The sequence below is a fragment of the Odocoileus virginianus genome, chromosome 10 (genome assembly GCF_023699985.2).
Source record: "Odocoileus virginianus isolate 20LAN1187 ecotype Illinois chromosome 10, Ovbor_1.2, whole genome shotgun sequence".
Lineage (NCBI taxonomy): Eukaryota > Metazoa > Chordata > Mammalia > Artiodactyla > Cervidae > Odocoileus > Odocoileus virginianus.
In genome coordinates, this window is record NC_069683.1 from 59,612,388 (window position 1) to 59,900,745 (window position 288,358).

General features: G+C 44.7%; 2 protein-coding genes and 1 long non-coding RNA gene across 12 annotated transcripts; 1 reads left to right on the forward strand and 2 right to left on the reverse strand.

The window, feature by feature from the left end:
• Positions 1 to 23,600: 23,600 nt before the first annotated feature.
• Positions 23,601 to 25,088, reverse strand: LOC139037037 (zinc finger protein 724-like). The gene is made up of 2 exons (XM_070472879.1): positions 24,854 to 25,088; positions 23,601 to 24,610 (listed from the first exon to the last, which is right to left on the reverse strand). The coding sequence occupies exons 1-2, from the start codon at positions 25,086 to 25,088 to the stop codon at positions 23,601 to 23,603; spliced, it is 1,245 nt and encodes a 414-aa protein (XP_070328980.1).
• A 5,149-nt stretch (positions 25,089 to 30,237) lies between these two features.
• Positions 30,238 to 238,692, forward strand: AMOTL1 (angiomotin like 1). 9 transcript variants are annotated; one of them, XM_020885523.2, is made up of 15 exons: positions 30,239 to 30,333; positions 75,827 to 75,961; positions 89,965 to 90,015; positions 149,694 to 149,840; positions 153,647 to 154,574; positions 171,226 to 171,517; positions 178,700 to 178,844; positions 180,024 to 180,113; positions 205,311 to 205,456; positions 210,376 to 210,525; positions 216,249 to 216,439; positions 221,762 to 221,887; positions 222,938 to 223,164; positions 230,843 to 231,118; positions 232,721 to 238,692. In XM_020885523.2, exons 2-15 carry the CDS (start codon positions 75,877 to 75,879, stop codon positions 232,825 to 232,827), a joined length of 2,961 nt encoding a protein of 986 aa, XP_020741182.2. In that variant the 5' UTR covers positions 30,239 to 30,333; positions 75,827 to 75,876; the 3' UTR covers positions 232,828 to 238,692. The 9 variants fall into 9 exon arrangements, with proteins under 9 accessions (XP_020741189.2, XP_020741182.2, XP_020741193.2 ...); XM_020885530.2 differs by lacking the exon at positions 149,694 to 149,840 and having other exon boundaries at positions 30,238 to 30,333; XM_020885534.2 differs by lacking the exons at positions 30,239 to 30,333; positions 75,827 to 75,961 and adding an exon at positions 89,381 to 89,471.
• A 15,176-nt stretch (positions 238,693 to 253,868) lies between these two features.
• Positions 253,869 to 272,151, reverse strand: LOC110132287 (uncharacterized). 2 transcript variants are annotated; one of them, XR_002312427.2, is made up of 4 exons: positions 271,810 to 272,151; positions 270,928 to 271,001; positions 258,350 to 259,819; positions 253,869 to 254,497 (listed from the first exon to the last, which is right to left on the reverse strand). It is a non-coding gene; the product is annotated as an uncharacterized lncRNA (long non-coding RNA). The 2 variants fall into 2 exon arrangements; XR_011490052.1 differs by lacking the exons at positions 253,869 to 254,497; positions 258,350 to 259,819 and adding an exon at positions 268,023 to 268,907 and having other exon boundaries at positions 271,810 to 272,143.
• Between the last annotated feature and the right edge of the window lie 16,207 nt (positions 272,152 to 288,358).

The following is a 288,358-nucleotide window of genomic DNA, read 5'->3' on the forward strand; positions in this document are numbered from 1 at the left end:
TGTTTATTTCTTGCATAAATGGATAATTATCTCTACTTATACAAATGAAGACCCAGGTTCAGGAATACTGTGTTCTGCCTAGTGTCACAGGCAGAGTCCGGACATGAGCCAGATCTTCTGACTTCAGTCCGGGGCTCGTTCAGAGGTCCAGCCACACCCACAGGATGGCCCTGGGGACTATAATTAGAAAGCCAACTACCCGAGATCAACTTTCCTCTTCTGAGAAGTAGAAGCCGAGGCCTACCAGGGGATAGTGACCTGTGCTGTGAAAGTTTCAAAATAATGGCCAAGTGGGGGCTTGAATCCAGTTCCCTGGTCTTTAGGTCAGTAAATCTGGAAGTCATCCTGGATGTCTCCCTCTGCTCATACAACATCTTATATTCTAAGAATTTCTAAATTCAGTGGATTCTGCCTCTTCACACCTCTCATTTCTCTCTCTGTCTCTCTCTTTCTCTCTCTCTCTCTCTTGTACGCATGCGCCATTGTCACTAAATCAGTTCAGGCTCTTTGGCAGCCTTCTAACTCCTCATCTTCCCCCTAGTGACCCTACTGCAGCCAGAGTGATCTTTCTAGAATGAAAACCCAGTCACGCCCCTGCCCTTGTTGAAAACCTTCCAGGGTTCCCAGTGTCCCAGGAATAAATCCAAGCCTTACCTTGGTATCCTTTTCATCTGACTCCTTACCTCTCCAACAGTTTCTTATCCTTCAACACCCCGACACTCAGGGTGTCCCCCCGGCTATCTTCTCCCTACCCAACTCCAGCCTTAAGACTTTTTCACTCTGCTCTGGAGTCCTGTGTTTTGGTTCTAAGCCCTGGGCCCTGGGTCTTTCTTTGACCAGTCCCTTTGGGTTGATGAACTGGTTACACATGTGCCTGACTATGCTTATTATTTCAGACTCACCCTGACAGCTCTGATAACCCCTGTGGGCTGGTCCAACAGCCTCTTCATCCCTCCCTTCATCCCCCTGCCCTCACTCCATGAGCTGCTCCTGCCCCCAAGTTGCCAGTCTGGATCTGATCATTCCAGCTCCCTCTTATGTGGAAGGGCTATCAGAACGAATGAATGAGTGGGTGAACAAACAAAAGAGTGAATACATTTCCATACTTTCTCCCCTACTTTCTGTTCATTGGGAAAGACCCTGATACTGGGAAAGCTTGAGGGCAGAAGGAGAAGGGGATAACAGAGGATGAGATGGTTGGATGGCATCATCGACTCCAGGGACATGAGTTTGAGCAAACTCTGGGAGATGGTGAGGGACAGGGAGGTCAGGTGTGCTGCAGTCCATGGGGTTGCAAAGAGTCAGAAACGACTGAGTGACTGAACAGCTTTCTGTTCAGATTCCCAGAGCCCTCATCTTGTGCTCTGGTCTTAGACGAGTCTCTCTAAGGTTTCTACCAGCCCAGGCCTAGTCTCCCTGAAGTGGCCCATTCTCTGAAATAATCTCATCCTTCCTTGCTCTATGGGCTTCCCCGGCTGCTCAGCAGTAAAGAGTAGGAGACTCTTTACTGAGAATGTAGGAGACACAGGAGACATGAGTTCGATCCCTGGGTCAGGAAGATCCCCTGGAGGAGGGCAAGGAAACCTACTCCAGTATTCTTGCCTGGAGAATCCCATGGACAGAGGACTCTGTGAGGTCTTAGAGAGTTGGACACAACTGAGCATCAACACAAAGGCACCCTCGCTTTATCTCCAAATTAGAATACCCCTCCCCATTGGGGTGGCTGATACGGAGACTGGGCACAGGAATAAGCCTCAGGAGGTATGGAGTTTAGTCTCAGCCCTGTCCCTTAATTCCCATGGCACTGTCCCTCCAAGATTTCCCCGTCTAGAACCATGTGAGGCTCAGTAAGATCATAACTGTGGCAGAGAGCCGTTTGTGTAAAAGTTTAAGGTCCAGAAAAAGCACCCTCGTGCCCCAGGCCTGCCTGTCTTCCTGAATTGAAGCCCACCAGCCCACTGCTTCTTTTCTGATTTCCCCAATCCCCATACCCACACCGGCTTGGTAATGTAGTTCTCCCCATCAGAACTGGGGACAGGTCACATCCTAGCAGTGCCGCTCTTCCAGGCTTGCTTACACTAAAGCATTTGGCCTTGCTTTATGGTATGCAATCCTCACAACATCTTTCTGAGTCAGGCTGAGCAGGTGTTAATACCCCCATTTTATAACTAAGGAATCCAAACTCAAAAATGTGGAAAAACTTGTTCATGGACATAGAACTAAGTGGCAGAACCAGGATTCAACACCAGGTTTCTTGAACCTAATTCTGTATTGCTGCCCTTGTACCAAGGTAATGCAATTGACTGGGGCCCCTTTAATCCTTCCTTTCCTTCCTGCCTTTCTCTTCCACTTATTGGAATGCTGGGAATATGGCGAGACTGGTTCTGGGTCAGGGGACTTAATCCAAGGTGATGAGAGCTATCTTTAACAGAGATACAGGTCTCATAAAGAGCTCTGGGGGCCCAGGGCAGGGAGCTAGCATACCCACAGCTGTGCCTGCAGACAGAAACATGCATCTTTTGAATGGACGTGTAAGCCTTATCCAAATAACCTTGCATGGGGAGGCAGCAATCATCATGTCTACAGGGGAACATGCTTCAGTTTGCCTGCCGTGCCCTAGATTCCATTCCAACATGATGTGAAAAGCTCCCAGGGTGAGAAAGATGGCAGGTCCCATTTCCGGGCTTTTCTCTTGAGGCTGTTTTGAAGAGCAACCAGTCAGCATGGCACTGGAGATGGCTGATGTTCCTATTTGGGGTGAACTAGGGGGGCAATTAGAGCTGTGTCAACAGCTCTGGATGAAGACTCTGGCCCTCTAACCAGCAGGGGAGACTGGGCAAGCCTTGGGCAGACAGATTCAGGCTGGGCCCAGGCAGCTTCTCAAATGCGCCCTGGGCCCTAAAGGGAAACAGCTCAGAAGTCTTCCTTTTCCAAGGAATCACCCACCTTGCAGCCTTTGAGAATCCACCTTACTCCATCCCTGTGGCTAGGGTACCCAGCCTTCAATGACACCGGGTTCTAAGGTCATCTGTGAAAGCATCGCTCACCCTGGAGTGGACGCTGATCAGCTTCATGTCATAGCTCACTGTAAAGCAAGGGCAGTGATGATATCCACCCTACCCTGCAGCAAGGATGACAGGAGCTCATCCAAGTGTGTTTTGCAAATTCCAGACTGTGATTACAGGGATGATGGGGCTTCCCTGGTGGCTCAGATGGTAAAAAATCTGCCTGCAATGCAGGACAGCAGGGTTCAATCCCTAGCTTGGGAAGATCCCCTGGAGAAGGGAATGTCTACCCACTGGAGCGTTCTTGCCTGGAGAATCCCATGGATAGAGGAGCCCGGTGGGCTACAGTCCTTGCGGCCACAAAGAATTGGACACACTTTCACTTCACTTTCATGAGGATGATTATTGTTAATATCAAAATCATTAAGGTCACTGCCTAGTTTGGGCCCAGAGACCCAGACAATGAATTCAGGTGAGGGCTGAAGACAATCTGGGGGTCGTGGGGGTGTGCTGATTAAAATGTGCCTGCCTGCTGTTGGAGGGCTAGAGATGGAAGGGGGCTGCTGTCTTTTCAGAGAGGGATTTCAAGAGCAGGGGTCCCCAGCCTCTGGGCTGAGGACCAGTGCCTCCTGTCAGACCAGTGGCAGCATTAGACTAGAAATGAACTGCACAATAAGTGTAGTGCACTTCAGTCATCCCCAAACCGTCCCCTCAACCCCCCGGCTATGGAAAAATTGTCTTCCATGAAATCAGTCCCTGGCGCCAAAAAGTTTGGAGACTGCTGCAATAGAGCATTTCCGGGTTCATTTTCTGGAAGAAGAGAGATGGGATGGAAGCTCCAATGTAATGAGTTCCCTACCCACCTCCACGCTGCTGAGCACTGTTCAGGGTCACTGTCCCGGAAACAGCGCCTGCATGCCCAACTGACACTAATTGGTCCTCGTGGTGTGTTTGGCTGCTCAGCAGAAGCACTAAATGGCTGGGCAGAGCTCCTGTTTCTGAGTCTCCCAGGATGGGACCCACAGAGGGAAGGAGGCTGAGAACCAACCTCACATCTGGAGATTTCCCAGGGCTTGGCCCACTTAACCACTAGGTCAGTTTTCATCCACACAACACCTAAGGCTCCCAGTGTAAAAGCACCTGGAAATACCAATTAATTCCATCACTTATGGGGCAGCTTTCTTGTTGTCCAATCTCTCAGTCATGTCTGACTCTTAACAACCCCATGGACCACAGAATGCCAGGCTTCCCTGTCCATCACCAACACCCAGAGCTTGCCCAAACTCATGTCCATCGAGTCGGTGATGCCATCCAACCATCTCATCCTCTGTCCTCCCCTTCTCCTCCTGCCTTCAATCTGTCCCAGCATCAGGGTCTTTTCAAAAGAGTCAGTTCTTCACATCAGGTGGCCAAAGTCTTGGAGTTTCAGCTTCAGCATCAATCCTTCTAATGAATATTCAGGACTGATCTCCTATTGACTGGTTGGATCTCCTTGCAGTACAAGGGACTCTCAAGAGTCTTCTCCAACACCACAGTTCAAAAGCATCAATTCTTCAGTGCTCAGCCTTCTTTATGGTCCAAATTTCACATCTGTACATGACTACCAGAAAAACCATAGCTAAATCCAAGTACAAACTCCTAAAAAGGCTTAATGATAAGAGCTTGGGTTCAAGGGTAAGACACACTTGGACTCAAATTCTAGGTCATCCATTTACAATTTGGAGGATCTAGAGCAGTTTTTTTTTTTTTTTAATCTGCTAAATGGTAAAAGAGAATATTACTAATCTCTGGGTTGTTGTTAGGAATGAATGGAATGATGGAAGTTTCTGACAAGTAGCCAATATTTAATATTTTTGTGGTTTTGGATTTCTTGATCTAAGATACTTTCACTGTAGAGGTGGATAAACAAAGCATCAACTAATATTATCTGTCATGAGAAAATTAGTCCAACTGCCCAAGTTAGAAACCTAGGTGTCATCCTTAACTCCTCTGTCATCTTCACTCACCAAGGCCAGTCAGCCAGGTCCAGCTCTCAATTATCTTTCATATCACAGCTATTTTAGAATTCCTACAAGGCTGCCTGCCTTGCAGCCTCTGCTTATTTTCCTAACCAGCAGTCAGTGGGCAATAGTCACCTACCATGAATTTACAGCCCAAATTACTTCTTCAAGGCAGTCCAAATGGAGAGTGGACTGATTTCAGGCTGCATTACAGTTTTTGTAACACTGAGCATCTTTCATATTCACCCCAATCAGCTTTCAAAATGACATATGAAAGACTAAGATTCCCAGGTCCCCTCTCCTCACCATGCTCAAGTGGCTGAAGTCTCAGTTCTCAGCCACTTATTTGATACTTTTGGCTTGACTGACCAGCATGACAGCATGCAGTTCATGAACAGAGGGATGCTTTGAGGAGAAAAGCGTCTCAGATTATCAAATCACTTCGCTGAGTTCCTTTCTCTCTTGATCCCTCTGTTCCTGACTCCCCTGGTGGTTCTGAACTTCAATTTGTGCCCAAAGCTCTACTAAGCTTTGCTTTCTGCATGGCTTCTCAGTTTCTCATCCTAAACTGACTATAAACTGGCAAATCCTTTGAGGAGAAAAGCAGGATAGAATGTCAGGCTCACCTCAATGTGAGTTTCCTCTTCACTCAGATCCTTTGGCCCCTCAAGTCCTATCTTCCATGGAAACATGGAAGCCTTCAGCCCCTTTTAAAGTCTAGCCCATCTGCTGTGTGTTTGCTTGCTTGCTTGTTTGTCAGTGGGAGGTTTGGTCTCTTGCAAATCAGTCTGATGCAGCTGACACCACTGAAAATAAAGCCAGTTATTCTCCCCCTTTTAAAAAAAATTCCACTAAAAGGTAGTTCCCACCTAAACACAAATTCTGAATAGGTTTTAAGATGATGAAAAATTTGAATTATTGTAATGATAATAGCTCATTATAAAGCAAATCAAGTTTTATGAACTTGGGGTTCAAGAGAGAGAACAACCATTTAAATATTGTGGGCCATTCTGCTTAATAAACAATTCTATATAATAAATGTGGTCCAGAAGGAATGGGAGACATGAATCTCAGGCTCCCTCTGTCAGCTTCAGTTTCAGATAGATACTTGCCATCCTGAATGTGATTCTAGATAAAAGAGATAGTACAACATTTGTCTGTCTAAAAGTCAGCCACCTCATCTGAAGAAATGGCAGTTTACTTCTGTATAGGATGCAGCTGTTGTGTTGGACTTTCTGAAAAATAGCACTTCAGTCTCCAAAATTGATAGCTTTATAAGAGATTTCCTATGCTATTTTGAATTCCATGCAATTTTCACCTTGTATGCTAACTCTCAAGGTCTAGTTCTGTGTCAAATTTAACTCAACCCATGGGGCAAGCTGGATTTAGAAAAGGCAGAGGAACCAGAGGTCAAATTGCCAACATCCGCTCGATCATTGAAAAAGCAAGAAAGTTCCAGAAAAACATCAACTTTTGCTTTATTGACTACGCCAAAGTTTTTGACTGTGTGGATGACAACAAACTGTGGAAAATGCTTAAAGAGATGGGAATACCAGACCTGCCTACCTGACTCCTGAGAAGTCTGTATGCAAGTCAAGAAGCAACAGTTACAACCAGACATGGAACAACAGACTGGTTCCAAATCAGGAAAAGAGTATTTCAAGACTGTATATTGTCACCCTGATTATTTAACTTATATGCAGAATACATCATGAGAAATGCCTGGCTGGATGAAGCACAAGTTGGAATCAAGATTGCCGGGAAAAATATCAACAAACTCAGATATGCAGATGACACCACCCATATGGCAGAAAGCGAAGAGGAACAAAAGAGCCTCTTGATGAAAGTGAAAGAGGAGAGTGAAAAAGTTGGCTTAAAACTCACCATTCGGGAAACTAAGGTCATGGCATCCAGTCCCACCACTTCATGGCAAATAGATAGGGAAACAGTGGAAACAGTGACAGACTTTATTTTGGGGAGTTTCAAAGTCACTGCAGATGGTGACTGCAGCCATGAAATTAAAAGACCCTTGCTCCTTGGAAGAAAAGCTATGACCAAGCTAGACAGTATATTAAAAAGCAGAGATATTGCTTTGCCAACAAAAGTCCATCTAGTCAAAGCTATGGTTTTTCCAGCAGTCATGTATGGATGTGAGAGTTGGATTATAAAGAAAGCTGAGCACCGAAAAATTGATGCTTTTGAACTGTGGTGTTCGAGAAGACTCTTGAGAGTCCCTTGGACTGCAAGGAGATCCAACCTGTCAATCCTAAAGGAAGTTAGTCCTGAATATTCATTGGAAAGACTGATGTTGAAGTTGAAACTCCAATACTTTGGCTACCTGATGCAAAGAACTGACTCATTTGAAAAGACCCCGGTGTTGGGAAAGATTGAAGGTGGGAAGAGAAGGGGACAACAGAGGATGAGATGGCTGGATAGCATCACTGACTTGATGGACATGAGTTTGAGTAAACTCAGGGAGCTGGTGATGGACAGGGAGGCCTGACATGCTGCAGTCCATGGGGTCACAAAGAGTCAGACACGACTGAGTGACTGAACTGAACTGAATAGAACTGACTGATGGGGCACCCATTTTTCTGCTCCAATTACCTCACAGAACCAATGCTTTATAGGGAAGGGTCATCATGCCCTTCTAGAAGTGTGGGAGGTGGGAGCCATGCTCAGGAATAAGAGAAGAGGACAAAAATCCAGAGGCATCTTCTGCCTTCATGAAGTCAGGAGCTGAAAAAAAGCAATGGAAAGATACCGTAATCTTTATCAGTTCTCCACATTTAAAAAAATACCTGCGGCATGCTTTCCTCAAGGGAGTAAAAATGGAAAGGGCTTCTCTGGATGAACAGAGAGCCTCAAGGATTGGGAAGTGACAGCTCTGAAGGGCACAGGCAGCACGCCCAGTGTCTTGGACCCACCATGAAGGGGAGGGAGGGAAGTCTCAGCAGGAAGCCTGCGCTTCTCAAGTTTTACCTTAAGATCTGTGGACAGTTTTTATAATTCTATAAAAATTTACTTTAAGCATGATAAGCTCTTCCCGATGGGAGCAAGACCGTTATGCATGATGTAAGAAATCTTTTTTAAGGAGATGAGAGAAGAAAGAGGGAAAGGGGGTAGAGTTGGGAGGAGATGGGGTATAAGGGAGATGGAGAAAGAACAGAAAGAAAGAGAGAGTCTGGGACTGGGTAGGTCGAAGATGCTGTGCTACTCCATGCTGGGGATGCTTCAGGAGGAGGATTTTGTGCCAAGTCACTTTAGTCATGTCCAACTCTGTGTGACCCTGTGGACTGTAGCCTGCCAGGCTCCTCTGTCCATGGGATTCTCCAGGCAAGAATACTGGAGTGGGTTGCCATGCCCTCCTCCAGGGGATCTTTCCAAACCAGGGATCAAACCCGGGTTTCTTGTGTCTCCTGCTTTTGTAGGGTTCTTTACAACTAATGCCACCTGGGAAGCCCCAAGCAGGACTTCAGCATCGTGTTTTATAAAGCTCCCTTTAAAGTCCTTGTGTTAGTTTGCTAGTGCTGAGACAGGAAGGGAGCAGGGCACAACCTCTGAAAGAATGACAGCCAGGCTCCCCTGATGGTCCAGTGGTTCAGAATCCACCTGCCAATGCAGGGGACACTGGTTTGATCCCTGGTCCATGAAGATTCCACATACCTCAAGCCAACTAAGTCATGAGCCACAACTACTGAGCCTGCACGCCACAGCCCATGCTGCATAACAAGAGAAGCCACGGCAATGAGAAGCCTGTGCACTGCAACTAGAATAGTTCTCACTTGCTGCAACTAAAAAAAGACAGCGTGCAGCAATGGAGACCCAGTGCAGACAAAAATAATAAATGACACACCCCCCAGGGCCATGACAGTTCCAAAGCCTCCCACAAAAGGTCTCAAAGTGGGTGGTGGCCCAATCCCTGGAAGTCCCCACTTCTCCCCCAGAATAGCTGGAATACTCCTCCCAATCATTAGCCTATGAAATTACTCACCCCTGTAAAAACTGACAATCCCGTATCCTAATACCTTTCTTGCCTTCCTAGATGGCCCACACTCTGTCCATGGAGTGTGTTTCCTCCCTAAATAAACTTTCCTTCACTTCACTGTGGCTTGTTCTTGAATTCTTTCCTGCCTGAAGTCAAGGACCCACACTTGATGGCCATCCCAGGGACTCACCTGAGACCTAGGACGTGACCATCCTCTCATGCCCCATTCTCTTTCCTGTAAGAGTGCTGCCATAATGAAGTACCACAAGCTGGATGGCTTAAACAGAAATATATTGTGTCACAGTCCTGGAGGCTAGAAGTTTGAGACCAAGGTGCTGGCTGGGTTGGTTCCTTCAGGGAACTGAGAGGAAGACTCTGTTCCATGCCTTTTCCCTAGCTTCTGGTGAAATCTTTGGTGTTCCTTACCTTACAGAAGCATCACCCTGATCTCTGCCTTCTGTCTTCACAAGATATTCTTCCTGTGTCTAGATCTACCTCCAAATGTCCCCTTTTCATCAGGATACAGTCAGATTAGGGCACACCACCTTCAAGACTTCATTTTAACTTGATGACCTCTGTAAAGAATTTACCTCCAGAGAATTCCCTGGTGGTCTAGTGGTTAAGAATCTGCCTTGCAATGCAGGAGACATGAATTCGATCCTTGATTGGGGATATGAAGATCCCACAAGCCACGGGGCAATTAAGCCTGTGCGTTGCAACCTCTGAGCCTGCACGCTCTGGAGCCCGCGTGCCACAACAAGGGAGCCCATGTGCCGCAATGAAAGATCCCGTGCTACACGATGAATTACTGCGCAACTCAACTAAGATCTGACACAGTCAAAGAAATAAAATAAAATTTGAATAAACAAACAAAAAAAGCTTAACCTTCAGAAGAGATCTCGTAATGACGTACCGGGTTTAGGACCTCAGCATATCTTTTTGGGGGAACACAATTCAGTGCATAGTAGCTTTCCTCTCACTCCTCACCAAATCATCAGGGCTCATAGGAACTGAATTTTATTTAGCAGATCCCCTATGGGTAAAACGAAGTACAGTCAGAGACAGCACAGGAGCTATAAGCAGGAGGTCAGAGGGCAAAGGGATCACGGATTAAGAGAAAACTTGAAGAAGTCTTTGAACGTCTACAGGTCCCCACGCCAGAGTGTTAGAGACAACTTTTCAGAAACTTTCATTGACAGCGCAGGTTTTATTACAATCTTGTGGCAAATGAAAAGGCCTCCAGCCAACCAATTCATGCCTGTCCTCATGTTCCTGGAGCTGAGAGCTCTCCTCTTACAAAGTTCAGACTCTTTCTCGAGGCCCTGTGTCCTCCTTCTCTCTCTCACCTGACCTCAATCCACCTCCTCTTGGCTCACTGTCCCCCATCCACTCAGGCCTCCTTGCTGTTCTTCAGGCTGTCAAGCTCTCTGCTATCTGGGGGGTTTTGCACAGGATCTTCCTTCCACCTAGAGTGTTCTGCAGGGCAGCCTTCACCCACCATTGAGAGCTGGGTCCCAAGACTCCTCCTCAGAGGCTTCCCTTTACTGTTGTTCAGTTTTTGTAACCCCATGGACTATAGCATGCCAAGCGTCTCTGTCCTTCACTATCTCCAGGGGTTTGCTCAAATTCATGTCCATTGAGTGAGTGATGCTATCTAATCATATCATCCTCTGCTGCCCCCTTCTTTTGCCTTCAGTCTTTCCCAGCATCAGGGTCTTTTCCAATGAGTGGGCTCTTCACATCAGGTGGCCAAACTAATGGAGCTTCAGCCTCAGCATCAATCCTTATGATGAATATTCAAGGTTGATTTCCTTTAGGACTGATCTGCTTGCAGTTCAAGAAGGTTTCCTTATCCATCTCCAAATGACCCTCCATCCTTGACCCTGTTTACTTTATTCACAGCACTCAGCATCATCTGCCTTTGTCTTGCTCTGGGCTCTCATCTGCCTTTCCTTCCAGATCATTAGATGCATCTGCACAGAAATTGGGTCTATTTACCACATATCCAACTGTCTGGGTCATGCAATAGAAGCTCAATACATTGCTGGTGAATGTTCAATAAATATCTGTTGGTGAATATTCAACAAATATATAGAGTAACTATGGCTCAGAGCAGTTGAGTAATTTGCATAAATTCAGATAGCATTAAGTGATGGAATAAGGAAAGTAGTTTGACTCACTCCAAAGGCTACTCTTTTCACTAATCTTCTCTATCTTCTTTATATAGCCCTGGGGACCTCAGTAGTTCTTTGCTGTTAGTCTATGGGCCTGATCCTGTAAGAGTTAATTTCTCCTTCCATTTTCCCTTTGATTCAGAGGCCACAAATTCCTTCTGATGCTGTGGGTCCCCTAGACCATCCTTTGACACCCAATTTGCTCCAAGCTCGTTGCCCTTCCTTCCAAAGCACAAGATGCTCATTAGGCATTCTCAAAGTGTCTCTCTTTCTCTCTTTCTCCACCTTAGAAGGCCTTCACTCTATGCTCATGCAGCAAATAGTCATTAAAATCTTCCTCTGGGCCAGGCCTGTTCTAGGAGCTGCCAAGTCATCCTTAGTTTTCTCAATCAGGGCTTTCTGTCACCATACTGCTTCATCCTATTTTCTTCTCAGTTTCTCCAAAACACAAATAAATCAGTAACTGTTTCTATCTTTTCTCTTAATTAGCCTCTTTTCTGCAGGCTGTCAGGTCTGGGGGCCCTGTGCCTGCCTGCCTGGTCTTGTCCCTGGGGAGGTAGAAAAGAATCCATCCCAGTTTAGAACAAGCATTAGCATATCAAAAACTCGGGTTGACATTGCGGCTACTCCCACTCAGCACAGCCCCTGAGGCTCAAATCCAAACAGATTTTGAGGCAAATGATTTCTTGAATTATGTTTCCATATAAGGTACCCGGTAGGATGCAGACACAAACCCTGTGGCAACATCTGCACAACTTTTCTCCGTAAACTCCAACCCAGATACTCAAAGGGGGTGGGTACTAAGGTTGGACTTGCCTGGCCTTGCTTTTTCTCAAATGTTAGTCCAGGACAAGTGTAAAATTAGCCCCACCTCCTCCCAGTGCTAAACTCAGCTGGAGCAAAGGTGGGGCCAGTTACTTTTAGAAACCATCACTTTAGGGCTTAGAGCTGAGCAACAGAAACAGGTGTTGGAAACCGGGCCGCCTGGAACTTGCAAGGCAGGAAAGAAGAGCCATATCAAGTTCAGGGGCCGGGATCAGAATGCCAGATCCTAGCACCAGGGCTGCAAATCCAGAGTGATGCAGTGGTCATGGTCAAATCAAGGAGAAACAGCACAAAACCAAACCAGAGCTGCCCATTCCTCTTATTGCAATGCTAAGATAGGGTGAGGATGGGAGGTGCAGGGAAAGAAGAAAGTGGATGTTTAGTAGATAGAGTGTGCTGGATGCTTTATATACGGGATCTTGTGGAGGATTTCCCAGGTGGCACAGTGTTAAAGAGTCCACTCCTGCTAATGCAGGAGATGCAAGAGATGCAGATTCGATCCCTAGGTAGGGAATATCCCCTAGAGTAGAAAATGACCACTCGCACTAGTGTTCTTGCCTGGAAAATTCCATGACCAGAGGAGCCTGTTGGGCTGCAGTCCATGGGGTCAAGAAGAGTCAGACATGAAGAGCACACACACACACATGCACACAAGTGGAATCTCATTTCTGGGAACTATTGCTTTGCCTCTTTTACTATTGACTGAATGGAATGTCAGAGCTGTTGAGTAAGTTAGCCAATATCACACAGCCAGTACACAGCAAAGCAGGGATTCAAACCCAAGCCTGTTTAACATAAGGCCTGTCTGCCTCTAGGAGGAGCAGGAAGGGAAATTTTAAATCCAGCCACAGCCCGTGAGAATGGACCACTAAGTTGCCTCATCAGTATTTCTCAACCTGGATCATGTACTAATTTCCTAGGGAGTCGACAAAAGTACCAATGCCTGGGCACCATCACCCAGTAGTTCTATGTAATTGCTCTGGGGCAGGGTCTAAGCAGAGGTATTTTACAATCTCCCGGGAGAGTCTCTTATGCTACCTGGGTCAAGAACAAGGCTCCTATGTTTGATCGCTGATCAGTTCCCCCGAGGCAAGCTGGAGAAATAGGGGAATGATAGATGTTTATGTCTGACTTATCTAGGATCCACTCCAGACCAGCTGGCTACTTGGTTGGTAATGGCCATTTTCCACAGCAGATTGTCTGGTTGAGGATTGATCACCTCTGAAGTCAGGTAAAGAATTAAAACACATTCCCATAAAGAGAGGATAGAGGCCAGGAACCTATAAAGGATTCTATAAAGCAGAAATTCTCAAAAACGGGAGGAGGGAAGAACAAGATGGCTGAGGAGTAGGTGGACATGAAGTACATCTCTCTCTGCAGATACATCAGGAATACACCTTCAGACACAGTAGTGCGTGCAGAACAGCAGCTGTGGAGCAGACAGGGGTACCTGAGAAGTGAAAAAGAATATTTAGAACCATGCAAAACTCGGTAGGGGGAAAAACAGGACTGTTAGTAGAACTGGACCTGCCTTTGGTGGGTGGGGGAACTGAAGCAGGGGTCAGATCCCCACATCAAGACAATTGTCTGAGTTAGAGGAGAAACATTTAAGGCTGAGAGTGAAACAGCTGATCTGTGGCAGCCTAAATGGAATGAGAATCAGACAGTCCTTGCTGCAGCCATACACACCCTGGACAGGGACGCAGGTCTCCTAGAAGGTGCAGTAACTAGGAGCTGGAGTTCAGGGATTGTGGAGCAATCCCAGGGCAAAGGCTGCCATTGACTGTGGAGAGATGGACCGAGGGGACATGAGGAAGGGGAATGTGGTGGGAAATGCCTGTGGAGGAAAGCCGGGCAGCCAGGGAAACAAGGTGATATTGCTGAGTCATGCGTATGGGGTGGAGCCATCACCTTAGCCTCTCTCTTCCCACACGCCAGGATGGGCAGCTAAACAATAGAGAGGCTGGCCCATCAAACGTCTAACCCATGGACCTACAGAGTAGGACTCCACCCAGGGTGTACTGTTCTTTTCCTATTGCAGTTAATCCTTAATGTGTATAAATCTTCTTCATCTACTTCTATTTAATTTTGCATATCTAGTCTTTCTTTCTTTTCATTCTTTCCTTTCCTCTCAAATTGTTTGTTAGTTTTGTTTTCATTGCTTTATTCCCCACTTGGCACCTTCCTCTAGTTTTGTTTTCCACTTTGTGCTTTAGTTAGTTTTGTTCTTACCTGGTAAATATAATTTTTTATTTCCTTTGTTCACCAGGTTAATCGACTGTACTTAATTTTTGTTGGATTGTTTTGACTTTGCTTCTGGGTGTATATGTATATGTGTATATTTCATTATTTTAATTATTATTTGCCTGATTTTGTAACTGCTATTTGGGGTTCATCTTTAGTTTCTTGTTTTTGGGTATTCGTTTTAATCTCACTTAATGCCATAACATACCACTTGTGGAATCTTCATTCCTGAGCAGAGATCAAGCCCTGAGCCTTTGGAGTGGAAGCACTGACTCCAAGACCCTAGACCATCAGAAAACTAACCCTAGGGAGCATCAAACAATGTTAACTCACACCAAGGAAGCCACTTGAATACAAGACCCAGCATCACCCAACCACCAGTAGCACGCTGTGCAGGACGCCTCATCCAAACAACAAACAAAGCAAAAATACAAACCCAATCATCAGCAGACAGGATTACCATCTCACTCAGCCTTGCCCATCAGAGGAAAAACAAACAAACAAAACTCAGCACAAATCTCACCCTATATGAAGCTTGCACAAACAACTGGCTCAACCTCAGGAGGGCAGAAATGAAAAGGAAAAAAGAATTCAAACTCGAAGCCTGGGGAAAGGAGACCTCAAACACAATAATTAAAAAATAATAATGAAAAGGCAGAGAAATACTATACAAATAAAGGAACAAACTAGAAACACAGAAGTCCAAATAAATGAAGAGGAACTAGGCAAACTACCTGAAAAAGAATTCAGAATAATGATAGTAAAGATGATCCAAAACCTTGAAAACAAAATGGAGAAAACACAAGACCCAATTGACAAAGACCTATAAGAGTTAAAGAATAAGCATTCAGAGACAAACAACACAATTACTGAAATTAAAAATACTCTAGAAGGAATCAATAGCAGAATATCTGAAGAAGAAGAATGAATCAGTGAGCTGGAAGATGAAATGGTGGGAATAATTTCTGAAGAGCAGAATAAAGTAAAAAGAATGAAAAGAACTGAGGATAGTCTCAGAGACCTCTGGGACAATATCAAATGCACCAACATTCGAATTACAAGGGTCCCAGAAGAAGCATAGAAAAAGAAAGGGTTCAGTTCAGTTCAGTTCAGCCACTCAGTCATGTCCAACTCTTTGCGACCCCATGAACCACAGCACACCAGGCCTCCCTATCCATCACCAACTCCCAGAATCCACCCAAATCCATGTCCATTGAGTCGGTGATGCCATGCAACCATCTCATCCTCTGTTGCCCCCTTCTCCTCCTGCCCTCATCTTTCCCAGCATCAGGGTCTTTTCCAATGAGTCAGCTCTTTGCATCAGGTGGCCAAAGAATAGGAGTTTCTGAGAAAATTTTTTAAGAGATTATAGTTGAAAATTTCCCCAACATGGAAAAGGAAATAGTCAATCAATTCCAAGAGGTGCAAAAAGTCCCATACAGGACAAACCCAAATAGAAACATGCCAAGACACATACTAATCAAACTAACAAAGACTAACACAAAGAAAGAATATTAAAAGCAGCAAGGGAGAAAGTAACAAGTAACATACAAGGGAAACTCCATACTTTTAACAACTGATCATTCTGCAGAAACTCTGCAGGCCAGAAGGGAATGGGAGGATATATTTAAAGTACTGAAAGTGAAAAAATCTACAACCAAGATTACTGTACCTGGCAAGGATCACATTCAAAATTGATGGAGGAATAAAAAGTTTTTCAGACAAGCAAAAGTTAAGAGAATTCAGAACCACCAAGCCAGTACCGCCAAATTTTACAACAAATGTTAAAGGGACTTATATAGTCAAGAAATACAAGAGAAGAAAAAAGATCTACAAAATCAACCGCAAACAATTAAGAAAATGGCAATAGGAACATATATATTAATGCTACTTTAAATGTAAATGGATTAAATGCTCCAGCCAAAAGACACAGACTGGATGAATGGACACAAAAGCAAGACCCATATATATACTGTCTACAAGAAACCCACTTCAGACCTAAAGACACATATAGACTGAAAGTTAGAGGGTAGAAAAATATATTCCATGCAAATGGGAAGCAAAAGAAAGTTGGACTAACAATCCTCATATCAGACAAAATAGACCTTAAAATGAAGAATGTTATAAGAGATAAGGAAAGACACTACATAATGGTCAAGGGATCAGTCCAAGAGGAAGACATAACAATTGTAAATACCTATGCACTCAACATAGGAGCAGCTTGGTACATAAGACAAACGCTAAGAGACATAAAAGGAGAAATTGACAGTAACACAATAGTAGTAGGAGAATTTAACACCCTACTCACAGCAATGGACAGATTATCAAAACAGAAAATTAATAAGGAAACACAAGTCTTAAATGATACATTAGATGGGATGGATCTCACTGATATATTCAGGACATTCCATCCAAATGCAGAAGAATACACTTTCTTCTCAAGTGCACATGGAACATTCTCCAGGACAGACCACAACTTGGGTTACAAATCAAACCTCAGTAAATTTAATAAAATTGCAATTTTATCAAGCATCTTCCCTGACCACAGTGCTATGAGACTAGCTATCAGTTACAAGGAAAAAATTGTAAGAAACACAAATGCATGGAGATTAAACAACCCATTTCTCAATAACCAACAAGTTACTGAAGAAATCAAGAGGGAAATAAAAAATTTCTAGAAACAAATGACAATGAAAACATGACAACTCAAAACCTATGGGATGCAGCAAAAGCAGTTCTAAGAGAGAAGTTTATAGCAACACAATCCTACCTCAAAAAAAAAAAAAAACAAGAAAAACATTGAATAGAAAACTTAACTTTACACCTTAAAAAACTGGAAAAAGAAGAACAAAAAAAGCCCAAAATTAGTAGAAGGAAAAAAATCATAAAGGTCAGGGCAGAAATGAATTAAAAATAAATGAAAGAAACAATACTAAAGATTAATAAAACTAAAAGCTGGTTCTTTGAGAAGATAAACAAAATTGACAAACGTTTAGCCAGACTCATCAAGAATAAGAGAGAATCAAATCAACAAAATTAGAAATGAAAAAGGATAGGTTACAACAGACAACACAGAAATACAAAAGATTATAAGAGACTATTATGAACAACTATATGGCAATAAAATAGATAACCTGGAAGAAATGGACAGATTCTTAGAAAAGTTCAACCTCTTAAGACTGAACCAGGAAGAAATAGAAATTATGAACAACCCAAGTACAAGCACTGAAATTGAAGCTGGATTCAAAAATCTCCCAAAAAACAAACGCCCAGGACCAGATGGCTTCACAGGAGAATTCTATCAAACATTTAGAGAAGAGCAAATGCCTACCCTTCTAAAACTCTCAAAAAATTGCAGAGGAAGGAACACTTCCAAGCTCATTCTATGAGACCACCATCACCCTGATCCCAAAAGCTGACAAAGACAGCACATAAAAAAAAGAAAACTTCAGGCCAATATCACTGATGAACGTAGATGCAAAAATCCTCAACAAAATTTTAGCTAACAGAATTCAGCAACACATCAAAAAGCTCATATGCCATGATCAAGTTGGATTTATTCCAGGGATGCAAGGATTCTTCAATATATGCAAATCAATCAATGTGATACACCATATTAACAAATTGAAAGATATAAACCATATGATAATCTCAATAGATGGAGAAAAAACTTTTGACAAGAGTCAGCAGCTGTTTATGATCAAACTCCTCAAAAAATGGGCATTAAAGGAACATACCTCAACATGGTAAAGGCCATATATGATAAGCCTACAGCAAACACTATTCTCAATGGTAAAAATCTGAAAACATTTCCCCTAAGATCAGGAATAAAACAAAGGTGAACACTTTCACCGCTATTATTCACTGTAGTTCTGGAAGTCCTATCTACAGCAATCAGAGAAGAAAAAGAAATAAAAGGAATTCAGATCAGAAAAGAAGTAAAGTTCTCACTGTTTGCAGATGACCTGATACTATACATAGAAAACCCTAAAGATAGCATCAAAAAATTTGTAGAGCTAATCAGTGAATTTAGCAAAGTTGCAGGATACAAAATCAATAACCAGAAATCATTTGCATTTCTATATACTAACAATGAAAAATCAGAAAGGGAAATTAAGGAATTAATCTCATTCACCATTGCAACAAAAAGAATTAAATATCTAGGAATAAACTTACCTAAGGAGACAAAAGAACTGTACACAGAAAATTATAAGACACTAATGAAAGAAATTAAAGACAACATAAACAGATGGAGAGATAGTCCATGTTCCTGGGCAAGAAAAATCAATATTATGAAAATGACTATACTACCAAATGCAATCTACAGATTCAATGTGATTCCTACCAAATTACCAATGACATTTTCCACAGAACTAGAATAAAACATTTCATGATTCATATGGGAACACAAAAGACCCTCAGTAGCTAAAGCAGCCTTGAGAAAGAAGAATGGAGCTGGAGGAATCAACCTTCCTGACTTCAGACTCTACGACAAAACTACAGTCAACAAGGCAGTATGGTACTGGGACAAAAACAGAAATATAGACCAGTGAAATAAGACAGAAGGCCCAGAAATAAACCCGTGCATCTATGGGTACCTTATTTTTTACAAAGGAGGCAACAATATGCAGTGGGGCAAAGACAGCCTCTTCAATAAATGGTGCTGGGAAAACTGGACAAGTACATGTAAAAGAATGAAATTAGAACACTTCCTAACACCATACACAAAGATAAACTCAAAATGGATTTATGACCTAAATTTAAGAACAGAAACTAAAAAACTCTTAGAGGAAAACATAGGCAAAACACTCGATGACATAAATCAAAGCAAGATCCTCTATGACCCACCTCCTAGAGTAATGAGAATAAAAACTAAAGTAAATAAGTGGGACCTGATTAAACCGAAAAGCCTTTGCATAGCAAAGGAAACTATAAGCAAGGTGAAAAGACAACCCTCAGAATGGGAGAAAATAATAGCAAAGGAAACAACTGACAAAGGACTAATTTTCAAAATTTACAAGCAGCTCATACAACTGGATGCTTGAAAAAGAAACAACGCAATCAAAAAGTGGAAAAAGACCTAAACAGACATTTCTCCAAAGAAGACATACAGATGGCTAACAAACACATGAAAAGATGCTCAATATCACTCATTATTAGAGAAATGCAAATCAAAACTACAGTGAGATATCACCTCACACTGGTCAGAATGGCCATTATCAAAAAGTCTACAAACAATAAATGCTGGCGAACGTGTGGAGAAAAGGGAACACTCTTGCACTGTTGGTGGGAATATAAATTGATACAGTCAATATGGAAGACGGTATGGAGATTCCTTAAAAAACTAGGAATAAAATAACCATATGACCCAGCAATTCTACTCCTAGGCATATACCCTGAGTAAACCAAAATTGAAAAAGACACATGTATCCCACTTTTCTTTGCAGGACTATTTACAGTAGCTAGAACACCGAAGCATGTCCATCGACATGATGGCCATCGACAGGTGAATGGATAAAAAAGCTGTGGTACATATATACAATGGAATATTACTCAATCATAAATAGAAAACATTTGAGTCAGTGTTAATGAGGTGGATGAACCTAGAACCTATTATACAAAGTGAAGTAAGTCTAAAAGAGAAAGAGGAATATCGTATTCTAATGCATATATACAGAATCTAGAAAAATGGTGCAGAATTTATTTACAGGGCAGCAATGGAGAAACAGACATAGAGAATAGACTTATGGATATGGGGAGAGGGGAGGAGAGGGTGAGATGTATGGAAAGAGTAACAGGGAAACTTACATTATCATATGTAAAATAGATAGCCAACAGGAAATTTGCTGTATGTCTCAGGAAACTCAAACAGGGGCTCTGTGTCAACCTAGAGGGGTGGGATGGGGAGGGAGCTGGGAGGGAGGTTCAAAAGGGTGGGGATATATGTATACTTATGTTTGATTGATGTTGAGGTTTGAGAGAAAACAACAAAATTCTGTAAAGCTATTATCCTTCAATAAAAAAGTTAATTAAAAAAAATAAATAAAATCACAAAGCATTCTCAACTCCCCCCTCCAAAAAAAGAAAAATCAGGAGGACAAGAATTAGCATCATCTATCATTTTAATGACTTAGCAGCAGCAGCGTCATTTTAACGTGTCACTGTGCCCATTTCACCAAAACTTTATAGAGGGAAGAGAGCCCCTTGATGTAACTGGCAGGGCTCCCGGCCAAGGAGTAAGAAGTGCAGGTGAGTCCACTTTCGCTATCACTCAGGAATGTCTGTCCAGGCACATTTAACTTAACAGCTTCTATGTGGTCTAGCACTTGATTAGTATCTTTGATGTCCTTTTGATTTCTAATTGTTTCATATTTAGTTGCTTCAAGTCTTGCCTTCTTTGAAGTCTGGAAGACAGGAGACATGTAGGAGACAGAAAATAAGATCTGAAAAACCTCTGATAGTCCCAGCTGGGACATTTTTGGGTCCTCTTAATTGCATATTGGCATCATTTTGGAAATTAAAAATAATGCGAACTCCTGGGTCCAATCCCTGAGAATGTGATTAAATTGCTCCTGGATGTGATATGAACATTATCACTTTTCAAAGTTGCCCAGAGAATTAGAATATACACCCAAGGCTGAGAAATAGAACTGAAGGATGACAAAAAGCTATGTGGAAAAAAATGATTAAAACAGTTATGTCTGTGAAGGGGAAAAAAAATGGGGTTTGTTGATTTATTTTATTTTTGCTGATCTGTGTTCTCTATTTCTCCACAGTGGTCATATAATTTTAATAAGTAAGACTAAGGTAAAAATGAAACTGGATTGTGCTGTGCTGTGCTAAGTCACTTCAGTCGTGTCCAACTCTTCTGCAACCCCACGGATTGTAGTCCACCAGGCTCCTCTGTCCACGCAATTTTCCGCTGAAGAATACTGGAGTCAGTTGCCATGCCCTCCTCCAGGGGATCCTCCTGACTCAGGGATTGAACCTGCATCTCTTATGTCTCCTGTATTGGTAGGCGGGTTCTTTGCCACTAGAGCCACCTGGGAAGCCAAAACCTGGATTAGGGATTTCTAAATTGTCTACTTTTTTCAGAGATACATTGTTAATGATAACTTGTATCAAGGTGGAATGGGTCCTGATCACACACTATTCTCATTCACTTATTGAGAACATGCTATATTCCAGATGACAGACACTGGTCATATAAATATGAATTTTGCAAATACAAATCCCTGCTCTCAGAAGTTTACAATTTAATGGAGAAGATTAACAGTCAAACAAGTTAAGTACAGACTTCAGGAAGATGTTCTGGTAGGTACAAACAGCTGAGTATTATATTGTTTTGTAAATAACCATAGTAGAAATTGTAAACATCCAGCTTACACCTCCCCTCCTTTGCTTATTGATTATGTCACACTTTTCTGCTGTAACTCAGTATCCATTTCAACATAATCACTCAATATGAGGTGGTACTTGAAATAAAGCATAACTAGTATCCCAGGAAAAAGCTGTGAATTATCTTGTTGAAGGTAAACTAGATGACTCAAAAGGTAATTGAATGTTATGGCCATGCAGCTCCTCTTGGACCATACATCTTATAGATAACAAATATAAACTGTGGACAAAATGCAAAAATGTCTAATTGAAGGTGCTAAGGAGGAAAAAAGAAACGAAAAAAAAAAAAAAGGCAGAAACCACAGGAGATTGAGCCATTGGAAGAAGAGAACAGCATGGGTTAAGTTCCCTGATTTACAGCTTTTATCCTAAGAATAGGGTCCTGTCTGTGATAAGCAGGGCAAAAGGGAAGCCCTACACTCTAAGGATAAATTCTGCCTAGATCTATGGCTGACCGTGAACCATATACAGAAGAGGAAGACTTTAAAAGTCCCAGCTAAGTGAAAAGAACTGACCTAAAATTCTAGCTACTACAGGGGAGATAGAGTTTTGTAGTTTGAGTTCAGCCACTTTAAATATTTGAATAAAGAAAAGTCAGTATTCATCAGAAGAGCAATGTAAAATCCAGACTTTCTACAACAAGTCATTCTTAAAGACCAGAATACACTCCAAAACTTTTCAACATATAACAAAACAGAAAAGCATGACTTATCTTAAAAAGAAAAGACAATCACCAGAGACCAACATCTAAAGCAATTTGCATGATGAAATTAACCGACAAGAATTTTAAGGAAGTTATTATAAGTATGCTCAAGTACGTAAAGGAAAATGTTTTTTTTTTTTTTGTAACACTGAAAAATCATTCACTTTTATTAATTAAGTTACATTAATTTTACAGAGATGGAATAAAACCTTTTACAATTGTTGTTTGATCCTTGATTAAAATACACATTACAAGCGTCTAAAAACTTTCCTGTTTCTCTGATGAAATGATCTGAGAATGTGATTCATATGGTTTACAAAATGGAGGCTAATTAAGTAAACATGGATGGACATTAATTATATTAATATGACTTTTCCAGAGAGTTTTGTATACTTACATCAGATAGAAGAGAAGGTGTCCTTCCTTCAAGCCTGCCAGATAATATGCATGATTTCTCTATGTTGCTGTTATAAAAATACCTTAGATTTTCATGAACTATCCTTGTTTTATGCTTAAAAAGCAACTGACATAATTATTGAAAACTTAGAGCAAACTTCTTCTTACTTTGAATTATTCCCTGAACACTTACATCATTGTGACCCCAGAGGTTTCACATCAGGGACAAATACCTCCATTTAGAGGTTTAGTGTGTATATAACATGACTGTGTTCTTAATCTTATAAATTGGAGAATAAATGTAAATGATTCCCACTTAATATAGAAGGGCTTCTCTTACCATTGGGCAACAACCATCAAAAACATAAGTTCATATATACAGTAGAAACAAATCACAGCATGTAGTAATTTGAGAGTTGAATTACATTCATTTTGGTTCCTTAATAATCTCAAATAATGTTAACATAAACAAGGATACATTAATAATAATTATACCTCTGCAAATATCCACCCCTTCATCTTGTGATCCATACTAACATATCAATTTTGTATGTGTTTTACTTATGGAATACTTGCTACAGTGTTTCTGCTTTGAGTAATTCAACAAAAGTGGTATGAATAAAATGCTTTCTAGTATGAATTCTCTGGTATTGAGTTACGTTTGATGTTTGATTAAGCAGTTTTCTACATTTTTTTATTTCATTCATGTATCTTTCCAAAGAAAACACTCGTTTTTTCAAAATTGTATATTTAGGACCAAATTTTTTTATCACTGATTCATTTCTAGGCTTTCTCTGCAGTATGAATTCTCTGATTGTGAGTGAGGTGATGGCTGTGAGGAAATCCTTGGCCACATTCCTTACATTTCTAACATTTCTCTGCAGCATGAACTCTCTGATGTCGAGAAAGACCTGAACTCTGGGAAAAGGCTTTGCCAGAGTCTGTACATTTATAAGGTCTTTCCCCGGTATGGATTCGCTGATGTTGAGTTAAATGTGAACTCTGCTTAAAAGCCTTGCCACATGCTGTACATTTATAAGGTCTCTCCCCAGTATGGATTCGCTGATGTTCAGTTAAAGTTGAAATCTGCTTAAAAGCCTTGCCACATGCTGTACATTTATAAGGTCTCTCCCCAGTATGGATTCGCTGATGTCGAGTAAGAAGTGAATAATTGATAAAGGCTTTGCCACATTCTGTACATTTATAAGGTCTCTCCCCAGTATGGATTCGCTGATGTTCAGTTAAAGCTGAACTTTGCTTAAAAGCCTTGCCACATGCTGTACATTTATAAGGTCTCTCCCCAGTATGGATTCGATGATGTTGTGTTAAAGTTGAACTCTGCTTAAAAGCCTTGCCACATGCTGTACATTGATTGTATTGGGAATTTTCCCCCTCATGTTTAAGTTTCTGGTTTCCAGACATGTTTGAATGTATATTTAACAGACAGCTATGCTCAGAGTGTAGGTTTGAATGAGTATTTGCAGTAGAGACTAGATGACTTTCCAGATTTTCCACATTTCCCTTCAGAGAACATGTATGTTTCAAGAGATGATGTGGATCTTTGCTGACAAATATACACTTATCTGCAGATGTTGATGACTGAAATTGGTCATCTGAAATTGGTTTTTCCTTATTTGATTCACATCCTTGATTTCTTTTGGCGGTAATGTTTACTTTATGGGAAACTGAACCAACTTGGTTGTGTCCATCATAACATGCTCTCCGCTCTTTATATGCCCTCATAGATTCCCAGTCTTTGGTTAAATGTAAATGTGCAAGGTGAAATCTTTCATATATTCCTAGCTTTGCTGTTGGGAGTAAATCTTCTAAGCCTGGCTTTTGGGTCCTCAAACCCTGGGTGTCGTGAGAAGACACAGCTGAAAGATACCAAATAATAAGTTATTCTACTTACTATTCTTGGAGAATATAGTTTACAATTTACATAAAATTGGCATACACTTGGCTAGATTAAGCCTAAAACCGAGATAGAAGGAGTCAAGATGGCAGAGGCTTCGGAAGACGTGGAGTTCATCTCTCTCCACAAAAGCATCAAGAATACATCTTGAAGTGGAAAACTTCTCACAGAGCCCTGCGGAACACGGGCAGAGGAACCTGGACACCTGGGTCCATGATTGTCTCCATTCTCCTTACATCCCAGGGATCCTTCATTTGCTCCAGAAACGTGACCAGGTCCGGCTTAGAGACCACAAGACCCAAGCAGGCCAGATTCCCGTAGTTCGCTGACATCACCTCCCTGTACAATTCCCGCTGACCGAGGTCCAGGCATTCCCACTCCTCTTGAGTGAAATCTATGGTCACATCCTGGAATGTCAGCAGCCCCTGAGAAGCTGCCATTTCCTCCTCTTCTTCCTCCTGCTCTGCATCTTCTCTGGGGATGTTACGTCGAAAACTTACATCTGCATCTTGAGAAAATACCTTCAAAGGCATCCATGCAGCTGTTGAACCTACAAATGCTTCAGGGAAAGAGAAGAAAAAGTTTTCCTCTTTCCCTCACCCTTTTCTGAGCTCCTTTTCCGGAAAATGTTTATAATGAAGGAAAATATAGAAAATCTTAGCAGATAAATAGAAATTATTTTTATAAATCAAATGAAAACATAAGAACTGAAAAACAAATTTCTGAGATAAAAATTCAATAAGTGTGCTTAAAAGCACAAAGGAAATGAAAGAACAAAAAGTTGGTGAACTAGAAAACAGATGATAAGAAATTATTCAAACCGAGGAACAAGATGTAGTAAATGTACAGAGACTCATAGATCCTTGCAACAATATCAAAATGTCTTATATACATACAACTGAAGTCCCAAAAGGAGAGGAGAGAAAGAACAACACAGAAAAGTATTTGAATAAATAACAAGTGAAAAGTTTATAAGTTTGGGAAAAGACAAATATTTATAGACTCTAAAACTACAAAAAAATGCCAAGAAAGATTAATATCAAAAACAAGCAAAACAATGATAAAAACCTTAAACTGCTAAAAATCAATGACAAAGAGAAAATCAATAAAATGCTGGGAGAAATTGAAGATGTAACTAAATGGAAAAATACACTACATTAATGGATTGAAAGATTGCAGTTACTAACTTGAACTATGGATTCATTACAATACTAATCACAATCCTAGTATGCTTTTCAGTCAAAACTGACAAGCTGATTCTAAAATTTCTGTGGAATGTAAGGAATTTAGACTGTTAATAGAAGGTTTGAGAAAAAGAAGTCAAAGTTGTAGATTTATTTTACTTGATTCAAGACTTACCCTGAAGCTACAATAATCAAGACAGTGCAGTGCTGGCACAAGGATCAACAAACAGATGAGTAAAACGGAATAGAATCCAGAAATAGATTCATATTTAGACATTTTTTATTTTTGACAAAGGTGTTAAAATAACCCTATTAGGAAAGGAACAAATGGTGTTGAAATGATTATATATTCATATGGAAACAAATTAACCTTGCCCTAAATTATACTATTCACAAAAATCAATTTGTGATTGACCATGGATCTAAACATAAAAGCAGAGCTATAAAACGTCTAGAAGAAACTTAGGAGATTATATTCATGACTTGGGGGGAGATAAACACAAAATAAATAAATCTGCACTTAATCAAAACTAAGTCTTTGTTCATAAGAAGAAACATCATTAATAAAATGTATAAGCAAGCCACAGGGCAGGAGAAGATATCAGCAAAACATGTCAGACAAAGAACTGGCATTCTTAATATACAAAATGCTCCTAAAACTCAATAATAAAGTGACAATCAGTTTTAAAATGGCCAAAAGATTTGAACAGACACTTCATAAAAGATGGTGAAGGATTGGCCAGCAGGCACATGAAAAGATGTTCAACGTTTTAGTCATCAAGGACATACAAATTGAACCACAGTGAGGTACAATTCCACATGCACCAACAGGGCTAAAATTAAACTGACACCACCAAGTGTTGTCAGAAGAATGTAAAGCAACTAGAACTCTTGTACATGGCTGGTAGGAGGGAAGAATGGTCATGACATTGGGAAAGGCCTTCCAGTTTCACATAAATTAAATACATACCTATTTTAAGACCCAAAGAATTGATCTTTTCAAACTGTTGTGTTGGAGAAGACTCTTGAGGGTCCCTTGGACTGCAAGGAAATCAACCCTGAATATTCACTGGAAGGACTGATGCTGAAGCCAATACTTTGGCCACGTGATGCGATGAGCTGACTCATTGGAAAAGACCCTGATGTTGGAAAAGATTGAAGGCAGAACGTGAAGGGGACCACAGAGGATAAGATGGTTGGATGGCATCACCAACTTAATGAACATGAGTTTGAAAAAACTCCTGGAGACGGTGAAGAACAGGGAAGCCTGGTGTGCTGCAGTTTATGGGGTTGCAAAGAGCTGGACATGATTGAGCGACTACACAACAACAATTTTAAGACCCATCAATTCTATTTCTAGATATTTACCCAGGGGAAGAAGAGGGAGGCCTGGCGTGCTGCAGTCCATGGGGTCGCAAAGAGTCGGACATGACTGAGCAAATGAACTGAACCTAAACAAACGGATGTCCACAAAAAGTTGGTTAAAAATGTTCATGTTAGCTTTATTCATAATATCCCCAAATTTGAGGACCAGGTGTCCATGAACAAGAGACTTGAAAAAGTTTGGCATATTCATACAGTAAAATACTATTCGTCAAAGAAAAGAAACCAGCAATATGGATAGATGAATCCCAAAACATGCTGAGTGAACACAAATTCCATAAAAGAAAACAAATTGTATGCTTTTATTTATATGAGTTACTAAAATAGGTAAAATTGATCTCTGGCGAGAATATGAGAATATTCTAGGAGTGTTAAGGTAAGAGTTTGCTGGGAAAGAACATGGGACACTTTCTAGGGTGGTGGTCCCTGTCCTGTTTCTTGATAGGGTCTGGGTTGCAAAGGTGTGTGCATTGATAGGAACTCATCAAATGGTATACTGACAGTTTTTGCATTGCACAGTACAAAATTTTCATCTGAAAAGAGATAAAAATATTGTAAACAAAGTTTGAACTCTGATGAATAATGTTGAAGTATTTGGGGAAATGTATTAATGTCTGGAACTTTCTTCAAAGTTTAGTAACAAAGTTAATTAGCTGCTGAATGGATAGAGAATTAATCTATAATAAAGCAAATACTGTAACATGTCAGTTGAAGAAACTACGTAGTACGTATTCGGGTGTTCACTATAAAATTCTTTCAACATAACTGTAAGTTTGAACATTCTATATTGGAATGTTGAGAACAAAAGAAGACTGAGAATTGGCCGTTTGCCTGTGAGATGGAGTCCTGGCCCTGGGGAAAGACACCAGGGTCTACTTGATGTTGAGGGAAATAGGGTGGCAAAGGGGGCTCCTGGGTCCAGAAATTGGCTTTCTTTGCTCTGTTCTAACTGTGGCAATGAACCTGGAGACTAAGACGAAGCAAAGAACAAAGCGCCTCTTGCATTTCATAAGGTCCACTGGCTCACACTCTCTGCAATTGCCTTGCTCACCAGATAGGGACTTTAAGAATTCTTAATGCATATAAATATCAAATCACAATGATGTACACTATGATGAACACATATAAAACTGCTATGCTATTGTATGTCAATTATGCTTCAATTAAAAAAAAAAGATCCTCGACAGGTCTGTTCTAAAAATGTGGAACAGAAGGCATTGTCAGACACCATTTACTCTCTGGCTACTGGGTGCTTACTATGTACTACTCTCTGTGCAAGGCTATGAGGAGTCCATGATAAACCAAATAAAAGTGGTTCCTGCCCTTTTTTGACTTTATCATTGATGAAACTCTGCTCCTCTTCTACTCTGAATGTTTATACCCCGACTAAGAGATTTGCAAGTTTCTTCTATAGGCCATATTGACATTGCTTAAATCTCTGAATTCAAAAACTCCTTTCTTATGTTGGAACTGAATGTCTTCATTTCAACAGAAAAAATTTTTTTTTCTTGTTTTATCCTCTCTGGAGTGAAACTTGACACAGGAAGATTCCCCAATGCCTCAAAATAGTTCAGCAAGAAACTGGACACGTGCGTAGTGACCCAAAATCACCGTACACGCTCCTAAAGTACAGACGTGAGAGGGAAGGCAGCCAGCTGCTAAGCTCTGCCCTACTTCCAACAGAGGTCACCGACATTACCATGTCTCATGCTGGCATCACAACCAGAAGGTCTGCCCAAAGTTTAGCCCAAGGACGTGGCATCAGGCAGAGGCGCCTGGCTTACTGGGTAGCTTGACATGGCCTTGAATTCCATGTTCCAAATCCCAGTGCTCCAGTCTTATCTTTGATGTACAAAAGAGACAATTCCTGACAAATAAATGTCTCTTTTCCCAAAGTTTGGTGGCATGTGGGCTTGTTATGAACTAATACATAAATGTTACAGATGACTCCAAATGGATTGAGTGGTACCATATTCAATAAAAAGAAAATGGAAGTAAGTCACCTTCATTTAAAAGACTGTCACCTTTTCCCCAAGTTTAAACTCAAGTTCATTTCCCCCATATCAATTACCATTGCAACCATTTCTTTCATGTACACACTGATATATTTAAAATAGATAACCAACAAAGACCTCTTGAATAGCACATGGAACTCTGCTCAATGGTATGTGGCAGCCTGGATGGGATGGGAGTTTGAAGGAAAATAGATAAATGTATATGGATGGCTGAGTCCCTGCGCTGTTCATCTGAAACTATCACAACATTGTTAATTGGCTATACCCCAAAACAAAATAAACTTTTAAAAGAAAAAAAAAGAGAAATCAGAAGTCATGTCTTCTAGAACAAGTGTTACCACCATTTGTATTATTGGCAAATTTCCTTAAATTACCCTAGCTTCAGTTTTTCAGTGATAATTAAAAGTTCAGATCAGTCCTAAAAAAGAAAGAAAGAAACAAAGAAAGACTATCACCTTTCCTTTCTTACAGTGACTCATTCCTTTTGTTGAACTAGATACTTTCCCTTCTGAAAAGTCCAGGCCATCACCTATTTGTCACCACTGTAGGCTCACAAACCCACCAGCTCTACAAACCTCTTAGCACGGTGATCGTTTCCAGCTTCTTATTGCCCCCCACCCGCATCCTGCTTGAAAGGTTTTCCTTCTTCTCTCCCCTTCTTCCCCAAGAATTGCTACCTCTCAGAAGTTTAAATACCTGTTTTCCTTCCCTAGAGTGTTGGATTCTTGGGAGATAATGATATGACTCGGTGGGAAAGAAGTGCCTGGTTTCCCTACCCCTGGTGCCAGTGAAGGCGATTGGTGCTTCTGGACTTTATGAAACTTTCTGAAAATGACGGGGCAAGCCAGATTCCTGCGATCCACCTTCTGAAGGCTGAGCATGTCTGGGCAGCGGCTGCATAATTTGGATGGAGTCATCGCTGGTGAGGCCGAGTTGGCTCAGCCAGGCAGCATTCGCTGCTCTTCTAAACACCACGGCACCAGGGATGAAGTCACCTTTCTTCTTTTAAAAGCAACAGATCTGCTCTATGAGTCCCTGTCACATCTGCTGGAACTTGGTTTTTTTGTTTTTTTTTCCACGGCCGGGCACCGGGACCTTCTCAGGTAAGGAAGCTCCTTTGTAGAGTGTTTCCATGCAAGAAAGTTTGATTTGAGGGGGGACTTTTTAGGGTATCTCTGGGTAAAGTTGGAGTTGGGTCAAAGGACATTCTGAGTGAGGAGGGCAGTTGGTTCTCAGGCAGCTGGTCCCCACCCGGTGGGCTGGCAGGCCCTGAGCTGGGTGACCACTTAGCTTGCACCGCAGTGGGCATGGGAGTTTAACCTGGGCTTGGTTTCGGGTGTCCTAACACTGGCACAATGAATACACTGAAGAAGCGCCTACAAGTGGTCTCCTTGAGCTGGCAGACCCTATGTAATTTGCCTTCCTACCAACTGGCTTTGCATTTTGGGTAGAGGGTTTCATGATGAAAGTTGTGCGGAAAAGCAGTAGCTCCCTAGAGAGCCTTCATCTGCTCATTCACCCGCTTGAATGCTTCCCTTTCTCCTTTGATTGTAGCAGGCATGAAGGCCCAGGCTCCCTGTCCTGACATGCAGGGGCCTTGTGTAAACAATGCCTGTGCTCTTTTGTGGGGCAGAAGCATGCAAAAATGTCTCAGAGCCTGTCCATACGAGTTTTAACCTACGGGGTGTGTGTGTGTGTGTGTGTGTGTGTGTGTGTATGGCCAACCTGTAGGTCCTAGGGGCTGCTGAAACCTCCCCGCCACACTTTCTATGAGTTATGTGAGTCACTGCCACTGATCAAATCACACCGCTCCCATGAGCTTTGGAAGTCTCAATAAAGATATCATGGTGATGACAGAGGCCCCTACTGGGTGATAAGTGGCTTTTGAGAGAGAGTTGAACCACAATAAAGTGAAAACATTGAGAACTGCAGAGTTCCTTTATGACCTGACGCAGAACCCTGCATCACACAGGCTTCAATGCTTTCATCTACAGCCTCTGAAGGAGACAAAGAATCTCACTGAGATAAGAGATGCTTGTTTTGTTTTAAATGTAATTGCATTCCGGCTGCCAGCGCCAGCTTACACATTCACCTCAAACCTGGCACATCCAAAATCCATCCCTGCCTGAAAGCTGCTCCCCTTCCCCCTAGCCCTGTGTCCCCCACCTCTGTGAAAAGCACCCGGCTGTCCGCAACAGATTTCTGGACTTCACCCTTGACCCCTCCTTTGCCCTCTCATTCCTACGTCTAGCTCGGCAGCACGTCCCGTAGATTCTTCTTCCATGTTCTCTCAGATCCATCCTCTCTCCCACTTCCACGGCTACTTTCTTCCCCACGAACACGGAACCCTCCCATCCCGGCTTCCTCTCTCCAGCCTCATTCTCCCGGAGCAGCCATAGCAGCGATTCTACAAAGACTGATCAGCACCCACACAATCCAAACCATCACTGGACTGTTGATCTGTCTTCTCAATAGTTTTCAAAATTTTTCACATCTTCCCATCCCGCCGCTCCTACCTTGGTCCATCCCATCAATGCTTTTTGCCTGTATTATTGTAAGAGTTGCTTAGCTGACCTCTCTGCTACCAGACTCACTCCCTTCCTAGTGTAAGACACTTTACACTTCTTGCTCTCCCAAGCTGTTTTTTTCCTTTTTAAACATTAGAGTTTTTTTTTTAGTTAATAATTTATTTTTGCTTTTGCTTGCACTGGATCTTTGTTGCTGCCCAAGGGCCTTCTCTGGTTGCAATGAGCGGGGACTACTCTTCGTTGCAGCATCCAGGCTTCTCACTGTGGTGGCTTCTCCTGTTGTGGAGCACAGGCTCTCGGTGTTCAGGCTTCAGTCATTGCAGCCTGTGAGCTCAGTAGTGGTGGTGTGTGGTTCTAGGGCATGCAGGCTTCAGTATTTGTGGCATACAGGCTCAGAAGTTGAAGCACATGGACTCAGTTGCTCTGCAGCATGTGGAATCTGTTTGGATCAGGGATCAAATCCACATCCCCTACTCTGGCAGGCAGATTCTTATCCATTGTGCCACCAGGGAAGTCCTCTCCAAAGCCTTTTAAGGACATTTCTCACTAGAGCAGAACTTGAAACAGCCATTAGTCTATCTGGGGTTTAAAAACATTAGCATTTCTATGACTTTTGTGACTACTTCAACGTGGAGGGGGGCAAAGAAAAGTAAGGGGAGATGGGAGTGTGTATTTCAATGGGAAAGAACACATACAGCTCTGGCCTTGGACCCATGCAGGTCTAAGTCGAAATCCTAGCTCCCCACCTCCTAGTGTGAATTTGACCAAACTGTTTAATTTTCTTGAGTCTCACTTTCCTCAATTATGAAATGGAAATAATAATGCCTCCTTCACTGGATGAATATGAGTCAAATGAGAACATTTATGAAATACAGCCATATCTCTTATAAGTATCCATGTGTATGTGTATGTATGATCATCTAGTTTTGGTAAGGTGGGGAGAAGGAATGGCAAAGAAATACATGTGAACTCTCTCAAGGAATCTGCAATTTACTTAGAGGTAGAGCAAACTTACCTGGGATGCAAACATCAATAAAATAAGCAATTGCCATTGTCATGTGTACAGTCCCAGGTGAGCACGTAAGTGGGACGGGCTTGAGTAAATAGTTCTGTGAATACTGGCAGACAGAGTGTAAATAGATCTATATCAAGCGGTTTTAGATTTAGGCTCTTTGGGGACTTAAAGTTCACTGGTCTCTCTGATGTTGATGTAAAACTTTCCAGAAAGCTTTACACTTTCAGGGTGACTTAAGGAGATACCGATTAGAGTTTAAGTGACTTTGCTCATTCATTCATTCATCAAACACTTGTTGAATGCCTGTTATGTGTTGGGTCCTCTGTAATACAATCTCTTTGCTACTCTTCCATGGGACATGGGTAATTCTCTTCTTGAATCAGGCATAGCCTTAGGGACTTGATGATCAATAGGATAAAAAGAAAGTGAATTATGGGAGCATCCATAAATAAGTTCTCAGAAGCTTTGCACCCTCCTCCTGGTTTTCTTGGCTTATTTACTCTAGGGGAAGCCAACCAACATATAAAATCATGTGCTGGTAACCTGGATCTCTAGGGGTGGGGGAATTCCCCTGATTTGCACTGTTTACCAGTTTTCATGATATAAGTATTCCCTCCCACCATGGCTGATTTCAAGTCACCAGAGTGACAGCACTGAAAGCAAGAGTTGGGAAGAAATACACAGAATCAATTCTTACAAGTTTGCACAAGGCAGCCCCAGTGTGTGACTGCTGGTGACTCTGAGACCATTATGCAGTGAGAAGGCCCAAGCTAACTACATGGAGAGGCTCCATGGAGAGAAACCCAACCTGCTCCAGAGTTTCCAGGCATTCACACTCAGGTTACAGGAAAAAAAACCCTCAGATGACTCCAGACTCAGCCACTGTCTGATTACATTGTATATGAGACCCTGAGGGAGAGTCTGTCAGCTCAGTCCACTCACCCCACAGCATCCTGAGAGATGTGCCAATTCATACCCTCTGAGTTTAGAGGTGTTTGTTACACAGCAAAAATAACTGGAACAAAGTGGTATGTATTCTTGCTTATGCAGAAGCCCGCCAAGATTAAGCCTCCTAGTGTTGGAGGCCTAGAGGGGTCTATCCAGAGAATTATTTGTCCACGCATAGTCTTAGGCCTCAGATCACTAAGAGAGAAAACATTTTGATTAAAAAGGCCTGAGAGGACTTCCCTGTGGCCCAGTGGTTAAGAATCCACCTGCCGATGTAGGGGACACGGGTTCGATATTTGATCCAGGAAGATTCCATATGCCATGGGACACCCAGGCCCATTCACCACAGCTCGTGGTGCCCTAGAGCCTGTACCCTGAAGCAAGAGGAACCACTGCGATGAGAATCCTGTTTACTGCAACAAAGGAGTAGCCGCTGCTCGCTGAAACTAGAGAAAACCCCCATGTAGCAATGAAGACCCAATGAAGCCAAAAATAAATAAAATGAATAAAATAATTTAGCAGATTATTTTTCAAAAGCTTGCCAAAGAGACTCAATTACTTTACTAAATAGTTTTACCCTTATAGCCAAATCAGTGAAAGAACCCTGTCTCTCTCTCCTCCTGCCATCTGCCCCATCACTGCCCCATCTAACTCAATGCATACAAAGTTCTGCTGGAAGCACTCCCTCACCTGCTGCTCTTTGAGCTCTGCTCCATCCTCCACCTGGAATTTGCTGGGAGAAACAGGCAGAAAAAAAGTGAAGTTGAGAAAATGCCCAGAGCCCTGGGGTAAAGCAAGTGAGACCCTTAGAAAAGAGCAACCAAGAGGAGGATTGAAAAACACACTCTCGTCTGGACACGGGGATTAGTAGTCAAGCACGGGTTTTGAAATCACGTGACCTGGGCGTGACCTGGGTTCCAATCTGGATTCTGACATTTTCTACTTGGCTGACCTTGGAAAGGATCTAGGCATCTCTCTTCTCAGCCCCTTTTTTCCTGTTGAAGTACAGTAGTTGATTAATAATGTTGTGTTAGATTCAAGTGTACAGCAAAGTGATTCAGTTCTTTTGATATCTATATATGCATCTTCTTTTTCATAATCTTTTCCATTATAGGTTATTATAAGATACTGAATATAGCTCCCTGTGCTATACAGTAGGACCTTATTGCTTATCTGTTTTATTATATATATATAGTAGTGTGTCCATATTAATCCAAAACTCCTAAATTATCCCTCCCTCATCCTCTTTGGTAACTATAAACTTATTCTCTACATCTGTGGTTCTATTTCTGTCCTGTAAATAAGTTCAAGTCTTATTTTCAGTTTCTGCATATAAGTGATATCACATGATATTTGTCTTTCTCTGTCTGTCTTACTTCACTCAGTGTGATAATCTCCAGGTCTATTCATGTTGCTGCAAATGGCACTGCTTTGTTTTTTTTTATGGCTGTCTTCTCAGCTTCCTCCTCTTTAAAATCTGGATAATAATACCATCTCACAAAGTTTTCATGAAGATTAACTGAGGACATGTCTAATACATGGTGCCGAATGAACAGCAGTCAGCCCAGTAGTAGTGACAGTGTTGGAGTCACATGGTTACTGCTGTCACAAGTCCTGCAGCCACGGGCTCTCCGCAGACCAGAGACTGCCAACCAGTCACACTACAGATGCCCAGGATGAGGACTTAATGAGGACTTAATGCAGACTGACTATCTATATTCTGACTGTTTACTCTACCACCAATATTTTTTCTTATTTTCTCCCGAATGTATTTCCAAAGGCTTTAAAAGCATGACTGTGTATATTTCTCCTGTATCTTAAGCAATATAAGATAAAATCATATTTTCTTATCTTTTTACGAGTTGTCTTCTGACCTTCTACTGCATAGAAGTTGAGCAGTTCAATGATCAATACATTTTAATTCATTATTTTAAGCATTGTATTTAATAAGTTTGGGTGACTTTGCAGGAATCCTGAGCCCAAGGTGCTACAGAAATGTTAAGACCACTTTGCAGATGCCATCACTTTGGTAGGAAAATCAGGGTGAAGGATAACATGATTCTTGAGAGCAAAGTGTGAGTGTTAAGTTCTCCTGCTTTATTTATACTTTGTGAATGAAATGAAAAAGTGAAAGTGTTAGTTGCTCAGTCGTGTCCGATGCTTTGAGACCCTGTGAATTGTAGCCCACCAGGCTTCTCTGTCCATGGAATTCTCCAGGCAAGACTACTGGAGTGGGTTGCCATTCCCTTCTCCAGAGGATCTTCTCAACCCAGGAATTGAACCCAGTTCTCCTGCACTGCAGGGAGATTCTTTACCATATTAGCCACCAGGTAAGCCTTAAGATTTACTAAAACCTTAAACTATGAATTGACATTAGGCAGAACAAATTGACATTAGGCAACAAATTGTTTTGTTGCCATTATGATTGGTCTAGTTATGTGGATCTTTTTTAATGAAGAATAATGCAAGCATTCTATTTAAAGAAAAACTGATCTGTGTTCAGTTCAGTTCAGTTGCTCAGTCGTGTCTGACTCTTGTGACCACATGGACTGCAGCACACCAGGCTTCCCTGTGCATCACCAACTCCTGGAGCTTGCTCAAACTCATGTCCATTGAGTCAGTGATGCCATCCAACCATCTCACCCTCTGTCACCATCTTTTCTTGTATTCCATCTTTCCTAGCATTAGGGTCTTTTAAAATGAGTCAGTTCTTTGCATCAGATGGACAAAGTATTAGAGTTTCAGTTTCAGCATCAGTCCTTCCAATCGATATTCAGGACTGCTTTCCTTTAGGATTGACTGTTGTGATCTCCTTATCGTCTAAGGGACTCTCAAGAGTCTTCCCAACACCACAGTTTAAAAGTATCAATCCTTCGGTGCTCAGCTTTCTTTATAGTTCAATACTCACATCCAGATATGACCACTGGAAAAACTATACCTTTGACTATACTTGTTGGCAAAATAATGTATCTGCTTTTTAATATGCTGTCTAGGTTGGTCAAAGGTTTTCTTCCAATGAAAAAATCTCTTTTAATTTCATGGCTGCAGTCACCATCCACAGTGATTTTGGAGCCCAAGAAAATAAAGTCTGTCACTATTTCCATTGTTTCCCCATCTATTTGCCATGAATTGATGGTACTAGATGATACTAGATCTTACCTTTTTGAATACTGAGTTTTAAGTCAGCTTTTTCACTCTCCTCTTTCACCTTCATCAAGAGGCTCTTCGGTTCCACTTTGCTTTCTGCCATAAGCGTGGTGTCATCTGAATATCTGAGGTTACTGATATTTCTCTGAGCAATCTTGCTTCCAGCTTGTACTTCATCCAGCCTGGCATTTCACATGATGTACCCTGCGTGTAAGTTAAAGAAGCTGGGTGACAATATACAGCCTTGTAGTCCTTTCCCAATTTGGAACTAATCTGTTGTTCCATGTGCAGTTCTAACTATTGCTTCTTGACTTGCATACAGATTTCTCAGGAGGCAGGTAATGTGGTCTGGTATTCCCATCTCTTGAAAATTTTTCCACAGTTTGTAGTGATTTACACAAAGGATTTGGCATAGTCAGTGAAGCAGATGTTTTTTCTGGAATTCTCTTGCTTTTTTGATGATCCAACACATGTTGGCAATTTGATCACTGATTCTTCTGCCTTTTCTAAATCCAGCTTGAACATCTGGAAGTTAATGGTTCACATACTGTTGAAGGCTGTCTTGGAGAATTTTGAGCATTACTTTACTAGTGTGTGAGATGAGTGCAATTGTGCAGTAGTTTGAACATTCTTTGTCATTGCCTTTCTTTGGGATTGGAATGAAAATTGACCTTTTCCACTCTTGTGGCCACTGCTGTGCTTTCCAAATTTACTGGCAAATTGGGTGCAGCACTTTCACAGCATCATCTTTTTAGGATTTGAAATAGCTCAGCTGGAATTCCATCAACTCCACTAGCTTTGTTCATAGTGATGCTTCCAAAGGCCCACTTCACTTCACACTCTGAGTGATCACACCATCGTGGTTATCTGTGTCATGAAGATCTAGGTTTTTTTTTTTTTTTTTCAGTTCTTTCTTTTAATTTTTTTTTACTTTAATTGGAGGCTAATTATTTTACAATATTGTTGTGGGTTTTGCCATACATTCACATGAATCAGCCATGGGTGTACATGTGTTCCCCATCCTGACCCTCCCTCCCACCATCCTCCCCATCCCATCCCTCAGGGTCATCCCAGTGCACCAGCCCTGAGCACCCTGCCACATGCATTGAACCTGGACTGGTGATTTATTTCACACACTAGGATAATATACATGTTTCAATGCTATTCTCTCAAATCATTCCACCCTTGCCCTGTCCCACAGAGTCCAACAGTCTGTTTTCTACATCTGTGTCTCTTTTGCTGTCTCGCATATAGGGTCATCATTACCATCTTTCTAAATTCCATATATATGAGTTAATATACTGTATTTGTGTTTTTCTTTCTGACTTACTTCACTCTGTATAATAGGCTCCAGTTTCATCCATCTTATTAGAACTGATTCAAATGCATTCTTTTTAATAGCTGAGTAATATTTCATTGTGTATATATACCACAACTTCCTTATCCATTCGTCTGCTGATGGACATCTAGGTTGCTTCCATCTCCTGGCTATTATAAACAGTGCTGCAATGAGCATTGGAGTGCATGTGTCTCTTTCAGTTCTGGTTTCCTCGGTGTGTATGCCCAGCAGTGGGATTGCTGGGTTGTATGGCAGTTCTATTTCCAGGTTTTAAGGAATTTCCACATTGTTCTTCATAGTGGCTGTGCTAGTTTGCATTCCCACCAACAGTGTAAGAAGGTTCCTTTTTCTTTGCACCCTCTCCAGCATGTATTGCTTGTAGACTTTTTGATAGCAGCCATTCTGATTGGTGTGAGATGGTACCTCATTGTGGTTTTGATTTGCATTTCTCTGATAATGAGTGATGTTGAGCATCTTTTCATGTGTTTGTTAACCATCTGTATGTCTTCTTTGGAGAAATGTCTGTTTAGTTCTTTGGCCCATTTTTTTATTGGGTGGCTTATTTTTCTGTAATTGAGCTGCAGGAGTTGCTTATATATTTTTGAGATTAATTCTTTGTCAGTTGCTTCATTTGCTATTATATTCTCTCATTCTGAAAGCTGTATTTTCACCTTGCTTATAGTTTCCTTCATTGTGCAAAAGTTTCTAAGTTGAATTGGGTCCCAATTGTTTATTTTTGCTTTTATTTCCATTGCTCTGGGAGGTGGGTCATAGAGAATCCTGCTATGATTTATGTCAGAGAGTGTTTTGCCTATGTTTTCCTCTAAACCAATTTTCTGGTTTCCTCTAGTTTCTGGTCTTACATTTAGATTTTTAATCCATTTTGAGTTTGTTTTTGTGTTTGGTGTTAGAAAGCATTCTAGTTTCATTCTTTTACAAGTGGTTGACAGGTTTTCCCAGCACCACTTGTTAAAGAGATTGTCTTTTCTCCATTGTATATTCTTGCCTCCCTTGTCAAAGATAAGATGTCCATAGGTGCATGGATTTATCTCTGGGCTTTCTATTTTGTTCTATTTATCTATATTTCTGTCTTTGTGCCAGTACCACACTGTATTGATGACTGTGGCTTTGTAGTATAGCCTGAAGTCAGGCAGGTTAATTCCTCCAGTTCCATTCTTCTTTCTCAAGATTGCTTTGGCTATTGGAGGTTTTTTTGTAATTCCATACAAATTGTGAAATTATTTGTTCTAATTCTCTGAAAAATATTGGTAGCTTGATAGGGATTGCATTGAATCTATAGATTGCTTTTTGTAGTATACTCATTTTCACTATATTGATTCTTCCAATCCATGAACATGGTAAATTTTCCATTTATTTGTGTCATCTTTGATTTCTTTCATCAGTGTTTTATAGTTTTCTATATATAGGTCTTCTGTTTCTTTAGATGTATTCCTAAGTATTTTATTCTTTTCATTGCAATGGCAAATGGGCTTGTTTCCTTAATTTCTCTTTCTGTTTTCTCATTGTTAGTGTATAGGAATGCAAGGGATTTCTGTGTGTTAATTTTATATCCTGCAACTTTACTGTTTTCATTGATTAGCTCTAGTAATTTTCTGGTGGAGTCTTTAGGGTTTTCTATGTAGAGGATCATGTCATCTGCAAACAGTGAGAGTTTTACTTCTTCTTTTCCAATCTGGATTCCTTTTATTTCTTTTTCTTCTCTGATTTCTGTGGCCAAAACTTCCAAAACTATGTTGAATAGTAGTGGTGAGAGTGGGCTTCCTTGTCTTTTTCCTGACTTTAGGGGGAATGCTTTCAATTTTTCACCATTGAGGATAATGTTTGCTGTGGGTTTATCATATATGGCTTTTATTATGTTGAGGTATGTTCCTTCTATACCTGCTTCTGGAGAGTTTTTATCATAAATTGATGTTGGATTTTGTCAAAGGCTTTCTTTGCATCTATTGAGATAATCATATGGTTTTTATCTTTCAAGTTGTTAATGTGGTGTATCACATTGATTGATTTGCAGATATTGAAGAATCCTTGCATCCCTGGGATAAAGCCCACTTGGTCATGATGTATGATCTTTTTAATATGTTGTTGGATTCTGTTTGCTAGAATTTTGTTTAGGATTTTTATATCTATGTTTATCAGTGATATTGGCCTGTAGTTTTCTTTTTTTGTGGCATCTCTGTCTGGTTTTGGTATTAGGGTGATGGTGGCCTCATAGAATGAGTTTGGAAGTTTACCTTCCTCTGCAATTTTCTGGAAGAGTTTGAGTAGGATAGGTGTTAGCTCTTCTCTAAATTTTTGGTAGAATTCAGCTTTGAAGCCATCTGTTCCTGGGCTTTTGTTTGTTGGAAGATTTCTGATTGCAGTTTCAATTTCTGTGCTTGTGATGGGTCTGTTTAAGATTTTCTATTTCTTCCTGGTTCAGTTTTGGAGAGTTATATTTTTCTAAGAATATGTCCACTTCTTCCCAGTTGTCCATTTTATTGGCATACAGTTGCTGTCAGTAGTCTCTTATGATCCTTTGTATTTCTATGTTGTCTGTTGTGATTTCTCCATTTTCATTTCTAATTTTGTTGATTTGATTCTTCTCCCTTTGTTTCTTGATGAATCTGGATAATGGTTTGTCTATTTTATTTATCTTCTTGAAGAACCAGTGTTTAGTTTTGTTGATTTTTGCTATGGTCTCTTTTATTTCTTTTGCATTTATTTCTGCCCTAATTTTTGTGATTTCTTTCCTTCTACTAACCCTGGGGTTCTTCGTTTCTTCCTTTTCTAGTTGCTTTAGGTATAGAGTTAGGTTATTTATTTGATTTCTCTCCTGTTTCTTGAGGTAGGCTTGTACTGCTATGAACCTTCCCCTTAGCACTGCTTTTACTGAATCCCATAGGTTTTGGGTTGTGTGTTTTCATTTTCATTCATTTTTATGCATATTTTGATTTCTTTTTTTGTCTTCTGTGATTTGTTGGTTATTCAGAAGTGTGTTGTTTAGCCTCCATATGTTTGTATTTTTAATAGATTTTTTTCCCCTGTAGTTGACATCTAATCTTATTGCATTGTGATCAGAAAAGATGCTTGAGATGATTTCAAATTTTTTTTAATTTACCAAGGCTAGATTTATGGCCCAGGATGTGATCTATCCTGGAGAAGGTTCTGTGTGCATTTGAGAAAAAGTTGAAATTCATTGTTTTAGGGTGAAATGTCCTATAGATATCTGTTAGGTCTAACTGGTCCATTGTATCATTTAGTTTGTGTTTCCTTGCTAATTTTCTGTTTAGTTGATCTATACATAGGTGTGAGTCAGGTATTAAAGTCTCCCACTATTATGTGTTCCTGTTAATTTCTGCTTTCATATTTGTTAGCATTTGCCTTACATATTGTGGAGCTCCTATGTTGGGTGCATTTATATTTGTAATTGTTATATCTTCTTCTTGGATTGATCCTTTGATCATTATGTAGTGTCCTTCTTTGTCTCTTTTCACAGCCTTTATTTCAAAGTCTATTTTATCTGATATGAGTATTGCTACTCCTGCTTTCTTTCGGTCTCCATTTGTGTGAAATATCTTTTTCCAGCCCTTCACTTTCAGTCTGTATGTGTCCCTAGGTTTGAGGTGGGTCTCTAGTAGACAGCATATATAGGAGTCTTGTTTTTGTATTCATTCAGCCAGTCTTTGTCTTTTGGTTGGGGCATTCAACCCATTTACATTTAAGGTAATTATTGATAAGTATGATCCTGTTGCCATTTACTTTGTTGTTTTGGGTTCAAGTTTATACACCTTTTCTGTGTTTCCTGTCTAGAGAAGATTCTTTAGCATTTGTTGAAGAGCTGGTTTGGTGGTGCTGAATTCTCTGAGCTTTTGCTTGTCTGCAAAGCCTTTGATTTCTCCTTCATATTTGAATGAGATCCTTTCTGGGTACAGTAATCTGGGTTGTAGGTTTTTCTCTTTCATCACTTTAAGTATGCCCTGCCATCCCCTTCTGGCCTGAAGAGTTTCTATTGAAAAATCAGCTGTTATCCTTATGGGGATCTCCTTGTGGGTTATTTGTTGTTTTTCCCTTGCTGTTTTTAATATTTGTTCTTTGTATTTGATCTTCATTAATTTGATTAATATGTGTCTTGGGGTGTTTTGCCTTGGGTTTATCCTGTTTGGGACTCTGGGTTTCTTGGACTTGGGTGGCTATTTCCCCCATTTTAGGGAACTTTTCAACTATTATCTTCTCAAGTATTTTCTCATGATCATTCTTTTTGTCTTCTTCTTCTGGGACTCCTATGGCTAAAATGTTGGGGCGTTTAACATTGTCCCAGAGGTTTCTGAGGTTTTCCTCATTTGTTTTAATTCTTTTTTCTTTTTTCCTCTCTGCTTCATTTATTTCCACTATTCTATCTTACACCTCACTTATCCTATCTTCTGCCTCAGTTATTCTACTGTTGGTTCCCTCCAGAGTGCTTTTGATCTCAGTTATTGCATTATTCATTATTGATTGACTGTTTTCTATTTCTTCTAGGTCCTTGTTATACTTTTCTTGCATCTTCTCAATCCTTGTCTTCAGGCTATTTATTTGTAACATTTTGTTTTCAAATTTTGGGATCATTTTTACTATTATTATTCTGAATTCTTTTTCAGTTAGACTCCCATCTCCTCTTTTGTTTGGTTTGGTGGGCTTTTATCATGTTCCTTTATGTGCTGAATATTTCTCTGCCTTTTCTTCTTTTTAGGTTGCTGTGTTTGGGGTGGCCTTTCTGTATGCTGGAAGTTTGTGGTTCCTCTTTATTGTAGAGGTTCCTCCCTGTGGGTGGGGTTGGATGAGTAGCTTGTCAAGGTTTCCTGGTTAGGGAAGCTTGTGTTGATGTTCCAGTGGGTGGAGCTGGATCTCTTCTCTCTGGAGTGCAATGAAGTGTCCAGTAGTGAGTTTTGAGGTGTCTGTGGGTTTGGTGTGACTTTTGGCTGCCTGTATTTTTGTGCTCAGGGTTATGTTCCTGCTTTGTTGGAGAATTAGCTTGGTATGTCTTGCTCTGAAACTTGTTGGCTCTTGGGTGGAGCTTGGTTTCAGTGTAGGTATGGAGGCTTTTGGATGAGCTTTTGTCGATTAATGGTCCCTGGAGTCAGGAGATCTCTGGTGTTCTCAAGTTTTGGATTTAAGCCTCCTGCCTCTGACTTTCAGTCTTATTCTTATAGTAGCCTCAAGACTTCTCCACCCATACAACTCTGACGATAAAACATCTAGGTTAATGGTGAAAAGAGTCTCCACAGTGAGGGACACCCAGAGAGGTTCACAGAGTTACATGAAGAAGAGAAGAGGGAGGAGGGAGAGAGAGGTGACCAGGAGGAGCCAGTAATCAATTCCCTATGTGCTCTCCACAGTCTGGAACACTCAGAGAGGTTCATGGAGTTCTATAGAGAAGAGAAGAGGGAGAGAGGAGATAGAGGTGACCAAGAGGAGAGGTGGGTGAGTCAAAAGGAGAGAGACCAATCTAGCCTGTGATAAGTTCCCTAATTTTCTCACAGCCCAAAACACCCGAAGAGATTCACAGAGTTAGGTAGAGACGAGAAGGGGGAAGGAGGAGATAGAGGTCACCTGGGGGAGCAAAACGAGAGTCAAAAGGGGAGAGAGCAATAAAGCCAGTAATCACATTCCTAAGTAAAAATGGATACTGAAGATTGGATTCTCAAAGATACAGAATTGATGACAAATACCAAAAAGCAAAGATTAAAAGTCTAGAGTAGAGGTTAGACTCTCAAAAATACAATATTAAAAAAACAAAACAAAATCGCAAAAGTTATATTAAAAATATGAAATTTGCTTTAAAAATAGGGTCTTTTTTTCAAGGTAATAGTAGGTTTTAAAAATGAAAATTAAAGGAGTAATAAAGAACTTAAAAATTTAAAAAAATTTAATTAAAAATGATAATAGTAAAATATATCTAGGAATTTCTCTGTAGCTGTTGAGCACAGTGTGTGGTCAGTTAAGTTTCAGATAGTTCCTTGTTCCACCTTATATTTCTCAAGGTCTGTAGGTCCCTTCCAATGTATCCAGTGCTAACTACAGGGTTTTAGTCTGTTGCACCTGTCACGTCCAAAGCTGTCCCCTCTTCTTTATTTTGGCTTCCTCTGTTTGTAAGTCTCTCCAGTATCTAACTCCCACCCTTACACAAGGGTGGAAAAGGTGGTCATTTATTTAGGTTCACTTGTTCAGTCCTGTTGTGGGGAGGGAGGAACACTGCAAATATCACTGGCGTGTGTGGGGAGTGCTCACAGTGTCTGGGCCACACTGGGTTTGTCCCCGCTCACGGTGTGTGTGCTTTCCCGGTCTACACTGCTCAGGCTCCAGGTTGCTCTGCCAGGGAACTGTCTGAGGCGGGCCCTGGGTTGCATACACGTCCCAGATCTACGCCGCTCAGGTTCAGGCTCTCTGGTACTCCACAAAGGCGCAGACGCGGTTGGGCCTGCGTTTTGTGCCTGTCCCAGGTCCGAGCAGCTCAGGCGACCAGGTGCTTGGCAAGAGGTGGGGGGTGCGTCTTATCACCTCCCAGATTCCAGCTGCTCGGTTTCCTGGGTGCTCAATGGGAGCATCATCTCAGGCGTGCCGTGTGTCTCCTCTGGGGCACTGATCTCTGGCTGCGACCCTCCTGATGGATGTCAACTGTCCAGGATCCCAGGGAGACTTGGTTAGCAACTGGGAGCCTGCTCGAAGTTTGGTAGGGGATGCCATCTCTGGCCGAGTTTGCCCCTTGCCTTCTGGCTCTGGCTGTCACCTGCCTGCCTCTCTGCCTCTGGTGGGGGATGGGCCAATCTGCTGCCAGTTAGCTCTCCTCTGGTATCGCTCAGTCCTATGTTTTGTGAGCAGGCCGGCAGTGCCATAGGTTAGAGTTTTATGTGATAAAGTTCTCTCTCTCTCTCCCCCACAGTTTGGCTCCCATGTTAGCACCCTCAGATTGCCCTCAGGGTATTCAGGCCCGGTCCTTACCCTAAGCAATGCAGCCCGTGCCTCCGTATTCAGTACCCACTTGCTGGTGGCCAACACGAGCATCTGGGCTACTTCTCTGCTGGGAGTTACAGTTAGGCGTGTAATCTGTGGGTTTTATTTTTTTAATTTTTTTTTCCTTCTGGTTATGTTGCCCTCTGAGATCCCAAAACTCCCCACAGACCGCTGGTGAGAGGGTTTCCTGGTGTTTGGAAGCTTCTCCTCTTTTAAGACTCCCTCCCCTGGATGGATCTCCATCCCTAACTCTTTTGTCTCCCTTTTTATCTTTTCTATTTTGTCCTACCTCCTTTTGAAGACAATGGGCTGCCTTTCTGGGTGCCTGGTGTCCTTCACCAGCGTTCAGAAGTTGTTTTGTGGTATTTGCTCAGCATTCAAATGATCTTTTGATGAATTTGTGTGGGAGAAAGTGGTCTCCCCATCCTATTCCTCCATCTTAGGACCACCCCTGTCATGAAGATTTATTTTGTATAGCTCTTCTGTGTATTCTTGCCTCCTCTTCTTAATATCCTCTGTTTCTGCTAGGTCCATACAATTTCTGTCCTTTATTGAGCCCATCTTTACATGAAATGTTCCCTTGGTATCTCCTAATTTTCTTGAAGAGATCGCTAGTCTTCCCCATTCTATTGTTTTCCTCTATTTCTTTGCATAGATCACTGAGAAAGGTTTTCTTATCTCCCCTTGCCATTCTTTGGAATTCTGCATTCCAATGTATATATCGTTCCCTTTCTCCATTTCCTTTAGCTTCTCTTCTTTTATCAGCTATCTGTAAGGTCTCCTCAGACAACAATTTTGCCTCTTTGTATTTCTTTTTCTTGGGGATGGTCTTGATCACTGCCTCTGTACAATGTCATGAAGCTCTGTCCATAGTTCTTCAGGCACTCTATCAGATCTTATCCCTTGAATCTATGTCACTTCCATTGTATAATCATAAGGGATTTGTAGGTCATACCTGAATGGTCTAGTGGTTTTCCCTATTTTCTTCAGTTTAAGTCTGAATTTGGCAATAAGGAATTCATGATGTGAGCCACAGTCAGCTCCCAGTCTTGTTTTTGCTCACTGTGTAGAGTTTCTCCATCTTCGACTGCAAAGAATATAATCAATCTGATTTCGGTATTGACCATCTGGTGATGTCCATGTATAGAGTCGTCTCTGGTGTTGTTGGAAGAGGGTGTTTGCTATGACCAGTGTGTTCTTTTGGCAAAATTCTATTAACCTTTGCCCTGCTTCATTTTGTATTCCAAAGCAAAATTTGCCTGTTACTCCAGGTGTTTCTTGACTTCCTTTTCTGCATTCCAGTCCCCTATTCCAGTCCTCTTTTGGGGGGCATTAGTTCTAGAAGATCTTGTGGGTCTTCAAAGAACTGTTCAACTTCAACTTCTTCAGCATTACTGGTTGGGGCATAGACTTGGATCACTGTGATACTGAATGGCTTTCCTGGGAAACGAACAAAGATCATTCTGTCGCTTTAGAGACTGCACCAATTACTGCATTTAGGACTCTTTTGTTGACTATGATGGCTACTCCACTTCTTCTAAGGGATTTTTGCCCACGGGAGTAGATATAATGGTCATCTGAATTAAATTTGCCCATCCCAGTCCATTTTAGTTCTCTGGTTCCTAAAATGTCGATGTTCACTCTTGCCATCTCCTGTTTGACCACTTCCAATTTACCTTGATTCATGGACCTAACATTCCAGGTTTCTATGCAATATTGTTCTTTACAACATTGGACTTTACTTCCATCACCAGTCAAATCCACAGCTGAGCGTTGTTTTTGCTTTGGCTCCATCTCTCCATTCCTTCTGGAGTTATTTCTCCCCTCTTCTCCAGTAGCATATTGGGCATCTACCAACCTGGGGAGTTCATCTTTCAGTGTCATTTCTTTTTGCCTTTTCATACTATTCCTGGGGTTCTCAAGGCAAGAATACTGAGTGGTTTGCCATTCCCTTGTCCAGTGGACCACGTTTTGTCAGAACTCTCCTCCATGACCTGTCAGTCTTGGGTGACCCTATGTGGCATGGCTCATAGTTTCATTGAGTTAAACAAGGCTGTGATTCACGTGATCACTGAAGTGATCTGTGTACTTCTTAAAATTTTTTTTCTAGTGAAATATCTCTTGATTCATGAGTGTGTGCACACTTCAATCAGTCTCCACAATATTAACATTTTGCATAACTATGGCACAATATCAAATCTAGGTAACGGACATTGGTACAATCTATTGACCTTATTAGAATTTTATGTTATACATGTACTCATTTGTGTACGTGTATATAATTGTATGCCATTTTATGATGTAACTATGTGGTGTAACTATCACAATTCAGATATAAAACCCATCATCACCACAAGGCTATCTTTCACTATCCCTTTGCATCCACCCCACTTATCTCTAATATTTTGAAACCATTAATCTGTTGTTCATCTGCATAATTTTATTTCAAAAGCATTATATAAATGCAGTCATACAGTAATTACATGGTGGAGACAGACTTTTTCCACTCAGCAAGATTTTCTTAAGATGTATCCAAGTTGTTGCATGTATCAATAGCTGATTCTTTTTTCACTGCTGAGTAGTATTCCTCAGCATGGCTGTTGTATAATTTGTTTAGTCATCCATTTACCCATTGGAGGCTATCTGGGTAGTTTCCAGTTTGGGGCAACTACAAATAAAATTATTAGCATTTGTGCATAAGTTTCTGCCTGAACATAAATTGCCATTTCTCTGAGATAAATGCTGGAAAGTACAATATCTGGGTCTTATGGTAAGTCCATTTCTAGTTGTAGGATGAACTGCCAAACTATTTTCCAGGGTGGCTGTAACGTTTTGTATTACTCTCAGCAATGTATAAGTCATGGAGTTTCTCTGCACCCTTGTCAGCATTGGTGTTATCACTATTTTTTTATTTTAGACTTTCTGATAGGTGGTTAGTGATATCTCATTGTGATTTTAATTTGCATTTCTCCAATGGCTAATAATGTTTAATATTTTTATGTACTTATTTGCCATCTATATATCCTCTTCAGTGAAATGTCAAATTAATGACTTCTATCCATTTTTTAATTGGATCTTTAGATTGTTGTTTTTTGTTTTTGTTTTTTACTGTTGGGCTCCATGAGTTCTTTATGTATTCTAGGTAAATATCTTTTTTTCAGATGTATAGTTTACAAATATTTTCTCCCACTCTGTAAATTTGTACTTCATTCTCTAAATAAGATCTTTCAAAGAACAAATGTTTTAAAATTTGACCAAGTCCGATTTATCAATATTTTCTTTTGTAGATTGTTCTTTTAGAGTGAAGAATAAAAGCTTTTTGCCTAGTCCTAGTTTTCAAAGATTTTCTCCTATTTTTTCTAAATGCCTTGTAGTTTTATATTTAAGTCTGTAATCCATTTTGAGATAGATTTGTGTAGTGCCAGCTGGGAAGCCCTGTACACTCTGTCTCTAGAGTTCATTCATCTTATAACTGAATGTATCCTTTGCTCAATATCTCTTCAAAATACAACTAATTTTTCTGTGTTGATATTAAATCCTGCAAACATGCTAAACTCACTTAGTTCTGGGATTTTTTCCTTGTATTTATAGATTCTTTGAGATTTCCTACATAGATCATTATATCATCTGCAGATAGAGATTATTTTAATTTCCCCTTTCCTATCTGTATAACTTTTATTCATTTGTCTTGTCTTATTGCACTGGCTAGAACTTTCAGTACTATGTTGGGTATAAATGGTGAATTAGGCACCATTACCTTGTTCCCAATCTTTTTTTTTTTTTTAATCAAATGTTTTAATCTGTAGGAAAAACCACAAGCTTCCTAGAAAAATGAGACCGTTTGATTTCCTTTACCTACTACAACATATTAACTAAGGTAAATTATCTAATGTGATTTTTTAATTAATTAATTAATTTTAATTGGAGGCCAATTACTTTATAATATTGTGGTGGTTTTTGCCATACATTGACATGAATCAGCCATAGGTGTACAGGTATCCCCCCATCCTGAAACCCCCACCAATCATCCTCCACCTCCCTCTCTGGGTTGTCCCAGAGCACCAACTTTGAGGGTTCTGCCTCATGCATTGGAACTTGCACTTGTCATCTATTTTACATATGGTAATATATATGTTTCAATGCTCTTGTCTCATATTGTACCACCCTCACTTTTTCCTACATAGTCCAAAAGTATGTTCTTTACATCTGTGTTTCTTTTGCTGTATTGCATATAGTGTTGTTGTTACTGTCTTTCTAAATTCCATATATAAGTGTTAATATACTATACTGGTATTTCTTTCTGACTTACTTTACTCTGTATAATAGGCACTAGTTTTGTCCATCTCATTAGAACTGACTCAAATGTGTTCTTTTTTCTTTTTAAGCTGAATAATATTCCATTGTGTATATGTACCACATCTTCCTTACCCATTCATCTGCCTATGGACATCCAGGTTGCTTCCATGTCTTAGCAATTGCAAATGGTGCTACAATGACCATTGGGGTACATGTGTCTCTTTCAATTCTGGTTTCCTTAGTATGTATGCCCAGCAGTGGGATTGCTGGGTCATATGGCAGTTCTATTTCCAGTTTTTTAAGGAATCCTCATGCTGTTCTCCATAGTAGCTCTACTAGTTTGTATTCCCACCAACAGTGTAGGAGGGTTCCCTTTTCTCCACACCCTCTCCAGCATTTATTGCTTGTAGACTTTTTGATGGCAGTCATTCTGACTGGTGTGAGATGGTACCTCATTGTGGTTTTGATTTGCATTTCTCTGATAATGAGTGATGGTGATCACCTTTTCATGTGTTTGTTAACCATCTGTATGTCTTCTTTGAAGATATGTCTGTTTAGTTCTTTGGCCCATTTTTGGATTAGGTCATTTATTTTTCTGGTATTGAGCTGCATGTGCTGCTTTTATATTTTGAAGATTAATTCTTTGTCAGTTGTTTTGTTTACTATTATTTTCTCCCTTCTGAAACCCGTCTTTTCACCTTGCTTATAGTTTCCTTTGTTGTGCAAAAGTTTTTAAGTTTAATTAGGTCCCATTTGTTTATTTTTGCTTTTATTTCCATTACTCTGGGAGGTGGGCCATAGAGGATCTTGCAGTGATTTATGTCAGAGAGTGTTCTGCCTATGTTTTCCTCTAAGAGTTTTATAGTTTCTGGTCTTACATTTAGATCTTAATCCATTTTTAGTTTGTTTTTGTGTATGGTGTTAGAAAGTGTTCTAGTTTCATTCTTTTACAGGCACCACTTGTTAAAGAAATTGTCTTTTCTCCATTGTATACTTTGTCTCATTTGTCAAAGATAAGGTGTCCATAGATGTGTGGATTTATCTCTGGACTTTCTATTTTGTTCCATTGATCTATATTTCTGTCTTTGTGCCAGTACCATACTGTCTAGATGCTGTAGCTTTGTACTACAGTCTGAAGTCAGGCAGGTTGATTCCTCCAGTTCCATTCTTCTTTCTCAAGCTTGCTTTGGCTATTCAAAGTTTTTCTGTGTTTCTATAAAAGTTGTGAAATTAATTGTTCTAGTTCTGTGAAAAATATCATTGGTAGTTTGATAGGGATTGTGTTGAATCTATAGATTGCTTTGGGTAGTATACTCATTTTCTCTATATTGATTCTTCCAATCCATGAACATAGTGTATTTCTCCATCTACTTGTGTCATCTTTGATTTCTTTCATCAGTGTGTTATAGTTTTCTGTATATAGATCTTTTGTTTCTTTAGGTAAATATATTCCTAAGTATTTTATTCTTTTTGTTGTAATGGTGAATGGGATTGTTTCCTTAATTTCTCTTTCTGTTTTCTCATTGTTAATAGAAATGCTAGAGATTTTTGTTTATTAGTTGTTCCCAATCTTAAGGGAAAAGTCTTCAGCCTTTCTTTCACCATTAAGAATAACGTTAATTTTATATTTTGTTTTAAGTGCTTCTGATCAAGTAGGGAAAGTTTTCCTCTATTCTTAATTTGTTGAATTTTTTTAAAAATTATGAGTGAATGATGAATTTTTTAAGATGCTTTCTCTGGATCAGTTGATATGATCATCTTTTTTCATCTTTAGCCTGTTGATAAGAGGGATTACATTTGATTGATTTTGAAATTTGAAGAAGCTTTGTATGTCTGAGATAAAACCCTGCTTGGTCATGTAAATTATTATTTTTTACAAAGAACTGCTGGATTCAATTTACTGATACTTTGTTGAGAATTTTTGCATATCAGTTCATGAGTTACTGATTTGCTGTTTTCCCTTTTTGTGCTGTCTGCTTTTGGTATCAAGATAATACTAGTCTCATAAACTGGAGAAGGAAATGGCAACCCACTCCAGTATTCTTGCCTAGAGAATCCTGTGGACAGGGGAGCCTGGTGGGCTGCTATACATAGGATCGCACAGAGCCAGACATGACTGAAGCGACTTAGCATGCATGCATGCATTGGAGAAGGAAATGGCAACCCACTCCAGTATTCTTGCCTGGAGAACCCCAGGGACAGAGGAGCCTGGTGGGCTGCCATCTATGGGGTCACACAGAGTCGGACATAACTGAAGCAACTTAGCAGCAGCAGTAGCAGTCTCATAAAATGAATTACAAAGTGATTCCTTCCCTATATTTTTTGGATATGATTATGTAAAATTGGTGCTAAATCTTTCTTAAATGTTTGATAAAATTCTCCAGTGAAACAACTCAAACCTAAAGATTTCTTTTTGGGAAGCTTTTAAAATATAAAATCAATTTTTATAATAGTTGCAGAACTATGTATATGACATTTCATCTTGACTTGAATTTTCATTATTCATGGTTTTCAAGCTATTAGTCCATTACTTTTTGGGTTTAAAACTGCAAAGTTGTTCATTTATTTCTTTATTATCCTTTTAAAGAATACCAAATTTGTAGCAAACTCTCCTATTTCACTCCTGATGTTGGTAAATTGTCTTTTTTCTTTTCATATCTATCAGTCTAGCTAGAGGTTTACTGATCTTCCTGATATTTTTCTCATAACAATCAGATAATTGTTTTTACTGATTTTCTCTAATGTGTTTTCTGTTTTCAGTTATTTCTGATATTATCTTTATTACTTCCTTTCTGTTTTTTAATTTCTGTTATTGTATATTTAGTGGCTCCACTTTCACACTTAAAAAAAATCCTTTAGCATAGAAACACATAACTATATATATATATAAATGTTCATCATAGTACTGAGACATAACCTAAATTTTCATGGTAAAAGATGGGTTAATTAAATTATGGTCTCTCTATACAGTGGGATACTACACAGTCTACTACAGCATCAGTCAGTTCAATCATTCAGTTGTGTCTGACTCTTCGCAACCCCAAAATAGCAGCATACCAGGCCTCCCTGTCCATCACAAACTCCCGGAGTTCACTCAAACTCATGCCCATCAAGTCGGTGATGCCGTCCAGCCATCTCATCCTCTGTCGTCCCCTTTTCCTCCTGCCCCCAATGCCTCCCAGCATCAGGGTCATTTCCAATGAGTCAACTCTTCACATGAGGTGGCCGAAGTATTGGAGTTGCAGCTTCAGCATCAGTCCTTCCAATGAACACCCAGGACTGATCTCCTTTAGGATGGACTGGTTGGATCTCCTTGCAGTCCAAGGGACTCTCAAGAGTCTTCTCCAACACCATAGTTCAAAACCATAAATTTTTCGGTGCTCAGCTTTCCTCACAGTGCAAATCTCACATACAAACATGACCACTGGAAAAACCACAGCTCTGACCAGACGGACCTTTGTTGGAAAAGTAATGTCTCTGCTTTTTAATATGCTATCTAGGTTGGTCATAACTTTCCTTCCAAGGAGTAAGCGTCTTTTAATTTCATGGTTGCAATCACCATCTGCAGTGATTTTGGAGCCCAGGAAAATAAAGTCTGACACTGTTTCCACTGTCTCCCCATCTATTTCCCATGAAGTGATGGGACCAGATGCCATGATCTTAGTTTTCTGAATGTTGAGCTTTAAGCCAACTTTTTCACTCTCCTCTTTCACTTTCATCAAGAGGCTTTTTAGTTCCTTTTCACTTTCTGCCATAAGGATGGTGTATTCTGCATATCTGAGGTTATTGATATTTCTCCCAGCAATCTTGATTCCAGCATGTGCTTCTTAGAGCCCAGCATTTCTCATGAAGTACTCTGCATATAAGTTAAATAATCAGGGTGACAATATACAGCCTTGACGTACTCCTTTTCCCATTTGGAACCAGTCTGTTGTTCCATGTCCAGTTCTAACTGTTGCTTCCTGACCTGCATACAGGTTTCTCAAGAGGTAGATCAGGTGGTCTGGTATTCCCATCTCTTGAAGAATTTTCCACAGTTTATTGTGATCCACACAGTCGAGGCTTTGGCATAGTCAATAAAGCAGAAATAGATGTTTTTCTGGAACTCTCTTGCTTTATTGATGATCCAGCAGTTATTGGCAATTTGATCTCTGGTTCCTCTGCCTTTTCTAAAACCAGCTTGAACATCTGGAAGTTCACAGTTCACATATTGCTGAAGCCTGGCTTGGAGAATTTTGAGCATTACTTTACCAGCGTGTGAGATAAGTGCAATTGTGCGGTAGTTTGAGCATTCTTTGGGATTGCCTTTCTTAGGAATTGGAATGAAAACTGACCTTTTCCAGTCCTGTGGCCACTGCTGAGTTTTCCAAATTTGCTGGCATATTGAGTGCAGCACTTTCACAGCATCATCTTCCAGGATTTGAAATAGCTCAACTGGAATACCATCACCTCCACTAGCTCTGTTCATAGCGATGCTTCCTAAGGCCCGCTTGACTTCACATTCCAGGATGTCTGGCTCTAGGTCAGTGATCACACCATCGTGATTATCTGGGTCATGAAGATCTTTTTTGTACAATTTTTCTGTGTATTCTTGCCACCTCTTCTTAATATCTTCTGCTTCTGTTAGGTCCCTACCATTTCTGTACTTTATCGAACCCATCTTTGCCTGAAATGTTCCCTTGGTATCTCTAATATTCTTGAAGAGATCTCTAGTCTTTCCCATTCTGTTGTTTTCCTCTATTTCTTTGCATTGATCCCTGAGGAAGACTTTCTTATCTCTCCTGGCTATTCTTTAGAACTCTGCATTCAAATAGGAATATCTTTCCTTTTCTCCTTTGCTCTTTGCTTCTCTTCTTTCACAGCTATTTGTAAGGCCTTCTCAGACAACCATTTTGCCTTTTTGCATTTCTTTTTCATGGGTATGGTCTTGATCCCTGTCTCCTATACAATGTCACAAACCTCCATCCATAGTTCATCAGGCTCTATGTCTATCAGATATAGTCCCTTAAATCTATTTCTCACTTCCACTGTATAAAGGATTTCATTTAGGTCATACCTGAATGGTCTAGTGGTTTTCCCTACTTTCTTCAATTTCTGTCTGAATTTGGCAATAAGGAGTTCATGATCTGAGCCACAGTCAGCTCCCGGTCTTGTTTTTGCTGACTGTATAGAACTTCTCCATCTTTGGCTGCAAAGAATATAATCAATCTGATTTTGGTGTCGACCATCTGGTGATGTCCATGTGTAGAGTCTTCTCTTGTGTTTTTGGAAGAGGGTGTTTGCTATGACCAGTGTGTTCTCTTGGCAAAATTCTATTAACCTTTGCCCTGCTTCATTTGATACTCCAAGGCCAAATTTGCCTGTTATTCCAGGTGTTTCTTGACTTCCTACTTTTGCATTCCAGTCCCCTATAATGAAAAGGACATCTTTTTTTGGGTGTCAGTTCTAAAAGGTCTTGTAGGTCTTTATAGAACCGTTCAGATTCAGCTTCTTCAGCATTACTGGTTGGGGCATAGGCTTGTATTACCGTGATATTGAATGGTTTGTCTTGGAAATGAACAGAGATCATTCTGTTATTTGTGAGATTGCATCCAAGTACTGCATTTCAGACTCTTGTTGACCATAATGGCTACTCCATTTCTTCTAAGGGATTCCTGCCCACAGTAGTAGATATAATGGCCATCTAAGTTAAATTCACCCATTCCAGTCCATTTTAGTTCACTGATTCCTAGAATGTCGATGTTCACTCTTGCCATCTTCTGTTTGATGACTTCCAGTTTGCCTTGATTCATGGACCTAATATTCCAGGTTCCTATGAAATATTGCTCTTTACACCATCTGACCTTGCTTCTCTCACCAGTCACATCCACAACTGGATATTGCTTTTGCTTTGGCTCCATCCCTTCATTCTTTTCGGAGTTATTTCTCCACTGATCTCCAGTAGCATATTGGGCACCTACCGACCTGGGGAGTTCCTCTTTCAGTATCTTATCAATTTGCCTTTTCATACTGTTCATGGGGTTCTCAAGGTAAGAATTCTGAAGTGGTTTGCCATTCCCTTCTCCAGTGGACCACATTCTGTCAGACCTCTCCACCATGACCCGACCGTCTTGGGTGACCCCACAGGGCATGGCTTAGTTTCACTGAGGTAGACAGGACTGTGGTCCGTGTGATCAGATTGGCTAGTTTTCTGTGATTATGGTTTCAGCGTGTCTGCCCTCTGATGCCCTCTCGCAACACCTACCGTCTTACTTGGATTTCTCTTACCTTGGACGTGGGGTATCTCTTAACGGTTGCTCCAGCAAAGCGCAGCCGCTGCTCCTTACCTTGGAAGAGGGGTATCTGCTCACGGCTGCCGCCCCTGACCTCGGACGTGGGGAAGCTCCTCTGCGTCACTCCTGCGCTGTCGCAGCCTGGTGCTCTCAGTCACCACCCCTGACCTTGGGCGAGGGGTAGCTCCCCACGGCCGCGCTTCTACGGGGTCCGTCGCAGCCGGCGCGCTTCAGCATAGTATCCTATTAAAGGAGCTTCCCTTGGAGCTCAGTTGGTAAAGAATCTGCTTCTAGTGCAGGAGACCCGGGTTTGACTCCTGGGTTGGGAAGATCCTCTGGAGAAGGAAATGACAACTCATTCCGGTATTCTTGCCTGGAGGATTCCGTGGATAGAGGAGCCTCGTAGGCTACCATCCATTGGGTTGCAAGAGTCAGTCATGACTTAGTGCCTAAACCACCATAACTTTTATTTCTTTGCTGAGATTTTATATTTTTTCATTTGTTTCAAGAGAATTTGTAATTATTCTTGAAGCATTTTTATAACAGCTGCTTTAAAATTCTTGTCAGATATTTCCAACATTTGACTCACCTCAGTGTCAGCATTGTTTGCTTGTCTTCTCTCATTGAAGTTGTGCTTTTCCTGGGTCTTGGTATGATGAGTGATTTCCAACTGTATTTTGAACATTTTGGATAACATGTTAGGAGACTCTTGATCCTACTTAAATATTTTATTTAAGTAACAGCCACCCTATTTAGTCTTAGAGTGTAGGTTCTGGCTAACTTTTGTGAGCTATAGTTGCAATGAAAATTTGTTTTCAGAGCTCTTTCAATACTGATATGGGATACCTTGTTTTGGCATTATTTGGGCTCTTGCTTTATTACTGGGTTTCCCTGGTGGCTAAGTGGTAAAGAATCCACCTGTAATGCAGAAGACCTGGGTTCACTCCCTGGGTCTGGAAGATCCCCTGGAGGAGGGCATGGCAACCCACTCCAGTATTCTTGCCTGGAGAAGTCCATGGACAGAGGAGCCTGGTGAGTGGTCTGCAGTCCATGGAGTTGCAAAGAATCAGACAAGACTGAGCAACTAAAACTTTCACTTTATTATTGCAAGTGCCTCCTGGACGGCTTAGTCCGTGTGGAGAAGGTGACGAGTCCCTAGCCAGGCAATATTTGGGGTGGGGGGAAAGTAATGTCAGGAAGGAAGTCTAATCATGCTAGATATTTAAAAATGTCACAACATATAATAATTAAAACACTGGTGCAACACTAGAGAGATTATGGAAAAACACCAAAGCATCCAGAAATAGATCCAATAAACCTGGCAATGTAGCATTTCAATCTAGTAGAATTGGGAATCCACTAGTGACCACCACTTGGAAAGAGTCCACTTTTTTAAAAGTAGCCAATTATCCCAGTACAATTTATTGAGTAGTCTATCTTTTCCCCTGCTAATATAAAACACCATTTATAATCTAAAACACCATTTTATATACCAAATCAATTTCATTATTTTTTAAGTTTTTTATTCTATTCAAACAAACTATTTATTCTAGGAATAAGATCACACTGTTTTTATCACTTTAGCTTTATAATTTGTTGTATTATCTGGGAAAGTAAATAACTTCTCAAACATTGCCATTATTTTTTAAAATATATATATATATATATATATATATATATATATATATATACATATACACCTATATCAACTGATAGGATATTGCTCAGTCATGTCTGATTCTTTGTGGCCCCATGGACCATAGTCCATCCTCTCTGTCCTCGGATTTTCCAGCAAGAATACTGGAGTGGGGTGCCATTTCCATGTCCAGGGGACCTTCCCGACCCAGGGATCAAACCTGCATCTCTTGTGTCTCCAGTGTCATCTGCAAAGCTTATTTATTTATTTGGCTGTGTCAGGTTTCAGTTGCAGCACTTGGGATTTTCCTTGCATCATGTGGGACCTTTCCTTGTGGTATACAGACTCTCAAGCTGTGGTGTGGGCTCAATAGTTGGCAGCATGTGGGTTGCCAAGCATGTAGGTTCCAACAGTTGCGGCAGGTAAGCTTAGTTACTCTGCAGCATGTGGAATCTTGGTTCCCCAACTGGGGAGCAAACTCGCATCCCTTGCATTGGAAGGTGAATTCTTAACCACTGGACCACCAGGGGCATCTCCTGCCGTTATTTTTTAAATCACAAATTTCTAGGCTAATAACTAAAATATATTAGTATGAAAAAAACCCAGGCAAAGGAAAAAAATGTATATGTACACATGTATTTGTATATATGTGTGCCTCTCTCAATAGATGCACTTATATTTCTGTATATAAATACATGTGTACATACACATATATTCATACCTATATTTGCATGCTGTGCTGTGCTCAGTCACTCAGTCATGTCTGACTCTTTGCAACCCCATGGACTAGAGCCCACCAGAGTCCTCTGCCCATGGCTTTTCCCAGACAAGAATACTGGAGGAGGTTGCCATTTCCTACTCCAAGGGATCTTCCTGACCCAGTGGCTGAACCTGCATCTCCTGTGTCTCCTGCAGTGCAAACAGGTTCTTTACCCACTGAGCCACCTCGGAAACCCCGTATATTTGCATAGGCATAGACAATTTTTAGAAGGGCACATATGAAGCTAAAATACTTATTTCCAGGGAGTGAGATTGTTGGGGATTCTATTGATGAATGAGACTTTTCCACTTTGGACCATTCTCCACTTTTTATGTATTCTTTAGAAAACAAATATGCATTTCTTTTATAATTAAGACAATACCTAATTTGATTGCCAGAAACCCAAACCTATACAAGGGCATATCCTGTATATCAGTATTTCTCAATTGTGGCTGCACATTAGAATTATTTGGGGACCCTTTAAGAGATACAGATGTCAAGGGACATGCTCCCAGAGGTTCTTGTTTCATGGATCTGGGAAGGGTGGTGGGCATCAATATATTTTAAAACTACACCAGGTGGCTGTGGCATGCAGTCATGATTGAAATCATTACTGCTGATGATGTGCAGCTTAGAAGGGTCCCTGGAAGGTCCCTGAAATGAGGTCTTTCCAGAGCATAATTATTTGAGAATGCAACACAAAGCAATCTATCATTTCTCTGTCAGGCTAAATGTAGGCATGAGACAGAGCGCAAACAAGACTGGAGGGGACTGATGGAAAAGAGCTTTGCTTGAATGCGTGTAGAAGCAACTATCTCTGTGGTAGGCCTTTTTGTTGAAAGGTATAGACTCACTCAGGATTCCTCCACACATATGCGTGCATGCATGCTCAGTCGTGTCCAGCTTTTTGTCCATGAGATTTCCCAGACAAGAATACTGGAGCAGATTGCCATTTCCTATTCCAGGGAATCTTATCAACTCAGGGATGAAATCTGCGTCTTTGGCATCTTTTGCATTGGTAGGCAGATTTTTACCACTGTATCACACTTAAGGGATTCTTATAAACTTATCATGACCATAAAAGATACATGAATCTCATGGTAAACTAGAAATAGCAAACAGCTATGCTTTAGGAGCCCAGAATGTGGTTGATACTAGAAGGTTCCAACAGAGTTCCAGGAACCAGGGTTACTTGGAGACCCTCCCATAGGAGGCTTTCAAATTCTTTCATCTGGAGAATTGCTCTGTTAAAAAGAAATGCCCTGGGAATCCTGATCTGGAAAATAGATCTAAGAGGAACCTGAAGAAACGTAAGAATCAACTGGAAACACAATGTTATTGAAGCTGTTTCTCCTTCTTGCATGCGTGTCTTCATCTGATGCTTCTCCCTAAGCCTGATTCTGCCTCCATATTCCTGACAGAGGAGCTGATTGGCCCAACTAGTCCCCAGTGGTCAGTCTCTGGTTGGACAAGCTTTTCCACACCCAGTGATAATAGAGATAAATCCAACAATTCATGGAGTCATATGCCTATTCATCTCTGGTCACCTGAGCCAGAGAGGGTATAGTGAGAAGAGGTGGGTGCATAAAGCTGCCTTGGGATTGCAGGGGGAAAGTGTGGGTAAGCCAGTTTCCCTTAGAATGGGAGAGTGGACAGAACATCCACCATGATTAACCTGCCCAGACCAAGCACTTGGGCTTCCCCAGTTGCTCTGTGGTAAAAAGAATCTGCTTGTCATCACCCTCAATGGTGAAAAATTGAAAGCATTTCCCCTGAAATCAGGAACAAGACAAGGGTGCCCACTCTCACCACTACTATTCAACATAGTTTTGGAAGTTTTGGCCACAGCAATCAGGGCAGAAAAAGAAGTAAAAGGAATCCAGATAGGAAAAGAAGAAGTGAAACTCTCGCTGTTTGCAGATGACATGATCCTCTACATAGAAAACCCTAAAGACTCTACCAGAAAATTACTAGAGCTAATCAACGAATACAGTCAAGTTGCAGGATATAAAATTAACACACAGAAATCTCTTGCATTCCTATACACTAACAATGAGAAAACAGAAAGGGAAATTAAGGAAACAATACCATTCACCATTGCAACAAAAAGAATAAAATACTTAGGAGTATATCTACCTAAAGAAACAAAAGACCTATACATAGAAAACTATAAAACACTGATGAAAGAAATCAAAGAGGACACAAGCAGATGGAGAAATATACCGTGTTCATGGATTGGAAGAATCAATATTGTCAAAATGGCTATACTACCCAAAGTAATCTATAGATTCAATGCAATCCCTATCAAACTACCAACAGTATTTTTCACAGAACTAGAACAAATAATTTCACAATTTGTATGGAAATACAAAAAACCTCGAATAGCCAAAGTAATCCTGAGAAAGAAGAATGGAACTGGAGGAATCAATCTGCCTGACTTCAGACTCTACTACAAAGCCACAGTCATCAAGACAGTATGGTACTGGCACAAAGACAGAAATATAGATCAATGGAACAGAATAGAAAGCCCAGAGATAAATCCACGAACCTATGGTCACCTTATCTTCGACAAAGGAGGCAAGGATATACAATGGAAAAAAGATAACCTCTTTAACAAGTGGTGCTGGGAAAACTGGTCAACCACCTGTAAAAGAATGAAACTAGAACACTTTCTAACACCATACACAAAAATAAACTCAAAATGGATTAAAGATCTAAATGTAAGACCAGAAACTATCAAACTCCTAGAGGAGAACATAGGCAAAACACTCTCTGACATAAACCACAGCAGGATCCTCTATGACCCACATCCCAGAATTTCAGAAATAAAAGCAAAAATAAACAAATGGGACCTAATGAAACTTAAAAGCTTTTGCACAACAAAGGAAACTAGAAGCAAGGTGAAAAGACAGCCCTCAGATTGGGAGAAAATAATAGCAAACGAAGCAACAGACAAAGGATTAATCTCAAAAATATACAAGCAACTCCTCCAGCTCAACTCCAGAAAAATAAATGACCCAATCAAAAAATGGGCCAAAGAACTCAACAGACATTTCTCCAAGGAAGACATACAGATGGCTAACAAACACATGAAAAGATGCTCAACATCACTCATTATCAGAGAAATGCAAATCAAAACCACAATGAGGTACCATTATACGCCAGTCAGGATGGCTGCTATCCAAAAGTCTACAAGCAATAAATGCTGGAGAGGGTGTGGAGAAAAGGGAACCCTCTTACACTGTTGGTGGGAATGCAAACTAGTACAGCCACTATGGAAAACAGTGTGGAGATTTCTTAAAAAGCTGGAAATAGAACTGCCGTATGACCCAGCAATCCCACTTCTGGGCATACACACCAAGGAAACCAGATCTGAAAGAGACACATGCACCCCAATGTTCATCGCAGCACTGTTTATAATAGCCAGGACATGGAAGCAACCCAGATGCCCATCAGCAGACGAATGGATGAGGAAGCTGTGGTACATATACACCATGGAATATTACTCAGCCATTAAAAAGAATTCATTTGAATCAGTTCTAATGAGATGGATGAAACTGGAGCCCATTATACAGAGCGAAGTAAGCCAGAAAGATAAAGACCATTACAGTATACTAACACATATATATGGACTTTAGAAAGATGGTAACGATAACCCTATATGCAAAACAGAAAAAGAGACTCAGATGTATGGAACAGACTTGTGGACTCTGGGAGAAGGCGAGGGTGGGATGTTTCAGGAGAACAGCATTGAAACATGTATATTATCTAGGGTGAAACAGATCACCAGCCTTGGTTGGGTGCATGAGACAAGTGCTTGGACCTGGTGCACTGGGAAGACCCAGAGGGATCAGGTGGAGAGGGAGGTGGGAGGGGGGACTGGGATGGGGAGTACATGTAAATCCATGGCTAATTCATATCAATGTATAACAAAAACTACTGTAATGATGTAAAGTAATTAGCCTTCAACTAATAAAAATTTAAAAAAAAAAAAAAAAAGAATCTGCTTGCAAAGCAGGAGACACAGGAGACGCAGGTTCGACCCCTAGGTCAGGAAGATCCCCTGGAGAAGGAAATGGCAACCCATTCCAGCATTCTTGCCTGGAGAACCCATGGACAGCGAGACTGGCAGGCTACAGTCCATGGGGTAGCAAAGAGTAGGACACGGCCAAAACAACTTAGCACATGCACCAAGCACTTAGTCAGTCATCAGTGAGTGTTGCATTGGAGGAGGTTTTCAGTGGGGTGTGCACTGCTTAAATTGAAGCTGAGACGTTAAAGAAAAACTGTTAGGAATAAATAGATAGCCCTTGCCCATAGTACATCTCCAAAAGTCTTTTCTTGCTCTATGAATCTGGGCTTTTAAAAGGTTTTAAATAGCAGCCTAGGAGGTCAAGAGAATGGAATTCATTTTCCCCTGGGATTAGCTCTGGGCCACACATGGCTACTGAGCACTCAAGGTGTGGCTAGTACCAAGCAGCATGTGCTATAATTGACTGGATTTTGAAGCTTTGGTATAAAAAAAGAAATCTGACATATTCATTAGTAATTTTTTTTATTAAATGCATGTTGAAATATTGTGTTGGCCAAAAAGTTCTTTTTCCCTAAGATGTTATGGAAAAATGCAGACCAACTTTTTGGCCAACCAAAGACTATTTTGGATATAGTGGATTAAAGAAAATAGATTATCAAAATTAATTTCATCTGTATTACTTTTTTTTTAATGTGGCTATTAAAAAATTTTAAATGACACATATGGCTCACATTATGGACATATGGACAGCAAGGTTAAATGGTAACTCTGCTCTTTTCCCCTGCACATATTTGGCTGTAAAGATCTGTGTATAAATGACAACTCTTTGCTGTGGGGCCCACGTCTGTATCTTATTCTTGGTTCATAATTAGAGCTGTGGCAGTTCATCCTACTCTGGCTCTCTGTCTTTGCCTCATAGACTGTGGCCAATTGTGTTTCTCAAATAGAAACACTTAATCCTCTCCTGTGGTTTCCCAACATCCCCTGGACAGGCAGCCCTGTCTGTGACTCTGCCTCAGAGAGTCCTTACATAACTTCACTCTGCTTCTTGGTTTCTGATGTTCTTTCTTGCCTCGATTCCCTCCTTCCTTTCCAGGACTGGCACACAGCAAATAGTTTGCCTTTGTGTCCTTGCCCACTGTTTACAAATGTCCTTTCCTATGGGGGCAAACGTCTGCTTCTGAATGCTTTGTCACCCTTAAGCTTTGTTTCCCATGGAATGAAGTTTGTGGATGGAGCCAAGTCACTTCTGGAAATGTATCAACTTCAAAAATTAATAATGATCTTAATAAAAACACCTACTGTTATTTATTGAGTTTTATTACTGGCCAGGATCTATACTGGTTACATTACAGATAGTTCTCATTTAACCCTGACAACAATCCCACAAAGCCTATGCTATGATCCCCTATGACAAATGGGAAAAATTAGGTTCAATGACATTACAGTCCTTGCTTACCTATCACTGGGAAATGGTGGCCCTGGGATTTAAATCCACATCTGTCCCAAAGTTGTGCTCTTACCCATTACATTTAACACTGCCTTCCACATGCTGTGCCACCTCCCAAGTGGGGAACTCCAAATTGGAATACAATGTCTTATAGAAAGTGACATGTATAAGCAAATTTGCTGAATGATAACAGTGCTGTGCATTTGTATGCTGTTTTGATGATTCTCTAATTGACATACAATTCTCATGAAACTTTGATTAAAAAAATAATAATGGGCTTTATGAGCCCTATTTCACACACTGGAAAAAACTGAGCTCCAACACGATGAAATGATCCTTCTGGGGCTACTTAGTTGAGTAGTAATCCCCAACCAGGCAAGAACCCAGTTTTCTGGAAATATTTATTCTCCTTTTTCTTTCCTCATCAGAGTATACTAGGCATTATGCTGCTTAGATGGCAGAATATGGTGGCAAATCATGTGTTATGATTCTGATTTAATGTGAGTTATGGGAAGGGTTTGCAGGTACAGACTCTTATGAGTTTCTCATAGGTGTGTCCGTTTCATTCATTCAGCAAAATTTCCTGACTGTAAATCTGGCCAGCCATTGTGCTAACAGTGGGCATGGAAAGGTGGATAAGGTACTACTTTGTCCTAAGAAGATTACCTTCTCACAAGGACAAGAATCATCTTGCAAAGAGAGTATTATCATCCAATGGGAAAGTGTAGTTTTAAAGGAATATAAAAAGTTTGGAGAAGCAGAAAGGGAAAAGGAAATAACTCTCCCTAGGAAAGTTTCATGGTGGAGGGAACTTCTGAGCTTGGTTTCAATGGACTGACTTTAGAGATGAAAAGCCTGAGTCACTGAGTGTTCTGCAAAGGACTTCATCATCTTATAACTTCATTAAGTTTCCTAAAAATATGCTTGTTGCCACAGCTCCTTAGAGAGTAGTAGCATGAATTATTCATTGGAGTACTTAAAATATTAGCATCAGTAAATTCCATAGGAACTTCACCAATACTCTGCCCAGTTGGTTAAGCCAATTTGAAAGAATGGTTTCCAATTCTACAAAGTTAGTAGAGCTGACTCATTGGAAAAGATTCTGATGCTGGGAAAGATTGAGGACAGGAGGAGAAGGGGGCAACAGAAGATGAGATAGTTGGATGGCATCACCAACTCAATGGACATGAGTTTGAACAACCTCTGGGAGATAGTGAAGGAGAGTGAAGCCTGGTGTGCTGCAGTCCATGGGGTCACAGAGTCAGACACAACTTAGCAACTGAACAACAACAACAAAAGGAAAATATCCATCAAAGTTTAGAAATTGAAACGCATCAGAGTCAAATCTTTGGGGCAGCCCAAGAGGAGAGTGCCCTCTATTTTACTGTTGTCCACAAGGGTGCTTGTGGACTAAGATTGAGTTTTCTGATAGCTAATACCAGGCTAGACATTGTGCAATGGACTAAGGGTTTGTGTTCCCTCAAAATCATACATTGAAGTCCTAATGCCCACTGTGGTGGTCTTAGGAGGTGGGGCCTTTGGAAAGTAATTAGGTCATAAAGGTGGAGCCTTCATGAATGGAATTAGTGCCCTTATGAGAGAATCCCCCTCCCCAGAGAACGCTCTAGCTCTCCTCTGCCACGTGAGAATGCAATGAGAAGTCACTATTCCGTAATGGAAGAGAGTTCCTCCAGAACCTGACCATGCTAGCAACCTAATCCCAGACTTCCAGTCTCAAGAACTGTATGCAATACATTTCTATTGTTTATAAGCCATCCAGTCTGTGGTACTCGGTTATAGCATCCCATTTTGACAAAGACACCTAGACCTTAGGTAATGGAGATCTTAACTAGAAATTCCTAGTTGAGAAGGAAGACATCATCACATGACCTCTAAACCTCTTGTGCTTCAATTTAGTAGTTTGGTTTGTTTTCTGGATGTAATCAGACAGATTTATACTCCCTATTCAAAGCCAAGATGGAATATTCCTTCTGATTCTTGACTCACTGAAGAATAGGCCCAGATCTGCAAAGCTTGGAGGGCATAAATCTTGGAGGGGTAAAATCTTGATATTCCAGGAAGAGTATCTCATCTTCAACCACCTCTGAAGAACAGGACAAGGGGCAGGAGGTCCCAGAAAGGTTCAGCAGCACTGAGGATTTTTGTTTACTATCAATATTTTGTTGAAAATTTTTAAACGAATTGCTTGACAGAAGAGTTCACAAATACAATGGTCTGTCTGGGAGAAAATTAACTCCTTCCTGGGTACTGAAGTACAGGTTGCAAAGACATAGACTGAAGAGTCATGCATAATGGAAGGGTTAGACTAAAGGTCCTCAGCTGCTGTCTAACATCCTGAATCTATTATTTGCAGATCCTTGATTTATCTGTGCATGACTCAAGGCTTGCACTTAGTACATTGTTCTGTAGTAATATGCCCAGATATTTGTCTCCCCCTCAAGTTTGAAAACTTTCTGAAGGAAAGGCAAGAATGCATGTAGAAGCATCCATCTCTGTGGTAGCTTCTATCCCAAGCACTTAGCACAGTGACAAATATATAGGAGACATCAAGTAAATATTTATCAAATGAATGAAAATCTGATATCTCTAACTAGACACACACACACATATAAAGGTGTATATATATATACCTTGATTTATAGTATAAGTTATCAACAAGTGGAGGGTGTTCAAATTCTTTAGAACCAAGTCATATGCTTGAATGCCTGAATGACAGAATATGCTATATGAATCTCCAAACATGGAACTTCTAATTATTTCATCTCTTCTCTACAAAATGGAGCTCTTTTATGCTAGCTAAGGCGGAATCAAGTAGGGACAGGTTTTTATGAATTTGTATTTCTAGGTTAAATCCCCCACCACTAGAAAAGACCCTGGAGGTATTGGTTAGAGATCTAGGTGTGACTTGGCTGCATTCAGTGGGCAGGAGTCTCCTGTGGATGATCAGAAGTGTAGTTTCATCCAGTCCTGGGAAGGGAAGCAGGTGGGTGTACAATAGGCAGAGGCATGCCAGGTGGCGGAGCAGGTATGCACACTGAAGTGGGAGCTTAAGTGGGAGAATCTCAGCCAGTTAGACCAGGTGAGAAGGTAAGAATAAAGCCAAGAAGCAGAGGCAGATAGGGTGTGATTTTTAGGTGGAGAAATAAACAGAGAAGCAGAGGAGACAAATGAGGTTGCAAAGAGAATACTTGCTAAATGGACATGTTAAAATGAGGTACGCTTGTGCCAAACACCACCTTTGAGTCATATATTAATTCATTCAAGAAACAAGTAGTGGATGCTTGTGAAACCCCAGCCCCCTATAATGCAAAAGTAAGAAGTCAAGAAACACCTGGAGTAAGAGGCAAATTTGGCGTTGGAGTACAGAATGAGCAGAGCAAAGGCTAAAAGAGTTCTGCCAAGAGAACACACTGGTCATAGCAAACACCCTCTTTCAACAACACAAGAGAAAACTCTACACATGGACATCACCAGATGGTCAACACCAAAATCAGATTGATTATATTCTTTGCAGCCAAAGATGGAGAAGTTCTATACAGTCAGCAAAACCAAGACCAGGAGCTGACTGTGACTCAGATCATGAACTCCTTACTGCCAAATTCAGACAGAAATTGAGGAAAGTAGGGAAAACCACTAGACCATTCAGGTATGACCTAAATGAAATCCCTTATGACTATACAGTGGAAGTGAGAAACAGATTTAAGGGACTAGATCTGACAGACAGAGTATCTGATGAAATATGGATGGAGGTTCGTGACATTGTACCAGAAACAGGGATCAAGACCATACCCATGAAAAAGAAATGCAAAAAAGCAAAATGACTGTTAAGGAGGCCTTACAAATAGCTGTGAAAAGAAGGGAAGGGAAAAGCAAAGGAGAAAAGGAAAGATACACCCATTTGGATGCAGAGTTCCAAAGAATAGCAAGGAGAGATAAGAAAGCCTTCCTCAGGGATCAGTGCAAGGAGATAGAGGCAAACAATAGAATGGGAAAGACTAGAGATCTCTTCAAGAATATTAGAGATACCAAGGGAACATTTCATGCAAAGATGGGTTCAATAAAGGACAGAAATGGTAGGGACCTAACAGAAGCAGAAGATATTAAGAAGAGGTGGCAAGAATACACAGAAACATTGTACAAAAAAGATCTTCATGACCCAGATAATCACGATGGTGTGATCACTGACCTAGAGCCAGACATCCTGGAATGTGAAGTCCAGTGGGCCTTAGGAAGCATCGCTATGAACAGAGCTAGTGGAGGTGATGGCATTCCAGTTGAGCTATTTCAAATCCTAGAAGATGATGCTGTGAAAGTGCTGCACTCAATATGCCAGCAAATTGGGAAAACTCAGCAGTGGCCACAGGACTGGAAAAGGTCAGTTTTCATTCCAATCCCTAAGAAAGGCAATCCCAAAGAATGCTCAAACTACCGCACAACTGCACTCATCTCACACACTAGTAAAGTAATCCTTAAAATTCTCCAAGCCAGGCTTCAGCAATACGTGAACTGTGAACTTCCAAATGTTCAAACTGGTTTTAGAAAAGGCAGAGGAACCAGAGATCAAATTGCCAACATCCGCTGGATCATTGAAAAAGCAAGAGAGTTCCAGAAAAACATCTATTTCTGCTTTATTGACTATGCCAAAGCCTTCGACTGTGTGGATCACAATAAACTGTGGAAAATTCTTCAAGAGATGGGAATACCAGACCACCTGATCTACCTCTTGAGAAACTGATATGCAGGTCAGGAAGCAACAGTCAGAACTGGACATGGAACAACAGACTGATTCCAAATGGGAAAAGGAGTACGTCAAGGCTGTATATTGTCACCCTGCTTATTTAACTTATATGTGGAGTACATCATGAGAAACGTTGGGATGGATGAAGCACAAGCTGGAATCAAGATTGCCAGGAGAAATATCAATAACCTCAGATATGCAGATGACACCATCCTTATGGCAGAAAGTGAAGAGGAACTAAAAAGCCTCTTGATAAAAGTGAAAGAGGAGAGTGAAAAAGTTGGCTTAAAGCTCAACATTCAGAAAACTAAGATCATGGTATTTGGTCCCATCACTTCATGAGAAATAGATGAAGAAACAGTGGAAACAGTGTCAAAGTTTATTTTTGGGGGCTCCAAAATCACTGCAGATGGTGATTGCAGCCATGAAATTAAAAGATGCTTACTCCTTGGAAGGGAAGTTATGACTAACCTAGACAGCATATTAAAAAGCAGAGACATTATTTTGCCAACAAAGGTCTGTCTAGTCAAGGCTATGGTTTTTCCAGTGGTCATGAGTTGGACTGTAAAGAAAGCTGAGTGCGGAAGAATTGATGCTTTTGAACTGTGGTGTTGGAGAAGACTCTTGAGAGTCCCTTGGACTGCAAGGAGATCCAACCAGTCCATCCTAAAGGAGATCAGTCCTGCGTATTCATTGGAAAGACTGATTTTGAAGCTGCAACTCCAATACTTTGGCCACCTGATGGGAAGAGCTGACTTCTTGGAAAAGACCCTGATGCTGGGAGGGATTGGGGGCAGGAGGAGAAGGGGATGACAGAGGATGAGATGGTTGGATGGCATCACCGACTCAATGGACATGGGTTTGGGGGGACTCCCGGAGTTGGTGACGGACAGGGAGGCCTGGGGTGCTGCGGTTCATGGGGTCGCAAAGAGCTGGACATGACTGAGCTACTGAAATGAACTGAACTGTGGAACCCCTGTACCAATGCTAGGGATACAAATAGAATCTCTGCTCTTATGTACATAAACTGTGAACTAAACTCTACATACATATTAACAGATAATTACAGTGCAGTGTGGTGTACACTGTAATGAAGCAAGCACAGGGCAGTCTGGGGGACAAGGAACCAAGTCCAGGGTGAAATGTGAAGGATAAATTGTAGTTTGCAAGGTGAGGAAGGAAGAGCCCTCTTGCTTCAGCTCTGGGAATGGCTGAATATCCAAAAATCCAAGAAGGGAGCTAATTCAAGGATTGCAAATACTTTGCAATAGTTGGCCCTTGTATACAATGTTAAGTGGTCCAGACTTTCTCCTGGGAATAATGAATCATTAGAGTATTTTGATCAAGGAGGCACATGATCAAGTCTGTGTTCTAAAAATATTACAGTGAAGTGTGGAGAAAGGGTTGGAGGAAAGAAAGACCAGGGACCCACTGAAGTCACCACAGTATTTCAGCAAGAGGGGATGGTGGCTGAACTAAGGCTGAGGCAATGAGAGCAGAGGGTAGCAATTGCATTCTTGAGATATTTAAATGTTAGACTGGACAAAGGTTGGTGGTTGATTGGATGTGAGATGCAATCAACTAATCAAGGATGACCAGGGAATTCCCTGGTTGTCCAGTGATTAAGACTTGGTGCTTTCATTGCCAGCACCCAGGTTCAATCCCTGCTTGGGAATTAAGATCACTCAGGCAGCTGGGGAGGTGGCTTGCTCTAGAGGCAGCTCCAAAAAGAGTTCTGGTGGTTGGAGAACCTAAGCCCTAAACTCAAGTCCAAAGGTCCATTTGGCTTCACACCCTCTCTTAGGGTAGATAGGTTGCCTTTGGGAGCTTAATAGGATATAATATCTGACTGGGGTCCTTACCCACACTGGCCATTATCATTTATTCATTCATTCAATGCTTTAGAACTGTGGTGTTGGAAGACTCTTGAGAGTCCCTTAGACTTCAAGGAGATCAAATCAGTCAATCCTAAAGGAAATCAATCCTGAATATTCACTGGAAGAACTGATGCTGAAGCTGAAACTCCAATACTTTGTCCACCTGATGTGAAGAACTCACTCATTGGAAAAGAACCTGATGCTGGGAAAGATTGAAGGCAGGAGGAGAAGGGGACAACAGAGAATGAGATGGCTGGATCACAGCACCACCTTGATGGACATGACTTTGAGTAAACTCTGGGAGTTGATTATGGACAGGGAAGCCTGTCATGTGGCAGTCCATGGGGTCACAAGAGTCAGACACAACTGAGTGACTGAACTGAACTGAATCATTCAATATTTATTAAATATCAACATTATGCTCAAAGTACTCCAGTATTCCATAGACTCGTGTCCAACTCTGCTCAGTTCTTCCTTGTCTCTCTCCCCATTTTTTGCTATTTATTATTTTAAGTTTTTCAGATTTATTGAGGTATAATTTACAAATAATATTGGAAGACATTTAAAGTGTACATCATGATGATTTTATATATATGTGTGTGTGTGTGTGTGTGTGTATACACATTGTGAAATGATTCTCCCATCTAGTAAACACATCCATCATCTCACACATATTTATCTTATTTTTTCTCTCAGTGAGAACATTTAAATTCAACTCTTCTAAAAAATTTCAATTATACAATAGAGTGTTATTAATAATAGTCATAGTGTTATACAATTAGATCCTCAGAACTTGTTGACCTTGTAATTGAAACTTCTACCCTTTATACCAAACTTTTCCTGTTTCCACTGCCACCCTGCCCCTGGCAACTGCTTTTTCTACTCTCTGTTTCTATGAGTTCTTTTTTTTTCCTTTAGATTTTACATGTACATGATACCATGCACTAATTGTCTTTCTCAGTCTGGCTTATTTCACCTAGCACAATGCCCTCCAAGTCCATCAGTACTGTTGCAAATGGCAAGCTTCCCGTCTTTCTTAGGGCTGAATTGTGTGTGTGTGTGTGTGTGTGTGTGTGTGTGGGTGTGTGTGGGTGTCGGTGTGTGTGGTTTCTGTGGTCTGTCTGTGGGTGTGGGTGTGGGTGTGTGTGCGCGCGAGCGCTAAGTCTCTTCAGTCATGTCTCACTCTGCGCAACCCTATGGACTGCCACCCGCCAGGCTCCTCTGTCCATGGGGATTCTCCAGGCCAGATTTCTGGAGTGGGTTGCCTTGTTCTCCTCCAGGGGATTTTCCTGACCCAGGAATTGAACCTGGGTCTCCTGCATTGCAGGCGTATTCTTTACCACTGAGCCACCAGGGAAGCCCCAGCTGAATAAAATTTCATTGTATGTATCTTCCACATCTTTATCTATTCATCCACTGACAAGACACGTAGGTTGTTTCCATATCTTGGCTATTGTGAAGAATGCATCAGTGAACATGGGTGTACAGCTATCTCTTTGAAAAGAAAGAGCTTCTCAAAGTCAGAATTAGTTCTCGGTACTTTCCCACTCATGCCCTCTACTCCACCTTATCATATGTTTTACTGTGTGAGCTGCCATGTGCTGTTTTACAGAAAACTTTCTTCACTTCTTATTCCTATGCTTGCATTAATTTTTTTTTTTCCTTTTAGTTTCTTTTACATGGACTTGGTCCTCGATCGAATTTTGACTTGGCTACAGATTAAACATTTTATAGAAAACTCTGAATAAGTGGTCTTACGTGGCCAGAAACTAGGAAAATATCCACTAGCCTCCAGAGTTTTGTGAGCAACTCTGGGGCTTCCTGTGACTGATGTTATGGTTTTAGAATTTCAGGAACAGATGCGACTGATCAGTCTTCCTTGAAATACTTGTGTTTGATGCAATTTCATTTCACATTATGTGTGTGACTTTCCCAAGTTGAGGTGTGAAATTCAAGCATCAGAGAAATCAGCAGGGCTTTCAAGTTGAAGTTAATAAAACACTCAACATGAACCTATGTAGTTCAGATTAATAAAATAAAATGTATGGGTGTGAGAGCCTAACCTCCCTCATCCAGAAGATAGCACCTTACAAATCTCTTTCCTGGGGTCCAGTGGGTTTCTTCCACTCCACCCCCCTCCTTGGTGGCTCAGATGATAAAGAATCTGTCTGCAATGTGGGAGATCCAGGTTCAATCCCTGGGTTAGAAAGATGCCCTGGAGAAGGGAAGTGGGTATCTAGGTCACTGGACCAAGAGAGATGAAGAATCTACTTTGAAAACCCTTCTCCAACGATTTAGTAAAGTTCCATTTTTTTGTCAAACAAAGTTATTATAATCTCCAACTCACTTCTCAAGATTAACAAAATGATTTTGAATGAACAGTGTATGATAGATACATGTTGCTTTTAAAGGATGTAATATTATTATTAATGTTATTTTATAATTGGTAAAGATATAAGACTTTCGAGTATTTAGTTTATTTGATTAAATGATGATACCTGTATGACCTGCAGCTATGAAATTAAAAAGTACTTTCTCCTTGGAAAGAAAACTACAACAAAACTAGACAGTGTATTAAAGCAGAGACATCAGTTTTCTGACAAAGGTACATATAGTCAAAGCTATGGTTTTTCCAGTAGTGATGTATGGATATGAGAGTTGGACCATAAAGAAGGCTAAGTGCCAAAGAATTGATGCTTTCAAACTGGTGCTGGATAAGACTCTTGAGAGTCCCTTGGACTACAAGGAGATCAAACCAACAATCCTAAGGGAAATCAGTCCTGAATATTCATTGGAAGGACTGATGCTGAAGCTGAAGCACCAATTCTCTAGCCACCTGATGTGAAGAGCCAACTGATTAGAAGAGATCCTGATGCTGGGACAGATTGAAGGCAAAAGGAGAAGGGGGTGATAGAAGATGAGATGGTTGGATGGCATCACCAACTCAATGGACATGAGTTTGAGCAAACTCAGGGAGATAGTGAAGAACAGGGGAGCCTGGCATGCTGCAATCCATGGAATTGCAAAGAGTTGGACATAACTTAGTGATTGAACAAGAAACCGGTATGATCATGGCCCAGGTTTGGATTTCTGTTCCAAACATGTTTTTAGTTTTTCCCAGAGCACCCATCTTGTTCCAAAGACAGCTTTCTCAGCCTACAAATGTGATTGGATAGGTGACCTTTGTATGGAAAAGCATAGTGTTATAGACTGCACAAACCTTTGACATCATCTAGTCCTAATTCCTTCATTTGAAGTTGAGGAAATTAAGCCTCAAGAACATAAATGGGTTTGCCCAAAGTCACCCAGTTAGTGCCAGTGTCAGCATTAAAATCTGAATTTATTGACAAATCCAGTGTTGTCCCTATGGTATTAAGATATACCCATTCTGGTCTAGAATTCCCCTCTAAAATTTTGGGGTGCTTGGATTGAACACAAATCCCTAGTAAGCCAGGACCCAACGAAGTACAGTGCAATCTTTGGTGCTTCCTGGTATTTGACTAGAGACTTGTGGATGTTTGTTGCAACTCTCCAGGAGTACCACCCTTCTCTAGGCAGACGGCCAAAACCCATCACATCAGTCTGCCTTATCCTCAGACAGACTGGCAGTGCAGGAACCTGCAGGGCAACTGTGAACAACATTCTTGAGACCAAAGGAAGCCAGCTGCTCTGATTGCAGCTGGTGATCACCAGGGCCCATCCTAATGAGGCTGATAGGGTTTCTGCCCTGGTGACTGTCCCACTGGCTGCATTCACAGATTAGGTCCAACAGTCACCTCCAGTTATTCAGCCGTGTTCTTTGAAGGACCAGCAATGCAGAGCGTTATAAATCTCTTTGTAATGTAGGCAGAAGTTTGGCCGTGAGTTGTAATCTTCCCAGGCACAGTTTACAGGAAGGGATTCCCTGGCTGGACTTCTTGGAGACAGCCAGTGAAGTGTCCTTTTTATGGAAACTAGAGCCCTCATGATGTGGACTCACTATCATGGTTTTCAAGAGAAAGTGGAAAATGCATCTTCATGGTCCTTCTCAGACCTGGGATTTTCCTTTAAAATAACATTTATTATATATTTTTTCATATTATAAAATTAATACATGTCTATTATGGAAAATGCAGAAGATTACCAAGAAAATGAGAAGTATTCATATTTCCATTATGATGGGACGTACTCATATTTCCAATCTGATGGGATTTACCTCCAAAGTTTAGTTCAGTTTTTCCAGTCTGTTTTTTAGTCACATATAGAAGTATATACTTAGTTTTTTAAATGAAACTGTTATCCTATCCTGAAGTTCTAGATTCTATAAAACATGCAGAACTAAATACAGTAATTTCCTTGCTCAAAGCCTTGAGTGGATAGTTGCTCCATAAACATGCTAACTGAGTGAAAAGGGGAACCATGGTTTTTTGACTCGATTAGACTTGTTGAAGATCTCACACTCAGACCATGTCTAAATCTTTTTTAATTTTTATATTTTATTGAAGTATGGGTGGCTCAGATGGCAAAGAATCTGCCTGCAATGCAGGAGACCTGGGTTCAATCTCTGGGTTAGGAAGATCCCTAGGGGAAGGGAATGTTCCACTCTAGTGTTCTTGCCTGGAAAATCCCATAGACAGAGGAGCCTGGCAAGCTACAGTCCACAGGGTCACAAAAAGTCGGACGCGACTGAGCGACTAACACACACACATGTGCATGTACACACACACACAGTTGATTTACAATGTTGTGTTAATTCTTGCTGTACTGCAAGTTGACTCAGTTACACACACATATATACATATATATATATATTCTTTTATATATTATTTTCCACTATGGTTTATCCCAGGTCCCTGAATATAGTTCCCCGTGTTATGCATTAGGACCTTGTTGTTTGTCTATTTTCTGTTCTATATGTAATAGTTTGCATCTATCAACTCCACTCCCAGTCCATCCCCCATGACCCTCCTTCTCTGTTGTCAGCTACAAGTCTGTTCTCTAAGCCTGTGCGTCTGTTTCAACTTCATAGATACCTTCAATTGTGTCATATTTTAGATTGCGCATGTATGTGATATCATATAGCATTTGTCTTTCTCTCTCTGACATACTTCACTTAGTATGAGAATCTCTAGTTGTATCCCTGTTGCTGCAAATGGCATTATTTCACTCTCTTTTATGCTTGAGTAATATTCCATTGTATATATGTACCACTTCTTATCCATTCATTTGTCAAAGGACATTTAGGTTGCTTCCATGTCTTGGGCATTGTAAAGAGAGCTGCTATGAACATAGGAGTGTGTATATCGTTTAGAATTAAGAGCTTTCTCCTGGATATATGCCCAGAAGTGGAATTGTCTTGGCTATTATGAATGCCTGAGTCTTGACAACAATCTTCACATGCTGAAGAAACATAATAAACTAGAAACTTCTTTCAAAAACCACTACAATATTTAATTAGCCTCCATCTAATAAAAATAAATGAAAAAAAAAAAAAAAAGGAACATGTTCCCTCCCCAGCGGAGTATCAGTAGTCAATTATCTCCATTTTTTCGTGCTCATTATTTCAGGAGATTCCGTTTGATGAGAGAGCTGCACATACAGGAGACTTGCGGGAACCATGGACCTTAGTGAAAAATGGCCTTTGGAGGAAGGAACCTGGCTGTCTCACGCTGGAGTTCATCATTTTGCCAACACCAGAGGGGGTATGGCTGCTTTTGCTGTCCCAGATACACGCGGTCCTCTTCAACTCATGCACTCACTGGGTCAACCCAGCTGTTCACAGTATGTGCCAAGCGCTATCTGCCTTTTCAAAAGCAGCTGGGTGGAGAGGCGAAGGCATGGACTTTGGAGTCAGACAGACCCAGGTTCAGATACGGAATTTTCTCTTTATACGCTATGGGGCCTTAAGAAAATCTGTTTCCTCAGCCTTAACATGAGAGTAAGAATGCCTACTTGGAGGTTTGCGATGAGCACCGTTAGGTAATGTAAGCTGTCATTGACTGAGCCCTTGACCTAGCTGGCTGGGAAGATGGTCACACAGCTTTGAGCACCTAACATGCCAAGCACTATTTTCTTTCCTGTCTCCCATCTCCTCCTCTTTCATCTTCTCTCCACAGCCCTGCAAAGATTAAGACTGGGAGTAATGCAACCAGTATAACCAAAATAGATGGGCTCACCTACCTTCTATGTCCACATCCTAGCAGCTGATTAACGCAACTCAGTGTTAAGTTCGGGACATTGTTACTGTCCTGGCATGGAGCATACAGGTGTCAAAATCATACCCCTGACACAGGGAAGTGGTCCTCTGTCAGGTCCAAGGTCTGCCCCATTGCCCGTCCCCCAGATCTAATGGGGACCCACTTTGGTAGGAGCTAATCTATGGATGGGGAAACAGAGGCCACTGAAGTTAATGCATTCACACGATGTTTTTAGAAATGGTATGCCTCTCATGTGCTGTTGTTTATTCATTCACTCAATTAATATTGAGCAGCTACCATGTGCCAAGCACTGGAAATACAAGAAAGAGAGTAAGATAGGCACAGAGATCACCGGACTACACTCTCTACTGTGCCCCATCTCTAAAATGGGGTAACTTAGACAGCAATAAGCATTTGCTTAGCTTTTGCACTGCATCAGGGTATATCTTCCAACCAAGACAACTACACACAATGGGAGTTTCCCCAAAGGGAAGCTTTAGGTTGTGAGAGAAGAAACTTGGATGCAGTCCAGACAAAAACCAATCGCTGTTCACTCCTACGCCCTGTCACACTGCCACCTGAGCCACTTTTTAGAGGTGCTTAAGCCATGTCACCTCACAGCCCATGGCACAAAGTTGAACCTCCTCAGCTCCATACACAGCCTTCCTTTCCTGGTCTGACCTCTGCCTGCCTCTCTAGACTCATCTCCTGCTGCTCCTCACTAAACACGAAGCCCTTCCTCATCACTGTATCTACTTCCCCCTGGATCCCTGAGTACCTCATGCCCTCACACACCAGTGAGCCTCTGCAAAGACTGTCATTAGTATGTACCTTCTACCCAGCCAGGTCCTGCTCATCTCTGAAGCTCCAGCTTCAGTCGTCTCTTCACCCATCCACCCCCATCCTAATCTGAATGAGGAGTCCGTCCTCAGAGCTGCCACAGAACTGGCAGCTTTCCATGTCACAGAGTTGCTACACTGTATTGTCACTGCCTGCATCCTAGATGACCTGTGGGCCTCTCAGGGACAGACGTCTTGTTTTATTTGCCTTTGCATCCCTTCCACAAGCAGCCTGGCAAATACTTGATACATACTTGGTGGCTGGCTGGTTGGGTGGCTTGATGAATGAATGGATGTATGAATGAGCTGAGACCAAGTCCTCTGCATATTTCTGGGGTCACTGAGAACGTTTATTGACTGTGGCAGCCCGATGCACTGCACAACTGCTTCTGGCATCACTTCACCTTGCTTTCGGCGCACCTAGAGCATTTTGCTCAGCAACCCCTTTGTTCATCAAAGCTGGATGGCATAAGAGAGAATTAAATAGGTATGGTTTGTCTTCATCATCTGTCATAGAAGTTTAGAGCAGAAAGAAGCCTCAGGGGTCACAGTGACAAAGGGGTGGCTAGAAATTCTACTGTGAGCAGTTCCAAGCATTACCACACATCTCCTTCAGTTCACCACATCATGTATCTACAGTCTTTGGAGACACAGTTGGCGTGTAGGAAGGGGAACCAGCCCTGTGTCTATATCTGCCTGACAGAGAGGCACTGCTCTTGGGTAAGTGATGAGCCTCTGGAGCTGATGGAAAAGCTTGGCTTGGATGGGTAGATGATACTGTGTTATCAGGCCCCAGTTCAGACAGTCAGTCTGTGATGTTGGAGGTGTCCAGACAGAGTGTTGTGTGGTTGTGTTGTCATGTGGGGGTGAAGCACCCTCACAAGGAAGCAGTATGCTGAAATGTGAAAGTCCTCATGAGCGGCTGGATTAGGGTGGTTCTCTGGCTGGATTAAGCAGGGCTTCCCTGGTAGCTCAGTTGGTAAAGAATCTGCCTGCAGTGCAGGAGACCTGTGTTTGGGTCATCCTTGGATTGGGAAGATCTCCTGGAGAAGGAAATGGCAATCCACTTAAGTATTCTTGCCTGGAAAGTCCTATAGATAGAGGAACCTGGTGGGCTACAGTCCATGGCATCTCAAGAGTCGGACAAGACTTAACAACTAAACCACCACCACCACCAGAGGCCTAGGCCAGGGTTCAGGGGAAGGATGCAGGTCCTAAGAGGACTAGGTAGGGTGGCAAAATGGAAATATGGTGAAATGTTGAAATGAGGTGAGGAAACTCACCTCAGAAACACTCAGAAACAAGCAAACTTGCACAGTGGGAGACTTCTGTGCCGGACTTAAGTGAACTGGATGAATTACAAAAAAAAATATTTGTAATCCCTCATTAGATAGATACCTTACACCGGACATGACACTACACCTTTTTTTTTTTTAGTATAGATAAAGACCATCACTATTCATTCTCACAACAACCTTATTCTCCTTTTATGAATGAAAAAAATTGAGCCTGAAACTGCTGGGAAACTTGCTCAAGGTCACGGGCAATGTGGGGATCTGAACGGAGGTCTGCCTAACATTTAGCTGTGCCAACATATTGCCTGACGATTCACCCTCCAAAACTAGCTACTCTGCCTTCTCAATTAAAGGCTCTGGGGGCCCAGTTACAGACTTTTTTTTTTTTTTTTTTGCTGCTTATTTTGTTGTCACAGTAGAAAAGAGAACTAGCTCTTAACAAGGCCAGAAAATTAACAGTGCTGTCGCAATGTGTGGATTACCATCCAAGAGCCACCGACGGCCACCTCAGCTAATGCGTTGCCAAGGCCTCGATCCACCTGCTTTGGACCATCTTCCCTCCACCCCCTACCCCATGTCCCCCCTCTCCCAACACTGGCCGGTGCCAGCTGCTCCATCTCGGAGGCTCACTGTGGGCTAATGGGGTTTACATTTCTAGCGAGCTACCAGGGAAAGTCCTGAAAGTGTCCAGGCCTTGAAATCTTATTCTTGGCTTCACAGAGTCCTTTGAGAACCATGTTATCTGCCAGGGAGGCTCAGTCATCCTGGTGAGTCATGGGCCTGGAGGCAAGGCCAGTTCCATGAAACATCTGGGCATCTCGGTTGCCATGAGGGTGGGTCAACCTCCCGGAAAGCTGGTTAAGAAGAGCCCAGGATGTCTGGGGGAGATACAGAATTTCTCCATGAAAGTCCCTCTGCCACTCCCAATGCCTACACTCTTAAAATCCCCTCAAGGGCCTGGGCCGGTGGTTAAGCAAATTTATTTTAAGGCCTGGAACACATTTTCCAAATGAAATAAAATGCAAGGCCTGACACAGAAAACAGAAGGGGGCCAGAGCCCTGGTTCTGACCGGCGCGCTGCAGGCTCCCCTGATTCACCAGCTGCCCCGTCAGACATGTGGGGATTTGGCGCAGGAGGCGAGGTGTCCACAGCCCTTCTCCATGAATCTATAAAACACGTCTTCCTGTTATACATGTGCTCACTCAGCTGTTTGGGAACCCTGATGTCATTCCCTCTCCCCAGGGGACCCAACCTGCTTAAACTTATCATCAGGGAAGAGGCAGGAAGTGTGGGAAACATAACCTGGCAGCCGGAGCCAGGTGTGTCTAGAAATTCACTGGCGCTGTTTCCCACTCTGGTTATAAAAACAGGAAGGGGCGGACTTCCCTCCTGCAGGGAGGAAGGACATTTTTCCGAGTGTGGTCTGGGTGCCAAGCACTGCTGTGGACATTATTTCATTTTGTTCACATCCTCCCTGAAATCTCTTCAAGCAGTTATTATTACCCCCATTTTGCAGATGAGGAAACTGAGGCTTGTGAAGACACAAATACAAAGTCCAGCCTGCACGGCAAACGACACGAGTGCTCACAGTCACACTTAGGTCTTTGTTCTCCAGGGCTCTGCTCCATCCAGTTCACTTCCCTGTCAGTTTCAAGGGGGCAGCATCACCTTTCTGGGAAGCTTGATCCTTTGTGTCTATCTGTGTCTGTTTCTCAAACAACAAAAATTATTATTTGCTTACTTTTGCTGTGTTGGCTTTCTGTTGCTGTGTGCGGGCTTTCTGCAGCTGCAGTAAGCAGGGACCACTCTCCGGCAGCAGTCCGTGGGCTTCTCATTGTGGTGGCCTCTCTCGTTGCAGAGCACGGGCTCTAGGGCATGTGGGCTCAGTAGCTGCGGCCCACCTGCTCAGCTGCCCTGCAGCACATGGCGTCTTCTTGGATGAGGGATCGAACCAAATGATTAATTCCAATAAGCACTGCTCTGAATTAGACCACCTGAAGGCAGGCAGCACTCCGCAAAACACGCCCAGGAGGATTCTGCCTGCTTTCTCTAGTTTGGGTGAGTGGGGCTGCTTTCTAATGGCAGGGTGAGCACTTCTCACGGTGGTAGTGTGGGCACGTGGGCTTAGTTGGCCTCCAGCATGTGGAATCTTCCTGGATCAGGGATCGAACTCGTGTCTCCTGCGTTGGCAACTGGATTCCTAACTGCTGGGCCACCAAGGAAGTCCTATTTATTTTTTTTTTTAATTATTTTATTTTATAAAATTAAAATTGAGTATATGTTGGGTATAGTTGAGCTTTGTGTCTGTTTCTCTTGCATACAGGGTGGTAAAAAGATTGATACAACATAATCTGTCATCCCTGGTCTCCTATTGGCATTTGTTTTAACAAGTTTCATAAACATCAGTTCTTTTTACAGAGGAGATCACAGGCTAGGCAGGTCTGGGGACTTGTCAAAGATTTAGTGGCAAAACTAAGGCGAGAACTCAAGCTTCTGCTTCTCCTTTCAGCACCTACACTGCTAAGGCCACCGTTTCTTGGAAAAACCATTTTAATGTGAATAAAAGAGAGGCTCTTGTGCACCTGGTAGACTCTATTTGCAACGTCTGAAAGAAGTGATTCCCTCGCAGGCCTCAGTCCAAAACGGTAGATGAGGATGGTCTCTGCATGTCAGCAGAAACTCACATCACTTATAATGGTTTAGTTATAGATTTCAATGACACCAAATGTTTTTACCTTTCATCTTAACACAAGGTATTTTGTCTGACTTCACTCAATAGATCCAACTGAATGCAAGCTGGAAGTGTATGATTTTCCTCTGCAGGGACCTTTTTCTGTGTGTATTTTTGGAAAGGTTTACTCTGAGTTATGGCCACATATACCTTCTAGTCGCTTCTTGGCTCAGCCAGAGTTCATTTCCTTTGATCTGATGCTGAGTGAAGAGTCTTTTAAATCTTCACCTCTATTCCATAGTTGATAACAGGGGGTGTTACCTGGGGGTGGGAGGTGGGCTGGATGGATCCAAGTTCATACACTTAAAACACTTCGCTGTTGTTAGTAACGTCTACTGCACTGGTATTTGAATTGTTCAGAGAACATAATTAGCATTTTTTACCAAAATGAATCTTGTCTTCCTATCAGACTTACTACCATATCATCTCTTGACTTGCATTGTTTCTGCAAGAATAATGATATTTTTTTCTTTTCAGGTGACATATAGTGACATATAGGTGGCACTAGTGGTTTAAAAAAAAAAAAATCAAAAACCTGCTTACCAATGCAGGAGAAGTGAAACATGGATTTGATCCCTGGGTGGGGAAGAGTCCCTGGAGGAGGGCATGGCAACCTACTCCAGCATTCTTGCCTGGAGAATCCCATGGACAGAGGAGCCTGGCAGACTACAGTCCACAGGGTCGCAGAGCGGGACATGACTGAAGTGACTTAGCACACACACACCCGCACTTCTTCCATTAGGGCCATTTCTTTCTTCTGGACAGTATCAAACACTTAAAGCATTCTCTGAGGCTTGATTTTCATTTAAAGGGAACGAAGCAACTATGATTTCTTTCTGCCTTTCATCAGGGATTATTAAAAAAAAAACCAAAACATTGGGGTTGTGCTTAAAGAAAAGAATATTAAACCCTAAGGGAAGAGAGATGTCCTTTGGGCCATTTCAGCCCTGGAGCTAATGCTGAGACCAATTAAGTGAAAATTCTCTTTGATGAAACCCTACGGGTGGGTGCATATATGTCCCTGCTGTCCTCTGTCCGCTTGTCCTATGAGGATGCACGCAGAGACAGGATAACAGCAGAGTCAGACCAGCCCAGGCAGCCACGGCCTCTCTCTTCTCTCCTAAAGCAGTTCCTCCCTCGCTCCCCAGGGTGGGGAGGGGAAGAGGGGCAAGCTTCGCATCTCCACTCCTTTCTGCATTTAACTAGCAGAGAGCCTCCAGAAGAAAGAAGGCTACCTGCAGAGAAGGTGAGCCAAGGGCAACACCAGGGAGGAGAGGGAGGCTTTAGCTCTCTCCTCCTTGTCTTTCATGCTTGAAATCAGTGACCTCCCAGGGGTAGGGATCGGGAAGGCTGTGCACAGATGCTAGCCTGTGGCTACAGCACCCATGCAGCTTTTTCTTGCAAAGGAAATTGATAGCATACCTTGGCCGAAAAATAACCTTTTCCCTATGTGGCTTTTTTTTTTTTCTTTTAACTTTTTGTTTTTAAGTTTTTGGTGGCATCACAGGGTATATGGGATCTTAGTTCCCCAACCAGGGATCAAACCTGCATCCCCTGTATTGGAAGCGTGGCGTCTTAACCACTGAACCACTAGGGAAGTCCCCGCTAGGGTGGCATTTAGACCTCTCATCCATCTCTTGGGGGAAGAAGTCACCTCCTGTATGTGGCCCATCTCCTCCTTTTCTCCGTTGACCAAGGGGCCTGTGGTATCAAAGCAGCCCATCTAGGCTGGCCCTCCCTGTGGCCTCTGCTCCAAGCAGCGCTGCAGCAAGGCAGGCCCTGGCCCCACCGCAGGAAAGGCCAGCCAGGTGCTGATGGCATCCCCAGCCTCATGGGGGCACGGGGCTTGTACACAGCTGCCGTCCTGCCCACCATGCAGGATATTAGTGATGGCTGCTTTGCTAGAAACACCTCCAAAAGCATTTTCCAATGCTTTTAGCTCTAGAAAAATGGATCGAAGAATTCCTTTGATTTTAGCATTATGTTCCATGTTGCCACATGAGCACAGCTCCTGGGTGGAGGGATGAGAACTCTGCTTAGTGAGTTTCCAGGATAACTAAAGTAGACCCTTGTAATGCCCGCATACTGCTCAAGATTTTACTGTTCTATACATAACAGTTGATAAGACCTTTTCCCGAAGATTTGTTTATACACTTATACACTTTCTTGCCCAGAAAATAGTCATACCTCAGTTTATGATTGGGGTTGGACCAAGATCTCATGTAGAAATGCACTGTCTTTCATTTAGAAGCCATCATAGGGTATCTAACTTGCTTCAATAATTCATAAACATGTTTGAATATGCTTAAAAAGAAATCTCGATGAGCACACAAGAAGCTGTGGATGGTATTTCAGTTTGTGGATGGAAACTGAGAAAGGATAGCAAAGCGGACTTCCATTTTCAGTTTATACCCATGGGTACAAAATGTCATTTTCTTTCCCCTTGAATATATATTATTTGCTTATATAATAAAATTAGTTTAAAATATTTAGAGTTTGATATGTTATATAAAATTATTAATGTTATTGAATTATTATTATATAATTATATATTATATTATATATAATTATTATTATATAATTATCAATGTTATTATTAATGTTAATGAATAATATACTATTAACTTTATATATATGAAGAAATATTAAAGCGAGGGGTTGGGTTCCCAGGTTAGCTCCCAAAAGTCTGTTCAACTCAGATGCAGGGGGTGATAGTAAGAGTGGGTATCAGCCATCAGCCCCTGCCGTACTCTGTTTCAATGGAAAACCTGAGTCCCAGAAATAACTCACCCTGAGCCTCAGAAATATTCCCTCCTTGCTGCTTTCTCTCCACATGCCCCACTTTCTAATAATGCTGCCCGAGAAATAAAATCAGAGATTACTTCCCTCTCTTTAGAGGCCATAGCAGCAGGAAGCCCACTCTCCTTCTGTGGTGGTTGAGTGGCTCAGTCGTGTCTGACTCTTGAGACCCCATGGACTGTAGCCCGCCAGGCTCCTCTGTCCATGGGGTTTCCCAGGCGAGAATACTGGAGAGGGTTGCCACTTTCTTCTCGGGGGGATCATCCCAACTCAGGAATGGAACCCGGGTCTCCTGCATTGCAGGCCGATTCTTTACCGACTGAACTACAAGGGAAGCCCCACTAGGAGAGTCAAAAAAAGGGACTCCAGCATGCCCAAGCCTCCTGTGAGGGAGAGAAAGAAACGTTCCTTCCTCAGCGACCACAGTGCCCAGCACTGTGCTTGGTCTGTTTCACACTTAACCAGCTCAGCTTCTCCCGGCAATACTGTATTAAGTATTATTGCCAGGAAACTGAAGCTCTGGGAGATCTAGTAACAACCCTGTGATTTCTCCCCTAATAATTTGATAGCACTGAGACTCCAACCTATAATATTGTGTACTCTCTTTTATAACTTCCCAGCAGAACAATTTCTTTTTATATTGGAATGTAATTGCTTTGGGTTTCCCTTGTGGCTCAGCTGGTAAAGAATCCACCTACAATGTGGGAGATCTGGGTTTGAGCCCTGTACTGGGAAGATTCCCTGGAGAAGGGAACAGCTACCCACTCCAGTTTTCTGGCCTGGACACTTCCATGGACTGTATAGTCCTTGGTGTCACAAAGAGTCGGACACGACTGAGCGACTTTCACCTTCACTTCATGTACTTGCTTTACAATGTTGTGTTAGCTTCTGCTGTACCACAAAGTGACTCAGCCATATGTACACACACCTCCCTCCCTCTTGAGCTTCCTCCCTCCATCCCACCCTCTAGGTCATCACAGAGCCCCGAACTGAGCTCCCTGTGTTACACAGCGGCTTCCCACTAGCTGTCTACTTACACCTGGGGGGCATACTTCAATGCTACGCTCCCAGTCTGCCCCACCCTTCCCTGCCCCCGCTATGCCCACGTGTTTGTTCTCTACATCTGCATCTCTGTTCCTGTCCTGCAAATGGTACCTGTCATGTGGAGTAAGGTAAGTCAGAAAGAGAAAAACAAATGTTGTATATTAATGCATATATATGAATCTAGAAAAATGGTACTGATTAACTTATTTGCAGAACCATTTCTTTATAAGAGGCCTATAACAATCAATTATGGGTAGGTATTTGAGATGTTGCCTAAGGTTAGGAAGGTCTTCTGAACCTACTGGAAGGTGAGCAACATGAGGACAGGAACCTGTTCTGACCACTGTTGTACTGAATTGCCTCGCAGATGCATTGCCTCCCATCCTGGAAGCATGGTGTGACTGCTTAGTTGCTCAGTTGTTTCTGACTCTTTGCAACCCCATGGATGGTAGACTCCTAGGCTTCTCTGTCCATGGAATTCTCTGGGCAAGAACACTGGAGTGGGCTGCCATTCCCCTCTCCAGGGGATCTTCCTGACCCAGGGATGGAATCCACATTGCAGGCAGATTCTTTCCCATTTGAACCGCAAGAGAAGCATGGTTCTTCCCCCATAAATACTGTTTGACTAACAGGAAATGTTATTGTTTGCTCTGCTTTGCTTCCTAAGATAGAAAATTGGAATCATATATTTCAGAAAAATTGTCAACAACAAATATTAAAACAAGAAAAATATTTTTTCATTAACTTTCAGCTGATTAGGAAATTTAAATAACTGAAGGGCTGTAAGAAAATTTCTTAGTTTATGAGTCATCCATTTATAGCAAACAAATTGAAAGGGAGTCCATTGTGAGTCCAATCTGGCAGGCTCCAGAACCTAATCACCTGGTAGAATATTTGTAATGCTCTTCCTATGGGGAATGCCTGAGCCTAATTCCACATAACCAACTTTCAAGGAAACTCTTAGAAAGCAAACTAAGAGATGGGACCATGTACATTGCCTTTAATTGGAAGCATAATCTGTGGTTAGTGATTCCTTTCAGTAACTCAAAGTCATTAAAGAAGAGAAAAGAGCTCCATTTTCTGAAGCTGTGAAAGAGCATACTAATAATAACTAACATGAACTTGATTTTCACAATGTGACAGTCTCTATTCTACAGGCTCTAAATGCTGTAGTTTATTGCATTATTGCTACAACCTTATGAGTTAGGTATAATAATTATCTCCATTTTTATAGAAAACTAAGGTTAGCAGAAATTAAACTACTGGTTAATAGTGGATCTGGTATTAGAGCCAAGGTCTGGTTGACCCCTAACTAGACCTTGGCTCTCATACCAAAGACCTCTGTAGACTATCTCTCTTGGAATGCAAAGGCTAGTTGCCTCCTGATCTGATGGGGAATCGGAGGCGACCAGTCCTGCAAACAGGCCATCTGAGCTCACCTCCTCATGACATCAGGGAGTCAAAGGCTTCTATTCAGATCAAGAACTGACCATTGGAATTTGGCAATGCCAAGGTCAGTCTTGACCTTGACAAGAGCTTCTCTGAAAGAGTGATGAGCTAGAAGTCTGTTTGCCTTTAAGATTAAAGGAAGATAGTAGAAATAATGAGTGTAAACAATTCTTTGATGAATTTTGTTGTAAACTGCCACCAAGACTTGAGGTCACTAATTGGAAGAGAGGTAGAGTTGGAAAAGATTTTTTAAAGATAGAAACATAGTGGCATATTTGTATATGGATGGGAATGATCCAGAACAGAGGAAAACACCAACTTAGAGAAGAAAGTGGGGGAACCCATGTCAGAGGGCATGGAGGATCTGACACACAACAGAGAAGCTGGCCTTAGCTGGAGAATGGATGGTTCAGCCATAGTGACAAGACAGCAGGAGAGTAAGCAAACCAGGAGAACGGAGAGCGATTGCTGGGCTGCACTGATGTCCACTCGAGGTTGTGCTCAGTCGTGTCCGACGCTCTGCCACCCAGGGACTGTAGCCCACCAGACTCCACTGTCCATGGGATTTCCCAGGCAACAATACTGGAGTGGCTTGCCATTTCCTTCCCACTTGAGGTTAGTGGTCACATATTGAAAATAAGACCAGTCAGCACGATGGTATGCTTTTCTAATCATGTTTCACTGGGTGCTGGTAGAGACAAGATAGATTTTATCAGGGGTGCGGTTTTCCCAAAGACTTAGTAGACAGAAAGAGAGGTGGATTTGAAGGCGTATATAAGAGAAATGATAATAGTAAACCTAGAAACTAGGGTGGTTAAAAGAGGAAGGAATGTCAAGAGGGAGAGTAAGGGACACAGAAAAGTTCACAGGATCAGTAAATTACAGGAGCTGTTGGGGTCAAGGAGACACTGGGTGAGGTTAACAGGAAGAATAAGCTGGAAGGCTTGGAAGGCTGGGTGGTGGTGACAGGAGAGTGGAATGCTTGGTGCTGAGATTGCAGATGGTGTCACTAGGAGGGCAGGAAGCTGGGATAGCGAGAGAGGCAGGAAGGGAGAGGACATTGAAGAGTTGAGAGACCAGAGTATGAAAAGTATCCACTGGTAGATTTGGGAATAAAAATTATCATGGGAATGGTATTGGGGAAAGTGACAGTGATCCAGATGCCAACACCTTCAAGAAATGAGGTAGAATAACACAGAGGCCTGTAGACGGCTACAGTAAGAGGCGTGGACAGCGTGCTCTGTTATTTTCAAGGAGAGCTGGGTTTCCTTCAGAGTGAGGAGTTGAAAGAAACTGATGAACCATGAATGAAAGGGAAAGTGAAAGGCGCTCAGTCATGTCCAACTCTTTGGGATCCAGTCCATGGAATTCTCTAGGTCAGAGTACTGGAGTGGGTAACCTATCCCTTCTCCAGTGGATCTTCCTGACCCAGGAATTGAACAAGGGATTTCCTGCATCGCAGGCAGATTCTTTATCAACAGAGCTATCAGGGAAGCCCATGAATTCCTGAGGGCAAATGGAGGTTTTCAGGAGATGGGAGGGGAAGTCTTGATCTGTGCAAACATTCACCCAAGCACATTCACTTCTTCAATTTCAGAGCTCAGACTGTCAGGAGTGGGGAAAGCAGAAGAGGACAAAGAGATAAGTCAGGCAGCTCAAGAACCGTTGCTTTGGGGAGTTCCCTGGCCTAGTGCTTAGGATTCTGGGCTTTCACTGCTGTGATCCTGGTTCAGACCGTGGTCGGGGAATGGAGATATCCCTCAAGCCACTCTCAGGGCAGCCAACAAAAAAAGAAGACGAAGCAGAACGGCTACCCTGGTGGGGAAGGAGGACAGTCTCACCCTGGCCCCCAGCCATGCCTCTGTGGGCACTCGGAGGGTGGCTTCTATCAGTTGTAGACTGTCAGCAGAACACCCAGAGATGGCTGAGGTTTACAGAATGAGGGCACCTTAGCACAGGTCCATAGGCCCTCGGGCTGCTGCAGCTGGCCATCTGATCAGTCTGAGACTACAGAATGTCCCCGGGACGTTGCCCAGACTGTTAACTCTCCAACTATCAGTGTCCAAGGACGGGGATGGAGAAGAGGCAGCCGTTTTCTGTGTCTGCGCCTTCCTTCCTCTGCCTCCTCCCAGCATCTTTAGAACACATTCCCATAGCCCAGGGCCCTCCTGAGTGAGGTGTCAGTCAGTCCTGGTAGAACACACATAATGCATCTGTACAAGTTATTCGGGCCACTGACCTAGGGAGGGAGATTCCTGCAATCTGACATGAATTTCTTTAGGACCTACAACTCAAACTTTCAGACCCAAACTTTTGTTTCTACATTCCGTACGTGAAACTGCTCAGCTATTTTTATATTAGAAGGAATATGGCTCTGCCCTCTCCTGACACGTGCGCGCGCACACACACACATTATCACCACGATGCGCAGTCATCCATAAATTACTTAACTTCTGAGCCTCAGTTTCCCTACCTGTGCACTGAAGACATATTACCTTCCCTGCTAGTCTCTTAAAAGGAAGAAATATTGCTTGGAGTGGAGTCAGAATTCATGTTCAAAGGAGAGGATTGGGGGCGTTGGAAACCATTGCTTGCTGCAGGGAATATTCAAGCTCTGAAACTCCTGCCTCTCTCCAGGAGAAGCACAGAAAAAAAAAACAAAAAACACGATTTCCCAAGCATTGGAACAGGACAGACATAATACAAAAATGCAGAAATCGTTTTACAACTGGTGACGCGCTCGTTCGTCATAAATGGTCAGAGAGGGTGGGGGTGGGGAAGATGCCCTCCCACCGGGAGTCTGGAGGCAGCGCGCGCGCCACTGCCGAGAGTGAAGGCAGCGGTCGCCTAGCAACGGGTAGCGGGGATGCGCACGGGCGCTCCATCGGGTGGGCGCAGAGAGCTTGCCGCCGCCGCTGTTGCGCGCTCTCGGGCCTCCGGGACCCGCAAGGAAACTTTGGGGATCCTGGGGGCCGGGGCGTCGACACTAGACCCGGGGGACGCCGCGATGCGCCCCGCGGGCTGAGGACAGAGGGGGGGGTCGCTGTCTGGCGCTCCGGGCCGGGGAATCCATGGGCTCGCACCTACGGAAAGTTGGCGCGCACCTGCCTGCGCCCGGAAGACGCTTGGTTCCTGGGCCGAACTGCTCCCCGCCAAGTTTCTTTGACAATTTCTTACCCCAGTGGATCTGGCATCTGGAACCCCGTGAGGCCCCGGGTTCACGGATTCCCGTCCCTAGGAGAGAGAAACGCGCGCTTTTCTACGGGACCTGCGCGGTAACTGATGTTTAATCGATTCGCCCTGAATGGTTGAGATTCTATTTTTGTTTTCTGCTTTTCTTCTTTCTCCAGACAACGAGTTTGTGGAAGCCTCTCCCGCGCTCTACAGCCCGGAGGAGTTCGGTAAGTCTACCCCTTTTGCCTTTTCTTGTCGGAACCCAGCCTGGGAATAGCGAATTTGGTGGGCACCCGGATCCAAGACCGAGGGGCGGAGAGAAGGGCTGGCCGGGGGACTCTTGCCCTGCTGCATGTTCCTTTCGAGGTGAGAACTGGCTTCTTCCTGGAGCATATGCTTTGGAGGGGCCTGGGGCGGGGAGAGTCTGGGTGTGTGTGTGTGTGTGTGTGTGTGTGTGTGTCTGTGTGTCTGTGTCTGTGTGTGTGTGTGTGTCTGTGTGTCTAGGTCTTTGGTGATGCTCCCAGGAGCGCGCCACAGCAAACTTCTTGATCTGCGGGCCCCTGCAAGGAGGCCGTCTCATTCTGCCTGGAAGGATGCAGCTAGCTGGTAAATGCCACAGGAAGGACATCATGTGGCTACTCCCTAACCTGAATTTAATGAAGTCCAGGGCCAAAAACGTTCTGGTAATTACATTTCAAGACCTGGGAGCTGCGATCGTCCTTGACTTCTGTTTTTCCTCCAGGTGTCTGGGAATAGGGCATTTCATCCTCTTCTGCCTGTCATTCTAAGTGTAGATTTGTGGTGGGTGAGCCAGGACACACTTGTCAGAAACAGACTTCCTCCTGTGAAGAGAAGGACATTTGCGTTGTCGGGATAGCTCCAAGCATTCCTGCCACCCAGTCTCATTTAGTAGCTTAGTGGTTGACGGTTTTGTTTTTCTTTTTCTTTCTCAGTCTCTGTTTCCTTAAGCCGCGAACAATCTGGGCTGTCAAGTCTGTCCCTGCTGTTCTTTTATCACCAGCTTGAACATCTCGCCTTCCTTCCGTGAAATGACAGCTGTTTAAAAATGTTTATCCACAGTGAGGCTCTGAGCCTTGGGTACCATGTGTCTGATCATCCTTTCCTCCTGGTCTGTGTGTCCTCGGCAAGACCCACACTGGCTAAAGTGAATTAAATTCCACCGCAGCAAGGACTTTCATCCATTTCTAGGAGCCAGGCACCCAAAATAGGTCTGGATCAAGGGAGGCATTCTGAGGCAGGGGAGAGGACCTTGTTTAATTCAAAAAATGTGTTTCTGACAAGTTGTGAGGCAGTCACATCTCTGGAAATGGAATCACAAATTAAATGCATGAACAAAACTAGCTTCTGAAGGTGCACTGTGGTGAGCCTTTTTATGAAACGGAAATGACATCTAAACCATAGCTTTTCATAAAGCAGTTTATGAAGAGGGCAGATTCTTGGTGATCTGCTCCACATGTGTTTAATTATTTTAATGACACCAGCATTGGTGCTTCACCGTGTGACAGAAGCTGCTTGGTTCTCTTAAATTATAGATAAGTGTCAGCCATGGCAGAATGACCAGTCCTTGCTTTGAGAAACCACCTGTATAAACACCTAAAGGTTTGCATTTGCAGAATGATTTATGTACCTGAAAGGCCCAGGTGATTGGTCCTCATTTGTTTTCATCTCTCCCTTTGGTACTAACAGACTGGACGCCCAACTGAGGTGCTAATCAGTAGGAGGAGCCCTTCAAATTAGTAGTAGAAACTCAGAAAGCAGCATTTTTTCCCCTTCAGCTCCTCTGTGGGGAGAGCCCAGTTTTTTTGAGGAGGTGAAAGTGTTATAGGAATCCCGGGGTTCCCTCCTGGGCTCTGGGATGCAAGATGATTGAGAATATAAAATAATATAAAACACAGAGTCAGAGTGTGAGACCAAGTTTCTGGCTGCTGTGCTTTTCCTAGTACAGGCTTGTGCTCAGTGGTGTCCAACTCTTGCAATCCCATGGACTGCAGCCTGCCAGACTCCTCTGTCCATGTGATTCTCCAGGCAAGAATACTGGAGTGGGGTGCCATTTCCTACTCCAGGCGATCTTCCCCACCCAGGGATTGAACCCGTGTCTTCTGCGTCTCCTGCATTGATGGGGAGATTCTTTACCACTGAGCCACCTGGGAAGCCCTTGCCTGCTTTAGTAGATCTGTTAACCAGTCTGTTTTCTCATCTTTGAAAAGCAGGGGTTGTGCCAAGCAGCCTCTAAGGCATCACCCAGTTCGAGCCTCCTGAAATCTTAAGCCAAAGGAGGCTTGTGGCTGTTGGGTATTTATTGTTTACACCGGGTGCTATGCTGCTTGGGTACATGGTGTCTCCAGAGGGACTTCCTCTTCCTGACAGAGCAGCTCATTGGATGAGACTGCATTGTTTCCATGCTATTCAGGTCAAAGAGGGAGCTGGCATTTTTTTCCTTGGAAAGAATCATGATACTTTTCGGTGCTTTCCTTAGACACACAGCAGGAAAGATTACCCTACAGCAGTTGATGAGCTTGTCAAGCAGCCATCCTTTCTGAAGCACGAAAGAGCACAGATTCACCCCTTGGCCAGGATCTCAGGGACCTGGAGAAGAGGTGGAGGGAGGCCGTGAAGACTTAATTTGAATTCTATCACTGCACTGACCTGTGACCTTGAGCAGATGACAAAACTGCTCTGAGCCTCTCAACCTAATTGCAGACCTTGCATGACTGTGGTCAATGATGTGTGTAAAGTCCTAGTCCCACATGTTGTATGTGCAGATATTGAGGAAGTGCTTATGGCTGTTAGTTTATTATTATTATTATTAAGTTAAAAGACACATTCCCAGTGCATGAAGGATGGACTAGCTCTCACCATTTGTCCCAACCTATTAACTGAAACCATTTTTATTTCTAGAAATTCCTCTGTAATTTGCTTATTCTTCAAACAGATGCTCAGAAATGGTGATCAGGTCATTTGAATTATTTAGTGATTTGTTTTGGAGCTACATGTGGAATGGTGTTCCATCCAGGGTCTTCAGTGACAGTCCCACTACTTTCTTGTGATGCAATAGGTAGACTACTTCAACTCCAAATTTCATATCAGTCTCCAAATAAGCCATGACTAGCGCTTTGGGGCATTTATTCTCAGTGTTGCAGCAAGATCACGTAATGAATTTAAGTAACCAAAAAGGGGTTTTTGTTCCCCTACATTCCTACTTTCTGCCCTCTGACCACCCTGAGGCATCTCTTGTGCCCCCCCAGAAGTGCATCACACTTCCTGTTTCTCAGGCCTGTGAATAAAATAAACTTTTGTTTCCCTCTACAAAACAAAAAGGAATTTTTGAAAAGGCAGTGAAAATAGGAGTCTAACTCGAGATGAATGCTGTGTTGAAGGTGTCTTCTGATGGAGAGTCCAGAAATATGCCCTCTCTCTTGTGATGGTACCATTTTCTAGAGGCAAAATCCTCATCGTCTCTCCATAGTCCTTCTATAGCCCCGTGAGTAGGTAGAAATGATGGCCATCAGAGAGGGTAAGAGAATGCATGGAGAGTTGGAATGAACCCAGGTGTGATCATGTCTGCCCCTGTCTAATAACCTTTATCAACTTCCTACTACCTGGAAGATAGACATTCGGTTACTCGTGGGGTAATGTACATCATTTGCATCATTCCCACTCACCATAACCTTCTGTTTACATTGAGCAACAGGACAGCCTAAATGCAGCTCTGGCTACATAATACCCTCCCCTTCTCTCTTCCTCTCCTGGCTGGCTCCTACCCTTCCTTCAACACTCAGTTCATGTGTCACGTGCTCCTAGGGATTCTCCACCCTGCTCATTAGAATCAGGGGAACTATTAAAAGTCCTGCGACCAAGTCGTAACCCTGACCAATTACATTAGAATCCCTGGAGTGTGGACCTAAGCATCCATATTTTATCACTGTATATTTTAAAAACTGAATCCCAAGTGATTCTGGTGTGTAGCCAGGGTTGTCAGTACTGTATGAGGTTGTGGCCACTTCATTCTTCTTTACAGATCTAGCAGCCAGCCCAGTACCTGGTACAGGAAATGCTTATTGAATGAGTGAATGAGGGTCACCTCTGAGATGCTTTGTCTTTTCACAGTTGTATATTCCTAAGATGGAACTGTCTGTTTGTCATACCAATGCCTTGGGGCACTTGTATCCTTCGACCTGTATCTCTCTCATCTGTTCATTCCTTAGGTTTAATCAGTTTGTTTCTTAAAAATTGAAATTTTAAAACCACTTTTTAGTATAAAAGTAGTACATGCTTACTTTAGAAAATTTGGGCGTTAGGAAGAACAGAAGAGAGTCCACTCCCTCACCACTGAAAAGCACATGGACATGGATGGGTCACTGTTTCCTTAACTTTTCCTAATTTTCTGCCCTTTGGGGCTTCTTGACCCTCTGAAATGCCTCAGTGTGTTCAATTGATGCTCTGTTTTGCTCAGACCCTGGGAACTTTCCTAAGTCCCCAAAGGAATGTTCATGGGAACAGCATTCTTGAGAGACCAGGGCCAGTGCCCCCACAGCCAGTGTACCATGAGAAAGGGTATTCTTGTGCTATTCTTGCCTTCCTTATTCAAGCAGGATGTAGGGGCTTTATTACAATAATTGGTCACAGTTATGTAACTTCTTTAAAACAGTGAATGTTTGCCAGCCCACCCCCTTGCCCTCCTAAAATGGGATGAGAGTGCACTGCTGGATAATAGTCCTTATGTCTGTCAGAGTGCAGCAACTGGGACATATGAAAATAGTCAGGATAGATAGATGAACTGCTGCTGTAACAAACAAGCTCAGATGCAATGACTTAACACCATAAAGGTGCTGTTTGTTGCTTGTATTGTAGTCAAGTGTTGAGTTGTCGGAGGGCTCTGATCCATGTAGTCATGGAGAACCCCAGGCTCCTTTCCTGTTTTCATCCATCCTACTCTATAGCATCAGATTCCTTCACTGGATGCTTTACATACATTTGGCAGACAAGTGAATAAGGTGAGCGGGACAAAGGTACGCTCACCGATGGTTGTCTCAGCCTGGGGGTATCACACCTTCCCTCCAATTCCAGAGGTGGGAGCTAGTGCCCTAGCCTCACCCAGATGGAAGGAGGCTGGGAAATGTAGTCTAGTAACAGCCAGAAAGAAGAGGAGCGTACTTGCATTGGTGATCACTAACCATCTTTACCGGTCACGTCTCTTACTGCTTTAACCACAGTGACTGAGCTACATACTGGTCTTCGTATTGTTTAAGTTACTGGCTCAGCTGCTACAACCAAGGCTAAAATAACAAGAGTGAAACAAGAAACAAATTAAATTGTCTTTCACTTGGAGCATAAGCAGTTCAGCGCTGATCTGATAACCTCAAATGGAGTTTCCCTGCCGTGGGCTAAGGTGGCTGCTTCAGATCACACCATCACACCCCACATTCCCGTCTATAGGAAAGAGATAGGAAAAGTGGAGGGCGTAATCTAAAAGCGGCTCACATTGTTTCATTTGCATTCCTTTGGCCTGAACTCTAGTCAGATGGCCATACCTTGCTCCAAGAAGGATGGAAAATCTGGGTGGGAGTAAGTGGAGTCTATTACTGGAAGGATGACTGAGTCGGATGCAGGGGGGAAAAGGTGCTGGATAACCAGTAATCTTTTCATTCAGTTCTAGGATGCATGTTGTAGTGGTTGAGAGCATGGATTCAGAGTCATACTGTGTGGGCTTCAGTTTGATCCCACCTCTTATTTGCTCTGTGACCTTGGGCAGGTTACGTCATCTATATCTCTGTTTCCTAATCTATAAACTCATGTGTCAGCTCTCTTCTGATGCTCTTCCAGACCCACTTACCATCCTTCACCACCCTGCTCAGTGCCCTGGAAAACTTACCTTTCTGGATGGACACCCCTGGCTTCCTTTTTGGCCAGTGAAATGTACCACCAGGATGTGGGAGGGTGGAAACCAAGGGATGTCAAGGTACTTAGTCCTTTCCCATGCGGCTGTGGGATAACATGACTGGATCAGTCTAGGCCACTGCTCACTCTCCTGCAGCATCCGATCCTGCTGGGTTCTGGAACCTCCCCTTCTGAATGAGCGGTGGCAGCCACGCCCCATCTGGCTCACCCCTGGTTACTCCCCCATCGCCTGTTTTCCCTTCTCCCTGCCCATCACACTCTCACCAGCAGGCCCTTAACTGCTTTTTTCAGAGCATACCACCCATTTCCTGTTGGGACTCTCTGATATGATGGGGATAATAGTAGTACCAGCCGCAGACCATAGTGGTGAGGAGCAAATGGGTTTTAGAAGGAACACTTGAATGTCGTCGTTGTTCAGTCACTCAGTCGTGTCCACCTATTTGTGAACCCAGGGACTGCAGCATACAAGGCTTCCCTGTCCTTCACTATCTCCCGGAGCTTGCTCAAACTCATGGCCATCGAGTCAGTGATGCCATCCAACCATCTCATCCTCTGTCGCCCCCTTCTCCTCCTGCCCTCAGTCTTTCCCAGCATCAGAGTCTTTTCCAATGAGTTGCCTCTTAGCATCAGGTGGCCAAAGTATTAGCGCTTCAGCTTGAGAATCAGTCCTTCTGATGAATATTCAGGGTTGATTTCCTTTAATATTGATTGGTTTGATTTCCTTTGCAGTCCAAGGGACTCAAGAGTCTTCTGAATGTCCTAACCATCATTAAATGTTCACTATGTTTCATGTCCGTGGGCGAATGCCCTCATCCCTACAGGCATGGTCAAACCTTCTGAAAGACCTGGTCTTTGACATATAAACTAAATAATATGGCCACTCATCTCCTCTTCTGCACCTTGTGTTAAGAGGATGCAGCAAGAGGTTGCAGATCTGTTGCTGCAACCAAAGTTTCTTTCCTCTCATCATGTGGGGAGAAATAAGGAGAAAGGTCCCAGACCTTTATTATCATTCACTTAACCGGTGCTGGGCTCTGTAGGGGTGTAAACAGTCTACCCAGCTTCCCAGCTTGGAGTTTAAATCATGCCGCCCACATTGATAGCCCAATAACAATTTCCAAGGATTTTCCTGTGCATGTTACTAACAAATTGGGCTTCCCTGATGGCTCAGTGGGTAAAGAATCTGCCTGTAGTGCAGGAGACCTGGGTTCAATCCCTGGGTCAGGAAGATCCCCTGGAGAAGGGAATGGCTACCCACTCCAGTATTCTTGCCTGGAGAATCCCATGGACAGAAGAGCCTGGCAGGCTATAGGCCAAAGGGTTGCAAAGAGTTGGACACGACTGAACAGCTAAGCACACATTACTAACAAATCAAGTCTTTTTCTAAGGCTACCCTCTAATTTTAGGCCCAATAATTCTCAGGGGTGCTTGTTCACATCCACAGAGTCAGTTCTGATTGCTCTAGTCTTTTGCCAAGGGAGCTGGAATCCAGATACACCTTATTGAGGCCAGTGGACACCTTGGTAACTGCTCACAACCTCTTTCTCCAGAAACCAGTGACCCCCACGACACAGCCATCGCTGCTGCCGCCTCTTCTCATGACAGAACCCAGGGCTTGGTGTTCGCCTGCCCGGAGCCTAACTGGTTCCCAGTGGCCTGCCTTCGGCTGGCCAAAGCACTGAGGGCACCACTCTCCAAATGCTGCAGAGTTGGCCCAGGGCTTTCTAGTCACTACACAAGTCCCCACTCACCTAGGGGCTGGGATCAGGTTGGCCACATGCCCGGCTCTGAGTGGGTCTTTAAATGGCCAGGGCCCTTCACTCCACCCCTTGATTCCGCCCCACATCTCTGCACCCTTCAAAGCCCATCTGTCCTGCCTTCCTCCTCCCCCGGCTGCGGCTTCTGAGAGGGAGGGAGTTTTTACTCCAGTTTAACTTTTCTCAGGATGATTGACTGTGGAAAATTCAATTCTCTTCACAGGAAACCTCACCCTACCGCAAGGCGGGTCTGGCCTCCTGGCTCCAGCAAAACAATCACAGAGTAGCTCACCATTGTTACAGTTTCCTAAATCTGGGCACTCAGCCTCTTGCATGATTGATCTCCTTGAGTTTATCAGCTCGTTTCAAATGCAGAAGAACTCAGTGAGGCAGAAGGAATTATCTTCACTTCATGGAGGAGGAAACAGAGGCTCAGAGGGATTAAGTTATCTGCCCAAGGTCACACAGCTAGTTAGAGGCAAAACTTCCACTCGAAATAGAATCTCTGGCTCCAGAAGCAAGTCTCTGTTTCTTAGAGAACAGAATACAGAAGTTGCCCTCCTCCCAGGGGGATTGGAGAAGGAAATGGCAACCCACTCAGTCTTCTTGCCTGGAAAGCTCCAATGACAGAGGGACTTGGCGATATAGAGTTCACAGCATCGCGAAGAGTCAGACACAAAGGAGCATGCATGCAGGAGGATTTGGTTGCTATAAATGATGTAAAAGTAACTAGCGCAAGGCCTGATTGCACAGTTGATGCCTGTAGGATACGTTCTTGTTGAATAAATGAATGAATAGTAGGTGCGCAAAGCCATGTGTGTGTGTGTGTGTGTGTATCTATCTATCTATATATATATATATTTTTTTCTTTAGACCACCAAATAATGATTAATACATTCCTAAGGAATTTTCCATAACGGGATCTGAAACGGCAATCAGAAAAAGTCTTCCTAGCTTCCATCATTCAGTTCCCGCACTTCCTACTCCGTGTTTCAACAGCGCGGAGCCCCTGGGACAGGAAAGCTCTTCCGGTTCCCGGATGGTGCCGCCGCCATTTCTAAGGAAATCAGACCTTGGTGGCCTCGCAGCTCGGGGCAGGGCAGGGGCAGCCTGCGGGGGAACGTCTGAAAGTGTAACTGAGGGCAGGTGGACTCCGCCCTGGGTGTAAAACTCACCCCAGTTTCCCTGGTGTTTGTCGGCGAAGTGATACTGCTCATTGCCCAGGAGGCGAGGTTTTATTTCAGGCCGTTTTCCTTGGGAGAGAGAATGGAGTAGGCAGGAGAAAATGAGACTCACTTCTGGGGGGTAAATGGTTATCTGTGCTGTGCTAAGTCACTTCGTTTGTGTCTGACTCTTTGTGACCCCGTGAACTGTAACCTGCCAGGCTCCTCTGTCCATGGGATTCTCCAGGCAAGAATAGTGAAGTGGGTTGCCAGGCCCTCCTCCAGGGGATCTTACCTGACCCAGGGCTCGAACCAGAGTCTCTTAACGTCTCCTACATTGGCAGACAGGTTCTTTACCACTAGCGCCACCTGGGAAGCCCAAATGGTTGTCTGTCTAGGCTAAAAGAGCAAAGGAGGTATAGAATAGTGGGATAAAATTCACACACACACACACACACACACACACACACACACACGAAAATGGAAAGGGCATTTTCCTTGCCAAAGAGATGTTTTACTAGAAAAATATAGGACTGTGTCCAATTATTCCTGAATGTTAAACACAAACCACTTAGAAACGATGATATTTCATCAATTGTTAAAGACTTCCCGACTCTAAAGAGTGTTAAATAATCAGCTTGATCTGTTTGAGAATGCTGTGCTTACCGGTTTCTGGGTCACATTTGTACTGGATGATCTTTCTGGACTGTGTCCTGTCGGTTTGGGTTCCTTTCAAATCAGTCGTGCCCCCGGGTGGTCACATTAAAGTGGCCTGCTGGGACTTGTGGGCTCTCTTTCCTGGGTGTCCCTCCCCTTTTCTCCCTTCTCCCCGCGTCTGGATCCCTGTATACCCTCTCCCCCGTGTCTGCCCCCGTTCCCCTCTGTCTTTTCCTCTGCCTTTCCCCTCTTGCTACCTCTTTCCTGTTCCCATCTGGAGTTCGAATACAGACAGAAAAGCCAGTGGTTGCCTTGCCAGGGCCCTCTGCCAGAAAAATGGAACAGGTCAAATTATAAAAAAAAGGATTAAAAAAGAATGCTCTTTGGCAAAATGGGGGAAACAGATGTTCTGGAGTGGTTTTGCTGTCTCGGGCTGTCAGTTGAAACACCTTCCTTACAGAATAGCTAGATGCAGGCATTCATCATCATGTCACATGTGTGGTTGTTTTAAGATCAAATCTGTATATGTATATGCACTGTCTCTGCTTAATTCTCATCCCTCCGTCACCTTTATAGCCCCAAATCCAGAATAGGCAAGATTACTGACCACCTAGTAGCAAGGTTTATTTTCACCCTCTTTTCAGAGGGGTTTTTTTTGGAGGGGGCACTAGAAAATTTTCTTGTATCTATTTACAAATTTTTTAATTGAAATATAGGTGACTTACAATGCTGTGTTGGTTTCAGGTGTACATCACAGTGATTCAGTGCCCTCTTGCTCGCTCTCTCCCCCTCTCTTATTTATTATACATATATAGTTTTTCAAATTCTTTCCCTTATAGGTTATTACAAGATATTGAATTCCCTGTGCTATACAGTTGGCCTTTGTTGGTTACCTGTCTTACATACAATGGTGTGTATAATCCCAAACTTCTAATTTATTCCTTTTCCCACTTTCCCCTTTGGTAACCACAAATTTGTTTTCCATGTCTGTTGTCTATTTCTATTTTATAAATAACTTCATTTGTACTATTTTTTTAGATTCCACACATAAGCAGTTTTGGTCTTTGTCTGACTCACTTCACTTAGTATGATAATCTCTAGATCCACCCATGTTGCCCCAAATGACATTATTTTGTTCTTTTTTAAGGCTGAGTAATAGTCCACTGTATATATACCACATTTTCTCTGTCTGTTGATGGTCACTTAGGTTGCTTCCTAAGGTCTTAGGTCTTGACCTAAGTCAAGCCTTAGGTCTTGGCTATTGTAAGTAGTGCTACAGTGAACACTGGGGTGCGTGTATCTTTTCTAACTGCAATTTCCCTGGGTGTATACCTAGGAGTGGGATTGCTGGATTTTAAGTTCAGCTCTGTTTTTAGTTTTTTAAGGGACCTCCATACTGCTCCATACATAGTGCTTGTACTGATTTACATTTCCACCAACAGTGTAGGAGGGTTCCTACTCTCCACACCCTCGAAGGGTTTCTTTTAGAGACCACCAGGATGAGTGGACGCTGGAGCTGCTTTCAGGTCCCTGTTTAACAGTAAATATCTTATGGAACTTCAGGTTCTTCCAGGTGGCTCAGCAGTAAAGAATCTGCCTGCAATGCGGGAGCCTCAGGAGATGGGGGTGGGGTTCAGTCCCTGGTTCAGAAAGCTCCCCTGGAGAAGGACATGACAACCCACTCCAGTATTCCTGCCCGAAGAATCCCATGGACAGAGGAGCCTGGTGGGTTATAGACCATAGGGTTGCAAAGAGTTGGATATGACTGAAGCGACCTAGCATGCACTCACAGGTTCTTAAGAAAATAGAGAAGGAGCTGGTATGTGCAGAACCTGGTCTGAGAAGAACCATATGGAAACTTCATGGTCGAACTTTGGGACCATGTTACAAGTTGGGACTTGTAACCTGTCGGGGTTCCTTTGCTTCTGTCTGCCAAAGGACTGCTGTTGATCAAAAACAGAAGTCCATTATGTAGCCCTGGTGGTGGGCCAGCCATGCCCCTGAGAGCTCAGACTTGTCTCCTTTAAAAAGAACATTTTCCTTTTGGCTCTAAAAGCCATTTCCACCGCAGACTCAAAAGAGAGAGTCCGGATTCTGAGCATTTTCATAGACTAAGGAGTGTGGCCAGCAGTTTCTGTCCTGGGCAGATGCATGTATGGGTTAACCTCACGTGCTCACCTGCAGCCTCCACCTCCAGTGGTTCTCCTTGCCGTGTAGGAGTGTAACTGGGACCCAGTGAGTCAGCACATCTAATGCACATGGAACAGTGCCTGACAAATGACCAGCATTTAAGAAAGTTACCCTCATCCCCCTGTTTTCCTTTGTTCCTGTCTTCCTTCACTTCCCTCGTCACTTTCAAGTATGTTTTCCTTCCCTGCGCTCCATTCTGTTTCTTCTCCCCTGTTCTGTTCATCTGTACTGGTGCTTAGTCGCTCAATCATGTCTGACTCTTTGCAACCCCATGGACTGTAGCCCACCAGGCTACTCTGTCCATGGAATTTTCCAGGCAAGAATACTGGAGTAGGTTGACATGCTCTCCTCCAGGGGATCTTCCCAACCCAGGGATCGAACCCAGGTCTCTCACATTGCAGGCAGATTCTTTACCATCTGAGCCACCAGGGAAGCAACTCTGAAAGAAAAGGACAAACGGAGTCAATCACAAAGGTATAAAGCTAGAGCCATGACAGGCCCAAAGAGTGCCTTAGAGCAAAATAGAAAAAAGCATTCTCTCCAAGTGGATGAAAAGCAGAGACTCTGCTCCCAGTTTCATGAGTAGAGGGCAAGCTAGATTCTGGCTCCATGCCTCTCTCTCATACACACCCTCAGCCAGGCACGCCTGTGCAGTGAGCAGCTTATATAACTGGACATGGTAGCCCTGATTCCTCTTCCCCAACCTTCTCATGGATTTTTTTTTTTTCTTCCTTTCCTGGAAACTCTTTCAGTGTTGTGTAAATGCAAGAAAGCCCAAATTCTTCTTGGAGTAATTCTTTAAAAGGAATTTCCCCCAGGACTTCCCTGGTGGTCCAGTACTTGGGACTCCCTGCTCCCAGTGCAGGGGGCCTGGGTTCAATCCCTGGCCAGAGAACTAGATCCCACAAGCTACACCTAAAAGATACGGCACACTGCAATGAACAATCAAAATCCTGCAGGTCACAACTAAGACATAGCGCAGCCAAATAAATGAATAATAATACAAGAAATTTCCCTGAAATTATTTACATGTTTTTCCCAAGTTCTGATCTCCTGAATAAAAGTTGGGTCTAAAACTTGCAATACTTATTCCAATAGTTAACCAAAATTTATTTACTCCAGTTCAAATGGCATTATAAAATGCAGTATATTAATAATAAAAAGAGTTGGGACTTCCCTGACAGTCCAGTGGTTAACAATCTCCTCCTTGCGGTGCAGGGAACATGGATTTGATGCCTGGTTGGGGAACTAAGATCCCATATGCCTTGGGGCAACTGAGCCCACATACCTCAACTACTAAGCCCAAAGACTACAAACAGAGTCTGTGCCCTGCAACGAAAGACCCTGTGTGCCACAACAAAGATCCCACGTCCCACAACTAAGACACAGTGCAGCCAAATTACTCAATTAATTAACTTTACAAAGAGTTAGTATTTGTGGAGTGCCTTTCCCGTATTAGGTGTCTCACTAAGAACTTTATGTCAGGCATCTCAAAACAATCCTGTGAGGTAGGTTCTATTGTTTCCCTGACTTGACAGACGGAGAGCAGGAGTTTAGACAAGTTCAGTAACTTGCCAAGTCACATCTGGGAAGTCGTGGAGCCAGGGCTTGAGCCCAGCTCTGTTCTCTCTTGCTGGAATTCCTAACCTCTGTCCTCAACTCTGGAGCAAGTTACTAGAACCTAGACTCTTGATTCTCAGTGGCAGATTCTTGGCAGAACCATGATCTGCATCCAGGCTTGTTCTGGTTAAGTTGCTAAGTCATGTCCCACGCTTTGCAACCCCATGGACTGCAGCACGCCAGGCTTCCCTGTCCATCACCATCTCCTGGAGCTTGCTCAAACTCGTGTCCATTAAGTCGGTGATGCCATCCAACCATCTCATCCTCTGTCGTCCCCTTCTCCTCCTGCCCTCAATCTTTCCCAGCATCAAGGTCTTTATCAGTGAGTCAGCTCTTCGCATCAGGTGGTCAAAGTATTGGAGCTTCAGCTTCAGCATCATTCTGTCCAATGAGTATTCAGCGTTGATTTTCTTCAGATTGATTGGTTTGATCTTGCTGTCCAAGGGCCTGTTTGACTATAATATGGGATGACCCATTTATAATACTGCCTACAGCTTACCAGACACAGCAGGCTGGGCTTGGAGACATGAAGGTGAATAAGACCCAACCCTTCCCTCAGAGACTTGATAACCTAACTCGAGGAGAAAGCTCAATAGACAGAAAAATTACAATTTAGGAGCTCTGGCTTCTCTAGGCCAGTGGGCACCTACTGACTGTGTGACCTTGTGCAAGCTATCTGAGCTTTCTAGGCCTCAGTTTACCCATCTTTGGTATGGGAAGGCAAATACTTCATAGGGTAGAGATGCACTTATTCGTTCAGTCATGTCTGACTCTTTGTGACCCTTTGGACTATAGCCTGTCAGACTCCTCTGTCCATGGGATTTCCCAGGCAAGAATCCTGGAGTGGGTTGCCATTTCCTCCTCTAGGGGATCTTCCCGACCCAGGGATTGAACTAGTGTCTCCAGTCTCTCCTGCATTGCAGGTGGATTCTTTACCCGCTGGGCCATCGGGAAGCCCCTCATAGCATAGAGGGAAGGGATTAAATGAGATGATCTCTACAAACTATGTGCTTAACACATATTAACAGTTGGCACTCCATGAGCGTTTGCAGTTACTTTTTAGGATGAGTGCTATAAGGGAAGTGTTCAAGGAGGCGTGGGACCCCAGGGAAGATGAGCCTGACTCAGCCGTGGAGGTCAAGGGGAAGCCAGGCAAGCTTCCTGGAGGAGAGCCACCCTTCACAGCATGAGCTGCAAGAGGAAGGATATAGGGCGTGGAGAGGTTATGTCTGTGTTAGAACAGTTGGCAGCAGCTAAAGTCAACTCCTCCTCTGGGATCCCTGAAACTGAGTTCTGAATGCTGGGGTGCAGGTGAATGAGGCGGAATCTTCTCCCTGGTACAAGCCCAGTTTGGGCATGGAAACTCTACAAGGTGACACTGGAACCTCATTAACCCCTTCCTCAAATTCTGTGCAGATCCTGTGGGGTCTGTTTGTCCCACTCTTATATATATATACACACATATATATACACACACATATGTATATGATAATTCTCTTCCTTTGTAAATATTTTTATTTATTTATTTGGCTTAATCTGGTCTTAGTTGCAGTACATGGGAGCTTCCGTCTTTGTAGCATGCTGGATCTTTTAGTCGTGGTGTGCAAACTCTTAGTTGGGGCATGTGGGACCTAGTTCCCTGACCAGGGATCAAACCGAGGCCCCCTGCACTGGCAGGGCGGAGTCTTAACCACTGAATCACCAGGGAAGTCCTGTGTTTGTCCCACTTGTAAAAGGCCATCAAATTTGGAATTGTAGGGTTCAGTGGGACAAAGCTGTTAAACCATGTTCTTTTGAATTTCACTGCTTTTTCCATTATTATCATCATTATTTTTGAGACTGTCAACTTGACATTCCAGACTGTTTGCCAAATGAGAGGCCAAGGGATCCTCTAAAGCAAGTTTAGAGATGTCACCCATGTAGGCAGGTAATGACAGAGAATGAGATGGTTGGATGGCATCACTGACTCAATGGACATGAGTTTGAGTAGGCTCCTGGAGCTGGTGATGGACAGGGAGGCCTGATGTGCTGCAGTCCATGGGGTAGCAAAGAATCGGACATGACCGAGCAACTGAACTGAACTGATTATTATAACAGCTTCTTTGAAGAAGCCGAAACCTGATTTCTTGTTTCTTGCACCCACTTGTCCATGTTTTCCCTTCTAGAGCTTTCACATCTTTTTTTTTTAACTATGGTGCAACATAAGGATACATTTTATATTAGACTCACACAAATTTGAATATAAATATAACTAAAACAGAAGTTTCGTGGAATAGCAATTACCTCTTATTAGATTACCTGCGTCTGATATTTTCCATTTTGTTCTATTTTATTTATTTAAAATGTTGATTAACTTGTTCAATTGATTTCCAGTAATGGGTTGCCTACTACTATTCCAAAAAGAATGCTCTAGAGGTTTTATAGCAAACAGAGTAAATCTATTCCTCTTTTCTTTCTGAAAGCTCTCGAGATATTCAAAGATGGCTATCAAATTGTATCTTAATCTTCTCCCTACTACCTCTAATTTTAAAGTTGTAATTGATTTACAATATTGTGCTAGTTTCAGGTATAGAGCAAAATGATTCAATTATACATATATATCTATATTCTTTTTTCTATTTTTTCCATTATAGTTTATTACAGGATAATGAATATAGTTCCTTGCACTATACAGTAGGTCTTTGCTTATCTATTTTACATATGGTAGTGTGCATTTGTTAATCCCATACTCCCAATTTATCATTCCCTCCTTCCCCCTTTGCTTACCATGTATTTCTTCTGTTTGTGAGTCTTTTGCTGTTTTGTATATAGATTCATATGTATTGTTTTGTAGATTCCACATTTAACTGACATGATATAATATTTGGCTTTCTCTGTCTGACTTCACTTAGTATATAATCTCTTGGTCTATCCATGTTGCTGCAAAATGGCATTATTTCACTTTTTTGTGGCTGAGTAATATTCCATCATATATATGTACAACTTGTTTATCCATTCATCTGTTGCTGGATACCTAGGTTGCTTCCATTTCTTGGCTATTGTAAACAGAGCTACTATGAACATTGGGGTGTCTATATCTTTTTGAATTATGGTTTTCTCTGGATATATGCCCAGGAGGGTGATCACTGGATTATATAGTAACTTTATTTTTAGTTTTTAGAAGAACCTGCATATGGTTTCCCACAGTGGCTGTAGGCCTCTTTTTTAACATGCTCCGGTTTTCCATCCATTCCCATCCTGCTCAACCTCTGCCAAGTGCTTTTTGAGAGATTTTGGTTTTAACTTGTCGTTAAGAACTGAGCCTGACCTCACGTATAACCTGACCAGTACTTGTCATAGTGGGATCATCAGAATCCTTTACCTCAAACCCCCACCCAAATTAATTTGTTGTTGTTTAGTTGCTCAGTTGTGTCTGAATCTTTTTCGAGCCCATGGACTGTAGCCCACCAGGCTTCTCTGTCCATGGGATTTTCCAGGCAAGAATAGTGGAGTGGGTTACCATTTCCTCCTCCAGGGGATCTTCTTGACCCAGGGTAGAACCCGAGTCTCTTATGTCTTCTGCATTGGCAGGCGGATTCTTTACCACAGAGCCTCCAGAGAAGCCCACTCAAGTTACTATCACTCCATTAATCAGTACCCATTGGGTGTGCTTATTTAATTTTTTTATGTACCCAAAATGTCTAATCAAAAAATCATTCATATTTTTCCTGTTTTGTCTCTAAGAGTCTCTGGAGATGTGTTTCCTAGTTGAGATGTGGGAGAGACTCAAACCAAGATGCCATCATTCATATTTCCTGGATCCACCAACCAAATTTTCTTAAACTCAAGACATGTCAAAAGGGACTTTCCAGGTGGTCCAGGGGTTAAGACACTGTGCTTCCATTGCAGGGGCACAGGTTTGAACCCCTGATCAGGGAACTAAGATCCTGCATGCCACACAGCATGGCCAAAAGAAAAAAAAATGTCAAGAAGAAGCTGTGTGTCTGGCACTGTCTGGCATATCAGTAATTAAAATGCCTCTAAGATAGCTATATTTTGGGGAAAAAAATGGGTAACAGATTAGCAATCATTCATGTGAGTCATGAATTTCTCACAACCCTTTGAGGCAAATACTGTTGTAATTACTACTTTCTCCAAAGAAGAACACCTGATCTTGAGTCAATTAATTTGGCTAGTCATATAACTAATAAGTGACAGAAGGGGAAGTGAAGCCCAGAACCATCTCAGTCTTCAGCCTGTGTTTTAAAATACTTAACTGCATCCCACAGACTGAAAACCACTTCTGCTGATTTCGAAAGAGATAATGTATGTAACATGCTCCCCCCTACCCCGCACGGGCTCAGTCGTGCATGACTCTGCCACCCCACAGACAGCAGCCCACGAGGCTCCTCTGTCCATGGGATTCTCCAGGCAAAAATACTGGGCTGGGTTACCATTTCCTACTCCAGGGGATCTTTCCAACCCAGGGGTCAAACCCATGTCTCTGACAACTCCTGCATGGTCAGGCAGATTCTTTACCAATAGCGCTACCTGGGAAGCCCTGTAACATACTTTGGGCAGTGCATTTGTGGGGGCTTAATAGAGCTTATTCTTTCTCCTAAGGAAAGAGAAGAACTTAATAACAAGTTCAGGTCCCTAGCAGCCCTCAAGAGACGAGAGAAACAAAGTGTTAGTCTCTCAGTTGTGTCCGACTCTGAGACCCCATGGACTGTAGCCTGCTAGGCTCCTCTGTCCGTGGGATTCTCCAGGCAAGAATACTGGGCTGGGTTGCCAGTCCCTTCTCCAGGGGATCTTCCCAACCTGGGATGAACCTGAGTCTTCCACACTGTGTGCAGATTCTTTACCATTTGAGCCACAGGGGAAGCCCAGGAGACAACTGTCTGTATCCATCACTGTCTGCATGGGGTAAGCCCCAGATTGACTTTGCAGTGGTGTGGTGGGTCTGGAGCCAGAGAAGCATCTTTCCTCTCCAGGGGAGCCTGGAGGAGGAGACGTGTGCTTGGGAGGCTACAAACTGTAGTGGCAAGATCAAGAGTGTTGCTCTGAAGAACAGGTTTGAAACGTGGCCCTGGCACTTTAGAGTCATGTGATCTTGGGAGATTCCCATAACCTGGCCCAGCCTCTTGCCCTCAGGTGTAAAACACAGATAATGATGCCTCCCATGAACTGTGTCATGTATTGATGAACAAGGTAACACATGACGTCACCTGGGACACCCGAGATGCTCTTCCATACTTGCCCACTCCAGACAGAAAACTGAGTTTTCATCAATCTCCTCCTACAGTATCACTTACCTGTTCCCTCATTTAGGTTAGGATTCTGAGTGCATTGAAATGTAGGTCCCCAAATATTCTAAACCTGGGATTCTCAAAGTGTGGTCTGGACCAGCAGCATCAGCATCATCTGGGAGCTTGTTAGAAGTGCAATTCTTGGATCCCACTCTGATTGACAGAATCAGTAACTCCACGGTGGGGCACAGCAGTCTGTTTTAGCAAGCCTTCTGGTGACTTTCATGCAGCTGAAGTTTAAGAACCACCGCCCTGTAGGCACTGAGCATCCTGAGTCTTCCTCTGTTATCAGCAGGACTCAGTTGAAGGCTCTAGAGAGCCTGTACCTTTCATGTGGTTACGTGACCAATGTGGAGTTCATGTTCAGGTTGTTCCCATCTTACATTTTTACGATTCAGTTCAGCTCAGCTCAGTCATTCAGTCATGTCTTTTCGACTCCATGGACTGTAGCACACCAGGCCTCCTTGTCCATCACCAACTCTCAGAGTTTACTCAAACTCATGTCCAATGAGTCGGTGATGCCATCCAACCATCTAAGCTTCTGTTGTCCCCTTCTTCTCCCGCCTTCAATCTTTCCCAGCATCAGGGTCAGTTCTTATCATCAGGTGGCCAAAGTATTGGAATTTCTGCTTCAGCATCAGTCCTTCCAATGAATATTCAGGACTGGTTGGATCTCCTTGCAGTTCAAGGGACTCTCAAGTGTCTTTTCCAACACGATGGTTCAAAAGCATTAGTTCTTCAGTGCTCAGCTTTCTTTATAGTCCAACTCTCACATCCATACATGACTACTGGAAAAACCATAGCCTTGACTAGATGGACCTTCATGGACAAAGGAATGTCTGCTTTTTAATATGCTATCTAGGCTGCCTATAACTTTTCTTCCAAGGAGTAAGGGTCTTTTAATTTCATGGCTGCAATCACCATTTGTAGTGATTTTGAAGCCCCCCAAAATAAAGTCTGTCACTGTTTCCACTGTTTCCTCATGTATTTGCCATGAAGTGATGGGACCAGATGCCATGATCTTAGTTTTCTGAATGTTGAGTTTTAAGCCAGGTTTTCCACTCTCCTCTTTCAGTTTCATTAAGAGGCTCTTTGGTTCTTCTTCACTTTCTGCAATAAGAATGGTATCATCTGCATATCTGAGGTTATTCATATTTCTCCCCGCAATCTTGATTCCAGCTTGTGCTTCATCCAGTCCAGCATTTCTCATGATGTACTCTGCATATAAGTTAAATAATCAGGGTGACAATATACAGACTTGACATAGTCCTTTCCTGATTTGGAACTAGCCTATTGTTCCATGTCCGGTCCTAACTGTTGCTTCTTGACCTGCATACAGATTTCTCAAGAGGCAGTCGAGGTGGTCTGGTATTCCCATCTCTTGAAGAGTTTGCCACAGTTTATTGTGATCCACACAGTCAAAGGCTTTGGCATAGTCAATAAAGCAGAAGTAGATGTTTTTCTGAAATTCTCTTGCTTTTTTGATGATCCAACAGATGCTGGCAATTTGATCTCTGGTTCCTCTGCCTTTTCTAAATCCAGCTTGAACATCTGGAAGTTCACGGTTCACGTACTATTGAAACCTGGCTTGGAGAATATTGAGCATTACTTTGCTAGCATGTGAGATAAGCCAAATTGCTCATTTTCTAATGTTCCTTTTCTCTTTTCCACTTAATTTGAAACTCATGTTGCTGGAGACTTATAACATTATCACATACTAAAGTGAAAGTGAATGTGTCAATCTCTCAGTTGTGTTCAACTCTTTGCAACGCTATGGGTTGTAGTCTGCCAGGCTCCTCTGTCCATGGAATTCTAGGTTGCCATTTCCATCTCCAGGGGATGTTCTGAACCCAGGGACTGAACCAGGGTCTCCTGCATTGCAGGCAGATTCTCCACCATCTGAGCCACCAGGAAAGGATGACTAGAAAGGGACCATTCCCAGAGGCTGGTAGCTCAGTTGATAAAGAATCCACCTGCAGTGCAGGAGACCCCAGTTTGATTCCTGGGTTCAGAAGATTCCCTGGAGAAGGGATATGCTACCCACTCCAGTATTCTTGGGCTTCTCTTGTGGCTCAGCTGGTTAGGAATCTGCCTGCAATGTGGGAGACCTGAGTTTGATCCCTGGGTTGAGAAGATCTCCTGGAGAAGGGAAAGGCTACCCACTCCAGCATTCTGGCCTGGAGAATTCCATGGACTGTATAGTCCGTGGGGTTGCAAAGAGTCGGACATGACTGCGTGGCTTTCACTTTCGGCCTTCCTCATGGAGAAGGAAATGGCAACCAATTCCAGTCTTCTTGACTGGGAAATCCCATGGACAGAGCCACCCAGCAGACTACAGACCACGGGGTCGCAAAGATCGGACACGACTAAACGCTAACACACACGTCACCTTCCTAAGGAACTCCTCCTGGGGTGCTCTGACCTGGGTCCCTACAGGCTCCCCTTGCTTTGCCTCCTTTAAGCTCCTTCCTGCTTCAACATCCCCACACAGGCGATACGCTCAGCTGGACTGTTCTTCGCCCTCTTCTTTGTCACCTTGGAGAAGCCTTCCTTTCCACTCCCTCTCAGTAGCTACCCTGCCTGTCACCAGTCTTTGTTATTGAACCCTGTTCCTTTTCTTCATCACAGGTAGACCAGTTTGTAGTTATAGATTTATATACATTTTAATGAGCAGAGGCTGTGGTATGGTATTTGCACACCTAGTGGAGGGTGTGGCTTAATAAATGTAATTGATAATATTTTTTGAGTAAATGAATGAATGAACAACCTTTCAAACTCTGTTGTACTTTCAGTTAATTCTTTCATTTAGTCCTTCTGTTTAGGACTTAATTTTTTTCTAGTTATTTCTAATTATTCCCCTCCTGACCTTTGACTTTTCTGAAGATTATGTTCTGCTTGGCATAATACTGGCTCTGTCACTGATGCACAATAAGCAATTTTTTATTTCTGGATGGATCACTTATAAGATGTGAATTTTAACTCCCCACCCCCATTGCTGGGAAAGATTGAGGGCAGGAAGAGAAGGGGGTAACAGAGAATGAAATGGTTGGATAGCATCAACGACTCAATGAGCATGAATCTGAGCAAACTCTGGGAGATAGTGAAGTACAGGGAAGCCTGGTGTGCTGCAGTTCATGAGGTTACAAAGGATCAGACATGACTGGGCAACTGAACAACCACAAAAACCCCCAGTCTGAGATTATGCTGTAAAAGGATTTTTTTTCTCTTGAATTGAACCATCCAGAATGGCTGAAGCCCTTGAGGATGGTGAGAGCTTCCCCATTTCTTTGTCTTTGCCCTTTAAAGTACAAGACGTCCTGGAAGATTTGAGTAAATGAATGAATGAACAACCTTTCAAACTCTGTTGTACTTTTCTTGTACATATTCTACAAAGAGAAGAACTAGAACTGCTGGATAGGCTGTGGAGGGGCCATTCTTCTCGCTATTCTTTCTAGCTATGAACATAGAGGACATGTTTTTGGAATAAAACACACCAGCATCCTTTTCAGAATGGTAACTGTAAGGAATCTTAACTGTGAAAGTTCTGATCAAAGTTATCTCCAGTTTTAACAGTCCTTGTTTTTAATAGTGATTGTCTGTTGCTGTTGTTTTAGAAACTCAGTATAATTCCAGTTTTTAGGAAAAAAAGACACTCTCTATACTATCATTGGAAACAGAATAAAACCTAACTGGTTTTTTGTTCATGAAGAGAGAAACAGAAAGAAATTGTCATAACATGACATAAACTGTAGAATGAACAAAATCAAGGCTGGCTCATATTAGTAATGCAATTGGATTCACCCAACAACTCAATGGAATGATCAATATAGTTAGAAACTTGGGAGCCTGTACACTGGGCAACATTAACTGCTCAGCTAATTCAAACATTCTCAACCAGGGGCAGTTTTCCCATAGGAGACATTTGGCAATGTCTGGAGCCAGTATCCCCTGGAGAAGGAAATGGCACCCCATTCCATTCTTGCCTTGAAATCCCAAGGACAGAGGAGCCTGGCAGTCCATTGGATCATAGAAAAAGCTAAAGAATTCTAGAAAAACATCTGCTTCTGCTTCATTGACCATGCTAAAGCCTTTGACTGTGTGGATCACAAGAAACTGTGGAAAATTCTTCAAGAGATGGGAATACCAGAACACCTTACCTGCCTCATGAGCAATCTGCATGCAGGTCAAGAAGCAACAGTTAGAACTGGACATGAAACACTGGACTGGTTCCAAATAGGAAAAGGAGTATGTTAAAGCTGTATATTGTCACATTGCTTATTAACTTATATGCAGAGTACATCATGCGAAATGCAGGGCTGGAGGAAGCACAAGCTGGAATCAAGATTTCTGGGAGAAATATCATTAACCAGATGACATTACCAGATACGCAGATGACATTATCCTTAGGGCAAAAAGTGAAGAGGAATTAAACAGCCTCTTGATGAAGGTGAAAGAGGAGAGTGAAAAAGCTGGATTAAAACTCAACATTCAAAAAATGCCAAAGATCATGGCATCACAGTCCCATCACCTTATAGCAAATTGATGGGGACACAATGGAAACAGTGACAGACTTTATTTTCTTGGGCTCCAAAATCACTGCAGATGGTGACTGCAGCCATGAAATTAAAAAAGACACTTGCTCCTTAGAAGAAAAGCTATGACAAGCCTAGAGAGCATATTACAAAGCAGACATATTACTTTGCCAACAAAGGTCCATCTGGTTAAAGCAATAATTTGGATGGATATGAGAGTTGGACCATAAAGAAAGCTGAGAATCAAAAAATTAATGCTTTTGAACTGTGGTGCTGAAAAAGACTTATGAGAGTTCCTTGGATGGCAAGGAGATCAAACCAGTCTATCCGAAAGGAAATCAACCCTGAATATGCATGGGAAGGAATGATGCTGAAACTGAAGCTCCAATACTTTGGCCACCAGATGTGAAGAGCCAATGCATTGGAAAAGACCCGGATGCTGGACAGATTAAGGGCAGGAGGAGAAGGGGGAAACAGAGGATGAGATGGTTGGATGGCATCACTGACTCAATGGAGATGAATTTGAGCAAACTCTAGGAGATAGTGAAGGGTAGGGAAGCCTGACGTGCTGCAGTCCATGGGGTTGCAAAGAGTTGGACACGACTGAGTGACTGAACAACAACAAGGAGGATGTTATTAGTTGCCACAACGTGGAGTGGGAAGGTTGCTACTGGCATCACATGGGTAGAGGCAGGGATGCTGCTAAACATCTAACAGTGCAGAAGGCAGTCCTCACCACAAAAAAATCTCAACCCCAAATGTCATGTGTACCAGGGTTGAGAAACCCTGAAACAACCAATCAGCCAAAAAAGTATGAGCTTTCAATATTCCCAAAGTTTCTGTTGTAAGAATAGCAAGTAACAATTAGAATGATTATCATTTAATAAATACCTGTGACATGCCAAGTGCTTTTATTCTGGGCTACTGAGTGTCTCAGTAAGGATCTGACCCTGGGTTTGTTTGTGGCTAACATCTCTCCTCTTCCTCCTGAGCTTTCTGATGTATGTGCATTTTCCCTGTACATGATGGTATCCACCCTCTGCTTCTTGTGTTTTAGTTAGATCAGATTATGTATTCAATGGGCTTCCCAGGTGGTGCTATTGGTAAAGAATCCGCCTGCCAATGCAGGGGACATAAGAGACTCAGGTTCAATCCCTGGGTCTTGAAGATCCCCTGGAGTAGGGCCTGGCTACCCACTCCAGTATTCTCGCCTGGAGATTCCCCGGGACGGAGGAGCCTGATGACTACAGTCCATGGGGTCACAAAGACTCGAACATGACTGAAGAGACTTGGCACACACACACACAAGTGTTTAATGACTATTAGGTAGTGTGCTCAGAGGAGAAAGCCACTAGGCAAGAAGAGACCAGTATGTCACCATGGGTGTGAGGCTGAGGCATCCAGACAAACCGGCCTCAGATCCGTAACTCACTCAATGAACCACATGCCTACGTAGGATGACAGCACAGAGCCTGGCCCTGCTTGTTTTACTGTTCAGTTGCTCAGTCGTGTCTGACTCTTTGTGACTCCATGGACTGTAGCATGCCAGGTTTCCATGTCCTTCACTATCTCCCAGCGTTTGCTCAGACTCATGTCCGTAGAGTCGGTGATGCCATCCAACCATCTCATCCTCTGTCGCCTCCTTCTCCTCCCGCCTTCAATCTTTCCCAGCATCAGGGTCTTTTCTAATGAGTCAGTTTTTCACATCACATGGCCAAAGTATAGGAGTTTGGACTTTAACTTCAGTCCTTTCAATGAATATTCAGGACTGATTTCCTTTAGGATGGACTGATTTGATCTCCTTGCAGTCCAAGGGACTCTCAAGAGTCTTCTCCAGCACCACAATTTGAAAGCATTGTAGAGTATGTAGATCCAAAACCACAGATGCTGACTGATTAGCTACCTTTCTGCTAGTAGAGCTGCATTCAGTTTTTAGTGTAAACATACCTTGTTTCTATTTGGTCCCAATCATAGCTGGAATCTAAAACCAAATATACTGTAAAATGTTATTGATGACCTCTTATTGATCAAATCCAAAGTGTTTTTCTCAGGTCTTAGTTCCTGAAAAATAGTCACATGTATTTGATGTAGAAGACTATTCATTTTCTGTATTTGATGTAGTGATTATTAATGGTTGAGAAAATTAAAGTGTGTGGAGGGGAAAAACTTGCCTACCAAATTAATCATCACTCGGGATCAATTTGAAAATTCTAGGCGTGGTCTGCTTGATTGAATCAGCAGATTCTTGAGCCCACAAACTGTGCCTGTCACTTCTTCAGAAGTCTAAGAGTCTGTGGCATTGATAGCATCATCTTAAAACCCCCTCTGTCTTACATGCCTTTAAACCTTCCTAGCTCTTCTACTTCCCCAGTTCCTGCCTCTTCTGCCTCCTTCTTCCCTGAATTTTCTGTTAGGGGCCTTCTCCAAGTAAACTGATCTTCACAGCTTCATCTCTTTTCCTCTATAATTCTGTTCCTGACTTCTCAGCTAAGGCCCTTGTGCCTTAGTTCCTCTTGCTCAGAGGACAGGAAGCCCTACAACATCTTTCTCAAACCAGTTCTCCCTCTCAGTTCTTCTTCCATCTGTGGTCCATCCATTGGATTACCTGGTTTATAAATCTTCCAAGAATGATCCATTCTTTCTACGGCCCAGCCACAAAATCCGAGTTAACTTGATTGCTTTGTTCTTTCTCCCAGGATAGCTGTCCAGTCAATGAAAAGAATAAAATGTTGCCTCAAAGATTTGGTTACCTTCCCTGTATTTGGTATCTTCAAAGATTTGGTATCTTTCTTCCTTTCTATCTCCTTTGCCCAACCTCACAAGTCATTGTTTTCTGCAGCTATTTCCCCGATGGGCTTCCTATCTCCAGGGCTATTGGAGTGTTGCTTGAAATAATAGCAACTGTGTGTTCAGCACTTATGTGCATTGTGCTATTTTATATTTACTACTTTATTCAGTCCCTGCAACCACCTCATGAGGTTTGATGCTATTTCCCTCATCTTGAAAAAGAAGAAACTGGGGTTTAGCAAGGTTAGGTGACTTGCCCAAGTGTCTGCAGATAGAGTGGTGGAACTGACTCACCAATCCATCTCGGTTTCATTCCAGTGGATGCTTATAACTATTAAATTCTGCTGTCTCTCAGGATATAGTGATATCGAATCATGGGCAATTAATACATTTTAGTTTCCTTCCTACTTTCCCTCATTTTTCTATACATCATTCTCCCTCAGCCTATGCTAGTCGCTCAGTCATGTCTGACTCTTTGTGACCCCATGGACTGTAGCCCACCAGGCTCCTCTGTCCATGGGATTCTCCAGGCAAGAATACTGGAGTGCGTTGCCAGTCCCTTCTCCAGAGGATCTTCCTGACCCAGGGATCGAACCCAGGTCTCTTGCATTGCAGGCAGATTCTTTACCATCTGAACCACCAGGGAAGCTTGATTTGAAGAAGCCCCAGCCTATGCTAAATCCATACAATGCCAGTGGCGCTGAGCTCCAGAACCCTTCACAGCTCTCCTTTCTCCTGCATGTACTCAGTCCTCTCCAGTTTTTCCAAGTATCTTCAGTGCTTTCCTGCTCTGTGGCGGCATATTTTGTTATATTAAATAAATAAATCCTTGAAGGGCTGGTTAGCTGCTGTTTCTTTTGTGTGTTATCAAGTACTAGGGTATCAAATTCTAAATATGATAGGTATTTGGTAAATAATTGTTATATATTATTGCACCTTGATGCTTTTGAACTGTGGTGTTGGAGAAGACTCTTGAGAATCCCTTGGACTGTAAGATCAAACCCATCAATCCTAAAGGAAATCAGTCAGGAATATTCATTGGAAGGACTGATGCTAAATTCCAATACTTTGGCCACCTGATGTGAAGAACTGACTCATTGGAAAAGACCCTGATGCTGGGAAAGATTGAAGGTGGGAGGAGAAGGGGATGACAGAGGATAAGATGGCTGGATGGCATCACCGACTCAATGGACATGAGTTTGAGTAAACTCCGGGAGTTAGTGATGGACAGGGAAGCCTGGCGTGCTGCGGTCCATGGGGGTCACAAAGAGTCGGACACAACTTAGTGACAACAACAACAAATCTTGAGAGCAGAGGTTCCTGAACATCAGGGATGTATCAGGAGAATAGACTGGAATCAGAAGGGCACACAACCCACCAGGATTGAGTGGAGGGTTAAAACTGCTGGTGGACTGGTTAGTTAATTGCCACAGTCCAGGCAGGAATCCCTGAAAGAATCTTGGTCTAGAGAGGAGCACAAGGTGATAGGTTTGGAATGCCCTGACTCCCCTAGTAAGTCTTCCTCAGAAGCCGGCCTCTCCTGTGCTGAGCAGCAGAGCTCGCTCCTGGAAGCTAGGGAGAAATGTTACAAGATGTGAGTGGGTTCAGGGTCCCCAGATCAAGGCTCCAGAGTTGTGTAATTGGATATTACAGGAGCTTGAGGAGTGTTAACTCAGTATAGCCTGATTTAAGACGTGAGGCAGAATCGGCAACCTTTTTCCAGAGTTCCTTTCTTTGCTTCCACTTCTAGAGGGGTTATGACCACCGGTTGTAGGCTCTCGGGTTGTAGAATCTGTTTTGGCCCTTCTGCTTGTCAACGGAGCCCATCGTAGCGGCCGGTCGCCGGATCCCAGTGCGTGATAGAAGCCCTGAAGACCAGGGCAATGCATAGAGAAAACTCTGGCCACTTTTCAACTGAAAATGCTTCTTAAGAAGAAAAAAAAAGAATCCTACAGAGACCTCATCTGGACTTTTGAGGGCAGAGCGGGAAAACTATTTTGGCCGGAGTTGGCCTGGTGGGGAGGAAGAGAAAGTCGCAGGAAGGAGACGGAATCGAGAGAGGCCGCCGCCCTCCTCACTCCGAGGCAGGCACTCGAGTTGGAGCCCGGGGCGGTTGCAGCCGGCGGTCTCCGGGGCCCGGGGAGGGGCGGCGAGCGGGTACAGGCGGGCTCTAGGGCCCAGCGGCCGGGCGCCCGGCGGGGGTGGAGTGTAGGGTTACGCGGACCAGCCCGGACCACCCTCCCCGGGCGGCGGCGCGGGCGCGCGGGGCGCTCTAGGACCCAGAGGCGGCGCTGGGGTTTGGGGCTGGAGGGGAAGCCCCGGGCTGGTCTCCGCTTCCCGTGTGAATGGGGGCGATCGCCGGGCGCCGCTTCCGCAGGCTGCCCCCACGCCGTGCCCAGCGCGCTGCCCGGCGGCCGCCGTCCCCAGCCGCAGAGCTGAGCTGGCCATGATCGCCTCATGTGGAAGGCAAAGTTGCGCCGGGGAACTTGTGAGTCTGCGGTGAGAGGTAACCAGTCCCCGCTCGGGGTGCGGGGAGGGGCGCCCCCAAGTCTCCAGAGCCGAGGACCCTGCCGATCGATGCTCTCCGCCCCCAACCACTCCGGGCCGGGGCGGGGAGGTGGGGGCTCCTTTCCGGGGGTGCTCCGGGCTGAGGACGGCCCGGCTCTGGAGCGACTTGGGCAGCTTGTTTTTCGGCGCCGGGGACCGAGAGTGCCCGCCACCGGAATCTTGATCTCCCTTACCCAAATTACTTAAAAAAAAAAAAAAAAAAATCAGAACTCCGTTTCCGCGCCACTCTGCAGGCCCCATACTGGGAGTCCTTTGGCCGTCGCGGCCCGGGACCCGGAGTGCAGGGGTGCCCGAGCCGTGGGGCGGGCCTTTAACGGAGGGGCGCTGCCATATGGCCGCGCTCCGCGCGACCCGCCCGCGCGCAGGTCCCCGGCGGCCGAGGGAAGCGGCGGAGGGAAGGGGTGGCCGGCGGCCGTTTCCCGGCGCGCGAGACAAAGGCGCGTACGCCCGCCCGCCGGACACGCGGGACCTTCCTGCGGCCCCAAACTCTCGGCCCTGGCGGGTGGGGGCGGCGAAAGGACGCCCCATCCTCGGATCTTGTTCTCCGATTGCTCCTTCTTTGTTCTCCGCGGACAAGTTTCCTTGGCCGAAACTGGGGAGTTAGAATCCTTTCTCTCCCTTGCTGTTACTGTTGGCTTCAAAAGCATCTGTTTTCGGGGTGGGGGAAACATTAAACTTTCCAAGTGGCACTGGCCTTTCTTGGAATGGGACTTCCGTGGCAGAAGGGAGATTGGCACTTCGGTTGATGACAGCTGGGCAGAGCCGGGCCCCCGCGCGGGGCCAGGGGCCGGACGTGCCCGGTGGGCAGCCGGGCTGGAGGGCCGGGCGGCCGAACCGACGAGCTGCTGGCGCGAGCCCACCTCCAGGGCCCCCGCCGCGGCGACCTTTCCAGGTTTCCCGCTTAGGAGCTCGGGCTGAGAACCCGGCTGGCAGCCCGCAGCTCCCGCTCCTCGCCACGCCCTGCCCTCTAGTATCTTGATTGGTGGCTGTAAAGACTTTACATTTTTTGTTCCAGGGGTTTTGCATCTTTGACTTCGGTGTTGGTTTACTGTCCCCAAGTGGCACGTGCTTTGGAAAATGCCCGGCTGGTGTGTGGAGCACCTGGACTGGAGCTTCAGTAGACATGGTCCTGATGATGGGCCGGCCTCGGAGACTTGGCGGTTGGGACCCAACACTTTTCGCTCTCGGTGCCTCAGTTCCTAGTTCCTTTGCCCTGTCCTGGTAGAGTGTGGACATGGTTGCCCGCTTCCTTCCTCCGAGGCGTGTTAGGAGGATCGAGTTTTTGTTCCACCCCTGGGTTGGAAAGATCCCTTGGAGAAGGAAATAGCAACCCACTCTAGTATTCTGGCCTGAAAAATCTCAAGGGCAGAGGAGCTTGGCGGGCTACAGGCCAAAGGGTCGGAAGGAGTCACTGACTCAACGACTAAACACACACACCCCCACAACAGGCACTGGAGGTAGGGAATCAGGAGGGCCCGTTATGATCCCCAAGGATGCTCTGGACCACCCCAAACAATAAGGGTACTTGCTATAAGCAAATGCAACCAGAATAGAGGGCTTATTCATAGCTCCTATTCCAAAAAAAAAGTCCTTCCTTTTCGGGAAGTGAAAAGCCTGGACTTGAAATGCTGAATAGTCATTCCTCTCTCTGCTTCCAAAACTGGCCAGTGTGTCCCTGCTAGACTGACTTAAGATTCCCCCTGACTGCCCACCTCTCCTGGACCCCGCAGCTCTCCTTGGACATCTAACCCATGGTAAGGGTTGGGGTCTCTCTAGATGGCAAGTTCTTGAAGCATCTAGACCAGTGTGACGTTTATCTCCCAGGACTGTGCTCCGATCATTTACTATAATGCTTTTTATGGAAGCAATGTGGTCACAGTACTTCACACATTTTGAGCTGTTCTGCAGGGAAGCAGAGGATTGGATACCAAGGATTTGATCAGAATAAAAAGGAGTAGGGCATAGAGAAGACTAATTTAGAGCCACCTGCCTCTACTCCCTGGTGGGGTGTGGGCGGACACTTAGTTTTTGGATGGATATACTTTGCTTTTGTGAGATACATTTTTTCAAGATAAATGAGGAAACCCTTGTGAACTCTATAAGTAGGATAGGATGAGAGAAGGCGCTCTTTAAAAAAATTTTTTTATTTTGACTTAGATGGGGAGGCAGTCTTAGTTGTGGCACTGGGATACAGTTCCCTGAGCGGGGATGGACTTGGGTCCCGGGTTTTGAGATCAGGAAGTCTTAGCCACTCTAGCACCAGGGAAGTCCTGAGAAGGTGCTGTTAACTCCACTTCCTTCTCCCTTCTTTTTAAAATGTGCACAAGTCTTGGTGTTTTGCTTCAGTGCAGATGGTGGAGGATGAAGAATACTAATGTACAGAAGGACATGTGGAGATCAAAGCACTTAAAAATACATCTTTTCATGGACGCTAATGGAGGACTTTCAGTTTAAATGAGATTTTTAAGTGCTGTCCTTAAGAAAAGCACAGGAATGCAGAAATGTGAGTGATTTTATGGGAAGGCGCTCTGCTGATTAGACTTGAGAGTGTCTGCCCTTGACTGGTTTGTCTGGAAGGCTTCTGTACTCTGTTTTTTGTTTTGTTTTTTTTTATGTCTACTACCCCTGTGGAGAAGTGTGGACCCAGTGCCTGGGGGAAACATGGCCGAACTAACTGAAATTAGATGGCAGTCTGGCTGGTGAGAGTTTTGTGGGAAAGTACAGCCCATGGGTACCAGTGCTTCTTAGTAATTTGTGAAAATGCTTTGAAAATGATAAAATATTGTGACATAAAGCTTTTCAAAGGAAAAAAAAATAATGAATGACTTAGGAAAGGAGGGGGTTGCTAGTGAAGATTGTAAAAATCTGATTTTCCAGGCCAGTAAAGGAAAAAGGAAGTAACTTTGTAAGACCTGTTAATAGTCCTGATAAGCAAAATTCTCACAAAGTAGCATTCTCCTGTCCGGCTCCCCTCCCCCCAACTGCTGACTGCTTCCAAGTATCTGTCTGCATTTTAAATGCATGTGGAAGCTTAGATCAGTAAATTCTCTAGTGTTTTGAATAATTTTGAATTTTGAATTTCTCCTAGTTTTTCATTAATTTTGGTAGGTTCTTATGTCCCAGAATTCACTAGGCAGTGGAATACTTGAAAAGCAAGGGGTAGCTTGGAGGTCATGGAAGAGGACATATTTAATTATAAGGTTTGTTGAAAACAGTCTGGGGTTCTTGAGGTTTTTATTTGTTTCCTTAGCAAATTTTTTTTTTTTAATTTATTTTGTTGGTTTGTTTTGTCTCGGAAGGAAGGCAGAATTTAAATCTTGGCCATCATGGGTAGAGCCGCACAGGGCATTTTCTGAAAGGGAGCCTCGCCTGGGCTTGTGTGTTGGCACCGCTTTCAGTTTTCCTCTGACTTGTGGGCCCTTGGCCTCCATCGTTGTGAAACTTTAGGGTCTATTCATGCCAGGCTGTTAGGACCAGACTCCTGGGCTCCCAAAGTGGCTCACACATCAGGCATCTTTCCTCCCTTTATTGGGGGATGGGGGAGTAGCTCCAACATGTTAGGAAATGTATCCCCTTTAAGCCTCTGGAGAATTGGGTTTAACTTAAAAAAAAAACAATCAAGCCAGTGGTCTTACTTTGTGTGTTTAAGTCTGTATTTGGGACTTCACTGGCCAGTCGTGCTGCCATGTACACTTCTTTTTTTGTTTGTTTTAAGTAAAACGCCTGTAGTTCCCATGTTTGTTTAACTTTTAGTTTTGAAATGATTGTAGCTTTATGGGAAGTTGCAAAAATCGTAGAGAGGTCCCGTGTTCACTTCACCCAGTTTTCCCCCATTGGTAACATCTCACGTAACCAGAGCAGAGCAGGGGAACCAGTAAAATAAACGTTGGTCCAATCCAAACCATATTCAGACTTCACCAGTTTGCACCACTTCACCAAATGAGGACATGTCGGGGTGGGGGAGGTGGGGTGTGTGTGTGTATCCGTTTGTCTGGATTCCTGCAGCCACTTGCGCAGTCAAGATACTGAGCTGTTCTGTCACCTCCGAGCTCTTTGCGCCACGCCTTTGTAGTCACGCCTCCCTTAGCCCCGCCCCATCTCTTAACCCTGGTAACTACTCAACCCCTTCGCCATCTGCAATTTTGAGAATGTTACATACATAGCATTCTGCGGTATGTGGTCTTTGGAGATTAGCATTTTCACTCAGCATCACACCCTTGAGATCCACCCAAACCGTTGCATCATCACTAGTTCATTCCTTTGTATTGCTGAGTGGTGTTCTCTGGTGTTGATATACCACAGTTGGTTTAAGCATTTACCCACCAAAAGACACCCAGGTTGTTTTCAGTTTTTGGCTGCTACGGTTGAGGTTGCTGTGAACATTCATGTACAAGTTTTGATGAGGACAGAATTTTCATTTCTCTAAGGCAAATGCCTTGGATTACGATTGCTGGGTTTTGGATGGTAAGCGTATGTTTAGTTTTTTTCTTTTTCAAAGAAATCGTCCGACTTTCCCAGAGTGGCTATACTATTTCACATTCCCACCAGCAGTGTGTGAGAGTGCAGTTGTTCTGCATCCACACCACCATTTGTTTATTATTTTAGTGTCCCAGTAAATGTTCTAGTCTCATCATGCTTTTGATTTGCATTCTCTAATGGCTGATGGTGTTGGACCATCATGTGCTTAATTGTCATCTGTGTGTCCTTTATGGTGAAATGTCTGCTCCTGTCTTGCCCATGTTCTAAGTGTATTTTTTTTTTTTTTTTTGCTACTGAACTTTGAGAATTCTGCATATAGTCCAGATATGAGTCCTTTGTCAGATATGTGGCTTGTGTGTGTATTTTTTCCCAAAATGTAGCCTGTCTTTTCAAACTTTTAACAGGATCATTTAGAGGACAAAAGTTTGAAAAATTTTGCTAATATCCAGTTTATTGATTTTTTTTTTTTTTTGCTTTTATGAACTGTGCTTTTGGTGTCACATCTAAGAACATTTTGCCTAAGTTAATTTCCCAAAGATTTTCTGTTTTTTTTTTTTTTTTTTTTTTAAGTCTCATAGTTTTACGTCTTCAAATTGCAGTTCCCTTTTGCCCTCTTAAGGATGTGTATGTCTTGCTATCCACTTTATCAACTGTATCTTAGGTGTCGATTGTGTATTTAGTGGTCTGGAAGCCCACCGGTGAATCAGACACAATTCCCACTCTCCTGAACTCACTGTTGGTGCAGTGGTGTGCGGACATTCCCAGGTGTTACTGTCAGAATAGAGAAGAGCGAGGCGTGTGTGGGAACCCAGAGAAGAGAAGGCTCTGGGAGTTCCCGCTCTGATCCGGTGGTCAGGGAGGGCTTCCCTGGGCATGTTGCCCCAGCATGGTGAGAAGACAGTGGGTTCTTGCCTTTGGTCTAGTTTTTGAATTTTTTTTTTTCAGTTCTACCACTTTATTGCTACCAACCCATCTCCCTCCACCCTCGTGCACACGTGCTCAGTCATGTAACCCCATGGACCCCAGCCCGCCAGGCTCCTCTGTCCATGGACTTTTCCAGGCAAGAATACTGGAGTGGGTTGCCATTTCCTTCTAGTTTTTGAATATTTTACTGGCATGAATTCTTCCGTCTAAGTTACCCTGGTTCTTGAGCATGGGCTGAAGGACTCTGGGTAAATCGAGTGGTTGAGGACTCTTGAACAGCATGTGGCATGCTAGCCTTTAAAAGGAAGTACTTAAAACTAAATAACGTGAAGAGTATGAGTAAGATTGATAGAGTTAAAGTTAGAATATGTGTCAAAGTGAAAAAAGCAGTAATATTTTGGATTGTCTAGGTCGGATAGGTTTGGTTTGCTTCTTGGCTCTGCCACCTCCTAGCTGTGTGATCTCAGCGAATGTGACCAGTGCAGCCTCACAGACAGTGGAGACAGTCATAGTGCTTACCTGGTGGAGGAGGGTGCAGGGCAAATGAAATGATGCGTATATAGTACTTAGCACAGTGCTGGGCACATTCAGTAAATGCCTATTATGATTTTAAAATAGCAGGAGGCAAATGATTTTCTTTTGTATATTCTCATCTCTTTCTCTGAGAAACTGAAATACCAGTTCTTAATCATCGAAGCTTAAAAAAGCCATAAAACTTCTTCTTTTCACTCTTGGGAACACAGTTGTGTATTAAATACTATTTATTCTAAAAATTATGTAAGTATAGTTGATTTATAATTGTGTTAATTTATGCTGTCCAGCAAAGTGATTTATATATATATATTCTTTTTCATATTTTTTCCATGATGACTTATTACAGGATATTGAATATAGTTGCCTGTGCTATACAGTAAGACCTTGCTGTTTGCAAATATTTATTGAGATTAGAAGCTAGGATACTCTGTTCACAATCTAGTATACCCTATAGAATATACCTTTCCCCTACTTCTAAACCAATTTCTTTTTTAGAATTTATGTAAAAAAAATTTTTGACCACACTCATGGCCGAGCACACAGGCTTAGCTGTCCCCCAGCATGTAGTTAGCTTCCAGACTAGGGATGGAACTCGCATCCAGATTCTTAACCACTGGGCCAACAGGAAAGCTCCTAAACCAAGATTTTCTGGGTAAAGAACAATTTCCTCTGTGCCCTGACCACAGGAGGTATGTGCGGTCCCGAGCTAGATCAGAGCTTGGTGGTGGTGTCACTAAGACACTAAGTCCTATCTGACTTTTGCGACCCCGTGGACTGAAGCCCGCCAGGCTCCTCTGTCCATGGGATTCTCCAGGCAAGAATACTGGAGTGGGTTGCCATTTCCTTCTCCAGGGGATCTGACCCAGGGATTGAACCTCGGGTCTCCTGCATTGCAGGCAGATTCTTTACTGACTGAGCTATGGTCCTTTATTACTCAAAAGTATAGTACATCAGGGCTGATGTCACCAGGACGTGTCTCAAACTCCACTCCCGGCGGCTCCCTTTCCTTTCCCTTGATGGCCAGGTTGTTTACTTCCCAGAGGAAATGGCCTGGGCTTCAGATGTAGAATTGTGGCTCAGTGGTTCTCAAACGTGGGTGGACATGGGAATCGTCAGGAGGGCTTGTTTCAAGCCAGACTGCTGGGCCCCACTGGCTGTTTCTGTTTCAACAGGGCTTGGGGAAGGCCTCAGAATTTGTGCTGCAGACAAGTTTCCAGGGCCCACTGCTGCTGGTTCTGGTTCGGGGACCACACTTTGAGAAGCACTGTTTTAGGGCATAGCCTCCACCCCCCGTAAATTAGACCTAGACTGAGGTGCTTTACTCTTTGGAACCGAGTCTGTTCCTGTTTAATAGTTGAGATTAACGTCAGTTTGATTCCTGTGGCTCCTGGCTGATGTGCCCAGTTGTATCCTCTAATCCCTCCTCCACGACTTCCCCCTTCACCACCAGGACTTTTCCATTGTCTTTTGACTTCTCACTCCTTGGAAGACATGTGAGGTTAGAGTACATGTTGACCATGTGCCAGCTATATTGCCTTGGCTAATTCACTTGTGTAAAATAAATGTGTTACTAATGCTTATATCCTGGCGTTAGGTGAGGCTTACCTGAGATAATGCATGTGAAAGGACCACATAAGAGGTAAAGCATGGTGCAAAATTTATTTTTTATTATTTTGAGCGTCCCTGATTTCCCTTTGAAAGAGTATCCTAGGATTTTGGGGCTGGACTAATGCTGAGTTCCACTGCTGCTAGGGGCACCTGGTAAAGATGGCAGGGACATTGTGGAGTGGCCTCTTACAGTGGACCGTTTGGGCTCGGGTCTCTAAGGGCCTTCCGAGTTGTGATGTGTTGGAGGCACATTGTTATATAATTGTCATGACCAGAGAAGAGTTCAGGGCTGGAAAAAAGCTTGAGCAGATGCTGCACTGTTAAGGAAGTTCACTTCCTCACAGAAGAGAAATAGAATTCCATGATTTCCCCCCGCAGCTTAATCTGGCCTGTGTCTAATTTTTTTTTTTTTTTAAAGTTCTATATCTCCTCCCGCCACGGTGACCACTAGCCACATGTGGCCTCTAAAATTAATGAGCATTAAATGAAACTAAACCTTCAGTTTAGTTTAGCCACGATTCAAGTGCCTAAGAACCATTTCCAATCATCACAGCAAGTTCCACTGGCCAGTGCTATTCTGGAAGGATACTAACTAACCCTGTTTGTCTGAAGGCAGCATCACTGGGCTTCATATCCTGGGACCAGGACATGTTTCTGAGTGAAACGTACCACTCCTCCTTGGGGGTCTGGTGTGGACTGACGGGGAGAAAATACCACAGGGACACTTCTCTGTCAGCTTGAATCTCACTTCGCCCCTTGGCGATTCTGAGACGCTTCACTTGGAAGGTGGGTCAGTGAGGCATCTGGGCGTGGAGCTTACCAATTTAGCAGGCTGCGGTCAAGGCGGGGCTGGGCGGGGCGGGGCGGGGGGAGTCTACGGTTTCTCCGGGGTATTCCTAGAGGCTTTGATTTGTTTGTGGGGTTCTTCCAGGAATCTGGTCCTTGAGAGAAACAAATGGAAGTGTCAGGGTGGGTTTAGCCTTGAGAAGCCCCTCTCCTGGGGAGGGATTTAGCCCTGAGATGCCCTCTCCTGGGGAGGGATTTAGCCCTGAGATGCCCTCTCCTGGGGAGGGATTTAGCCCTGAGAAGCTCCTCTCCTGGGGAGGGATTTAGCCCTGAGGTGCCCTCTCCTGGGGAGGGATTTAGCCCTGAGGTGCCCCTCTCCTGGGGAGGGATTTAGCCCTGAGGTGCCCTCTCCTGGGGAGGGATTTAACCCTGAGGTGCCCTCTCCTGGGGAGGGATTTAGCCCCGAGAAGCTCCTCTCCTGGGGAGGCTGCGCTGTCAGCCTGGCCTCCTCCACCTCGGTCGCACCAGCCTGTGCCAGCGGGAGGCGGGGGGCTCGCTCATCTGGTTCGGGGCGCCGGTTTGGACTTGCTCGGATGCCATTCCCCACTGCGTCATTCTGGCTGTTGCTGCCTTTGAAGGTGTTCCGTGAACTGTCGAGGGGCTCTCCTTCCTCCCCCGCACCCGCTCCGTCACCAGGAGGGCCCCAGAAGTCCCCTGGATCCATCCCCTTCCTTCACTCGCCTGCGCCCCCCTGCTCGCTGGACTCCTGTGACCTGGGCGCGTGTGGGCGCCACGCGATAGGTGTCCCCGCTCTGCTGTCTCGCGCTCTTCCGATGAACCCGGTCCCCACCCACCCCTCTCAGAACAGGCAGAGCCAGCCGGGGATGGCGGGTGTCCTGTCTTCAGGCCCGCCCTGCGCCCTCAGCGTGCGGGGCGCCCACACACGCCCCGCGCCCCGGCACCTCCCTGCCACCGGCCGCGGCTCAGCTGAAGGGCTGCTCCGGAGGTGAGGCCCGGGCATGGGGCCCCGGAGCATGTGTGGGCCCGCCTTGCCCTTCCTCACAGGAGCCGTGCTCTGAAGGGCCCTGAGAACCAGGTTTCTCGCGAGTCAGCCTTTCTGTCTGGGCAGTCTGGGGAAAGGAGAGAATGTCATGTTCTCCCATGAGGCTCTGTTTCCTGAGGGACGGGCTCCTAGTATCACGGCCACCAGGTTGTTCATCCTGGTGGGGGGGGAAATTTGGTTGAAAGATGTGAGAGCAATTTGTTCATTCATATGAACTCTTAATTTATAGTCAACCCTCATTTTAGGGATGTTAGGTTTGTTTTCAGTGCTTGCTGTTACAGGCAGTACTTTAATAGCTTTGTGCCTACTTCTTTGCAAATGTGCTAATATATATTTAATATAAATTCCTAGAAAGATAACCATATATGAGTACATTTTGAATTTTAATGGATATTGCCAAGTTACCTTCCAGAGGTTCTATTTTTTTTCCATAAATTCTCAAGTCAGTTTTGTTCAAATTTTACCATCTGATAAAAAAACTGTTATATTTTTAATTTTTATTTGTTATGAGTGGCATTTAGCATCATTGTATACATTTATAAAGTATTTGTATCTGTTTTCATGAGAACTTTCTATTTATGTGAAACTTTTGCATATTGATTTGCAAGATCTCCTTATACACTGAAGGATGAGACATGGATTGTCAAAGAAAAAGATGTGAGGGCAGACAAGAGGGCCTCTCTGGGGTCTTCTTTGAGGGACGGATCAAGAAGGAGGAAGGATAGAAACACAGACTAGGAAATGTTCTTTTTCAGAGTTATGGAACCTTGTGGATGCAGTAGACATCTGTTTGTGCATTAAACTCCCTGCAGAACACACCTAACTCCACTCCAGTTTCTGCAAAAAGAAGTGGTCTAATGTTCCTTTCACTAAGAGAGGAAAATAAAATGTCTTCTGAAATCACAGTAGGCTTAGATGAAGGCACCTGGGAAAGTACTGTAACCAGCAGCACAATACCGTTTACACAAAACCTTGAAGACAGTGGGGATTGTGAGGGTAAGAAGTTGGAGGTTTGTTAAAGGTCCCCAGCCTTTAGTGGTCCGTGGCCTGTTATGAACTGGGTGAGCGGTGGGTGAGCCAGCAAAGCTTCATCTGTGTTTACAGGCGCTCACCATCATTTGCCTTACCTCTTGAGCTCCACCTCCTGTCAATCAGCTGTGGCATTAGGTTCTCAGAGGAGCATGAACCCTACTGTGAACTGCACATGTGAGGGATGTAGGTTGCCCGTTCTTTCGGAGAATCTAATGTCTGAGGATCTGTGTTGGTGAGGCTAGCCCTGGGGAGTGGCTGCCATTGTCTCCCGTCACCTCCAAATGGGGCTGTCTAGTTTCAGGGAAACAAGCTTAGGACTCCCCCTGATTCTGCATTATGGTGAGCTGTATAATTATTTCAGCTGTATAAAGTAATGATAATAGAAGTAAGGTGCACAGTCAATACCATGGGTCTGGACTGCGGCAGGGCCTAGTAGAGATGGCTTGTTTCTGTCCCCTATGCTGAGAAGAGGCCGGAGGTGATTGGATGATTTGGGATTGGGTCATCTGGAGACTCTTTCCTTCATTAACCTGTCTCCTGGGCTGGGGTGCACTTCAAGGCTAGGTCTGCAGACTGGAGCTCCTGCAAGTGGCCTTTCCCTCGGTATCAAGATAGTCAGAATTCTTACATGGTGGCTCAGGGCTCCAGCTGTGAGTGTCCCAGCAAACAAGGTAGAAATTGCTCTGACTTTTATGTTAGTCTGGATCCACTAATCCCAAACTCCCAATCCATCCCTCCACCAGTTGCCTTGGCAACTACAAATCTGTTCTCTACATCTGACATAGAGAAGTTCATTTAAGTTGAGAGAAGTTCACTTGTGTCATATTTTACATTCCACATGTAAATGATATCATATGATATTTGTCTTTCCCTTTCCAATTTTCTTCACTTAGTATGATGATCTCTAGGTCCATCCAACAGCCATGATTCTTGTTCCATTTCCCCATTCTCATAAAAGAAGCCAAAATGTATTGAGCATATACTTTGTGCTGGAACAACTGCTTGTAGCCCTTGTCTCAGTGAAGCTTTATAACAGCCCCATGTAGTAGGTCCTGTTATCCCCAATTATTAATACCAATGTAATGGCCAATAAGAAGTTAACTCATTTGCTCCAGTTCAGGTAATTTAATATATGGCAGAGCCTGGATTCTCACATTGTTTAAGCATCAATACACATTGTTTAAGAAGCAGATTTGCCAAAATAAAATGAAAAGTGTAGCACATCCTTCCTTTCCATTTAGTAAATATTTTCTCCGTCATTTTATTCTTTAAATCTTTCTAATACTCTGGTCTTTTGGCTTGACAGCACCGTTCTCTTTTCCTTTCAGTCATTTCTTACATCCTTCCCTTTGTCCAAGGGTTGCCTGACTTCCTGCTGGGCTAGTTATTACAGTTTCTTTTCTCCCCATCTCTTAAAAGTAATCTCATGGAGGCTTTTTGCCAATCACATATCATTGTTGATTTGTGTTTCTTTTTGTAAGAATTCCTCAAGGGCAAGAAAATGCATTCCTGTGCAGGTGTTTTCTAGAGAGGCTGCTCTCTCTCTTCAGATGCATTTCCTTTAATCAGCAGGATTCGTCCATCTGATAGAGTTCAACAGGGCTTTGCATCAAAGGGCCTGTGTGTGTCTTCTCTGTAAGTTTCACCAGCTTCTGAGGGCGGTGGGCATCTTTCTTTGCCTGGGCAGGGAGGTAACTCATTTTCAGGTATGACTGGCTTGCAGCCATTTTCATCGTAAAGTTATCCTTAAGTTTCACATCTCTTCCTGGAAGAGGTTATAGAACAGAGTAGTGTTTCTCAAAGTGGTGTCCTGTGGAACACCGGGGGGGGTTTCTGAGACCTAATAACTATCTTCATAATAATATTAAGACTACTAAGATGTGTGTCTTTTCCACTGTACTGATGTTTGTGCTGATGGTACGGAAGCAACAGTGGGTAAAACTGCAGGCAGATCTATATGAATCAAGGCAGTGGCGTCCGACTGTACTGGAAATCACACTGCTTCTAACCAACATGATACAGAAAGCCCATTTCAGTTAAGAATGTTCTTGTCGAAGGGGTACAGATGATCAGTTCTATTAAGCCTCCAGGCTCAAGCACATCTTTTCAGTGTTGTGTGATCAAGTGGGAAATACACATAAAGCACTTCTGCTGCAAAGGGAAGAAGCGTCCTTGTGGGACAAGCAGTCGAGTCCTGAGTGTAACGAGCAGCTTGTCTCAGGTTTAGTTGAAAGAACAATGGACAAACTCTGGTTATTCTGAGTTAGGTATTTGGTAGCTGCTGTTTTCTCAAAAGTGAATAAAGGGAGACATCAAGAAAATCAATGGACAGTATTTGTTACTGCTGGTAAAACTCAAGCTTTCAAGTGCAAATTAGAATTTTGAAAAACTTGCATTTGCCAACCGTGAGCTTGACAGCTACCCAATATATGACTTTTCTGATGATTGTGATCTGTGGTGTATTAACAAATGTGATTTTGTTGATATTGCTTACTTGAAATATTTCCATGTATGGAAGATTTTGCATTGTTCAATGAACCATTATTTTCCTATGACCAATGTATGATGTTAGCAAATTCTGCATTGATAAAGAAAATTCCAAAGTGAAAGGTGGGACTGATAGGTTTTGACATAACAGAATATAGAGAAATATCCAGGAAACATTCACCTGAAATGGCTTTTTAAAAAGCTTATATATATATTTTTTTTGAAATGTAGTTGATTTGCAGTGTTGTGTTAGTTTCAGGTATACAGCAAAGTGATTCAGTTCTGTTTATTCTTTTTCAGATTCTTTTCCCATATTGGTTATAAAATACTGAGTATAGTTCCCTTTGCTATACAGTGGGTCATTGTTATTTATCTATTTTACATATAATAGTGTGTATATATTATCCCCAGATTCCTAATTTATCCCTCCCTTCCACTTTTCCCCTTTGGTAACCATCAGTTTGTTTTCTAAGTCTGTGAGTCTGTTTCCAACTTTTGTAGGTTCATTTGTATCATTTTTTAAGATTGGACATATAAGTGATATCATATGATATTTATCTTTGTCTGACTTTACCTTGGTATGACAGTCTCTAGGTCCATGATGTTGCTGCAGATAACATTATTTCATTCTTTTTTTATGGCTGAGTAACATTCTGTTGTCCCTGGAGAAGGAAATGGCAGCCACTCCAGTATTCTTGCCTGGAGAATTCTATGGACCAGCGAACCTGGTGGGCTACAGTCCATGGGGTTGCAAAGAGTCAGACACGACTGAGCAACTGACACACACAACATTTCATTGTGTGTGTGTGTATATATATATATACACACACACACACATTTTCTTTATCTATTCATCTGTGGATGAACACTTAGGTTGCTTGCATGACTTGGCTATTGTAATAGTTCTACAGTGAACATTGGAGTATGTGTATCTTTTTGAAGTATGGTTTTCTCTGGATATATGCCCAGTAGTAGGATTGCTGGATCATATGGTAGCTCTATTTTTAGTTTTTGAGGAACCTCCAAACTGGTCTCCATAGTAGCTTCACCTGTTTACTTTCCCACCAGCAGTACAGGAGGGTTTCCTTTTCTGCACACCTCTGACATTTATTATTTGTAGACTTTTTAATGATGTCCATTCTGATTGGTGTGAGGTGATACCTCATTGTTGTTCTGATTTCCTTTTCTCTAATAATTAGTGATGTCGAGCATCTTTTCATGTGCCTTTTGGCCATCTCTGTGTTTTCTTTGGAGAAATGTCTGTGATATGGTTTTATAATGCACATTGCAACTACCTTTAAAGAATTATTACTTCTTGTGTTTTGGTATTTGATACTATTTGGTATTTGACTATTTTTGGTTCCAAAGAATAGTCACAAATATATGAGAAGGGTATTAAAATACTTTTTCCAACGGTGTATTTGAATGAGGCTAGACTTTCTTCATCTACTTCGCCTAAAAATTGTGTAGCAGTAGATTGACAGCAGAAGCAAATGTTAGAGTACAGCTGTCGTCTGTTAAGCCAAACAGTAAAGAAATTGGCAAAATTATAAAACAATACCATTCTTCTTACTGCGTTTTGTTTTAGAAATAAGTGTTCCTAATGTGTAACTTATAGTGGGTTTATTGTTTTTAAATGGTTGACATGTATTTTATTAACATCAATTTTAATGTTTTTCAATTTTAGTTTCTAATGCAGTAAATGTGGATAGATTTGACCTCTGGAAACAAAAACTTATGGGTTCTCAATAATTTTTAAAAGTGTAAAAGGGAGCACTTTTTTCCTTTTTGAGTGGCAAAGACTATAGATTCTGGAGCCAGACCAGCTGTGCTTTTTTGCCATTTACTATGGACTGTGAAGAAAGCTGAGCACCGAAAAATTGATGCTTTTGAACTGTGGTGTTGGAGAAGACTCTTGAGAGTCCCTTGGACTGCAAGGAGATCCAACCCGTCCATCCTAAAGGAGTTCAGACCTGGGTGTTCATTGGAAGGACTGATGCTGAAGCTGAAACTCCAGTACTTTGACCACCTCATGCGAAGAGGTGACTCATTAGAAAAGACCCTCATGCTGGGAGGGATTGGGGGCAGGAGGAGAAGGGAACGACAGAGGATGAGATGGCTGGTTGGCATCACTGTCCCAATGGACATGAGTTTGAGTAAACTCCGGGAGTTGGTGATGGACAGGGAGGCCTGGCGTGCTGCGATTCATGGGGTCATGTTTGTCTCAAGCCTCGTACTGGGCACTCTTTTGCCCTGGCAGATACTCAACGTCATAGATCTTTGTGAAATGTATAGATGTGTTGTTTAGTCGCTATGTTATGTCTGACTCTTTGCGATCCCAGGGACTGCAGGCTGCCAGGCTTCCCTGTCCATAGAATTTTCCAGGCAAGAATACTGGAGTGGGTAGCCATTTCCTTCTCCAGGGGGTCTTCCTGAACCAGGGAATGAACCTGCATCTCCTGCATTGGCAGGCGGATTATGTACCACTGAACCAACAGGGAAGATGAGTGAGATGAGTGAATTAGCGAGTGATTCTGCATGGTGCTGCTAATCCAGATCACAGACCCTTAATCTTCTGTAACTCAAAGGAGTTGTAAGACACCCAGGTACTATCACAAATACCTATGTGTTTTAAAATATCATTTAAATTCTGTGATGTACTTTGGAACCGTCCAAGTTGAGTTTGCATCTCAACCTTAAGGCTCTGAGATTTGTGACTCACAGTGTCATTACTGTTTTTGTTTAGGTAAAAAGGAGTTAATGAAACCTAATTCTCAGGGATGTGAGAATTATAGAGGTAATGTTTGTACCGTATTGTGCTCAATAATGTTACTTTCTATGCCTTCCTTCCCTGTAATTAGATAGATGCTTGTCATGTTTGGCTTGGTGACATAGTTAGCTATGTAATTTCCGAGTTTCAGAGGTAGACATATTTATTGTATAATATGGTAGGCAGTTTCCCAGGCTTTTTCTCATCATGTTGAATTAGATGTATTTTTTGTATGATCGCTTCGTTATTGTATCTTTATAACAATATTTTAGATGTAACTGAAATAGCCATATTCCCTTATGCTAGCCAGTCATTCAGGTTAGCAGTTATGAAATAATGGGGCACCAAAACTATCAACTTCAAATATAAATATATTAAAAAGTAACAAATTTATGCAAAGAATTCTTCACTTTAAAGGAGTAAATGCAGATTAGTTGGTTGGCTAATTTTAGGAAAAGTTGTCACTTTTAATTGTTCATCATCATTTTGGTTCATAAATCTAACATGTTTTGACTTAAAGTGTTATTGATTTATAAAATTTCAGCTTACCGCAACTTTTCAGTTCGTGTGTTGTACAAGATCTTATATGACAGAGAAGTCCAAACTTCCCAACCCTGATTCTGCATTCAAATCAGTTGTGAAGTGTGGCTCTCCACAGTTCATTTCTGGTCCACACCTCAGGTGATCCTGATGTTACAGGTCTGAATTGGGGACTGGGAGGTGACATTTTAAAAATGTCCCTGAGTACTTTGACACACCACAGGTTTGGAATTCATTGTCAAAGTGGAGGCACTATCATGAAAACAATAGATGGCTAAATAGGAGAGGTGGGGGGGGCGGTTTCATCCTCTGCCTTGGTGCTCCAGTGGTTGGCAGCAGCTTGCTCTCTTTAACTCTGAGCTTTTATAAGAAATAGCACAAACCTGCCTGTATATATGGGCATTTATGCAGGCATATATGGAGAGAAGGAAGCTTTCTCTGAGCCTTTTCCCGTTGTTCACAAGCAAGGACATTTCATTACAACTCCTCTAATATTGACATAAGAAGTTAGGCAGGAAGAGAAGACTTAGAATCAAGTGTGCACTTTGCTGTGTACCTGAATCACTGTAAATTAACTAGACTTCAGTTAAAAAAAAGAATTAAGTATACATTACAATCCCAGTCCTGGGTATATATCCAAAAAAAACCAAGAATACTAATTCAAAAAGATGCATGCATCCCAGTGTTCATAGCAGCATTGTTTACAGTTGCCAAGATATGGAAGCAACCTAAGTGTCCAACACCAGAGGAATGGATAAGGAAGGCGTGATATATATACACAAGGGAGTACTACTTAACCATAAAAAGGAGCGATATTTTGTCATTTGCACTAACATGGATGGTCTTGGAGGGCATGCTAAGTGAAATAACACATACAGAGAAAGGCAAACACTTTATATGATACCACTTATATGTGAAACCTAAAAAGTACCCCAAACTAGTGAATATAACAAAAAGGAAGCAGACTTACAGATACAGAGAAACCTGACCAGTGGTTACCAGTGGGAAGAAAGGGAAGCAGGGGGGAGGTCAATGTAGGGGAGAGGATTAAGAGGTACAAATTATTATGATTAAAATAAGCTCCAGGGATATACTTAGCTTACATAGCCAATATCTTATTATAACTAAAAATGGAGTATAACCTATAAAATTGTGTATTACTGTATTGAACACTTGTAACATATAATATTGTACCTCAACTATAATTCGATTTAAAAAATTGTGTGCATGACTGATTGCTCTTTGGAAGGCAGGATTGCTTAGTAAGAAGAACTTGTTGTTGGACGGGCTGAGGGACTGGTCTGCTGGCTAGTTTTGTGACTCTGGGCATGACTTAAGCACTGTGAGCCTAGCATCCTTGTCTACAAAACGGGAATACAGTTGTGATAATTAAATTCAGTAATCTTTATATCACCCGTTCACTTAATGTTCAGTTGCTCAGTCATGTCCAACTGTGTGGCCCTGTGGACTACAGCATGCCAGGCTTCCCTGTCCTTCACTATCTCCCAGAGTTTGCTCAAACTCATGTCCATTGAGTCCATGATGCCATCCAACCATCTCATCCTCTGTCATCCTCTTCTCCTCCTGCCCTCAATCCTTTCCACCATCAGGGTCTCTTCTAGTGAGTGGGCTCTTTGCATCAGGTGCCCAAAGTATTGGAGCTTCAGCTTCAGCATCAGTCCTAATGAGTATTCAGGGCTGATTTTCTTTAGGATTGACTGGATTGATCTTGCAGTTCAGGAACAGTCAAGAGTCTTCTGCACTTAATAGGTCCTCAATAAATGGTAGCTTCTGGTTGAATGGTTATATTCTTATTACCAAAGGGATGTTTAATTTGGTGGGGGGATATTGGTTGCTTACACTGTGTAGTTCATTCATGAGCCGCTGTTGATTTGTGAAGTTGGGTGAGTGTGATGAGATGTACTTGCCTCTCGAGAGCCCCGGTCCCCACGGGACGCTGCCGCCTGGCAGTCCTCTGGGTGTCACCCAGCCGCAGCAGCATGCGCCTGTAAGAGCTGGAAAGCTGAAGGAATGGGGCCAGGCGTGACTGGGCTGCCCTTCTCGCCACAGTGTGGGTGAGCGGGAGCCATGAGGAGCACAACTGCACATTTATTTTCTGTCTTGGGGTTTATTTTAAGGCTCTTCATCCTGTTTGTTTTCCTTTGCTCCCCAAACATTAAGTACTTACTGTCTGCATACAGTGATAGAAACACGTTTGAAGCTTACGTGCTAGTAATAATTTTTCCTTCCTCACCAGGAACAAAATGTGAGCCAGGGTACCTGAAGAAATCCCTTTGTGGTCCTGAGATAAGCAAATATGTATGTTTAAAGATGATTTAAATTTCAGTCATTCAATTAATATAAGGCTTATTTATTGAAACTGATCCAAGTAAGTAAGTTCTAGAGATGGATCTGTTATACAGCATAGTGCCTAGAGCTGACAGTACTGTTTTGCATATTGAAAATTTGCTAAGAGGAATGGGTCTAATGTGAGATCTTACCACACACACATGCACACATCACTCTCTCACCAAACAACAGAGAGGGTGAGAGAAAACTTGGGGAGGTCATGGATATGCCCATGACCTTGATAGTGGTGATGATTTCATGGTGTATTCTTATCCCCAAACTCATTGAATTGCATACATTAAATATGTATAGCCTTTTACATGTTAATAACACCTTAATAAAGTGGTTTTAAAAAAACAATAGAGGAAAAGAATCTCTGAAGTCCAGATACTTCTAGTTTTAAGTAAGTTAAACAGCAAATACATCAATGTGAAATATGAATTATAATATTATGTGCCATTTGAGTGAAGATATTTACATAGTATTTGAATTTGATATTAAAATCCAAATTTAGGACTTTCCTTGTGGTCCAGTGGTTAAGAATCTACCTGCCAATGTGGGAGATGCTGGAGATGCAGGTTTGATCCCTGGGTCGGGAGGATCCACTGGAGAAGAAAATGGCAACCCACTCCAGTATTCTTGCTTCGAGAATCCCCGTGGACAGAGGAGCCTGGCAGGGCTGCAGTCCATGGAGTTGCAGATTCGGACATGACTGAGCGACTAAGCATGCACGCACACATGCCTGAAATTAACCTGTTTTAGCACTAGATGGCTATCTTTTTTTTTATCCCACTAGCTTTTACCAAGCCTTGGTTTCCTTAGTAGTTTGAAAGAGAACTCACCTTTGAGTTAAGCTCTGTAAAATTGAGAATATGTTTGTAATTGGTTATTTTTACATGTACCTTAATTCCACTAATATATATTTATTGAGTATCCCTGGTGGCTCAGATGGTAAAGAATCAGCCTGCAATGCAAGACACTCGGGTTCGATCCCTGGGTCGAGAAGATCCTCTGGAGAAGGGAATGGCTACCCACTCCAGTATTCTTGCCTGGAGAATTCCATGGACTGAGGAGCCTGGCGGGCTATATAGTTCATGGGGTTGTAGAGTTGGACCCGACTGAGTGACTAACATTTTCCCTTTTTTTTCTTTTTCATTGAGTATCCATTATATGCTAGAGACTGCTACGTTCACTTATCGTGAATGTGTGCGGATGAGTCATTGATTCAATAAATTTGTGCTGAGCACTTACTTTGGTCTTCTCCTGCTAGAAACTGGAGATACAGAGGTGAATAAGACATGGCCCCTGCTGTTAGCAATTATAAGTTATTAGGGGGATGGACTAAAAAAATTAAATACATAGGGAATTTAATATATTGTGGTATAAGTGTGCATGAACTGTGATGGGAACACAGGTGAGTGGCATGTAAAAATTTGGGAGAGGAGGGGTAGATGATCTCCTGGAGGAAGTGGCGCTAGAGGAGGACTTCCAGAGGCATTCGGATAGTCAGGGTGTATATTGTAGTGTTAAGTGTGTGCTGAAGGTAAGAGTTTCCTTGACTCAACTCATATAGGGAGAAAGGCCCTCCAGATGGAGAAACTTTGGAGGAACTGCAGGGATTACTCTAGGTTCTGTGCAAGGATATTTGGGTTAATAGACATGAGATTGTGCTAAGTCATGTAGTACTTTAGATATTAACAGTGTTATTTTCTTAGAATAGGTGTCAGAACAATTAATTTCTTTAATAAGGTAGGTATCAGAAGTTCTTTTTAAAAAATTTATTGAAATTTAGTTAATTTACGATGTGTTAGTTTCAGGTATATAGCAAAGTGATTCAGTTATACATATATGTATAAATATATTATTTCTTTACATTCTCTTCCATTATAGATTATTACAAGGTACTGAGTATAGTTCCATGTGCTATATAGTAGGTCTTTGTTGTTTATTTTATATATAGTAGTGTGTATATTTTAATCCCAAACTCTTAATTTATCCCTTTTCCCCTTCCCCTCTGGTATGTGTAAGTTTGTTTTCTATGTCTGTGAGTCTTTTTCTGTTTTGTAAATAAGTTCATTTGTATAATTTTCTTAGATGCCACCTATAAGTGGTATCATATGGTATATGTCTATCAGAAGTTCTCAATTGTAAGCTGCACAAAGTAACTTTGGCTAACTTAAGCAATTTGTTGTTGTTGCTCAGTCGTGTCCAACTCTTTACGACCCCATGGACTGCAGCACGCCAGGCTTCCCTGTCCTTCACCATCTCCTGGAGCTTGGTCAAACTCATGTCCACTGAGTCAGTGATGCCATCCAACCATCTCATCCTCTGTCGTCCCCTTCTCCTCCTGCCTTCAGTCTTTCCCAGCATCAGGGTCTTTGCTAATGTCAGCTCTTTGCATCAGGTGGCCAACTTAAGCCATAGAAGAATTTATTGGAATTACCTTGGGCAGTTCACATATTAATGGAAAGGCTCAGAAAGTGAGCAGGGTATCTTTAGGTGAAGATATACTGGGAACTCGGGCAGGGCTAGACTACTTGTCTTGTGATTCTGGCGGTCACCATAGACACCACTGCTGCTCTTAAACTCCTGGAGACTCTGTTACTATAGACACTTTGGCAATGCCCTTTGTTTTTGTGTCATTTCCTCGAGATTCTGAGTCTTTGATTGGAACATCAGTTGGCACATCTAGGTCCTTCTGACTGCTAGAACAGAGCGGGGACCTTTTGGCTTCTGTAACAGGAGGTAGACTCAGCACCAAGGCTTACACAGTGAATTCAGAGTTCTCCAACACTATTTAATTTAGTATTTCATTAGAGGTGATTGACTATCAGGAATATGACAGGTAATAGTTGAAAGCTGAACCACGCAATTCTAAATTATTTTCCATTTCTGTAGTGTTTATAATGCACTAGGGCTTTTATTTATTTTTATTGAAGTACACTTCATTTACAATGTTGTGTTAGCTTCTGGTGTACAACAATGTGATTCAGTTATATATACACACACTCATGTATTTATTGTTTGCCATATTCTTTTCAATCATGGTTTATTTTTAATATTTATTTAATTGGCTGTGCCATATTTGCACATGCGGGATCTTCATTGTGGTGTGCAAACTCTTAATTGGGGCATGTGGGATCTAGTTCCTGACCAGGGATTGAACCCTGGCCCCTTGCATTGGTGGCATGGAGTGTTAACTGCTGGACCACTAGCCAAGCCCCTCGATTATGGCTTATTTAAGGATATTGAATATAATTCCCTGGACAGTAGGATCTTGTTTATCTGTTTTATATTTAGTAGTGTGTATCTGTTAATCCAAAACTCTTAATTTATTCCTCCCCTGCTCCTGTTTCCCTTTTGGTAGCCATAAGTTTGTTTTCATGTGTGTAAGTCTCTCTGTTCATTTGTGTCATGTTTTAGATCCTACATGTAAGTGATGCCATTTGGGATCTGCCTTTCTTTTTCTGACTTCATTTAGAACCATAATCTCTGGGCTCACCCATGTTGCTGCAAGTGGCATTATTTTGTTCTTTTCATGAGTGAGTAATATTCCATTGCACTTATGTGTCACATCTTCTTTATCCATTCCCCTGTTGATGGACATTTAGGTTGCCTCCGTGTCTTGGCTGTTATAAGTCATACTGTGGTGAACATTGGGGTGCGGGTATCTTTTTGAATTTTCCAAATATATGCCAAGGGATGGGATTGCTGGATCATATGATAACTCTTGGATTTTGAAAACCTCCCTTAAACGCTGGATCCTGGATCTGTAGATGCAGCTTTGCGTTGTCCTTACCCGTACGCAGGCGCCAGTGAACTCCCTGTCGCTTAAAGTGCCCAGGCGCCTCGGTCACTTAGTACCTGTGCCTTACCTTTACCTCTCCAGGCTCATCTTTGCTCACCAGCACCCTCTCCTCACCCTGAATTGGACTAACAGGCTCCTCCTTTTTTCCACTTCGGCTTTGGGGTCTCTTTCTCCCTGTCGTTTCAGCTCCCAAATCACCTCCATCAATCAACAGGTAGGAAGGAATTACTCCTGAGTCTCCAAAACTTTGTGTCCCTGTAACAGGGCACTTACTCTGCAGTGAAATTTGGATCGCTGTGTGCACCTTGTCTTCAGAACCAAATCATAATATCCTAAGGCCAAGGACAGTCTTACTCATTTCTTTGTTATTTATAGCTCCCAGCACAGTGCCTTGTTGAACTCAGCTGTTACTTTAAAGGTTAGGCATACATTCACATTTTGGTTCACACTGATAATATCTCAGAGATATTTTTAAATAAGCATTACAGAGCTATACTTCACACAACTTTAGAGAAAGTTATTCATCACAAATTCCACCTTGGGAGAGTCTAAATTAAATAGGTGTGTTTAGTGTACATGTACTTTATGATGGCTGGATTCGTCCAAGGCTTCAAATTCAAGTTCAGTACCCAGGATGACCATACCCTGTAGAGGCTGGGAAGTTTGGAAACCTTTCCTGCTCCCACCTTGGGTTTCAAATACTGGTTCCTTGGGGGAAAGTAAGTGAGAAGGCCTATTCAGGTATGTGCCTTCAGTTTAGTGTTGGAGGGTCCCGTTTCTTTTTACAATGTGTGCAGGTGTTCATGCCAGGGGTGCTGGGACCCATCTTCCCCCAGGCCTCAGGTTCAAAAGTGTGACTTGGCTACCCCAGGGAGGGAGCTTGGCTTCACATGAGGGCCTGTGAACAGATCAGCCCTTATTTACCTGGTACTGGCCATGGGGTCTCCAGATTCCTCCTAAGACCTCGTTTCTAGGGCATCTGTCTCCTGGAGTGGAGTATTTGACTCCCGGGGGAAACCTCCAGTCCTGCCAGGATCGGAAAGCTTGGTTGCTTACATTTGACTCTGAGGACGCTGGCCCACTCAGTAAATTCCTCAGCTCTTTGAAAAGGATGGTGGAGGTCGCAGAATTGTTCTGTTGCCTGTGGTTAAAATCTCTGTTATAAAGTTAGAGGAGGTTATTCTCATCTCGTCGGTTAAGTTGTTTTTGAAGGCATTAGGTGGTTTTGGCTTACGTGGACCTGGCGGAAAGTCTTGCACTTGGGCGCAGTGACACCTGGGAGTTTTTTGGGGTTTTTTTTTTGCAGTGAGTGAAGGCTTTGAGGAACCTGGCCTGCAGACCCCAGAGCATCACTGCCAGCTACAGAGGGGACAGTGAGTGCTTCCTCCTCTTAGGACACTCAGAGGGCCTGGGAATCGTCGGGAGCTCTCAGAGACCCACTTTGGAAGGACCTCTTTAAACTTGGCAGTGACAGCATCCCAGAGGATATGCCAAGTCTCTCCATCAGTCAGCAAGGAGGGAGCGAGAGAACGCAGGCCGCATTGCAGAAAGGAGCAAGGACTCGGATGGTGCCCAGCTCCAAGCTTTCCGGGACACGGGCCCCAGCCTATATGCATTTTTAAAATTTTATTGAAGTACAGTTGATTTGCAGTATTGTGTTTAATTTCTGCAGTTATGACAAAGAGACTCATTTCTACATATATATATTCTTCATTATGGTTTTATCACAGGATATTGAATGTAGTTCACTGTGGTATACAGTAGCATCTTGCTTATCCATCCTATGTGTATATAGTTTGCATCTGTTAATCCCAAACTCCTAGTCCTTCTCTCCCCCATCTCTCCCCCACACTTGGTAACCACAAGTCTGTTCTGTGTATCTGTGAGTCTGTTTTTGTTTTGTAGATATGTTCATTTGTGTCGTATTTAGATTCCATATATAACTGATATCATTTGGTGTTTATCTTTCTGACTTACTTGCTTAATTAGTATGATAATCAGTAGGTCCATCCATGTTGCTGCAAATGGCAGTATTTCATTCTTTTTAATGACTGAATAATATTCCATTATTTATATATACACACATTATTTGTATATACACACATATATATGCATGCATGCTCAGTCACTTCAGCTGTGTCCGACTCTTTGCATCCCTAGGGACTGTAGCCCGCCAGGCTCCTCTGTCCCTGGGATTCTCCAGGCAAGAATACTGGAGTGGGTTGCCATGCCCTCCTCCAGGGGATCTTCCCAGCCCAGGGGTTGAACTCCATCTCCTGTATGGCAGGCGGATTCTTCACTGCTGCGCCACCGGGGAAGCCCCATATACACATATATATCACATCATCTTTAGCCATTCGTCTGTGGATGGATATTTAGGTTTTTCCATCTCTTGGCAATTGTACAGAATGCTGTAATGAACACTGGGGTGCATGTCTCTTTTTGAATCACAGCTCTGCTTGCATATATGCCCAGGAGTGGAATTGCTGGATGCACCAGCTTTTATTAAATTATTAAATGACTGCCGCAAGCTGCTGGGCAGTTTAAGCTCTCAGTTGTGTGCTTTCGATCATAATTGCCGTGGCTGTTGGGGGCAGGCAGGCCATTGTAGGGGGAGGTGTTCTAGAGGGAGTAACCCCAAGAGGTAGATGCCTTGGGGTGACCTTTAGAGGACCTCGGGAAGGGAGTGTGAAACGGGGCCTTGGAGAATGAGGGTGGCATGTTCATGGGATGCTGGAATGCCGAGGGGACCAGTGAGACTGGTGACAGCTGAAGGAAGGATCTGAGTGTAGTGGCCTTGAAAACCAAGCAGAGTTTGAACTCGAAGCTATAGCCAAAATGGTTATGCGCAGGGGATTGACAAGCTGGCAGTGCAGCTTAAGTAAGGACGGGTGACTCCCAGCTGTGCATGTCCTCTGCCATCTACACCTGAAGAAGACTCCCGAGCCTGTGACGTGGGTCTGTTTGTGGATCCTGGATCTGGTCTTAGGGAACAAACTAGTTAACGGTGAAGGCGAAGCTGGGGAGCAGGTGATCAGGGCTCTTGTTGTGTCTCTCGCTTCTGCCAGGAAACTCACTTCATTTTTTACCTTGATTCATTTCCCCCTCAACAAGGAGGCCTTTGTTATCACTACTGTGGAGTGAGGCAGAAAAAAGCCTTGTTCAGGGTTGCATTGCCTAAAGGCCTCTGGACATTTACAAAGAAAGTAAGAGTGTAGAGCCACAAAGGGAAGGAAGTTTTCCGTGCTTTAGAAGCCAGCCAGAAGCAGTCATGCTCATAGAGACGCAAAGGATTCTTGTTGACAAATGACATACAGTTTTTGCAAAGAGAAACTATTCTGGGTGAAATGGGTCGTCATCAATCAGGGTAGAAAGGCTGGACCCTCAAACTGGACTTGCAGAATTCACTGTCTGTGGAATGCAGCGCAAACAGATGTCTGGTTTTCCTTCAGGTGGGGCCACCTGCCCAGAGGGAGACCCTGAGCTTTTTTTCTGTTGTTCCTACCACTTTCCCCATGCAGACCAAAGCTGTGTCCTTGGTGGTGCTTAGATGAAGGTCTGGTTTGAAAGCAGGTGAGCCAAGAGAACCGTATGAGAAGATTGACTTTTTGAAACCCCTAGAGGCAGCTCCTTGTAAAGATTACACAGAAGCAGAATCCTTGCTCAGCCACTGTTGTTGTTTAGCCGCTCAGTCGTGTCCAACTCTTTGCGACCCTAAGAACTGTAGCATGCTAGGCTTCCCTGCCCTTCACCATCTCCCGGAGCCTGTGCACATTCATGTCCATTGAGCTAGTGATGCTGTCTAACCATCTCATCCTCTCGTCCCCTTCGCCTCCTGCCCTCAATCTTTCCCAGCATCGGGGTCTTTTCCTGAGTGAGCTCTTCAAATCAGCTGGCCAAAGTGTTGGAGCTCAGTTTCAGCATCATTCCGTCCCATGAATATTCAGGGTTGATTTCCTTTAGGATTGAGTGATTTGATCTCTGCAATCCAAGGGACTCTCAAGAGACTTCAAAAGCTCCGGTTCTTACACACTCAGCCTTCTTTATGGTCCAGGTCTCATGGACACCCCTGAAAACTGCCCTGTTCCATATGCCCTGGGCCCCAGCCAGGCCCTGCAGCACTCGCCGGGAAGGGGTGGTGTCCAGGCGTCTCCTGTGCTTTCTTGCAGCTCCTGCTCCCAGGCCTGGAGAAGTACTAACAGGGAAAACTGCGTTTCTGCTCATGATGGATCATGACGTCCAGTTTCTGATTTCAGAGACACTTGACCCTATTGGTTAGATTATGGGCATTGTGTTTTTACATAGGAAAACAGATGCAAATTACGCGACCAGAGTTCCTAATGAAGATTCTGAACTGAACAGGAAGGGAAAGATTACGTGCACGTGGGCCTGGGGATGGTGTCTCTCTTTCATTTTTGCCACACAGTCCAGGAATCACGTTCCTGTGATCCGTGTTACTGGCGTTTTCCCTTGTCTTCCCAGTGAGGGAACAGAAGTGAAGCGTGGCAATACCCACCCCCGCCCTGCCCCACCCCGGGGGGGATCTCTGGGCTCAGTGGAGTTATGATCCTGGTCTGTCTATCTGCAGGGTCTGTCCTGATCATCTGCTGGGCCGCCTTCTCTCTCCCCCCTCTGAGGTGGGCAGAGTGGGAGCAGGACTCAGTGTGGGGGCTATCGCGTCTTAAATGACTGTCGGTAAGGAATTGGGCATCCTGTCCTTCTGTCTCCATAGGTGCGTGTGTTCATACAGAAGTGTGAAGTGCATTTGTTCATTCTTTTATTTTTTTAATTTTATTTATTTATTTATTTTTCCTTTCGTTCTTAATACCGAAGCCTGAGGGAGGAATGGTGATGGGGGCACATCTTTGATGCCCTCGGTGCTCACGCCCACCATCCAGCCTGCCCTCTGCCCAGCACTCTGTGCCCTGGAGCCCTGGAGCTCGCTGTCTCTTGGCAGACCATTGGATAAGGTGCAGAAAAGTGTTTTATACCAGTGTGATGGTGATAGGAGTAACTTAGTGTAGGGTTCCTTTTTTTCCCCAATTAATTAATTTATTTTTAAGAAAAGTTTTTAACTGGCATATAGTTGATTTCAGTTCAGTTCAGTCGCTCAGTCGTGTCCGACTCTTTGTGACCCCATGAATTGCAGCACGCCAGGCCTCCCTGTCCATCACAAACTCCCGGAGTTTACTCAAACTCATGTCCATCGAGTCGGTGATGCCATCCAGCGATCTCATCCTCTGTCGTCCCCTTCTCCTCCTGCCCCCAATCCCTTGCAGCATCAGGGTCTTTTCCAATGAGTCAACTCTTCGCATGAGGTGGCCAAAGTACTGGAGTTTCAGCTTCAGCAACTTAAAATGTTTTAATTTCTGCTATACAGCAAAGTGATTCAGGTATATATGTACATATATATACATACACAGGCCTTCTTTTTTTAATGTTCTTTTCCATGATGATTCACTATTGAATGTAGTTCCCTGCACTGTGCAGTAGGACCTTGTTTATCCATTCTGGATATAATAGTTTGCATCTGCTAATCTAGACTGCCACCCCACCCTTCCTCCAACCCTTCCCCCTTGCAGCCACAAGCCTGTTCTCTATGTCTGTGACCTTGTTTCTGTTCCACAGATGGGTTCATCTGCGTCTTATTTTAGATTCTACACATAAGTGATATCATGTGGTGTTTGTCTTTGTCTGACTTAACTTCACTTAATATGATAATCTCTAGTTACATCCATGTGGCTGCAAATGGCATTGCTTTGTTCTTTTGATGGCTGAGTAGTATTCCATTGTCTACATGCACCACATCTTCTTTTTATTTTTATTTTTATTTTTATTAGTTGGAGGCTAATTACTTTACATCATTACAGTAGTTTTTGTTATACATTGAAATGAATTAGCCATGGATTTACATGTATTCCCCATCCCGGTCCCCCCTCCCACCTCCCTCTCCACCCGATCCCTCTGGGTCTTCCTAGTGCACCAGGCCCAAGCACTTGTCTCATGTACCCAACCTGGGCTGGTTATCTGTTTCACCCTAGATAATATACATGTTTCAATGCTGTTCTTTTGAAACATCCCACCCTCGCCTTCTCCCAGAGTCCACAAGTCTGTTCTATACATCTGAGTCTCTTTTTCTGTTTTGCATATAGGGTTATCGTTATCATCTTTCTAAAGTCCATATATATGTGTTAGTATACTGTAATGGTCTTTATCTTTCTGGCTTACTTCGCTCTGTATAATGGGCTCCAGTTTCATCCATTTCATTAGAACTGATTCAAACGAATTCTTTTTAATGGCTGAGTAATATTCCATGGTGTATATGTACCACAGCTTCCTCATCCATTCGTCTGCTGATGGGCATCTGGGTTGCTTCCATGTCCTGGCTATTATAAACAGGCACCACATCTTCTTTATCTGGTCATCTGTCAGTGGCATTTAGGTTGTTCCCAGGTCTTGGCTGTTGTGAACAGTGCTGCCGTGAACATGGGGTGCATGTATCTTTTTGAATTAGAGTTTTGTCTGGGTATATGCCCAGAGTGGGATTGCTGGATCGCGTGGTAACTGACATCCATGTTGAAAGCATGTATCCATACCTACTCACATCCCTTACACACTCCTTTATATACCCATATAATGTGCATATATATTCTTAGGTATGCCTCAACTTTATTGGCAGGTTGCTCTCTGTTATCACTTACAATTTGACAGTAGGGCCTGGAGTTGTAATCTGCTGGCATATTGCCATTCCTGACCCAGATCTGCTGTAAGAGAATACCACACCTAAAAAAAGAAAAATTGAATTGGAGTGTAATTGATTTAACAATGTTGTGTTATTTTCAGGTGTACGGTAAATGATACAGTTGTGTGTATATATGTATTTTTTTTCCAGATTCTTTTCCATTATAGATTATTGCAAGGTATTGGATACAGCTCCTTGTGCTATATAGCTTACCTACTGTGTATCTATTTTGTATATAATATGTTGCTGTTTATCTATCTTTTATACTGTAGTGTGTATCTGCTGCACTTTCTCTTCTTGGCTGAAGCATAGGGGTCCTCAGCTGCTCCCCGTCGCTCATTTGATGGGGGAGGGGCTGCGGGTGCAGCAGGTGTGTTTGTGTTTTCCCGTTTCTTTGTCCGGGTACACTGTTCTCCTTCTGGCTTAGGGCTTCTCACCTGTGGCTGCGATTTGGAATCATACGAAGAGCTTTATGAAATGCAGATGCCTGGGTCCTATTCTGGGCCACTGACTGCCAGGTCCGGGTGAGGCCAGGATGCTGCTGGCATTGGAGAGCTCCCCAGGGGGTCCTCTCGGGCGGCCAAGGTTGCTCCGTGCGTCTCTCCAACTTTCCACCAACATTTTCCACCTGTCTGAATTAGAAGCCAACCTAGGATTTGCCTTTGGATCCAGGCCACTGATTTCTAATTTTAACTCTCGACTTTGAGACTTATAGATGTAGAGGGTGAGGCCCAGAAGGGACTGAGTTTCGTTCCATGGTAGTCCCTGCGGATTGGCCAAAAAGAGAGTGCTGACGGATGCTGTCAGAGGCGCTGGGCCTGTCGTTTTAGGCTGATCTTTATATAGTATGTCATTCTTACTCAGATTATAGTCAACCTTAAGCTCTAACTCACAACTGCATTATTTATTTTAACATTGTAAGATAAATATTCTAGTTGTCAAAATCTTTTTTTCTCTTTTTCCCAGTAGTCCAGACATGCTTATGCTACATGTGAAAAGAAAGACAGCTAATCACTTGGTCGTGTCCGACTCTTTGTGACCCCATAAACTGTAGCCCACTCTGTCCATGGAATTCTCCAGGCAAGGATACTGGAGTGGGTAGCCTTTCCCTTCTCCAGGGGATCGTCCCAACCCAGGGAGCGAACCCAGGTCTCCCGCGTAGTGGGCAGACTCTTTACCGACTGAGCCACCAGGAAAGCCTTTTGCTACATGTGAGCACACGTCCAAATGTTGTTTCATGGGTTGAGGGAGAGAAACTCAGGAAAAGGATGAGTAAATTTCCATCTTACCGCCTCTCAGAATAATTAGTTGCTTTGGCCTTATGGGAAATGGATAGATAACCATCCTGGCAAGAAATTTCAAATGACCCATTTGACATGGTGACTGAAAAACAGTATTTTTTTCTTAATGGAATTATCTTGGAGGCAGGGATTTTGATTTTTTAAAAAAAGCATGACTAAATTACCTTTGCCATAAAGAGCCTTCAACTTGGTGCCCACGGAGAGAAGTCAGTGCAGAGAGGGTGGAGCCGGGACTCCCCCCGCCCCCACACTGAGTGCTCCCGCTCATCACACTGGGTGCTCCCGCTCACCACACTGGGTGCTCCCTCAGTGCTGTTTGTGCTGTATCAGTGTCATGTTGTAGTACCTCGTGTTCAGTGACAGCAGGATTGAACCCAGTGTCACATTTAATTGAAACAGGAAGCGTGTCCAGCTTTGTTTGTGAGGCAAATACGTGGGATCTGAAAGGCCAGTGCTGGGCGGAGGGCCAGAACCCATGACCCGGGCTCACGCTGCTGCAGGAGGATCCAGAACCCCCAGAGTGGGGCTGATTGCGCGGTGCTTGGCTGCGACCAGCCCTTGCTAACACGTGGCCAGGCAAAATGACCACTCCTCTCTGCATCTTCGAGATGCTCCAAGAGACAGCTGCTCTTTCCGTTTTAGTTTTCCCCTTTCTGGCCTCCCCGCCCCCTTCCCTTTGACTGCTCTGAACCTGGTGGCTTGTCCAGCTCCACAGGGGACTTAATGTTTGTGGGTGCTCATGCCGCTGCCCTTGGAAATGGGTTGTATGAAAGGGCCCCTGACTTTGATCAGTGTGTCTTGAAAACTATGATTATGACCTCACAGTCTTTGTGGTGGGTGCCAGACTTGTGATGATTCTGAATAGTTAGTTTGGAATTTTATGAGTCAAAAAGACAGGGCTGCCCCTGCCAGTGGAAAGGCGTGGGGGAGAATGGCTGGGGTGAGTCACATGGCGAGGAGGACTTCGTTGACACCAAGGTGCACTTTGCTCTCTGCCCCAGGTCCCCCTCCAGCCTGTTACAGCCCCAGCAGCCCCATCCAGATTCTGGAAGACCCCAGCTACTTTTTCCCAGACTTTCAGCTCTATCCTGGGAGGCATGAAGCATCTTTGACAGTGGAGACAAACAGTGGCATCAGAGAAAAAGTTGGTAAGTTCTTTCACTGGCACTCATGTTGGAAAAGCAGAATGATTTTATGTTTTTCACTCTTCTGAATAATTTTTTCTCTATTCTCTTTTTAAAAAGCAACATATTGGAATACTGGTTGTTTCTTTATTGATCAGTGCCTTAGTTTTAATGTTTGCTTAACATTGTGCGTGCGTGCATGCTAAGTTGCTTCAGCAATGTCCAATTCTTTGCAACCCTATGGACTGTAGCTGACCAGGCTCCTTTGTCCATGAGATTCTTCAGGCAAGAATACTGGAGTGGGTTGCATGCCCTCCTCCAGGGGATCTTCCTGACCCAGAGATCGAACCTTTGTCTCCTACGGCTCCTGCATTGCAGGCGGATTCTTTACTGCTGGTGTTAATAGACTATTATAATATGTGATTCACTCAACAGAGAGAGTTCCAGAGTACCTAGGAACTTCAGAATTATACCACTGAGTGCCTAATTTTTCTCTAATTCCTAAATGTTCTTTTGTACTTGTTCCTAGAATCTTTCATTTCTTTTTTCTTCTCTGCTTTCATTTATACCTCTTTTTGCAGGTAATTCAGAAATTCAGAGAAATTCTAAACTGTATTTGGAAAGGAACCACTTCCTTTGTAAATATTTCCTGCCTATTTTTAAGGGTTTATGAGATTGGTTACACCATGAAGGAATGAATCTTCAAAACCACATTAAAGAAGGATCTTCAGGTTCTTGCCAGATGTGCACATAAAAAGGAGATTCAGTAGTTTCTGTGCCTAATGAGACCCCATTCCTTTTATTATTCATCCAAAAAAATCATTTTCCTTTGGAAATATGTTCTTATTTGAATTTTTATCCATTTTGTTTTAGAGTGTTGATTTTTTTATTTGAATTTGCTTGTTCATCAAGCCCTGAGGGTAAGAACTGACTTCTTTACTCTCCTAACCCAGCACCTGTCAGAATGCCTGAATATCACAGGTTGGCAGTTGGTATTTGTGGAGTGAGTGATGGCTCAACTCAACCCACGCTGTTAATTGCTTTCCTAGGATTGTGTATCACTTAGTACAGTTATTCAGCAGTTCATCTTGGGTGGACTTTTAGTGGTCTGTTGTTGCAAAGTTCTTATTGTTGAACTTCGGGTTTATATCTCAGTTATGGTGCACGTTCTCTGAAAATGAGCAGTAAGTTTGAATTTACTCCACATACCATCCTGTGAAGCAGATATGAAGCCTGATCTCAGAGGAGAGAGAGGTTCAGAGAAGCCAAGTAATTGCCTGAGGTCACGAGGGGTAGATCAGAGGTGAGCTTCAGGAACCAGTCTGTAGAGTTCTTTACTCAACAATTCTCTCTTTCTCTTTTTTTTTTTAAACCATTTTTAAATTGAAGTATAGTTAATTTACAGTGCTGTGTTAATTTCAAGTGTATAGCGAAATGATACAGTTATATGTATATCTATATATCTGTATTATGTCAATTATTTTTCAGATTTTTTTTCCATTATAGATTATTACAAGATATCGAATATAGTTCCCTGTACTATGCAGTAGGTCCTTGTTGTTTACTGATTTCATATATAGTAGTTTGTATATGTTAATCCCAAGCTTCTAATATATCTCCCGCCCCCCAACAGTTCTTTCCTGAATGCCTCTTGTGTATCGTGGTTCACAGTATATGATTTTAACAGATAAGGCTGTCTGTCCCCTGGTGCGAGAGAATTCTAGTAGCAGAAGACAGGTAATAAACACACTGTTGATTAAAAGAAAAGGCCAGAGACAAGGCCAGATGTCAGGCTGTTGAGGACATTCAGCAGCTGGTTAGCGGAGCTGGAACCTGGGGAATGGTTGAGGGCATGGAAGCTGGGGCTGCAGTCTTTGCTGCTACAGAGACACTCAAATGTCATCTACTGTCACCTTTTCGCATATTTTAATACCAAAAAGTGTAAGAGGAATATAGCCCTTGATAGCAGCCCCTGCTAAAAGAAGGCAATAGACTCAGTTTATGTGTATCTAGGTATGTGTGTATATATATGTATATGCTGATTATGTGTGTATTTATATATCTTGTAAGAGTATCACACCACCTTCATTTTTTCTTATTTTACTGTAGACTGAAAAACCAGCTTGGCACTTGATTAACTATAGGGCACAGTTAATCTGTAGGCCAGATTTCCCTGGCAGTCCAGTGGTTCTGACTCCATGCTTCCAATGCAGGGGACGTGGATTTGACTGCTGGTTGGGGAACTAAGATCCCACATACCATGTGGTATGGCCAAACACATAGATAAATAAATGAATAAAGTACTTCTACAATTCAACAATTTTTTAAAAAAACTTTTTTTTTTAAAAAAAATGGAGAAAGGAAACACAAGGGTCAAAATTGTATCTGCATTTTCTATCTGGATGACTCTTATGATGAGGATGCCATTTATCAGAAAAAAGGCAACTTTGGGGAAGAGAGACGGTTTTGGGGGAAATGATGTGTTCTTCGTTTATATAAAAACACAGAACCACAGAATCAAGTCAATGTATGGCAAAACTAATACAATATTGTAAAGTAAAATAAATAAATTAATTAATTAAAAAAAAAAGAAACAAACAAAAACACAGAACCATTACTGCTTGCCCAGAGTTTGCTCAAACGCATGTTCATTGAGTCTGTGATGCAATCCAACTGTCTCATCCTCTGTCGCCCCCTTCTCCTCCTGCCCTCAATCTTTCCCAGCATCAGGGTCTTTTCCAGTGAGTTAGTTCTTCGCATCAAGTGGCCAAAGTATTGGAGCTTCAGCTTCAGCATCAGCCTTTTCATTGAATATTCAGGGTTGATTTCCTTTAGGATTAACTGGTCTGATCTCCTTGCTGTCCAAGGGGCTCTCAGGAGTCTTCTCCAACACCACAGTTCAAAAGCATCAATTCTTCAGTGCTCAGCCTTCTTTGTGGTCCAGCTCTCACATCCATACATGACTACTGGAAAAACCATAGAGTTGTATGCTAGGGAGACCCAGATGAGGAGCCATGATCTTTGCCCTTAAGATGGTCAAAGACTTGTGTACATAAATAAGTGCCATCTGACACAACTTAGTGACTAAACAACAACTGTGATGATCGGTCTTTGAGATGTATAACAACAGAGCGTGGACGTTAGGGAAGGAGAGCTCAAGCCTGCTGGGCTGCAGCAGGAAGGGGTTTACTTAGAAGGTAGCTTTGGAGCCATCCCTCAAAGCACATCTAGGAATTTCCCAAGAAAGATGTGGTGAGATGCATCTTTCCAGGCAGGGGGATGAATGGGAACAAAGACCTGGAGGCCAGAGAGAGCTAGCATGTTTGGGAACTCTGTGTTCTTGGAATGTTGCTGGAACTTGAGCTCTAAGGGCGGGCCGTGGCTGGAGCATTTGGAAAGTGGAGACCAAGTGTCGGTTGATGTCTGAGGACAGAAGAGAAGAGAGAAGAGATGCGGGCTGGCACTTAGAGGTTTACATGGGGCTGTGAGATGGTGGTTCCATTTTTGGTTTTTTTTTTGGTTCTGATTTTTGTTTGTTTGTTTTTAAGATGAGAAAGACTGTTTATATGATGAAGAGAAGGGGGTCAGTGGAGAGCTTAAAGGGAGAACTTGAAGGCCTGACCAAGGTCTAGAAGGAAGCAGGAGGTGAGGGGAGGAAGTGGGAGCTGGAGAGATGCTCCCGTGACAAACTGCAGGGTACATGGGGGGTGATGGGGTATTGGGACTCTTTAAATGCTTCTATCATGAGAAAGGTCATTATTCACAATATACGTGGAGACCTGTATCCGCGTGGAACAGCCTGACACGTTTTTCCCATGTGTATCTTCCAGTTGAGGATCCTCTCTGTAACTTCCACCCCCCGAACTTCCCGAGGATCCCAGAGGTGGAGATGAGAGGTTCGGAAGATGCGGCAGCGGGAACAGTGTTACAGCGGCTGATCCAGGAGCAACTGCGCTATGGCACGCCGACCGAGAACATGAACTTGCTGGCCATTCAGCACCAGGCCACAGGGAGTGCAGGGCCAGCCCACCCCACCAACAGCTTCTCTTCCACGGAAAACCTCGCTCAAGAAGACCCACCAATGGTCTACCAGTCGGCACGCCAGGAGCCGCAGGGTCAGGAGCACCAGGTGGACAACACCGTGATGGAGAAGCAGGTGCGGTCCGCGCAGCCTCAGCAGAACAACGAGGAGCTGCCCACCTACGAGGAGGCCAAGGCGCAGTCCCAGTTCTTCCGGGGCCAGCAGCCGCCGCCGCCGCCGCCGCAGCCGGGGGCCGTGGGGCACGGCTACTACGTGGCCGGGGGCGCCGGCCAGAAGGCCCGGACTGAGGGCAGGCCGACGGTGAGCCGCGCCAACAGCGGACAGGCGCACAAGGACGAGGCGCTGAAGGAACTGAAGCAGGGCCACGTCCGCTCTCTCAGCGAGAGGATCATGCAGCTGTCGCTGGAGAGGAACGGCGCCAAGCAGCACCTCCCCGGCCCAGGGAACGGAAAGGCCTTCAAGGCGGGAGGGGGCCCCTCCCCAGCCCAGCCTGCAGCCAAGATGCTGGACCCCCGGGGGCCTCCGCCCGAGTACCCCTTCAAGACCAAGCAGATGGTGTCCCCGGTCAGCAAGACCCAGGAGCATGGACTGTTCTACAGTGACCAGCACCCGGGGCTGCTCCATGAGATGGTCAAGCCGTACCCTGCGCCCCAGCCTGCGAGGACAGAAGTGGCCGTCCTGAGGTACCAGCCACCCCCAGAGTACGGGGTAACGAGGTGATTATCGAGCCTAGAGGATTTAAAAAATTTATTCTTTTAATTGAAGTATAGTTGATAGATAATATTATTACTATTTTGCAGATGTACAATAGAGGATGCATGATTTTTAAAGATTATGCCCCTCCTATAGTTACTATAAAATATTGGCTATATTCCCCATGTCTTACAGTGTATCCATGTAGCCTATTTTATAGCTAATAGTTTGTTCATCTTAATCCCCTGCCCCTTCACTGCCCCTCCTCCTTGCCTTCTCCCCACTGGTAACCACTAGTTTGTTCCCAGTATGCCTGAGTCTGCTTCTTTTATATCACATTTACTAGTTTGTTGTATTTTTTAGATTCCACATATTGGTGATATCAAACAGTATTTGTCTTTCTCGGTCTGACCTATTTCAGTTAGCAGATTGCCCTCCAAGTCCATCTGTGTTGCTGCAAATGGCAAACCTTCATTCTTTCATATGACTGAGTGGTATTCCATCACGTGCATCTACCGCATCTTCTTTATCCACTGATCAGTTGATGATACCTGTGTTGCTTCTCTATCTTCTGTGAAGTTGCATCATCTGTGAATACACGGTTCTTGATTTGTGCCCCTTTGAACACTTTTGCATGCGTGCATGCTCAGTTGCTCAGTTGTGTCCAACTCTTTGCAACCCTGTGGACTTTAGCCCGCCGGGCTCCTCTGTCCATGGGATTCTTGTCCAGGCAAGCATATTGGAGTGGGTTGCTATTTTTTCCTCCAGGAGATCTTCGCAACACAGGGATCGAACCTATGTCTCCCGCATTAGCAGGCAAACTCTTTACCACTGAGCCACCTAGAATGCTGCTCTGAATACTGGGATGCACATGTCTTTCTGAATTAATGCTTTTATTTTTCTCAGATATATACCCAGGAGTGGAATTGCTGGGTCATACGGTAGTTCTGTTTTTAGAAACCTTCATACTGTTTCCACAGTAAGCCTTGTGGTTTCACTCATGTTTTAGTACTCATTAATTTTCAAGGCATATTAGGTTTTTGTCATCCGTTTCTTTTTTTTTGTCTGTGCACAATATTTAGTAAGCAGCATTTTGGCCAAAATATATAGATTGAAATATAATAGAGGTCAACTGGGATTTTCTCCAGGTGTCCCAGAAGGCGGGTGGGGATTTCTGAGCTTGGGGTGGAGCCTCTGTTGCGGGCTGTCCCTGGGGAGCTTGGCCCAGTGGTCCAGAGGAGCAGCGGTTTTCCTGGCTGGCTTTGTGGAGAGTGTCTAAACTCCTGAAACTTGTTATTACCATGGGGTTTTATACAGTCTTTCTTCACTGTAGATTTTAGAGGAAAATGTCTGAATTCTAGAACAGAGCAGCTAAAGGGACCTAGAAATCATATAGCCTCACCCCTTTATTCAGCAGAAAAGTGAAAGTGTTAGTTGCTCAGTTGTGTCCAACTCTTTGTGACCCTGTGGACTGTAGCCCACCAGACTCCTCTGTCCATGGGATCCTCCAGACAAAAAATACTGGAGTGGGCTGCCATGCCCTTCTCCTGGGGATCTTGCTGACCCAGGGATTGAACCCCGGTCTCCCACACTGCAGGCAGATTCTTTAGTGCTTGAGCCAGCAGGGAAGACGCTCTGTTTATTCAAGAGGTGAGAAACTCAATTCCTGCAATGCTCACCTCTGAGGCAGCTGGAGTGAGGCTCAGGTATCCTGACTCTCAAACCCTTTTCCCTCCATCGTCCTAATTCCTCCGACTGATGGATTCAGCAACACTTACCGCATGTGTAGTCTGTGCAGCCCTGTACTCAGTTCAGAGATAAAGATACAGTTTCCACCCTCAGGGTCCTCCCAGCATCGTCTCAGGGAAGTCAGCATCTGAACAGATCCTTGGGCTGCAGGGTGCTGTTTTAGGATAGAAAGGTGCAGAGAGCATTAGGGAACCGGAGAGAGCAGTATGACTTACAGCTGAAGGGTTTGGGGAGAGCTGCACGGAGGAGGTGACCTTTGAGCTGGGTCTTGAAGAATAAATAAGAGCTGTGGGGTAGAGGTGAAGTAGCAGGAGGTACTATGCAGGGGAAAGGCCATTTCTTCAGACCAAAGCTTAGGAGGTTTTGTCTGGCATGAGCTGCAGTCATGCAGAGCCATGGCGGGGTTGGAAGTGGCAGAAACTGTGTTTGGACAAGGAAATTGAGACCAGTTGATGAAGATCTTTGAGTGCCATACTAAAGAGTTTAGAATTTATCCATAAACAATTGCAAGAACCAGTGTTTTTCAGTAAAGACTTGTGTTGATGTTTACTAGGCTGATTTGAATGGCAGCAAAGGATAAATTAGAGGAAGAGGAACCTAGAGGCCATGAGGACCACCGGAGATGGGGTCGGTTGTGTCCAGATAAGACTTGGTGAGGGTAGCCCAGCTTTGAGGCCATAGGTATGGAGGAGCATTATATGCTAAGAGAAATAGAGTTGACAACATTTAATGACTGATTAGATATGGACACTGTTGGAAATAATGCAGTTGGAAAGCAAACTCTCAGGAGAGAAGTTGGCTCTGGAGATACCCATTTGGAAATTGCTAGAGTTTAGATGTTTCTGAGCTTACTCTGCCTGGGGAGAGTGTGGAGCATAAGAGAAGACAAGTGGGTCACTGCCTGTTATGGCTGTGTCTTCATTCTCCCCAGAGGCTTTATTTATCAGATTCTAAATCAAATGAGCTGAGATTTTCCCAAGTGACCCCAATGGCTGGGTGCAGGGCCTACTTTGGCTGTACAGCTTCTGAAAAGAGAGTGACTAGGCCTTGGCAGAGAGAGTGAGCTGGCCTGTCACTCACTTGGCAGCTGCTGACACATTTCCCTGCCTTCGGTGGCAGTGGCAGTTTTGAAGCAATGTACCGACCTGCAGGCCCCTGACAGGCAGCAGGACGCAGCGGACACAGTGTGACCCCACTGGGGTATCCAAGTGCAGCCTGGGAGAGCTCTTGTGGTCACCCTTTTATGATTCCTAATGCCAAAGAGAAATTGAAATTTAAGAGCTATCAGGTTTGAAGAAGAAAAATATGTCTTCAAATCTGTGGTTATTAGCACATTGATTTGCCAGAGTTAAATAATCCATGGTAGTGATTGCAGAATCATATCAGAGTTTGGGTTGTGATAGTTCACTTTTTTTTTTTTCCTTAATCATTTAACTCTGCGTCTAGAGCTTGATCGATAGTGGAAATATTCCCAGTCTCCTTCTTTCTCTTGGGCTTTATTCTGTGTTACATGGCAGGGCATAAAGGGGTCTTGCTCTTTTTGTCATTTGGCAGTAGGTATGCTGTGAGTGGAAGACAGGAAGGGCGAGGAGGAAGCTATCCTGGAGGGCTGCCAAGGTATTTGTGGGCAGCATCATGTGTTTCGATGTGATGACGTCAAAAAGAACTGTCTGAAGGATTTGAGCTGGTTACCGGGCTTGGCAGCTGGGTCCACATGACACATCAAAATGCCCTAGAAGATGTAACAGACAGAGCATTGAGGCTCAGCCCCAGAGCTACAAGGTGCCTTTGTGAGCCTGGCCGCAGCTCGCCGGCATGGCTACCCCACGGCAGCCTTTGGCTAGCAGGGTAAACAGAGTTGTGTCCACACCAGCCGTGCTTCAGACACATTCAGTGTGGCCTGAGCTCCAAGGACTGGATCTGAAGCTCAGCACGGTGTGATGTTCAAGCTATCTTTGACCCAAATGAAGAGCCGTTGCGCGCGTGCTCAGCCATTTCCAACTTTGCAGCCCTGTGAACTGCAGTCCGCCAAGCTCCTCTGTCCATAGGACTCTCTAGGCAAGAATACTGGGGTGGGTTGCCATGCCTTCCTGTAGGGGACCTTCCAGACCCAGGGATCGAACCCGTACCTTTGGTGGCTCTTGGATTGGCAGGAGGGTTCTTTCCCACTCAGCCACCTGGGAAACCCAGAGAAGAGCAGGTCTCCCTTTAACTTCACTGTCACCTTCCTTTGTGCGTAACAGGTTATCAGCTTGTCATTAATGGTGATGGTTTGGGAAGCTGCCGGCTGTTGGGTCACCGAATCATGGACGACCCTTGAGTCAGGGAGGCCTTTGTCTGAGATCACTGGGCTCATATTCTGGCCTCGAGCTGCAAAAGCGGGCTCAGTATGTTCAGCGCTCTCATCCCACCCATCACACACTGTCGAGACTTCACTGCGTGTTTGTCTAGAGATGGAAAGGTCTGAAGAGCACAGAGCTTGGGATGAGTAAGAACCTGGAGTTCTGACCTTCATCACTGATTTACCATAGCTCATGAATTCTCTCACCTGCTCTGATCCACAGACCATGGGAGATATGTGGCAGGTTATGGTCTCTTCCTGTGGGAAACCCCATGGAGAGGCCACCAGTTAAGGTCTCCTTGACTTTGACCAGTTCAATTCAGCCGCTCAGTCGTGTCTGACTCTTTGCGACCCCATGGACTGCAGCACGCCAGGCCTCCCTGTCCGTCACCAACTCCTGGAGTCCTCCCAAACCCATGTCCATCAAGTCGGTGATGCCAGCCAACCATCTCATCCTCTGTCGTCTCCTTCTCTTCCTGCCCTCAATCTTTCCCAGCATCAGGGTCTTTTCCAATGAGTCAGCTCTTTGCATCAGGTGGCCAAACCTCTCGTGAGGAAGCTAGTGAGGCTGGGGAAGGGCTCGGGCGACCTGGCCCTGCTGAGGTGGCTGGTGGGGGCCTCCAGGGACTGTGAGGCGGCCATGGATGCAGGCCAGCTCTGTCCTGCCCCATTCTTCCTCTTCCTTCTCCTGAAAGTGGAAATGAGCATAAATGAGGACCAGGTGAGAACTGGACAGGTTGTTCTATGAAGAATTAAGATTTTTAAAAAAAGAAAATGAAGCATTAACTGCCACATTTTGGGGAAATAGCACTTCCAGAAGTCGTGACTTGGCTTTACAGTCTGTACATTGTTCTTATTGTTGTTGTTATTCAGTTACTCAGTCGTGTCCGACTCTTTGCGACCCCAGGGACTGCAGCACGCCAGGCCTCCCTGTCCATCAACTCCCGGAGCTTGCTTAAACTGATGTCCATCGAGTCGGTGATGCCATCCAACCATCTCATCCTCTGTCGTCCCCTTCTCCTCCTGCCCCCAATCCCTCCCAGTATCAGGGTCTTTTCAAATGAGTCGGCTCTTCGCATCAGGTGGCCAAAGTATTGGAGTTTCAGCTTCCACATCAATCCTTCCAATGAATATTCAGGATTGATTTCCTTTAGGACTGACTGGTCTGTCCCGTTAATGGAAGTGAAGGCACGAATGAATACTGGGGACTAGATCTCACACACCACAGCTAAGTTTGCATGTTGCAACTAAAGATTCCAAATGCCACAACAAAGATCCCCGAAATAAATATTTAAAAAAAAGAGAGATGACGTCAGAGCCAGTGGTGCCGTGGACCCCCTTCCACAGAACACACTTACTTCGTCTCTTCACCGGCCCCATCAGTTCATGGGGCTCGTGGTTTCCCACATTCATGGAGGGACCCTGTGGTGTGCTCAGCCTCCCAAATCACACATGTTTTCCTTAGAAAATTCACTATGAATTTTCCTCTAAAAACACCTCCTGGTTTGGCTTTATTTAGCACAGAGTCAAAGTTCCTGATGCTCTGTGGTACTCAGGTGCTTTAGTTGTGTCCAACTCTCTGCGACCCCTGGACTGTAGCCCATCAGACTCCTCCATCCACAGGATTCTCCAGGCAAGAACACTGGAGTGGGTTGCCATGCCCTCCTCCAGGGGATCGTCCCGACCGAGGGGTGGATCCTGGGTCTCCTGCATTGCAGGTGGATTCTTCACTGTCTGAGCCACAGGGAAGCCCCATGCTCCCTGGGAACGTGTCAAAAGACAGTGCAGTGGGTAGGGAGGGAGCAAAGAGGACAGAGTCCTGGAGCCCATGTGGCCGATTGGAGAGAACCCATGCTTCTCGCCAGGAATGCACACCGAGCCAGCAGTGTGGCCAGAGTGCAGGTTACCGAGTGAATAAGCATGAAGATTGGGGCTGAAGAGCAGCTTTACTCTGCGTGGGTGTGAGGTCTCGAAAGGGCTGCACGGTGCAACAGAGAATGTTCGGTGGCCCCCTCTCACCCTGAGTTGGAAATGGCTGGAGGAGGAAGGGGAATTTTCAGACTGTGTTTCCAAAGTGCTGATTTGCAGTTTAGATAGTTAACGAAAATGAATTGCTATGTGGTATTAAAAGGTGAGCCAGACCCAAAGCTTTTGGATTAACCACCATGCGTTGCTCTTAACAAAAATGAGGCCAGGGAGTGTCTTTTTTAAATTCCACCAGCTAAACATGTGTTTTGAATACCAGCATTAAAATTTACGAGTTTGTACAATTTTTAAGCTGAATTGTGGCTGAATGAGCCAAGTAAAATGCCCTGTTTATTGTGAGGAGCGGCTCTGCGGTGTGGGAATTTCAAAATGCTGGGGTCAAGTTTAGGTTGCTTTCTCAAGAAATGTAACACAACTCCAGCTGCAGTGCATTAAATGCGTGGCTTCTCCAAACAAGAGGATCATCCATATGCGTCCTGCCTAGCAATAGTTTGGATCTTAGTTTACCCAAGAGCCTAGTCTCAGTCTGAACACTTAAGAGTCCTGTGTCACACCACCAAAGGGGTCTAGGTGGGAAGGCTGTGGGTTTGGGAAAAGAAGATTTGAGGGGTTTTAAGTCCTGGCTCTTCCACTTTGTAGCAAACTGCTTAAGTTCTCAGAGCCTCACTTTCCTTATCTGCAATCTGCTGTAGCTGATGTTTCCTAAAAGTAACTGATTTTCTTCCTTACACCAATGAAACACTTTCAGTCTCAAAAATCTAGTAATATAGCACTCCCTAAAAAATGATAAAGAAGGGAAATAGAAATTACCTGCAGTTCCATTATCCAGCCAAAACCACTCTTAAATACTCTGCTCTATTGCTTTCACAATCAGAAAGTATAAGAAAATACTCTAAATTGGAGACCTCTAGATAAATAAGAGGTATTTTTACTGAGGGGGAAGTCTTAAATTTGAACCTCTTCACAGCCAAGAAGCCATTTGTTATTTTCACCTTATTTTTAAGTTCTTTTATCTTGTTTACTTCCTCTAATTATTAAAATAACAGTGCTGATTTTTGGCTTATCTCTATTTTCTAATTTTTCTATAAGTGAAAGTTGTTCAGTCATGTCCAACTCTTTGTGACCCCATGGACTATATACCATGGAATTCTCCAGGCCAGAATACTGGAGTGGGTAGCCTTTCCCTTCTCCAGGGGATCTTCCCAACCCAGGGGTCGAACCCAGGTCTCCCACATTACAGGCACATTCCTTACCAGCTGAGCCACGAAGGAAGCACTTGTGGCTAATATATACTTTTCTATAATGAACCTATATATTAGTACAGAACTTTTTGAATAGCTGCCCATGTTCACTGTAGAAATTGCATAAAGAATAGAAAAATATGAAGAGTGAAAAAAAATCCATGAATTTGTCATCTGGAGATAGTCATTCTGACCTTTTGTCATTGTTCCTTGTAGTCATTTTTCTGTAATTTTTTACTCAAGCGAAGTCCTAATATGTATCACGCCTTGAGAATTTTAAAGAATCTTTGCTTTGAAGCTCAGTAAACACTCATTGAATGATTGTTAATACTGATAAATTTTAAAAAGTTGTTTCGATTTCAGTTGTGTATTAATAACTTTGCTTTGGGAAATTTATTTAGCTGTTGCATTTTCTCTTTTGAATCACTGGATCACATCCTTCATCTGTTTATCCATTGATGTCTCTTTTCCTGTTATGTTTTGGACAACTTTTGTCAATCACACAGCCATATTAAATGTTGGCACAACGCCCTAATTGTAGATAAACATATTGTTGTTATTTAGTCACTAAGTCGTGTCTGACTCTTTTGTGACCCAGGGACTGTAGCCCGCCAGGCTCCTCTGTCCATGGGATTCTCCAGGCAAGAATGCTGGAGTGGGTTGCCGTTTCCTTCTTCAGGGGATCTTCCTGTCCCAGGGACAGAAACTGCATCTCATGTATTGGCAGGTGGATGCTTTACCCCTGAACTACCTGGGAACCCCCCAGAACATATAGTCTAATATTTTGAATATAGGTTGCTGATCACCACTGATGCTTGGAGATCTGGGGTTAGTAGAATGGGGACTGGAGAAGGCAATGGCACCCCACTCCAGTACTCTTGCCTGGAAAACCCCATGGATGGAGGAATCTGGTAGGCTACAGTCCATGGGGTCGTGAAGAGTCGGACACAGCTCAGCGCCTTCACTTTCCCCTTTCACTTTCATGCACTGGAGAAGGAAATGTATATGTATATACATCTCCACTCTTTTTTAGATGTGTGTGTGTGTGCCTGTGTGTGTAACTGATTTACTTTGCTATACAGAAGAAACTAACATGACAGTGTAAGTCAGCTATAGTCCAATGAGAATTAAAAAATTTCAAATGCTAAATAAAATGCTAGACTAAAGGCATTGACATCCTCTAGAAATATAATGTGGGCCAGATATCTAATCAAAATTTTTCTCACAGCCACATTTTTATAAGGTTAAAAGAAACAGGTGAAATTAATTTAAAAACATGTTTTAGTTAACCCATTTTTAAAAATTGAATATAGTTAATTTGCAATGTTGTTTGTGTTAGTTTCTGCTATAAAGCAAAGTGATTCATTAATACAGTAAACTTACTACGTTAAATTTTTTTCTGTTATTGAGTATAGTTGCCTGTGCTGTACCTTAAGACTTTGTTATCTGTTTTATGTATAGTAGTTTGTTTCTGCTAATTCCAAACTCCTGATTTATCCACTGCCGCCCCCCCCAAAGCCGTCCCCCCTTTGGTAACCATAGTTTGTTTTCTGTGTCTGTGAGTTTATTTCTGTTTTGTCAGGGCATTTGTTTCATAAGATTCCAGATACAGGTGATATCATATATTTGTGTTTGTCTGACTTCTCTTAGTATGAGAATCTCTAGGTCCATCCTAGAGATTGCTGCAAATGACATTTCTTTCTTTTTATGGCTGAGTAATATTCAACTATGTACGCTTATCACATCTTCTTTATCCATTCATCTGTGGGTGGACACTTAGGTTGTGTCCATGTCTTGGCTATTTTAAGTCATGCTACTGTGAACATTGGAGTGCGTGTGTCTTTTCAGATTGGTTTTGTCTTTACTGGATATATGCTCAGGAGCAGGATTGTTGGATCATACGGTAACTGTATTTTTAGCTTTTTTAAGGAACTTCCACACCGTTAGTTAATCCATTTTAAAACGTACATTTAGGTACATGTTTTATTTAACCCATTATATCTAAAGTATTATCATTTCAACAGGTTATCATCATAAAAAACTATTGCTGAGATATTTTACCTTTTTTTATACTGTCTTCAAATTTTGATGTGCCTTTTACACTTCTTGCACATCTCAGCTCAGTCGAGACACATTTCAGGTGTTCGGTAGCCACATGTGGTTTGTGGCTAGTGTTCTGGACAGTACAGGACTAGAAGAAAGTGAGGGTCTGTGTTCAAGAGCGAGTGTCCCGACATGCGTATGCATCCCCTTGACATTATACTCCTGTTCTGCATTGCATTGCAAGAAATCTCTTCAGAAATTGAAGCTTCTGTGGTGTTAGCATTTGCTTTGTTTCCAGGCTGAAGCTTTAGTGTTAGGGACTGGGATTCTCCACACAGTGTGTTTTAAGAGGAAGGAACACCCAAGGATGCATGATCCTTTGCTTTTCTCCTGACACCCATTAGCAGTGTAATAATAATAACACAGGCTAGCAGTTATTAAGTCCTTTCCCAATGACAGACACTGTGTGCGCTGCTTTATATACATGGCTTCACTTAATTCTCATAACAACTCTGTGAAGTAGATCCTATCATTATAACTGTTTAAGGTGAAGAAGAAATTAAAAGCTTGCCCATGGTTACATGGCTAGAAAGAAGCAGAGAAAAGCGTCCCATATTAAGGAATACTGCAGTCTTGTGCCAGCATAGGGTGATAGCCCTGGTCTGGTGGAGGTATGTGAGCTCCAACCCCCAGTTCATAGCCCATTGTTTAGCTTTGTAAAGACTGAGATCTCTGTTTGTTAATCCTCTGAGCTTTAGTTTGCATACTTTAAAAACAGAATAATAATATGTGTTGTGAGAGCAGGGAATGTCCAAGCTTGTGAGAGTGAAATGACAGTGAAGGTAAAGTGCTATTCATGGCACATTTAGTACATTAGGTGTAATGTAAATACAGATGTTTAAACAAGCTTATTTATGAGAACTTCCCTAGTAGTTCAGTGGTTAAGACTCCACGCTTCCAATGCAGGGGTCATGGGTTTGATCCCTGGTTGGGGATCCCACATGCTTTGAGGCTCGGCCAAAAAAAAATTTTTTTAAAGAGATAATGTAAACAGGCTTATTTATGAAGGCTTGCTGAGTGCAGAGAGAAGTAAAGGACTGTTGAGTAGTAGCTGTCACCAATGATCTTGTGTCCCTAATCCACATTACATTATCACTTCAGTCTTGAGCTGCATTTTGTGTATGAGAAAGGAAGCGACATGTAGCTGTGTTACTAAATTGGCAGTGTCATGGCTGGAGATTCTAACTATATTATCCAGATCAAATATAAATACCAGAGGTCTCTCCCTCAATAAAACAGTATTGAAGTTCATAAAGCATGTATGACTTCCTAACTTGCTGTTGGGCTCTGGGGCCAAATCAATTGACAAAAATGTACTGTGTACCAATTTAGTGTAAGTCGTAATTTTCTACCCTCAGAAAACATGCATGCTACTAATTAGGAAGAATAAATAATGCATGAAAAATTAAATTGTATTTAAATGAAAATTCAAGAGAACAAAAACATGACATAGGCCAGTGGTGGCTGGTTGTCAGAAGCGTGAGTCGGGCAGGGTGGTAAATTAGGAAGCAAGGAATGAGTGCAGATTCTGGGTCAGGCTATGTGCCATGGACCCAAGTCATTAATGATGGGCCATCAGTTCAGTTCAGTTCAGTTCAGTTGCTCAGTCGTGTCTGACTCTTTGCGACCCCATGAATCACAGCATGCCAGGCCTCCCTGTCCATCACCAACTCCCGGAGTTCACTCAAACTCATGCCCATCGAGTCCGTGATGCCATCCAGCCATCTTATCCTCTGTCATCCCCTTCTCCTGCTCCCAATCCCTCCCAGCATCAGGGTCTTTTCCAGTGAGTCAACTCTTCGCATGAGGTGGCCAAAGTATTGGAGTTTCAGCTTCAGCATCAGTCCTTCCAATGAACACCCAGGACTGATCTCCTTTAGGATGGACTGGTTGGATCTCCTTGCAGTCCAGGGGACTCTCAAGAGTCTTCTCCAACACCACAGTTCAAAAGAATCAATTTTTCAGTGCTCAGCTTTCTTTACAGTCCAACTCTCACATCCATACATGACCAATATATATTTCCTGTATGACGCTATCTTGAATCATAGATGCAGCTCTTTGTTTTTTTATTAAAATTTTTTTTGATGTGGGTCATTTTTAAAGTCTTGGTCCAAGTCATTGATGATGGAAGATCAGCCCATATATATTCCCTATATGACCCTATTTTGAATCATAGATGTGGCTCTTTGTTTTTTTATTAAAATTTTTTTGATGTGGGTCATTTTTAAGGTCTTTATTGAATTAGCTACAGTATTGCTTCTGGTTTATGTTTTAATTTTTTTGGTCATGAGGCATGTGGAATCTTGGTTCCCTGACCAGGGCTCAAACCCATACCATCTGCATTGGAAGGTGAAGTCTTTTTTTTTTTTTTTTTTAAATTAATTTTTTTTTAATTGAAGGAAAACTGCTTTGCAGAATTTTGCTGTTTTCTGTCAAACCTCAGCATAAATCAGCCATAAAGTGAGTGAAGTCGCTCAGTCGTGTCCAACTCTTTGTGACCCCATGGACTGTAGGCCACCAGGCTCCTCCGTCCATGGGATTTCCCAGGCAAGAGTACTGGAGTGGGTTGCTGGTTCCTTCTCCGGGAAGGTGAAGTCTTAACCACTGGACTGATCACCAGGGAACTCCCAGATGTGGCTCTTTAAATGCTCCTTGATTCTTGTTTCTAATACCTCACTGTAGACTTGGGGCGAAGAGGCTTTTTCAGCCCTGCTCAGATGTATTTAATAGTTTGGTGGCAGATGGGAAAAGATCCCTTTCTTCAGTGTTCCAAGATTTCTCTGATTCCGTGAGAAAGGAGCAGAGCCTGGTGGTGGTCCTGCCTTGGTGTGTGTGAGGATAAAAAAGGTGATGAACTGTGCTGCCTGGCAGATGGTGTAGACCCTTCATCCTGTTAGTTGAATGCTTCTGTAGAAGAGACAGTAACCTGTGAAAGACAATAGGTAAGTAACAGTCCAAGAGAACAACACAGGGGTGGGTTTCTAGCCTTCATGCTCCCCCTGAGCTGGCTGGAACCTGCGGAAAGCTCTGATGCTTTCGCTAGGGTGTGAGTCAGGGACAGGGTGGTCACTCGCGGCGGGACTGGGCCGCGGGGACCTGGCAGCAGGGGTCACAGGGTGCCTGCCTGTCCTCCCTGTGTTCCCCCGCACTGTTCAGGGAACGAGTGAGCTGCAGGCTCTGGAATCCCAAAGCCTGTGATTGCATCTTCTTTATCTTTCTGTTATCTCTGTTCTATTTTGTTTTGGAGAAGGGAATGGCAACCCACTCCAGTATTCTTGCCTGGAGAATTCCATGGACAGAGGAGCATGGTGGGCTCCAGGTCATGGGGTCGCAAAGGGTCGGACATGACCGAAGTGACTTAGCACATACCGTCTTGTGCCTTGTTTTCTCATCTAAATACAGAGACTTGATAGTGATGCCTGTTTTATAAGGCAGTTATGAAGGTCAAGGTGACATGATGCGTGTAGCAGTGCATACTACAGTGGCTGGAGTCAAAAGTGCCCAATAAATGTTAGCCATAACAGAAAAAAAATATTGGATTTCTCATGAAAGCCACAGTCAGGGCTAAGCTCTGGGTTGTTGTCATTCAGTCACTGAGTTGTGTCCAACTCTTTACTTCAGCATGTCAGACTCCTGTGTCCTCCATTGTCTCCTGGACTTTGCTCAAATTCACATCCATTGAGTCAGTGATGCCATCCAACCATCCCATCCTCTGTCGACCGCTTCTCCTTTAGCCCTCAATCTTTCCCAGCATCAGAGTCTTTTCCGGTGAGCAGGCTCTTTGCATCAGGTGGCCAAAGTATTGGAGCTTCAGCTTCCGCATCAGTCCTTCCAGTGAATATTTAAGGTTGATTTCCTTTAGGATTTGTTGGTTTGATTTTCTTGCAGTCCAAGGGATTGTCAAGAGTCTTCAGCAGCACCAAAATTCAAAAGTATCAATTCTTCAGTGTTCAGCCTTCTATGGGATACAGATGATGCTAATTATAATTATAGTGATAATAGCTAACATTTGTTCAGTGCTTCATTTGTGCCCAGCTTTATACATATTAACTCCTTAAGCCCTTTAACTTAAGCCAAGTGGTGGTAGGGACCCAGGATACCGAGACACATGATATCAAGTAACTGCTCTGCCTTCACAGTCTAACAGAGGAAGTAAGTGAAAGTGTTAGTCGCTCAGTTGTGTCCGACTTTTTGCGACCCTATGGTCTGTAGCCCGTCAGGCTCCTCTGTCCATGGGAATTCTCCAGGCAAGAATACTGGAGTGGGTAGCCATTCCTTTCTCCAGAGGCTCTTCCCGACCCAAGGATTGAACCCAGGTCTCCTAACATTGCAGGCAGATTCTTTACCATCTGAGCCACCAGGGAAATCCCAGTAGAGGAAGTAAGCTATAGTCAAATAGACGATTATGGCATAGAATTCTGGGCTTCCCTGCTAGCTCAGCTGGTAAAGAATCTGCCTGCAATGCATAAGAGTCCGGTTCATCACCAGTTTGCTCTGCGGGCTACACATCGTCCGTTGTAATACCATGCCTCTTGAATGTGTATTTTTGAATGTGTAACCGGGTTATTTTTTGAAGCCAGTGTTCTCTACTTATCATAAAAGACTTCCTATTTTGAAAAACCCATTCTTTCTGTCCCTGAACTTGGCAAGAACCTTTTTCCTGCAGTGTCACTCAGGTGGCTGGTCACCATCATGGATGACTTAGGCTGGCATTATGAAAACTTCCTTTTTGTTATATAACGGAAGATGACCGAGAACATAGGCCCGTCCTTGACTGTGAGTTCCAAATGCCAGAGCCCAATAAATGTCAAAAGGTAGAAGCCCCACCCTGAAGCCCCTGCCTAAAGGGTCAGAGGGCAAGTCCTGCTAGGACCCTGATGCTTCTTCTGTGCCCACCCCAGCTCCGAAGAGACACACCACTATGCTTGTTGTTTGTGGTGGATGAAGTGGGAAGGGAGAATTTGCAGATGGGAATCGGTGTCTGCTTTTGGATCGAGGCAGTGTAGTTTGTGATATTTTGTCTCTTGTCAAGGTAACCTCTTTGCATGAAAAATACACTGTAGGATTTGGCCAGGCTGCCGGTATGCACTTATTGACCTGTGGTGTTTTGGGTCCACAACTGATAGGAGTCCCTGTGATGGGGATGAAAGTTGGGCATTGTGAAAGGCAGCCAAGGGCATTTCACTCTCACTGTGGAGTTGGGCCTCGTACACACAGACATCCTCATGCACACGGGACAACACATCCACATATATTTCAGTGTAGAAGGGGCACAGATTCATCAAAATTCAGAAACGTTTTATTTCTAATGAGGTCATATAGTAATCGTAGTTGTGGAAAGGGAGGGAAGGGGGAGGGTTTACACCTCCCCACCCCTAGCACTCCTTTCTGAAGTCTGAGGCCCTTAAGGCGTAAAGAACCACCTTGAGCTCCATGGTTCCCTACTTTGACGTGGGGAACTTAGATCCCAGCTATTTTAGCATGAAATGGATGGGCTCCTAGATCAAAACCGTAAGGAGATCTAGTTGGAAACTAACTTGGAAGCCCGGTGTAGCACTCTGATGTTGGTTACCAGAACAGAGCCTGTGGTTAGTCACTCTGGAGGGCTCCCTGGGTTTCTTCTGACATCATCTTTAGGGGTGTTTGCATCTCCATGTAGGGAGGGCCAAGGAGACACCCTTTCTCCTAGAGTTTGACGTTTAGCTGCAGAAGTCAGCATTCAGAGGATGCTTAATGCTCTAAGATACACTGGCACAGTGAGAGATATGGAGGCTGACACGGTCCAAAAACATGGCAGCAAATATACTTAAAAGGAAATATAAGGTCAGATAACCTCTGAGGATAAAGGGAGGTAGCTCTGAGAGATTGGCTCTGGAGGATCACAAGGAACAGAGGTAACACATGAAACTGTTATGGACTAGAAGGAGCTCAACCCTTTGATATAACGAAGTCAGTGATGTGAGGGTTGTTGATAATTCTTAGTGCCCCAGTTCTCAGACTGAGACCTAAAGGTTGAAGGGGTAAACAAGAATACCAGTTTCCCCAAGTCTGCAGAAGAGAGATAGCCATGGTTGGAGAACTAGATGCCAAGACTGTCTTTGCTGTTTATACTATAGCGTTGTTGTTAGGAGCCCTTGGCTTAGGCTGGAAGGAAATACAGGGATTTTTATGAAACCAGTTAACAGAATCAGGAGGTGAGGATCCTTTGGGAGGGGAGATTGGATATGAAAATTCATGGGTTCAGGTAAAGAAGCTAGTACCAGAGTTTGAACCATCAGGGACATCTGTGTTTTTCTTAACATGGCTATTGTTGTTCAGTCACTAGGCCATATCTGTCTCCTTGGGACCCCACTCCTGTGTCCTGCACTGCCTCCTGAAGAGTTTGCTCTAACTCGTTTCCAGGGAGTCAGTGATGCTATCTGACCATCTTATCTTCTGTCACCCCCTTCTTTTGCCTTCAGTCTTTCCCAGGTTTCCTCACTGGGCACCTTTGGTCCATCCTTGAAAACATACATCCCCGCTACTCGCATGAAGACAGCTCCTCCCCTGCCCCTCCACACTCCACGGGAGGGTCTGGCTCCCAGACCTGACTCCCAGGTTTGGCTCCCAGAGGCCCATGCCCATCCCCCTGGCCTCATCTTGTGCTGTTCCTGCCGTCTGGGCTCTGTGTCCACTTGCTTTCTTCCGTTTAATCTGCCCCTCTCAGTCCTGCCTTAGGTCCCGCTCACCCCCGATCCGTCTACCTGGAAAACTCTCCCCGCTTCTCCACCCGCTGCCCCCAACCACTCTTTACTCTCTGTCTGTCAATAGACTTCGGCTCAGGCGTCCGCTTCTGAGACCATTTCCCTGACCCCTCTGTATGAACTGGCCACTCAGTGATTCCCTGTCCCTGTCCCTCGGGTTGATTCTTGTAGAGGTGTCGCTTTTCAATACTCAGTTTTGCATGTTCATCACTTGGTGGTGTGCCCATCTCTCTCTCTCCAAGAACATAAGCTTCATGAGAGCAGGGAAGGACCTTGTCTGTCTGGTCCACCATTTCCCGATGAGCAGAGCAGTGCAGATTCAGAGAGAGCGCTGAATATCTGTGGGATGGAGGGTTGAAGCTGCATCTCTCAGCCCAGCTGGACCCTGCATTGATGCTGACCCCCGGCATCACTGTGGGTTGGGACCACCCTCAGTGCCTGTGCTGTGGGCTTTTTCACCCCTGCCCCAGCCTGTGGCCTGGGCTCTGACCCCTGGTCTGTCCCCTTGCAGCCGCCCATGCCAGCTTCCTTTCCCGTCCACGGCGCAGCAGCACAGCCCAGTGCCCTCGCAGAACTCCTCGGTCAGCGGGCCGCTGCACTCCGTGCCCCTGCCGCTCGCAGCTCCCATGGCCCTGGGGGCCGCGCCGCCCCCGCCCGCCGCCTCGCCCAGCCAGCAACTTGGCCCGGACGCCTTCGCGATCGTGGAGCGAGCCCAGCAGATGGTGGAGATCCTCACGGAGGAGAACCGCGTGCTGCACCAGGAGCTGCAGGGTTACTATGACAACGCCGACAAGCTCCACAAGGTAGGGGGCTTCCCCGGGGACTGGGCGGGGGGAAGGTTCTCGGTATTCCAGCTAGACGGATTGGATCGGGGGCAAGCGGGACCTAAGGCAAGGCGGAGAGGAGCAGGTCAAGTGGGAGAAAGCAAGTGGACACAGAGCTCAGACGGCAGGAACAGCAGGAGATGAGGCCAGAGCGAAGGTTCTCTGAAAGGGACATGGTTCCTTACGGCTCAAGGGGGTTGATTCACTGACTCACTGGCCAGCGTTTTAATTCCACACCTCTTTATGCCAGGCACCATGTAAGACTTTAGGAAGACAAAATAAATATGCCAGGGTGCCTCCCTTGGAGGAGCTTATCTTCCAAAAGAGGGAGAGTCACTCCTTCAGGTTTAATGGAGAAATCAAAAGCTTTCCCGACAAGCAAAAGTTAAGAGAATTCAGCACCCCCAAACCAGCTTTATAGCCAATGCTAAAGGAATTTCTCTAGGCAGGAAACAAGAGAAGAAAAGACCTAACTACAGAAAATAAACCCCAAACAATTAAAAAAACGGTAATAGGATAATACATATCGATAATTACCTTAAACGTAAATGGATTAAATGCACCAACCAAAAGATATAGGCTGGCTGAGCAGATGAAAACCTGGGCATATATGTACTTCCACTTACCTCATCACTCTGCCTGATGCCCCCCTGCCAAATGGTAATTATTTTATATTGTTAGGTTAATCATGTTCCCATTATGGCTTGCAGTTGTAATCATCTTGTATTGATTGTGAAAACTGATAAACATCTTTTCCTATTGTGATTATGTAAAAAAAGCAGGGGTGGGGGGGTGGAGTCACCCAAGCTAAACCTGCAGTAGAAGGTCAAGGGGCTACAGGAGAGATAGGAGAGGTGCCCCTGGACAGGGACTCAGCAGCTGTGCAGCATCTCCCCAAACGGACAGTGTGGGAGAGGGGACACCGAGAGGGTACGGAGCAGTAAGCTGAGAGAGGCAGGTTCTCCCTTTACATCTGGGATTTCATGCAGGAACCTGGTGATTGCCGTACTGGTTTCATTAGCTGGTCTCTGCAAAAAAAGCAGTCATGCCTCAGCACCGAGGGCAGAGTGCGCGTTCCGGCATGCTCTCCTTCTGCTTGTGACTCAGCAGGTGGGGAGATACTGCAGAATTCCAGCCCGTGTCTTTGTCATGGGAACGTTAGGACGCACAGCAGCCTTCACTCTTAGGGCTTTTTGCCGAGAGCCAAAGTCAAGAGGGAGACATCTAGCGAGAGTGAACTGTCACAGGCAGTGATTTCACCATGACCCACCCGCCAGCACCTGAAAAGCTGCAGGTGGCAAGGCCCTGCAGGTGAGGGACAAAAGTCATAGGATAGTTTCAGGCAGCAGAGCCACGGGGTCTCCGGAGTTTCCTTTCTGGGGACAAAGCGGCCTGTGTGCCCTGTCCTGGGCAGGTCGAGCTTTTGCAGAGAGAAAAGGTGGGAATGTAAACGCCCTTGAGCACAGCAGCGTTGCCCTTTGGTTCCGTATGCCAGGGCTTGCTCCCGGCTGGCCCACCGGCTCATGGCTCAGTGTTGACCTCTCCGTAAAGCCTGGCCTTTCTGCCGGTCCGGGTGTCGGAGCCGCCAGCCCCTCTGATTCCCCCGAGGGCTGGCAGCCATCGGCTGGGTGCCGTGGGTGGGATGATGCAACCGTTCACAGACGGGACCTGTTCCAGCACGTTTGTGTGGAGCTTCCGCGGCAAGGGTCTGGAGCTCCCCGAAGTCAAGACCAGGCTTGGCTCAGAGAGGTCTGACCACCTTTACTGGAGGCGACAAGACGAGGGGCCGGGACCCGTGGGCTGCCCAAAGATGGTGGCCTCCGCCCTGGGCCAGTCGTGCCTGAGCCCATGTGCAGGCTCCTGGCCTTGCCTGGAGGTCACGCTCAGGCCTTGGGTTGCCTCTCACACCTCCCAGGGCAGCTTCTTTCCTGGTCCAGGCTGAAAATTGGGACGGGCCACCTCAGCACTTCCTGGGAAGCCAGTCAGTTTTTTTTTTCTCTCTCTCTCTCTGAGAGCCCAGTGGCAGATGTTTCCAGGAGCCGTGCAGACTCTGCTGAGGGCCGAGTGTCATTCTCCCTCTTTTCCATGAATATTTTTGAACAGTACAGGGAAGATGCAGAAACTGGGAGTTCTTGTTATTCTTCATTGACTTTTTAAAAATTCAAACGTATTTTTATTGGCCTGTAACACATATCTCTTGATGTCGATAACCATTTCTGTTTTTGAAAACCAAAATCAGCCTCCCAGGGACTCAATTTCCCTGCACAGGTATGATCCTTAAGTTTGGCTGCCAAAAGCATTTTGGTAACTTCTGGAAAAGGGGGAAAATCGAAGGCTGTACCCTTTCTGAAATCCCAAACTCCTTCAGTCCTTTGAATGTTGTGAATGGTTCTGTAAATATTACATTTCATTAATCACGAATTAGTCATGTATCTAATTGAAACTGTTGGTTTGAAAACTCAGATTTTGATGGATACGTGCCATATTCAGCACTAGTTCCGTAGATCTCCTTGGCAACTGGGACCAAGAGACACAAGAGCGGCCTGAAATCATGACTGGGTGGTTCAAGGCTTGTGTTCCCGAGGTCGCCCTACTCCAGGCCTCACCTCTCCATGTGTCTCTGTAGCTGTGTCTCTTATTTGAGCCTCAGGTCTGGGGAGAGGCTTGTCCAGTGAGGTGACTGTACTCCTCGGGGATGAAGACCCCCACTTTGGGTCATGCCACGCCGTAGGATGTGGCCGCCCTGTGTTGGCAGGAGCGCCCATTCTGGAATCCTTCACCGCCTCGGGAGTGCTCACGGAGATTCATCTCCAGGGCAGAACCAAAAATACATGAATTTTTAATTGCAGGGCTTAGCCTATGTGCGGCATGCCAGGAACACAGCAGGAAAAAACGACTGAGCTCAGAGGCTGCCAAAGAGCCACCTGGAAATGAAGACCCTGTTTCCAGAGAGGGGCAGGGTAGTGATTATCCCTGTTAGTGTTGGAATGAGGACCACGGACCCCCAGAGAGAGTGGCGGTTTTTCATCACTTCCTTTTGGTCACTCATTCTGCTTCTTTTTCCTCCCAGTTTCCCTGAAGCATAATTCATGCACGGAATTTCCAGCAGGACCAGACTGTGGGCTGCTGAGCAGGTTGGCCTCAGAAGCCACTGGGGTGTAGGTAGATGTTTGAAAAGCCACACGTCGATGGTTCCTCTGGGCTTTCTTTAGTAAAGACCCTCTTTTTTGTGAGTGAAGCAGCAGTGGCTGTGACCGGGCAGTCTGAGGCATGGACAGCAGGCCTGTCTTCAACCCTATAGGTCCCTGAGTTGTGCATCTAAAGTTGTCTGGGAACAAGCCGGTCTCTAAACTGGGAAGGGCTGAGACTTTCTCACAGCTCCTCTCTGCCCCTTTGCTTCATGGCGGCAGCCCCTGATGAAACTATAAGCTTTCCACTCTGCTTGGAGTTCCGTTTCTGGGCCAGGGATTGCTTCTCAGAGATTCCCAGGTCTCCTGCAGCCTGCCCTAAGAGCTTTCTGACGTCTTTGCTGGAAGGGAGGCTGGGAGCTGTGGAGGCAAACTCTCTTCATACGTTCCTGCTCAGACTTGGGACTGACCCAGATGGTCTGTATATCAAGACCAACCTGTCCAACTCCTTTCACCTCTGACACACATCGCGTGCATGTGCTAGGTCATTTCTGTCACATCCAACTCTGTGCGACCCTCTGGACTGTAGCCTCCCAGGCTCCCCTGTCCATCACATTCTCTAAGCAAGGATACTGGAGTGGGTTGCCATGCCCTTCTCCAGGGGATCTTCCCAACCTAGGGATCGAAGCCTTGTCTTTTAAGTCTCCTGTATTGGCAGGCGGATTCTTTACTACCATCACCACCCAGGAAGTGACATTAAAAAAGCCTTAAGATGTTCTGACCCGAGGCTCTGAAGAAGTGTGCAGTCAGAAACCACAGAGCTTTAGACTTAAAATTCTTAGAGTGATTCTAGTCCAATTTCCCTCTCCTTAGAAACCTCATGTCTCTGAAAGGAGGTCATTCATTTTTTTACTTGAATGCTTCCAGAGCAGAGACGCTCACTACTGGGTAGATTTCTGGAAGAGATTGTTAGGAAATTCTCCCTGATGTTGAATCACAATCTCATCTTGCTAACTTCCTACATGTAGTTGTAGTTCTGTAAGAGATTTAAATGTTAATTATGCAGTCGGTACTTTTGTCATGAGGCAGGGCACAAGTCTAGGGCTGTGGGGCTATTTCTGCTCTCAAGGAGTTGACAATCAAATCTGAAACACAGAATGCATCAGCACTCCAGTCCGATGAATATAACATAGGAGAGTATGTGAAATCAGGTGGAGGGAAGTTCCTGTGGGTGGCCTAGTTGAAGAAGGCTTCACTGGTGCCCCGTCTTACTGGGGATTGTCCCTGCAGCATTGCCCATCTGTCTGAAAGCAAAGGCCACCTTTTACAGACAAAATTAGCATAGAAGTGGTGGTATGTTTTGGAGCCATCTCTTCTGAAAACAAAATTGAAAGGAAGGAGCATAATTTTGTGGTAGGACTATGAGCAGGAATCAGGACAGGCTGTTCTTTCTGCTGCCACATGACCAATAATTCATGATATCTTTGGAAGAGATAGAAAGGCCTCGTTGAAATAAGGGGACTGTGGAGGAACCCACTCTGGTATTAGGAGGCCTTTGGAAACAGCCACGACGAACGGAGCCTCGGTGTTCTGCGCCGCCCCGGTTGGAGGCAGCCGAGCAGGAGGCCCGACGCCCTGCAGCCTCTTCATCCACCTCTTCTCTGATGTGTCTTGGCTCCGTTGCAGGCTCTGGGGCAGTGACCACACTCTGTCTCCTTTAGTCTCTGGCTCCCTGGCTGCTGCGGCGTCCCTGTGTGGGGCTCTCTCTCCCGGGTCCTCCTGTCCCACCATCTCCTACAGCGTCAGCGCGCCATCCTCAGCCCTGGGAGCCTCTGGTGATCTCCCTAAGTGGTCTCCACTTCGTGGCCTCATCTGTCCTCTGCACGTAGTGGCACGACTTTGCCCTCCCGACTTTCAGACCTGTCTCTCCCTGGCTAGCTGGAAATCTTTGCCCTTGTTCTGCAGGCCCTACAGGCGTGGTATCTCCAAACCCAGACTGGTTTCCTTTCTTTGGTAAACGTGTGTGCCTTATCATCATTTATCTTGGCTGACTCTTGTTACTCCGTCTTCTGAGCTGTGACTGCATTTGGTTCCTTTCTCCGTGCCCGTCCAGACCCGTCACGGAGGCCAACCGAGCCTACTCTTCAGTGTCTTTGGGATCTGTCTTTTTGGTTGTCTGGGTTCACTCTTTGTCACGTGTCCCTGAACTGTTCGCAGTAGCTTTGGCCTGGACTCCTTTCTCCTGCCTCCTGCCTCGGCAACCCCGTCCTTTAGTCTGAACTCTGTAAAGCCTCAGGTGAGATTTATGCTGCCCTCCGCTCCCCGAGCTGTCTCTTCACAGCCCTGCCTCTGGGCTGCCTTGCTCCCGCCTCTCGCCCCTTGCTCCCATCCCCAGATGACCTGCCTGTCAGACACTCTTTGGTGGCTCTGTCTTGGCCCAAGCCCTCCCTGTCTTCTGCCTTGAATGCCAGAGCCCTTTAGCCTTTTCTTTTCTGCTTGGCAAGTTCCTGTTGATCCCTGAGGACTCATTTTAACTGGCATTTTCTCTGAAATCTTGTTTTAAAGAAGCCCCTCCTTACCCCTGCTACATCAGGGACTTTGTCTCTAGGCTACCAGAGCATGAAGTCACCACACCTTTTGTCAGACTGCACTGGAGAGGTGTGCAAGCCTACACACAGGCCAGTGAGGCTGCGGGGCCCGCAAGACCAGGCACTGTCTTAGGTCTGTTCCCCGGGCACCGGACACGCAGTGTGATAGGTGTCTGATAGGATAGGTATTGGTTTATCAGTGGTTACAGGAGTCTAAGCAGGGACTCTCTGATCTGGGCAGTTGGAGTTCAGGCAGTCAGGGTACCTGGCTTACGGTGACACAGCTCTCCTGTGAAGAGACCAACATGCGGTGCAGGCCTCTTTGTGCCCCGGGAGGGGTGCTGGAGTTCTCAACCCCGCCACTTTGCCTCTGATTCCAACTTTTAGTAGCCAAGATTGTGGGCACTCTACTTTTTCTGGGCTTCCCTTGAGGCTCAGCTGGTAAAGAACGTGCCTACAGTGTGGGAGACCTGGGTTCGATCCCTGGGTTGGGAAGATCCTCTGGAGAAGGGAAAGGCTACCCACTCTAGTATTCTGGCCTAGAGAATTCCATGGACTGTAGAGTGTCCACAGAGTCGGACACGACTGAGCAACTTTCACTTTACTTTTTCTTCTGCGTGTATGTTGCACAACGATAAAATGGGATTTGTTAATATCTACTTTAAAACATGCTATTGTGTTATACTCCTGTTATAACAGTTTCAGCTACTTGTTATAGATTTATATATGCCATAGATTAAAGACTTTACCAGTGACAGCCCTGGATTTAGTGAAATACAAAAGAGAAAAGGTGGTTTTAATTCATGTCTTTTCAGTTCCCTCACATAAAGAGAAACCTCTGTGTTTCACATAAAGAGAACCAATCTTGGCAGATTGGTTTACACTTAGATGCGAATCCAATAGTCCTTTATATAGATAATTTCGTAGACAGAGGGTCACAAAACTAAGCGATGAAACCTTTCTTCATGTGGATTTTATATTCCTGCAGGGACGAGGGTCTCAGGAAGAGCACTGTGCTTGGAGTCAGGCAATTTGGGTTCTAGTTGTGATCCTTTCATTTGCTTGTGCTTTAATATTTTTCTTAAGTTGACTTGGAAAAATAATAGTTATAAATTACCATACAAAGTATAAGAGTATGAGTTATGTTTAAATTCACCCCTTCCTGACAGACATCTGACGGACATTGTACTGAGAGACGGCGGATGTACCAGCTGGTATCAGATGGTCCCGCCAGACTTGTGAGTCTGTCATTCACAGGATCCTAACGTGGCCCTGGGGGACACGGGGGAGTGAAGTCGACTGCAGGATTTGCTAGCCATACTTGAGGTGCAGAAAGGCTGTGTTAAAGATACAGCCTTCACACTGGGAACGTCCAAGAATCAGTATAACTAAGTCATGGGTGAGAATGTCAGATGTTCCACTTCCATGCTGTTTCTTTCTTTCAGTTTGAAAAAGAACTTCAGAGAATCTCGGAAGCTTATGAGAGCCTGGTCAAGTCTACCACCAAGCGAGAGTCGCTGGACAAAGCGATGAGGAACAAACTCGAAGGCGAGATTCGAAGGCTCCATGACTTCAACAGAGACCTCCGAGGTACATCACTCACGTTTTCCCTGCCCTAAACATCCTCGCCCCATGTAGCTAACAGTCTAACTTCAGGTCCAGGTTGTGTTAGGTAACCTTGCAAATCCCAACCTCCTGGGGAAGGGGCCCCAAAGAGCAGAAGTGTTCTTTTCACCTTACAGGTTGTCCAGTGCAGCACTGAGGCTGAGAAGCAACAACCTCTAGGCATGAGTCTGTGAAAGGGAGGGAATATGTTTGCAGCTCCTTCTTGCTTCAGATGCACCTAGCATGATTCATGTTGTGAATGGGAATGTCTGAAAAGAACAGTGTTGCATGCACAACGCTTACCATATCAAGCTGATGCATTTGATTGCATTCTTTGAAAGCCAACACTTAACACTTGCTCAGTATATAGTGTAGAAGACAGACACTTGTCCCTCTTGGAGAAAAAACAAACCCACGGTTATGAGAAGAGTAAACATATATCAACTTCCTGAAAGCTCGGGTCCCATGTTGCAGGATCTTGACAACCTCCCATGTGCAGATTGATTTGACCCATGAACTTGTACTTCACTTTACTCAGCCAAGCCATTTTTTTCACTTCTCTCATGTCAAAAGACTCAGTGTACTTGGAGTCTGTAGCTGGAACCTACATTTTTTTTTTTTTTATTACTGTAAACCCTTCAGTTTTGGATATGATATATGCTCAGTAAAACCTTGTTAGGTTGAATTATTTAATTGAGTAAATGAAGACTGACCAAATGGCATGAGCAAACCTAGAACTCACTGAGTAGAGTCTTCATCCATTAAGTCATCTTGACTTGTTTCCTAGTATTTATTTATTTGTTATTTTCAACTTTTTATTTCCCAGCTACAGAGAACTGATAGTCAAGTTTAGATGAGGGCTGGGTTTGAGGCCAGGGGAACTCAAGCCCTTTGTGAGGACTTTGCTGGACTTTCAGGTACCTGCTCTTAACTGCCTGCCACTGGTGTATCCCTTGGCATTAGATTGCATAGAGGCACAGCATGGCCACTAGATTTTCCTTTTGATGTTTCGGAACATCTTGTTCCTCCCCAGGAGTTGTTCAGTTTGGGGCTCCTGCCTGGGCAGCTCTCCCTACCAGCTCTCAGCACCCAGGTCATTTGTCAGTTGCAGGATGACTTAGATCCACATGCATTTCTTTGTAACCATCTCCTCTCTATGTCCAGATCGACTGGAGACAGCCAACAGACAGCTGTCCAGCAGGGAGTATGACGGACATGAAGACAGGGTGGCCGAGGGGCTTTACGCTTCCCAGAGTGAGTCTCCTTGCTTATCTTTCCCAACTGCATGGTTTTAAAAGCTCGGGGCCTAAGGAGAGAAACCTGCTTATTTTAAGTAAGATTTGTGCTGCTTGCTTTTTGTTTATTAACTTGGCATATAAGCTGTTGGGCCAAAGATGAGGCCCTCTTGGGTCTGCCTAAGACAAAGCCGAGATTGTGTATTTCAGTAATGTTTATTCTGACCTCCTGCCCTTCAGCTTCTAATACCCTCCAAGAAATAGCACTGTTGCAGTATTCCCTGGCATTCACCACCTGAAGTAAGGCATAATTCTTCATCTCCTTCATGGAAAAGGAAGGAGGTCTATGGTGGGATTCACTCTTTTGTCATGTTTTGTGTGCGTGTAGGTTGAGCATTTCTGGACTGGCCGCCCCTGGCAGCATGATATATATAAATGTTCCCAGCATGGGTCTTCATTGGTGATGCTCAGTAGTGAACCCAGTGAGCCCATTTCAGCCAGAAATAAAATGGCTTCCTCCGCCTCTAGATTTATTGAGAAATACTCTATTAATTTCACCAGAGGCAAATAATAGAAGCAAATGGGTTTTGAAAAACCATCAATTGAGGCTTGAATTTCTGCAAATTCATTGTCTAAATCAGAAACATAAAAATCCAGCTGTCTTTTTTGGGGAACTGTTTAGAAAATTGAATTCATTTCTCTGTCAGAATTCTCAGCAGCATTGTGAGTTAAGTGCTCACAGCTAAAGACAGTTCTAACAGCAAAAAGTCTTGTTTAAACACTGGCCATCCACTGTATAGTGATAGTGTCTTCTGGTGCTTGGATCCCTCAATACAGGTCTACATTTTCAAAGCTGAGAAATATTTGGATACATTTTCTAATGTCCAATACTGTTCATTGGGGTTAATGTTTCTTCTTTGTTTTTCCCAAATTTACTCACAATTGCATTCCACTTTTTCCCAGATTTTCTCATGATCAAACTTCAGCTTGAGTCTCAGTTTCATTTTTAAAACTCTGTTTGGTGAATAGACACTCATACAGTCTTGAGTTTTTTCATTGGATTCCTTTGCATTAGGTGAATTGGCCTGTGCTCCAGACTTATATACAAAGCTATATATATAAATATATAAGCCTCTTGAGATATTCACTTTCCTAACAAAATTATTTCTACTCATAGATGCAGTGGATTTTCCATTTCATCTGAACATCCATTTGACAAATGAGTCATCTGTACTATTAGCACTTAGGATTTTGACACCTTAATTTTTAAAAATTAATTTATATTTTAAATGGAAGATAATTTCTTTACAGTACTGTGATGATTTTTGCCATACATCAGCATAAATCGGCCCAGGTATACATGTTTCCTCCCCATCCTGAACCTCCCACCCATCTGCCTCCCCACCCTATTCCTCTGGGTTTGACACCTTAATTTTGCATGATCATATTCCTCAGTAGAGTAAGGATTCTTGTGCCGTTATGTCAGCAGTGTCACTCTGCTGATACTCTGCCTTCTTGTCAGGAGATATTATTTTGTCACGTAGCTCAGGTCAAAATGGAAAAGTCAGTGAGTTTCATCAGATGAGCATTTGCTGTAGCCTCCCAGCCCAGGCTGTGCTGATGGACTAATAGGTTTTGGTGTTGTGTGAGTTCAGAAATATTCCCGACAACTTTAACCTTCTGGCTCAAAGCTAAAGCATCAGTAATGCAGGCAAAGAGGCCCTTCCAGCTTTACAAGGAATGATTTGTTCCGTGCAAATATGTTCTGCTGTTCCAAAGGTATAAACAAGAGAGTCCAGGGGCATTTTTCAGCTGCTGAAAGGTGCCTCAGTGTTGACGTGTGATGTAATTGCATCTCGGCAGGGCCTTTGAAGCAGGGTTGCTAACACTGATAGCTAACCAATTTTTCATTACCTAGTCTTTGCAGGACACTTTGTGCCTTCCTCCCAGCTTTATAATTGTTTGCATTAGCTTTTCCTCTCGTGGAGTGGCCAAGAGATGGACTCGAGATGTTATTTCAAGTTTATAAATAGTTTTTTTTTCTTAGTGAGTTGGAAGAACTCTTTGTATGAAGGAAATTAGCATGTTTCCTGCCATATATAGTGCAGATATTTTTTCCCCAGTTGTTTTTGTATCTTTGAATACAGTGCCTTTTACCTTATAGATTTTTCAAGTGACTATATTTGTGCCTTCTAGGTTTTAGGTCATGCTTAGAAATGCTTTTTCCACTCCAAAATTATAAACATATTCACCTGTGTTTTCCTCATGTATGTTTATGATTTCATTGTGAGCCTTATATTTTAGAAGCTAATTAAGGAGGCACAAAAAAGGGAAATTCATGAAGAACTAATCTGGAGACAAGGAGACTGGTTAACAGATAATTTTGTATCTGAACTAAGAAGTAATAGTGGAGGGTAGGAGACAGAGCAATAGTTGACAAATGAGAGGACTTGGTGACCAACTGAATGATGCCGGAGAGTGAAACAAGTGTGACTAGAGCCACTGGATGTGTGGTCATCCTTTACCAATAAAAAGCAGGAGGAGGAGGAGGAGGAGACGTGGGGACTCGGTAACAAGTGGAGGTTTGCACATGCTTAGTCATCTCCTACTGTGGCCCACAGCTAAGTGAGCAGCTGTAATGGCCAAGGTGCAGACGTAGCCTGGAGGCTGGTGACACGAGGCGCTGTCTGTCAGGCCTTCCTTTTCACACGTGGGCACAGAATGGCAGGCACAAATCACTCTCTTCACAGTTATTAATGTGTTCCATTATCTGTATAGTCTTTTAGAAAGTCTATTATAAGAATACTTTTCAATGCCTAGGAATCATAGTTATAAACGTGGAGTATACACTCAAGAGGAGCCATGTTTTTCAGATGAGCCTTGCAAGGAGATTCTAATACTTGGCTAAGAGAAAGGTAAAACGGATTGCATAGCAGATAGCAGTGATGTCTCTGGATCCTGCCTACCAGGAGCTAAGGCTAAGTTGGGAAGGCCCTGACAAGCACCTTGGCCAATGGAAAAGTTAGAGGGAAAGGGGAAAATAGAGAATAACATGTTTGACGGCTTTGCTCCATGTTCCAGTTGAAGCTCAGAGTCCAGGTCCCAAAACACCCAAGGCATTCTTGCAGTATGAGCGGTAGGGAGGACCTCTGTAAAGTCCCAACCAGTGGAAGGGGATGTCCTTCCTGGCCTGATTTCCAAGTTTCCCTGCTGCCCAGAGTAGCTTTCCTTTAAAGACAGAACTCTGCTCTTCGGTGGAGCCTGAGAAAGGCCTGGGTGGTCTGCCTGGGTCATTACACATAGCTCTACATGTTGAAATAAGCATTCAACAGAGTGATAATTGTGCTCCTCTCAGACATGAGATTGTCTGAATTAAAAATCTCTCTCAATGAAGTGCTTAGGAGTTTTAAGACTCGGGAGTATTTTTCTCTATCACCTCATGATGTTACATTGTTCTCTTTCGAGGAATTCAAAAATTTGTGTGTGTGTGTTTTCTGATTGTGTGTGTGTGCTCAGTCACTCAGTTCTGTCCAACTCTTTGTGAGTGCATGGTCTGTAGCAATTTCCCAGGCAAGAATCTTAAGAGTGATTGGTCATTTCATTCTTCAGGGGATCTTCCCAACCCAGGGATTGAACCTGAGTCTCCTGCATTGGCAGGCAGTTTCTTTACAACAGAGCCACCTAGGAAGCCTTTTTTGGCTTTACTTACTTGTTTTTCCAAATATATTTGCAGCCAAATTACTCCTTAAAAACAGGGCATCTAGCCAATTTCTTTTTTGATCTGGCTGAGTGAAACTGGCTACTTTAGCTTTTTTAACTTACTGAGATTCCTGGTTTCCTCATTTACTCATCTGTCTCACACACACACACACGGAGCAAACTGAGATTCCTGGTTTCCCCATTTACTCATCTGTCTCACACACACACACACACACACACGGAGCAAACATAGACCACTGTCCACAAAAGGAAGCTCCCCAGGAATGTCTGTCATCATTCTTAGCTCTGTCTTGTCAATAAGTGAAATGCGTTATCTGTTTCTTACTGAAAATTAGTAACTCTGCAGAATTTCTATCACTAGTATGTCTGGAGGGGGTTGCCATTTCCTCCTCCAGGGGATCTTCCTGACCCAGGGAGGGAACCTGCATTTCCTGTGTCTCTTACATTGCACGTGGATTCTTTACTGCTTGAGCCGTTGGGGAAGCCCATACTAGTAGGTCAGAAAGCCAAAAATAAAATATTAGATGTGGGGAAACTAGACTGGCAGAGATCTTATTATATTCTTGAGTGGAGGGGGAGCTGATGAGCTCTGGCAGCTTGTATTATTCCAGGATAAAGCCCAGGTGTGTTACAGGATGGCCAGAGACTTCTCTCCCTATCCGCGCCTTGGGATTCTTTAGGCCTCATGGGTTTAGCATATTTGGTTAAACTGAAGTCTATATTTCTGGCTGTTAAATGTCCCTCTCTAAGAAAAAAAAATATTTTTTGAACATTCATTTATTTGTTTAATAAGTTATGGGTATAAATAAGTTAGGAGTAATTCATAGGATTTGATTTCCTTTATAATCCTCATGGGTTTAAAAAGGAACCAAAAAAAAAAAAAGTGTGGGACCACTGTTTTAAAAATAACAATAATTTTCCATTTTCAATTTGTCTTACAATCATCATCTTATCTTTAAGTCTTACTTTAGATACTTTGATTTCCTAGGCAAAAATAATTTCCTAAAAGAAAAATCCTTCTTTTTGTATTTCCTCTAAGGGCTTATGTGGAACAAAGCAGAAATCACAATGACATAAATATTAATTCTGTTGACCCACATAGAGCACGGGGAGTGTATTCTGAATCCTCATCATGTTTCATTACATGCAGTTGTGAGTTTCTATCAGGCTTCATCAGGAAGAAGAGGCTGGATGTTGTCACATGTGGATGCACTGTGTTCCTTCCTCCTCTGCGGGCCCGTTGGTGCTTGCAGCTGCCACCTGGGCGTGAAGGCCGTCCTGCAGCACTTATTTGCCTATGTTCTCCGTGGGCACCATTTCTTAGTGTGAATCTCCTCCACTCAATGGGAGAATTACAGGCCTTCTTTGTCAACATCCAGCCCCAGCCTTCATTAAAACCCTTTGGATCTTTATGTACCTGGCACTCAATAAATGTTTACTGAGGGAAGGAGTAACAGTGGGAAATCCTTGTCAGAACGGGCTTGAAATTTTCATCACGGAACATCAGTATCAAAATGTTCTTTTTAGTTCAGTATCTCCCACCCATGTTAGGAGCTACCTCTGGTTTTGCTCAGTTATTTCAAGATATTAGGTGAAATTATTAATGAGAATAGAAGCAACTTAAAAATGCTTGATTTTTTTTTTTTTTTTGCCTTTCACCTTCCCCTCTTTTCTTGCTTTTTCAAGTAGGAAGATATCCAGGTAAAGGGAATCTTCCTTCTACTTCCAGGAACAGTAGTATTTTTCATGAAAATGACTACTATGTACTAAAATGTAGTTGGTTCCCCGACTCCTCTTTTACTCTGCTGTGGTCGTGTGGAAGCTGAGAGCTGACGGTGGTAGATAAAAGTTTTGGGGGCAGCCGGCCATATTCTTGCACAGACCAGTCCATAGGCCATGCCCGACACCACAGATCAGCTCCTGGGCAAAGAGGAAGGGAATGTCCATGAAAGCCTGCTAAGATACATTTCTTAAACTGAGGAAATTTTCTTGCCCTAAATTAACTGATTTTCCTTCTAGGGAGATGACCTTTAGATGGCCTCTGCATTTAGTTGTTGTTCAGTCACTCAGTCATGTCCTACTCTTGCGATCCCATGTAACACACCAGGCTTCCCTGTCCTTCACTATCTCCCAGAGTTTGCTCAGATTCATGTCAGTTGTGTCAGTGATGCCATCTAACCATCTCATCCTCTGTCGTCCTCTTCTCCTTCTGCCTTCAATCTTTCCCAGCATCAGGGTCTTTTCCAACGAGTCAGCTCCTCGCATCAGGTGGCTAAAGTATTGGAGCTTCAGTATCAGTCCTTCCAGTGAATATTCAGGGTTGATTTCCTTTAGGATTGACTGGTTTGATCTCCTTGCTTTATTAGGACTAAAAATGCAGTTCTAAAAAGCAGAGGTTTTATAGGCACGAGCTCAAGCAACCTAATCTCGGATCAGTCACCACATCTTCCATCTCTTGGGTTCTCACTAACATGCTCAGTGACCTGAAGTTAGATGCTTAATCTCCCTATACCTAAAGAAATGGAGAGCAGAATCTCCCAATTCAGCCAGCAGAGCTTTGTGGGCTCATCAGTGATAGGAAATGCAAAAAAGACTTTATGCATTTATTCTGCAGACTTGCATTTATGGATTTGTAAGGCTACACATTTATCCTGCAACGCTTCTTCCTGTTCCTGTGCATCCTTCCTCCACCTTCTCTGGAAGAACCTGCCAGTTTTCAGGGTGGGGAAATGGGCCATGTTCCCAAGGAATGCCTGTGTGGCCTGCCGAGCCTTGCTAGGTTTTGAAAGCAGAGTGTGTGACTGCTTAAACCACTTGATCACCCTTGACAGGCAGCACTGAGAAACTTCAAACCTTCATGACAACCAACAGTGCATCCAGCCTGCAGGGTGTCTGTTTACATTCCATCAAATCTTCTCCCCAAGTGTGAAAATTAATGTTATTCAATTTAGGCTGATTTTCTGTGCCTGAAGAACCAGAGCTGATGGTAGAACTGTCTCTCGGTCACGTGTTGATGTCGTCTCTAACAAGTGAATGTGGCTTATGATTTTCACATTGTTGGTTTTTAAATTATTTGCTTACTATTCCTGTTTGAGAGTTGAAAAATCAAGTGTCTTAAACTTCATTATGATCTGTCTTCCTTGCACTCATAGCTAGATGGATGGATGGAAAAAGCACAGACTGAAACCCATTTGCATTTCATGTGGCATCAGGGACCCTTCACTTTTGCTGATAGTTCAGAGCCAGGAAATCCATGTTCAGGTCTCAGCTCAAATTAAATGGCAGTTACTCAGAGAAGGCTGCCTGAGATAGGATCCAGTCTTCCTTTTATATATCCCTCCAGTCCCCTGTTCCCTTTGTAAACACTCATCATACTGTAAATGAGGAACCATTTGGATGACCATTTTCTCCCTTCCCTTTCTAAACTGTCCACACCATGAGGGCATGGACCTTGTCATTCTCACCATTGTAGTCCCAGATTACTATGTTTCCAGAAGCTGGCACAGTGCCTGGTGCTTGGAAGCATTTAATAAGCACTTGTTGGATGTTGAATGAAATGATGACCATTATCATTTTGTCCAAGACAGTTATTAGCTAACTACTATGGTTGAGCTGTGTTCTAGACTGCGGATCAGCAAACTCTCTCCATAAAGGGACAGAATGTAAATAAGTCTAGGCTTGGGTGCCACAGCTACTCAATTCCATCCCTTTGGTCTGAAAAAGTCACTGTAGATGAGCCATGGACAGATGGTGTGGCTGTGGGCTGGATTTGGCCTGCAGGCCATAGTGTGTGGACTTCTGTTTTAGGCACTGGTTATGGAGAAGTGACTTAGCATGCATGCATATGGAGGAGGAAGGGAAAGAAGAAGCCCCAACAAAAAAGGAGGATGGAAAATAAAGAACTTCAGAAATATTTCTTATATCTTATTTTGTTAATTGTCCAAATTTATAAATCAGGATTTAACTGTTATTTTCTTTTCCTGGTAGGGTTTTAGTCATCTTTTACTTCATTCCTAATTAGGTGAACATGGTTATTTCACATGAGATAAACTGAGACACATACGAATGCAGTTACAAGCCTTTGTTAGCCCAGTAGGAATCCGTAATTGGCTAATGGTGGAAACTGGGCTGGGCAGGATAGCCCTGTGGTTACCCACCAGTGGTAGCCTCCTGGGTACCAAGATCTTAGGGGTCCTTCTCCCAGCAGGGCCATTAATCTTCCCATATGCATCCTGCTGTGAGGTGAGGTCTACAGTTCTTGGGTTGAGGAGTATCTGAATGGCCCTAAGTCTGGTTATCAGCAGCGAGTGTATCCTCTGAACTGGAGCTCGTTAAAAGCCAACTGATGGCCATTATGAGTGACAGTGATTTCAGAGGCTGTTAATCTGATGGTTCAGAATTTACCTTTAGGTGGAGTTGCAAGTGTGCTCCCTCATAATCTAGCCTTCAGGTCCTGCTTCAGATCATGCAGAAATGGTAAGGTGGCCACCACGGGTTGAGCACTTCCTGTCCACCAGGCGCCATGCTGACCTCTGTCGGTGTGCAGTCCCGGTTCATCCTGCAAGCAGCCCTGTGAGGTGGGTATTACAGGTCTTTAATGGATGAGGGCACTAGGGCTCAGGAACGTTAAGGAACTTGTCCACGGTCATACAGGCAGGTAAATGGAGCAGACGGGCTTTGAACCCAGGGCGTCCTGATTCTCGAGAGCCACTTCCTGTGTACCAGGCATTGGAGACAGGTAGCAGGGTTGGATTCCCAATGATTTTAGAGCTCATTTAGCGTGGCCTCCATGCTTCATTAAAGAAGAAACTCTGACCACAGATGATTAAATGATTTGTCCAAGGCCTCTTCAGTACTTAATGCAAGACCATGATAAGAATAGGGACCTCCTTTTTCTTAATTTTTTTCCTTTCCAGCCTCCAAAGGTCATCTCTGTTGGCTCTGGGCGTAATGAGAAATTTCACATTTTTTACCCAGAGAAGAATCCAGCTTAGTAAGCAAACATAAGTAATTCTTGTACTAGAATTCTTAACTGCAAATTATTTAGCCCAGTACTGTGACTTAATGATAGTGTATTCAAGTCATCTTAAATGAGTTCTAGCTACTGGAATGAACATTTTATGTTTCTTAAAATGTTTGAACCTGAGCCAATTATAATAAAAAGCCTTGCTGGCTAGTTCAGTATATCTCCTCAGATACTAAACCAAGAAAATTGCTGAGACCAGCCTAGAATCTTAAAAGTTTTCTCAAAACATCTATGAAATTAAACTGTTTGTTCTCTGGATGATAAGAATAAAAAAATAAGCAAATTACAATAAGTAACCCTGGGGTGTGGTTTCTTACAATTAGTTTTTGAAATTATTTTTGGTTCATGAATTGGAAACAGAATATACGGTTGTGTCTTAATGGAATCCAAGAACTTTGAGGGGACAAAGTGTTTTAAGTCCAGAAAATTTGGTCTTGGACCATTAAAAATAAGCTTGCATCTGCTTCTAATTTGCTTCTTGCCGACAAAGACTGTGGTTTGGTAGAAAGAAGAAGAAAAGGATTTGCTCAAAGCAAGTTACAAAATTGACAATGGAAGAGCTCGCAGCAGCTAAAGGAAGGGAGAATCTGTAATTGCAGGTGACTCATTTCTTTCTCCCTGATCAGAAAATTAAACCACTTCTGTTCCCACATAGAACAGTTTCCCCAGCATCTACTTCTCTCACCCAGGTTTTGGTGTTAATTCGTATCTGCCATTCAGAGGTCCCGTTTAGAAAGCATAGTTTTATTTTATGTATTATACTAATGCCTTGAAGTGAAAGTGAAGTATTAGTCGCTCAGTCGTGTCCAACTCTTTGCAACCCTGTGGACTGTCACCTGCTGGGTGCCTCTGTCCATAGGATTCTCCAGGAAAGGATACTGGAGTGGGTTGCCATGCCCTCCTCCAGGGGATCTTCCTGACCCAGAGATCAAACCCAGGTCTCCAACACTGCAGGCAGGTTCTTTACCATTTGAGTCACCAGGGAGGCCCTAAATTAAGTCAAAATAGCACATACCCATATTTTCAGACAGTAAAGTTCACACATTTTAAGTGTACAGTGTGATGAGCCGTGACGGCTGTCGCAGTCCAGCCCCAGTGCAGGCCGAGCATGTGCAGCTCTGACCTCTGCAGTGCAAGGCCTCCCCACACCATCTGTCCACCTGCCTCCCATCTTACTCCCTTCAGGCCGTCGGTCTCTGCACTATGTCCAGGCTTTGTGGTTGTTTTCTGCAGGGGCAGCAAAATTGTCTGGTAGGTTCTGACTGTCATACTTGGAAACAGATGTGTCTGTTCTTTATCTTTTTGTATGAAGGAGAAGGCAGAAAAGGTCTTCTGTGGAGATTATAGAAAGTATAAGCCATCAGGTTTCGTTGACAGTCGATTCATGCATAGGTGTATAGTCAAAATCAAATGCCCTATGCGTCCTGGCATTTTTAATGCATTGCATAATTTATTATGCTGTCTGCAGTGACACAGAAGTGGCAGTACGTTTTTACTTCATGTTAAAAATATAAAGTGGAAGGTCAAACAGCACATGAGGAGACTGAGCTGGGTGAATGGATGTATGAATATAGAAGGTTTCGCTGAGTAAATTTGCAGGTTAGGTATATATTTAGGCAGGTTTAAAAAAATCTATGAATTATACTTGAAAGTATATAATTTCTAAAATAAAAATGCAATACTAAAAATGATTAGATTAGAAAAAGTTATATTGAGAGAGCTTTTACTGCTATTCAGATATTTTACCAAATCCATGTCTGAGATATTTTATATTGGGTGCTATAAAAAGCACTTTGGGGTATTAAACTCACTTTCTGGATACTAAAGAGCAACAGATAAATAGAGTATGATAAGACCAAAGTGTGTTGTTTTCCTCAATTAGATCAATAGATTTTGTGGTTTGAGTTTGTTACTTTCCAGGGAAAAGCATCTGAAAAGGATTATTTTTGAATTTCATTTTAAAGATTGCATTAGAATTTGATCATGTATTAATAGAATACTCATTCGGTGAGGTGTTGCCTAAACTTTTTATATTTCCATAGGAAACATTGCTACTATCTTAGATCCCTAAAATCCTACAAAGATAGAAGGATTTAGACACAGGATAAAGTCAGTCCAGGAGGTGGAAGGATTAACTCAGACGTTGGCCACTGTCCCTGGAGTACAAGTAGAAAACTGTCAAGACTCGTGAAAGAACTTCTTTCCCCCTCAACGTGTATGTGTGCAGGAGAGTCTCCTTACTGCAGGAATCAGCGTGTAGCCTTCACTGTGGGCCTGAAAACTGATCTCTATGTTAGAGTCATCTTGCTGCCCTGCTGCTGCTGTTGAGTCGCTAAGTTGTGTCCACCTCTCTGCGACCCCATGGCTGTAGTCCACTAGGCGCCTCTGTCCACGGGATTTCCCAGGGAAGAGTATAGGAGTGGGTTGCCATTTCCTTCTCCATTTGTAAAAGGGAAAAATTTCTATTTTCAGCTTTGGGCAATGAAGACTGAATGAACCCTTCACGCTTAAGGCTTTGCCTCACTATCCCAGATTGATTCATTTCTCCAAGTGTCTTCCCTACCTTTTAACAGCAGGCATTTCCACAAATCGGTGTTTCCCTTGTAATGTCTGAACTACTGGCTTTAACCTCAGAGGTCTCATTTAAAGAGACTTTATCCGGGGACTTCTCTGGTGGCCCAGTGCTTAAGACTCCATGCTCCCATTGCAGGGGGGTGCAAGTTTGATCCCTGGTGGAGGAACTAAGATCCCCCATGCTGAGTGGTGCGGCCAAAATAAAGAAAGAAGAAAAGAACGCTTATCTGGAAGCCCAGAGTGTGAAACGCACGAAGCCGAAACAGGTTTCTGGTTAGGACGTGGGCGCATTTGTCAGGAGCCCCTTCCTCCTTACCTGAGCCAGCATCCCTTTTCTCCGCCTGCCCCCCTCCTCCTCCCAGGACTCTGCAGAACAGTTTGGTCCTTAATCTTTCTTATTACAGAATTCATTTTGAAACAGTTCACTCTCAGCCATTTAAAACAAACCCCGGCTAGAGTGTTCTGTGTTTGTTCACAGACCTATTTAGCCGCCCACTCACAACCCCTGTCTCCGGGAACCATGGCAACACGCATGCGCATACGAGGATGGCAGGGAGCCCAACAGCCTGGTCTGAGATAATAAGCTTCCTTACCTGAGAAACTTTTATCAGCCCATTTTACAAAGACAGCAAAAAACCAAACCAGGAGGATATGGGGTCAGCTTTGTATTCTATCACTTTTGCATTTCTGAATGAATGAGTGGGACTTTTAAAGGTAGATCATCTCTAGATGTTTTGCATCAGATAAACCTCTTGTGAACAGATTGCTCTTACCTGCTGTAAACAGTGCTCTGTTTGGATTATATTTTCTGGATGTGTCATTGTGGCTTTCAAACTGGAGTGAGGGAGTGAGGGCAGATGGAAGAAGTAGCTTCCGAAGGCATTAAGAGAATATCTTTGAGGCAGAATGAAGCTAAATAGCTTGGCTTATAGTGAAGTACTTGGAGTACCTTCCTCTTGTCTTTCCACTCTCATAACCCCAGTAGAGAGGACTTGAAAGTGGATCTGACTCTCCAGTTATTCCATGAATCATAGCCGACCCTTGGAATAGGCTCCTCTGCCACGTCTGCTCAGAATTACAAGGTACGGTGCCAGGATATGGCCAAAGGATCCTGAAACAGGAGGGGACATTTTAGGAAGGGATAGTAAGGCAAATAATTATTCAGATGTCTTTCCAGAAGAGGGAGTCCATTTTATTAGCATGGTAGAGCAGTGTCCAGTTAGCAGAATTGGTGCCATGAGTCCTGGGGAGCCTGTCCTGAGACATTACTATCAGGTCCTTTCTTGGTGGAGGAAGAAATCAGTTCAGTTCAGTCTCTCAGTTGTGTCCGACTCTTTGCGACCCCATGGACTGCAGCATGCCAGGCCTCCCTGTCCATCACCAATTCTCGGAGCTTACTCAGATTCATGTCCATTGAGTTGGTGATGCCATCCAACCATCTCATCCTCTGTCATCCCCTTCTCCTCTTGCCTTTCCCAGCATCAGGGTCTTTTCCAGCGAGTCAGTTCTTTGCATCAGGTGGCCAAAGTATTGGAGTTTGAGCTTCAGCACCAGTCCTTTCAGTGAACACTCAGGACTGATTTCCTTTAGAATGGACTGGTTGGATCTCCTTGCAATCCAAGTCCTTTCGTGGTGGAGGAGGGAACAGAGGTGTAAAGAAAAAACAGCGAGTGTGTTAGTGACCTTTTGGTTACAAAAAGAAAGATTTTATTTTTACAGAAAGAAAGGTTTTTAGCCCTGGATAAGAGAACTATTATTGTTGGATTTGGGGTTTTTTGTTTTTGCTTTTTAGTATCTTTGTATGTGAAGGAGGCCCTAGGCGAGATGTGCAGACATGCTTCGCAGGGGCCAGGGGCCCAGGCCGGCCTGTCTGTGAGAACCCAAAGGCAGATGGTTTGGGGGGACTTCCCTTTCTCTCTTCCCTTCTCACCATGGCCTCGCCGTCTGCTTGATTCTTCGTCCTCTGTCTGTGCGCGTTGTCCGACGCACATGCGCGATGTGGTCCCTGGCCTCAGAGCTGGGCTGCTGGTCTGTGTCAGCACCCCCCTCACCCAGGCGCCCCCTCATGCAGTTCCAGACAAGATGATTCGCTTGGCCTGGCTCGGGTCCCGGGGCCCTTCAGGTTTGCTCCTGTCACTTGGAGAGTGGGGTTGGGGAATGAGAAGGGCTTTGTAATGCAGACCTAGCTGCTCAGAACTTAGCCCTGCGAAACAGGGGCCATAGTAGACATGTTTCCAAGTGGAGAGTTGTCTGAGCGGCCACTGTGACAGCTGTCTACTCCAGGTAAAGATGTACTTGCCTCTTTATATAGGTAGGTATAGAGTTAATTTACAACTTTATATCAGTTTCAAGAGTACAGCAAAGTGATTCAACTTTATGTATATACATACATATGTGTGTGTATATATATGATATATATATATATATCATCCTTTTCAGATTCTTTTTCAATATAGATTATTGTAAGATACTGAGTATATTCCTGTGCAATACAGTCCATCCTTGTTGGTTATCTATTTTATACACAGTGGTGTGTATGTGTTAATCCCAAACTCCTAATTTTTTAATATCTCCTCCCCACACAAGCACCATCTCCTTTGATAACCGTTAAGTTTGTTTTCCATGTCTGTGACTCTATTTCTGTTTATAAATAAGTTATTTTGTATCTTTCTTTTTTTTTAGATTCCACATATAAATTACATCATGTGATATTTGGAAAGGGACCTCTCTTTTGCCTTCCAAGCATTCTAGTGAATTAGTCACCCCTTGGTCAGGCTTGTGGTAGCCAGAGTCCACTGTCCCTCCAGCTATACTGGGCTTAGGGGAAAACTTCTCAAAAAACCTTTATATCAAGAAAGGCCTGTAACAACCTAGAGAGGTGGGAAGGGGTGGGAGGTGGGAGGGAGGTTTAAGAGGGAGGGAATATATGTGTACCTGTGGCTGATTCATGTTATGCAGAAACCACAATATTGTAAAGCAATTATCCTTAAATTAAAAATAAATAAATTTTAAAGAAGAAAGGCCTAGAAAATTAATTTCTGCTTGAGAAGGGTCAGGTTGTAGCTTTGCTCCCTTCATCAGCTCCAGCCGTAAATTGGAGCTCTGCATTAAAAACCAGCAGCACATTTATTAGAGAAATGCAAATCAACACCACAGTGAGGTATTTGCTCACACTGATCAGAATGGCCATCATCCAAAAAATCTACAAGCAATAAATGCTGGAGAGGCTGTGGAGAAAAGGGAACCCTCTTGCACAGCTGTGAGAATGTAAATTGATGCAGTCACTATGGAGAACAGTATGGAGATTCCTTAAAAAACTAGGGGAAAAAAGCTACCACATGACCCAGCAATCCCACTACTGAAGATATACCGTGAGAAAACCATAACTGAAAACGACACAGGTACCCCAGTGTTCATTGCAGCACTATTTACAATAGCCACGACCTGAAAGCAGCCTAGATGTCCACCAATGGATGAATGAATAAAGAAGTTGTGGCACATATATGCAGTGGAATATTACTCAGCCTTTAAAAGGAACAGATTTGAGTCTGTTCTAGTGGGATGGATGAATCTAAAGCCTGTTATACAAAGTGAAGTAAGTCAGAAAGAGAAAAACAAATATTATATATTAATGCATATATAAGGAGTCTAGAAAAATGGTATTGATGAACTTATTTACAAGGCAGGAATAGAAACACAGACATAGAGAAAAGACTGATGGATCCAGCAGGGGAAGGAGAGGGTGGGACAAATTGAGAGAGTAGCATTGAAACATATAATATACACTGCCATATGTTAAATTTTATGGAAGTGAAAGAGGAGAGTGAAAAAGTTGGATTAGAACTCGACATTCAGAAAACTAAGATCATGGCATCCAGTCTCATCACTTTATGGCAAATAGATGGGGGAACAATGGAAACAGTGACAGATTTTATTTTTGGGGGGCTCCAAAATCACTGCAGATGGTGACTGCAGTCATGAAATTAAAAGATGCTTACTTCTTGGAAGAAAAGCTATGACAACCTAGACAGCATATTAAAAAGCAGAGACACTACTTTGTCAACAGAGTTCCATCTAGTCAAGGTCATGGTTTTCTCAGTAGTCGTGTATGGATAGGAGAGTTGGACTACAAAGAAAGCTGAGCACCAAAGAACTGATGCTTTTGAACTGTGGTGATGCAGAAGACTCTTGAGAGTCCCTTGGACTGCAAGGAGATCCAACCAGTCCATCCTAAAGGAGATCAGTCCTCTTGAGAGTCCCTTGGACTGCAAGGAGATCCAACCAGTCCATCCTAAAGGAGATCAGTCCTGGGTGTTCATCAGAAGGACTGATGTTGAAGCTGAAACTCTAATGTGTTGGCCACCTGATGCGAAGAGTTGACTCATTTGAAAAGACCCTGATGCTGGGAAAGATTGAAGGCAGGAGGAGAAGGGGATGACAGAGGATGAGATGATTGGATGGCATCACCGACTCAATGGACATGAGTTTGAGTAAACTCTGAGAGTTGGTGATGGACAGGGAGGCCTGGCATGCTGCAGTCCGTGGGGTCGCAAAGAGTCGGACACGACTGAGCAACTGAACTGACTTAACTGACGGGCCATATGTTAAATAGATAGCGAGTGGGAAGCTGCTATATAACACAGGATGCCCAGCCTCGTGCTCTGTGACAACCTGGAGGGGTGGGGTGAGGTGTCTGTTAAGTGCCAAGCCCCACGGTAGGTATTTTATGTGCTAAGTCGCTTCAGTCATGGCCGACTCTGTGCGACCCTGTGGACTGTGGCCTGCCAGGCTCCTCTGTCCTTGGGATTCTCCAGGGAAGAATACTGGAGTGGGTTGCCATGCCCTCCTCCAGGGATCTTCCCGACACAGAGCGAACCCATGGCTCTTAGTCTCCTACATGGGCAGGTGGGTTCTTTACCACTAGAGCCACCTAGTCATCATTTTAATCCTCACAGCATTCCTGCAAAATTGGTTTTCTTAGTTGCCTCGGAGGAGATGGAGTCTGCACAGGGGAAGTCACGTGTTCAAAGTGAGCCAGCCTGTGAAGGTGCCAGAATCGTACCAGGTCGGCCAGCTACAAAGCCCATGCCATCGCTGTGGTTTCCAGAGTCAACAGTGTGCTAGCAGACATGCTCTGTGTAAATGGGACCGGAGCCATCAGGCTAAACAACGCCCCACTCCACACAGTCGAGGGTAATTCATATCCACTGAGTAAACAGACCATTCTGGGCATGAGTTCCCTTGTGTCAACTTGCCTGTTCTAAGAATTCTCAGTATATACCTTGGAGATCGACCAGAAGTTCAGTGTGAGGCTGGTCTTTCTCGAGCTCCATCCCGAGGGCCTTCGCTTATAAACTGGAGGGACCTTCCTGTGAGAAGGTTTCACTTACAGGACTCACCCTTGGCATCTCCCAAGAGATGACTTTTTCAGATGGCCCTGACATACCTCGTCCCTGTGTCTCCAGGGGATTAAGGGGCACAGTGACCCCCACCACATAGGCTCACTGCCTTGACATCCCCTCTTCCTCCTACCCTGGGCCTGAGGCAAGGGTCCTCCCTGAGTTGTCATAGAACCTGCGCCAGCATCTCTTAGAGCAGCTGGTCCCAGGGCCTTTGCCTGTGTCCCTGCCTCTCTTCCCACCCAACTAAGAGCAGGGTGCTCTGGCCTACTCACCTTGTAGCCCAAGAACTTATCACACTTTTTGGACAAGAAGAATAGCCATAGCATGTCATAGTTGACATTTGCTATATGCATGTTGAAGTAGATACTGTTGGTGAGTAGGTGAGTAGGATCCTTACCTTAAAGGCAAGGAAACTGAGGCACAAAGATGTTCATTTACTCTGAGTCACAAAACTGTACAGGATTCTAGATTCATGCTTTTATACCTGGAGAAAAACATGATCCGAAAGGATACATGCACCCCAATGTTCGTTGCAGCACTGTTTACTGTTTACCTAAGTGTCCATTGACAGGGGAATGGATAAAGAAGATGTGGTACCTGTTTACAATGGAATATTACTCAGCCATTGAAAAGAATGAAATAATGCCATTTGCAGCAACATGGATGGACCTACAGTGTCATACTGAGTGAAGCAAATCAGAGAAAAAGGAATATCATATGGTATCTCTTATATGTGGAATGTAAAAGAAATGATACAGATAAGCTTATTTACAAAACAGAAAGAGACTCACAGACTTAGAAAACGAACTTATGGTTGCCGGAGGGGAAGGGATAGTTAGAGACTTTGGGAAGGTCATGTATACACTGCTACATTTAAAATGGATAACCAACAAAATCCTATTGAATAGCACATGGAACTCTGTTCAATGTTATGTGGCAGCCTGGATGGGAGTGGGATTTGGGGGAGAATGGATACATGTATCCATTAATGTATGGCTGAGTCCCTTCACTCTTTACTACAACATTGCTAATTGGCTATACCCCAATACAACATAATAAGTTTTAAGTGTTTAAAAAAAATTATAAGACAGCTATGCTCCGTTAAAAGTTAATTAAAAAAAAAGATTCATGCTTTTGTCCAGTACTCTGAATCCTCCACAGAGCAGATAATTAATATTTGCAAAAAGATACATGTGTAGTATCAATCACTGTATATTGAGATGATGATATGACCCGTGACATACTTAAACCTGTGCCATGATGAGCTGGGTAGCGATGATGCTTTCCCACACCTCCGGTTCTGTCATTCCAGGGGTCTTCATCCCTCATGCTTGTACAGTGGAGGCATGTGGCAATTTTCCTGTGAACATACATTAAAAAGGTGTGATGAGGATTCTGGCTCTCCCATTGATAAGCGTCACCTCTGTGGGCATGTTACTTATCCTTCACCGGAAAATGGGAATCATAACAGTGCCTCCCTCGTAGAGTAATTTGAAAGGAGAGATCATGAATGGAATAACTGAAGGGAATAATGTAAGTCACCACTCCTGGGACACAGTAGCCATTCACAAACACGAGTTGTCATGGACATTACTTTTTAAATGAGAGCACTACTTCCTGTCAATGGACAAGGAGTTCTGAGCCAGTGTGAATGACACTAACATTACTTCAGTCTGAAGTTTAAGGTCATCAAACTCAGGGCAGAGATGTCTGAACCCAGGAATTCCAGAGCTAATGCAATCTCCGCCCAGTACCCACATCTTTGTCCTGATGCGCCAACTGTGAGATTCAGGGACCCTGGGCAGAGCAGGGAGCCGGAGAGCTTCAAGGTCAGTACCAGCCATCTGATGAGTGGTGGCTTCCGAGGTGACGTGGACTGCTGCATAGCAAAGGCTGTCAGGAGATCCCAAGGAGACCAAGTGCTAACTGCTAACAGGAGCTGCCATTTACTGTACTGTTGGCAATGAAATTGGCACCCAGTAGAGATTCATTCATCCCCATTGAAAAGAAATGCAAAAAGGCAAAATGGTTGTCTGAGGAGGCCTTACAAATAGCTGTGAAAAGAAGAGAAGCAAAAAGCAAAGGAGGAAAAGGAAAGATATTCCCATTTGAATGCAGATTTCCAGAGAATAGCAGGAGAGATAAGAAAGCCTTCCTCAGTGATCAATGCAAAGAAATAGAGGAAAACAACAGAATGGGAAAGACTAGATATCTCTTCAAGAAAATTAGAGATATCAAGGGAACATTTCAGGCAAAGATGGGTTCGATAAAGGACAGAAATGGTATGGACCTAACAGAAGCAGAAGATATTAAGAAGAGGTGGCAAGAATACGCAGAAGAACTGTACAAAAAAGATCTTCACGACCCAGATAATCACGATGGTGTGATCACTCACCTAGAGCCAGACATCCTGGAATGTGAAGTCAAGTGGGCCTTAGAAAGCATCACTACGAACAAAGCTAGTGGATGTGATGGAATTCCAGTTGAGCTATTTCAAATCCTGGAAGATGATGCTGTGAACGTGCTGCACTCAATATTCCAGCAAATTGGGGAAACTCAGCAGTGGCCACAGGACTGGAAAAGGTCAGTTTGCATTCCAATCCCTAAGAAAGGCAATGTCAAAGAATGCTCAAACTACTGCACAATTGCACTCATCTTTCACACTAGTAAAGTAATGCTCAAAATTCTCCAAGCCAGGCTTCAGCAATACATGAACAGAGAACTTCCAGATGTTCAAGCTGGTTTTAGAAAAGGCAGAGGAACCAGAGATCAAATTGCCAGTATCCACTGGATCATCGAAAAAGCAAGAGAGTTCCAGAAAAACATATATTCCTGCTTTATTGACTACGCCAAAGCCTTCAACTGTGTGGATCATATTAAACTGTGAAAAATTCTGAGAGATGGGAATAGCAGATCACCTGACCTGCCTCTTGAGAAACCTGTATGCAGGTCAGGAAGCAACAGTTAGAACTGGACATGGAGCAACAGGCTGGTTCCAAATGGGAAAAGGAGTACGTCAAGGCTGTATATTGTCACCCTGCTTATTTAACTTATATGCAGAGTACATCATGAGAAATGCTGGGCTGGAAGAAGCACAAGCTAGAATCAAGATTGGCAGGAGAAATATCAATAACCTCAGATATGCAGATGACCCTCATGGCAGAGAGTGAAGAGGAACTAAAAAGCCTCTTGATGAAAGTGAAAGAGGAGAATGAAAAAGTTGGCTTAAAGCTCAACATTCAGAAAACTAAGATCATGGCATCTGGTCCCATCACCTCATGGGAAATAGATGGGGAGACAGTAGAAACAGTGTCAGACTTCATTTTTTTGGGCTCCAAAATCACTGCGGATGGTGACTGCAGCCATGAAATTAAAAGACACTTACTCCTTGGAAGGAAAGTTATGACCAACCTAGATAGCATATTAAAAAGCAGAGACATTACTTTGTCAACAAAGGTCTGTCTGGTGAAGGCTATGGTTTTTCCAGTGGTCATGTATGGATGTGAGAGCTGGTCTGTGAAGAAAGCTGAGAGCTGAAGAATTGATGCTTTTGAGCTGTGGTGTTGGAGACTCTTGAGAGTCCCTTGGACTGCAAGGAGATCCAACCAGTCCATCCTAAAGGAGATCAGTCCTGGGTGTTCATTGGAAGGACTGATGCTGAAGCTGAAACTCCACCTCATGCGAAGAGTTGACTCATTGGAAAAGACCCTGATGCTGGGAGGGATTGGGGGCAGGAAGAGAAGGGGACGACAGAGGATGAGATGGCTGGATGGCATCACTGACTCGATGGGCTTGAGTCTGAGTAAACTCCGGGAGTTGGTGATGGACAGGGAGCCTGGCGTGCTGCGATTCATGGGGTTGCAAAGAGTCAGACACGACTGAGCGACTGAACTGAACTGAACTGAGAGATTTGTTCATTCATTTATTCATTCAACAGCGTTTACTGAGCCGGGCAGTGGTCTAGGCTCATGGAGTCAATAATGACCCAAAGAGATAAAGATCTATTTCTGTCCTTTTAGTCTTTATCTGCATCATCTTAGTCAACAGACTCATCACAGCAATTCCGCAATGTAGCTTTTATCTTTCCCATTTGATAGATGAGGGTGCTGAGACTCAAAGAGGTTATGCCTCCCCCAAGGCCTCAGAGCTGGAGAGTGGTGAACCTGGGATTTGAATCCAGTTCTTTCGGATGCTGAAGTCCGTTCCCTATCCACAGTTTGCTACTGCCAATCAAGGGAATAGCAAAAGCTGCAATTGTATGTGTTGGGGGGAGAGGAAGGGTATTCATTAATCCAGAAATCCAAGGAGTTGTCATAGTTGTCATTATGACACAGCAGTGTTTGTGATCATCGACTTGCAAACTGCAAGAAGCTCTAGTTGTGGCTTCTCGACTTTGCCTTTGGTCCAACCTGATGTGTCTTTGCCCTCAACAAAGACAGAAACTGTTAAGCTTAGGTTGATAACCAGGCAGAAACTCTGAACTGGGGTAGTTCGTCTCCAAGTCTGCCTGCTGAGAAACTAACCCCTGGGTGCCCTTCAGAGCCTGGACAAGGCCAGTGGGCACCATGCCTGTTCAGATGTTGTCCAGCCCAGGGACCTAGTGCTCAAATGTCAGTAATTTTGCACAGAAGGTGTGAAATGCTCTGGTCCGCCCAGGGCTGCGGGTGGGGATGCCCAGAGCTTCCGGCCCATTTGTTTAGGCCTCCTGCAAGCACTGGGAAGTAGCATCTCATGGCCACTGAAAGGGAGAAGGGAGAAGGCAGTTGGTCGTTGCAGTGGGATATGAGAGTCCAAAAGTAATGCTCTTCTGGGTCAGGGTCTTGGTGGCCTCACTTTGTTTCTCGCCATCATAGCCAGCACTCTCTTTACAAGTCTGCTCGTTCATTCTATCCATTCTGAAGCTGTTCCATTGCATGCTGACTCCCTTGACATAAGCTCACAGGGCAAGGGCAGTGCAGTCAGGCGGGAAGGACATCACGGCAGCCATCAGGAGACCGGCCTTTGTCCTGGCTCTGCCCCAGCTGGCGGGCACACTGGGTAAGTGCCTTCGCTCCGGGGCTTCCCTCTCCTCATGCATTAAGCAAAGGGGGCGGAACTCGATGGGGATATTTCCTGTGATTTCTCCTGGCTTTAAAATTGTGAGTTGTTTACTGAGTATTAGCCGAAGAATTGATGCGCTTGAACTGTGGTGTTGGGGAAGACTTTTGAGAGTCCCTTTACAAGGAGATCAAACCAGTTAATCCTAAAGGAAATCAGTCCTGAATATTCATTGGAAGGACTGATGCTGAAGCTGAAACTTCAATACTTTGTCCACCTCATGCGAAGAGTTGACTAATTGGAAGAGACCCTGATGCTGGGAAAGATTGAAGGTGGGAAGAGAAGGGGACAGCAGAGGATGAGATGGTTGGACGGCATCACCTGACTCAATGGACATGAGTTTGAGTAGACTCCAGGAGTTGGTGATGGACAGGGAGGCCTGGCGTGTTGTAGTCCATGGGGGTCTCAAAGAGTTGGACACAACAGAGCAGATTAACAACAATAAACAGCCCTAAAATGTCTTTGCCCTATATTCAGAACCACATTTTCCCTTCTCCTTACGAGCAGCATTCCTTCTACTGCTTCAGTGCCTGTAAGAACAGTCCTTGATGTTTGATGACTCTGCTGAATGACTGAGTGGCTATCCAAGGAAATCATGAATGAATGAAACCACTATCACAAGCTTGTACAGCTTTCAGACTTTGGTTCTTAGTGTTTCAGTTTGGTTTGCTAGGAGGACTAGATAACCAGTACGGGGCATTTGAGTGGTGTGGGCACAGAGAAATCAATTTCTTTTCTTTCCCTCTCTTTTTTATTTTTTAAATTATGAAAGTTGATAACACATTTACAGGAGACTTGGAAAATACAGAACAAGGTTACATATAGTTCCACTATATATTACAATTATTTTTTAAGTAGATAAATTAAGATTTTTAGTTGGAGTTTCAGTGTCAAACTCTCCAAAAGTAATGAAAGTAAAAAGTGAAGTCGCTCAGTCATGTCTGACTCTTTGTGACCCCATGGACTGTAGCCTACCAGGCTCCTCCATCCATAGGATTTTCCAGGCAAGAGTACTGGAGTGGATTGCCATTTCCTTCTCCAGCGCATCTTCCCAACCCAGGGATTGAACCCGGGTCTCTCACATTGCAGGGAGATGCTTTACCGTCTAAGCCACCAGGGAAGCCCAATAGAATGAATATAGAGAGGTAGAATATAGTGGGCCTGAAAAGCACTGTGAAACAACTCAACATAATTAAAATGTATATATTTTTCATACAACAGTAGGATACAAAGTCTATTCAAGTTCCCATAGACTATAAATCAGGAGATACTGGAACATACCTAGGGACATAAAACAAGGTGCAAAAATTTGATGGTCTAAAGATATTGAAATCATACAGAGTCTGTTCTCTTATCACTGTCGAATTATGTCAGAAATCAATATTAAAAGATATTTGAAAATGACCAGCATATTTTCAGGTGCTGTGTGACATTTACCAAGAGAGATCTTTGACTTGGCCATTGAAAGCCTCAATAAAGTTAAAAGAATGAAAAAGCACAGAGAGTGATTGCAGAGGAGAAATCATTTAAATGAGAAATTGATATCAAAGATACTTCTAAAAATCCCATGCATGGAGAAGTCAATGTGTAACTATTGTTGCTGGTAAATGCCCTGTTTTCTACAAATATGGAAGAGTATGCACAGAGTTTTGTCCTCGCCTTTTTTCAATAATGAAGATTTTTTTCCTCCTCACTAATATTCTCTTATTTAGTTTTAATGGCAGCATCCTATCTATTGTAGGGTTTACTGTACTTTATTTAACCAATCCCTTAATTTTACACATTAAGTCCATTCAGGTTTCTCCATATTATAATCAACATATCTGAATATTCTAATTTACTTTGAAAATAAAATATACAGGCATGTCTCATTTTATTGCACTTTGTTTTGTTGCCTTTTTTTTCCCCCCCAAATTAAAGGTTTGTAGTTACCTGCATTGAGCGAGTCTCTTGGTGCCATTTTTCCAAAAGTATCTCCTCCAGTCCCTGTGATATGTTTTGGTAATTCTCACAATATTACAGACTTTTTCATTATTATCATACTTGTCATGGTGACGTGATCAATGATCTTTGACAGTACTGTTTTGTTTTGGCCTTTTTAGCAATAAAGTATATTTTAATTACAGTATGAAGATTATTTTTCAGTCATAGTGCTGTTGCTGCATGCTCGTGCTGTGCTCAGCTGCTTCAGTTGTGTCCGACTCTTTGGGATCCTGTGGACTTTAGCCCGACAGGCTCTTCTGTTCATGGGGTTCTCCAGGCAAAAATACCAGATGGTGTTGCCCTGCCCTTCTCCAGGGGATCCTCCCAACCCAGGTATTGAACCCGCATCACCTGTGTCTCCTGCATTGCAGGAGGATTCTTTATCCACTGGGAAGCCCGTTGCGTGCTTAGTAGACTACAATATAATCTAAGATCTTCCGGACCCAGGGATCGAATCTGCGTCTATCACATCTCTTGCATGGGCAGGCAGGCTCCTTACCAGTAGTGCCACCTGGGGAGCCCATAACTTTTATATGCACCGGGAAACCAAAAAAATTTATGTGACTTGCTTTATTATGGTGGTCTGGAATAGAACCCACAGTATCTCCAAGGTATGCCTGCATTGCTTTGTAACAGGAGAGATGTTTTCAGTAAATAATACTGACCTCATGACACAATGGGCCCTGCCTGCTTCTCAAACGGTGGATGAGGCTATGGGAGGGCCAGGTGGAAGCGGCAAGTGGGAGGCACCCTTTGCTTGCCACCTGCAAAGAAATGGTGATCACCCTCAGTTACGGCATCAGCGGAGGAGAGGAAGGCTGTTTGCACACATCCAGAGCACTTCATCTTTCCTCTCATGAGTAGAACCAAGAGAAAAGATGAAGCTGGGTTACGTGGAAGAGGACCCAGCCACAGATTGGAGGCCTGGGTTGAAGCTCCCCTCTGCTGCCTGGCCTCAGAGCGAAAACTGAACCTCCTGGACCAGGGTTTATTTTTCAGTGAATGGGAGTGTTAATGTTATCATTAGTATTGCCTGCCTTTCCATCACTGGTTTGGAAGTTAGAAGTGGGGACAGCTTGTGAGCCGAAAAGGAAATCATAGGCCCAAGGTTAATTTGAAGCCTTAAAGCAAATGTTGTGCAGAAGTGAACCCCTGAGAATATGGACTCACTAGATCTGTGTGTGCTGTTTGTCTCTGGAGCTGTGACCTGGAATACATCTAGAGTTAACAGTGGTTTTTGAGAAAATCCTTGCCTTACCCAGCACCCCTATGAACAAGAAGCAGAAGCAGTAATTCCACCCTCCACTTGGTGCATGTTTTTCAACTCCTAATCCTTGCCAGATGTAGACTGGCGGGGAGCCCAGGCGGGGAGTGCTTTCTGATAGAGCCCGTTTTGTTTCTGTCTCCCTTCTAGACAAGGAATTCCTGAAGGAAAAGGAGAAGTTAGAGATGGAGTTGGCGGCTGTGCGGACCGCGAGTGAGGACCACCGGAGACACATCGAGATCCTAGACCAGGCTCTGAGCAACGCCCAGGCCAGGGTCATCAAGCTGGAAGAGGAGGTGAGCCCGCGGGAGGATTGGGGGGTACAGGGGGTGGTGCCCAGAGTCCCAAGGGCCTCCATGTCCATTTCCTAACCCAGCAACTTTAACCAGAGCCAACTCCAGGGGAGCAATGTAGGTAACCTCTGAAATAAAAACGAGTAAAAACAGAGCTGATTCACCCCAGAGTCGGGCAAAAGATGAGAGGCAGTGGTGAATACCGTCAGCAAAGAGCTCAATCTCAGCGATAAACCCGGGCTGCCACCCACTGCCTGGCAGGTGTCCAGGGGCTGGAAATAAATGGAAGGACTGGGAACCACTGGTGCTTGTGGAGAAAAGAGACTCAATTAAGAAAACAGTTCAAGTGTTGTGTCTTTGGGCTCTCTCGTGCATTAAAAAAGGCCCAGTCTTCTGACTGGGTGGGGTAGGAGTGGTGTTCTTCAAACCTGTCTCCGGTTTTTAGAAGTTGGCTCAGTTAGCAATGACCACCACCCTTCCCGCCCCTCCAGTCCAGGAAATATTGATACTGCTCAAGCATTATGGGCTTAGTGCTTTTTTGATGAAATCAAGCCTTTAGGTGAACTTTTGAGAAGTAGAAAGTAAAAGTGTTCATCTCTTAGTTGTGACTGACTCTTTGCAACCCCAAGGACTGTAGCCCACTAGGCTCCTCTGTCCACGAAATTCTACAGGCAAGGATACTGGAGTGGGATACTGGAGTGGATACTGGAGTGCCATGCCCTCCTCCAGGGGGATCTTCCCGAACCAGGGATCGAACCCCAGCCTCTCACCTTGCAGGCAGATTCTTTACCATCTGAGCCACCAGGGAAAAACTTTTCCTTTAAGCCTGACCAGGGAAGGAGAGTGGCCACTCCTGAGGCCCCAGTTCCAGGATCCAGGCTGTAGATAGCGCAGCACAGAGGAGCCGGCTGCACAAGCCCCTGTGTGATGGGGCTGAGCTGAACAGACCTGTTGTGGAGAGCAGGAACTGGAAGTCAGAGAGACACATGACTAAAATACACTCCACCAGAACCCAGCTGGTGCTTGACACACAGCATGCAGTATTGTTACTAATCTAAGTGCTTTTATTCTTGTCGAAAATGAAAAACTGTTCCTTCCAAAAATATCTCCTGGTGCCAAGTGACTCCAGTGTCTCAGCAAACTTCAACTTCAAGCCTGAAGCAGTTAAAGGCAAAGATTGTTAAGTCAGTAGTAGTTGTTTTTCAGTTGCTCAGTCATGTCATGTCAGACTCTTTGCAACCCCATGGACTGCAGCACACCAGGCTCCTCTGTCCTCCACCATCTCCCAGAGTTTGCTCAAATTCCTGTCCATTGAGTTGGTGATGCTGTCTAACCATCTCATCCTCTGCTGCCCGCTTCTCCTCCTGCCCTTAATCTTTCCTAGCATCAGTCTGTCCCAGTGCATCGGCTCTTCCCATTAGGTGGCCAAAGTATTGGAGCTTCAGCATCAGTCCTTCCAGTGAATAGTCAGGATTGATTTCCTTTAGGATCAACTAGTTTGATCTCCTTGTAGTCCAGGAGATTCTTAAGAGTCTTCTGCAGCATCACAATTCAAAAGCATCACTTCTTTGTCCTTCTTTATGGTCCAACTCTCACATCTACATAACTACTGGAAAAACCATAGCTTTGACTATATGGACCTTTGTCGGCAAAGTGATGTCTCTGCTTTTTAATACACTGTCTAGGTTTGTCATGGTTTTCCTTCCAAGGAGCAAGCATCTTTTAATTTCATGGCTGCAGTCAGCAGTGATTTTGGAGCCCAAGAAAATAAAATCTGTCACTGCTTCCACTTTTTCCTGTTTTATTTAAGTCAATAGGGTTTTGTCCATTAGACCTATCCTGTTAAACCCCACAAGTATTATGTACAGTTTTTTCCTAGCAACTTATACTTAATTTCCCCCCCCCCCCATATTTTGGCCATACCATGTGTCATGTGGGATCTTAGTTCCCCAACCGGGGATCAAACCAATGCCCCCTGCAGTGGACGTGTGGCATCTTAACCACTGGACTACCAGGGATGTCCCCATGTACAGTTTTAATGCTAGCATGAGTATCTCAGGCAGCAGCCCCAGAGCTTTCCCTGTCACCACCAAGCAGCTCATTGAATAGGAAAACATTTGCTACAGAAAGTGACCTTAACGCCTGAAGGACAGGAGGTCCGCTTTGAGCGATGGAGGCTGGGACTCATTATCAGTATAACTAAGATCATTTCTCAAGGGCCCATCTCCATGTGTGGAGTGAAGAAAAATGATTATTTTTTAAGCTTTTTCTGTTAATATTTCTATTAAAGCCAAAGCTGCTAACTCCTTGAAGACAGGTTCTTTATAATCGCCACTATGGATCTTTCCTTGTCATTATATTTATACAAGATCTTTGCTTGACTGATTGTATATAACTTCTCCAAAATGGCTTATGTGTCTGGCTTCCAGTATCCCTCCTTGTTCTTATTAAAGAAGGGTGTTCAATACAGTATACTAATGCATATATATGGAATTTAGAAAGATGGTAATGATAACCCTATATGCAAGACAGAAAAAGAGACACACATGTATAGAACAGACTTTTGGACTCTGTGGGAGAAGATGAGGGTGGGATGATCTGAAAGAATAGTATCGAAACATGTATATCATCAAGTGTGAAACAGATCACCAGCCCAGGTTGGATGCATGAGACAAGTGCTCAGGGCTGGTGCACTGGGAAGACCCAGAGGGATGGGATGGGAAGGGAGGTGGGAGGGAGGTAGGAGGCGGGTTCAGGATGGGGAACACATGTAAATCCATGGCTGATTCATGAAAATGTATGGCAGAAACCACTACAATATTGTAAAGTAATTAGCCTCCAACTACTAAAAATAAATGAAAAAAAAAGGAAAAAAAATTTTAAAATGTTTTGTGTCACATTGAAAGATTATACTGTGAGGAAGCAAATGCTTTTAGAAATTATCAAATGTATTAATAATTTGCCAATCTACAGAAAGTTGGTATGGAACACTTAAAAAAAAAAGAAAGAAGGGTGTTAACTCAGTTCAGATGGCTCACACTGACAGCTTACCGTAACTTTCCACAATGCTGAGTGCTTGGACATTAAAGGCAGACCACGTGAGTTAGGATCCTGACCTCAGGACTGGTAAATCAGCTGTGTGATCTTGGGTGAATCACTAACCTATTCAGTCCTCAGTTTTCTTATCTGTTAAATCGAGATAGTAAGAGTTTACCTTCTACTGTCACTCGGGCAGATTAAATGAGATACTGCATATAAAGCACAAGGCTTGGCATGCTGTGCTTGCAAAATGTTGGGTGATTAATTACTGTTATGCCTAATCACCCTCATCATTACATACTCCTTGCTGGGCTTAGTACTGTTACAAGGGTGAATGAGAGAGAACCATGTCTTCAGGAATCCTGCAGTTAGTTAGAGTTAATATTAATTCATTCTTTTAACAAATATTTACTGAACTGGATGTCAGGTACTGTCCCAAGCCTTGGGGACATACTGCGCACTCTGCCCCAGGGAGACAGATCTTGTAGTACTTATATTAGTATTTTAGGGGCTACACACTCAGAACAGTATACAATCCAGGACATGGTAAGTGGTATATGAACAGTCCTCACAAGATATTCTATCAGATGAGGGTTTTCTAACACAGGAACCTGCAGTCAGTAGGTCCTCAAGCAACCAGAGTCACAGTGAATGAAAAGCCAGAGGAAAACTGAGCCCAGGAGCAGGTGTGGAAAAGGCTGTTGCTGTCTGCACTCCCTGCAAAAGGTCAGAAGCCTCTCCTTTCTTTATCGCAGTGGCTTTGGCTAGGACACAGGCATTGGTCCCGGCAGGACTGCCTGCTGAAGTCAGACACCGACCTTCGCAAGGAGCAAGTACTTTAATCACTAGCATGTTCCAGCTTGCCAGTGCAATCGGGTTGAACTCAGGATGAGTTCAAGTGTCTGTACACCGAGGTGCAGAGTGACAGGAAATAGCATCTGGTGTCTTCTCACCCAGGACCAGATCAGATCAATGCCTCAGTCTGATTTTTGGCCCCAGCCAATCCCCAGCAAGTTAGAAATGTGCCTGGAATTTATGAACATGGACCAGACACCTAATTGGGAGAAAACAAACTCTGAGGGTAAGAATTTGAAGCTGTTGATTGATGGTTCTAAATCCATACCTGATATGACATTTACATAAATCATTTTTACCTTAATCTGCGTCTCCTCAGTTATTGTGTGGTTTGCATGTTCATTAGGCCCTTCCTTCTCTCCAGGGCTGTCAGCTATTCATCCGTAAAGGGCTCGGAAATCTTTAGGAGAAAGTTAGTTCCAAATATCTATAATAAGAAATGTTTATACACAAATGGATACACGTGCATATATACATACAGACACAATCTCTGTTACAGTAGTAATTGATACTTATAGAAAATTTGAAAAATACAGAAGAGTAAAGAAGATGAGAAATTATTCTGCTCTACAGGTAAACACAATTAATGCTTTCATTTCCTTTTTTCATACATTGATGATAGACATAGTTGTGATGATGTTGTATATAACTTTTGATTCTAGATTTTTCAGTTAACATTATCGAATAATCATTTACTCATGACACTTAAAAATTCTTTATTAACTTCATTTCCAATGCCTGTACAAGCTGTAATTACTAAGCAATAACCAAGGATTGAGCTCAGAGCTGTATAAATGACCGAAAGCTGGTGCCCTCTTAGGGTCTTCAGTTGAGAGCATCCCAGCCGTTTTAGGTGTAACTGCTGGCCTTGGCCTAAATCTTTTCTGTTTCAGCATGGCTTAGGTATAGGAGTGGGGAAAGGACAGCATCTCCAAGTACTTTGACCTTCTCTCCTCCCCCCGCCCTCACCTCCACCCCAGCTTTGAGAGTCACTGTCTAAATCCCGTGCTCCTTTTTACTCTGCTCAGCTCCGAGAGAAGCAGGCATATGTGGAGAAAGTCGAGAAGCTGCAGCAGGCCCTGACCCAGCTGCAGTCGGCGTGTGAGAAGCGCGAGCAGATGGAACGGCGGCTGCGCACCTGGCTGGAGCGGGAGCTGGACGCCCTGCGGACCCAGCAGGTGAGGGGCGGGGCGGGGCGGGGCGGCGCATGCGTGGAGCGGCGCCTGCTGCCTGGCGGGCTGCGCTCTGCGCTGGGAGCTCAGGGCTAGTGAGAGCGTCTGTTCTTGGCGGTCCAGTCCCTTGGAGGGACAGAGGTCCTTACAGAAAGCAAGCGGGGACCCTGGGGGCTGGGCATGGGGGAATGCAAGTATAGACGGCTTCACAGAAGACAACTTTGAGTAGGACTCGGAGAGATGAGCTTGTTGGCCATTCTGCGAGAAGCATCAGAGATAGAGGAATTAAGTGCCTAGAGGAGAGAGGTGTGAGACACGCGGTGAGTCCAGTACAGCCGGGGGAGCGTGCCCAGGGAGCTGGCTGGTCAGGAGGCAACTGCCAGTTTGTGGAGGGCGTTTGCTCAGGTTGGGAAAGTGAATTCTTTTTTTCCCCGCGTAGGATCAAGGGAGGAGCCCTCCAGTGGTGTCAGAGGAGGGGCTGGATGGTCAGGTGTCAAAGTCAGGAAGGCCAGCCTGAAGGCTCTTAGTGTCTTCAAGGGTGTAGATATGGTGGGAGTCAGGGTGGGGGGCACCTAGAATGGGGGTGAGATAAGACGGACATGACCATCAGTGAATTTTCAGAGGTCAAGGACAAAAGGAGTCAGGACAGTCCCGAAAGCTAGTATTGGCCATAGGTGCTTAGTCCTTCTGCTGCTCCCTGTTTCCCTGGATAACAGCTGTTCCTATAATGCAGCTATGAAGAAGCTCAGATGAAAACACCCCAGCCCGGGGTCCATGTGGGCCTCGACAAGGGCAGAAATCCTCCAGCTGGGCCAGACTCCTTTACAGGCTAGTTAGGGACTCCTGGCATGTCATCGGCCAGCGCTGTGGGCCGAACCCTCTGTGCAGCTGGTGAAGGGTGTGCTGTAAGTTTGGAACCAGGGAAATGCGAGACAAGGCTCCATGGAATTATCTAGGGGACAGCGCGTAATGGTTATGGTTGAAACACTTGAAAACACTTGAAAGCACATGCTCAGGCCAGTCCAGCCCTTTCTCGTGGCAGCGCACACAGCTCCCTCTGTGCATGTGTACTTGGCCGGAGATGGAGGTGTTGGCGAGATTGCCCAGAAAATTCAGGAGCCTACCCAGGCCCCCACCAACTTGGCTTCTTAGGAGGAAGTGAGTCTGTCTCTGGACTTCCGATCTGTCTAACATGTGCCACATTCCCCAGCATTTCAGGGCCACCCTTCGGCTGTTCTCTGTTGCTCAGTTATTGAGATCTTAAGCTTCCCAACTGAAGGGTAGGCTCTCTGGTGCCCGGGACTGTGCCGGCACCTGGTGGGTATTTACGAGTTTCTGGCTGACAGAATAGGCACATCTCAGTACTTAGAGCAAAAAAGAATGTTCCTTTCCAGTTAGCGTGCCACCCACACCTACAGTTAAATTACTTACCCCTGGATCTTCTATTTTGAGTGCCGCAAAACCAGACTCTTCATTTCAGCTCCTCTATGTATTCTCAACCATCTCTCCCCCACTGATTACTCTTGGGATTTTTGCCAGTGGTATTGCTGTTATAGACTACTCTAATGAGCTGCCTTTTTACATGTCTCCTTGCTAAAGAATGTGAGAGTTTCCCAAGAGGATATACCTAAAAATGGAATTTCTGGATAGCGAATGCATATGCTAAACATTGCTAGATATTGCCAAATTGCTCTACACAGTAAATGTACCAATTTCTTATCTGAAATGTATAAGAATATCTTCCTGTACATTATCAACAACATTTAGTTTTGCACGATGTCTTTTTCTTAAAAAAAAAAAAAGAGGAAAGAAAGAAACCAGACTCAACTCCATTATCCTTGTTATATATCCAGAAGAAATGTGAAATTAACATTATTTGGAAATATCTCTATTGCCACAGAGGCCTGTTCCCATATGCACACTTAGACCCTTGCACAGTCACATCCATTTTTTCCTTAGACCAGCAAACACAACGTTCCCACTGTACATAAAGTCAGCTGCCAGATTTAGGCTACCTGGGGAGGACAGAGGGCTTCCTGGGTGGTGCAAGTGGTAAAGAAGCCGCCTGCCAATGCAGGAGACGTTAGAGATGCAGGTTCCATCCCTGGGTTGGGAAGATCCGCTGGAGGAGGGCCTGGCAACCCACTCCAGTATTCTTGCATGGAGAATCCCATGGACAGAGGAGCCTGGTAGGTCCAGTGGGTTGCAAAGAGTCAGACACGCCTGAAGCGACTTAGCTTTGCATGCACACACTGGGAGGATGGAAGTTTCAGAATTGGGACTCTTCAAGTATTATGCTGCTTACAGTTTAGACTTGTCTTTGGAGGGGTAGCAGACCCCAGCTGTGTGTGGCTGACATGAGACCAGAGAAAGGGGAAACAATCTTTAAGCAGAACTGCCCAGCATTTCTTTACATTAATATTACAGGGGGTGGGGGGTTGTTGTTGTTTAATGATAGTGTTAATCCGTCTCCTCTGTTGTGAAAGGAACTTGAGGGTTTCCCTACTTTTCCCTACTCATTAAAAAGATAATTAAAAAAAATTTTTTTCCTTTAATGCTTCATTTTCTCAGTGAGCATGCTCCCTGGTGGCTCAGACAGTAAAGAATCTGCCTGCATTGCAGGAGACCCGGGTTCAATCCCTGGGTCAGGAAGATCCCCTGGAGAAGGGAATGGCAACCCACTCCAGTATTCTTGCCTGGAGAATTGATGGACAGAGAAGCCTGGCAGGCTATAGTCCATGGGGTCGCAAAGAGTCAGACACGACTTACCAACTAACACTTCACATACCAGAAAAGGCAAAAATGTTGTCACAAAGAAATCCACCAGAACACCGTGGGGTTTTAATAGTTCCATGTGGCAGATACTATGTAGATTGTTCCGATTCCTGCCTGGAGTCTGTGAATAAGTGTGGCAATCACAGTTCTGTTGACCCCCAGCAGGGATAACCAGCATCCACTCTGGAGTGTGGGGTCACCCGAGGAACTCATACACTGATCCGCTTCCACCTCATTCACTGTGAGAAGCTCACGCATCTGCCCGCCCAGGATATGGGCAGTCCACGCTGCACCCAGCTCCTTCACCCCAGTGCCACTGAAGGAAATATTTATCTGACCCCATCAGAAGGCATACTGAGGTTACACAAAAGAAATAAAGCTCCCAGTCATCTCTCTCTTCAACAAAGCAGTAAGGTCACACTGCCCACCTTCCACATAGAGAGTCATTCTGAAAGGACCTTTGAGAGAACAACTTAGAGCACAGTTGAATCAACTACCCCGCAGAAGGGCTCTGCCTTTAGACACACACCAAGACACTGCTGACTCTCTCTGCCCAGCCCTCTAACACCGAGGCCCAGATAAGCTCTGTTATTCCTGCAGGGTGCCCTGGAACCTTCCAGAAGGATGGTTAGACTGGAGGTGAGCAGAGTGGCACAGAATCGTAAATCAGTCCAGACCATGGACTCTGAGGTTAGGCTGACCAGTGTTGAATACTGCCTTTGTCTATTGAAAAAGTAATCTGTCTGAGCCTTCACTTCCTTGTCTCTAAAATGGGGGACATAAATTATACTTACCATATACTTGTAACTACAAATAAGAGAATCTGCACAAAATCCTTACAGTGATTGACACTTAGCAACTGATGAAGGAAGAATAACTGTCATTGCTGTTTTTTCTCATCATTACCTTCAGAGTCGTTTGATCGCCCAAGGCAGGCATCTTTGGTGCCCAACTTTCCCAATGCCACTGAAATAAAAAGTGACAAATGTGGCTGGACTGAGAAGAGAGAAGAGGAAGACAGGTCAAGATGCTAGGACCAGCAGGAAATAGCAGCTCTCCACGAACAGATTCTTTTTTTAGAAGTCATCTCCCTCTACTTGGGAGGCAAAGTGTAGTACTCAAGCATCATTAGAAGTTGGGAGAAAGTGAAATAGAGTAACGGTAAAAAGGGAAGGGAAATTAAAATTTTTAGAACTCACAATCTTCTCTTTCTTGAACAGAGCTCAAGTGGTCTTAGGAGGTAGAAGAGAGAAGGGGAAATATTCTTTTTTTAAAAATGGACTGACATTTTTGCTTTGGTTGCACTGGATCATCATTGCAGCGCACAGACTTTCTCTAGTTGCAATGAGTGAGGGCCACTCTTGGTTGCGGTGCGTGGGCTTCTCGTTGGGGTGGCTTCTCTTGTTGCGGAGCACAGGCTCTAGGCGCGTGGTCTTCAGTAGCTGCAGCACGTGGGGTCAGTAGCTGTGGCTCTCAGGCTCTAGAGCACAGACTCAATTGTGGTGCACTGGCTTAGTTGCCCCGCGCCATGTGGAATCTCCCAGGAACAGGAATTGAACCCGTGTCCCATGCATTGGCAGGCAGATTCCTATCCAGTGGGCCACAAGGGAAGTCTAGGGGAAATATTCTTGAAGAGCAAAATGAGGTCCAGGGCAGCTGAGAGACCAGATCAAGATCAAGGAGCTAATTAGGACATTTCTCCCAGGTGAACACATTGAGGGCAAAGATTTTCTCCGCATTGTTCCCTGTGATATCCCCTTTACAGAGTGCATGCTTAGTAAATATCTGGTGAATAGCTGAACGGGCTACAGAAGCTGGCCTACCTGACCCTTCGTATGTTTTTCTGGCCAACATACTTACCCATTAGATTGTGCTATCTCTCAACACTTGAGTGTTGAAATGCATGTATTTGCTCAAATAGCTCTTAACCTGAGCAGGTCACCAGCCTGAGATGCAACACAAGGGATTTGGACAGAAACTGAGAGGCAGCTCTCCTATGGACCCAGATGGAGAGAAGGGGCTGGGAAATGAGCTTAACTTGCATCAGAGGTTTTCCAGTAGCACTTTGTTTAGCCCTTTAAAGTGTATTAAGTGCTTTCCTAGTTATTGTCCTATTTGATTGCCTGGCTTCCACGTGGGGTAGGTGTTAATTTCTGTTTCCCAGCGGACAGCGGTGAGGCTGGGCAAGCATGCCCTCAAGGCAGGGGTCCCCAGCCCCGGGGTCTAATGCCTGATGATCTGAGGTGGAGCTGATGTAATAATAAGAGAAATAAAGTGCACAGTGAATAAATGCAATGTGCTTGAATCATTCCGAAATCATCACCCCCAGTCTGTGGCCGTCTTCCAGGAAACCAGTCCCTATGCCAAAAAGGTTGAGAACCACTGCCTTAGGGCACCTCACTCCCACTTCCTGGGCCTCCCTCTGACTACCAGCCTCAGCGGAAGCAAACAGCTGAATCATTTCCTTGAACTCTGGAGAAAATGCCGTAGACCCAGAGGCCCAGTCTTCTTCTTGTTCTTACTCTTGGGATAAATCAACTGGGAGACCTTGGACAAAAGCACTTCCTGACAGGTGAAGCTGCATGTAGCCAGACAGACTTCTGGTTTAAATCCTGATCCTGCTTAAGAGTGGCCTTAGAGACACAGAACAGTGCATTCAAGCTCCCTCAACAGCTTAGTTTTCCCGTCTGCAAAATTGGGATCACATTGTGCGTTTGGTAGAGTTCCAGGAGAATTAAATGAGCTAGAGGAACCGGACATAGCGGTTGACTGGTGTGGGGATCCACCGGTTAGGGTTACCTGTGCTGGAGAGGAGGCAAGGGCGTGTGGATGCGTGTGAAACGCGCCGCAGGACCTGCGTGAACCGCGCGCGCTCCCCGGGGGAGCTCTGCCCACACGCGGTCTCCTTGGCAGCGCGGTTTAGCATCGAGGTGTTATTTCTTCCGCTTCTCCAGAAACACGGCAACAGCCAGCCGGCCAGCCTGCCGGAGTACAACGCCCCGGCGCTCATGGAACTCGTGAGGGAGAAGGAGGAGCGCATCCTGGCGCTGGAGGCCGACATGACCAAGTGGGAGCAGAAGTACGTGGAGGAGAGCGCCATCCGCCACTTCGCCATGAGCGCCGCGGCCACCGCCGCCGCCGAGAGGTGAGGCTCGGAAAACAGTGCAAAGAAGCGCAGGGTGTCCGGAGGGGTTCACGGGTGCATCCCAGGGAGCGGGACCGGTTAAAAATAATTGCAAAGTGGCTGTACTGCTAGTTGGAGAGCAGGGTGTGGTGTAAGATTTCTGGAGAATGAATTCAGTAATCTATCCCTCTTCTTTGGAGGACTCACTGGAAAAGACCCTGATGCTGGGAAAGATTGAGGGCAGGAGGAGGAGGGGGCGACAGAGGATGAGATGGTTGGATGGCATCATTGACTCAGTGGACATGAAATTGAGTAAACTCCAGGAGTTGGTGATGGACAGGGAAGCGTGCCTGCTGAGGACAAATGGGGTCACAAAGAGCTGGACATGATTTAGCAATTGAACACCACCACCTCTGCTTTGGTTCCACAATGCTGGTTCTCAGCATTTCTCTTAGGGAAATCATTGTATAAGTGCCTGAAGACCCATGTCCAAGGACGTTCATCTCATTGTGGTTGAAAACATCAATACATTTAAAACAGAGTAGAGCCCAACAAGTGGGAGTCATTCAGTACTTTAAAGTCCATCAGTTCAGCAGAGTACTATGTGGTCCTTGAAGAATGATGCTGAAAAAGCATCATTACTTTATCATATACTTTATGCTCTTTTTAACAGTGGGTATGTTTCATGGGCCAGACAAGAACATGCAATCCTCATAACAGCCCTGAGAGTGAGGACTATTATTATTCTCATTTTGCAGGTGAAGAATTGAGGCTTAGAGAGGCACAGTGGTAGTAAGTGGTGGGCCCACCCGTCAAATTGAAATTTGTCTGGCTTAAAGCCTGATTTCACTTGGTTTGAAATGGTTTTCCATGGCTATCAGTTACTACCTCTCTTGCTTTATTTCCTTTGTTGTGGGTGCACAGCCTTACTCTTTATATAAAAATTAGGTCAAAATGCTTGATAATTCACACGATAATTCTGTTAGGTTCTACCCTTGTCTGAATGAGCAGGTTGTTTCCCTCAACTGCTGCACCTCGCCTGCATGCACTTCTGCTGCACTGGCCTGCAAGGCTGTCTGCTCTGCTAGTCTGGATTCTCACCACCCTCCTTTCTGCCCATAAGTTATGTTGGGCATTGAATTCAGAGTTGTCTAGAATTTACCAAAAATTTGAGTCAGCAAGTCAGCATATTTGGCAGAGCGCCTCAGATTTTAAAGGAGCATCCATAAAACTGGACTAAATAAGGGTTGTTGTTGTACCATTTGGGGATGGTAGGTTGTGAACCAGGCAGGAGAAGAGAACACTGTTGTTAGTTAGCCCTCCACTTCTTGGGCTGTGTGATTTCTTCTCGAATGAGGTAGAGAAGGTCCCTTGTGGTTCGGGGGAGATACTTTATGAGCTGAGCGTGGGCCGTCATGTTCATTACCCAGGTAGAGAATTGCTAGCTGAATGCCCAGGTGGCACCTCCAGGAACTCAGAGACCAGTGCTACCCACGTAGGCACAGATGCCTCCTCTGGGCGCTCAGCACACTTGCACCTGCAGACCCAAGTGGAAAGTGACTATTTGGGGATCCTTTATTGGTGCTCAAGTGTTGATTCTGTATGTCTGTGCTGTGAGGGAAACCAGCCCACAGCGTCCCCTCTGAGTGTGTCTTTGGGAGTGGAACTAGGCATTCAGGATGTGTATCAATCTTGGTGAGTTGCAGCTCCAGCCCTGGAGGAAGTTGCAGCCTCAGGCCAGCCCTTGAAATGTGTGAGTGACACTGGTGATTTTTGACATAACTAAAATGTTTTTTATCTTCAGCTCTTTGTTTTCTGAGCTAATACCTAAATTACCTCTGGATCCCAAGGCAGAGAACAACCCATCATAAAGTTGCATGGCGGGATGTGGCCTTGTTTGCCAGTTTACCAGTGGCTGCCCTGGGAGTTGTCTCTCTGCATGACTTTTGATGGAAGGAACACCGAGCGGGCAGGCAGGGCATTCATTTTCAGCCCTTCTGTCTCACCTGCATGCACTTTCACTGCGCTGACCTGCAAGGCTGTGCGTTCTGCCAGTCACGGCTCTCACTGCCTGCTTTTTGCCCACTCTAGGTGTGTGACTGCACAAGGCCTTTCTGAGCATCACTTACTTTACTCAGAAATAACCTAATTTCTGAAATGGAAATTACAATTATTGACTGGTGATGTGCAAGGAAGCAGACTGTATTCCCCTGGCAGGACACTGAAACCCCAATAGCGCTGCCTTGAAAGCATGACCCAAGGCTGTTATGGGTCATTGTTGTCTCAATTCTTGATTTATCACATTAGATGCACACTTGGAATCCCTAGGAGGGCTTCGCTGATGGCTCAGAATCCACCTGTCAATGCAGGAAACTCAGGTTTGATCCCTGGGTCAGGAAGATCCCCTGGAGAAAGAAATGGCAACCAACTCCAGTATCCCTGCCTGGGAAATCCCGTGGACAGAGGAGCCTGGTAGGCTCTAGTCCATGGTGTTGTGAAAGAGTTGGACAGGACTAAGCAACTAACAGCAATCAAAAGAAAAAAAAAAAAAAAGAGGGGTTCTGGAGACAAATGGGACTGGAAAGTAAAGTCAGAAGTAGGGAATGGAACAGGTCTGGGGCATGAGATTGCTCAGAGGGCACAGGACGGGGGTGGAGGAGTGTTGTGAGTCGAACCAGCCAGAGCCCGCAGTCAGCCCCAGCCCACTATGTTAGCCCCAGCCTTGGCCGTCTGTCGTCCTTCGAGCAGGGGAAACGCCTCTTGCTCTCAGACAATAATCCTGTTGGATTTACCCTTCCTTAGCTCTGTTTAAAGTCCCGGATGGATGAATTCGTAGGTGGATGGGGACTCTTTCCACCGTCCCTCCCTTCCCCTTTTTTTTGCTTCTACATGTGATTACTGAGCATCTAATAATTCCGTGGGAAACTTCCCTCCCTTCTACTGACCACTGCTTCCCCCAGTCTTAGGAAAAGTCAGTTCAGAGGAGGTCATATTTGTAACTCCTGTCTTACTGTTCTTTTCAAAGAAAACCTCTGTAGTTTAGCATGGCTTTGCTGTTAACAAAAAGGGAGAAAAGGAAAATGAAGAATTTTTTAGAAAGGTCAAAATTCTGAGCTCTTATTGCTGAGATGCTAAATGGCTATGTAAGAACTGGCAAAAAGGACTATTCCCAGCCATTAACTTAGTGACTTCGCAGCCACTGCTGCATACTTCATGTTTATAGGCAGTGTGATATTTGTGTACCAACTGATTTTGCCATCTTGATGCATTTTTGGCACCAGTGATCACAAGTTTGAGAGGCTAGGCTGTTTTGTGTGGGTGGGGAAGTTTTGAAACTTTTTAAACATTTCAGAGCAATGTAATATTTTGTTGAGAGTTGTGTGTGTGTGCCTTCTAAGTTGTATTCATCTAATTGTACCTCCTGTCCTTGATAGTATAAATATGAATTTTTAAATCTATTTCCAGTAAATTCTCTAAAAAGAAATCAGTTGAAAATGTTTCTGGCTCTAGTTGCCTGTATTGATGAGTTTTGAGCACCATGGAGTGAATTTATAATTGGGTCAATATGTGTAAAGCGCTCTGCTGGCTCCCTGTGTTATCAGGCGTTCTGATTTGTTTCAGTCAGTTTGCACTTGGCCACATTCTCCCGTGTGCCCTTTTTGTTGGTTTATCTTATCATTCGTGTACCTTTGCTGAGGCCTCTTCATAAAGACACGGGACACTCAGGAGTGTGAAGTGATGGTTAAGAGCATGGACTTTTTTTTTTTTTTTTTTTTGAGCATGGACTTTGGAGTCGGAGATATCTGAATTTGAATCCATCTGCCTTCACTAACTGGGTGCGCTTCCAAACTCACTCATTTGTTCATCTGTAAAATGAGGATAATAATGCTTACTGCCCAAGTTCCTGAGAGAGCTACATGAGATGCCTCGGGTAATGTGCTTCACCCAGGTCTGGGCATGATGAAACACTCCCTCATGCACACATGCAAGAAGGACCCCCTTTTTGCTACTTTTAGGTGTTCTAGAAAAGAGCTTTAAGATTTTAGCTTTAAGATTTTTGTAATGTGAAGTTACAGGGATGTGAAACTGCATCACTTCTTACTAAAGATTCACTTCCTAGTTTAAGATTGTGCCTTTCAGCCTCAGACATGCTTAGATCTCTTAGAATTCAGGGGTCCCCAACCCTCAGGCCGAGAACCAGCACCGTGGCCTGTTAGGAGTGACCAACCGACCGAGCGACTAAAGCTTCTTCATCTGTCACTCCGACCGAGCGACTGAAGCTTCTTCATCTGTCACTCCCCATCGCTCACATCATCGCCTGAGCCATCCACCCTCTCCCACTCCACCCCACCCCTGTGGACAAATCGTCTTCCACGAAACCGGTCCTGAGTGCCGAAAAGGTTAAGGACCCCTGACTTAGATGACACAATTATCTTATCTTTACTAGTCACCATTGAAAGAGAAAGTGTTGGTTGTGTCTGATGCTTTGTGACCCCATGGACGGTGTCCGCCAGGCTCCTCTGTCCGTGGAATTCTCCAGGCAAGAATACTGGGGTGGGTTGCCACGCCTTCCTCTGGGGGATCTTCCTGACCCAGGGATCAGACCCGGGTCTCTTGCATCGCAGGCAGATTCCTTACCGTCTGAGGCACCGGGGAAGCCCCATGAGGAGTAATTATATTGACAGAACCAGTGACAGGAGAACAGTTCCCTTTGACCGGTTGTTTTCAGGCAGGCATCTGCTGCCAGCTGCACTGCTTTGCAGCCTCCTTCTGTCTGTCCCTCCCCTCATCCACCCCCTCAGCTGGACTTTCCCGGGACATGGGGTGAGCCTTCTTCATTTTTGTGTCCTGCTGCCCAGCACGGTTGTCGCACTGAACGGACCTGAATCCTGGGCAGGGGCTCACGGGAGAAGCGAGCCGAATGCAAGCGTGGAGGGGACTCCAGCCAGAGCTGTCCAGGAGGAGCAGTTTCTGTTTCAGGGATTTCCTGAGTCCCTGTTTCCTGTAAAATACTGAGATAGCTCCTAAATGGGGGAGAAACAGAATAAAACCTGAACTCTGATTGAGAAAGTAAGAAAGGAGTGAAAGAGCACACACAAGGACATACTAACTGACATGATACTAACCGGTGTCCACACGTTAGTAGACACTGGCCCTTAAACCTGAGAGTGTACAGTGTCCGCATTCAGCGTGCACCATGTCACTTATGATTCAGGATCGTTGGTAGAAGGGGCAGGGAATTTGGAATTTTGGATTTTATTTTCCTTAGATACTAGCTCCGTTCTAAGGGTTTAGGGAGAGAACTGACTGACATCAGTCTGTGTGTGTGTCCTGTGTTGCCAGGGACACCACGATCGTCAACCACTCAAGGAACGGCAGCTATGGCGAGAGCTCGCTGGAGGCCCACATCTGGCAGGAGGAGGAGGAGGTGGTGCAGGCCACCAGGAGGTGTCAGGACATGGAGTACACGTAAGGGACGGCCGTGCCCAGCCCCTGGGTCCCACGCCTGCCACCCGCCTCGAGAGCCCAGTGGGGCCACCAGCCCACTGTGCGCACTCATCTCCAGCCCATTCCCGTTCTAGACAGCCTTAAGCTTGAGTCCTCCAAGTCCACATTCCAAGGAAAAAGTCCTATTAACAAGGGGCCTGCAGCCCGAGGTCTCTGGGAGCTAATTTCATGTCAGATGCAGATATTTAGGTGGAGGCTAATAACAAGAATTTAGAAGCCCATATGTTTTCTGGGTGTCTGTCTCTACAGCCTACTGGACAGTATCAGCTGGACAGAGGGAAACATCATATGCCAGAGTCTCAGAGTTTTTGAGCCAGTATTTATATATTCCAGCCAGTAATAAAGAATATATATATAGCTAATGTAGTTTTTCTCCTGAAGTAAACAAGAAATCCTCCAGCAGGCTTTGTGACATCTCAGAGCTAGCCTGCCGCCCACCCCCAGTCCTCCCCGTCGAGCCCTGGGAAGCTGAGCTTCTCATTCTGCAGATGTGAAAATAGGACTGCATGGCTGAGTCGTTGATAAGCTCAGCAAGTTACTATCTGCTTTGTGAAAAGAACTCACGTGTCTTCTGATTCTCATTTTTTACCTTCAGGGAGGAAAACGTCATCTTCTCACAAAAAACTTGTCCCATTGTTTTTTCCCCTCAGAAAATAGGGAAAATGACTCTTAGTGAGCAGCCCACCCCATGAGGCTTGAGTTTGTGTGTGTTTCCCCGTAGCTCTTCACGCCCTTCCCACTGCCAGGCTCCTAGACCCACTTCAGGCCAGGAGGTCCTGCCAGTGTGTCCTTGGGGTCCCAGAGCCTCCTGAGGGGCCAGAGGAGGTGCCCCCTTTTCAGGTACTACAAAAGGTCAGTCTTCTACAACTGGAGATTGTAAACTGAAGACTTAGGCGGCAGTTAACTCTGTCCTTGGAATTATAGTTAAAAATCTGTGGGGTCCTGAGAGAAATGTAAATATCCCTGTTATTCCATGGATTTTGATCTTGACTCTTTTGTTTTCTTACACAGTATTAAAAATCTCCATGCCAAAATCATAGAGAAGGATGCTATGATTAAGGTCCTCCAGCAGCGATCCCGTAAAGATGCCGGGAAGACGGACTCCTCCAGCCTGAGACCCGCCCGCTCGGTGCCATCCATTGCAGCAGCCACCGGGACTCACTCCCGCCAGACCTCGCTCACCAGCAGCCAGTTGGCTGAGGAGAGAAAGGAGGAGAAGACCTGGAAGGGGAGCATAGGTGAGCCCCACGCCCTCAATAAGCCCCGCCCCTCCCCAAGCAAGCCCTGCCCCTCTGCATATGAGCCCCACCCCCTCAGGCAAGGCCCTCCCTCCGTAAGTGAGCCCCACTTCCACCCAGGCAAGCCCCACCCCCACATAGGTGAGTCCCTCCACTCACGTGAGCCTCTGAAGAGCAGGAGTCACACAAACACTGAGGCACCTCAGCTGGCCGATGGAGTTCAGACCCCATTGTGAAAGCAGGAATTTTGAGTATCTCCAAGTCTCAGTTTACGTGTTCAGTTCTGTCGCTCATTGTGTCCGATTCTTTGTGACCCCATGGACCGCAGCACACCTGGCTTCCCTGTCCTTCACCATCTCCCAGAACTTGGCTCAAACTCATGTCCATCAACTCGGTGATACCATCCAACCATCTCATTTTCTGTCCTCCCATTCCCAGCTTCAGAGTCTTTTCTAATGAAAAGACTTTCCCATCAGGTGGCCAAAGTATTGGGTCTTCAGCTTCAGCATCAGTCCTTCCAATGAGTATTCAGGACTGATTTCCTTTAGGATTGACTGCTCTGATGTCCTTGTTGTCTAAGAGACTCTCAAGAGTCATCTCCAGCACCATAGTTCAAAAGCATCAATTCTTCAGCTCTCAGCTTTCTTTATGGTCCAATTCTCACATCCATACATGACTGGATGATTGGAAAAACCATAGCTTTGACTATATGGGTCTTTGTTGGCAAAGTAATATGACTGCTTTGTAATATTCTGTCTAGGCTTGTCATAGCTTTTCTTCCAAGGAGGAACCATCTTTTAATTTCATGGCTGCAATCACCATCTGCAGTGATTTTGGAGCCCCCAAAAATAACATCTGTCACTGTTTCCATTGTTTCCCCATCTATTTGCCATGAAGTGATGGGACCAGATGCCATGATCTTGGTTTTCTGAATGTTGAGCTCTACGCCAACTTTTTCACTCTCCTCTTTCTCTTTCATCAAGAGGCTCTTCAGTTCCTCTTCGCTTTCTGCCATAAGGGTGGTGTCATCTGCATATCTGAGGTTATTGATATTTCTCTTGGCACTCTTGGTTCCAGCTTTTGCTTTATTCAGCCAGGCATTTCTCATGATGTACTCTGCATGTAAGTTAAATAAACAAAGTGACAATATACAGCCTTGACATACTCCTTTCCCAATTTGGAACCAGTCCATTGTTCCATGTCCGGTTCTAGCTGTTGCTTCTTGACCTGCATACAGATTTCTCAGGAGGCAGGTCAGGTAGTCTGGTATTCCCATCTCTTGAAGAACTGTCCACAATTTGTTGTAATCCACACAGTCAAAGGCTTTAGTCTTTGACTAAAGTAGTCAGTGAAGCATAGGTAGATGTTTTTCTGGAATTCTCTTGCTTTTTCAATGATCCAGCGGGTGTTGGCAATTTGATCTCTGGTTCTTCTGCCTTTTCTAAATCCAACTTGAACATCTGGAAGTTCTCGGTTCATGTACTATTAAAACCTAGCTTTGAGGATTTTGAGCATTGCTTTGCTAGTGTGTGAGATGAGTGCAATTGTGCAGTAGTTTGAACATTCTTTGGCATTGCCTTTCTTTGGGATTGGGATGAAAACTGACCTTTACCAATCCTGTAGCCACTGCTGAGTTTTCCATTTTGCTGGCATATTGAATGCAGCACTTTCAAAGCATCATCTTTTAGGATTTGAAATAGCTCACCTGGAATTCCATCACCTCCACTTGCTTTATTCATCTTGATGCTTCCTAAGGCCCAGTTGACTTGGCACTCTAAGATGTCTGGCTCTAGGTGAGAGGTTATCTGGGTCATTAAGATCTTTTTTGTATAGTTCTTCTGTGTATTCTTGCCACCTCTTCTTAATATCTTCTGCTTCTGTTAAGTCCATACTGTTTCTGTCATTTATTGTGCCCATCTTTGCATGAAATGTTCCCTTGCCATCTCTGATTTTCTTAAAGAGATCTCTAGTCTTTCCCATTCTGTTGTTTTCCTCTACTTCTTTGCATTGATCACTGAGAAAGGCTTTCTTTTCTCTCCTTGCTATTCTTTGGAACTCTGTATTCAAATGGGTATATCTTTCCTTTCTCCTTTGCCTTTAGCTTCTCTTCTTTTCTCAGCTATTTGTAAGGCCTCCTCAGACAACCATTTTGCCTTTTTGCATTTCTCCTTCTTGGAGATGGTTTTGATCACCACCTCCTGTACAATGTTACAAACCCTTGTCAATAGTGCTTAAGGCACTCTTATCTATCAAATCATATCCCTTGAATCTATTTGTCACTTCCACTGTATAATTATAAAGGGTTTGATTTAGGTCATACCTGAATGGTTTAGTGGTTTTCCCTTCTTTCTTCAATTTAAGTCTGAATTTGACAATAAGGAGTTCACAATCTGAGCTACAGTCAGCTTCCAGTCTTGTTTTTGCTGACTGTATAGAGCTTCTCCATCTTTGGCTGCAAAGAACATAATCAAATCTGATTTCCGTATTGACCATCTGGTGATGGCCATGTGTTGAGTCTTCTCTTGTGTTGTTGGAAGAGGGTGTTTGTTATGACCAGTGCATTGTCTTGACAAAACTCCGTTAGCCTTTGCCCTGCTTCATTTTGTACTCCAAGACCAAAGTTACCTGTTACTCCAGGTATCTCTTGACTTCCTACTTTTGCATTCCAGTCCCCTATGATGAAAAGGACATCTTTTTTTGGTGTTAGTTCTAGAAGTTCTTGTAGGTCCTCACAGAACTGTTCAACTTCAGCTTCTTTGGCATTTGTGGTTGGGACATAGACTTGGATTACTGTGATATTGAATGGCTTGCCTTGGAAATGAACCAAAAAAGTCTCATTTTTGAGATTGCACCCAAGTACTGCATTTCAGACTCTTTTGTTGACTATAAGGGCTACTTCATTTCTACTAAGGGATTCTTGCCACAGTAGTAGATGTAATGGTCATCTGAATTAAATTCACCAGTTCTGGTCCTTTTTAGTTCACTGATTGCTGAAATGTCAGTATTTACTGTTGCCATCTCCTATTTCACCACTTCCACTTTACTTTGATTCATGGACCTAACATTCCAGGTTTCTATGCAATATTGCTCTTTACAGCATAGGACTTTACTTCCAACACCAGTCACATCCACAACTAGGTATTGTTTCCACTTTGGCTCAGCCTCTTCATTCTTTCTGGAGCTATTTCTCCAGTCTTCTCCAGTAGCATATTGGGCACCTACTGACCTGAGGAGTTCATCTTTCAGTGTCATATCTTTTTGACTTTTCATGTGGTTCTTCTCAGTATTCTTCTGAAGTACACTGAAGTGGTTTGCCATTCACTCTCCAGTGGACCATGTTTTGTCAGAACTCTCACCGTGACCTGTCGGTCTTGGGTGAACCCTACACAGCATAGTTTCATTGAGTTAGAGAAGCCTGTGATCCACATGATCATTTTGTTTAGTTTTCCGTGATTGTGGTTTCCATTCTGTCTGCCCTCTGATGGATGAGGATAAGAGGCTTGTGGAAGCTTCCTGATGGGAGAGACTGGCTGTGGGGGAATCTGCTGGGGGGTCTTGCTCTGATGGGTGGGACATGGGTCACCAGTTGCCTGCCTCAGGGACAGGGGCTCTGGCTGCAGCAGACCTGGGAGGTGTAGGGTGTGAGCCCCACCATAGGACTACCGAGCAGACAGCACACAAACTGGAGAACAGTTATACCAAAGAAGTTTTTGCACTGTTGTGAAAGTTCTGGGACCACACCAGATTTCCCAACCAGGGGATCCGTCAAAGGGACCGAGAACCCCCAGGGAATTTGACTTTGAAGGCCAGTGGGATTTGATTACAGCACTTCCATAGGACTGGGGAAACAGACTCTTGGAGGGCACAAACAAAACCTTGTGCGCACCAGGAGCCAGAGAAGGGAACAGTGACCCCACAAGAGACTGAGCCAGACCTGCCTGTGAGTGTCCAGGAGTCTCCAGTGGAGGCGTGGGAAGGATAATGAACCATACTTTGGTGGTGGAAGCAAAGGCCACTCCACCAGAGTCACTGTTAGCCATGAGTTGACTCACATCATAGTCATTATCATTATTATTGAAAGTTAAAGTGTCTTACACTATACAAACTTTTAGTGGGAGCAAAACTTAGAGACTTCAGGCCTCTGAACTTGGTTCTGCCCCAGACCAGTGGTAGGACTGCTCCATGTCTGCTCCTGTGTCTAGAAGAGCTGGGTGGTGTCTGGAGGTGTCTGCACTGCTGTGCCCCATGGCATCATTGCAAGGATAAAACGAGATACTGGAGAGAAAGTGCTTTGCAAGCAGTGCTCTCGCATAAGGGGCTGCTGGTGGTATTTTGTTGGATTGTTGTTGCACAGGCAGAGTTTGGAAGAGCATTCTGCAAATGCGGTCTTAGCCATGGACCAGTTTCCTGGGATGACGGGGACCAGTGACCCAGCTCGCTGAGTCAGAGAGGATGAGACTGAGCTGCCCGGGTCACAGGCAACACTCCCAGTCACACGTCCTCCCCTCTTGTCCCTGGCACTCTGCAGCCCCCAGGGCCTGGCCCTTCTTTGATGCATCTCCCTGGGTCAGAGTGTGTTTTGTTTATCTGTGGAGCTGAGAGCCTGTTTTTGTCAGCCCAGGACAGTGGAGGAGCCTGGCTGCTTCATGCCAAAGGGGATAAGAGCTTCCAGGAGGAAGCTGACAGGCTTGGGGTGGAATCAGGCACCCAGCCGCTGTCTCCGTTTGAAGTCCCCCCATGGGTTACTTCTGTAGCCCTTGCCCTCCAAGGAAATGCACTTCAAAGAGGAGGCATGTGGACAGCAGCTGGGATCTTCAAAGACCCTCCCAAGGACTCTTAGCTCCCCTCCCCGAGTAGAGAGCCTCAGCAGTGGTGCTCGGGTGGACTTGGTAGGGGACTTGGCATGTTTTCAGCTCACACAGAAACCTCTCTGGCAGAGGCCCGTCTGTGACATCCAGCCAGGCAGGCATTTCCCTGGGGGCTGTGCCCATACCCCTAGCATTTGATGTGCCAGGCCTGGGAGCGGAGGACCCGGCTACAGGAGGAGCTCCTGTGTTCTCCGCACTCATATTCCCCCTCGTTATTGTGATCAGTGTCCACATGTCACAAGACAGAGTGGAGCCCTCCCCACTGCAGACGGAGGCACATGTTCAATTCCCAAAGATCTCCTGCACGGGCCCGACAGCATTTCCACAGTCTCTTGTCTGAGGGGCTCTGGAAGGAGGCAGAGGTAATAACATATCCCTTTCTAATGGCTCAGGGGCTCCCAGGTGAGATGACCGGCCAGTGACTTAGTTGCACAGGAATGTCCTTGCCAGACTGGCTTTCCACGCAGGGGTAGGGTGCTGAGGCGGAAAAGGACACAGGGTGGACTTAAAGGCGGGCACCTCTGGCTTCAAATGCCATTTCTGCTACTTCTTGGCTGTGAGACGCTAATTTCACTAAGCAGCCGTTTCCTTCTCTATAAAACAAAAGACAGCAACAGGACCTACCTCGTATGAAGTGAGATTGGGAAGCACCTAGTCAAGGCTTCTTGCTCCTTAAGGTGTGGTCTGTGGACCAACACCACCAGCATGGCCTGGGAGCTTATTAGAGAAACAGAAGCTCAAGGTCCCCTGCTGAGTTGAATCTTCATCTTAACTATATCCAAGTAATTGATAGGTGTGTGAACATGTTGAGAAGCATCCCTGTAGACAGACTGGATTGAGCTGTGTTGCATTACGAATGGGCCCCCTGAAATAGCCCTAGCAAGGAGACTGTGTGAACTTCGTTAATGACCAGACACTTTTGTGCCTACTGCACTTTCTGTAAGCTGGTGTGGAGTGCTGGCACTTTTCTGAACGAGGGCTGTATTTCACTATTAGAACAGTTGCTGTGCTGTCCAGCTTTGCAGAAAGACACTGAGGAAACGGGGCACATCACGCCTCCCTTTTGCCCAGCCAGCCACCCTCTTCCCACCCCGGATGCTTTGGTCTTGGGGCGGGTAGGGAGGAGAGGGCTGAGCAACCCTCCCCAGGAACCCAGCTGGCTTCCTGCCTCTTGAAGGACATGGCTCTTCATCACAAGGAGCTCTCTGGGGAATATTGTACACAACTCTGTTGCCATGACCAGGAGGCATGTTTGTTTTGACTCAGGGCCTGGGGAGACAATTCATTACCCAGAGAGGAGTGGAGCTGGGGGCTGTTAAGCAGAGCGGCAGGCCAACAGGGCTGTGTCTAGGAGCAGAGGAGCCTTCAGGTTTTCTTAGACACGCCGCCACTGCTCAGGACTAGCCCTCCTGGGCTGCATACGGAAAGAAAGCATCGTCTCCAGAAAGCCTTGCAGGAGTGCCCCCACCCCTCGACACTCTGCCTCTAAGGTACCTCTTCTTCTTTCCATAGCATCTTGAGAATAATAGTATCCTATCATTTGCCATGTTACTTTATAACCAGTTTACGCGACAGCTGCTCCCCTGCCCCATGCTAGGTTTTTTGTTTTTGCTTTTTAATTGGGGTATTCATTTCAGTTCAGTCGCTCAGTCATGTCCAACTCTTTGCAAATCCATGGACTGCAGCACGCCAGGCCTCCCTGTCCATCACCAGCTCCCAGAGTTTACTCAAGCTTATGTCCATTGAGTCAGTGATGCCATCCAACCATCTCATCCTCTGTCATTCCCTTCTCCTCCCACCTTCAGTCTTTCCCAGCATCAGGATCTTTTCCAGTGAGTCAGTTCTTCACATCAGGTGGCCAAAGTACTGTAGTTTCTGCTTCAGCATCAGTCCTTCCAGTGAACACCCAGGACTGATCTCCTTTAGGATGGACTGGCTGGATCTCCTTGCAGCCCAACAGACTCTTAAGAGTCTTCTCCAACACCACAGTTCAAAAACATCAATTCTTTGGTGCTCAGCTTTCTTTATAGTCCAACTCTCACATCCACACACAACTACTGGGAAAACCATAGCCTTGACTAGATGGACCTTTGTTGGCAGAGTAGTTGCTTTATAATGTTGTGTTAGTTCCTGCTCTACAGGAAAGTGAATCAGCCATCCATATACATACAGTCCCTCCTTCTTGGGGGGAGTCCCCCCCGCCGCGACCGCCGTCCCATCCACAGAGCATGAACCCCTAGCCGCCTCTTTTACACACGTGTGTGTAAGCTCAGTCGTGTCTGACTCTGCAACCCTGTGGACTGTAATCCGCCAGGCTCCTCCATCCATGGGATTCTCCCGGCAAGACTACTGGAGCGCCTTGCCATGCCCTCCTCCAGGGGGTCTTCCCAACCCAGGGATCAAACCCAAGTCTCCTGCATCGCCTGCACTGGCGATACACTAGGCGCCACCTAGGTGGTGTGTGTGTGTGTATGTGTGTGTTTGTGTGTGTGCCTGCACTGGCGATGCACTAGGCGCCACCTAGGTGGTGTGTGTGTGTGTGTGTGTGTGTGTGTGTGCCTGCACTGGCGATGCACTAGGTGCCACCTAGGTGGTGTGTGTGTGTGTGTGTGTGTGTGTGCCTGCACTGGCGATGCACTAGGCGCCACCTAGGTGGTGTGTGTGTGTGTGGGTGGTCCTGATCTCCCAGTTCACTGCGCGGCAGCCTTGTGCAGATGTCCGTTCTTTTCGCTGGCGTCTGTATCCCTGCCCAGCCTGTGGGTCTTGCTTCTTAAGGGCTGGCGCTGAAGAAGCTGTTCTTCCACCCGCAGGGCTGCTGCTGGGGAAGGAGCACCACGACCACGCATCCACCCCCGTGCTGCCCACCCCCTCTGCCGCCGCGCTGTCCCCGCCAGCCCCTGGCATGTCGGCCGGCAGCGCCCACGCCAAGACGGGCAGCAAGGACAGCAGCACGCAGACCGACAAGAGCGCCGAGCTCTTCTGGCCCGGCGTGGCCTCCCTGCCCACGCGTAGCAGGCTCAGCGGGACCCCTTCCAACAGCCCCGTGCTGAAGCACCCAGCGGCCAAGGGCGCAGCAGAGAAACTGGGTAGGGGGTCTCCGCCTGCTCTCGCACTCCACAGAGCTCCCTGTCCTGTTTGTGTGGGAGTGGGGCGGGGAGGGGCTTCTATTGAGCTGGGGGGGGGGGGGCGCGGGGAGCCGGGCTACCAACCTACTCTCACAGGTTATCTTATGGTTTGGTTTCTCTAATGCATGTAGGCTCTGCCAAGTGTTAGGCACTCAGTCGTGTCTGACTCTTTGCAGTTCCACGGACCATAATCCACCAGACTCCTCTGTCTGTGGAATTCTCTAGGCAAGAAGACCAGAGTGGCTTGCCATTCTCTTCTCCAGGGGAGCTTCCCAACCCAGGGATTGAACCCAGGTCTTCTGCAATGCAGGCAGATTCTCTACCATCGGAGCCACCAGGGGTGCCCTAGACTCTGCAGGCTCTTTATCTGGAACTGAAATATGTGTGCTTGCGTGCTAAGTCGCTTCTGTTGTGCCCCACCCTTTGTGACTCCATGGACCATAGCCCACCAGGCTCCTCTGTCCATGGAACTCTCCAGGCAAGAATACTGGAGTGGGTTGCCATTTCCTTCTCCGGGGGATCTTCCTGACCCAGTCTCATGTCTCCTGCATGAGAACCTCCTGGCAGGCAGGTTCTTTACCACTAGTGCCACCTGGGAAGCCCTAAAATGTGTGTAGAGACTCCTAACTTATTACCATTTAAAAGAGCACACAAATTGCATTTGTCCTTTTAGCATATGTTTAATAGCTAGCCCTTCCCCAGAAGGTGTGCAAACAGACCCTCAAGGGATGTAAGGAATTAGCCCCCTTTCCCTGCCCCCCTGCCGCCCCCCAGTATGTTTGGGAGCTGGTACCAGGTCCATCAAGAGCATCAGGTACAGAGATGTTGCCTTCAAGGTGTTTACTTATTAAGGATTCAGTGTCAATTGAAGCAGACACTGATTCAGTCTTGTGTGGTTAGAAGCAGAAGGTAGATTTAAGGTAGGTGAACTGGCCTAACACTCAGGCCAGTTCTGAGGAATTGCTTTCAAACATTTAAGAGATGACAGGTTGGGAGTTTTGTGATGGGTCCAGAAATGTCCTTGGAGAGAGTAGATTTGGCTTTGGACTGTTCTAGTCATGGAGTGAGGATACCTCTGCTCAGGAATCCTTTGGAGTAGGTGGGGGCTCCTGGGCATAAATGAGTTGTTTCCTCAATGGGGTTCCCTGTATTCATCTTCCAAAATAAACAAGTACACATAATGTTGTCAATTTTTGGAGATGTAATTCTTGGGATGCCCTTTTGCCAAGAAGGCAGGGGACCGGGGAGGGACGTGCCTCATTGTAGGCACTTGATAATTTAGAGGAGAGGAGGAGAGCGGGGTGGGTGAGGTCCCCGCACAAAGTCCTAACGCCCCCTTCACCCGTTCAGACCTCTCCAATCACGTCCTGGTTGTGTTCTCTGTGTCCGAATCCCAGGCCCAGGCATTTAGCTTTGGCCCACCAAAGTTGGGCTCTGTGGCCCTAACCTGCGTGCACCAGTGGTAATGGGTGGTACGTGAAGTGGTTCCATTTTAGAGAGAACTGGGAAGACCTGTGGTCCTCCTGGGGAACGGGCCGCTGATATGTCCCTTCTGTTTGGCAGAGAACTCTCCCGGCCACGGAAAGTCGCCTGACCACAAAGGCCGTGTCAGCAACTTGCTCCACAAGCCCGAGTTCCCCGACGGGGAGATGATGGAAGTTCTCATCTAACCCTGGGCTCCCGGTAGAATTTAACAGCAGAACACCGAAGCGTGAGAAACATGGCAAAGAGAAAGAAAGATCACGAAGGTTGCGGATGGGAAATCAGGGATGGTTTGAGCAGATAAGGATTTCAGATTAGTGAGAACACTTTTTATAAATGTTAAAACAAAAACAGGAGACCTACATGACTGAAGATGAAGAGGATGCCGTGGATTACTGCTTACGGTGGAAGAGAGAAGATGCATGTAGATTTGGAAACGAAGAAATAGGAAGTGAAATTTTTTCATTGTACAGAAAAATGTACCTCTCGGGGAGGGTCTGTGTACACCCATGGTCTGGTTATAAACAGATAAACCTGAGCATGGATCTTCCTTGGAATACGCCCATTCTCCTTGCCTCTTAGCTTGTTTTGAGAAGAACCTCCTAGAAATCTTGCAGTCTGTCTTGACATAATGTCATATCACCTGTGCCCTCCATGATGTGTCCTCTGAATGCGTGTGGGTGTGGCAGGGAGGAGAAATGTCCGGGGTGATGGAGGGTTTAAAAGGCCATCTCCACCTCTGTACCTTTTGGTTTGGATTGTCAGGAGGTTTGGGGCCTTCTTGGCTTTTCTGCACTGAGCAGTATATTCTCAGCAGGATGGGAGCTTTCTGGTCTTGGGGTTCATCCCCCCTCACTTCTCTGAGTTCATCTCTGTCTCTGCCTCATCCTCTTTCATTTTACCCTTTTTTCCTTCATTTTTTTTTCCTTTTGTACTAAGCCTTGGCAGTGTTCCTTCGGTCTGGGGTTTGCCAAGCAGTATCTGAACGGTCATCATGCACAGTGACTAGTGGGACAAAGCCTTTTGGTGGCTTCCTGGCAGCTTCCTCCACCTTTGAGGAGTTGGGCTGCAGCAGCTAACGTTCTGAGAGTGACCTTGGTCAGCTCCAGTGAGACAGGATTCACGGCCACGATGACGTCCTGCCTTAAGCTCCTGCCGCCGCCGCAAGTTTCTCCCCTCGCATCGGCTCTTACACTGAGTTCGGTATCTCCATCTCCTTGCTCCGCTGAGGTCGGACTTTCAGGATTGCGCTCCAGGAAACAAGGGACACTTGACTTGGTGGCATCTAGAATCTCCCCTGGCACCTCCCCTGTCCCACTCGCTACTGTTTGTGGCCCCTGCTCTGCCAGCCCCTTGAACCCTTCTGGATGTAGTTCATGAGCACGCAGATTCTGTGACTGTCAGCAGGTCGGGTCTGCCCTGCTGGGGACTTGCTTTGTAACCTAACAGGCCAGTATCGAGACAGTGTTGTCGGGTTGTTCAAGGGTTTAGTTCAAAGCAGCTGGTCCAAAGTAAGACAGAAGCACCAGGTCAAAGAGCCAGAAATGAGTGAGGTCGTGGCCCTCTTTTCCCTATGTTGTACAGTTTCCCATCTGACTTCTCAGACATCGGCTTCCTTTACAAACCTGGAAGGTGCTGGATCAGCGGAGAGAGGCTAGTCAGGCCATCAGATGCCCTTGTGGGGTCCTGATGAATTTGCTCCCTCCAGGGGAGCAGCATCTCTGTCGCCCCGGGTCCTCACGCCCACAATCTGAGACTTTCTTGCATCCCACCCAAATGAAGCCCTGAAGACTGCGTCACTTCAGAAAGTTGGCTTAGGTGGCTCCTTGTAGGGTTGGTCTTTCAAGTGTAACCTGGGTGCGTGCCTGACTGCTAAGTCGCTTCAGTTGTGTCCGACTCTGTGCAGCCCTGTGGACCAGAGCCCACCAGGCTCCTCTGTCCATGGGATTCTCCAGGCAAGAATGCTGGAGTGGGTTGCCATGCCATCCTCCCGGGGATCTACCCCACCCTGGGATCGAACCTGTGTCTCTTACGTCTCCTGCCTTGGCAGGTGGGTTCTTTACCATGAGGGCGAGCTACGGGGAGCCCTGTAACCTGGGTGAAGCCTCCCCAGATCCACGTGGTAGAAGACCGTGATGAGTGCAGGTGGAGGGAAGGAAACTGCTGGCTTTGCCCAGGAGCTTCTCAGAGCTGCCTGGTGGTCAGAGGGGGCAGAAGGGATGCACCTCAAGCCTTGCTCTGTGGGGGACTCGTGTGTCACACGTGTTGCCTTCTGCGGTCCCACGTTAAGCATCACTGAGGGTTGTGCAGCCTGAGGAGCCAGAGCGGCTCTGTGGGGCTGAGCGGTCCCGGGTTCCGCCGGAAGAGCGAACCTCATGGGTGGTGCAGGGGCGGGGTGAGTATGGACACGTGGGGGTGGGGGAGCAGAAGATTCCCCCTCCCATCTCCTCTTTCACTTTCGACAAGTGATGAGGCTCAGTTGATGGCAGCCGACTCTCGTAAGGACCTTTTGGCCCCTGATTAATGTTGAGAATGGAAAAAATTAGTGTCTAGAAATAGGAGGGCCCCCCCAATGCTGTCCATATCTGGACCACCCCAAATGTGAGCTGTGTCCCCCAGAATGGGTGGGAGCCAGAGCTCGTCTTTAGGCCCCAGCGCATCTCGTTGTCAGCACAGGCACGAGGCTCGCTGGCTTTCCTCGGTCCCCCAAGTCGCCAGGCTTGGTAACTCTGACAATGCACAGACATCACCATTTTTCAGTTGCGCTGTAGTGTCTGTCCCCCTTTTTTGCTTCTGACCTGCCTCCTCTGCAACGAAAGGGACTGACAGCTTTGAAATCTCTTCTTTTATGGCAGATTCCGGCCCAGCGAGGGCCTCACTGCTCTTCATCTCCGTAGATTTCTCGGAGCCTTGCTCGCCTTTAGGAGAAAGCAGATACTGAACTCCCACTGTGCGTTCTTGCGGTTGATGCCACATGATCTCATGGGATTTTCAAAAAAGAATCCTTGCTCCATTTTTTAGTGCCGACTGTGTGCAAGCGCTGGTCCTTTTGGTGCATCCTCGGACCACATGGGAGCAGGGGCAGGTTTACCCTTATTTCACAGACGAGGAAACGGGCTCAGGGAGGCCAAGTCCCTTCCACAGGAGAGACTGGCGTCTGGACCGAGGGTTTGGGAGAGCAGCCTTGGCACAGGCCAGACTGCCTCTGACTTGAGGGTGATGAGCGTCTTTCAGGGTCACATCTTGGCCCTCTCCGTCCCCTTTATGTGTCTGTGCACGTGTGCACACACACTCAGTTCCCTTCTTCATCCCCCCCGGCGACCTCCAAACTGCTAGGACTGCCCGTAAACACAGCTATAGATGGGAGTCTGTGTACTGTTACACTGGGCCACAAAGTCTGCTTTATAAACCTCTTTCTTGCATGTAATGCAGAGGCCGGGCCTCCTGCAGAACGTCCCAGTGTGGTGTCTGATCATAACTCCTGGCCCTGTCTCAGGGTGAAGGGTCAAGGCCTTGTCCCTGGGTGACGGCCCGCCGGGGTCACCCTGCCTCCTCCTCGAGTGTGTCGTCTGGCAGTTTCCGTGTGCTGCCCGGGGTACCGTGTGGAGCAGGCGATGTTGCTGCTTTCTGGCACTGATTTCCGAATGTGTGCAGAGCCTTTCCCTGACGTTTTCTTCTCAGCTTGTCTTCGGCTTCCCACGGGTTGGAGGCCAGCCATGGTGTCGCACTGCGCCTGCTCCGAGTGGACACGCAGTTCATGGCTGCCATGTCCCTCCCGGGACTTGGGTTGGAGGCAGAGAGTGGGGGCCCTTCTTTCTCTCTTCTGGTTTGCGGAGCTTGCTCTTTGGGACCCACGTGTGCGTTTGACTACACAGGACTTGGGTTGGGTATCCAAGCGTGCCGGAATGCCCCCTGCAGAACAGTCAGCCATCCCCGCTGTTTGTTGTCTCGTGGCTTTGACCTTGTGATGCTGAGTGCTGACAATTAGAGATGTCTCCTGCTTTGTCCTCTGCAGTGCTGCTGATTGAGCCTCTAAGTCATATCTGACTCTTGCGACCCGATGGACTGCATATAGCCCACCAGGCTCCTCTGTCCATGGGATTCTCCAGGCAAGAACACTGGAGTGGGTGGCTGTTTCCTTCTCCATTTGGTAGCTGATGGCAATAGAAACTCCCCCCACTGCAGCCTGAGTCCCAGAGCCTGGTGTGAACACAGATGTCAGGAGAGGCAGGGTTCCAGGAAGCCATGGAGAGTAGGTGGCGGGTTGCAAGGTTTGGAGGCAGGGAGCTCACGTGAGCAGAGAGGTATGTCTTCCAAAACAAAGTCCTGCAGCCAGCGTGTGTGCCCTGGCACCGGTGGGCATGCTTCTGTGTGCCCCCCCTGATCTCACACTCCTCCTGAGCCAGGGAGGACTGTGGCCGTGATATGAGGGAATCAGAGTGTCTTTTAACACAGAACATCCTGTCCACAGCTGCCCGCTTGTCCCTAAGTTTGACGCAGCTGCGGTGTAGGCTTTACAAATGTTGTTTTTTCTCTTCCTCTGTTTTTTTTTTTCTGCTAATTAATCAGTGTGTTTAGAATGTCTTCATTCAACATGAGGGATGTTCAGGGGGTGTCCCTTGTGTGTGGCTCCATGGAAGATGGGCAGAGTCATTAAGAAGTTAACAGAAGCTGGTCAGTTGGGAGCATGAAAAGGTTAGCACTTCAGTAAATGGATTTCTTCTGGACCTAATAAGCAGTTTTTTTTTTCCTCTCGCTTTTAAGTAGTACCCCTTTTCTTGTTTGGTAATTTAAAGGTATCTAAAGACATGCATTGAAAAAAAAAAAAAAAGACCTGTATATATTTGTCAGTGCATACATATGAGATGTGGCTCTGAGATTGTATGTCGAGTTTCTTTTCTTAATATCCGGAAGATCCAAGTGTTTCATCTCACCCTACCTTGTGAAACTCTTGTCGATGACTGAGGTGCTGTCCAAGTAGAAACATTCTGTTAACACCTCTGTGAGGATGGATTTGGGGGCCTGGTACGTTCCTCTGGTTATCCTTAGACATGAGGGATCATCGTCCTTTGAGGATGGGTTTAAGTTTGGAAATAAACCCAAGTCATTGACTCAGTTGGATAAGTAAAGATGGGTGATGAAGGTAAGTTACATCCTTTTGGCTCTTTCTTTTTTTAAAAAAAAAGTCCCTAAGATGTTCCTGGGGATGCTGCATCTTTGGACTCCTTTCAGGGTGACCACTTCAAAGGAAGACAGTAATCACTAGTACATATAACTTCCAATGGATTTTTTTTAAAAAAGCTGCTCTCTTGTCACGCCTTGTACGTGTTCACACCTCTGTGTACACACGATGTAAGCACACATTCATGAGTATCTATCTGCCTCCAGTCGGAATTCCGTAAAACCGTGTTAGACTTAAGTGCATGTTATTGTCATATTAGGCCAAAACCGGGGTGTTTCTTTGTCGTGAAACTTTTCTTCTTCAGAGAATTAAAGTATTGTTTTCAGTATAATGGAGTCTATATACAGCATTCTCCTGTATCAGCTCCTGAATTTCTGGTGCCCAGTGGTATGTTTCCATGTGGTTTACCTAGAATTCTGTTCACATAGAGACACCTGTAAGTATTTATTACAAACCAGGATGTAAACAGACTGGCCCATAGTGGTTTTCTTTGATTTAAGGTGTTTTCCCCCCTTTGCGGAGCAGAATCTGGGACGTTCTGTGAGGCGGGGCGGGGCGGGCACCCACCTCAGCCGAAACCCCGCTGGCCTGGGTGCCACCGCGCTTCCCGCCGGCTGCGAGTACTGCGTTCTGTCCAGCAGACTCTGATGTAACATTCTGGCATCTTCGTATGGCTGGTCTGTCCTGGGGGGCGGGGAGCCCAGAGCTGCAACAGCCAGATGGGTCTGTGCAGAGCAGGGAAATTCAGGAAGACTGTGTGTCCCCCACAGCAAATATTGATCCTGTTGGTCAGCCAAAGATTTTCCTATCCTTTGCTGCTTAAATTTGTGCCTTAATATTGTATATAATAAATGGATTAAAAAAAAAACAACTTCTTTCCCTCTCATTTGCTCTTTTCTTTTCCTAGGAACTTATGTACACAGCGCTCAGTCAATGTGGGTTGAATTTCATCTCGTTTTACTCCTGGAGGCGGCCTCACTTGCTGTTTTGCTTCCAGAGGCCTCCAGTCCCCCACCGCACCCCTCCACCACCACGCCCTCCTTGTGGAACTCCTGCTCTTGATCCCAAGGAGGAAATGAGTCATCCAGGCCACTGGAGCTTGCCATCCACCCACCACCCGCCCCTCCAGACAAATACGGAAAGAGGAAACACAGGGACGTGGGCCCAGGAGATAGTGGCCACTTGGATGGCATCTGAGCGTCCCCTTTGGATGGCCCTGGGCTTAGGGCCTGCCAGCGACCAGCGTCACGCAGGAATTAACCTGTGTAGCCTGGGCCCTGAGTCTGTGCTGGGGTCAGACATGTCTCCGCACCCCATAATGGACGTGGCAGATGTTGCTGCATTGTTAGTTTCTTAGGGTCATGGGAAGTGTGAGGGGCTTTGATAAAAGTCACATGGTAAATGGTGGGGACCTCAGAATAGATGCTGGGAGAGTCCCCAGGTGCAGTGTTTCCCGAGGAGACAGTGGCCTGGGAACACTGTCAGGGAGGACGAGGCGCCCTGTTTATTCTCTAGGCCTTTGTCTTTTAGCGGAAGCCTCTCTTGCCTGCCCAGCCCACCCCCCAACCCAGGCTTGGCAAAGGCTTCCTCAATGTGAGCGCAGGGCCCCCCTCTAGTCCGCAGTGATGGCTATTGTGGCCTGCACGCATTCCTGCCTTCAGTCTAAACAGCAACCTGGTTGGCCCCATTCTAAAGACAAGGAAACTGAGGCTCAAAAACCTCGGGCAAGTCACGTGTGAAAGATGGCAGGATTGGAACCCAGGTCTATCTGACCAGGAGCCCGTGCACTTGCAATAAAATGTGGGTAGGGGCTGAGTGCTTGGGTTCTTACCTGTCCTGCCTTCTACCCAAAGGAGCTCTTCTCTGCGGGGACCCCTGGACCCCCGTATGCGTGCAGATGTGATGCGGGAGAATAAAGGGCAAACTGGGCAGCCCCCAGCCTCCACCTCCCAGCGTGACTTCGGGAAGACAGCTGGAGGACCTGCACGCCTTGGGGCTCAGAGGAGGAGAGGGGGGCTCCTGAGCTGGGCGCCCCCCTCTGCCATCTCCCTGCCCTAACCCTGTGCCTGCTGCTGGAAAGAGTCAGCCCGCAAGCTCTGGCCTCTGTCCTGAATCCTGGGCCAGGGCCTCTGCACCTCAGGGAATAGTAGCGATGCCTTTTAGATTGCCTGGGCTCATCTTGTCAGGAGGCAGGTCCCAAATGAGAAATAAATCAGGAGCTCTGAAATGCCTTTCTTAAAATATAGAGAGTTCAGTGATGATGAAATAAGAGGAGCTTTTGCCGTTTCCCTGTTTCCAGTGCCCTTTTATCAGGCACTGCCCTGTCTCCCACGTGCTCCCTTTAGCCACCACGTTCCTGGCAGGCAGACGTCCTCTCTGGCGAGTCTGTCTCCCTCCAAACTCTCCCCTTATGGAGCCCCAGAAGGAGACCCTTCCCATCTGATGTGGCTTCCCGTCAAATGGTGCCTCTTCCCAAGTTCTTCATGTGAGGACAGAGTTATAGGGCTCCCAGACTATGTAGTTGGGTAATTAGGAGTAAAATAAAGTGAATCTATTGACCACAGGAGGTAGCCAGAGTTTATCAGCAGCACGCCAAATCCTGGGGCTTCCCAGGTGGCTCAGTGGGAAAAAATCCACTCACCAGTGCAGGGGACACGGGTTCAATCCCTGGATCGGGACGATCCCCTGGAGGAGGAAATGGCAACCCACCCCAGTGTTCTGGCCTGGAGAATCCCATGGACAGAGGAGCCTGGCGGGCTACAGTCCATGAAGCTGCAAAAGAGTAGGAGATGACGGAGCACGCACAGTGTGAACCTTAGTCCTTGTGTTGGAAACATACTGCAGAGCTTAAGTCCTGGTTGGTCTCAGCCCTCTGATTGAGGGAGGGAGGACCTGACATTTACTGGGTTGGCTTGGGAATATTGCTTCTCCTTTGCAACCTCTGAGGGAGGTGGGTGCCTCTTCATCCCAGAGTTTCCGATGAGGAAGCACTTCCGAGAGGCACGGGCATGCCCGGCTGCCAGTCTAGCCGGGGCAGACTTCCCTAAGTCCTCGTCTTTCTCCTCTGTACTACATCATGGTTTTTGACTTTAACTGGTCTTATTTTTGGTGGTTTTCTGGATTTTGACTTTAATAGTTCTAGAGAGGATCGGTAGGCAAATGGCTAGTTGGGGAGCAGGGGAAGCATTTTTGAGGCTCTTTTGGAAATGTATTTCCATGGGGAGGCCTGTGTGGAGGGACAAACTGAATTCAAGCCTCTGGTCTCTTCACAAGGTAAGGACTTAATGCAGAGCAACTTGACTGTGTTTTGATGCAGGTACACCTAGGGGGCAGCACCAGGGAGAAGGGACCTGGGGGCTCAGGCGGTAAAGAATTTGCCTGCAATGCAGGAGACCCGGGTTTGATCCCCGGGTCGCGAAGATCCCCTGGAGAAGGGCATGGCAACCCACTCCAGTATTCTTACCTGAAGAATCCCATGGACAGAGGAGCGTGGTGGGCTGCAGTCCGTGGGGTCGCAGAGGCGGACGTGACTGAGCGACGTAAGACGTTCACTTTCAGGCGTGGTCGCAGGGCCCACTCTCCGGCTAGGATCCCACTCTTTTAGCCCCCAGAACTCAGGGTCCAGAGATGCTGATGTAAAACCGAAGTACGTTTGTGTTTTGGCCAAATGAACTCATGGGCTGTTCTGATGGCCCTCTGTGTGGGTTTCCCCAGACCTGGCGCCTTCCCTTCCCCCTCTGCTCTGCTGGCTGTCGCATCCTCTCCGTCACCTCTGCTGGAAACCCAAGTCACCCGGGCCCCCCCTCCTCTGTTCCTGCCTATGCACTCCACCTTCCCAGATTGCCTCCCTGCTTTCATTGTCTCCATCCTCACAGCCTTAGCTCAAGACCTCATCTCTCACGTGGACAATGGCAGGACCCCCTGCCTCCCACCTCACCCCCCTCCACCCTTGACGGGGACACCAGAGCAACGAGGACTAGCCGACACTTATTGTTTTTCTGCACCCCATGCTCCTGTGACCTGGAGGAGGCCACGGCAGCCCACTCCAGTATTCTTGCCTGGAGGATCCCATGGACAGAGGAGCCTGGCGGGCTGCAGTCCATGGGTCGCAAAGACTGGGACACGACTGAAGCTACTGAGCATACATGCTCCTGTGAACCACTCCTACCTTAGGACGTTGAATTCTTACGGTCACTCTGAGGCCGACACTGTTACTAGATCCTCATTTTATTGGAGGTAAAACTAAGAGGCAGAGGACTAAGTCTCTTGCCCAAAATTCTAGAGCTTGTGAGTGGCAGATTGTTGTTGTTTAGTCGCTAAGCCATGTCTGATTCTTTTGTGACCCCATGGACTCTACAGCCTGCCATTCTCTGGCCGTGGAATTCTCCAGGCAAGAATACTGGAGTGGGTTGCCATTTCCTTCTCCAGGGGATCGTCCCGACCCAAGGATCAAACCCTCGTCTCCTGCGCCTCCAGCATTGGCAGGTAGTTTCTTTACCTCTGAGCTGCCTGGTATGCCACCCTGTATCCAGAGGAGATGCTAATTAAAATTTCAACCAAATATGAGTTCTCCCAAGCTGCTGCTTTCATGTGTTCTGTGATAGTTTTCAGGGAAACCAGAAGAGGGAAGCTAGAGTAAAATCGTGCTGAAAAAAAAGGCACATTAGTTACAAAAACAATCCCATAAGGAAGTGCACAAAATAGAAGCTACCTCCCCCTCTAAATGCCTGTAAGTCACCACTGTGGACAGTTGTGTACAGCCAAATAAGTAGGTGTACAGATACATGTGAATAAGCATTAATTTCAAAATTACAATCATGCTAGTTCACGCAACATATTTTATTCACTGACTAATAGATCACAGGCAGATTTCTCTACCAGCGTGTATACGCCTGTCATCTTTGGTGGCTGCCTAGTGTTCCTTTGTATGGAAGAGGGGAGATGATTGATGTCTGTGTAGCCCCTCCCGCAGCTACCCCATAGCATTTTCGCAGCAGTTGAGGGAGCTGCCGCTGCTGCTGCTAAGTCGCATCAGTCGTGTACACCTCTGTTCGACCCCATAGACAGCAGCCTGCCGGGCTCCTCCGTCCCTGGGATTCTCCAGGCAAGAACACTGGAGTGGGTTGCCATTTCCTTCTCCAGTTGAGGGAGAGCTAAGAGCTAAGAAGCAGGCCCAAACTTGCAGTATGTGTCAGGTTTGGCCAGTGCTGCCCCTGAGTTCCTCCAAGGCCTCGTAACATTTCCATGTGCCTGTCCAAGCCCCAGTTGGTGATTCCTGTCTAGTGACATTGGGATCCCAAGGACTTGACAGTGCCATGGCCCCAGCTGGTGGCTCAGGCCTGGCCCGGCCTGCTCTGTGTCTATTCAGAAAATCTGCCAGCTCTGACAGGCTCATTTTCCATCCAGTGTCCTAGCCTTTGGCCCGGAGAAAAACACTTTCCTGGCATAACCCAGCTCAACATGAGCCCAGTCTGACTTTGTCCAGTGATGTTGATGACATTGATCCCTGTCTTGCCCCCGGCGCTTTCATTTTGTAAAGTGTCTATCAGATTTTTCAAATCGTTAGCTTTAGGAATAGCCTGTAAACAGAAGCCCAGTTCATGATTCACTTACCATATTGTGCATGCGTGTGTGTGTGTGGCTCAGTTGCTCAATTATATCTGACCGCAACCCCACAGACTATAGCCCACCAGACTCCTCTTGTGCATGGAATTTTCCAGGTAAGAAAGAATGTCATTTCCTTCTCCGGACGATCTTCCCAACCAAGGATCGAACCCATGTCTCCTATGTCTCCTGCATCGGCAGGCGGATTCTTGACCACAGCACTACCAGGGAACCCCTCGCTTAGTCATGCTACTACTGAAAATTAATTATGCACTAGCACATCTCAGATCCTGAGGGGAAGCCGGGGGTAGAGATTGCTCTAGCGATTCCTCTCCTGAAGGAAGAGGAGGGGAGACTGAGGTGAACTGATCACCTTCTCTGGGCGAGCATTTTATATCAGTCACTGCACTGGGGCCTCAGAATGGCAAGTACGGGGGGATTCAGAGAGCTTCTGCAAGTAACCAGGGTCCAAACTTACCGAGATAAGTGTCAGGGTGGCATTTGAGCCTAGGCTTGGGTGCCTACAAGTCAAGATCTTCCCTTATATCAGGCAGCCTCTGCCTTTAAGTCTAACTGAGGTCCTGGGTGCAAGAAATAAATTGCTCCCTGCGCATCGTTGTTGGGGTGTGTAAACCAGCTTTCCTGGACAAACCTGTTAAGACCCCATCACCCTTGGCAATTGGGAAGCAAGGATTTGGCTGATTTCCCAGCCAGCTGCTGCCATCCCCAGCCGGGGCTGCATCTTTTCCCTCTTCTATTTGTGGGGAGTTGGGGGTAACTTTTTAAATTTTATGTTGGATATAGTTGATTTACAGTGTCATTTTAGTTTCAGGTGTTCAGTTCAGTTCAGTTCAGTCGCTCAGTCGTGTCTGACTCTTTGTGACCCCATGGACTGCAGCACGCCAGGCCTCCCTGCCCATCACCGACTCCCAGAGTTTACTCAAACTCATGCCCATCGAGTCGGTGACACCATCCAACCATCTCACCCTCTGTCGTCCCCTTCTCCTCCTGCCCCCAATCCCTCCCAGCATCGGGGTCTTTTCCAGTGGCATGAGTGCATCTCATGAGGTGGCCAAAGTATTGGGGTTTCAGCTTCAGCATCAGTCCTTCCAGTTCCAGGTCTACAGCAAAGTAATTCAGTTATACATCTGCCCATTGTTCAGATTCTCTGTCTCTTCCCCCTTCTCCTGTGTCTGCAAGCTCCACGGCCAACAGCAGGGCCCATCAGCTGTCCTGTCCCAGCCTCTCCTGCAGAGTCGTGGAGTGGGAGGAGCCGGGAAAGCCAGGAAGGGGGAGGAGCCGGGAGAGCCACGGAGGGGAGGAGCCAGGCGTGCTCCCTGCCCTCCCCTCTCGCTGCCCTATTTACTTTCTCAATTTCATTTCTCCTGGAAGGGAGGTAGTTGGAGCCAATACCATAAGCACTATCTTTATTTAAAATTAAAAAAAAAAAAAAATGTTTGGAAATTCCCTGGCAGTTCAGTGGTTGGAATTCCATGCTTTCACTGCCTGGGGTCTGAGTTTGATCCCTGGTTGGGAAACTAAAATCCCACATTTGGCCATGCACTCCTGCCAAACAGTAATAATTTTTAAATTATAAGTCAATAATTTAGTTTATATCTTAAAAAATACAAAATTCCCTTTCCCATTTCTTCTTGCTGTCTGATCACTGCTCTCCTTTCCCAGTGAATTCAGGCACTCAGGCTGTCCCAGCAGTGCAGCTGATGTCATACCTCAGTAATAAACACTGCGGAAAGGGCAGGGCCACCAACTGCTCAGTCCTCTGCGTCTCTCAATCAAGGCCATCACAGTGAGCTGGAGGAGAGCCCTTTGCATTAGAGCTCCTGGTAACAAACAGCACCCACCTTTGCTTTCTGTAGAGTAATACCAGACAGCCAATGAGTAGCTGATAAACGTGAAATCTCTACTTAGTAACATTCCCACTCTGTGCAAAATGAACCTAAGTATGTCTTTTATTGCCGTTTGGAGTGGAGTGCATGCACACTCAGTCAAGTCCAACTCTTTGTGACTCCAAGGACTGTAGCCCGCCAGAATCCTCTATCCATGGAATTTCCCAGGCAAGAATACCTGGAGCAGGGTGCTATGTCGCCAGTGGGTCATCTGGCCCAGGGATTGAACCTTCGTAATTTGTATCTCCTGCACGGATAGGTGGGTTCTTTACCAATTAAGCCACCAGGGAACCCCTATTGCTATTTGGTTATATGCTATTAAAGCTGCCTAGGGATGGCCATGTGATTCCTTGTTACACAACTGGGAGAACGAGAACAGAACTGGGGCACCTTCCCAAGGCCATGGTGAAGTGCCAGCTGAGTCAGAACTGGGCCCTTCCACAGCCCTTTTAGTGCTTTTTGGAGCAGATGGAGCCATCTGTGCTGATGCTGTGTGGGCATCGGGTCTTTTCAGAGCTCTGCACCCTTTCCTGCCTGGGGAGCAGTAAATGGAGATGTGATGGGTGTGGAATGGATCGATCAGGGCATCACCCAAGAAGAGCGTCACGTGTAACTCACGTGTCTAAAGAGCCAAGAGATTTCACAGAGACATCCTTCCAGGCTCGGAGGTTGGGATTTCTCCCAGTGTCAGATCCAGGAGACTGGGGTCCAGGATTGTGGGAACACAGCAGACAACACTTGAGGACTGTTCCTTTGACAGCCTCACAACCTATGACCTTATAGCAGAGCTGAGATGAGCACGACCTTACAGCAAGACAGGATGTGCAGACAGATAAGGGGCCTGTCCCAGGGATGAGAGAGCTGATGGCAGGTGCAGGGCCCCTTTGTATTTGAGAAACAGAGCTGGAGTGGCACCTCCCATGACAGTCTGGAGGGGACCACACGTAGCAGACTGAATCCCAAATCATCACAATAGCTCATGATTTGGGACTTCTCTGGTGGGCCAGTGCTTAAGATCCACCTTGCAACGCAGAGAAAACAGATTGGATTCCTGGTTGGGGAGCTAGGACCCTACATGCCACAGAGCAGCTAAGCCTGTGGTCCACAACCAGAGTCTGCGCACAATGAGAGAGCCCCACGGCACAACACAGATCCCGCATGCCGTGACTAGGACTCAATGCAGCCAAATACGCTAATTGTAGAAAACAAGCCAAAAACACCTAGTTTAGAGTATTAAAAAAAGAAAAACCCTCATGATTCATACTGAGAAGCACGCTTAAACAGTATAGACCCAACAGAAGCAGATTTTAAGAAAAGGTGGCAAGAATACCTAGAAGAACTATACAAAAAAGATCTTAGTGACCCAGATAACCATGATGGTGTGATCACTCACCAAGAGCCAGACATCTGGGAGTCTGAAGTCAAGTGGGCCTTAGAAAGCATCACCACAAACAAAGCTAGAGGAGGTGATGGAATTCCAACTGAGCTATTTCAAATCCTAAAAGATGAAGCTTTGATAGTGCTGCACTCAATATGCCAGCAAATTTGGAAAACTCAGCAGTAGCCACAGGACAGGAAAAGGTCAGTTTTCACTCCAAACCCAAAGAAAGGCAATGTCAAAGAATGCTCAAACTACTGCACAACTGCACTCATCTCACACACTAGCAAGTAATGCTCAAAATTGTCCAAGCCAGGCTTCAACAGTACTTGAGCTGAGAACTTCCTCATGTTCAAGCTGAATTTAGAAAAGGCAGAGGATCCAGAGATCAAATTGCCAACATCTGTTGGGTCATCAAAAAAGCAAGAGAGTTCCAGAAAGACATCTACTTTTGCTTCACTGACTATGCCAAAGCCTTTGACTGTGTGGATCACAGCAAACTGAAAAATTCTTCAGGAGATGAGAGTACCAGACCACCCTACCTGCCTCCTGAGAAATCTATATGCAGGTCAAGAAGAAACAGTTAGAACCAGACATAACGAACTGGAATAGGAAAAGGAGTACATCAAGGCTATATATTGTCACCCTGCTTATTTAATTTATATGCAGAGTACATCATGCGAAATGCCGGATGGGATGAAGCACAGGCTGGAATCAAGATTGCCAGGAGAAATATCAATAACCTCAGATATGCAGATGACACCACCCTTACGGCAGAAAGCAAAGAGGACCTGAAGAGCCTCTTGATGAAAGTAAAAGAGGAAAGTGAAAAAGTTGACTTAAAACTCAACATTCAAAAAATGAAGATCATGGCATCCAGTCCCATCACTTCATGGCAAATAGGTGGGGAAACAGCAACAGACTTTATTTTCTTGGGCTCCAAAATCATTGTAGATGGTGACTGCAGCCATGAAATTAAAAGATACTTCATTCTTGAATCAACCTCAACAGCATGTTTAAAAGCAGAGACATTACTTTGCCGACAAAGGTCCGTCTAGTCAAGGCTATGGTTTTTCCAGTAGTCATGTATGGATGTGAGAGTTGGACCATGAAGAAAGCTGAGTGCTGAAGAATTGCTGCTTTTGAACTGTGGTGCTGGAGAAGACTCTTGAGAGTCCCTTGGACTGAAAGGAGATCCAACCAGTCTATCCTAAAGGAGATCAGTCCTGGGTATTCATTGGAAGGACTGATGCTGAAGCTCCAATATTTTGGCCACCTGATGCAAAGAACTGACTCATTGGAAAAGACCCTGATGCTGGGGGAGATTGAAGGCAGAGAAGGGGGTGACAGAGGATGAGATAATTGGATGGCATCACTGACTCAATGGACATGAGTTTGAGCAAGCTCCCAGAGTTGGTGATGGACAGGGGAACCTGTCGTGCTGCAGTCCACGGGGTCGCAAAGAGTCAGACATGACTGAGCAACTGAACTGCCCTTATTGCATTAGAGGAAGGATGCAAAGATAAACAAGATGCTATACCTGATCTCCGCACCCCACACCCCATGCTCATAGTCTGGGTGAAAAGACCAGAGGGGACCACAATACCATGTATAATAAACATCAAACTCATGGGTTGTACAGGTTGTTCTGTTGGCCTGAAAGACCAGGAAAACAGAAAGGCAGGTGATGTGTGAATGGAATGTGGATGAGTGAGAAAAATGAGACAAGGCTGAGGTCAGGGCAAAGGGGCAATGGGCACAGAGGCAGGGTGTGCTCTGGACACTGTGGCTCTGGGCTGCAGGGGCCAGTGGGGATGAGACAAGTGGTCTGCTTTGCCAAAGACACTGGCCTTGGTCCTGTGGTCATCGGTGTTGGGAGCTGGCAAAGCTATATACTGTGATCCCATTGATGCTATGTTGTAAGAAAGTAACCAAGGGCTGCATTAAGTCCTCAAGGTGATAAAGGAACAGTAAAGACACTGGATGTTTCCATTTCTATGGCCATGTCACAATTACTCTCAAACTTAGTGGCATAAAACAACCGTTTATTTTGCTCAAAACTTTGCAATTTGGGAAGGACTTAGGGTGGGGGTGGGAGTAGTTCTGCTTGGCTCTTCTTGGCTCAGCTGGCGTGGCTCAAAAGCATAGAGGCTCAGAAGTGGGGAGTTCGGAGGCATCTCCCGCTGTGGTCTCTCCCAGGTTCTCTCCAGCATGCAGGATGGGTGGACCTCAGGGTGAATGGACTTTTGACCTAGTAGTTTTGAGTGTCAAATGCACATGAGAAGAGGGGACCAGAGAGAAGACATTCTTCCTTTTATGACCTGGCCCCAGATGTCACACAGCATCTCTCTGCCACAACTATTTGTCGGGCATTTACAAGGATCTGCCAGGGTTCAAGGGCAGGTGGGGGGCAGGGTAGACTTGGTCTCTTCAAGTGAAAATGGCAAGCTTCTAGAAGCACACAAGTGCCTGGAGATCCGTCTATTACCATGACTCTTTTGGAAAAGAAAGTCTGTCTCACTCGGCACCTGCCCTACCCAGTATCCTGAAGTTTTACATACATTTCCTCACCTTCCTCTCCCCGCTATCTAAATTCTGCCCATTTTATATATTAGGAAATTGAGGCTTGAAGATGTTAAGAGGTCTGCCTGAAATCACACACCAAGAAGGGACGGAGCTGGATTCTGCTTGCGAATCTAATGATCCCAAGGCCCCGTGTGCGCTCCCTGCTTCAGCTTCAGCCACGGGAAGGAGAGCATGGAGACAGACTTCAGAGTCATTGTTCTGCTCCAGAACGCTTCCACCAGGAAGAAGGGCAGGTGATTGATGAGCTGAATAGGACCAGTCGGATTCGGACTGTGTCTGCGTCATCGGTGCCAGATGACAGGCGCGTCCCATGTCGTCAGGGCACCCACCAAGGAGGCGGAGCTGACCGGTGTCACTTTTCAAGGGCCGGGCACTGTGCATTAACTAATTTAATATTCCCAGGTATTATTATTGTTGCTGTTATTAGGTGTCAAGTCATTCATTAGCATTGTGCAGAGAGGATATCACCCCCAAGGGACTTCCCACCTCCTTGGTATGAATCCCTTTGCCATCCAGTAACACGATGACATGAGTAAATAAAGTGATAGCCTCCCCTCTCAATGACACCATTGGCCATGGAGTGGTCAGGAAGGCCCGTCTCTGGAGTCAGATCGGTCGAGTGGAAACCAGCCCCACTGTTTACTAGCTGTGAGCCTGGGCCCATCACTCAGCCTCTCAGTACCCCAGCATCCTCACCTGTAACATGTGAATACAGTCTCTTTCTCATAAGGCTCCCATCAGAAGTATAAGACACCCCGGGTAGTAGCCGGTGCAGACCTTGGCCAGGAGAAAGCACGTGAGAGATGCCAGCTATTGTTCTTAGTATGCAGGCCAGTGCCAAGGGCTGCTTGGTGAGTTCTCATGGTCCAGGGTCATGCATTGTTTTCCACAGGAGTCCAGGAAGCAGCTGATTTTACTGGCCTTGTTGGGGTGGAGATGGAGTCAATCTGTCCAGCCAGATGCAAGGGATAAGCCAACCAATGAGACAGCGGAGGAGGAGAGTAATTTGCGGACATTGTGCAGCTTCATAGACACTGGAAGGTGCAGAGAGCTGGCCCCAAACACAGAGGTGTGACTGATGCCCTGAGTCAGGGCCCACACAGCTATATCCCCGATGGGCCAGAGACCCTAGATTCAGGCTCCTGTGCTTTGGGTTAGCAAAGGAGCTATGGATGAGCTACAGATGAAGCCACCAATAATTGTCAGCATCTTACCACCTGTGTCCTCCATTCTTGGCCCAACCCACTTTTGTTTTTAAGAAGAAAGAAAGCTCTCTGGTGCTGAAGCACACAGTCTTCCCCGGCACTCTGCAGCAACCTTTTCAGCTCAAGCCAGGCTGCAGTCCTTCCTGCTGGCAGAGCTGGGGTCTGGTGGACAGGTGCCCAGTGGTCTGGAAGCGGAGTTGAGAGATCACAGCAGAGAGGAGAGGCTGCGCGCCTCCCAGCTGGGTTCCTGTCCTTCGTTCCTGCTCTCCCAGCCCCGCTGTGCTCCTGTCCTTCTGGTGACTCAGTGAGGCGCCAAAACATCTCTCCTCTTGCCCAAGCTGGCGACTTGTGTCCCTGCAGTCATCCATCACTCAGGGTCCCAAGAAAGGTAGGCACAGGAGGGCTCCTGGGTCAGCCCAGGCAGCTTGCCCCCCACGCCCACCTCGAGGGAGAATCCAGAGTGTGGCATCCTTCCAAACACCTCAAAACCAGACCTTGGGGTGTCCTCACTGTGCACCCCCATTGTCAGACCTCTGACAGTTTCAAATGTGAGAATGCTTCCCGTCTTACTATGGTATCAACTCTGCAGGTTTCCTTGTCAGCTAAATCTGCCCTTTTCTCCTTTCCTTTTTGAAAAGCAAGAATCAACATTAAAGACTATAGCTATACCTTACATTTCCACCTTCTTGACAGCAGACACAGGCCCCTGAGTCCAGAGATGAGGAATGATCCCTTCCACCCCACCATGCGTTTCAAGTGGGAGTTTTACAAAACTTCTGTTTACACACAGCTTTCACAAAGCACGTCACTTTCATGTTCTCAAAATCTCCATCCCTCCCGTCTCTCACCTCCTTTGAAGTTGGCCGGCGTCTCCCACAGGAGACCTGATTGTGAGCTTTCTGACATTTGTTTGCTTACTTGTTTCTATCTTTCATCTTTCCCACAAGGATTCCAGGAGGCTAGCAGCAAAGTACACACAGAGAATGGTTCATAAAACAAAAATAGGAGACCTTTGATGTTTGTGATTTCAAATTCCCAGTTTCAGCTCTTCTTTAGTAATGCTGAAGATCGGTGACGTAGAATTTGGAAATCTCTTGAAAGTCAAGCCGCTCAGCCTCAGACCTTTCCTAGGAGGCAGGACATTCTGCACACTCCAGAATCAATAAAGGGTTGCAGGCTCATCCCATTCCCTCTCCAAGCCCAGCGGCGCCATCTGGGACACAGCCAGCAATGGGCCAGGGTGGCCAGCCTCCCAGGCAACTCACTTGCCTCCTGAATCATGAGGCACCGTCCAGGACCGTGCTGATGCCAAAGGGGATATTTGTGGGAGGGGCAGGTGTGTCCTTACAAGTTCAGTGTGTTCTCCTGCCCCTAGTGTGTTGGATAATCAGATGCAGCCTCGAGAATTTCTATAAATGCTGGAGAGGCTGTGGACATTCCCACTATTGGTAGGAATGTAAATTGGTGCAGCCACCATAGAAAACAGTGTGGAGGTTCCCTAAAAAATTAAAAAGAGAGCTACCATATCCACTACAGCAACAATGCAACTACTGGGCATACACCCTGAGAAAACCATAATTCAAAATGACACATGTGCCCCGACATTCATCGCAGCACTGTTTACATCAGGACAGGGAAGCAACCCAGATGTCCAGACAGATGAGTGGATAAAGAAGACGTGGTACATATATGCAATGGAATATTAGTCATAACAAGGAACGAAATTAGTTCATTTGTTATGTGGATGGACCTGTAGTCTGTCATACAGAATGGAGTAAGTCAGAAAAAGAAAAACAAATATCTTATTTATACATTAACGGATACATGTGGAATCTAGAAAAATGGTACAGATGAACCTACCTCCAGGAAGGAACAGAGACGCAGACAGAGAGGACAAGTGTGAACACAGAGGAGAGGGGGAAGGTGGGAAAAACTGGGAGATTAGGATTGACACATATACCTGTGTGTGTGCTGAATCGTCTCAGTCGTGTCCAACTCTTTGCAACCCATGGACTGCAGCCCACCAAGCTCCTCTGTCCATGGGATTCTCCAGGCAAGAGTACTGGAGTGGATTGCCATGCCCTATTCCAGGGGATTTTCAGACCCAGGGATTGAACCCGTGTCTCTTACATCTCCTGCACTGGCAGGTGGGTTCTTTGCCATTGGGCCACTGGAGAAGCCTGACATATCCACTAACATGTAAAATAGACAGCTAGAGGGAACCTGATATAAAGCAGGGAGCTCAGTTCAGTGTCTGCAATGACCTACGTGGGTGGGAAGCGGGGAGGTGGGCGAGAAGGCCAAGGGGGAGGGGATATGTATATACATAGAGCTGGTTCCTTTCACTGTACAGCAGAAAATAACACAGTATTGTAAAGCGCTTATGCTCCAATAAAAAATAAAACCACACCAAAAAAAAAAAAAAACTAAAAATAGAGCTATCATATGCTGTATTGACAGATAAATGGATCGATAAGATGTGGTACACACACACACACACACACACACACAAAGGAATATTTCTCAGCCATAAAAAGAATGGAATGAAATAATACCATTTGTAGCAACATGGATAGACCTAGAGTTTATCATACTGAGTGAAGTACTGATAAAATATCATATGATATCACTTTTATGTGGAATCTAAAAAATCACAAATGAATTTATTCACAAAACAGACACAAACTTAAAGATAGAGAAACAAATTTATGGTTCCCAAAGGGGTAAGTGGTTGGGGGAGGGAGATAAATTAGGAGTTTGGGATTAACAGATACTTACCACTATATGCAAAATAGATAAATAATAGGGATGTACTGTATAGCACAGGAAATTGTATTCAATATCTTGTAATAACCTATAATGAAAAATTATCTGAAAAAGCATATATGTGTACATGTAAATATAGAGAGAATTGCTTTACTGGACACCAAAAACTAATATAATATTGTAAATCAAGTGTATTTCAATAAAAAATTAAAGAATTATTAAATGACAAATCTCCATAGTCCTTCCTCCCAAACAGAAGGCTCCCAACCCTCCCATCTGGGTCTGGGGCTTTGCCCCACTTCCCAGGTAATAAGCTAGCCTGTTACTGTTCCAGGGAGGCTGGCAGAAGGCATGGCACCCCTATTCACAGCACAGAAAGCAGCGTGAGCATCATGTTGGCATTTCCCATGTCCCCTGGCCACCAGGGACGACTTCATACCGGACCATGCAGCTGGGTCCAGGTGGATGTGGGCCGTGCAGTGGGCTTGCATCAAAGCTGGAGATCACTGAGCTTGAGGCAGCCATGCTTTCAGAGAGCCTGCTAAGCAAGCCTCCTCTTTGTCCAGAGGGAGACATTACCCTGACCCTCAAGGGGGCTTTCAGCAAATACAACCCTGAAAACTGGTCTACATAAAGAACAGTCAGGGCCTTGCATTCTTGGCATACCCAGGAGAGGTCATCCCTCTCAACAACTTTCCTGGATGAATTTGGGGTGGAACTTCCCAGATTCCCAGTCTCCTCCAGGTCAACCAGGATGGCCGAGGGTTTCTTGGCTCTGGGTCCGTGACGTCCACATTCCCAGCCCACAGCCCTCCAAATCCACAACCTTGACTGCTGATCTGATATGCACGAGCCCATGGTAGCTGAAACTTGTGGGGCCCAGACACTGCCGGGCACCATGCCAAGCCCTCTGTGTGCCTTATTTCATTGAATCCTCACACCTTTGGAAAAAGTGTGACCCATCCCTGTCTACCATTGACAAATAAAGAAACTGAGGTTCAGAGAAGGTAAGGGACCTACTTACTGTCTGTCAGCCAGCTAGTAGGTGATGGAGGCAGATACTGGCCACAGTCTGGCTGCCTCCACATTCCAAGTTCCTTGGCAGTGTTTGTTACTTTCCTGGTCGAGAAGGAATGAGTGGGACTTCCTGGTGGTCCAGTGGTTAAGACTTCACCTTCCAATGCAGGGGATGTGAGTTCAATCTTTAGTCGGGGGCTAAGATCCCACATGCTTCGTGGACAGAAAGCAAAGCATAAAACAGAACCAATATTGTAATGAATTCAGTAAAGACTTTAAGAATGGTCCATATTAAAAAAAAATCTTAAAAAAAGAAGAAATGGGTTTTTCTTTTCATTCTTTCTTTCTTTCCTCCTTCCTTCCTTCTTTCCTTTATTTCTCTCTCTTTTTATTTCTTGTCTATTTTCAATTATTATTTTTAGCAAGTTCTTCCTCACTGAAGGGCATCTTGCACTGACCTCCAGCCTCTATCTCTACCCAAAGGCCTGGTTGGGAGTCAGTAAGTTCACATAGACCCTCATAGTATTCTATTAGGGTGAGCAAAGGTACACTAAGGAGCCAGCTGAGCAGGACCAGCCCTGGAGGCCGATCTTCTGGGCTCCTGGAACCACCCATCATGGCTCCACTTCCTCATAAAGCAGTGACTGCAGCCATGCCAGGCATGCTGAAAGATCGAATGGCCCCTTTAGCAAATTAGACAAAGGCGCCCTCCCTCAAGACTTTTGTTTAACATTTGCACATTTGCTGGAAACCTATGATTGTAAACATGTATATCTAGGGAGGTGCCTAAATGCATCCACTTCCTGCAATTGGCTAGTGCCCAACCGATACAGCCATACTGGTCAGGCCAAGTCACACAGTCCTGGTTCTACACTGGTTCTGCCATTTGCCAGCTGAGTGACCTTGGGCAGGTCACTGGGCTCACGGAAGCTTGGTTTCTGATAGAATGGAGTCCATGTGGCCCCCTTGTCTAACTTGTTCACAGGTTTAAATGGGGAAACAAGAAAGAGCTGTTGCTTAAGACCCAGAGGGAGAGTTTTGCTTCTTGGAATAAGATGGAAATACTCAAAATCAGAAGCTGGGGCCTTGTCCTAGGGGGACTTGCAACCCCCACCCCCTGCCAGCCTCCCCACCAGCCACGGGGGTTATGGGAATCCTTTTAAGGCCTCATGTGCTTTCTTTTCACACTGGGGGATGAGCTGGGCTAGTCATTGAGGTTTGCCATCAGTTTCCTCTGCTCCTACTTTCTCAGTGACCAGTTCCTCCCCTAAACCCTACCCCTCTCATTGCTTTCCTATTATTTCTCCTATTCAATCTACTTTCAGAGAATGATTGGTAAGCCTCAATGATTCTCAATGGACATGAGTTTGAGCAAACTCTGGGAGATGGTGAAGGACAGGGAAGCCTGGTGTGCTGAAGTTCATGGGGTCACAAAGAGTCAGACATGACTTAGTGACTGAACAACGACAATGATTCTTTGGAAAAGTGAAATGAAGTCGCTCAGTCGTGTCCAACTCTTTGTGACCCCGTGGACTGTAGCCTACCAGGCTCCTCCATCCACGGGATTTTCCAGGCAAGAGTACTGGAGTGGGTTGCCATTTCCTTTTCCAGGGGAATCTTCACAACCCAGGGGTCGAACCTGGTCTCCTGCATTGCAGGCAGACGCTTTACCCTCTAAGCCACCAGGGAAGTTGCTTCTAAATAACTTTAGGCCAAAAAGAAAAAAAAAAAAACCTGAATCTAATCAATGCATTTAGATCTCAGGAAGATATTTGGGAGCCAGTTCCTACATATAACGTGGAAATATCACCAAGAAGTTGACCATCTGTTCTACTTTTGAAAAATCTAGAATAAAGGAGATGACCTGGTGTCAGAACTTGCTGCCTCTGAACCCCTCTAGTGGTTCACCATGGAAAAGGCCACCATTCTCCTAGGATGGGGACTTGAAAGTTCTGCCAGCCCCATGCTGGCTTCCAGCACCTGCCTCACTCTTTAGACAGTCATAGCAATGAGGTAAAATATTATTTGGGTTTCCTGGTCATCTTCTGATGTCTAGAGGGCAAGAACCTCTCTGTCTCTCAGATTGTTCAAGAGCCCAGGCCTCCAGGCCAACCTCAGTCTTTAGCAGGGGCAACTCTTTAGACTCAGTTTAGCCTCAGTTTTCTTATCTGTAAAATGAGATTAATGACATCTGGTGTCTGCTGCTCATAAAATCGTTGTGAGGATCAAAAGAGACAGTAAAGGAGAAGGAGGTGAAAACTGCATCCATAAATAAACGTTAAGATAGTTCTGTATGCTGTCTAGCCACATGCAACTACTTAAATTTAAATTGTTTAAAATTAAAAAAATTCAGTGCTTCAGTCACACTGGCTACATCTCAAGTGATCAGTAGCCACGTGTGGCTCATGGCTACCGTATTATAGAGCACAGATCTAGAACATTTCTATCATCACAGAAAGTTCTGTGGGACAGTTCTGCAGCCTAGAGAACTGAAAAACAAACTTTACATTCCCCACTTCTGCTCGGCCCTTGAAGGAGAAAGTTTTTGTGCAGCAGTCTGTAAGTCTAGGAAGACGCCAGGATCACCCTGGGGGACACAGTTCACTTTGGCATGGACTCGTTCATTTTGTGTGTGCGTGTGTCCCACACAAATACACAGTGCACACACAGAGAGAACCTGCTATGTCTCGGCCAAGCACGGTACTAAGCTCATCGTCCTACCAGGAGGAGGGCCTGGGTTGTGCAAATATGTTTCTGCCTCAGGGTCTCTGGATAAGAGGCTGTGAACAGTGCAAGGAAGTTTTATTCACCTGTCAACCTCCTGCCTCACAAACACGCAACTGAAGTGGCTCCTGTTGCCTCTGGGAAGATCTTCCTGCCCTCCCGACACACGGTCTGAGTCCTATTCCCTCCCGTAGTCCCCTGTTCTTCGCTTTTCATTGCACTTAGCAAATCGTATTGCAGCTGGCTGATTTGTTTTCTATTAAAAGGTAAGCGCTCTGAGGTAGGAGCCAGATTTGTCTCATACTCTCTTGCATCTTCAGCCTCTCATACAGGGCTTGGACCATACATAGTAGATGCTCAGAACTGTTAATTAATGAGTGGTATTTATGGATGGGCGGATTTCCTGCATTCCCCTGCATAAAGCCCTCAGTTATGGCTGCTGGAGATTCTCTTTATGCTGGGACACCAAATGCTTTTCGGGGTGAGGGCTAAAAAGGCAGCACATGCTGAGTGGGAATAAGCACAACTTGATTTCTGTTTCTGGCAGTTCAGTTGACAAAAACAAAGTGCCGGATGAAATTTTTAAATTGTATTTAAAAAAAACTGCTAACTCACGCAAAAACTTGTACACAAATGTCTATAGCTGCATTACTCATGGTAGCCCAAAGTGGAAATGACCCACATGTCTCACATTTGATGGTGAACAAAATTTAGTATATCTATACAGCAACGTTATTCAGTAATTTAAATGAATGAAATATTAATATAAGGATGGTGAAACTTGATAGCAATATGCTCAGTAAAGGAGATTGGTCATAAATGCCATATTTTTGCATGATTTCATTTGTATAAAATATTCAGAATAGGTAAATCTATAGGGACAAAAAGTAGGGCACTGGTTGCCTCGGGCTGGGAAAAAGGAAGAGTTACTGCTAATGGGCACGGACTTCTCTTTGGGATGACAGAAATGCTCTAAAATTAGAATGCTGCAATGGTGGCGCAACTCTGTGAATATATTGAAAACCTGGTTTCTCTGAGAATTCTATCAAAAGCTTAAAAAAGTAATTAATGCCAATTTTCCACAAACTCTTTCCACCCTCCCCCCACCAAAAACAGAACAGGAGGGAACACTTTCCAACTCATTCCATGAAGCCAATATTACCCTGATACCACAACCAGACAATGCCATTACAAAAAAGAAAACTACAGACTAATATTCACTGTGAATATAAAGCCAGAATCCTCAATAAAATAATAAAAAACTAATCCCAGCAACATATAAAAGGGATTATATATCATAATTAATTTATCCCAGGATGTAGTGAGGTGAAAGTCACTCACTTGTATCTGACTCTTTGCAGCCCCACGGACTGAAGTCTGCCTCTTTCCATGAAATTCTCCAAGCAAGAATACAGGAGTGGGTAGCCATTCCCTTCTCCGGGATATAAGGTCGGTTCAAATTCCAAAAGCAGTTAGTGTAATAAACCATATTAATAGAATAAAAGATAAAAAATCATTTTAATATATGGAGAAAAAGCATTTGACAAAATGCAGCACTCTTTCATGATAAAAACACAATAAAATAGGAATAGAAAGGAAAGTTTCTCAACCTGATAAGGGCAATTACCAAAAACCCACAGCTAACATCATACTTAATGGTGAAAGATTAAATACTTTTCCTTCAAGTTCAGGAACAAAACAGGGATGTCTGATCTCATCTCATCACTTCTATTCAATGTTGTATTGGATGTTCTAGCCAGGGCAATCAGACAAGAAAAGGAAATAAAAGGCATCCAGGTTGAAAAGGAAAAAGTAAAATTTTTATTCACAGATAACATAATCATGTATACTGAACATCCGGAAGAGTTCACAGCAATAGCAGGAAAAAGAAAAGAATTAGAACCAATAAATAAGTTTATGAATATGCAGGATAGAAAATAAATATATGAAAAATCGGTCGTATTTCTATACACTAGCAATGAATAGCCTGAAAGTGAAATTAACAATGCAATTCCATTTATAAAGCATCCAAAAGATGAAAATATTTTGGAATAAATATAACAAGATTATTATAAGATTTGTACACTGAAAACTATAAAACACTCCTGAAAGAAATGAAAGCAAACCTATGGAAAAACATACATGTTCAGGGAGCAGAATATTTAAACTAGTTAGGATGGCAATAGTTCCCATGCCAGGCTCCAGACTCCACGAGGACAGAAGCTCCTTTGTTCAGGATTTCGCCCTATCTATCTTTTAATCTATTGATTTGTATCCTTTAATATCCTTTGAGATAAATTGGTAATCTAGTAAGTTAACAGGTTTCCTGAGTTCTAGGAGCTACTCTAGGCTTCCCAGGTGATGCTAGTGGTAAAGAACTCACCTGCTAATGCAGGAGACATAAGAGACTGGGTTTGATCCCTGGGTCAGGAAGATTCCGTGCAGGAGGAAATGGCAACCCACTCTGGTATTCTTGCCCATGAACAGAGGAGATTGGTGGGCTACAGTCCTTGGGGTCACAAAGAGTCAGATATAACTGAAACAACTTAGCACGCACACATGCATGAACTGCCCTACCAAACTAATAGAACTCAAAAACAGGGTTGTGGCAACTTCCAGTTTATAGCCAGTTGATGAGAAGCATAGGTAACAATCTGGACTTGTGACTCGCATCTAAAGTTCACTCCAGCAGATTAAACAAGCCTGTGAAAGCTCCAGTCTGTAGTTGGTTGCTTGGGCTTGCCACTGGCATCTTCAGTAGGTGGAGAGTGGGTGGCAGTCTCATAGGAGATGCAGCCTTTAGACTGGAATCTGAAACAGTCAGAATTGGGTTAAATTGTAGGACACCCAGCTGGTGTTTGGAGAATTGCTTGGTGGTGTATGAAAACCACCCTCACCGCCATCCCTCCGCCCCACCACCCCCATGCTGGATCTGGTCCCAGAACTTTTCATACATTTAGCACATTTCAGAAAGTCAGTTACAAGGTGGGCTCTGGGCCTTTATAAACCGGGTCTTTGCTGACACAGCAGAGTTTAAGCCCAGTGAAGCGGCTGCCCCTCTGCCCTCGGGGGCCTCCTCTCGCCTGGAGGGCGGCACGGTCGGTCCCTATGACAGGCACCCTCTTGGTAAGGTGATGTCATTAGTGGCTCAGGTGATGGTTATGGGGTCAAAGAGCCCTGGATTCAAATCTTGATTTTGATGTTCCCACAAACTTTGGGCATCTTCATCTCTGTTTCAGCTTCTGCCGTCTGGTTGGGGATAACATTTGTCTCCCAGGTTTGCTGCTGGCAACCTGAAGGCTGTTTACTCAGATAACCAACATCGAGCTCACAGCACAGGCCTGGTGCATATGAAGCAGTCAGCACACGCCAGATATTCCCATTACTCATTTTGTTCCGTGGAGACGGCTCATCTGCTTGTAGGGCACGGGAAAGAGAGAAGAGGAGATTTTTCTCTGTGTTCTGATGACCCTGCAGCTATTCAGCAAGAGAATCCAGGCAGCCTCTTCCTGACTGCAGATTCCTTTTGAAAAATGGGTCTAAAATGGCCCCAGAGAGCCCCATGAATGTTAAGGCTTAGCTTACCTGCACCACTCCTCAGGCCCTCCACATCCCAGGGGAGGTCAGTTCCCATCCACTGCTCAGCCTTTATGAATATTTTTAAAACTTTTCTTTGAACCTATCTATAGGATGGTGTCTTGAAGTGTCTTGCCCAGGTGACAAAGTTCTTTATTAACAAATCCAAAGGATAGTTACGCCCATTGCATAACTCATCTTTCATGGTTCTCTTAATAATCCACCTATTTTTAAAAACGGTGCTTCTTTTCTAAAGTCTCTCATGGCTCTGAAATGTGGATGCTTTCATTTCATTAACAATGGCTTCCTAGACCAAACGGTGCAAAATCTCAAAAAAGGCAGGGGCGTGGGGGGAGTCATTTATGCATTCCATGAACAGTGGGATTCTCATACTGATTTCCAATTCCCTCCTCTCTGGGGTTTCTGTGAGTTGACTGAATGTCAGTTAAGTGCTGAGAATTGTATTAGGTCTGGAGTGCAGCAAGGTGAGCCTGCAAGATGGAGCTTCTGATCCAGCAACGGCTTGAGACTGTTACATGAACAATTATGCTGCAGGGAGGGGCGGCCTGAAAGAATGGGATGAGGGTGGGCGTTGCTCTGATGAGCTAGAAGAGGTGTTTACCCAGAGTCGGGATCAGCAGAGGTGTGGGCTACGGGCATGATGGCAGGCTGGATTCTTGGGAAGAGGATGCTGAGATGGAGTTTGGGGTGTGGGATGTTGCATGGTGTCAACTCCTGGGAAAGGAAGGTGAGGAGGCAGGATGGGGCCAAGGAAGAAACTGAACTGCAATGTCGCCTCAGCAAGCCGCGGCTGGCTAGGTGGGGGGCTCTGGAGAGAAGGCAGACTGTCACGGGGTCCCTGGTGGGGCTGATACTGCTGGGCCTTCCCCCTCCCCAGCCCCCAGCAGCAGCTGGATGACAGCAGGAGCCTCCCTGAAGGCGGATCTGGGTCTGCCAGCCTCGTGGCTGCCTGGGGAGGAGGCTTCCTAGAACACGTAACATCTAAACCCTAGAACAGGTAACATCCAAACCTAAAGACGGGAAGGACAAACCCCGGGTACAAATGTGAGCTGGGCGGGCGGTGGGAGCAGGTGGAGAGAACGGCGTGTGTGGCCATTCAGAAGAAGTGCAGGGGTCAGGAGCTGAGCCGGGCCAGGTGAGGCGGGAGGGGCTGCACGAAGGCAGGAGATGGCAAAGTGCGCAGGGCCTCGGGGGCCCCTCCCTGGGGTCTGAACTGCATCATAAGGGCCATGGAGGTGCGCTTACAGGGGAGTCTGCCCTGACCTCTGCTCCGGAGGGTGGGCTGGCAGATGAGGGTGCATGGGGCTCCCAGGCGTGAGGCCTGAGCCCCTGCTGGGAAAGGGAGGGGTTCCAGGGAAGGCCCCCGGAGAAGGGTGCTCCTGAGAAGGATGGCTCACTCCATCCGGTGCGGGGACCGGCTGTGGCTCCCTCTGAGGAGGAGACGGAAGCCTCCCGAGCCTTGGGAAGGCCTGGCGCCTTCCACCAGTGAAACTTTTGAGAGAGGTCCAGCTACTCCACACGGCTGCATTCACAGCCTGTATCCTCATCAATTTCCTCTTTCTCACATCATTTTGAAGCAAATTCCAGGCATTTTGTAATTTAATCCATAAATATTTCAGGATATACCCCTAAAAGATAAGGATATTAAAAAAAATAATAAAACCATGGAAAACGGTATGGAGGTTCCTCCAAAGGGTAAAAATAGAGTTGCCATATGATCTGGAAATTCCACTCCTGGGCACATACCCAGACAAAACTATGATTGGAAAAGATACATGCTCCCCTGTGTTCATAGCAGCACTATTTACAAGACATGGAAACAACGTATAGCCATCAACAGAGGAATGGACAAAGAAGATGTGGTACAGATTAAAATGGAATATTACTTGGCCGTAAAAAATGAAATACTGCCATTCACAGTAACATGGATGGACCTAGAGATTACCATACTAAGTGAAGAGAGTCAGAAAGAGAAAGAGAAATACTGTATGATATCTCTTATATGTGGAACCTAAAATACAACATAAATGAACACATGTAAGAAACAAACTCACAGATAGAGAACATGTGGTTGCCAAAGAGAAGGGTGGCGGGGGAGGGAAGGATTGGGAGTTTGGGATTAACAGATGCAAACTATTATATATAGGATGGATAAACAACAAGATACTGCTGCATAACACAAGGAACTATGTTCAATATCCTGTGTTAAAAATCATAGTGGAAAAGAATGTGAAAAAGAATATATATGTATAACTGATACATATGTATATATGTATTTCTTGCTGTGTAGCAGAAATTAATACATTGTAAATCAATTATATTTTAATAAAATTTTCAAAAGAATAAAAAAATAAAACCACAGTACTAATGTCACCTAAAGAAACTTCAAGGTTCCTTGATATCAAATGAAATATCACACTTTCATTTGTCTCAGAATGTAATAGATGTTAATTTTTTACCACTGGGATAAATCAGGATCCAAGCAAGGTCTACTCACTGTGTTTGGGTGATATGATTTTAAGTCTCCTTTAATCTACACATTTCTCTGCCATCATTCTTCCTCTTCACAAAAACCAGCCCACTCCCATAATTTATATATATATATAAATTTATATATATATATACACACACACCACATCTTCTTTATCCATTCCTCCTTCAGTGGGCAGTTAGGCTGCTTCCATGTTCTGGCTATTGTTAATAGTGCTGCAATGAACATGGGATACATGGATCTTTTTGAATTATGGTTTTCTCCAGTATTTTTTATTTTTCTAAGAAACTCTCATACTGTTCTTCATAGTGATGGTGCCAATGTACATTTCCACCAGCAGTGTAGGAGGGTTCCCTTTTCTCCACACCCTCTTCAGCATTTATTGTTTGTAGATTTTTTGATGATGCCCATTCTGACTTGTGTGAGGTGATATCTCATTGCAGTTTTGAGTTGCATTTCTCTATTAATTAGCAATGTTGAACATCTCTTCATGGGCCTATTCTGCCCTATTCTTGCCCCCACTAGCATGCTCTGAGCAGCTGTTTCCCTGTAACAGAGTGCTTATTACTAAAATGTTGAGAAGTGTTGTGTTTGTTACTGATTAGAGTTCACATTTTGTAGCAAATATGATCTATGTTCTAAGGAGGTTTACTTCTTTCTATGCCCTTTGCATAAAGCTCTTGATTTCTGCTCATGGTAGGATAATGGTTCCCCCTCAATGTGTGATTGTTCTCTTTCTTTGGGTCAGGAAGTGTAACTGTTCTAGACCAGATGAGCTTTGAGCTTAAACTAGATTCCCTCCATGGGGAACCTGGCCAGGCCTGGGCAACCTTCCCACATGCAGCAGCCCCAGGCTGGTGCAGTGTAAGCCTTCCTCTTCAGCTGACGTTAAAGATAAGGACAGCTGTTCAGAAACACTGGGAGGACTGCCATGCGGTGAGGAACGTGTACTCACCCTGGGCCACTCCAGGCACGGTGGGCCGAGCATGGCCTAACAGAGAAACAGTCTTGGCTACGTGCTAAGGAGGAGTTTTTAGATAACCAGAACACTCCTGAAAGAGAAGGGGCTGGGGCTCCCCATCAGGAGAGGTGCTCCCGGGTTAGCCTGGGGCCACCTGTCAGGATGCCTGGATACATGACTCTGCCCTGGCTGGGGGCTGGCTTGGAGGACTTGAAAGTGAGGCCCTGCCCGTTGCTAAGGTTCCTGGGTTTCTACCATGTTTGTTTATGACTGAAGTCCCATTTGTGGGGGAGTTAGCTGGCTCCTGAGCCGATCACACCCATGACCTCAACCTCATTGATGTCTTTCATGTCATTCTCAGAATTGGCCTTCCCTGATCCTCTCTTCCCAGAGCCTCACTTCCTGGTCAGAGAGGTAGCACGCTGGGAATTCAGTCTAAGAGAGCACAGAGAAGGACAGGAATACACATTAATAACCCAGCCCCTACTGACAGTGTACAAAGTGCTTTCAGGCACACTGATTCACTGCATCCTCATTACAAACCCCGCGAAGTTGAGTGAGCAGTAATCACTATTCCCACATTACAGAGAAGGAAACTCAAATGGAGCAATGACTTGTCCAGTGTCACTTAGGTTGTACTTGGCAGGACCAAGCTTCCTTCTGTGAGTAAAAAGATGAGACAGAGCACAGCCCAAGCTGGTCAAGGGCTTAAGTGTGGCGGTGATGCTCCCTGAGTATCTGCTAGGAGCTGGGTGCTGTTGGAGGGGGTGAGTGCAGACATGAATAGGCTTTTCTCCACTGGGAAATGCTGACAATCAAATAAATGCTCATGCAATGAGGCACACATGTTCCCTTTGGCATCCTTGAATCTTAGAGCTAGTAAAAGCATTTTGTCCAGCCCATCCACCTCTCCAATGTGAAACACACTAAGCTTGATTTCACAATGTTTGATTTATGTGGTTCGTAGCTGTATGTTCGCAATAACTCATTTCACCATGTTTTCCTTTTCCCAAGATTGCTTAAACACTAATGTGCCAAGCATTCTGCTAAGCACTTTAGTCATTTTAGTAGAATTGGTCGTTGATAATTATAAACAGAAGTTAATATTGAGAGGCTGAATAAACAAACAATCACTTGACCCTATCAGAAGATAGAACTCTACAGCAACCAGCCCCAGAGGCCAAACCACAACCCCAGTAGCAAAAGAGCCCGGAATAGTTAGAACTTAGTAACTGACAGCTTCCATAATTGTTGCCACCTCCAACTCTGATCCAATCAGAGAAAGGCAAATGTTCCTCCCTAACCAATCACAAAAGAGGGTCTGCTTCCTTAGCCCGCCTCCAGCTTCCCGGGGCCAACAGCCTCCAGTCAGCGCTCACCTGAAGCTTTCTCTTTCACTCCTGACAGACCTTCTAACTCCCCTGTCTGCATTTGATTCTTTACCAAGCCCAACTGATGGTGGCTGGCCCTTGTTATAGAAAACTGAATAATGGCCTCTGTATGTTCCAATCTGGGTGGTCTTTATTTCCACCGTATTTAGTATATACTAATATTATTTCCATTATATATTTAAACCAAAAAAACCTGAGGCACAGTCCATCCATATCCCTTCAGGCATTTGAGTGCAGGTCTGAAAGATTCTAAGGCTCACGCTCTGAACCCCTTTATCTCAGAGACCTTCACTGACCCCCAGACTTCTAGTTAACCTGGGTCTCCTCTTCCTCCTGGCCACTCCAGGGTCTCATCTTTCTCTGACTAGTCTCCTCAGACTAGTCCCCTGGCCATGTTCTCTGCTCCTCACACTCTTTACCCCTAGACAAGGTAGACACGGTGGAGTCTCAGTGGACCCCGGCATCTCTTCTGTTGATGCCCTTGATAATTATCGCTAGTCATGGGAATACAGGTGCAATAACAGGAATAATGAACTCTTAGCTCTTCATCTGGGCTAGTCACTGTTTCACATGTTCTGAGTATAACATAGTTACTCTTCACAACTTTGTGGTATATGCATCAATATCCCCATTTTACAGATAAGGAAATGGAGGTGTAGAAGAGTTAAGTAACTTGTCTGACATCACCCTGCTAGTAAGTGGCTGAGCTGAGAGTCAAACCCAGGTGGTCTGAATCCCAGGCTTATTCCCACATTATATACTATGCTAGACATTAGACGGACCGAAGACAGGGAAGGTACAAAGATGCCAGAATCTCACCAAATCTTAAAGGCAGTACAGGTTGTCTTCTTCTTGCATAAATCCTTCTGCCCCCAGGACTAGTCCCATCTTATCATCCTCTTTTCACTGGGGGAAGCCATTTCCTTGGGCTCCATCCCAACCACCTGCCTGGTGGCTCAGACGGTAAAGAATCTGCCTGCAATGCAGGAGACCCACATTCAATCCCTGGGTTGGAAGATCCCCTGGAGAAGGGAATGGCTTCCCACTACAGTATTCTTGCCTGGAACATTCCATGGACAGAGGAGCCCGGTGGGCTACATTTCATGGGGTCGAAAAGAGTTACTAACACTTTCACTTTCATATCCCAACAGAGGGGTGGTCTCTTAAGGTATTTCCTCACCCAGCCAGTACCCCAAAGGGAAGAAAGCTCTACAGAGCTCTCTTAAAAGTCACTCTGGCCCCTTACCAGGAAGGCAAGGAGAGAGGCATCTGAACTGACCTCTCTGAGCCAAAAAGAAAGGGTGGTCGAGCTGAGGGGGGAGCAGTAGGGGAAAAGATACAGCCCTAGTTGGTGGGAAGGTCATCTCTGTGTTGGTCAACTCTGTATTTCATACAGGAGTACGCGAGAGTGGGGGCAGAAGGACAAGCTCTCTGGAGAGTTCTAGAAACCCAGAGAAGTCTGGTTCAGTTGTATCCCGGGTGCTGACTTCTCCTTCCACCCCCAGCCCCAAGAAGGGATAAATGTGTCCAGTTTTGAAGGCCTGCAGGTAGACGTGAAACGTGGTACTAAAGAAGGGAAGGAGAGAGTGTTCGTAAAACGGAGACACTTTACAGCTTCTGTGGGGACTTAAAAATTTTTCCCAACAGATAAGAATCACTGAAATTGTTGTTTAGTAACCAGAATTACTAGACATCTCTTCTGGAAATTCTAACTCAATAGATCTGTATTGGGCCCCTGAAAACTGTTTTCAAAGATTTTCCAGGTGATCTTTATCTTCAGGAGAGTTTGGGACTCCTGGGAAAAGCCATTGACTTTTTAAGGTTGTTGGGAGTGGGGAGCTAATTAGATCTGCAATTCAGTGGACTGGAATTACTTGGAAGAACTGAAAGGTCCACATAAATCTGTTGAAAGGCTGTTGTAATAATCAAGGTAATGTTGTGGTCACTTGTTCTTGAGTAGTAATGATGGAGATGGAAGGAAAACTCGGTGATAGACATGGGGCTGGAGGAGGAGGACTGTGTTAAAGAGGACAGTTGAATCTGGCTTGTGCAGCCAGACAGCTGGCAGGGCCATTGGCCAACACAAGTGACAGTGCAAAAAAAGTAAAGATCACGTGTTCATTTTGAACTGAGCTTGAAATGCCACTGAAATGGCATTTAAGACATCAAGGAAGCAACCGAATGAATGCATCTGGAAGTCAGAGGAGATACCTGGGCTAGAGAAGTAAATATCCTGGTCATAGGTGGGAATTAAACCTATAAATATGTTTGAGGTTGTCGGGGGAGATCACATGGAGTCAGTACTGAGAGGACTTAGGCTGAAGCCTTGAGGAGCTCCATGGGAGGACAGAATGAGGAAGGTCAGCCTTCAGTGGAGACAGAGAAGGGAAAACCAAAATAGTAGAAGGAAAACCAGAAGAGAGTGGTGTTCCAGGAAACAAGCTGGATCTTTTAGAGGGACCCCTGTGTCCCTTGTATCATAGAGTGATTAGTCAGGCAGATGGGGCAGGTGCACTTTTATTTTATTCTGAATAATTTTTCTTTTTTAATTCTGATGATCTTCAGCCACAACAACAACAACAACAAAGGCCTGAAACCTGAGCGCTTCTTCCTGTCTCACTGTTTCAGTGATGTAACTGAGGTTTGCTGCCTGTGGGAATAAGAGACTCCTAGCCATCCAACTGTCTCAGTGAGCCTCTCAAAAGAATTCTTGATCTTATGTTTCTCTTTGTTTCTTTCAAATGCAATTTTGCTACAGTGAACCTATTTAAAGATAGTTATATCTAGGGAACATTAAGACCAGGGAGGCAGTCAGGTTCTTTCTGTTTTAAACCTTGAATAACTTATTACTCCACATGAAACAGTAGCAATTCTGCTTTTATGGGTCTTCCCAGTTTTCAAGCCTCATTTGAAATCTTCATGCAGTGAAGATAAAACAGTTAAATTGAAAAGAGGGGACAAAGTATTGAAAGGAACATGTGTGGTGTTTTTTATTTATTTATTTATTTTTTGGCTCCAGCTACTGCGTTAAGAACAGTTTTGATGCCCACGAAAGAACAAAGGCTCTTGGAAAATGGGGCAGTGGCAACTTCTCCCACTGCTGCTGCAGCAGACACTTTGGATGAGCATACTTGTAGGCATTTAGTAAGGGGTGGTTTTATAAGCATTATTCATTCCATAAATATTTATGGAGCACTTGTTTTGATCCAGGCATGGGAGAAGGCACTAGGATGGTTACAGCCATCTCCAACATTCTCTTTTAATGTGTGACTCTGCGCAGTTGCAAAGAGGAACAGCAAGAGCCAGAACAGTTGAAGTCGGGTCAGCTGACAGCATCGGCATTGCAAAGACAGCGACTCTGTGAGTGTCCCAAGTGTCCCTAAAACTTCTACGGCAGCAGATCCACCGTGACTCAAGGAAGTCATCGCTGCCGTGTCCTGATATGTCCCCGCATGGAGTCTAGATGATAAGGGTGATCCAGAAACAGACAATGCAGGGAGTGAGTGCAGATCCAGATATGAGCAACCCAGCCATTTGCCCCACCAATAGTAGGAAGTCCTGTTTTTAAGGTACCTATTAGTGCCTGCTATGGCCCAGGTACTTTTCTAAACATCAGAAGTGCCTAAGTCATCAAGAAAGTCATAGACCCTACTTTCATAGAGCAGAGGCTCTCAACATAGGACAATTTGCCTCCCACCCAAGGGATATTTGGCAATGTCTGCAGACATTTTTGATTATCATGATTTGGGAGGGGGTTGCTATCAACATCCTACAATACATAGGGAGCACCCACAACAAAGAATTATCAGGCTAAAAATGTCAACAGTGCTGAGGTTGAGAAGACCTGTCATTAAGCATAAAGTCTATGATCATCAAACGTAAAGTATAATTAGTGTCATGTGAGAGGAAGATCAAGATACTGCAAGAATCTGTACTGTGAGGACTTAGCCTAGAGAGCAGGGCAGGTCTCTGAGAATAGGGGATGTTTAAACTAAATCCCCAAGAATGAGCCCCACGAATGAGTAGGACATTGCAACATAAGGAAGGAGGGCTGGGAGACCCAGGAAATGGGGAAGAGTGTATACAAAGACCTGGAGGAGAAATAGATCTCCCAAGGAATTGAGAGACACAGTATGGCTGGAGTAGTCTGAAAAAGGAAGTAAAAAAGATGAGTCACTGAAGTTCTTACAAGGCCCCCTATTGATACGTGTGTGCATGCTAAGTCACTTCAGTCGTGTCCAACTCTTTGCAACCCTATGGACTGTAGTTTGCCAGGCTTCTCTGTCCATGGGATTCTCCAGGCAAGAATACTGGAGTGGGTTGCCATGCCCTCCTCCGGGGTATCCTCCCAACCTAGCGACTGAACCTGCATCTCTTGCAGCTCCTGCCTTGCAGGTGGGTTCTTTACCTTTGCCACTGAACCAATGGAGGAGCCCCCTATTGATACCCATTAGGTGTCTACCAGGCTCTGTGCCCTGAACCATGCTGGCAAGTCCTACCTGAGCCCACTAGCTTTCAGTCTTGAGAAGTGAAGGATTTGGGCTTTTATCCTAAGGGCAGTGGGAAGCCATGTAACGGCTTTATTCAGGAGGTGATACAGTATGATTGGCGTTGAAGAAAGCATGCAGAGGCTGGATTTGAAAGCAGAAAGAGAGGAGGCAGGAGGGTCAGTTAGAGATTGTTATGGTAACCCAGATGGCAGATAGTGATGGCCTGAACCAGGAGAGACCTGTGCATGTGGAAGAAAGAGAGATTCCAGAGATACGAGGCAGATACATATATGTGCATAGACGGTTTCAAATCACATTAAAATCAAGAATGTGACTGACTTTACAAAGTAGATAATTGATTGAATTTGCTGATGAGTACTGACCACAGTTACTTCCTTACCTGTTCTGTTTTCCTTCTCCAATTGTTTGCATGAGCTAGGAAAGTTATAATACTTGACACTCCTGACCATGGCTGATGCTCTCAAAAACCTGAGGTTCATGCTTCTCTTCCCCGCCTCCTCCCCCTCCAATCCCGGCGATTATGTGGAAATGAAGGGTGGGCCCTGTGCTGCAGTGCCTCTCAACACTGCCTGCTTCTCTTGAGGGCCAGCCCCTTTCTCTACTCTTGGGAGTCCTTCTTTCCCTGATCTAATATATCTTACCCACTCCCAGGGGCTTGCCCTGTTTTCGGATGCCAGGCGCACAGAGGTTTGGAGAATCTGTTCATTCACTGATGGGCCTTGCTTTCCGGCCCTTTTGCTTTTATGACAATAGTTGCTGCCCTTATTGATCAGTCCTTCATGATTTCCCTAATTCTGCTGTAGCAAATGACCGCAAGCTTAGTGGCTTAAATCATCACACATTTATCCTTTTATCGTTCTGGAGGTTGGAAGTCTAAAATCAAGGTGTTGAAAGAGCCACCTCCTGGAGACTCTAGGAAAGAGTCTGTTTTTCTTGCCTTTTCCAGTTTCTAGAAGTTGTTTGCATACCTTGGTTTGTGGTCCCTGCTTCTGTTGTCATATTTCTGTATTTTCCTCCATTTCCATTGTTACATCTTATCCTCCTGTGAAAGTGAAAATGTTAGTCACTCAGTTGTGTCCAGCTCTTTGCAACACCATGGACTCTAGCCCACCAGCCTCCTCTGTCCATGGGATTTCCCAGGCAAGAATACTGGAGTGGGTTGCCATTCCATCCTGATCCCAGGATCAGACCCAGGGATCGAACCCAGGTCTACCTGCATTCATCTTCTCTAACACATACCCTTCTACTTCCTCTTAAAATGATCCTACAATTATATTGGGTCACCAGGACAATGATAATCTCTCCAATTGTAAGATTCTGAACTTACACCTGCATAGTACTGTTTGCCAAGCTAACATATTAATAAATTCCAGGGATTGGGGCATGGACATACTTAGGGGGTCATCACTCAGCCTGCTACAGGTTTCTCACAGCTGCTGTACTGTTCATTACTGTGAACAGTACCCCTCTTCCTTGCTGGAGGGTAAGCCCCATCGGTTGTTCTGAAAAAAGCCATTGCCTGTCCCCTGACCATAGTCATTCGAAGCATGGGTTCTTATGGTTCCCACCAACAAGCTAAAGGATGTTCTGAGTCAGGGTGACTAAATAAGGGACTTCCAGGCTCAGATCCACTTTTGTCCCCAACACTCTATGCCTAGATGAGGTGTAGACTCACCTTTCCCTTCATTTATTCCAGCATTAGGGAAGAAATTAAAACAAGACAAACAAACAAAAACCCCTTCTGCCTACAATGATCAGTTATGCTTCTTTTAAGATGTCATCATTGTCATGGTGACCAGAAGCTAGAGATTCACTCACTTCTTTCCCATTTCCCACCCCTCTGTACTCACTCGTCAGCAAATCTCTGTTGCATTCATCTATGGATATTTCAGGACCACTCTTCTATCTAAAAAAGAAAGTCCTCTTTCTGCTTTCTGCAAGTGGGCATCTCTGTGGCCAGTGAATCCACCCCTGGGATATATAGGGCATTAATTGGCACCTCTTGACCTGCTTCCTCCAGGCAGATGGAGGAGGGACCAGCTGATGTACTTCCAATGAATAAATAATAAGCACTTGGCTGCCAGCACTCTGCGTGCTGTGAGTGTCAATGCCTGCAACAGAGAAAGATACGGGGAGGGACTGAGGGAGGAAAGAGCTGGTCCAGAGCCCAGAAAGAGAAAGGGCCACTGAATGAACTTGTCAGAACTGCCTCTTCCACACTCCTCTCCACAGTGACACATCAAGTCCCATAGTTACACACCCCATCCCCCTACCCCGCCCCCAGCACTGTGTTCCAAGATCCATCAAGGCCCAGGAGGCTGGACTGGAGGAACTAAGGTATAAGCTTTCAGATGAAAAGATGTGATGCTGTTTCCAGCTGTGTGACTCAGGCAGGGCAAGCTGCCAAGCACAGCTTCCCCATCTGCACCCTGTGATCAGGACCTCTGCCCCACTTGCTCTGTGAGACCCTTGTGGCAAGGGTCACTTCAGACCTCTGGTATGAAGGTACTTTTTGGATGTGGCGGGGGGATGCACACACGATGATGATGGCGGTGGTGGTGACAATGCCATAACACTGGAATCAGACGATGTATCGACTTTTCAGATTGGTTTCTTCTGTCACTTAGCACTTAAGGTTCCTCCGTGGATTTTCAAGTCTTGATAACACATTTCTTTTTATGGCTGTGTTATATTCCATTATATGGATATGCCACACTGTTCACCTATTAAAGGCCATCTTGGTTGCTTCCAAGTTTAAAGCGGCTATAAATATTCATGTGTAGTTCTTGTGTGGACACAAGTTTTCAACTCATTTTGGTAAATATAAATATTTACCTGATGATTTCTAATCATATGGCGTGCTTATGTTTAGCTTTGTAAGAAACTGCCAAGTTGTCTTCCAAGATGGCTGTACGATTTTGCCTTTCCATCAGCAATGAACAAAAGTTTCTGTGGTACCCACATTCTTACAAGCATCTGCTGTTGCCATTGCTTTGGATTTAAGCCATTCTAATAGGCCTGAAGGAGTATCTTGTTTTAATTTGCAAGCCACTGACAACATCTAATGTTGAGCAGTTATTCATGTTTATGTGCCATAGGTATGTCTTCACTGGCAAGCTGTCCATTCAAAATTTTGGACCATTTAAAAATTAAGTTGTTTTCTCATTGTTAAGTTTTAAGCGTTCTTTGTGTATTTTGTTGACAGTCCTTTATCAGATATGCGTTTTGTTGAGATTTTCTCTCAGTCTCTGCTTGTCTTTTCATTCCCTCAGTAGTGTCATTTGCAGAGAAATTTTAAAAAATTTAATGAAGTCCAACTTACCAAATTTTTCTTTCATGGATTGTGCTTTTGATGTTGTATCTAAAAAGCTATTGCCAAATGCAAGATCATTTACATTTTCTCTTCTGTTATCTTCTAGAAGTTTTATAGTTCTCTGTTTTAGAAGTCTATGTTCCATTTTGAGTTAATTTTTGTGAAAGATGTAAAGTCTATGTATCACTGCTTTGCATGTGGATATCTAGTTAGTCCACTATCATTTGCTCAAAAGACTATCCTTCCCCCATTGAACTTGCCTTGCTCTTTATTCGATAGCAGTTGACTATATTTGTGTGGTCTCTATCTGGACTCTCTGTTCCATTCCATTGATCTATTTGTCTGTTCTTTCACCAGTACCACACTGTCTTGATTACTGTAGCTGAGCCTTAAAATCAAGTAGTATCAGTCCTCCTATTTTGTTCTTCGTCAGTGCTGTGTTAGATATTCTCAGTCTTTAGCCTGTTAGTAATAGCTTTAGAATTGTTCATTGAGGGCTTCCCTGGCGGCTCAGTAGTAAAGAATCCACTTGCTAATGCAGGAGTCCTGAGTATGATCCCTGGATTGGGAAGATCTCCTGGAGAAGGGGGTGACTACCCACTCCAGTGTTCTTGCCTGGAGAATCTCTTGGACAGAGGAGCCTGGGGGGCTGCAGTCCATGGGGTCACAAAAGAGTCAGACAAGACTGAGCCGCTGAACAACAAACTACAAATAACTTGCTGAGATTCTGATTTCAATTCCACTGAACCTGTAGATTAAGCTGGGACGAACTGACATTGTAACATATTTGAGTCTTCCTATTCATAAACATGGAATGTGTGTCCATTTATTTAGTTCTTTTACTTCTATCATCAGTGTTTCATAGTTTTCCTTGTATAGACCTTATAGAAATTTTGTTTGATTTATCACTAAGTACTTCCATTTTGTAAGTGGTGTAAATGGTGTTGTGTTTTTTATTTTAAATTCCAATTGTTCATTAGCAGGTATATAGGAAAGCAATTAACTTTATGTCCTGCATGCTTGCAATAGTCATTTTATTAGTTTTAGGAGTTTTTTGGTTGATTCCAGGACTTCCAGGACAATGTTGAAAGGAGTGGTGAGAGCATCTGGTTTCTCACCATCAGGTGTGATATCAGCTATAGATTTTTGGTGTGTGTGTGTGTGTGCTCAGTCATGTCTGACTTTGTGACTCCATGAACTGTAGCCTGTCAGCCTCCTCTATCCATGGAATTCTCCAGGCAAGAATAGTGGATCAGGTTGCCATTCCCTTCTCCAGGGGGTCTTCCTAACCCAGGGATCAAACTTGCATCTCCTGCACTGGTAGGCAGATTCTTTGCCAACTGAGAAGCCCAAATTTTTGGTAGATATTCTTCTTTTATTCAATTTTAAAAATAGAATAGTTGATTTACAATATGGCAGATATTCCTTGTCAAGTTGAAGAGGCTTCCCTCTATACCTACTTTTCTGAAACTTTTTATCATGAATGGGTATCAGATTTTGCCAAATGCTTTTCCTGCTTATATTGATATGATTATATTAGTTGATTTTAGAATGTTCAGCCAGTTTTTTAATACATTGTTTGATTTGATCTGCTAATATTTTGTTGAGGATGCTTGCAACTATATTCATTTTTTAAAAGTTCCCCAGGTGAGCCCTATATAGTTTGGTTGAGAGCTACTAGAGAAATACTCAATCATGTACTTTGAGAGGTAAGTCCTGGGATATTGTAGTAAATATTGGAAAACATATAAATGTCCACTAAGCTAAATCAGGTGTGGTACAATTATATTGCAAAATACTGGCAGTTAAAATAGAATGGATAGATTAATACATACCAAGTTGTTAAGATGTCTGGACTATATTTTTACTTATTTATTTTTAAGTTATTTTGGCTATGCGTGGGCTTTCTCTAGTTGCTGGGATCAGGGTCTACTCTCTGGTTGCGTGGGGAGCAGGCTCCTCACTGCAGCGGCTGCTCTTGTTGCAGAACATGGGCTCTAGCGTGAAGGCTCCACAGCCGTGGTGCGGTACCGTGGTTAGTTGCTCCGTGGCACATGGAACCGTCCTGGACCAGGGATTGAACTAGTGTCCCCTGCATTGGCAGGCAGATTCTTAACCACTGGACCACGAGGGAAGCCCTGGAATATGTTTCTAAATGAAAAAGAAAAAAGTTGTAAAATAATTGCTAGTATAATCTTATTTTTATTTACCTTCTCAAAATTGTGTATTTCTCCATGTTTGCAGATATGTAAGGGCATAGAAAAAGGCCTGAAAGGATGCACTAATACACTGATTATCCTGGGAAGATCAGAGAGATTGAACTGGGGTCAAGGAGGACTCTCATGATTTTTATTGCTCATGATCTTTATTGCTTAGAATGTTTACAATGGCAACATATTAGCATAGTATTTGTGCACTAACACCTGTTTTTAAATTAAAATAGCATTTACTAAGTCCCAGGCACTATGAAAAGTTGTGAAATGTCCAAAATGAATAGGTGGTCCCTGTTCTAAAGAGGTTGTAATCTGATGGGTGGGGGGATAGACCTGTAAAAAAAAAGGACAATAAAATATTATTCATACTGTGGTGGAAATCTGTATACGTCACAGTGGGAGCTCGAAGGAGGAAGATTAATGCCACCTGTGGATGGGTGGTTGGGATAAAGAAAGGCATCAAGGAGGCAGCAACACTTGAGCTGTGTCTTAAAAGATGAGTCGTGCTAAATTAATTAACCCCTGAGGCTATTAGACCTAAGTGGCTCTAATGTCATGGTCGCCTACATAAGCAAGCCAAAATCTAAGCTTGTAGAGGCTTCAAGGTTACAAAATCAACACCCAAGGACAGCTAATCAGAGAGAACTGGACTTTAAGCTATAATCAATCAATGATGTCCTTGCTGGACTTCCCGGGTGGTCCCATGGTTAGGAATCTGCCTGCTAATGCAGAGGGCATGGGTTCCCTCCAGAAAGATTCCACATGCTGTGGAGCAACTGAGCCGGTGAGCCCCAGCTGCTGAGTCTGTGGTCTGCAGCCCTTGAGCCACCACTATCACACTGAGCCCACATGCCTAGGGCCCAGCCTCTGCAGTAAGAGCAGCCTGTGGACTGCAACTAGGAAAAGCCTGCAGGCAGCAAGGAAGACCCAGTGCAGCCCAAAATAAGTAAATAAAATAAAATGAATTTTTTTAAAAAAAGTCCTTGTTTTGCTTCCCTCTTTTCCGTATAAAAGTCTCTACCCTGCTATTGTTGGAGCACTCCTAACCACTGCTGGTTTGGTGCTGTTTAATAGGCCTCAGTTTATCTTTTAACGGTAGGGAGTTGACAGGCCCTTGGCATGTGGTACAGGGATGTGGTGAGCCCGGGGAGGCAGGCTGGAGGGGAGCTGCAGACTGAGGGGACGTTGCATAAAAGACAAGCAGGCATGTTTGGGGTGTCTGGGGATCTTGTGGCTGTGCCAGATATTCAAAACAGGGGAGCCAGAGGGTAAGACTGAAGAGGTACAATAAATCCCCTACATATGAACGAGTTCCTCATCAAGAACACCCATGTAAGTCCAGTTTGTTCATAAGGCCAGCGAAGTTAGGGGCTTCCCAGATGGCACGGTAAAGAATCCACCTGCCACTGCAGAAGATTCAGGAGATGCTGTGGGTTTGATCCCTGGGCCGGGAAGATGTCCTGGAGTAGGAAATGGCAACCCACTCCTCTGTTCTTGCCTGAACACACACACACACACACACCCCAACAAAGTTAGCCTAGGTACTCAACTAACTCAGCTATGTACTACTGCATTGTAACAGGTTTATAATTCTTTTCACATGAATAATAGATGAAAAAAACATTTTTAATCTTATAGTACAGTATCTTGAAAAGTACAGTAGCACAGCACAACAACTGGCATCCAGGGGCTGGCATCGAGTGAACAATCGAGAAGAGTTACAGCCTGGAGGAGGGAGGAGGGGTGGGAGATGGCAGAGCTGAAGGATCCTCATCAAAAGGAGACCAAGGAAAAGCTATAGTTTCACTCATGCCTGACGCTGATGCCACAGCTCTGGTCCCTTGCTGGAGTCGATTCTATCTACCCTCTTAAATAAACGATCCAGTGATGTTTGGGTGGTGGCTCCTTTATTTCTCGTCATAGATGACACAGTAAGGCTGGACTGCATTCTGAATGGCTGCTTCAAGCTTCATGTACAGTTCTACATTCGGGTCCTGTGTCTCCAAAGCTAACAGTGCCTCTTCAAATAGAACTGACTTACATGACTGAACCTGTGAACCCATGTTCATGGTCTCTGAAAGTCTGCAGATTTGCAGGTAGGGGACTTACTGCATAGGGAGCTATGTTCAACATTCCGTGATGAAGTGCAATGGAAAAGAATATGAAAGAGAGTGGATATATATATATACATCTAAATCACTGTGCTGGACAGCAGAAATGGACACAACATTGTAAATCAACTATAATGCAATTAGGAAAACGACTGAAGAGGTAAGCACAGGGCTTGGGGCACGGAGCATGTGCCTTCACGTTCAGCGAGTTACCTGCCAGGCCACGTGCAGTGCTGGGTTTGCACATCCGTGAAATGAACATGCAGAAAGTGCCTCGGGAGAAAGCAATGGCTGTGACAGTGACTTGTGTTCTAAATCCAGCTCCTCCACTGCAGAGCTGTGGGATCCTTCTCAGATTACACCCAACCCTCCGTCTCCTTATTTCTCAAAGGGAAACTGGCATATCTCCCTCCTACAGCCTTTGTGTATAACAGACGACATGAGATAAAGGGAACATGGTGGAATGATACCAGGGAAGATCATCGGCAGTGAGAGTCCCTCTCTCCCCTCTCCCACGCCCCCTCCCCGCAGGCGGGCACTCCTCACACAGACCCTCCCCACACCCAGGCCAGGATGGAGGGGCTGAGAAAGCCCCTGCCCCCGCAGGAGGAAGTGGAAAGTCACTGTGGGAAAGAGCCCCCGGAGTGGCAAGGGTCTCCCGATCGAGGATGAGAAACTGGTGGGAGAGCAGATCTGGGCCCAATTCCTGACCCCCAGCCCCACCCCCCATGGGAGCTCTGGTTTCTCCCCTCCGTTTCTGGGAACTGCGCCTGCAAATATTTCTCTCTGGATTCATCTGCACTTTCAAAACCTCTGAATTCAAATGTTCTAAACTACCGTGAACTAAGAACCCAGCTGGCTGCTTTAAAGGTCACCTTAAAATCTTTACAAGCAAAGGAATTTGGTGTTCCTCAGAACACTGTGTCCCTAATAACAACACTCCTGGGCACTTGTCTCTCTTTTGAAATGCTTTCCCTGACCTCATCTCTTCTGATACTCTCAAAACACCACAAAGCAGCCAGGCAGGGCAGGTATTGCCAGACCCAGTTTGCAGATGAAGAAACAGAAGCTCAGAGAGTTTGCATTGCATAGAGTTCCTCAGTAACAGAAATAAAAGCATCCCAGGCTTCTTTCTTCCATATAGGAAGCCATGTGGGTCAGCACAGCCTTGTGGCTTTGGGGGACAAACACCCTCTGGGAAGCTGCCTCGCAAAGGGAACCCAAACTTGGGATGCAGACAGCGCAGGGAGGTGCATATCAGACTCCATCATCTGTGTGACCCCAGATGAGATGCTGCCTAGGGCTCAGTTTTTCTCTTTACCAAATGGGAACAAGGCCCTGTGCCAAGATGATGGCATTTTGTAAAAGTCAAACAAGATGATGCCAAGGGGAGTTGCTTTCAGAAATGGCACACCAGCTGTATCGAGGGTTGAGGATGATTTGGGTTGTTGGGGATCCATTGCTATTAGGAACAGCTGCTTTGTTGGCTGGATTTCCCAGGTGGTGCTAGTGGTAAAGAACCCACCTGCCAATGCAGGAGATGTAAGAGATCAGGTTTGATCCCTGGATCGGGAAGATCCCCTGGAGAATCTCATGGACAGAGGAGCCTGGCGGGCTGCAGCCCATAGCGTTGCAAAGAGTGTTGGACACGACTGAAGCAACTGCGCGTGTGAGCTCGCTTTGCTGGTTAGTTGGAGGACTGAGCAGAGAGCCTGTTTCAGGGCCTGGCATGTATTAGGTATTCAGTAAGTACAACTATTTTTATTATGTGCTGTGAATCAGTAATTTCCCATTTGGTCCTCAGTTTTATATCCACCAAGATAATCAGGGGTCTCTAACATCAGGTGGAGATAGCAGAAATCTGCAGGGGGGAAAAATGGCAATTTAACAGGTTGGTGGAATGGTGACCCACACCCCCTGGCCTTATAGAGACCAGCTGACCTGAGACCAGGTCTATGGGCCTCAAAGGGACTTCTCTTAGTCTCAAAATTCATACCATGAAATAATACCATTCAGCTCCTGGGGGTTTGTGGAAAATCTGTCTTCACTGCCTTCTCTTCCTCCCTGCCTGCAGGCCTTAGTGTAACTGAGTGAACAGGGACAGCAGAAATGTCTGGATCACAAATCCATACTTCTGGCATGCATGGCTTTTACTATTTTCAGAGGCTTTGCAATTCTGGACTTAAATGAGGCTTTGGGAACTCTCTGGAATTTTCCCTATTCATGCCCCAATTAGCAAGGATAATTGGGGGCTGTTTCTGTTTGCTCCTCCTCATAGCCAAGCTGGGGCCATCTGTAAACAAGAAAGAGGGAAGTGATGTGGGGGTGGTCACTGGCCTGTTATACTGACATTGGTGTTCAAGGATTGGAGAACATTCATGCAACACATTTTTATTGGACCCTATTTTGAACTCAGAACTAAGCTGGGTTCTGGGAATACATCAATAAAAATAGGGTGCCTGACCTTAAGAAATTAGAGAATGCTAATAATTGACCAGGCAAGTGCAATTCAGGGGGACAGGAGCTCTAGAAACAAGGGAAAGAGGTTTTAAAAACAATTTTTGGATGTTTGTCAGGAAAGGCTCAAGTGAAGAGTGAGAAAGAAGAACCTAAAGATAGGTTCCAACAGCACCGCTATTACGTGTGTTATCCTGGGATCTCTCCATCCCTGTGAACTCCAGTTTCTTTACATAAGAGTGAAAGGGAATGGTTGCATTTTGCTATCTCTGAAATAACACAACACAAAAATTCTATGAAATTTTTAATTTAAGCTTTTCAAAATATTAGTTACATGCCCAAATAAAGCCATAGTTATTGGTAAAGAATCTGCCTGCAATGCAGGAGGCCCGGGTTCAGTTCCTGAGGTGGGAAGATACCCTGGAGAAAGGAATGGCAACCAACTCCAGTATTCTTGCCTGGGCAATCCCATGGACAGAGGAGCCTGGCAGGATACAGTCCACAGGGTCACAAGAGTCAGACATGACTTAGTGACTAAACCACCACCAACCACCATCGAAAAATTTTTTTTAAAATGTGTTTTCAAAAACCAAAAAGATTGGGGGCAGGGATAAATTAGGAGTTTGGGATTAACATATACACATTACTATGTATAAAACAGATGGACAAGGACCTACTGTATGGCATGGAGAACTATACTCAATATCTTATAAAAACTTATAAGGGAAAATAATTTGAAAAAGAATATATGTGCATATTCTTTTTTCCCATGTTGTAGAATATTGTTTTGTTGTTTAGTCACTCAGTCATGTCTGACTCTTTGTGACCCCATGGACTGCAGTACACCAGGCTTCCCTGTCCTTCACCAACTCCAAGAGCTTGCTCAAACTCATGTCCATGCCACCCAACCATCTCGTCCTCTGTCATCCCCTTCTCCTCCCACCTTCAGTCTTTCCAAGCCTCAGGATCTTTTCAAATGAGTCAGTTCTTCTCATCAGGTGGCCAAAGTATTGGAGTTTCGGCTTCAGCATCAATCTTTTCAATGAATATTCAGGACTGATTTTCTATAGGATAGACTGGTTGGATCTCCTTTCTGTCCCAGGGACTCTCAAGAGTCTTCTCCAACACCACAGTTCAAAAGCATCAGTTCTTCAGCACTCACCTTTCTTTATAATCCAACTCTCACATCCATACCTGACTACTGGAAAAACCGTAGCTTTGACTAGACAGACCTTTGCCAGCAAAGTAATGTGTCTGTTTTTTAATATGCTGTCTAGGTTGGTCATAACTTTTCTTCCAAGGAGCAAGCATCTTAATTTCATGGCTGCAATCACCATCTGCAGTGATTTTGGAGTCCCCCAAAAATAAAGTCTCTCACTGTTTCCCCATCTATTTGCCATGAAGTGATGGGACCAGATGCCATGATCTTAGTTTTCCGAATGTTGAGTTTTAGGCCAACTTTTTCACTCTCCTCTTTCACTTTCATCAAGAGGCTCTTTAGTTCTTCTTCATTTTCTCCCATAAGGGTAGTGTCATCTGCATATCTGATGTCATTGATATTTCTCCCAGCAATCTTGACTCCAGCTTATGCTTCATCCAGCCCAGGGTTTCTCATGATGTATTCTGCATATAAGTTAAATAAGCAGGTGACAATATACAGCCTTGACGTACTCCTTTCCCGATTTGGAACCAGTCTGTTGTTCCATGTCCAGTTCTAACTGTTGCTTCCTGACCTGTATATAGATTTCTCAGGAGGCAGGACAGGTGGTCTGGTATTCCCATGTCCTTAAGATCTTTACCACCTTTAAGATCTCTTTACCATCTGAGCCATATATATATATATATATATATATATATATATATATGTATATATACATATACATATATAATCATCAAAGTGATTCAGTTATATATATATATATATATATACATATATACATATATACATATATCTGCAACTAGCATAATATTATAAATCAACTACCAAAAAAGAGTTATTTTGTTGAAAACAAATCAGGGGCACAAAACACCCCCGCCCCTGCACCGTTTATAACACAAAAAAGAAGAAACCCAGTGGGATACTTAAGGGACAGGAGAAAGCAGAACATGTAAGCAAGCAAGGAAGAAAAACCAAAGGGCAGAGTGATCAGCAGGAAGCTACAAACTGAAAAGTGTTTACTAGATTCAACCATCAGATCAATGGAAATAGTTAAGAGAGAGACTTCACAGGGGTGGGTGAGAGAGAGACTCAGACCTCAGGGATTACAGATGGAGTGTGATATAAACATCAACCACTCTTTCAAGAAATCTAGCTGGAAATATGATAAAATCTTGAATCTGGGTGAATAGGGTACACAGGTGAACTCTGTACTATTCTCTTGTCTGAAAAGATTCATACTATAACTTGTACCAGCTGAAGGAAAAAAGAGCAAAAGAGCAGTAGGTAGGTTGAATATAAGACTGGCAGAGGATTTATTCGTTTTAATGAGAGGGCTGGAGCATATTTAAATCCTGGTGAAAAGATGGGGATGGAAATTGAAAGGGCGAGAAGGATGATTAAAGGAAAAGAAAGGAGGAGTGGAATAAAACACAATGTGAAGGAATTGTCTTAATGAGCAGAAGTTCACTTTTGAGAAGAATGAGGACCATAAAAATTGTGGCAATCCCTCTTTATTGACTGTACTTTGTCAGGTAAAGGCAAAATCGTGCAGTAGAAATCATGGCCGGAGGAAAGTTCTAGAGCAGCTATAGAAAGAACCAAGAAAGGCAGAGGAAGTGCAGGTTGCAAAGACTTTGCTCCAAAGCTCTCACAGTCCTGCACCCAGCCCTAAGCTCTGCCTAGCCCAGAATAAGGGATGACCTTGTTCGTTTGCCCCAATGTCTCGGCTGTAATGGCTGTGGCTTGGGACTGGGCTGATGACTAGGGACCTGCAAAAGGCTTGAGTGCTGAGTGCTTAGTCATTCAGTCATGTCTGACTCTTTGTGGCCCCATGGACTGTAGCCTGCCAGACTCTTCTATCCATGGGATTTTCCAGGCAAGAATATTGGAACGGGTTGCCAATTCCTTCTCCAGGTGATCTTCCTGACCCAGGGATCAAACCCACATCTCTTGTGTCTCCTGCACTGGCAGGCAGATTCTTTACCGCTAGAGCCACTGAATTCAGAGATCTTGGATTCACCAGCAATGACTTCAGTCTGCAGATGAGTATGATGGTTTTTTGCCATGTTTTGAAGTTTGAGAAGAAGACAGGAGAAACCAGGTGGGCTGAAATCAGCTAGCATTGCAATTTTGCTGGGTGAGTGCAAAAACAATGTCAAGGAGATAAAGGAGTTGGGAGTGTAACGAGAAATTCAGTGATGGTCCACGGGGTCAGTGCAGGGGGGAGGATGTGAAGACGGGCTGACAGATGAACAGTGAGGAGAATAAAGGAACAGTGGACGGGGAGATCTGATAAGGTCCAAGAACAGATCCCTGGCTTGTGAAGATTCTTGGAGAAAGAAAATGGCAACCCACCCCAGTATTCTTACCTGGATGCTCCCATGGACAGAGGAGCCTGGCAGGCTACAGTCCATGGTGTTGCAAAGAGTCAGACATGACCGAGCGACTCACACTTTCACTTTCAAGAACAGGTAAGATGTGTACAAGAAAGGGAAGTTCGGGGAGGATGGAGGAGGGGTGAGAACTCACTGTGTGGTTTTGACTGCTAGGGGTGGTCATGTTTCTTTTGTAGAGGAGTTCCAGGTAATGACCAGGTCCAGGTGCGGCCACAGAAGAGGACTACGGTAGGGAGCAGCTCAACGGTGACGAGGCAGAGACGTGAGCTGGGGGTGAGTGGCCTGCCCACTGTGTCATGGGGCTTCTCTGGTGATGGCAGGATGAGAGCGATGAAGACCCAGGATCAGTGGGGAAGTCCTATAGGAGTGTGTGTGTGTGTGTGTGTGTGTGTATGTGTTTCTGAAGACCATACTATGTCACTTGATGTCAACTGGTATTTCAGAAAACTGAAAAATATGAAAAGCTCATCTTTGCCATTTTTTATGCAGGCTTGGTTTTGACTACAGTCCTGTATCTATGACCCTTATGCAGGGGTTAGAATTCAGATATATGTTTTGGGGGGGTCAACCTTTAACCCGCTATGGGAGGCTAAGTCAGGAAATCAAGCATGTGTGGATGGGGGAGGGGTGAACGAGCTTGATGTGAATCCCCAGAGGATGGCCCACAAGTCAACAGGATAGGAAAGAGCCTCTAAAGAAACGCTTTTCCAGGCTCCAGAACTGCCCTCTACCGAAGCTGGACACACTGCTGTGGGAATCGCTGACGCCACTTGTGCTGGGTCTGTTACCACCAGGAGGTCCCTTCCCATTCTGAGATTCTGTAAGAGACCCTTGCACATGCTGGCGCTTCTAAGGCTGATGACTGTTTTGAATAGATCGTGAAATCGGGTGAGTAAGGAACTGAGTGAAAGCTGACAAATAATTGTTTAGAAATATAGTTCAGTTCAGTTGCTCAGTTGTATCCTGACTCTTTGCGACCCCATGGACTGCAGCACGCCGGGCCTCCCTGTCCATCACCAACTCCAGGAATTTACTCAAACTCATGCCTGTTGAGTCGGTGATGCCATCCAACCATCTCATCCTCTGTGGTCCCCTTCTCCTCCCGCCTTCAATCTTTCTGAGCATCAGGGTCTTTTCAAATGAGTCAGTTTTTCGCATCAGGTGGCCAAAGTATAGGAGTTTCAGCTTCAGCATCAGTCCTTCCAATGAACACCCAGGACTGATCTCCTTTAGGATGGACTGGTTGGATCTCCTTGCATTCCAAGGGATTCTCAAGAGTCTTCTCCATCACCATACTTCAAAAGCATCAATTCTTTGGGGCTTATATCTAGAAACATAAGAGGCCCTGTGTTTGCTGTTGGTAGCTTAGGGGAGGCACCCGGATGCGGAAACTCGCTTCTAGGAAAGGTGTGAAGGAGAGGCGGGTCCAGTACACTCACCAGGTGCTCCTTCCCTTGCCTGGCCCCAGGCAGGCTGCAGGTCTGTCAGCTGTGTGAGAGGTGGCTGGTAAAGCATACAGTTCTCTCCTGCTGCTCCCCAGAACCAGCAGCAGCACCTGGGGACCTGTTAGAAATACAGATCCTTAGAAATCTCAGATCCTCTCTGGACCTCCTGAGTCCAACACTTCTGATATAGGGCCTGGAATCCCATGTGTCAGCCGGACTTGCAGCTTAATCTGAGGCCCACTACGGAGTGACACATGGTTAAGAGCTTAGTCTTAGGTATCTTAGGTATACCTTCATTTGAATTTCAGCTCTTTCTCCTGTGTGACTTTGGACAAGTTACTTAACCTCTCTGAGCTCTGGTTTTCTCATGGGTAAAATGACAATAGCTACTTATAAGGGTTTCAGGGAACTGAAGAAGGTAGTATTTGTAAAGAACTTTGTATAGCAAATACCAAAAATATCAATAGCTATTGTTCTTAGGCCAGTAGTGGCCAGCGGTCTCTTCCACGGCGTGCACTTTTAGAATAATCACTTTTGTATCTGAAGCTTCACCTACCAGGTGCCTGGCTTTCAGACCAGGACTGTCAGCTGAGACTTCTTGGCTGACACAGAACCTTTCCATTCAATTCTGCCCCAAATCCAGCTCTACCGATTGTGTCCATAGTATGAAGAGCTGTTGACTTGACTTGGCCCAATAAATTAGCTCCCATGAGGAGACTGATGCATATTCCCTATGGAGTTGCAAGTCAGTGACTCCAGACCTGGGAACCAGCATGAACAGGGCTTCCATGGTGGCTCAGCAGTAAAAAAAAAAAAAAAAAAAAAAAATCTGCCTGAAATGCAGGACACTCAGGAGTTGCATATTCCCTATGGAGTTGCAAGTCAGTGACTCCAGACCTGGGGACCAACCAGAACAGGGCTTCCATGGTGGCTCAGCGGTTAAAAAAAAAAAAAAAAAAAACCCTTCCTGAAATGCAGGACACTCAAGAGTTTTGGGTTCAATCCCTGGGTAGGGAAGATCCTCTGGAGAAGGGCATGACAACCCACTCCAGTATCCTTGCCTGGAGAATCCCATGGACAGGGGAGCCTGGCAGGCTATAGTCCATGGGTTCGCAGAGAGTCAGATAGGACTGAACTGACTGAGCATGAACCCATGAACAGAACAGTGAGGCCAGACCGATCCCTGGGCGATACGGCCAGTGCCTGCCCAGGGAGTGGCCCTCACTTCCTGCTGTGGACTTACTACTGTCTGTTTTTCACATGATTTCTTTGAGGGATTCCCAAAGTGCTTGAAAAGTCTGTTTTGTTCATGACTCATGTGCGCAAGGAAACCCTGCACAGTTTCTCTCATTTGATCATATTCTGACTGCTGTGTGAAACAGGCAGAACAGCGCCTGTTGCTGTTTCATAGATGGGGAGGCTGTGTCCTTGGGGGTGAAGTGACTTGTCTAATCTAGGGTTGCACAGCTTGGAGGTGTAATAGCAGAATGACAGCTCACTCTCCTGGGTCTTGGTCTAGTCCTCTTTCAAACAGAACACAGGGCTTCCTCAAGTGTATCCGGAAGTTCTCCAAACCAGGTGAACTGAGCTCTAGAAAGCACATTTGTGTCTGAATTTCCCTTTTCTCTACTGAAAATTGCCTTTCTTGCTGGTATTTGACCTAGTTTCTTCTGACCTGGGTCTCAGCGGGGAAGAGAAAGCCCCTTGGGACAGGAAAACAAGAAATTCCTTGCCTGAACCTCAAGTCTGGGTCACCATCTGCTCCCCTGACCCCAGAACCTTTGACTCCCTGGAGAGCTCAGCATGGATCAGGCCAGCTCCAGGAGATGGGGTAAGAATCTGATGCTTGTTTTGCAAGGAGCATCTGGCACAAGAGACTCTCTCTGACAGTTTTTGCATGAACTCAATGTCTACTATGGATAAGAACTCTTTTTTAATAAACTGGGCTTGTCTCCTGGAGCTTACTTAAATTCATGTCCATTGAGTTGGTGATGCCATCCAACCATGTCATCCTCTGTTGCCCCCTTCTCCTTCTGCCCTCAATCTTTCCCAGCATTAGGGTCTTTTCCAATGAGTTGTCTCTTCTCAACAGGTGGCCAAAGTATTGGAGCTTCAGCTTCAGCATCAGTCCTTCCAATGAATAATCAGGGTTGATTTCCTTTAGGATGGACTGGTTTTATCTCCTTGCAGTCCAAAGAACTCTCAAGAGTCTTATCCAGCATCACAGTTCAAAAGCAACTATTCTTCAGCACTCAGCCTTCTTTATGGTCTATCTCACATCCATACATGACTACTGAAAAAAATCACAGCTTTGACTATGGTTAACTGGGGTTGCATAAACCTTTTCTCTTTAAAGTAAATATGGTCACAACCTTTCTGGCCCACCCTCTTCTCTGCCTTGATGGGGGGGCGGGGGGGGAGAGGGGCGGATCTGGCCAGGTAGCAGGGTTGAAGTGCAGGGTATGGCCTTGTGGTGACAGAGAGGGACACTTGTCTTTCCCTTGGAACAGCTGTTGGCTTCCAGCAACATGCCAAAGCCACATTCAAGGTTATCAGCCTCCCTACAAACCACTGGCCAGCTCCATTGTGGGGAGCAAAGGCAGGACTTGAAAGTTGCCAATTTCGTGCACAATCTCTTTGACCTCGTACTTCTCCCAAACACACATACTATTTGCTCCTTGGCTCAAAAAGCCCCGAGAGAGCATGGCTCTGGGTGGTTCCACCGTGGGGGTATGGAGTGGGTTGCTGGTGAGGGGTGGACTGTGGGGATACTTGAGGTTGAGTGTAGGTCTGAATGCCATAGTGTGCCTAGCACGTGACAATCCTGGTTAGCAGGAAGTCCTGTGGCAAGGATGAGGGAGTCTGTGCCCAGGCATCACCCCAGCTACAGCCTCATTGCTATAGCAACCAGCCTGCTACATCTGCTGAGAGAGCCTGGTTTCACACAAGCCCTGGGGGAAGATTAGGGGGAGACAGCTTCAGAGCTGGGACCTGGCTCCAGCCTTCTCTGTTTTCCTCCCATCTTTGTCCTTTTCTCACTCAGCCTGGGCTCTGCCTGCAATGCATGAGACATGGGTTTGATCTCTGGGTCAGGAAGGTCCCCTGGAGAAGGGCATGGCACCCCACTGCAGTATTCTTGCCTGGAGAAGTCCATGGACAGAGGAGCCTGGCGGGCTACAGTCCATGGGGTCCCAAAGAGTCAGACATGACTGAGTAACTAACACTTTTGCTTTTTGGGGACTGCAGAACAAGTTACTGTAGTCTGGTGGCTTAAACAAAAATGTATTTCCTCACAGCTTTAGAGA

Bases quoted from the DNA above. Each gene is read 5' to 3' on its own strand.
- LOC139037037 (XM_070472879.1), bottom strand. From the start codon at position 25,088: ATGGCAGCTTCTCAGGGGCTGCTGACATTCCAGGATGTGACCATAGAT. The intron at 24,611-24,853 runs GTGTCCAGGTTC...GGTATCTTTCAG, and splicing joins GGAGACAATCATGGACCCAG to CTGTGTCTTCTCACGACACC.
- AMOTL1 (XM_020885522.2), top strand. From the start codon at position 89,686: ATGGGCTCGCACCTACGGAAAGTTGGCGCGCACCTGCCTGCGCCCGGA. The intron at 154,575-171,225 runs GTGATTATCGAG...GTCCCCTTGCAG, and splicing joins CCAGAGTACGGGGTAACGAG to CCGCCCATGCCAGCTTCCTT. The intron at 180,114-205,310 runs GTGAGTCTCCTT...TCTCCCTTCTAG, and splicing joins GGGGCTTTACGCTTCCCAGA to ACAAGGAATTCCTGAAGGAA.